At 39.6% G+C, this 240,565-nt stretch overlaps 1 protein-coding gene and 1 long non-coding RNA gene across 3 annotated transcripts; one reads left to right on the top strand and one right to left on the bottom strand.

Annotated features, from left to right (window-relative positions):
* Positions 1 to 9,580: 9,580 nt before the first annotated feature.
* Positions 9,581 to 215,385, bottom strand: SCUBE1 (signal peptide, CUB domain and EGF like domain containing 1). The gene is made up of 23 exons (XM_082051669.1): positions 215,295 to 215,385; positions 212,385 to 212,507; positions 186,640 to 186,768; positions 163,776 to 163,910; positions 109,371 to 109,496; positions 100,928 to 101,044; positions 97,971 to 98,060; positions 78,201 to 78,317; positions 57,880 to 58,002; positions 35,448 to 35,564; positions 32,557 to 32,679; positions 29,372 to 29,491; positions 27,703 to 27,795; positions 26,049 to 26,165; positions 24,112 to 24,270; positions 22,879 to 23,082; positions 21,314 to 21,475; positions 18,001 to 18,168; positions 16,952 to 17,113; positions 15,552 to 15,749; positions 13,123 to 13,275; positions 12,018 to 12,097; positions 9,581 to 10,905 (listed from the first exon to the last, which is right to left on the bottom strand). Exons 1-23 carry the CDS (start codon positions 215,380 to 215,382, stop codon positions 10,753 to 10,755), a joined length of 3,057 nt encoding a protein of 1,018 aa, XP_081907795.1. The 5' UTR covers positions 215,383 to 215,385; the 3' UTR covers positions 9,581 to 10,752.
* On the top strand, positions 18,568 to 25,145 carry LOC309439295. 2 transcript variants are annotated; one of them, XR_014183955.1, is made up of 3 exons: positions 18,568 to 18,662; positions 22,584 to 22,663; positions 24,095 to 25,145. It is a non-coding gene; the product is annotated as an uncharacterized lncRNA (long non-coding RNA). The 2 variants fall into 2 exon arrangements; XR_014183956.1 differs by having other exon boundaries at positions 18,628 to 18,662; positions 22,561 to 22,663.
* Positions 215,386 to 240,565: the final 25,180 nt, after the last annotated feature.

The following is a 240,565-nucleotide window of genomic DNA, read 5'->3' as shown; positions in this document are numbered from 1 at the left end:
ATCACAGAGTTACCAGGTGGAGGGTCTATATATTAAAGTGCTGCGACAGAGTAGAAAGAGATTAAAAATTTTGCCTACATGCTGTAACTATACATCACTGTTCTGCAGTTGAGGATATAGCACAATTCTCAGGTGGATATCTGAATAGTAAATGCAAGCAAATCTTCCTCTGTGCCTGAGACTCTGTCTGCTTCACTACGTGCTGTGTTCCCACACTTCCCCAGCATAAAGGCTTTACTGGGATGTCACTAAGGACACCTACCTGATTAACAACAGAAGATCAAAAAACAGTTGTATTTCCAGTGTTCCTTGACTGCGTTCTCACGATGGTACTCTGAATTTGAGGATGTTTTTGCTAATATTGTGGTTTGGAAAAAGAGGATGGCTGTGGTGGTGGTCTTGCACTAGTATTATAAAATGTGGAGACTGGATCACTTACCAGTCCTATGGGGGTCCTGCTTACCGACAAGGTTCCCATTGCCACCCTTCCTTCATTTCTGTCTTTGTCATAGGCTAGATACGTGATGGCGCGTTACATATGCACACAACATGATATGGTTCTACTCGGTGTATATCAAGGATAGCAAGTTACGCATCTTGGGTTTTTGCATAGATTTTGTTCACTATACAAAATGTTGTCTCAAGCTGGGAGTGTTTACTACTGCTAATTTGAACTGGTTATTTGTTTACTTCTTTTTTTGCCAGATGACTTTACAAAAATGCGAGTTCCCAGAAAATATATATCAATTTTATAGTTAAAAGTCAAACCTTTTAATTACAAAAAAAAAAAAAAAAAAGGTCAATCTTCTTTCACTAGACAGACCAAATAAAATAAGTGGGATGTATTTTCATTTCTTTGTTCAGTAGAGCCACAGTGATCATGCCCTGGCCAGAGGCAAAGGGAATGTGATCCTGCTCCAACATGACATTTACATAACTCTTTTCCTTGCCAAGTGCAGGCAGGTGTTTTCTCACTGGTTGTTTGCACTTCCACCTCCCTTTGGGTAGGAGTTCTGGCAGCCAGCCAGCTGTCCAGGCTCTTTGGGGGAGCTTGCAGATCTGGAGGCAGGCTACAATGCAGTTGATAAACTCTCCATTGATAATAAGACACAGTCAGAATCACTGGGGTTAGGAGTAAAGACCCTGAGACACAGAGCAACTCTTAAGTGAGCTATTCCCTGACCTTGCCCAACAGTTACCTAATGCACTTACTCAGCTGCTGTCCTTGGCAGCCTATCCCACTGTTTTGATGGTTTTCCACAACAGGAGTAATTCCTGGAGCATGGAGCAGAGCAAGTCCAGCACTTGCCACTATCCTGTCACTGCTTCAGCTGCACAGTGAGGCTTCTGTGAGCAGTCGTTCCTACTCTGTGGCATAGATCACTTGTGATGCCTGAGCCATAGCCCAGAGATACCACTGTCAGCCTCTCATTATGACAAGAGGTATTTGTGGATAATCTTTGCAAAGAAAAAGTTACCAGAGTATGTTATTCTCATTGTTTTCTTAGGAAGAGTGACTAATTTTCAGTGCCTGAACAATGCAGTCTGTACACTCAGCCAAAGTGCTTGTTAAATTTAATGGCTTACTTTACATAGGTATTTGAAGAGAATGCAAAAAGTTCTCAGCAAGGCTGATCTACCCCAGTCTAACGTAAGAGCCTTTACCTTTCTGGCACTACCTGTAGAGGGCCAATCCACGCAGCACTTGTGCCTCTGTCACAGCAGTCCCCAATGACTTACCCACCACTACCTCATTTAGTTCCTGCCTGGCAGCAGCCTGTAGCGGCAATTTATCATGATTTAGCATATGTGAACAAGCATTTGCCCCCAACAAATACAACTGGAGTTTTACAGAGTTTTGTGAAATTGGCAGTTTCTGGCTTTATTCCAAATGTTTATGGCTATCTGATCACAACAGATCTGGTGTGCATCCCCCACGTCATTTTCCTGTTGTTTCTGACTCCTAAATAAATACCATATGGGATAAAATGCAGAGATGGGCATTCATGGTACTTCTTTTGATTTATCTTTTAAATATAGAAACATTTTGTAGCAAAACTAGTCTGTGGCAACCTAGAGCAAATGCATCTATGTTTATGTTGCTTGTCTAGCAACATGATAAGACAGAAATTTGTTGGGGCACAAGGCAGCAGCAGCAAGACCCCCACAGGGTTGGGAGAAAGCAGACTGCAGCCCATTGTTAGCTTCACATGCTATAGGATTTCAAGCACAGCTATGTAAAGCAGAAGGAGAAAAAATACACCATGGCAGGGCAATGTCTCCTAAAAATGCTCTGGGAATGATGTAAGGTTTGCAACTTACGTAAGGATTTGGAGACATGTTGCCAGCGATTCACTGCTGACTGTCCATTTAGATGTTATTTGTAAGAGGGAAAAATAGCCATTTATTTTGATTGTACAGAACAGGGCCCTTTTGTGGCACCAGGAGTCAGTCAGTGTTGGTGGCTGAACAAAGAATCCATCTTCACTTACCTGCTGGGCTGCACCCGAGTGCTGTTCCATCAGGCCATTATGTTTTGTGAGCTTGTTGGGAAGTCATGGAAAAATCAGAGATGAGAACAGACCCCTCCTGTTATTCCTGCCAAGCAATGCCTATTTCAGTAAACTAGAATCTTGTACTCCAGTGCACATTATCACAACAGATGAACTTTCAGTGACTTTCACCCTTGTGTGCAGATACTTCATTACCAGTAATTAATTTGACTTCCAATCAACTTTAGGAACTTTTGAGTTCAGCTTTTGTCTGTCTTTGATGGGAGCTGACTTTTCTGTTAGTCCTTTCAAGCTTTGAAGCTATAAAGAGAGCTGAGTGCCATCTCACATGGCCCCGTCTGTAGGGTGACAAAGGTGTATCTTGGAGCATTATGAGGGTAACTGCCCGTTTTTTTGCAGCCAGTCATAATTTAGCTGCGTCTCTCTTTATGTCTTTCAAATCTGTCAGCGACACCAATAGTCACCAGTCATACTGATAGTATTTATATCATTTACAACATACATAAAATCAGTGGGGCATGCTGTCATTTGATGAACACTTTCTCTGAACAAGATAAACTGCTTACACAAGAGCATCCACAGAGTACCACGCACTGTGGTGGTATGTGAGGTCTCCTGCCTGTTCTACAGTAGGTGGCTGCTGCAGTGTTAACAATGCCTCACAGGCTGTGCACATCCCTAATGAGTGCTGCTAAGTGGCAAACCTGGTATCAGGTGTTATCAACTCAATAACATCCATGGGTTTTGTCTGCCCTACCATGCTGTGTACCCTTGGTGACAACTTGCACTTCTTGCACTGCGAAAGATGATTTAAATGAGATCTAACTGAACTATTGATGTCACTACAGTCTATTTTCTGTCAGTCTGTCATAATCCATTTTTATCATTACCAGCATCAGGAGTTTCACTTGGGCCACTAATGGTACAAATTCTACTTGCTTTGTAATCTCAGACTGCAAAAGTGTAACTATCATCCTAAAATTCAGCAGCAAGAAGGGCCTTGGCAAACGCACTTTTTTACAGCAGAGCTAGAGGGAGAAAGGACACTTGATCTTTCCTTAAATCATAATTTTGGGTGCAAGTGTAGTTTCTTCTCATCCTAGTCCTCAGTGGGATAAGCAGAAGGTGAGTTTGGAAGTCACTGGTCTTCTCGGCAGCTTGTGGTGGGAACAGCCCATCAGGCCACCAGTGGACGAGAGCTTCCTTCTTCTTTCTTTGACACTGCTTTTCAATAGAGGGGTGTGGGAAAGAGCACCTGTATGAGATATACATGATAACACCAGAGTTATTTTAAGAAATGGTTAAAGGTGCTGGAGGGATGTTGACGTGGTGCTGTGCTGTAGCCAGTTCTTCTTGCTCTGAAAAACCCTCCTTGAAGTCTATTTGGAAGGAATTCTGTTTCCCAGCAGGCATAAATTCCAGTTGTTCAATGAGAAAGAAAAAGCCCTCTGTTGCCAAAAGATGAAAAGTAGACCAAAATATGTAAATGCTATCAAGAGTTGTTCTCTTCTGATTCCTATGTACACTGCACTGGAGTCTTTTCCATGTACAAAAATAGATGTCAGGCGGGGTATCCATTCCATTTTATGTTTATTATGAAAGTGATTTTAACAAAAGTTTTATTACATGCTTCATTTTGAGCTTTGACATAGAAATCAAAGCTATTAATATACAGAGGCAAAAGGAAATGTATTTTCTTATAAGGTACATTTACAACAACATTTTCTACTACAAATCTGACAGTATTGTTAAAATATTGGTAAAGCCCAGACCACTGTATTTTATTTTCTAAGTATCAAATTTTGTACAGTTATTCACTATCTTTGCTCTAAACTATCATGGTACATTTCATATGGAAATAGCTGTTTGTACATAATTTACATTGGTAATAAAGCTTAGAAGTCCCAGCAGCATCTACAAGGGTTTAGTTCCAAATGTCACTCTTGCCCAGTGATTTACAGAGAGCAAGTTGGTACAGAAGCCAATATTACGCTCCAGGTATTTTCCCCTGAAATCTGGTCTACCAGAAATTCCTGCTTAACAGATGATGGATGTGATGACAGTGAACTTTATGCAGGTGAAACCACAACTGACCTCGGCGGCAGTTTTCCCTAAAAAGGGCTCTATGAGCTGATCCAATTCAAGGCTTTATCACTTCCACTGCTACCTAGGAGCACAGAGATACTGTACCTTTCCTTGTCCTTATACTATATTTGGGTATAACCTTTTGACTTCCCTTTTATTTCTGAGTTTTGTGTTGTTTCCTATCCTAACAATGGAAGAACTAATACTAGCTTTAAAGTACATATTCTTTATATGTTGTGAAAATGGCAAGCACTTCAGAATGACACTTGATAGTCAACTCTATGAAAAGTAGCAGGTTAAATTGCCCTGGAAAACTCGTCCTATGATGCCACTGAGACTGCAGAAGTAACAGGAGCAGTCATCTGGAAAGGTGAATCTGACTACTGACCACCTCCACCCCAGTCTCCTAAAGTACCTTTTTAAGCACCATGTGGAGTATCTGCTGCTGTCAATGCAAATTAACGGCCTTTCTAAGGTATAAAACATAGAAGACAATATTTACAAAATAATTTTAATTAAAAAAGTAACAAAACCAAACTCTAAAAAACTATATTTTCACAATCAATAAAATAAAGTTTAATTAAGCAAAGCTACTTATTTTTCTAGATTTTAGAAATTTAGCTAAAATTGAATTGCAATTGTTTGTATATCTTTAAACTTGTTATCTCCGCTTTCTGAATACAGATGGTTTAAATTATTACATCTAAAGGTACTTCTGTACATTTTACTCTTGTATATTACATATTAATTTCATAGATTAAAAGCTTAGTGATGAAACGGAATAAATAAATGAAATATCAAACTGGAATTGTATATATTCAGATACTTAGATAACAGTTTTTTGACATTAAGAGTTTATTTCCCAATCTGTTTCTACTCAGATGAAAAACGTTACAGTAAAACATGACACTTCTCTCTGAATCCAAGTCTCACACTGAGAAGTAAATTCATGTTACCTTCTAGAGATCTCCCTTCTTCCATAAATTCTTATGCGAGTTGTTGGGTTTTTTTGGTTGGTTGGTTCTTTTCTTTTCTTTTTTTTTTTTCCCCTTTCCCAAGTGCTTACAACAGTCTCTCATCCTAGAAAACTATTTAATTAAAGTCTCAAAGTATTTAGAGTCTATAGAACCTCTCAGCTTACTACCATTCCTGTCAATTGGTGGTTTTAAGCTATGAAAAAAATGCAACTACTTGAACTCATGATACAGGCACAAATAACTGCGTGCGTTGCTCACTCCCATCATTAGAAAAGGGAAAATCCAAATCCCCGAGTGGCTGAGAAATTTGCCACTGGGTTCAGTTGCTGAAGATTTCACTCCAACTCCTTCGTTATGAGCACTCAAAGGTATTTGGAGTCCAGCCACGGGAACTGTCACAGAGCAGTTAGGTTTTGCTGGTAAGGACCTGTCAGCAGTTCCTGTATCAGAGTCATACCACTACTTTTGCTCCTGAAGTTCGTAACTTGTTCTTTGCAATATTAGAACTGGCTTGTTCACTGATAAGACTGAGCTGAGAAATCTGAATCTGCTGGGCAGGCTTACAAAGGGGTATGGGGTGGGGTGTGATTTTCCTCTTTGAATGCTGAATGCACGTAGGTGTTTCTTGTTTGTGTGGCATCACCCTTGCGTTCTGCTTGCAGGCAGAGGGCTACAGGTGAGCTGTGCTCTTCCAAAACCAGCTGGCAACTCAGAATAAGGACTCTCTGAAAACTCTGTGACTAAGCCTGTATTTATTTAAGGTAGTTTAAAACTGAACTAAACTAAACCTAGCTTACTAGGTAAGCTGGTTTTAAGTGAGCTTACTTCTTTTAAGTAGTATAAAGTTGATGCATAGGAAAGATGAGTCTAAATCTTTAGCTGTTATAACACACTGTGATTTAACTTTATAGGGGAGGCATAATGAGGAACTAAGTTTATTTTGAAAAGTTGCTCTACAGGTAAAAAAATCTAATGTTATGATGGGAAAAGGAAGGCAGGGCAAGAAAATGGGCTGAAAGAAGACTTCAGCAGCTTTAAATCCAGTTTTGATGAGGTAAATCTTCAGGGAGAGTAAGTCTTGCTATTGCGGGCAAGATGCAGGTGCCAAGGTACTGAACACTGAAAGCTGATGCTTCCCGCACTCAATGACACACGCAGGCACCCTGCCCACAGCAATCACTAATGAGCACTTTCATGGCACGACATAGGGCTTACTTAGCAACTTCTGATTGTTGCAGGCTCCTGGACTGCAGCAGGTATACAGGTGGTGATTTGGTGGCATGTCAAAATTTTTAGGGATGATTCACGACCACCTCACTAAAAATAAGTGCAGTATTTAAAGCAGGAGGAGAGGCTTAAAATAGTAAGTGCTACAGGGTGCAGCTTTTAAGCATAAAGGAATTTGCAAATTGAAAATGCAAAGCTCAGTTTGTGACGTGGAATTGGGCAATCACAAATGGACACTTGTTCAGCCTTCCTGTAACAACACATAAACATGTTGTTGCACCTATCCTGCATACAATGTGCAATTCTATAAAAACAGACACAGGGCTGTATTTATTGAATATGTTTAAATGTAATATTTCATGTTTAGGGTAAAAGCCAAAATTTTATATTCTGCGATGTATTGATTCATTTCACAAAGCTGGTTATCTTAAAGGTGGCCATACTTCTCCTTATATGGTTTTTGATTCCCAATAATGTCTATGTCTTCTCCATACAAGACATTCCTTGTTGTTGTACTGTTATTGTGTAGCAGCAATATGGTCTCTGAGTTAGGACAATGAAGACATCTTACATCTACATTAATGAATGAAGAACAGAGCTCACCTTCTATTTGGTGACCATGAGTTCCTATAACTATAAATCTAGTATGAAAGTCCAAGTATTTTTAACTTTTAGAGCTGATGTAAGAACTGATGTAAGATGTTGTACAAATCAGCTGAAAAAGGTTCAGACAGTCCTATATACCTGTCATTATTTATTTCATTACAAATTTTCACATCCAAGGGCATTTCTGTGCAGAGCTGCAAACATTCAAACCTGACTCATTTTCTAACTATATCACCTATAAAACCCCTACATATTCAGAAGCATTTCACTGTATACTTTTGAAGACCAAATCATTCTCTTTCACTGCTTACAGCAACACAATTTGCTGCAGAACTTCTTGAGCACCCTGTCCTGACTGCGGAGTCCATGCCTTTCCATGGCCCCGGAGAACATTAGCTAACACACACTCTCAGGTTGTCTGTCAAGATGAACCAGACAAAACCCTGGTTTTGTCTAATGTGGTTTTAAGTCAGGGCAAGTCGTACCAGAACTAAACGCAGCTGGTCCCTCCTTGATTCCCCTCTTACAGCTCCACCAAGGTCCCACTAGCAGTGGCCACAACTGGCATGTGTCCCTCTCATAGTTGTTATCTGGCACTGGATTCCCCATGTAGCTGAGAACCTGAAAAATGTTACAGTGCTGCCGGTGGTGTCTGGACTCATGAGGCAATTACTTTCAGCCCTGTTCCAGACAGAAAGTCTGTCCTGCTTGGTACCAGTGTTGTACAGTGGTATTATGTCCAAACACGTGGGTTGTAAAGCACAAATTTTAGCATGTATTTCACTAAATTCACTGCATAGCATCAGGTTCCAAAGTTCACTTACTGAAGTTTGAAATGCTGAAGATCACAGCAAATAAAGAAGTTATTTTTTTCTATATCTTTCAGATATTTTCCTTCATATCTTTCAGTAGAATGGCTGCAATCCTGACCCATTCTAATCATTCCAGATAACCTATCAGACTTTTAAATACTGTTTAGCTGAAGTGGCTTTTTACCTAAATGCTCATAAATAATTGAGTACCTAAAAAGATTTTTTTTTTTTTAAGATTTTTTTTCCCCTACAAATAACTCCTGTTAAGGGAATAAAAACCTGTAATTTTTTTCGTTCCAGGCATGCACTGAATCTAGGACTGACGAGATGTTCTCCTTCGAATGTCCACCTTTAGTAGCCCAGAATGAATATTTAGTAAAAGTAGTTTCAACATCCTCACAAAAGGTCAGGTTTAGCAGCCTTCAAAAGAGGACTTTTATGTTACATTTTGAAAGGAGGGTTAATATATATACATATATGCTAAAGAGAAAGCTCATCAAAGACCTAAGATCTGTGAGTGAAAAAGTTGAGTTGTTAAACCCTACGTTAACACTGTTCAGGCACAGAAAGATAAAAATTAGGCTCTTCAACAGAAAGTAACGCAAGCAAGCAAAACTACAAGGTGGCCAAGTAGAAAAATTCAACAGAATACTTAAGGTGTCCCTAAGAAACAGCATATTCAACCACTAGTAGCCAACAGAAAACGATCTTGTAAATTTTAACATTACTTGCTCAAAGTCAAAATGAAGTGTAAGAAGTTAACCATAACCACCTTTGATGTATGTCCTTGAGAGTGTCCAAGGGTTTGCTAAATGACAGGGTAGATAAAATGCAGTGAAGCAAAACTGTATGTTTGTCTTTTTGTGAAACAATGTTGGCATGACTTGTAGGATCAAAAGGGAAAATGATATACAAGAGGAAGGGACTTAAAAGGAAGGAGGCTGAAATAATAATCAAATTAGCTCCTCTCTCATTGAAATTAGCTCCTGTGCCAGGAAACAGCAGGAAACACAGGATTTACCTCATCTAAACCCACCAGTACCTGTCATTCTGTAAGGAAGGCCTGACCGCACGGCTAACGCTCTCCTGCAGGCCATACAGTCCCCGTGGTTGATGGGCACTGCAGCTGCAAATTTGTGACAAAAGGCAGTGCCAGGTCTCTAAAGACTGAAGGGCCTGGCCTCCAACTCATCCGTAAAACTGGGTCCTCTTCACCCCCTCACCCTCCTTAGAGTCTGGGCCTGTGACACAGATGTGTTCCCAGCATTTTAGAGCTGGCAGCTCCAACATGAATTCCTCCTTGGTGAGCTCCTCCCATGTGTGTCATCCTCAGGGGTAACTCGGTCTGCATGTGAGGGGTGCCTAAGGAAAAGGCAAGAGCTGACCCTTTACTGGACAGCAGTTGCATCTTAACTGATGTTCATTTTCCTGGAATAAGGTATGTTGAAAGAGATTGTCCCAGAGTAAACCATTATCTAGTAGTATAAAACTCCAAAAGGCTTCGGTTTGGTGTAAATGGAAGTGACAAGCACTTGGAGAAGTCATTTAATCATCTAAGCAAAGTTACAAATAGATATGAGTAAATAGGGTGTGTGGGAGTAAAGATTTAAGCATGAATAATATTTACAGTTACTAAAGATAACATTACTAATGTACCCACAAATAGAAGTATATATTTATATATTTATATATTGTACTTACTTAGATGCTCTATTAACAGAAAGAAAAACAAGACTACTACTGTTGTTGTTGTTCATTTCTCACCTATCCTATTGTAAATGCCTTCAAAGGGACCAACTGGTATATAGAAATCCAGAGCTAATTTCAACGGAGTAATTGACAGTGGCAAACCTCTGAAGAAGTTTAGAAGAGGACAGATAAAAACACTCGGACATTAGAGCATGGGACTCAGTCTTAAGTAATTCATAGAACAAAATTATACATCTGTTTCTTTTTTTTTTTCTTTCTTTCTTCTTTTTTTTTTCCCCTTTTGATTTCTACTTGGACAGAACTTCCACTAACCCACAAATAAGAAATAACAAAATTTAGATTGTTTTGTTTTCTTCTAAAGATTCAAATATAAACTTCAAGTGCAATTCAAAATCCAAATATTATTTATACTACATACTTCTTTCTACAACAGAACTTATCTGCAGGTAGTTTCATCAGATTTGAATAGATTCCTTCTTTGCCTCGATGAACGTTATTGTTGATGAAAAGTAAAAAAGCTAGAAAGAATATTTTTCACATAATGTAATTTCAAATGGAAAGTGAAGATACACTAGTGCAGACACAAATTTGGATCTTCAACTAGATGCACTCGAGGATGCACACATTTTTTTGTAGTAAAAATCCCATTCAGAACATTGGCTTTTAATGGTTATATTAATAAAACATTATAGGTATTCTTCAATATACAATTGAAAACAAAGACTGCAAAAAAGAGCCTTCAAATTAGCAAATGTTTCTACTATGGAGGAAAGACAATATTTGACAGGAATGCAAAGTAACCCAAAACTGAATACCACTAGACTATTTGTATGGTCGTAGAAATCTGGAAACTTTTGATCGCAGTAGCTTGATAAATGATCTTGGAAACATCTCTTTTGACTCTTGTGCTGTGTACTTGAAATAGTTTTGTGGATGTGCCAGTACATCAAAGAGAGCTTTAATCAGTTTCTTGTCCTATGGGAGACAACATACATATTGGATAAATATACGGTTTGGATTTAGCGTCAAAATTAATGAACAACATGCAAAACTTTACTTGGGTAAATCAGTGTAAGGAAACTACTCCATGTTGCTGTAGATTTTTATACTGATGAATCTTTCTATCATGCCGGATGTTTTTTCGCAGTTAATATTCTTGGAAGGTCCTGAACTGAGAGTGCAGATGCTGGGTTAACACAAACCAGCTGCAGAAGGTGGGCATTAGAATTGCAAACTGCCTGTTTCACGCTGCTGTCCAGGGCCTTCCCTCCACGAAGAAGAGAGAAGGCTGCTCTTCTGTGATGCTGAGCTCTTTAAGGACCTTCTCTTGTACCCTGGTAAAGCCTTGATTCAGGGCCTCAACTGAGCCTGTGCCTGATGTATACACTGTGGCTGGGACCTGAGCAGACTCAAAGCTCTAGTGAGAGAACACTGGCAGGGCGGGGGCAGGGCTGGCCAGGGAACTGGCTGTTCATCAGCTCCTGTCCTTCCAAGCCGTACATTTACAAGGCTGAATTTTGCCTTCTGAGCAGTCTTTTTTTTTGTTCTTTTCAGGTTTAAGCAGTTAGTTGTTACAGGTGGCAGCCCAGCAGCCTTCTTCCCCAATTCCCTCCAATGTGTTGCTTGTGCCCTTGGAAAACTGTTTCATAGGCGGCTTACAATGCTACATTATGGTTATGTCTTGTTGAGGCAGAACAGTGCTTTAAGTAAACACATTTTTTAATGCACAGGAAATTCTAACTTAATGACTCATTTAAACACATGCCAGACGGAGGCTGAAGAAGGCTCTTCAAACAATAGGTTTTTCATTCTTCCTTGACTAATTTTTCTAACATAAAATCACATTAGCGTACATTTCATTCAGTTCCTGATTCAGCAAAGATGTACACATGTGCTCAACCCAGCTGAGCTACTGATTTTGTGCTGCTCCAAATACCAGCATAAACCTCAGAAGACAGAGAATTTAATTTGGGGTCACACTTGAGGTTTAAATATTATGACCTTATCAGAGTAATGAGAACTATCTCAGGAAAATATTTAGCAAAAGGAATTCTTAGTTAGCCTCAGATAAAGCAGAACTTTCTTACCTTTAGGATTTCTTGATGGTTTTCTGATGCATATAACCGTCCATCTCGAACAATGTCTTCTATTAGTTGTTGGTAATCCTCTGAAAAATAAAGATCAGTTGAGTGACTGTGACATCCTTTGGATGGATAATACCCAGAACTCCTCCTCAAGACAGAGTGGAGAAATGTAGCATTCAGTTTATTATTCAGTGTAACTCAAGACACTGTAGTCTAATCACGTTAACATTCTGTACTGCTTTAGCCTGGTAATTTTGAATTATCCTTACAAATACTAATTTATCCACAGAAAACCACTCCCTCCAGATAATAATGCTTTATTCTGTGCATTTTAGAGATGAAGAAAGCTGGCCAGGGATAAGAAATGACTGTGAGAGGTTACACAGCAGCACAGTTAGGAACGGATCCTTGTATTCTGCTCTGAGAACAGCTCTCATTTTGATTCTTGAATCACCAGCTTAATACAGATTTTCTCATCATTCACAAAATTGCACTCGTGTTTGGAAGAGAGATGGGCTAACAGCTGCCAAAGGTATCACAGAAAAGCCTTAGTTTTGTTAAAACGGAAATAATCTCAATGTCCAAAATATACAGTTTAAAGCGTAATTTATATGACAAGCCAGACTGGTTTAAAATGTGGATTTATGAAAGTGGTTACTGAAAAAATATTTCTTTTGCATCATTGTTTTTTTCTTCTAGACTTCGGACTTTATTAATTTATACTTTTCAAATTTTTGTGGGTTACCAGTAGGACTTGATGAAGAGGTTTCCTAAAGTGCACGACAGCCAATGTTATTCTCATTATGCATGGGATAAATGCCAATTAAAAGGAGTCACACTGAATACAGTGGGATAAGGATTAAGTTTAAAGAATTCTGTGTAACTTGCTGCCCATCCTTAAAGTATTAGAAAAAGTAATAAGAATAAAATTAGGCATTATTTCAAAGTCTTTGCAACCGGTTTTAAAGTAATTAAATGAACTAAAAGTTGAACTACATCAAGTTTTTCCTCATTCTTCTCTCCCTGTCATCAACATAAAAGAGATTCTAAAGGATGATTTTCTAGAATTCAGATATAACACACAGATGGAAAACAATCCCTTTCTCACCATCGTAAGTCACGTATGGGACCTGAAATCCTTTGCCACTGTTTCCTTCATTTGACTTGAACTGAATCCAGAGCTTCCTTGATCTTGAGGTAAATGCAATAGGTCTCTCGTAAGTCTGACATGTTTCATATGTAGTAATTGAGGTAGGAGAAGCTAGAAAGAAGGTTAAGTAAATAAATGTTCTTTATATAAAATTGCTATCAATATTACTTATTTTGTGTACAAGTCTAGCATTGAATTGCAGGGTTCCCATATGCTGGGCCCAGACAGGTAAAAAACAAATCAGCTGTTCCCCAGGTAAATGCAGTAACCAGCTTGTACGACACTCACTTTGGGGAGTTCAGCTGAGAGCAATAAACCACTTATCAGAATGTAAGAGCCTGGTGTCATGGTTCTGACCAGAAGATCATCGTGCACCAAGGGGTTAGGGAACCACAGAACAGTTAACCACCTGGGTACAGCCAGGCCTGTGCTGGGCTGTATGTCCAGTGTGCCCTCCGGGCCTGTGTTGTGTGGCACAAACCCCACAACTGCAGGATAACCTTGGCCTGCTCTCTGTCATGAGAGAAACTTGCAGGCAGGTCCCACTTGGTACCGCTGATTGTGCTACTGCCTGTCCTTGCCTTTATCTAAAAGTGCAGCAAGAAGTTCTCATGAGAACATTGTTTCTGTTTGACAGTAGAAATGATAAATAGAGTTGTTTCCTTGTAAGAAAAGCCTGTAATAGCTTGAATAACTGAAAGGGCAAAATCTCTTCTGTGGACAGTCTGCCCAGCATGCTGTGTGTGGATCAGAGGCCTGTTTGATGCCTGTGGTTCCCACCATCTAAAGGGATGTAGGATTATCTATACTATTCTGTCCTTACAATGATACCTCTAATAGATAACATTTTAAATGATACCTTACAGAGTCTAAGTGCCCTTTCTTTCTGGGATCAATAGACCAGCACCTCCCAGCACAAAATACCTGGTTATAGGTTTGAAAAGAAAATGTCATTTATCTATACTGAAATAAAGCTGATAGCTGGGAACCAGAAAGACCCCCCCATTTGCCCCTAACATAAATAACAGATGGAGGGTATAGGTTGGCTTCAAATCATTATGCATGTATTGTGAGGCTCCTCTAAGGTGAAATGAATTTCAAACAAAAGGAAAATATAGCTTCTTACCTAGTTAAAACAAAACAAAACAAACACCCCATAGGCACAGGTTAATTAGGGAAAATAACAAAGGTAACCTAAAATCTGTACTTGCTAGGGCTGATTCAACTTCCAACAATGTTAGCAAAAAGAGACCTTTTGAATTGAATGGGATTTGGACTCCTGAAGTGCAGAAAGTGGATCTAAATGTGACTCTGCAACTGCGATTGGTAATGTTAGCAGCTGACCTTACAGGAACTATGATAAATCCTTGGAAGATCTACTCTTACGATGCCAAACATACGAAGATCAAAAATCACATATCTGAAAAACTGCCCTCATTTTCCAGTGTTGTTGTTGTTTTGGTACTGTTATGGGTACTGAAGTGAAAGTCAAACTTTTCCCTGATGTGCCTGCCTTTACTCACTGTTGGAACCACAGTTTGGGATTAGGAGGATGACTGATTGGTTTTGCTGCAGTAAGTGGTTTGCTTTTAAATAACTGATCTGGACAGATATAATTTCATTCCATCTACGGTGATGTTTCTCCATGTACTAATCTGATACACAGAGATGTCAACACAATCCCTCAAGGATAAAAAGTTGTGAAAATTGTTTTAGCAAATAAAATACACTGTTTTAGCAGGTAAAATATGCTGTTTTAAATAAAGCTCCATTTAAACAATTGCCTTTCAGGTTTGGTGCTTCTAGGAAATTTAGCAACAGATCACCAGAAGCTGGATGCCTATGTAGAAATGCAGAAGGAGTGCACCTCATTGGTGTCTTAACTTCAGATGCTGTTGAATTAACTTCATAATTAAAGACACAACACAAGCCCCACTCCATAAAAAACTGGGAAAGCTTTGGATTTCTTGAGGGTGTTGGGTGTACCAGCTCATGTCACTGCACAGATTTAGGAAAACTGCAGCATATATATATACATGAAAAGGATAAGTAGAGACAACAGTTTGAACAGGTGATAGGAGACAGCTCTCCCAATATAACTTAACATAACTTTGTTGACTCCTAGAGTGGCAGCAATTTATCCCATGTGAAAACTGGGCCAGACAGAAGCCCATTAACTGCTTTGTGATTCAGCCAAGACACCTGAATAGTTAATATCACTCTGTTAATTGTTATTGATACAGTGTTCTGTTTTAACTTGCTTATGCCAGTTCATTCAGGAATCCGTTTAGAAACACTGGATAGATGAAGACAGTCATACCTTCAACATGAACTTTCCACTCAGTCAGTTTGCAATAAATATTTATATAACACGTCTGACAACTTACCACTTTTTCTCATTACTAAAACATCACCGCATTCATCTTCAATTGGGAGAAATATCTCAGGTACTACGATGAGTATTCTCCTCTTTGGGGGTGGATTTATATTCCAAATGCATTCAACGTTAGCGGGGTAGTCTCCAGGATAGTTGGGCGATTCAATGTAACCGGTATAATCCCCAAGTTCTCCTCCACAGTGCTGGTCTGTGGAGAAACATAAATTAGCATCTGTGTTAGCTGATTAGCTAATATGAGGTGTTCTTCTAGATCTGTCAAGAGCAAGTCTAAACTCCTCCTTGTGGCTTTAGAAATGCATACATTCTCTTCCAGCTGCCTCTTTGTTTAGCATGGAAAGCCTTTAGAGGAATACTTGATCCGCAGGGCTGACCCAACTGATTTTAAAAACCTTAATCTACAGTGTATAAACTGATTCAATGCTTCATTCAGGCTGCTTTATCATTTGATTAAGAAATGAACACTGGTAAGTAAACTTGATCCCATTTTGGAGGTATTCGCACAGTGGTTACTGCTAAGACAATGCTGACATGCAGAAGATATTCTGGTTTAACTCCATTTGGTTTTTAAGTGGATTTAGCTGAATGGGTGTGATGATCCTAATAGCCAACCTTATCTTGATTACAGATCTGCCTTGCTTTATCTTAGATTAAGTGAAATAAAGAATGTCCACTGACAGATCAGGTTCTACTTTCTGAGCTTTCAAAACTCCTATTGAATTTGCCACAGAAGCTCGATTCAGTAAGTTATTTAAGCTTGATATCTCCAGGTCTACTCACTCACATTAAACTAGATATATGTTTAAATATTTTGCTCAAAAAATATGCAAGATCAGAAAATGGTTTGAAAACAGGGAGTATCTAAAACAGCAAAGGGACAAGCATGGTTTTCTTTTATAGATAAATCATAAAACTCCTTCAAATTCCTTACAAGTATCTAATTTGTTCAAATTATACTAGAAGTGATGAAGGGCTTCGGAGATACATGGCACATAATCAGAATAAAAACTTCCAATAGACTTGCACATGAATAGTTACTTTAGATGACATTACCTAATTATTACAGAGATGTTCTTTTAAATTAGCATGGTAGGGATGAAAAAAAATGCTTGCATAAAATAATCAGTTGTTGATAAAGATAAAATAAAATGGCACTGGAATCCTTGGGGATATTTAAATTGGTAATTGAAGATAGTGGGCTGAATACTGCAAAAAAAGCCTATGAGAAGATTTCACTGTCATGAGTGATCACCTGGCAATGGTATGCATAACCATATCTCCTAGTATTTTATAATTATTAGAAAATGGCAGTTACTCTGATAGAAGATATTGTGCTCTACTGATGCATGGAGGGATATGCTTCACCTCACAACTAATATAAGTGCAACTTACTTTTGCAGTGTGTGACATTAGTGGAGCCATCAAAATCTGTACTTGTGTTCCCAGGGCAGGTGATGCAGTAGTTTTGACCAAACTCAGGCTGGTATGTTCCCACAGGGCATCGAATACATCTGTGTGTTGTAGAGTTGTAGTAGTGTCCAGGAGAACAATGAACTGTAAGGTATGAGGTGTATTATCTTCAGAAAGTAGCAATCTTAGGTGCAGAACTTTCCTCTACCCTGGACATACCTCATGATCCCTGTTCTGCAATGTATTCATTAGGCCATAAAAGGTAAAAAAGACCCCAACTTCCCATATTTCCCATGACAAAGGACCTTCTAACTAGAATTATGTTCCAAAGACTAGAGCTAAACCCTTATGAACTAGCAACATGTGCTACATATATCTCTCACTGCATTTAATAGTGGTTTCCAATGAGTCTGTAGTAAGTGGAAGCTGATGCACATCTGCCTCAACAATAAAAATGCCTTTTCCAATGGCAGGAAAGAGGTTTCCATTCATGTCTGTTTGGCAGGGCCAGTAACTAAACCAAAATGGATTTTGGCAGATTCCTTCTTCAGCATTTGCACTGGAAATTGACATTATAGACCGTGCAATGTGTTGCACACTTAGAGCTTCTGCCTAGTCCATTAATAATAAATCCTTAACTTTGTATAATTTCTGTAGTGTTTAGTTTTTTTAATTTGGTGAATAAAAATATATAGGACTTGAAGGCTAAAGCACTGTCTAATGTAAGTTTGTCTTATTTCTTGCCATGCAGTGGGGCTGATTCACTTACCACTTGCAGCGCTGACTCTCTACCTGCTTGTGGTAAATTCCAAAAGAAAAGTAAAGCCTGTTCAGTCTCCACAACCTTGGGAGATCGTTCCTAGGTTACAGATTTCCTCACCATTTAATTTAATTTAATCTAATCACACACCGTGTTTCTACATGCAGTGACTACATTTGTTTTGGAGTCTTTCAAAGCCCCTTGGCAGTGAAGATTATAAACAAAAGGGTAAGCAGCAGGAACAGGAATTGTGGAAAGGTTTTAAATTCACCTTTAGTTTCGCAGTCTTGAAAGGAAACAGCACCTTCATACTTGGTCACAAGCCCACCACCACATGGAAAGCAGAGGGTCCTTCCTGGTTCAGGCTGGTATGTACCAAAAGGACAGACTCTACAAGGTTTAAAGCCATCTGAAGAATAGTGCCCTGGAGAACACTGCCCTAGAAATGGAAAATGATCATCTGTATTAGTGAGCCGACTTTTCTGGACAAAGTACTTAGTACTTAGCAATGCTTCCTTTAACTTAAACACAATACAGCAAGACAGCTGAAGATCAAATTCTTATCTTACCTGCTGATTTTGTATTGTTCCTGTAACTGCTTCTTAGCTTCCTAAAACATCAACAGTAAATACATCTGGTTTCTTAATAAGCTCTTTGCTATCTATGTTTCTTCTTTTTCTTTTCCTTTTATTGCAAGGGCTCTATTAAGATGTTGTTTGAATACTTTATACTTTCACCAAGTCTTTAATCTGAGAATTTCAAAGCCTTTTGTAGGAAAAAATGAACATTCACACCAAATCTATGGAGGAAGTAATTTTTTTAAATTTTTTTACATCATAGGTATGGAAACAGCAGGTCATGCGATTTACCAGACTGGATGGGACCAGTCCACCACCCTGTCTGTGAGAATAGCTGACACCAGCAGCTTTCCAGGTAGCTGTGACAACTCGTGCTTGTCAGAAGCGCTTCTGCCAGAAAAGGGTGATTTGTGTAAAGCAAAGCACTTTGTGAATGAGTCTACTGACAGACACCAGATAGTTTCAAAACTTGCTCTCCAGGCAGTTTCTGATAGGTGTTCGTTTGGCTTGGTTCTTGCTAGCTTGAATACTTTACTCATTGACAACGTGCCTGAGAATCAGGATGTCAGGTTATTCGAGATTATGATGTTAATGTGTGTCTTCACACCACTCCAGCCTAGGAGACCAGCACTTGGAGATGTTATGTGTGCCCTGAGGTTTCCTAATCCCAATACTTTGTAATTTAGCTTCCTTGAGAACTGAACAGCAGGCAGGAGCAACTGGCTCGAAAACCTGAAAGTTTTGAGAGCTCTAGGTGGGGCTGAGATCTCTTAAGAACCCTGAGACTTGCCTGGAAATACTGGGGGCCTCCAGCATCTTAGATACGTGGTGCTCAGGATAAACCAGAGATCCTGAGCACAAGCAAAGTTCAAGTTCTGTCCCCACGAAAGTCAAACCCCTATGGACAGCTGTGGGATCAGGATCTCTGGGATTTAGTTTTGCTAACATCCCAGCTAGCTGGAATATGTCTGTACAAGCTGGCTGTTGTGACACAGACCTCTGAGAAATAGTATGACCGTTACTAATTTGAAGACAATTCTGATATTGTTTTTGTAGCAAAACTGACCCACCTGGTCTGGTCCAATTGGTCGCTGGACTTTAACATTAAGGCAGTTCATGAAGAGTGGGTTTTGGATCTGGATTTTAGTGTGAAAAATTATGTACTTGTGAAGTGTGGCTTACAGACATCCTTTTAAAGAAGAGGTACAGTTGGGTGTTAATACTGCTAAATAACTGATGCTTGCAGCAGTAATATGTCTCAGTCCTTACCAGTATGTAAGGATAAACTAACTTGCTCCCTTCTTGACTTCTGCATTGAAATTGCCAACAAAATTAATCTGAGGTGATTTCCCTGAGAAATGCCCCAAACAACTTGGTTTCCTAATTGTGTCTTGGCCTTGTACCTGCATGGATCGCATGCAACTTCAGTATCGCAACATCTTATTTGCTTGCAGCTACAACATAGAGAGATCTATGCAACAGGCACTTAAAAGCTCGTTGTATGTGTCTCACCTGTCAGGGTGAGGATTTCTGTCATAGCTTATTTGTTACTACACAGGCATTACTGCTCCAGAAGATATGATGTGAAAATACTATTGATTACAGGTGGTGAGTGCATTTCTAACAAAATCTGTGTTCATCAGAACACACTGTTTCATCACACATGCTGACACATCTTATGGAGGCATTTTGACAAAATCTTTGTCAGGGAGGTTTACAAAGTCCAAAGCATATTCCCTCTTTCCACTTCCGGAGAAAGAGGAAAGGGGAGAGTTGAGCAGAAAAACAGACTGTTGTGATCTGACAACAAACATTTTAAGGCAGATACACTCTACAAAAATAATCAGAAGGGTTTCTCTTTGTTGTCGTGCAGAACAAAAATGCATATGTAAGCCCTGAAACAAAACAGTCTTTTTCCCCTAGTTGTTGTGCTGCTTAGGTCAGTACACTAAATTCAACCTTTATAAACTGAGATTTTAAAAAATTATCTATTCTTGTTGGATTTTGGCTAAATACAAGTCAACATAACAAAGATGCACAAGCATCTCAAGGATTTTTCTGTGATAGTTCCTTCATACAGTAAATCAGCAAAATCTACTGTACATTTGGACTGGAGACACTAGAATTATTTTTTTATTCAGTGGACAGGGAAAAGGCGACAATTTCTTAAGCGTCATTCATTGTGTGCTCTCTCTAGATATCTGTGAAGAAAGCATTAATGTACATCACATGGATGAGTTTTGAAGTTAGAACTTGTGTAGCAGATACAACATTTCTTTCAAAGTCAAATAATGTATCTGCTATAAACTAGATTTTACTTATAAAATAAGGTAAATAAAATAATTAGCAGTTGTGTCTTAAAACCTTGATCAAGTTACAGTAGAAGAATAAACAAAGAACTTCAGAGCACTCTTCTGAAATCAGGTATTATCATAATTATCATCTAATTCATGTATTGTGAAGCTGAGTCAGAGATGCCACATCACTTGCCAATTCACTACAGTGAATTCAAGCAGCGTTGAAACTTGTAGTCATTAGCCCTGAGTCCAGGTTACAGATTCCTGCAGCATAACTATCTCAAAATGATGACTGCTGCCCATTAGGCCAGGTAAACTGCATCCCATACAAAACATTAAATCAGCAAGTTCATTAGACTCACCAATACCAGTCGAAAGTAATCCATCCCTTTGGCTTACAATATACCTGACAAGTCCTTACAAGTCGAGGTATGTCCAGATTCCATACCTGACTTGAAGCGAAGTGTTTTGCTTCACTTGCTCATTTCCATACCATAACTCACATTGCTGCAGCAGGTCTCATCTTCTTGTCGGCAATGTCAGTGGATGGAACAAGCCAAAACATTTTGTGTATTGCTTGTAAGTGCACAGAGATTTCTTCTGTTACCTTTACAAAACAGAAGTGTGGAAGGCTCTCCCCTCTTTTAGCCTCCATGCCTCACAGGCTGTGTGGCAACACCTAATCCTTTTATCATGAAATTAAACTTGCCTCCACATTCTGACACGTTCCGGGCGCCTGCTACTCCCTGTCCATCGTTACTTGGGCAAGGCTCACAGGTAAGTTGACCTTCTGTGTCTTGGTATGTTCCCGGTGAGCAAGGAACGCACTGATTATGCTCTCCGCTATAAAAGGTGCCCGTGCTGCAGGTAACTGAGAAAAGAAAAGGGGAATCTACATAAGGACTTTCATTTTGATCACAGCATTTGCCTTTATATCAAACGTTTAGAAACGATGTATCTCTTTGGCCCCAGTATTACAGTGGCGTATGTTTTGCATATGTTAGTCCAGGATCCTCACCTGATGTAAACAGGCCAATCTCCCTTGTGGTCTACGTCAATTTACATCAGGGTGAAGTCCTTCTTTTACTGTTTAAGCCATTAAATGGCACTGTACTGCACTGAAGTGCCTACCAGACATACATTGTTAATAAAGCTGATGCAGTGTTTTGCAGTTTAATTAAGACAGTGGTGCATAACGTATGGAAAGTGATGTGAGGTTTTATTTTACACTAGATGCATTTATGCGTTGGTTTTATGGAACACAACTGCAAAAAGTCTGTTGCCTGAGATCAGTTTTAGAGATTTCTCTGAGGGCAATGTATCCTGTGTATTATGTTTCTTGGCACTCAAATACCCCAACCGGAAAGCATTTTAAGTACGGATACGAATCCACATGCTTTTCTTGCTGCAACAAAGCATGTAACTGCATTAAATGTTTTTCTCTGCTGGATATATATAGTTAAAATGCATGGGATTCTAGACACTAATAGCAACCATCTTTCAATACTGTTTCTAAATCACTGTTCCTGTATGATAAAAACAGACTCTGAACCAACTCATTAGGGGCAGCTATCAGGTCTGCACTTCGCTATTTCTTCTTGCTTGTAAATCACATGGCGTCCAAAAGATGCTGGAAAAATAGATACGCTGACTTCGAAAAGTTGACTCTAAATGATTAGAAAGCTTGCAGTGCTGAAAGCTGCCAGTAATAGGTTTGGATTAGCACGTTGCCCCCAGTAAAGCCTGATAACCTCGGAAAAGGCTTAAAGAAATTTGGTATTTTACATAAAGTTAAAATAGAATTCTATATTTTTTTTCTTTTTTTATTGGATGTCTTGAGTGTTAAATATAAATATATCCATGGGTCATGGATTATTTGGTGACAAGGAGAATAAGACAGGTTATATGAAACTGAACACACAGCATCTAGGCAAACACCATTTTGTTGTTTTACAGAATTGTAATTATGTTTTCTTAAGATGCTGGGAGCAACTGGGAACTAATTGCCAACATTGCCTTGTGGCAGGCCTTGATACATACCAGCTGACAGCATGAGAATGTATGCATATATATACTGCTTTTGTTTTCTTGCAATCATTCAATGAACTCCCTTTAAAGTCTTACAAACTGCCAGTGGTCCATGCACACATGCTGCATAATATTGATCTAAATCTTCTGTTATTTCATAGATTTGCTGCCCAGCTCACTAGGGACAAGTACATTTTGAATTCTTTGTTTCGGGGCATATAGCTGAATAGAGTTGTTGGGACTTACCGCATTTTCCCTCCTGCAGCACTTGCCCTGTACTGCACGCTTCATGCCCTTCAGTAGCTTTAGCTGGCTTCTGAGCCACTTCATATTCTGTCCCAGAAAACTGAATGTAAAATTGCTGTTTATTAATAGATTTCCTCAATGTTTTGATTGCAGTTTGCAGCTTCTGCTCCATCCTTTTCCGAACACAGTCAATGTTACAGGTGTCTAGATGGGAAATGATAAGAAAACTAGAAGCAATTGAGATTCATGTTTAAAAAGAGGTGCTTCACAAAAAGCTTAGCTTGCATTACACTACGACACCTCTGTTTGCTTCACTGCCTTCTCCATATAAATTGTAGAAGCAGCTCACTATATTCAAAATCAGGCCTTTTAAAGGGCTAAGACAGTACACTGAGGTCCATCAAACTGAGTTTCACAGCCTGTAATAAGTGCAGACTGGGCACTGATATCTTAACTCCAGCATTAAGAAATCTGGTTATACTGAGTGCATGAGCAGAGCACTGTGTGGTACTTCCAGATATGCATTCAGTCTACCACTACTAAGGTTGCTGAATTTTCTCTGCCCATGCTTTACTGAGTTGATTAGGAATAATTCCCACTTCCCTGACCAAAATAGCCAAGTGACACAAAGACAGGTGCTACCTGGCACAATTACTGTCTGAATCACTTGGCTACTGAGGTATTCCTCAGGGTTAAGAAACCTGCCTTCGAGGACTGACATGTTTATAGAATTCAGCCCACGTTTTCTTTGGCTGGATTTTATAGCATAATATTGCATCTCATTAATAACTTGAAGCAATTCTCTTTCTTCCTGAGGCTTGTTATGAAACCATTAATAAAAATGTTTGATTCTCAGACTGAAGTTTCAGCAACTTACATTTAGGAGGATATTTTTATCGTCATAGTTGCAGAACTTCTACCTAATCCTTATACTCACTGTGCATCAATTAGTACTTGTGCTGTTTAAAGAAATCAGACTAAATTGAAGCACATGACTTAACTCGAGGCTTTGAAGGAATTTTGCTGCTGGTTCAATCTATGTTCTTCTGGCTTAATTTCATTCCTGACTCCTTTCAATTAAACCTCTGAAACTCTGAGTTTGGCAAGGCTGTTGAATGAGGCTTATGCTAAAAGGTTTGCATGGCAGCTTGATGAAACAGCATCAAAGAGATTCTAACAACACTCTGAGGAACTGAATTCTGATTTATCTCCACAGACAGATCTTCCACAAACCTGAGACTTCTTCTGACTTCATCTCCACTTCAAACTCTGCGGTGATATGGGACACTTCTTTTGATGGTGACTTGCGGCCTCGGCGTTTTTTCTTGGACGAATCACACTTGAGATTCACGAACGTCACTTGGCAGTTGTCTGTACAAGGGAATTGACCTCCTTTGCATAAGAGAAGCAACACAGAAAAGAAATCAAGTAGCAAAGCAGCAAGTGACAGGCTAATAAGCGATATCTCAGCTGGGTTATCATGAATGCAGTGACAGGCATTATAACATTTCACATGTGTTGTTAGACACCTCCTTCTCTGTGCAATTTTGGGTTTGCTCATTTTGCTAGTGAATGCAGGAGGCAAAAATACAGTGTGGTGGTGCTCAGCTGCACAGTGGTACCTCTAATGCCTATAATTGCCCGTCTCTTTTCTGCATAAGGATTAGCAAGCTCTTTGCAGAAATTAGTTAAGATTAGCAATATTAAATACAGTCATTTGATGGCTAAACAAAGCAAGAGAGCAAATTTTCATAAATTCCTAAGAGTGGCAGGCCTGGGCCTCTAGAAACTACCAGCTGGTACTCTTTCAGCAATGACAACCATCCAATATCAAAAGTTTTAAAAGCCTTTGATTGTGAGGTTATGAAAATACATTGGAAAGCTTTATCTGAGGGGAAATTGTAGAATCATTTAGGCTGAAAACAACCCTTAAGATAATCGAGTCCAGCTGTTAACCTAACACTACCAAGTCTGCCACTAAACCATGTCCCAAAGTGCCACATCTAAATGCCTTTTAAACACCCCCAGGGATGGTGACTCCACCACTTCCCTGGGCAGCCTGTTCCAGTGCCTGACAACCCTTTCCATGAAGAAATTCTTCCTAATATCCAAACTGACCCTTCCCTGGTGCAACTTGAGGCCACTTCCTCTTGTCCTATCACAAGGCAGAGGAACTGAATGCCTTCGTCACTTACGTGTAGCCTTACTGTTAGACCCAGAATTTCAGATGACGTAACACACGTGAAGCAAAGCAAGCAAAGGACAAGGAAATGCATCCAAGAAATATATTCCCACAGTGACCGTATGGACCAAAAAAAGTTTCAACTTCTGTGACTTTAAAAGTTAGTCTGATAATCACTTCTTATTAAAAAAGCAGGAGACGATATATAAGGACAAGGTAAGCATCTTGACAACTGAGACTTGTTTAAAGCCAATACTTAGGAAATTAGAGAGATAAATGTCTAGCTTGCAGGGTAATGATAAAAAATTAGTTCAAATTTTAGAAGTAAAATCTTTAAACCATTATCAATTTTTTAGGACAGCTATTTTTACTCTTCTCTGTTCAGAGCTCATCTATGACTCCTTACGCACTAGTAAAAGTGGTGGTAACACAGATTCACAACAGAAGATGTATCAACAGCAGATGTTTGCTGTAACCTGCTAAATTGCTTTAAGCAACAATATGAGCTGTTGCAATTATATCAATACTATGTATTAAAATATGGCAAATTTTTAGTTAAATGAACTTCAAATATTTTAAGCTGTAGAATTGCATAACAATAACACACAAACACTCTTTAATTGTCCCTGTCGTGATACCAAGGAGATGGAAGACAAGAAATAAATGTCATGAAGATCTGTTAAATATGTATCAGTTTTAAAATTTCATTTGGGGAAACTAAACCAAACCAAATTGACATTGTTTCATATAGCTTTGCATTGGTCATAGCTTTTTGTGTTGGGATATTTCTATCATTACCAATGCCAGCAAAAGGATCAGCTTAATTCCAAACTCATGTACTTTTGAACAAAGAATTCTCAAAGCAACTGGTGACATTTCAGCACTGTTAGATCCAAACCCAGGGCACTATGAAAATAAAATATGCAAATAAGCAAGTAAACAAACAAAAAAATAGAATGCTGTTTACATGTTAGAAGAAAGCACATACCTAAACCAGCTTGCTTCCCAGAATCTTTTGTTTTTTCCTTGCTGCGAGGCCGTAAATGGCACTTTGCATCTTTAATTTTAAAACGAGCTTTCTGCTTGATTGGAGGGGCTAATGAATCTGTTGATGTAAAGTAAAAAGCTGTCATTTGGGACACAGATGAAATGAAATCTAAAACTTATTTTTCAAAACAGACTCCAAGTCTTCTTGCGACACAGAAAAGAGACAGCCCAAGAGTTACACACCTCACACAAGATGAACCATTGCCACAGGTTCATTTTTGTACATAAGCACTTTTAAGCCTATAAGGATCACTGAATTTGCTGGTATTGCACACACTCTGCACATGCACTTTCCCTCCAGCAGGCCTGCACATCGTGGTGGAATTTGGGTGAATTTGTCTCTTACTATGAAAAAGGTTAAATCCTACCTTTTGTTTTTTCTGACTCTGTGTCTGTGACTTCCCATGTTACTTGGCTGTAGTTCTGCCCTTGCTAATGCCAACCAGGAATAAGATTAATTTAGTGGAGCTATGCTGTTGGCAGTTGAAAACCATCCAAAGGAAACTTCTTTATTTGACTGCAATCCATGACTTGCAAGATTTATTCTTCAGCTTTCAATCCAAGCCAGTTATGCCTGTGACTTTAAAGGCTGTTATACAGCCATGCACTGCTTAGAAAATGTAGCTGCTGGCTGACTTCCCCACAAAATCCATGGTGGATAAGGCTAGGCCTGGCTCATCACTTGCCAGCTGCTGGGGGCTGACCATGGGACCCGGAGCAGGTGGAGGGTGGTCACAAGTAAGTGCCACAATGTGGGTCCCTCCTTCCTTGGGAGGGCCTTGCTGAGCCAGGACTACAGAGGTAGCCTGCCCCTGTGCCACTGGCAGACGCATCTGCTGCCGTGCTACCTCACTCCACAGCATTGCACCTCCTAATGCATTCCAAATATGTAAGAAATATGTGGTTAGAGAACTGGCAAATTGGAGAGAAGTACAGCAGGTAATGATACGCAAAGTGGGCTGATGCTTCCCACTGCTGGATGCTGTTACAGCTGCTTCTAATTTTGCCAGACTTCAACCATTTTGACCTGAACTTTTAATGCTGACTATCAGCTTTAAGATGTCTCTGCAAAAATAATCCAACCATTTCTGAGAACAAGATGAACGAAACACAGCATGTGCTTATGAAAGTCTCATAATCTTTTCATTGGGAATCCCCAGTAGGAGGATCTGTGCTCCTATGGAAGGATGTGGCGGGTGAAGGCTGGGACCCACTGTACCCTTCTGCTACTGAGGGGCCCCTCCAGCTCACTTCCAAGTCTGGGAAGAAATGCCATTTTTATATGCTTGATATTGCCTCTCTGGACTATGGAAAGTAAACAATTCTAAGTATTTGTCCTTACGAAATATATGTCAAACCTCCACCACTCCTGTACTGACCTACCAGTGCTGGGCTGAAGTGCAATTAAGCATGCTCCAGACGTCAAGGAGAGGCTGCAGAAAAGCGAGCGTGTGCATCATGAAATACAAGCTACCTTGATTCTGGCCTCACGTAACCCGAGAGCAGCGTGTCTTGCGGCTCCCAAATGGTCTTGGGGATGTCATCACCAACTCCTAGATGTCATGTCACGGCCCGGCGAGCAGGAGGGCACCTACCTGTGCAGCTGGGCAGGGTCGCGTTGCGTTTCTGCTGGGCCTTGCCTTGCTGGATGGGAACGCCACAGCTCAGCGTGTAGCTGTTCTCTGAATCTGTGGGGCAGAGCGCAGGGTCAGCACATGCCCAACAGCCTCACAAAGCATCTGCTCCGCTCATAACCACCAGCATTAATGTTCGGTGCTTGAACAAACTTATTAATACTGCTAAATAAGGAGACATTTTAAGTGCTGAACATGGATTTTAAATGGCTGAAGTAGTTTGCCAAAGGCTACTGTTTCACAGTGTTGACTAAAAGTTTTGTTTCTTCCAGCACTGAAATGTTACATGTTATAAACAATTTGGCATGAGGTTAGCTCAAAACAATTCCATGATATTTTGTGCTTGTCCATGGCAGAGTCCTTGTGCTCTGATCATCTCTCTAATTTAAAAAATAAACCATCTACTTTAGTAATAATTTTAGCTTCAGACTCTGGCAGAATTTATTGGCAGAAACAAAAATAGCATACTTAGAACCATAACAAGGTTTACATACTGCACAGATAAAACTGTACATTGGTGCATGTAAATTAGATAAATACATGGTTCCAGCAATCTCTGCTAAACTGAAAATAAAGTGTGAACAGCTCTACTGAAACAAATGCCAGAACTAACATGAAAAGTAGACACTCTGGTGGAAAATAATCCTGTGTCAGAACCAGAACTAAAAAAACCCAGCAACCCCCTTGCCCCACCTGCCCCGCAAAACTGGTGCATATGAAAATTACCTGTAGCAAATTATAAGAAAAACAGGGAGTTTCTATAAACAACAATGCTGGAGTTTCTATAAATGAGTCAGCTGAATTATTATCAACAAAATTTATGAAAAACCAGCAACTGCCAGCACTGTATGCAGAGAGATGTTTTTTCTATACAGCCTCCTGAGACAGAGTTAGTTGTATCCGTTTGGTATGAGACAGTAAGACAGGTTTAAAGCTGTTGCTAGGTTATCTTTTACTCCACTGGCTGAGCTGATGGATGTTTTATGCTGTCCTGGCTGGTGTGGGAGCTGGATTATGTGCCGTGGCAGCCACAGCACTAAATTGCCCAGCAGGTCCCACTCCTCCCCTCCTGCCCCTGCCTCACATTGTGCTCACTCAGGGGAACCGTCCTCTTTGGGACTCGTTTCTAGTCCTGCTCAATCACACAATTACAGAGTATTTCAGGCCATGCTGCTGCATCCATCATTTTAAGCCGGTTCTTGGCTGAGCACAGGTGACTCTACTAATATTGAAAAACATGTTCCTAAAAATTAGCAGGAATTCACTGAAATCAGCTGTTCGTTTTTTTCCCACACTTTTGACATAGCAATTCAATATACTATTTTTTTTTCTTTTGGACCACCTTGTTAAGGTAGATGTGTGTCTCAGGTTTTTGTTAGAATTTCTCCACCCCACCAACAACACCTCAAATTAAACTACGACGGGCCACACCTCTAATGTAACTGACAATCAGCTCTTCTTGTATTTAGTGATGTGCAGGTCTGGCCCAATTTAATTTATAACGATGGTTTTGATCATTTAGAGTTGTCCATAAGAAAAGACTGAATGCAAAATTATGAATACATTAGCAGAAAAAAAAAATTAATCAAGTCACATTCCAGACTCAGAAGGACAAATACTTTGTACAAACCTGGAACAAAAAGAGTATTGTATGGGCATGACAGGAAGCAAGTCTCTATGCCTCCTGTCTTACTACACACTAGCTGAGCCTTGGGAGCTGGTTTTGCATTCGGGAGACATTTCACCATCTCTGAGGAGGAAAAAAAAAAGAGAGAAATGAAAACAAATCAGACACTGCTCAACCCAGAACCCAGTACATTAACCAGTACATCCACTTGCACACAGTGGTGAGGAAAAGTGTAAATGGCGACAAAGCAAAATCACAGGCTCAGACATTGCTGAAATAAGAGCATATTAGAGAGAGAACATCTGGATCTTGAGCTTGGACTTGAAAATGAAACTCCTTCACATTTTTAGACCTAAACTCTAGATCTAGATAGGATCCCTTCTATCCTTCACTTTGGTGTTAGGAGATACAGACTGCCCTAGCTTATTGAACTATTTGGTATACTCCTTGTAGAACTTATTTAGAAACTGTTTATATAGAACTTGATTAGCGTAACACTGCATAAGTAAGAAATATTGCAGCTCATGTGATGGAAATATCCAGCTTCTCCTCTTGGCTTCATGGCAGGATGAAGACCGACTATCCTGCAGATCTCACTGTGTTTTAACTGAAACTATATGTTGTTATGAACAACTATAAGTTGTTATGAATTGTTGGACCAATCTCTGTACTTCACTCTAAGATGACGGTACGCCACTTATTTACTTATGTCCATTTGTTTTAATTGGACATTTTTTGAGATTGAAGTGTTTACATCTTTCTGCACACAAACAATGAGGTTCACTCTTGGCTGCAGGCAGCAGGGGCCATCGCTACCTGCACTGAGGCAGCCTCATGGCTTCCCTCCTTCCCCCTGGGATTTAATCTCTGCACTGACTGTTGGCCAAGTGCAGCTGGGCACCACTTCAAGCAGGTATTTCACACTGCATCAGCTGGTTAAATCTAAACCAGGTGTCTGTAGAGCAGTTCTTGCTTCAGCTCTGTAAAAACACCTGTTCAGGTACAGATTTTTTTTCTCTGACTGTTCTTTGGTCCTTCTCCTAAACTTGCTCACCTTACAAGATGGACTTGGCTGACTCTTGTTTTGCTCACGGCTGACTGCACTACTGCAAATGTCATTTTTCCTACCCCTCAGCTCACCACTGAACCACATCAAAGTAAGGGGGAGATCAGAGCTGCAGCATCCAAGTCCAGTATGAAGTAGCCAGACTGGTTTGGGTCCACCAGGGTCTGGAAAAAACCTAGTAAACTGGGATGAAATAGGGCAATTAAAGTGTGGTGGGTTGAATGAGCCCTGCCTGGCTTGGCTTGAGTGCAGAGCAAGGGTCCCAGGACCTACCAGCTAGTTTGTGTTCCTGGCCTCACTGCTTGTTAAATATAAATGTGTACAAGTCCCTTAAACACACCTGATGTTCACATCTCAAATATGGGAACAATTGTCGTCCGCTTACCTCCCTCCTAAGGCCTTTTATATTGCTTTGGTGATGTTTTTAAATAAATTATTTCTTTGGACTTAGGAGACAACAGAAGCTCGGTGTCCTTACTGAGCAAAAGAGGATTATGTTACTGCAAATGTCTCCAAATCATATGCCATTCAGGAGCATTGGATATCATTCTCCTCCTTTTTATTGTGCTTTTATAACAATGTATAATGCAGTTTCCTCTAAACAATGTTGGTAATAAAGGCAGGCGATCAGCAGGGAGATGACACTCATTTCAAGCCTCATTAAATTAATCAAATAAAACAGTGTATATCAATAGAGAAGGGTTTTCTATTTTTCATCTTCCAACTGAGTATTACAAATAATGAAGAGAAATTTACAACTAGGAAAATACTTTCAATACAGCTTCTTATCATGGGAACAGCACACTTAGGAGGCTGAGAGGGAATACAGCACAAAACTTCTGTGATCTAACTATATACCAGATCTCAAAAAATGTTAGTCCCTGCTGTTAAATTTACAAACTCCTTTCCAGAGGCCTAAGTGGTACATTGCAAGGGAAACCTAGTATATAACTAAAAAATCCAGAGTTAACCATTTCTTACTCCTATAGTACTTAGTCCTCTATATACCAGTGAAGGTAGTATACATCAAGGTAAGTGGGAAAAATGAGGTACTCAGTTGTGGTTAGGAAGAAAGTCAGTGGCAAAAGCTGAAACCCAACCCGAGACACTCACCTCCCACCCTGTCCCACCTTGGTTATGAAGTGCTTTCTGTACTGCTGTATCCAGGTAAGTGAAAAAAAGCTGTAATTGCATAATCATCCAAGAGGCCAGCGCAGTGCTCTCTACTATAGAGTACAGTGCTTTCCCTCAGTATGTGCAGAAACTCCCTGAAGTAAGGTTCCCCCATTTATTCTTCTGTCTCGCTCCCAGTTAGGTGTTAGACATTAGACCCAAATGTATTTATGAGAAGTTATTTGTGGTCAAAAAAATCCCAACAACCCAGAAACAAAAACCCCACAACCTAAATTTGACTATGAAAGACCTAAGGGATGCCGGTCCCCTTAAAACCATGAAAACAGAATTAAAATCTCACAGAAAATACTTCGAGTGGCTGTGGCTGTGGCTGTTTGCAGTGCTTCAAATGAGAACCCAGAAAAAAAAAGCCATTTACTTAAAGGATACGAAAATTCAGATCTGCCACAAAGTAAGTGAAACCAGCAGCCAATGCCATAATTCTAGTGGTCTCAGGATTTGTGCTCATTGCAATTAATAGTTCTAACACTGGTAGTGTCAGCACTTAATATTAAGCAGGATACCTTTGGAGATAACTTGGAAAACTGGGGTATGGTGTTGTCACTGTAGACATCAACCTGAATACTTAAATTAGCCTTAGCGGGAGATGAAGTTACAGCTGAGGTCATAGAGATGGACAATGGAGACATATAGGATAAAACTATAAAATACATAAAATAATAAGACTTAGATTTGTGTAAATGGAATTATGAAAAATTTAAAAAAATCAACACAAAATCCAACATATTGCCCATTCTCTAATCCACCTGCAGTTATATCCTGCCCACGGACCCCCAATAAGATCAGGTGTTATGTGAGTTTATAAAATGAATTTGGGGATCTGTGTTGTGCAAATGCAGCATCCCTCAGACAAAACCATGGGCTTTTCCACCTCCTGGAGAACAGGAGCGTCACCACAGTCATTCCTGAGTCAGACTCCCACACTTACCAACGCAGTCCTTTTTATTCCAGTGCAGTTTCTTTCCTGGTGGACAGACACACTCATAGCTCCCCATTGTATTAAGACAACCATAGTCGCAGCTACCATTGCTGATGCTGCATTCATCAATATCTGAAATGTAATTAAAGTTAAGAGTATTAACCATAGGTACGCATGTATACTGTGCATTAAGATACTATGTGCATAAGTATACATTTGTACTATACCTTTTCTATTTAAGTCTATATAAATACGTATAAATGCATGCAATACATCAAACAATTTTAGTGCATAGTGAGTGTTATTTGTCCTTAGACACATGTATACCTCCTACTGTTTCAAGGATTTATGCATACAATACAATTTACTTGCCAGGACTAGTTACAATGAAATTCTTGGGAGTACTCACAAGATACAAAACATACAACGACTCTGCAGCATCTGGACAATTATGTATATTGCATTATATGGAAAAATGTCAAAGGCATAAACATCTGTGAGATTAGATCACTTTTGCGTAACAGGAAGAGAAATCTCCCATTGCGATTCACAGAGTTTGCTTTTAGAAATTATTCAGATGAAGGAGGAAACTCTATGTCTGATAGAAACCTAGCAGCTGAAGTGTAGTTTGTTAGTCTTCTGCTCCTCAAAAACGAAAGGTAAAAGCTTGCAAGAAGGCAAAGCAATTTATGGATATGTTATCACTGATACTTCACATAAAGTCTTCCAACTTTAGATCCATTGGAAAAGTATTTAGCCAATATGAGGCATTACCTTTTCAGTCAGTGCAATCAGTATTTATATGCTTATGCGGAAATGGCCAATCTCTCATCCCGCTCCTCCCACCACCAGGAAGGATGTTCATCCATCATGCTCAACAGGAGTTGTGCTGCCACAATACTCCTCTGGATCATGCTCAGGCACATTTGGAACACTAGATGGCATAGGCCAAAACTGTCAGTGGCGCTAGCAAACCAACAGTTGCGCACTGCTGCTAGAAACTAATTTACTAGTTTAGCCATAACCTAAAAGACATTATTATGAGCCACAGCCTCATTATTTTAGGCACTGCATTACCCTCAACAAATGGTTTCTGCTCTTTGAATGCAGCTACCTGCCTGCTTGTTAAAACGGTAGCATTACTGTAATAGACTTTCCTGAGGCATGTAGGTTGTACCATTTGACATATGCACATATAAGCTAGAATGACACCAAGTCAACATGACATACACTGAATTACTAATACCCTGGCTTAAAGATAAGCCTCAAAATGTAACTGCGGAAGGAAAGTTGTCACTTAATGCAATCTTAAGGGAGGTCTGGCCTTCAAGGCTCACAGGGTGAGTGTCTAACTCCCTTTCCAAAGCAAGGCTGAGCCCAGGCTTGAGCTCCAACTGCCATGTGCTTGGCACCACGTGAATCCATACGGTCTGCAGGAACATAGTCTGAGTTCGAGCCAGTTCTCCCCAGGCATCAGTTTTGCAGCCCAGTGTCCTAATCTGAAGCTAGAGGGTGAGGTACATACCACGATGTCTGTTCCACAAATTAAGAGTCGTTAAGGTCCAACACTGTTCTCAGTAATTCCTCTAACATACTTTGGCTGGGCTAAGTCTGACCTAGATCAGAACCTGGCCTGAATACATGGATTTTGTGGGTTTAAAGTTGGGGCTTTGTTTATAGCTTGATGCAAGCTTTACTTAGCTTGTACCTTGAATAACTGGAATAATTAAATAATTATATATTAACTATCTTTTAACTGAACAAAACCATTTAGTTTTACATTTAAAAATAGCATGGAGAGCTTCTTTTGTGTCAGTATTATCTAACAAGTAATTTAGATTCACGGCTTTTGGGTTTTATTATAGTTTTCTCTTGTCACTTTTGTTTGTGTGATGCTGACCTGATTGGTTAAAAACATAATTTGGACTTAATACACCCAACAAATCCCCCCCTAAAACCCCTTTGCTCTCCTTTGACCAGCATTCTGAACGTGATCAAAACCTACCCCACTTATTAAACGTTTAGGCAGGAGACCGCAGCAACACCTGGGGGCGTCAGCCAGGTCGGTGGCAGGCAGTCTCGTACTGTGACATCCCTGGCAAACACTGGGACTTAATTTGAGTACTCCGAAATTCTCCTGCCTTGATCAAGTAGAAGTTGAACCTCTAATTTAGTCATTGTGGTAATACCGCCCTATGAGGCACTTAAAAAATATCTCTCTCTTGGATAACCAAACATTACTGCACCAATTCTTTCCAGTTATGCCAGAAAGGCTGAAGAGCTAAGGCAGCTCCACAGAAGATGTGAACAAGGTACGCTACAGCCTTCTGTTACCAGTTTCACAGGCAGTTTATGTCACAGTCTGGTAAGGACAAACACCAACTGAGCCAAAATTCGTAAATTTTGTAAAACTGACATCCTCCTCCTATTCTCTTTGCTGCTCATCACTTGAAGCCTTCCTTCTGTAAACACAACTGTGACTAACCTCACTCCTGTGGAGGTACCCTGCACTTGTGAGCTCTGTCAGGACGCTTACCCTGAGCAGCGCGATGAGTCCCAGCCAGCAGGCTGCTTCGCAATGGTTGCAGCAGAACAGCTGCATTCCTGCAGCAGTGGCTGCAAGTGCTGCAGCTGCAGGCTCCTCATCTGTACTGAGGCTGCTAGGTACCACCAGCAAAAGATGCAAGGACATTTTTATTTATGTCTGCCTCCTGGGAATGCTTCAGCAAATTTGAGATGCTGACATTTCAGTCACACCCAGCTCATGCTACTTTAGCTTTATTTTAACTTCATTGGTTTATCTTCTTCAGTTCTACAATCTTCAGCTAACAAATGTGTGACTCAGTAAACAGTTCACAAAGCAAACAAGCAAATGGGTAAGCAAAATTCAGTTTCCAAACCTCCACAGTGCGTCAGTCCGTACAAGGTGTAGCCTTTATGGCAGAGACATTCAAAGCTTCCAGGGTAGTTGATGCAGGTGTGATCACAGGTCCTTTCGAAGGAACACTCATCTATATCTGAATTCATAGAAAAAGCGTTAAGAAATTAGAATTCAGTTAAAGTGAATTGCTGGAATTTCACATTCAGTTGCAACATCTTGTTACTGATAAACTAGCAGACATCACCCCAGGTAAAACTTGAAGAAAACATCAGCCTCATTCCTCTAATGCCTTATAAAGAAAGGACTTGTAGGTACATGGAAAAAGGTAAGAAAAGATAATTTAAGAAAAAACATGAAGACCGTATTATGAATGTTCACCATTAGATGGCAACCTTTAACTTCTGATCATATTTTCCCACCAGGGCTGTGGGGGTATTAAGGTTTTGGGGGGCCAGTGATACAATGGAAAAAAGTTTTGGGTTGAATCAAATCATTCCCTCTTTCACTGACCATTCCTCTGACATCTCAGCCCCCAGGACACGGGAGTCACTTGCAGAATTCTGCTCTGCCTAAGCAAGACTGTACAGACACACGCACAACTACCAAGGGGAAGGCAAAATACCACCAGAGAATAAGCTGGGAATGGATGGGCTGCACCTCAGACACAGGAAATCGCAGTTCAAAGTCCACATTCTATTAACACCTAATGCAAGAAAATTTGACCTCTTACCCTTAAAAAAGTCAGGCATCTCTAATTATCACTGCTCACTAATGTGAAACCCTTATTTACACAGTCTCTTCCATCCAGCAGCCTATGAAGAAAGCAATCAACAGCACATTGCTGATAGTACTAAGGTTTTGCTGAGCAGGGCGACATAAAGGGTTATTTGACAGCAGTCATCACAGAATGGATGTGCTGAAAACCATTACATTAAAGGTACTTTAAATAGCACTGTTTGCAAAATAACAGCAGTTTTGAGTGAATTTTATCCTCAGACATTTGGTTTTCCTAGAATCCTCTTCAGTGACTAATTTCTTCTGTTGAAAGGTCACAGAAATTAATCCAATGGCATTATTTAAGAGAGGTAATTTGAACAAAAATCACATTCCTCTAATATTTCGGAGATATAAATGAATGGAACAGTATAACAGTATTCCTTTAACAGTATAACAGTATTCCTTTAATAGCTTGCACACTTTCTAGAGTTGCTTATTAAGAGGTGCCTGAGCAGCACCATTGCTGTGTAACTTGGACTTTGATGTTGTACATGCTTAGAAAGATGTGGGTGATTGAAAAACACGGACATTCACAAATACTTAAGGATGTGCTACCCAATTCCTATATTCAAGGACTATTTATACACTTTGAGGTTTAATGAAATATTCTAGGTCTCATTGTGCTATTATAAATGCAAATACTTAACTTAAAGAAATATAAAATTAAGATTTTGTGCATGTGTACACAAACCCCAAATCTGTGTGAGAGTTTATGCACAAATTTAGAATGTTGTAAAACAGCTATATTTTATATGACCTCCAATTTTAAGTATTTTAAAACATTCAAACTAAAGAGAATTCACAATGTGGGAAGCAACTGCTTGGGCAAATGCATAACACAAAATGAAATACACATGATGACCAAAAATGTATGCATCTCTTTTTATGTGTGCATCACAATCACTTGTTCTTTCTACATCTATTTCCTTTTGAATGCATTTTCTTATGCCTTTTAAGATATCATTATTTGAGTTCTGAAAGCAATTTCTTTTTAAGGTTTCCTTTACGCTCTTGGAAGCATGCAGTTTTTGAATACACAGAAATTGCAAACTGTTTTAGTTTTCTTTAAGTAAATACATAAAGCAAAATGATTTGGGAATGAACACAGCAGTTACACTTTTAAAGGATTTTTAATACATTAGAAGCCAAATCTTCCATCATGGTTTCATTCATGTGTAATCTCGCTCACTATAAGGTATTGCAGGAAATTTACAAAAGCAGTTCATTTTCTGGCCTCTGACTTACCTTGGAAGGCTCTTTTTCAAAATCATTTCATATTTCTCAAGAGCGACCTTATTATGCACTACTTTAGTCACTGGGGTTTATGCATTGCTTTCACACGCGCTGCTTGGTGTTGTTACATACTACGGCTTAGGCCTTTGCAGGTTTTTCTTCGCATTAAGAAGGATGCACACCCCTCTTTGCCCGTGGAAACAACAGGCTACCTAATAATATGACCAGTCATCTGCTTGCCAACTAACAGGCACTCAAAATGGACAAATGCATTTCTTTTACATGCAGTATCAGCTACTCATAAACTTACGTGGCTTACACTGGCTGGCAGAGATGCTGAAACAAACACTTTTATTATAACACAAAGGCTCCTATTAAAAGCTTTTTCACCCCCCATCCCACCTCCTGCTGCTATTCTCATAAATTCAACCTCTGCTGAATTCAGCGTCTTGCCTTGGCTGAGGGAAGGCAGAAAAGCCTCCACGCAGGTTTTTCCTCACTGAACCAGCAGCCCCTCGCCCCCTCTTTGGCTGCCTGGGGAGGGCAGGGCCGGGCGCTGCCCCAGGGCCCCGGCTCCCTGCAGCGTCTGCCGGCACAATCACCAGTCCCCTGAGGAATTCATCACTGGTCATAGAAAAGGGAAAAATATGCACCATGTACTCTCCACTAAAATAAACCGCTGGTGTGATGGAGGATGCTGAAATCCTCTTGAGCCTTTTTTTTCTTTTAAACTCTGAAATCTGTGTTCTGGGCGCTGTTATCACCTGGCTCCCAGAAACTTTGAAGTTGGCCCTCACTCTTTCGTGGTGCTCCACAATACTTCTCCATATTTACCCTGAAAGGATGTGCTTATTTCCCACCACCCTCACGACACAGGTTTCTCTCGTAAGAGACTAAGGAGCCAGGAGTTACACCTGGTATTCACCTTGCCAGCCCCAGGCTTCCAATCTGGCTTACCACACAACTGGGAATGAACGTGGGTACCAAAATCTTGCCTCTTCCGTTCAAACAACACTACATGATCTGGTATATCTACTGAAGAGAAGCCCAAACATACAAAAGCAGAGATGTGGCTGGTTACAGCTAGAGAACTGAGAGCAAATAATTTCTCTTTTGGTTTTGTGGTTAACCCCCACGTCCAACTACATGTACCCAAACCCACATACACACTCAAAAATGTATACATTTTTCTATTGGGCTGCTCTGAATTTCCCCACTCCCACATACCAAAATAAATACTGAGAAATGAACTTTCTGTGTCTGTGGCACTCTTAAAATAATTTAAAGTTATTTAAATTAAGTTTTTGAACTGTTTTAACATGAAAAGTCAAAATGTTTTGTTTTCGAGGAACTGCAGTGGAGAACTTCAACTTGAAGTTTCTAGTCTATTTTTAGTTGAATTTGGCATGAATTCACAAATAGTCCAAGCTGTTTCAGAACATTTCAGATTTTCTAATGCACTTACTTGACATCAAACACATTCTTTTTACTTTCACTTAGTCAAAAATTCATATCACATTCACCACTGTAATCAGCATATGGGATTGTGTCATTTCAGCATATTAAGAGACATCTTCAGAGCTTAACTCTTTGAAGCTTACAGGAACTATGGGGCTAAATTCATCTCTGCTAGTACACGATCAGTTCCCTGCCTGAGGCAAGTTTTTTTTTAGGATTACTAACGGTAGCATATAAATTCTAAGATGAGGACCACCCTACTTCACAGCAGATGACCCAGTGGAAGTGCCAAGTTCAGAGGTTGGAACAGGTGACCTCCAGGGGTCCCTTCCAACCTCCATCACTTATTCACATTCATGCTGGCAGTCCCAGTCCTCTCTTTATGGTGTCCTGTGCTGCTGAGAGCCCTCTCCTTCCAGCCACTGTTTCCAAGGCATCATCTAAGGCGGAATAAAGTCCAACATCTCTTCTATCAATCTACGTTCTCGTCTTCAAAGAGAATGTTCAAGTAGTGGGAGCACCCCTTTATTTTTGCCTAGAAAAGATTCAACTCAAAGAGATTGTTTGATGGTTTAGTAAAAGAGCAGGATTTCCCTATGTTTTGAGGGAAGAAATTGTTGCCAATGGTGGTCATGCTTGATAATATTTATTTGGCTCTGTTCCTATTATTTCAAGTCAGCACTTGGATTTTATTGTTCATTTTTCAATCATACTTAGCATTTATTTTAGTTCATGCTTTCATTAATTAAATGATCCCATAATGACCTTTATTTTTCTTGAATATAATGTTCGTTACTGCATGTCAGATTGTCAGTATTGGAAAGTAAAGTCTTCCATCTATCTCCAGAAGGGGAGCTACCAGAGATCAAATTTCTTCCAAGTTTTCTCACAAGGATGTGTCTCAGAGGTGACCTGAGTGAGCGGGGAGAAAGCAGCTCATTCTCCATGCTCATTCAAGTCCCTGCCCTTTCCACTGGTGCTGCCAGTAGACTCCCAATTACAGTAGCAGCAATTGTTCTGGTGGTTTGTGTGATGTGGACACTGACTCACTTGTGGATGTAGAGTGCAGGGCACCAAGAAGCCACCACACAGTAATGATTTTTTGCTAAGTCTGAGACTGAGCTGGATTCCTACCAGCAGCTCTGAAGTGAAAAGCTCTTTTCTGTACTCTGTTTCCAGTCCGCAAATGCTGTCCCCTATATTCTTGATTGTCATTGCCTTCTTCTCTAAAATAAATTGCAGAGTAATAAAAAGAAACTAGTGATCAGGAAATTAAAATGTAATGCAGGACATTTCCAAAAAGCGTTAGCATTGCAAGAAAGCAGCTCAACACTAAACATTTACAGGCGAGGCTGGTGAACAGCACTGTTTAAATAGAGAAGTTCTGAGGACTTGCAAACTGAACTAGAAACTGCTTGCCTCCCTGACAGAGAGTACACATGCAAAATTCACTCGCACAGAGCTACACAAGTGGTTCAGCGGTTGTGGTTATAGAACTGAACAATTCAATGCCCAGTTGGCACAATCTCGCATTAAAGTTTTACTGCAAAAATAAGGATTTCCCCCATCTTTCTTCCATAATGTAATTTTGTTTGTTAATATTAATAACAAGTGAAGAAGTTCGTCAGAGAAAACTATTGGTCACCATGGCAGCTTTTCTCTGAGACATCCATTAAGTGACTAGGTTAATTTATGAAACTGGGAGCCTCCTTCCAAAACACAGGCCACATATGATGCTTGAATAAGAGTCTGGTCTTCCCGCTTGCAGTATTTTCCATGTAGTCTAAAAATAAACATGGCAAGGGGAGATCACTGCTGTTTGATGGTTCTATTGTATTACAAAGAGCAAGACATGCCGGGCTCAAAGACAATCAATAAAAGCTACAACAGGGATTCAGGACAGATTGCAGAGTCTAATGATTCTGCACACCGTAAGCAAAGAACTCATATTTGATTTGACTCTGTTCAGTGAGGCAAGACATCAAGTATACACTAGATCACTGCCATATGCAAAATATATACCTTAAATTTAAATATACTATTTCAAGTACAAACACAATAGAAAAGAAATACTTTTTGCTTAGAAATAGAAAGCAAAATAAAAAGAAAAGGAAATCTCTATATCTACTGTCAATTCCTTCATCAGTAGAAGCAACTTATGACACCCCTAAAGCACACTTTAGCCAAAAAAGGTCACAATATTATAGTAATGCTTTGAGATGCTATCACAGTCATGACTCCATACACTCCCAATCCTCCCAGTTAGCTTAAGTAAACCTTCATTACAGCAGCAAGATTTATATATGTCTCCTTACTTCTGCCCAGGATGCTGCTAAGAACACACACAGCAAGGAATCTGTGGTTTTCAGATTCATGCATTAATGGTGTTTGACCCCCGGGCCAGGTGCCATGGCCTGCAGCAAAGCCACTGCTCAATTCGGTGGGGTTATCTCCCAATGCAGCCACATTCTCATAATGCAAAAACTCATAATACATAGTTTTATTTTGTCTGTCTCACACACCCTTGGTTTATTTTTAACTGCCAAGCCAAAAGCGGACTCAGTGTGGAGTACCCCACTCAACTAATTGTGCACACAAGCCAAACTCAAGGCTAGTTCAGAACGTTTTGTGTTCACATTTCCCAGCCTCCAAGTCATCGGCTCCTCTGAGAAACAGAGCCTCTCCTTTTTCTCATTCATTAAGCACACATACATAGAAACTCTAAAGAAGTGTTACATGATGTTTTTAAAATAAACACTAATGCTTTTTTATATGTATTTTGGCTGAAAGTTATTTTCTGTCTTCCCCTCCTCCCCTTCGATTTCTGCAGGGAACTGATACCACCCATGTAATGTTGTTCACCTTACAGCCTAGCCAGCGTGGTTTCCAACAATATTTGACAGACATTAGGGAAACCACATATCTTAATCTGAGTGGCTGCTGGGCCATAGGGAGTCATGATTCAAGCTATGTTCTCCAACAAATGCTGGTTTAAATTCAGTATTGGGAAGGATATTATTTTGCTACAGCAGTGACACGATGGGGTTTCCACCACATTTCACGTTTTCTAATCCACAGTGAATTACCGCTGTTCACAGTTAGTAAAAATGCATCCTCTGTCTGAGAACGTAACTCTCTAATACACATCCAATACTGACCAGAAGTAATGGCTTGTAGCTGACTTCTCCTTAGGTTTCAAAGTCTACAATAATAAAACCAATGAAGAGGAAGCAAAGAAAGATGTAGTAATGTACAAACCTTCTACCTCATTACCTTCCCACTGAGTGCTTCTGGGGCAGGATAACAGAAAAAGAAAAAAAAAAGGCACCCCCCAAAAAGCCATAACCCCAAATCTTTAAAAGTAATGGAACAACCACACCCATTCAGACTTCCCACTGCCTTACTGACTTGCAATCAAAGTCAACTTGGCACTGAGACTTAATTCTTAGTAACATACTAATGACCTGCAGAAAAAAAAACTGATCTGGCATTAATTGCTACGCTTTTAATGTGAATCTAAGTGCCTAAGTAGCACAGTCACATCTTGTATTTCAGAAACTGAAGTGGGAAACTGTCCATTATGACTAACGTTGACCTGGACCGGAGCATTTATTTATTTAAGAACTTTATTGCTCACAGTTAACTATGTAATTAGTGAAGACCAAATGTAACACGTTAATCGGGGAATGAAAGACTTCTGAAGGAAATTGATTCTGCTTGCAAGGAAATGTGCTTTTTATTAAAGATGATTTGTTCTTAGAATGCAAAGTGGCAGTAAAGCAAGTAAATGTATATAAACTGCAAAAGAAACCTGCAAAACAGAGGCAATAAATAATTAGAAACCTGTGACTTATTATGTAAGCTTCCCACAGCGGAGGTATTTCAAGGATTTAGCAGTACAAAATGAAACTACTATTACTCAGCTTCACGGACAGGCACACAGTAGTAGTCAGTGACAAAATCTGCAGAATCTTTGGTTGCTACTCACTCTAATACAGGTAAGACCACTGTTCCACGCATTATTTAAACATGCTGCTGTGGTTCAGTTCAGGAACAGAAGTTAGCTTGTAGCAAATCAGAGCCAATCTATTTTCCTCAGACCAGACACAGCATTTAGTTGTACCTCTCATTCACTTGTACCAAACATTATGTTTCTGATCCTTAGCAACAGATTTAGGCAATAATGCTATGAGCAGGCCCATGTCTCGCTCCACAAGGGAACCACAGAAATCAGCGAGGACCTGCAGTGATGCCAGGGTCATGCATTTCTGCCTCCAGTCACGTTCCCACTGCAGAAATTTGGCTCACGTTCACTTCTGCTCTGCAATCCACAGAAGGTTCTTGCCGCCGCAGAGAGCAACACTCTGGCACAGCAGTGGCTTAACATGGACTTCAGTAATTGCAAAACATACTTTCCTCTGGGTTCAACACAGGGAAATGGCTGCTTTCTTGCAAGCCACCTGGCAGCCGGAGCTTCTGCCACAGCAGTAGGGTCTCCACAGACCATGAGCCTTCCAGCTCTTCCAGGCTGGCTAAGCAAGAAGTGCTCTGCTAAGCAGCCAAATGTCCTGGAAGATGCAACTAGGCCACAGTTCCCACTTGTTTAATCCTGCATGGTATGCAACACCTGGAGTGGGAATCCCATCCCTTTCAATCCACAGCTGTACTAAGGACCACCAGCATGACCATCTACCGAGTTCTGCCTCCTTGCCTCAGTATCCTTTTATGCCTCTATGTTTTTATTCATTGTATTGAGATCCTGACAACAGCTTGTCTTCATCTCCCTTCCAGCCTATCTGTACCTGTATTAAGTTCATTAACCCAGTATTTCCGTTCCTGATGCTCTCAAAATGCTAACCATCACTCCTATACAGAGGCTGTGTCTTTGTCTTTGTCCAATACTAAAGGCAGTATTAACACTCTGCTGCAAGTGCACTTTAGGGACTCACAGTTATGTCTATTGTTTGTCATTATGGTCTGATGATTTTAGATCCTCTTCTTTTGCTCTAAGGAATATCTGGACATCACCGATTCCTCCTTTCTCTGCGTGTTCTCACACTTCTACTACATGTCTGATGTTGAATGATGTCTTCCAAGTCCTAGCAGTGTGGATAGAAACTGGATGTTTATTTTGATAGAATGAGTATATTTAATGCCAGTAAGATGACCATGCTTACTTAGTCTGATCTCCTGCACTTAAGCAGCCTCTAGCCATTTTGCTTGGTAACGTCCAAAATCGTCTCTATTCCAGAAAGGATTGTCTAGGTATTTTCCTGGACTGATCTCTTAGTCTTCTCCATCGGTTTAATGTTTAGAGTTCAAATTGCTAAATTTGGTGAAGGCAGAATAATTTCTCTTAAAAGAGCATAATGCATACCTGATCCTTCCAGGAATCAGCATGTACCTCTTGATATATTTCTCGTGTTATTTTGTTGGGTCTGAGATTACACACAAGGAAGCAGGATTCCAACTAAGTAGTTCCCCTGGCCTGGCTGGCTGCCTCTGTTAATTCCTATCACCAGAGCAGCTCAGTTCAGCAGACAGTAATCTTTCATTGGCCCCTTCAGCGGTCAGAGGAACTGCAGCAGTCAGATCCTTCTTTGATGCTATACACCAAGGGGACAACTCTTAACCCAGCAAACTCATCACCCTCATTAATATCAGAGCAAATGGTTTCCCACTGTTTACCTACAACTTGCAGCAAAGGGAACTGCCATTGGGAGGAACAAGACAATATATTTGGGAGAGTCTTTAAAGGCAAATGGCAGCTCATTTTCTTGATCTCTGCTACCAGATCTTATCAAAAGAGACCAGCTGCATTTTCTGGGGGCCACTGTGCTATCTCTGGGATTTGAAAACAGAAGGAAAGCTGGTTAAAAAATGAGACTTGGCAAATTGTAGGACTGAACTGTTTGCTCCCTCTCCAGAGTAAATACAATCCTCTCTTTAGGAACTCTTCGAAGGGAGCTTTATGTGATCTCACGTACCAACAAATGAATTTTCCCTTCCCTCTTCAGTTTCTTTCAAAAATTTCCTACTTAATTTTCCTCCACACAAAAAGTCCGCAAGCTTATTGTCTCCCACAAACTTCCCTCAGGGCTTCGTCAGAGTCTGCAAATGAGGCTGCAGAACGACATCTTAACACAGTAAATACCTATTCCCTATGCGTTCTCCTTACCACACGTGCCAAGTCAACTGACCACCATACATTCTCCTTCCTGTCAGCTCTGCAGAGCAAATTTTGCTCCCAGTCAGTGAGTATGGTTTTGTTCTGCTTCATGAATCAGCCATGGAACTGTTTGTTTGCTTTTGAATCACCAAAAGCTTTGCCTGAGGGGCTAAGAAGATTTATGGTTTTGGACTGAAACTGCAGAATTTGGCAATTTCAGCCAGGCAAAAATTGGCATCTAACTTTGTGGTCTTTGGGGATGTCAATGAATACATTGGTGGGATTTGGCCTAAGGGTTTTTACATTTCTATAATGAAATACATCATCATCACCGCCATTATTATTACATTATTAGTTCTCTTCTCTTGGACAAAAAAAAAAGGTATTACTAAAGACCACACCACCTTCTTTTTTTGTAAGCAGCACCAAACTGAAAACCAGAATAATGGCAGAGGATTACCTGATAAATTCCCTTTCTGGCAAATAATAATTTCTTCGAATATTTTAAACATGGTTGTGCAAAACTACTTGCTAAATCTCAGTACTGCAAGGAGAGCTGGAGAACAGCAGTGGCGGCTTTTGCTCACGGGACTGTTGAGGAGGAAGAGGTGCCAGGCCTCAGAAGTGCCAAGCCCAACTTCCCTCTTCCTCTGTTTCTTCAGCTGAGCTGAACTGCTCAGCAATTCTGAATTTGGTCAGCTGTTCTAGCAGAGAGAGGAATGAGAAAAGCAACACTGGGTCCTGAGGCTTTCTGAGTGGCAGGCAGCAGTACATTTAATAGCTAATGAGGTAGGTTTGTTTCTTCTGTGCAGACACCTCACTTGGTCACTCACTTCAGGAAACACATCCAGAACTCCTTCTAGCTTAATGCATCCTGATGCTTCTGACCATATTTCAACCAACTCTGCCATGGCTTCTCCCTCAGTTTGTGAAATCACTTGACAGGTAACCTTAGTCAACCCGGTGTGTGATTTAATGGCCAGCTGCACAGAATGTGTGAGCTCCTGGGGCTGGTGAGAGGCCCCAGATCTGTGCTGCAGCTGAGGATCACCACTCGAAGGTGCCCATACATCTGGCCATGTGGTACCCTCTGTACATCCTCTCAGGATGGACACCCTCTAGACACCCTCGGATTGAGTATTCATGTACTCCAAGAAAAGAAACTTTAGGGTTCCACCTCTGCTCTCAGACAGGGGAAGGCAGCAGAGAGGGCAGAAGAACCCTCAGCTAGGGGAGTCTCCCCAGAGGGTTTGCAGAGAGCTGTGCCAACCACCAGAGACAGCTCTGCAGACACTTTCAAGTAGAGAAGTTATAAAAAAGAAAGGAATTATTTTTGCAGGGAAGAAAGTTTGCTTGGTCTCTTATGGAACATAAAACCCCCCCTACTACTAACTAGACACAATGGTATAAAATTAGTAAGTCTGCCCAAGGTCACAGACACAAAGGGAGCCAAGGGAGGTGTTCTATAAAGGCATCTGGAATGGAAGATTTCAAATCATTATTGGTTTTTGCTATTGCTTGCCTCACGCTTACCTTCACCATAGGCTCATGGCACTTGCTCTCATATTATTTTGTCTTCTTACTGTTATCTTTGTGAATAACAATTTTTAAAAGGACTTCTAAAGGATTTTTAAATTATTTAAAAATGCACCAAATGGATCTGAACCTGAGTAAAGCACTGGTATCTTCCAAATACAACCAAAGCTAATAGGATAAAAAATGCGTAAGTACATCTAACAGTATTGTCCATTTTGTGAACCTATTACTTTTAAAATTGATATGAAATTAGTTGACCTAAGCACTTTGTCAGATCATAGTTTTTTCAGAAGTGTTACAAAAACTACCCACTATTGGATCAGGAAGGGCTCAAACTGCTTGGTGAAAGGCCACGTGACAGAGAAAGTCTAAGTACATTTGCAGCCTTTCGGTAACGGCAAATCAGAGAAAGGTCAATAGAGCTGTGATAAATAAGCCTGACTTGAAACTGTACATCTGAATGCTTAACCTGGAGAATGAAAGTGCAGCTACAGTTGATGGTATTTGTGATATGTCAAATCCGTTCTGTACGCTAGCACCAACAAAGTTGTAGCACTTCAGGAACGAGGATGTCCAGCTCTCAGATGGCAGCTCTTCTCAGAGACCCATATGAGCACTTCAGTGATCAGTCTGTGCAACCACATCTTCATTGTTACGTGAAACAAGCTCTGCAGATGTGGGGGACCACCATCCCCGAGACCACCATCCCTGATGCATCTCTGACATTCCCTTTCTTTGCTTCTCATATTATTGTATAGATTGTGTTTGACACAAGATTTTGAAACAGAATTATTTATGGTACGAAAATAAAGATCATCTGACCAAACTCACTTGTATGGGTATTTCTACATGTGACAACTGGACACAATCACTTAGTGGTAACACAAGCGCCTCCAGGCTTTGACAGCTGAATCTGCTGGGATACGAGGGTAAAAGAGAAAGAGATCTAGAGACAAGAAAGGCAAAAGGCTAAGTTTCTGTTTGATGAAGATCTTGAAATTGGAGATTGAAGCTGTGTCAATGCTTAGACTGTCTGTAGACTTCCCAGACACTACCTGTGCTCTTGCATCTACGTATCATCTGGCTCTATTCCATCCTTCCCACCGCTCTCCAATGCATGAGGGCTCACTTGTGCTCAGGCTCCTCTATTAATCTGAGGAACCCAGTAGGAGGCAATTGGCTTTGGCTCCTATTACGTTTATCCTCTTACTATTGTTTTGCTAGGACAATCTAAAATGAAATTGAAGTCAATACTTTCCCAACATTTTTTGAGAAAACAAAGTACTTTCATCAAAACTTTGCCAAGATTTTATAAACAAACATGTATCCCTTTCCAACATCTATCATTTTTGAAGGCGAAGGCAAGCTGAGTTATCTGTTGCTATTATGGCAATAAACTGTGCTACTACTTCAAGTGCCTGGGGTAGGAGAAGTCATATATCAAGAGTAGAAGTGCATTAAAAGAAACTTCAGGCAGGTTTATTTGTTTTTCTACAAACAGAAACATGTTTAGTAGTCTGCACTCTGCTCAAGCCATTATTTACGCAGCAACACTGTGAGAGGAAGTTAACAGTCTGACGAGGCAACGGAAAAAAGGCTTTACCCTCTCTGCATCAAGCAAGTAATAGTCCCTCTATCCAGCAATACATTTGATTTTTAGACCTGTTTCTGAAAAGAGGAAATGGTTCTCTTTCCCAAGGGTGCTTGTCTCCATCACTCTTTAGTAGGAGCTGCCAGTGAGACTTCTTGAAGGAACAAGGGCCTAGTCTGGGTGAAAATGTGCCCAGTGTTATTTGATGGTGCTGAAAGAGCAAGTACAATAACACGGTTTCAGTTTTCAACTGAAAACTCAAATGCAGCAGTTCCCTTCACCTCCCGTGGACCTGGCTGTTCATTCCCAGCTTACTTCAAGCTCTTGCTGAAGTCAGTGGCCACTGAACACACACAAGAACAGCTGTTCTCTGGCTCTACTCCAAAGGCTTGTTTCAAAACTCTGCCCAGAAAGGCTGGCCTCTGTGGAGTCAAGAAACGGCAGGTATCCCTCCAGAAACACTAACAGAAATGTTTTGCAAATACGCATTAAAAAACCTGCACCCAGCAAAACCCCAGAAGATACTCCTCCCCTCCTCTGCCTCTTAATCTTTGAGCTGAGACTTTTGTTTTCACCTCACCTGTCCTAACTAGGGCCTTATCTCCATGTTATCAAAACAAGTGGTAGCAGTTCATAACAGGGCTACTGGAAGAAAATCACACCCCTTTGCTTCAATACGTTAGGCTTTTATTCTCATGAGAATAAAATAAACGAAACAGGGCACTTTTAAAAGGCCCAGAAGGATAGATGCAAGCAGACAAAAACTCTCCTGAACATTTGGAATAAGGTTGTCATTTTATTGCAAACCTGTATAGCACTTAGTGTAAAGGATATCTGACCTTAATCAAGGTGGTTAAATGATTGAACGTGGAAACAGAGCATTATCTCAATGTGCACCACTGCAACAGTGGAGAATATATATATACATATAGTCTTTCTCTGAGTCTCTTTAAGAACAATTCCTATTGAATTACAGCTTTCAGCACTATTTATCAACAAATTATTGTTTGCCGAATAATGTTACCTTCCTGCTCAAACTGTTCCAAGGCTGACTCATATCCTGGTAATTCATTAATACATAACATGATTCTAGGCCAGTAAAATAATTTCTGCACTATACACATCATAAATCTTACAACATCAACCAAAATATATCTCAAATTCTCTTTCTAAACACTAATGGAACGTTTTGCTTGGCTTCCCACACACATCAGCAAGGGGAGGGGGCCAGACAGAGCTGTAAAAGGCAATTTGATAGCAGTATACTTTATAGACTTTAGCATACAAATATAAGAGCTATCATACTGAACGAGACCTGAGGTCAAACTAATCTAGTATCTTACTTCCAACAGAAGCCCATGTCAGAAGCTTCATGGAAAATAGAGGTGGAATAATCTGTCCATCTGCCTTCCCCACACCAGGTCTCATCGCATTAGAAATTGATTTAAAGCCTAGACTGTGAGGTTTAATTCTTCCAAGGAGCAGCAACCAAATAAAATTGTCCTTTAACTTATGATAACACTGTACTGCAGAGAGGAGAACTGGAGGTGGGGGGGATGTATTTATTTTCATGTTTCAGCAGACTTAACTGCTACAACCAACATGGGAGATACAATCACTTGGCAAACAAACTTGTACTGGCTAGAGCTGCTTTTACTTCATGCCTGGGGCATTTCTTGTTTCTGGTTATGATCTTGCAACCCCTTTTTTTCTCACAAAGGCAGACTGTACCACTATTCACAATCTCACTGACACCAAGAGCAAGCACCATGTGTAACAGAAAAGGTTTGAGAAGTATTCCTTTTATTGACAGTGTAACATGTTGCTTCCCAGCGGAGTATTTTTCTAATCTGATGCTAGAAGCAATATGGCGCTTGTCATAAGCAAGATATTTTTGTAAGGCTCAGTGACACAGAATGCCTCAGAGAAAATCTGCAGAGGGAATGATCATCAGTGATGGAAATCATCTTGAATTTTCTTCCTGCGAGCTAGTCTGATTTCCACAAGAAGCTTTCAATATCTCCTCCAGTGCACCACTGATTCTTCCTGGTTCTTGAGCTACGTGAGCAGCTGAACTAGCACTGCTGTTTATATACCAAGTGTCCACACAACTAAACATACTGGGCCAGACTCAGCTGGACTGGCTGAAAATCAAGTCAATGTATTTTATATCTCATGGCATGCTAACCTGATGTGTATATGAGTGCATCAAAGCAAAATTACTTTCCTTCATGTGTATCACAGAAATTAGTGTTGCTAGGGGAACGGCTTGAGTCCATCCATACCTCTCTCAATAATCACCACCTCACTGGCACTGACTCACCACCCTGCTCAAGTGGCTGAAGATAATAAGGACCAGCAGGTTCCCTTAGCGTGACAGCACTGTAACTCTGCTGAGTACAGTAGCCTTCCCTGTAAGTGAGAACAAAATGAAGCCCTGGGTATTTTCTCTTACTGCTGAAAACCTAAAACCTACAGCAAATGCACATGCAAACTCAGGCAAAAGCCACCAAGGGAACTTGTAAGCCTGCTTGCTCCTCACCCCAGACAGCAAACAGTCTCCGAGATCCTGCTGCCACCTCCCTCGCAAGGACTCATCCAGCAGCACCCTAAGGGCGTGCTAACACTTTCCACCTGCTACAGTTCAGTCCTGACCATGAGGGTAACAACCTCAGAGAGATATTTGTGTGGGTTCAGGTAAAAATTTGCTTTAAATATTAAGAATGAACCACACGTCAAGCAGTAAAATTTCTGCTGGTGTTCTCTTTATATAATTCCATCTCAGCTGGCTATATAGCTGTGTGTTATTGCTACTCCAGAAAGGAGAAGGCTAAATAATGACACTTTAATTGAACATCTGCTTCTTTTATTTATTTAATGGGGGAGAAAAGCAAAGAGAGAGGGTGGATCAACAGTAAAACTTTCCAATATTTTTCCCTGGAAAGTTAGCCCAACAGTAATGCTGATGTACTGAATCTGAGGGGTCTGGACCTCTCCCATTGCCTTTTACACTAATTTACATGAAACACTAGTTCTTGCACTGAAACGGATTAGTTGAAGGGTTTAATCAGTCTCTTCCCTGCTGTATGGTGCTGCTGTATGCATTTAACATGTGTTATGGCTCACTACCTCTGGGACTGCAGGAGGGTACATTCAGCTATAACTCAGAGCAAGAAGAACTGAAGGAGTAGCAGTAAGGTAAAAAGACAGCTTGGCTTGGCTGGGAGAGTCATGACAGAAAGTTGCCCTGTTCAGCTATTCCAAGGAATTTCCTCAGGATTTTAAAAACAGGACACAGGACATGGGATTCTCCCTGTCCTCCATTTTCATGATGTAAGGAGAGACAGAGAGGGATGGATGTTCCAGGCCTAACCTCTACCCATGCATTTAGTTGAGTAGTCTAAGATGGGTGACTGTGTCCTGTATAAATCAGTGCAAGAGGTGTATCCTCATCCTGAGACCTTCATCAGGTTATGTGACTGGGACAAGGCCAGTTGCTTTACTGGGTTACATGATCAAATGTGGATGGCAGGTCACTGTCATGTAACCCAAGGGTGCAAATGTCTTTGGCTTCTTTTTTATTTTTTAATTTGGTCACCCTATTTCAAACATGTCTGGTGATTCAGTGCTGCCAGTGTGGATGCACGGATTTATTTGGGTTTAAACTGGTCCTGTACAGCCATATTTATCATCAATGGTTCCATACAGAGGAGTATAGTGAGATCATTGTAGCTAATCTTTGTGGGCTACTTTAGGCCAAAAATAATTCCCACAAACACTTTCTATCTGTCCTTCCCTGTATGATTAATCCCTCATTTCATACCCATTTTCAAAATGGAGATACCATGCTGGGAGATTCAAATCTTGCCTTTGGAAGGCTAATAGTGCATATTTTGTACAAATAAGTGAAAAGGTGGATGTTATAAAAGGAGATTACATATCCAGTTAATGTGGCAATGTTTCAAGACCAGGCCTGCAGGATTCTTGGATCATAGACAGTTACTGTATTTTTCAAGGTGTTATTTTTCTTTCTTTCTTTCATTCTGCAATGAAAGGCTTTTCTTGACAACTATGCATTGGGAGCCCTGTGTAAAGCATCCCTCTACCATCAGATCAATCATAGGGTCAGCCAGGTCTAATCACGTTGAATTATCTGGAATGAAGACCCAATCGGCAATAGAGGAAGGTCAGGCATTTAACAGTATTACTTTAGGGTTGCATGGATTACGGTTCTGTGCGGCAGTGGGTTAACACAGAAGGTCTGAGGCTGACTTCAAATCTTATTTCACATCAGAAGTAAAAAACAGTTGTGGACAGCAAGAGTTAGGAGATATATCCTGTAACATATCAGAAAGCTATCACAAAACTTGCTACACTCATCAAGTCTGCTCAGAGACAACCTGAGAAACAAAAAAACAGAGCTGGGAAAAGGTCTGAGGTGTTTTGCAGGTCAGCATTGAGACATGCTGACAGTTACTAAGAAAACTGCCTCAGTATCTCCTCACAATATCCCTGGCTCCAGCCATTATTTCCAGTTGCTCAACTCCATGAGCATCAAGTTTTTAAGGAACACTTGTGTGGTAGTGAGGCTGGGGACAGAGAAAGTGGGGATACAGGCGGGCATACAAGAAACACATTTGTTTTAAAAGAGGGAAAGAAACATCCAAATACGCAAATCTGATAGTGGATATGCTCATGTCTTTCATAATGAGAGGAAAAAGCACCTAAAATCAGCTATACTTGGACTTCTACGGGATAGCTTTGTAGCATTAAAAAAACCCAAACCTCTAGCAAAATGTGTCCACAGAAAATCACTATAGGGAAAATTTGATATATCGTGAAGCTAGGGAGACAAATTCTGTTTAGGATTTCCTGTTGTATAAACCTGCATCACTAAATATCCTTTAGACAGACACCAGCACTATCAACAGCAGACTATGAGGCCTTGTATTCCAGTGCCAAGTTACAAAAGAGTCGATCACATTCATTTAAAATCTGGTAGAAAGGTAGTAAAGAATAACTAAGTTTTAGACTATTACATATATCAAAGCAATACATCAAAGCAAGCAAAATATACTGTCACCTCCTGTGTGTAAACACATGGCCTTAAAGATGTCCCAAAAATGCCAGATGGCCCACGCAGGTATTTCACAAGCCCCAGAGGTACTTTTGTCTAGTGGACAATCATCTCCTTTTACAGGCACCTCCTTTCATCAATTCAAATGCTTCGTGAAAAGGCTACTTGGGCAAACTTCATTACGGCTGAGCATCATGTCTATGGGATCTAGCAATCATGAAGCCCCACTTGGGCCTGCTTTGGAGGCTGTAAGTGGACTAGAATGACGCAAATGCCTTGAACTGCCCCCTGGAAAAGTTTAAATTCCTCAGCGCAGGAGGACCTGGCTCTATTTTGGACAGAGGTGGGGAAGGGCAGAGGGCAAGAGTGTAGATTTAGCAGGCCAAAGTATTATGTGTTGATCACTGGATGTTCCCAGCTAAAGCACTTTTTTTCTGAATGTAACTCATCTTTCCAACTCTACCACTCCCTGGAGAAAGTTATGACAAACGTATGTGCTGTTTCTCCTCATCTTGCTTTGCTAAAGGCAATTCCTACAGCAGGAAGAGCAAATTATTTATGATAGAATTTCACACATTTTTCTGGGTGCTTAATGAAGCTTGAACTTGAGTGGAGCAGAGAGAGTGCTTATTGTTCAATTTTTTTCGAGATCACTGCACAACAAACAGAAACTGAATAAGCAATTAAGTTAACTGGCTTTAAAACTCATATTGGCTGAGGATTAAGGTAATTATGTCTGCGCTTACACACATTCATTGCTGCTTTAAACAGTCTTGCTTGCTGTTTTGTTGCTGATGTGGCTCTAAAACTAATCTGAGTTGTTGTCCTGCTGTTAATTACCACAAAGGTTACAAACAGAAGCTCTTTTTGCTATAAATACAGCTATGTTATTTGTATCATGTGCTCAAAGGAGATGCAGGCCTCTTTTGCTAGATTTATACAAACAGATCCAACCATTTCTTCCTGTATATAAGAACTTAAAATACCTTAGACTTAAGGGATCTGTTAAAATAACACACAAGAGATGGGTTTTGTATTGTCATACAGTGATTTTGTCGTCAAAGGAGAAAAAGATCTATTTTTAAGTCTGCATGAAAAGAGAGACTCTGGGAAAGCAGCTATCAGTCTCCACAATATCACTGGCAGGGCAATGTGGCTTCTTCACCTTCTGGGTTACAAATAAGTTTCCTTTTAAATGGCTGGAATGCAGGGTAGGGGAAAGGAAGGGAAACTCCCACATTCTCCTTGTTTAACAGGGAGCCACAGCACAAGAACCACTCCCTAGCAGAAGTAATCTGTGATTGACAATGGTTTTCTTCGCAGTTGAGGCTAAAAATGGTTTAGCTGTAAACAGACAAGTGCAGAACATTTTAATGCCCTTTACAAATGCAAGGGCTGCTTACACAAGTACTCTACGTGTAGAGTGGCAAGCTAGTGGCACCAAGTGAGCAGAAAGCTTTGGAGTTCCTGAAAACCAATGAACTTTCCTATCAGGGTATGAGCACAAACACAGGAGGAAGAAAATTTCTTGTAATGGGCAGATTCACAGAGGGCAGATTTACAAAAAAATTGAGGTTTATTCTCCAGGCAGTGCAGGCATTCATATGTGTGATCTTAGGCAAGCTGCTATATTTGGCTTCACCCTTCCTGCCTGAAAAACACAGAGAAACACTTTCCTCTTCACAGGGAGGATGAATGCATGTAAGGCACTTGGTATAATGCAGTGGGAGCTCTGCAAACAACTAGAACAAAGTCTGAGACTCTGATACAATTTCCCTGCAATCTTAAAGTCGGCTCGAAGGTCTACAATGAAAGGGCATCAAGGAAATGAGGTGAGATGGGACAACCTCAGAATTTCACAGGGAATATGAAGAAAGCTTTTTATTGAAACATGTAAAATTGCTTTGTGCTGAAGTTAATGATCATATGAAGCAAGTTATGCAGCAACGGCTTACTTGTATTTTTTAACAGTTTGCAAAATGTTGCTAACACAAACTGTAACTTTATGGTTTTGTTCTTCTTCACTGATTATTTCCTGTGGTCACAGACTTATCCAGGGGTTCTGCAGGTCGTAAACAGGCAAGCTTACTAGCTCTTTGCATGAGCATTTTGCCTAAGGTTAGCAGAATATGTTCCTTGACATCTGTGATTTACTCATTTGGAGATGAACTCCCTATACACTAGGGAGGCCACCTGAACTAAATAGGACTTGGGTCCAAAAAATGTAAACCTCTAAGGTCCTAAGTGAGGATTTGGTAAACATGTTGATTCATAACTGAAAGAAATCTTTATTTTTAAAATGAAAACCAGAGGATAACGGCAATGTTGACAGTAAGATTGTAAGTCATAGAAACTCTATTATGAATCAAAACAACGGGTGAACAACAGAATCTTTTATTAATACAAATTACACTTTCTATTTCACACATTGGAAAGCCTAACATGCCCAAAATAAATTTTCCTGAATCTCTCAGTAAAGTTCTATGGTCAGTGTTGACTGGCTGTTACCAAAAAACCCCATGGATGATTTATATTCCAGCAGAATCACTAACCACAAACCACATTTTTCTGTCAGACCTGACATTAGTAAGTATAACCACTTCCAATAACTATATTCTTGTTGCTGCGGAAGAAGCAAAGTACAGGTGATTCATACATCAGTGATTTCTTGATCTATAGTCACTTTCCTTCTTTCTTTATTAGCAGGCCTATTGACAAAATGAGTTACCAATTATCACCTCAAGCACCAGACAGGAACTAAATTATTGCAGTGCTCCGTCCACAAAGCAGGCATCATGCCACGTTTGCTGTCTCTGGGGCCCAAATACCTCAAACATCAAACAAGAAATAACTTTGTCCTCCCCATTTCACAGTATGAAGAACCAGTGTTTCTAGGACTGGAGGAACTTCTCCAGCCCAGAAATTCTCTGGGCTTGCACTAATCTATCTGTTACAGCAATAGATAAGCTATACTTGATGAATCAGTCAAAGTACCATGACAGAGACAAGGGCAGACAGAGTGTTTGTCCTTGCTCACTGACAACGGAAAAAGTAGGATGGCCAAATCATGTTTTTATTTCCACGTCTGATCACACAAGGGAGAGGAGATCAGCTACTGCTTTATTCCTTGCATGGTATTTACTGTTACTGGCAACTCACTCATGCAGTAGCCCACGCACACAAAGAAACAAGACTCAGCTGAACAACATTTACAGAGCGGCTTCTAGTTTCCCATTATCACAATAGAGATCTGATTATTTACAGGTAGCTTTCAAAGCCTATTACTAAGACTTCTCATAATGAACAAATAAGTTTTGCACCAGCTCTTGCCTAACAAGAATGCAGGGCTTGACTTTTCTTTTGAGTTTTTCACTGGTGTAATTACAATTACTTCAGTGGTGAAACCTCTAACTGATACCAGAGTGAGAGAGCATGTGATGACACCTAAAATTCATGAACCAGAAAGTACTCCTAACTATCTCTAAATATATCACAAAGGGAACATTTCTTGTTAACATTTTGTCCCTATTTTTAGTAGGTACATAAACACCTGACGACATACCCTTGTCTGACGTGATCCTACAATGTTATTTCTGCCCAGCCATGTGGCACTAACTGTGTCACTCTCAGCTCTTCGCATCCTGCCTCAGCTTGCAACCAACCTTGCACTGACTCCTTTGTGTCTAATCACACAGTCAGGGTGGAGCAGGCTTCTCAGACGATGGAAGTACAAATGAGATACAATGGAAATTTTTTTGAATGACATATATACCTTCAGACCTTTGTTTCTCTTTTGTTGAGGAACAAAGAAGCGCTCAAATACTAATGCTGTTTTGGACTTCATAACTGTTACATGTTCAAAACCCATGCAAATAGTTATGTTCTCATAAAAAGGCAATTCCTGTACAAAATTTTATTGAATATGTTTCTCCTTCTGCTTGCCTCTCTGCTGATGCATGCTCATCTCCAGCCTTCTCTAGGAGGCTTTTAAAAAATTAAATTACAGAGCTCAAATGCTTAAAGTGTCATTTCTCCAAAGGTACATGGTTAGTATTTAAGTTATGAACTTAATTAGTCATAGAATATATAACATCATATGATTTGGAGAACAAATCACAACATGCACAGCAAACAATACAAAACATACTTCGTTTGAATTCTCACAAAACACCTCTGTTATTGCTCCATAAACAGATGCTGTCAGGCAACGGTGAGCTCACAAATTAGACTATTTATTCAGTTTAAATATTGCAAATGCTCTATTCCAGCAAGCTACCCCAAGTGACTGTGGTGTAAGATAAGCCTCTGCCCCATTAAGATCATAGCAAATTAGATTTGAACATAAGGCTCTTTCCCTGAGCCTATTCCATTACACCACATGGATTTTCCTACTTCAGCAGGACACTGGCATTCCCACTACTAAAAACATTGAAACATTTCCAAAAACCTTCTAACCCAATCTCAGAAAATGGAAATCTGGTAGGTCTTTTCTAACCTTACTTCATATGACAGTAAGACTAAAACCTGTAGTACAAATGACTTAATTACAAAAATAATTCACTGAAAATAACATCCTCATTGTACCAATTGTAAAATAAAGGAAGTATTACCTTGGCAGGTCCGTTCATCTGTGAGAAGTTTATAACCTTTCTGGCAGCTGCACTCAAAGCTGCCAACCGTGTTTCGGCAGAAATGGTCACAGCCACCATTGTTCACCAAGCACTCATCAATGTCTGTAAAGAGTGAAAGAGTAAAAATGTAATTCACAACAGCAATTCAGTAGTGCAGGGCAGGGGTATAGGAGTTTACTAAGACCTCCAAGGACGCTGCTGTCCCTGCTAGGAATCAGGCCTGTCAGATGTTTCCCTTCCCAAACCTTTCTCACCAGGCTTACAAAAGGCTGAGTTGTTGTGGAGACAGAAGTATTTATCTCAGATGACCCAAGATGAGCACCAGATGAGTCAAGCTGAGGCACTTTGATACTAAAGAACATTCAGGGAAGCTTCTTTGAAGATGTAGTGGTCTGCCTGACAGAAGACTTCAGCCTGTGTAAGTGTTTTGTTTCGTTTTATTTTGTTTTCTCCCAGGAGAACAGTGCCAAAAAATAGCTCTTTTTAGGGATGAAGAATCAATATCATAAAGCCTTGGCTGCCCGCTTCTGGAAGTGAAAACAAGATCTTTCAGATAAGTGAGTGGAGAATGATATATCCTATTGAAAAGCCTCTTGCTATAAGAGCTTTGAAACTTTGAGGTGACAGCTGGCCATTTAAAAAGTTAATCTTGCAAAATGCAAATTGAGATGCCAAAAGAGCTAATATACAGAGGGGGAAATTTATGAAAGCCAGCATGATGCTGGTGAATGAAGGGCTCATTTAAAAATTATTTGAACTCAGTATGACTTTTAGTGGATGTCATTCTGTCATTTTTGAAAACATACAATTTCTGACATGCGAGAGTAGTACAGCTCTTACCACATTTCTGCATGTAAACTATAAACAGCAGCAAGAGGAGTGAGGAGGTAAATCCAGACATTCTAATAGCTGAGAGGCAAATGCAGCCCTCTTTTCTAAATGGCAGTTTGCTGCACTGATGTTGACAGAAACATGCTCAGGAGGATGTACTACTCAAATAAATGAGATCAATGTATATTGTTATAAAGGTTTGCTTATGAGTTTCATTTGTGGCAAAGAGAAAGCAAATTTGCTCCGAGACCCTCGTAACTAATACTACTGCTTATTACCTTCGTTTCTGGTTCTGCCGGAAGTGGCTTTTGCATTTAGTCCTATGAAAAGCATGAGGGTAAAAAGAGAGGTGGCAGCTGTGCACGCCCTGAGTGCTTTGCACAAAGCCAGCTGAAAACTTTGTGTCCTAGGTAGCAAACTTCTCAGAGTGATCTGAAATCAGGAGTCGTGTTTGTTGTCTGTGGTCCTCTAATTTTGGTTAGAATTAGGCTAGCCAAGAACAGAGAACCTTAGACTCCCAACCTGATAAATCTGTTAAGGAACACACTGAATGTTGCTCTACAAGAGTATGTAACCATATAGCAATATCTAACTATTCCTACATTTATACAGTCCTAAAATTACATTTGGCCCTTTGAAGGCAACCACGAGGCTGATGTGGCCGCCGGTGAACATGAGTTTGACACCGCTGCTCTACATAATACCATGAGACTAGAGGCAGCAAGTGCTTTGGTGTCAGTTGTGGTCACCAGCACAGGTGAGGACCAGCAGTGACAACGCAAGACTTGCCAGGCATTTCCATTTGTAGAAATGATTCGTCCCAGCTCCGGTATGTGCAACTGGGACTGTGTTGCAGGTCTTATGATGGATTACCACAACAGTCCTCTCCTGCGCAGCACAGATGTACCTAACCATAGTTTTGCTTGCCCTGACAAAACTGTTGGGCAAATGGAATTGTGAATTAAAATTACTAATATATTACGCATCATAAACACACACAGTAGTCATCCATCATGAAGAAGATCTCTTTTACCCATGATAAGAACAACATGACCTTTGGGCTACTTTGCTGCCTGAGACTGCTTGAAGCAGAAATTACTTGCAGCCTGTCAAACACCATTCTGAAGTAAGGATTGATGTTTTAAATGATGGCCCCTGGATTTCACATATTAACTTCCAAACTATAAGGGACAAAAATGAAACCCTCCTGCCCTCAGAGACTGGATTTAAAGCTGTTAATCATTGTAATTCCACTGACAATGCAGCATTTCAGTTTTACACCAGCAATTTTTTGGAATAATCCTGAACCAGGATCTGAGTGAAACCTGGGAGAGTTCATGGGAAAAGAAAGTATTTATTCAGTTCTTGTAGCTGGAAAACATGATGTGGCCTTGTGAAACTAGAAACAGAATAGAGGTCAAAACAGTTAGCTGCAAAAACATTCTAAATAACACAAATAGCGCCAATGTCTCTGCTTTCACTGTATTTCTTTCCACGGCCATAGCGAGACTGACAAGGCATGTAAAAATTATTTCACTCTATGGAGAGCAATGCATTGCTGCATTTCACTTGAAAGAGAGCAGTATCCAACCGTATCATGTCTAACTGGTTCACAGAAATTGCACCATGTCTATACCCCACTATTTTTCTTTCCATAGCTATAAATAATTCATGTCACGAGCCACGTGAAAATAAATGATTCCACTGTGTGAGAAGGTAAGGCCCCATTTATCTTTAAACTGACTGGTACCCAACTTTGTCAAGTGCCTTTTGTGGTCTTCACAGAGAGAACACATGTCTACCTATCATGCAGGAAAAGAAAACACAGTGGAAACCCATCAGGGTATCTCTACCAGCTTAGAAATTACTTGGTCACATCTTTCCATACTATTATTTGGTCTGGATGGGAGTCATAAACCTGGTGTCTTCACACATAGTTCTCAAGTGGCTCCTTTTCAAGTGGTGATGCAGGTTGCAGAAGAACAGCTCCAACTTTCCACAGTGCTCTGCTTCGCTGCATCCCCAGAAACGCAGAAGTATATAAAGAACTGTATTTCTCCACAGGGCGTTGTATGTAAAATGCCCCAATGATCAGTGTCAGACAACGTGCTGGTCATTTCAGACTAGGAGGTCTGATGGGCTTTTAGTGCATCAGCAATGAAATCCCAAAGGATTTTTCTTAATGCAGTAAGTCAATATTGTTAAATGATACCTTGGTTATACAAGCTGCTGATCTGCTACAAATACCAACTGATGTGCTCAGTACAAATGGGAGACAAGCAGAAATGCAAAATACAGACCAATGAAAAACCACAGAAGCATTAAAATTTACTAGTAAAAAATGTCAGATGCAAGTATGGCATAACAGGCAAGCCAGCACTCAAGCCTCCCATTAGCTCTGAAAATGGTTAATTCCTCTCCTTCCATGCAGCTAAAACCAAACAAAAGCAAACAGAAGATTTGAACAAAGGTAGCTAAAATCTTCTTTAAAGTTGTAATATTTGGGTGGAAAAAGACCATCGCAAATATTAGGCTGGAGATGGAACTCTCCAACACCCATGTAAAATTCACAAATAGCTGACGAGTTCCACTCCAGCTTCTGTGAGCCCCTGCCATCTCTATGTGCATTGTTAAGTTTGGGCTTGCAGCAAATCCCATAAGCAAAGGCCTGGCATCAAGAAAGCCACTGTGATGAAGCCAAGCACGACTACTCTCTGGATCTGCTTATGTGACTCTGGAGCCTTGTGGCATTTGCTAATAAGTCACAGTTTTGGTACATAGATCCAAGTGCTCTATTAAAATGCCCTTTCTTTGTAGTTATTTTGCAAAGCACTCCATATTTTTTGGACAGTCAAAAGCTAATGTCAGAAGAATGGAAGACATAATAATTTTGGAAGAATAAAGAAGGAATAAATAAAATATTTCTGAAATAAGTGGTTATCCTAAGTTTTCTGAGGATCTCAACATATGAGGGAGGCAGTGGAATCAGCTTTAAATAAAACTTTTCAGCTTTACATAAAGGAACAGAAACTCAGATGCTTTGTGGTAACTTGCATAGCCACAATTTGACTAGATGAAACAAGCAGTCTGTTATTTCTCATGTCCTTATGATGATCAATGGGAATGACTGGTTCTGTTCCACTTGTGCCTTTTAAAGCTCTGCTCAGCATAATTCATATTTCGAAGGATCTGGTTCTGATCATGGTGCACGTGTGCACGCCTCTGTGCCTGCGTGCATATAAACTCACAAAGATTTGCCTTGCTGCATACAAGTCAGAAAACAAATTAAAGAGTATGGATTTTAGGCAACTTAGAATTTAACATTTCACATAAGCTGCTTAAAGGCAACTGAAAGGGCAATCAATGTGCAGTCTTCACTTAGCTGTTGAACAATGATGAATATGGAAATTTCCAAAGCCTCATCACAGGCGGAAGTGAGGCTTCTCCTTTCAATGGCTGGACAAATATTTGAACTGATTGTGTCTGTCTAATCCTTTGCAGTTTTAAAATGCTACCCAGCTTCAGGAAAATGAGAGTCCCAGCTCAACCTAAAATCATTATGGAAGCTTCATACCCTTCTTGTTTTTATTAATGACAGCATGTTAGGATTAATAATGCTATTGCCAGCATACAGTAGACATCAATATAGACGTATTTTCTGCAAAGTGGGCCAGTCTGCTAATTCTTCTTATTCCTTGCTTTCATACTTTTCCTTTTCTTCCCTTCTCTCTTCTCATGCTTCTACGAATCACCACTGTCCCCCAAACCTTATAACTAGGGTTGCCTTGTTGACACAAGTATTAGTTCCCTGATACATACAGACCACAAAGTACTTTATAAAGCAGCCACAAAACTTTTAAATCCCATGTCAGAGGTGGGGAAATAGCGGCACAGACAAACAAACTCATCCACACTTGAATCCAAGCCCAGTGCACAACCAAGCAGATTGCTTTGCTTAGATGGTGTATCAACCAGCACAGGCTTGCAGAAAACACATGCTTTTTTACGTGTTTCTCCGCATTACAAATATTACCAAAGCCACCAATGCTCAGATTCCAGTTATTTTAACATTCATCTATCACTTTGCAATAAAACTGGAAATATACTGAGTAACTCGGGTTTAACATAAGCATAACCTATCGGGCTATACTTGCAATGCTCTAAACAACATTTTCCGCAGTGTCTTAAATAAAGCATGCCAGGGATATTTTATTAAGGTATAATGATAATTTCATAACCCCGGACTAATTGGAGTCAGTGCCACCACGAGAAAATCTAAATGAAAATACAACTGCTGCTGTTCCCTCTAGAAAACATGGAGCCAGCTGTTGCCTGGTAGTTTACCGGGATTTAGAAGTCCCAGTTGCAGTTTTACAAAGGATTTATCTAGCAATTTGGGCAAGTTGAACCCTCCTCTGCTTTACTTCACCTGTATAATGGGGTATTGATATTTTCAGGACCAATACTTTAAAATGGATTATCATAATTTAACAAAGCATTATGAATCAAAGTCATTTACTGTCAAATTTTTTTAGTCAAATGACAGTTGTTTTTAATTTGCGGTCTGGGCTTCTGAATGGTTTGATACAGCAGCAAGTTCCATGTTGGTAGTGTTTTGCCCTGGAGGATTTTGTGAATATGTGCAGAATTGTACGGCCGTCTTTACTTTATGAAGGTACATGTGCTGTACCACCACTCTACCTGTGACTGCATAGTTCATCGCCTCTAATATGCTTTGCATGTTTCAGGGAGGAGTATTTCCATTTATGCAGTGTCTTCTACTTGAGGATTTCAAAGGCCAGCATCTTATCAACTTCATTACATTAAACCTACACAACACATCTGCAGGAGAGATAAGTTTAATTAATTCTCCTTTAACAAATGTGAAACCGAGACAGGCAGGGTAGTGTGTGACTTCCCTGCATCAGATAGCTACAAAATGAAAAAAGGCATATATTACAGCACCTCTAATTTGAGTTTTGCTCTTCAGTGACATCCTCATTTTCCCTCCCACAGTGCTAATTAACTGTAATGTATGATAATCATTACTGAATTGAAGTTCCACTAAGTAGCAAATGAAGGTTCTCTGTTTAATTAGCTTTATGGCTAGGCTGTGGGGCAAGGCATTTTCCTAATTAACAGAATTAAAACTCGACTGGGCAGACAGGAATGAGTGTAATTAAAATTTAATCTCTCTCATTCTGAAAACAGGCTGCCCACAAAATAGGGAGCTTTGTGTAAATGCTCTTAGAGCGCGGAAAGGTTGAGGCAGGTTTCAACACATTTCCCTCATGTCACTTTCTCCATTTTCACCTGTTATCTTTGCAATTTCATGAAGAAACCTGTTTTCCAACCCAGATGGTAATCTGTCACATATGGATTTAGGTGTCAGCTATTCTCCTCCAGGACGTATCCACTCTGACAGTATCCACCAGCCAATCAATAAAAGAGTCTGCCAGGCTGCCAAGAGATCAATCACCTTGTAAAACAAACATTATGACCTATTATTTTCTTATTACAGTTAATTAGATTTATAAAGCACAAAAAGCTTCGAAAGTTAAAAACTTCGAAATGCTGTCAGAATAGTTTAGGCCCTGGTTTCTCATTTGTGAAAGGGAAGGGATTTGCTCAATCTAATGTGAAAAGAAAGGATTTTCACTTAAAATTTTTGCTGAACACCGAATGCTTTTTTAAACTTTAAAACATGTTAGTGCAATGCTATGAAACCAAACAGTGCAAGCTGTCTCAGGCTGTGACACCAGAATGTGAAGTGGACTGGAGACATAAAAAAAATAGACTGATAAAGTGATTTACTGTCTAGGCTGAACTAAATGCAAAACCCCTCCCTGCCTGCTAGCCCCTGCCCCTCCCCCAGCCACAGGAATACCAGAAAACAAAGTTTTCCTCCTGCTGTAACATTTTTTCAATCAAAATGCTTTTTATAAAACAATGGAGAGGAAGAAATAAACGTGCGGTTAAGACTCCCATCATTATTTCAGGACAACAAATAAAATCTCTGTTTTACAAAGCATGTGGACAATACAGCACATCAGACCCTGGGAAATTCAGAAGGTAACAGTGATCATGTAAACACATGCAGACCTGGGGGCTGTGGTTAAAGTAGTGGTACAGGAATGTGCAAATATATTGTGCTGATTACTGTCTACCTTAATTACTCACACAGCCACTATGACCACAATAATTCTATGTTTAATGTTTCTGTATTTTATGCAGGAGGAGCTGAGGCAGAAGTTGCTGAAGATTATACACTACGGCAACAGTAAAGGAGTTAGTTCAGCATCTCTTAATGTATAAATTGGACAAACCTGGGGAGCTGACATCCCTGGGCATCTTCTCTGTACCAAGGCTCACTAAAAAACAAGGCCTTGCCATTACACTGTTCCATTTTTCTGTGTAATCTCACAAAGAGCAAAGGGGCAAGTGATCAAGCTGTGCACTATTGGACCAAGAAACAAGAATCCCTAGACTTAACAACTCAATTTACCTTTACTCATCACTGTTTTCATTTTCCCTCTTGGAATTGCTATCTGCTGAGGAAAGCTGTGTGCTTATTTCCCAAGAATCTCAGTTTGCTTCTAAAAAATGTGTTTGATTTAATGAATTAAATTTTAAAAATAAAACTGGTATTAAGGACAGTTGATGATAATGATGATCTCTCTAAAATCCCACTGAAACTATGGTAGCTTTCCTATGATAAAGCTGCTCCTGCTGAAAAGGACATCTGAATGCAATTAGCCCACAATAACTGAAATGCCTCTTTGCTGATGACCAAAAGTTAACCCCCCCGAACTTTTGGAAGATGTTACTTCAAGCAACTAGTGACCAGTTCTGTACCAGGGACGACAGATATTTCACCAAGACCAGGATCTAGCCATATAAAAAACAAGCTCTATTTTATGATAAAAAAGCAATAATAAAAGAATAAAAAAAAAATACCGTAAGTTTCGAATGTTGGTAGCTATGATTATGTGAGTAGTCAACCCTCAAATTACAGAAAGCACAGCACACTTTTACATAATAAACTGCGGTTGCTGATCTGCAGGGAGCTTTATATTGTTGAATAATTGCAAGGTCTTTTCAGCAACTGAAATGCAAAATATGACCCTCCCAAGCATTAATTTAAAGGATTTGGCATTTTCAAAGGGGAGGTTCACAAAGACAAATAACAACTGCAAGTTTCCAGGGAACAGGGATATTGCCTAGTCATGAAAAAACCCTAACTTAGTACACATGAATTTATTTTGTGGGGATAGATGGAACCCTTGGGAGGGAACAAAACTGAATGAGCTACATGGCAGCTGACCCAAGTCTGCAGTTTTTTAATGGAAGATAATCTGTTATATTACATTTGTCTGTCGTGAAGAAGTCTACAGCAGACAAATGAATTGTATGTCTTTAACCTAAAACAAAACAAAAGGCAATTGCCTCCAAAATAGGGAAGGGGCAGTGAAAGTTTCACACACATTCTGGAGTAGATAAATTTGCAGCAACAGTTAGCAGGCAGATGTTATCCGCAGTTTTATTTCTTCGATTCTGTTCTCCATCTGCTCTTCTTTTTTTTTTGGTCTTCTGTTCCATTGTTTTCTTTCTGACAAATTTCACCTGTGTTGGTACCTTCAATTTGCATTTCCTCTCATTTTTTTAAAACCCCATGGGTTTATCATTTAATTTTTCCTCATTGTGGCCTGGAACTCCAATTCTCTCTTAAAAAGTCTGGATCGAATTATGTTTATATAGCTAAAATTTACTGTTCCGATGCCGTCAACATACAGAGCCATCAGCCCACTAGTGTCCAGTTTCTCACTTTTCTGATCCCCTCCTTAGGCTCGACCACTTACAGCAACCTACCACCAAGAGTTTTCTATCTTTGCCTCCCTCAAATTCCATACATTTTCTGCTGGTGATCAGCACCTGTCTGATTCTGCAACGTCTCCTCCACCACCTATGATTTTACCACCAACTTTGCTGACCCTTCACCTCTCACTGTGCCTCCCTATGCCCCTCAGTCGGATGCTCTGTCATCTTACCACATGCCAGATTTGCCTCTGCACCAACAATAGTCAACTCCCTCTTTTCTCAAAAAAAGTGGGGAAAAAATTTAGAATCGTAATTCTGAGTCACCTCCCAGTCTTATCAAGCCTTGAAACAGTTGTTTCCAGGGCAGTAGATGACTATGGCCCCCTCACTGGACATGACATGGAGCTTTCTACTGAGCTGCTCCAGCTGTCTGCCAGATGCTGTTACCATTTTCCTTACATTGGGTTGATTTTATTTGTTCTTCGTCAGAGACTGGATAACATTGATGGAATCACATAAAATGACTGTGGCCTCAGTAACAAGGCTATCACCGTCAGGCCTCAACGTTAGCTTCTTTAATCCACATTTAGGTAGTTATGCTGAAAATGTTTTTGTAGCTGCCTGGGAGCTCATGCTCTGGTCTGATTTCCTAGTCTTATCCATCTCTTCTAAAACATGCAGCTCTTTTGTTAAACTGAACTTGACCATTGCTCCTCCATCAGATACTCAGTCTTCCCTCTCCCACTCCCAACGTTTATTAGGTTTTATTGGACACAGATGGTCTTGTGTCTTGCTCATGTCCTACCAAAACAAAAATAACCTCAAGACTGCCTCTGTTATTTAATATTCCCTTTTGGCTTCAGTGGACCATTTGTCACTCCTATAAAATAAATTTAGAAAATTTCCTTTGCATCTTCTTTCAACAAATACAAGTCCACCTGTTATCTCGGCTGCATAGTCCATGCATGTGGTTGATTCATATGCCAAAGAAATTCCTGGAGAAGCATTTACTGAGTTGCACTATAACACAATCTTCTTGGTGCTTTCACAAAGAGGTTACAAGGCCTGTGTTCTCAGAAACTCTTGCCGGTACTTAAGCAGTGAACAGGACCACTGTTTTCACGACAGAAGTCCTCATTTTCCTCTCATTTAATGTTGTTTTCATTACTTTTTTCTTTGGTTAGGCAGCTGCATCTATTGTTTCATAGTACTACATCACCCACCCTTTGGTCACCTTTTTGGCACAAATGCCTCTACTTTCTTAATCATAAGGGTTTTGCCAGAAGAGGTGTATTAGGAAGGGGAAGAGATAAGGAGATCCTTTGCTGCTGGGGCAACATCTGCCCACAAAATCTGTTGGTGTCCATAAATTACTTGAGAAGTTTAAGATTCACACAACTCTGCCTTTACCAAGAAGCTATCTGCTTCCTTCTTGAAAATGGCATGTGATCTCATGACGCTTTAACTACACAGAAGCACTGGAAAATGGTCAGAACTTGTTTGTCAGAAGGCATTTTAAAGAAAGTTCATCTATTTTAGTCGAACATTTAATTGCACATTTAATCTGTGCATCACATATATAGAAAATTACTACTTTTGTTCCTCCTAAAAGCACTAGCCTTGTTACTGGAGGACCCACATTTTCATTATCATCATTCTTCACATCAGTCTCATGTTCATGAATTTATTTAGGTGCTGACTTCTTATAAAAGGCAAAGATATTCCTCTGTCCATTCTCCATTCTGTGTCATACAATTTATGCATGTAAACATTTAAAAGCTTGTTTGTTTGGGGGTTTTTTACTTGGTTTTAGGATAAAAGACAGACCTCAGCCACAAGATTTGTATTTGCCTTGTGTTCAACATGGAGAGGGCAAAGGTATTTTTTGTTTTGATTCATGACTGCAGTGGTTTGTGATAATATCTCATCTCTTCTATTTTCTGATAGCTCTTTGCTTACATGTACAGAGAAGCAAACTCAAAGGGTGTTTATATTTGAACATGCACTTATTTCTAGTTACAAACACTGGTAAGTGGTACAGAGTCATGTAAGGGGTCTGATGGAAGTAGAGTTGCTGTATAATGAACTATGAAAACTAGGTCTCGATTTGGCTATTGGGAAGTTTACTCTTGGTTTAAGATGATGAGAAGCAGGGAGAAAGTCATTCAGGGAGAAAGAATGGCTCAAAATAAACCACTTCAGTAAACACTTAAGGGTTGTTAAAAGACAACGCATACTTCAATAACTAACTTCAAAAAATTCTTTCCCCTGACTCCAGACAGCTCGTGAACTGCCTTTGACAAACAGGCTACTGACTGCTGTTGATAAAAATCAGGGAAGTCTGATTCCTCTGGAGTAGGACATTTTTCTGAGTGAGTGACACAGAAGGCACAAGAAAACCAGAGAGGAACTGGAATTTTGTGCTGCATTGACTTCCACATGTGAGTGGAGAACACAGGCCTCTTTGCAACACTGTATGAACATTCACTTTTTTTTTCTTTTTTTTTTTTCATAGTTGAGATCAAGAAGAGTCACTTCATTCCTCACTGGTCAGACTCTGAAGGGGAGTGGAATGGGTAACTCAGTTCAGATATAGTTTCAAGACAAGTCCAGTGGATACCCTATAGGGTGGGATTAGACTATTTGCATGTGCTTATGAGCATGTTATTGTGATAGGGTATGAGTTTACAGGGTGCCAGCTGTTCTATGTTACTTCCCAATGCACGTACCTTTAAGCTTGTGCAAATAGGAGGTAATTTAGCCATATGATGCAAAACCTCTAATCCCATCAGGAATTACCAAGGCTGATGTGCTTATTTTTCCTTGGGGTCAGCTATTCTTCTGACCATATTCTAAAAAATGGAACACCGTGGTATTCCTGAGAGAAGTAAAAGGCATAAGGTCCAGAATCAAAGTTGATGACCACTGAGAGCTGATGCATAGAAGAGAGGACAGACATTCTAGTTCGGTATCCATGGCAGAGGCAATATGGGCCTTGGGGATCAAAGGAGGGGTCACAGAAGGTACAGTCTATACAAAGGCCCGAGGATGATAACCTCTATCTTAGAAATGAAATAGTAATTTTCAATGCCTTTGTTTGTTTGTTTGTTTGTTTGTTTTCTGAGGTTCTTGACTTGAAATTCCACAAGGACTCAGTTTTCTGAAACGTCTGAGAAATATTCCCCTAAAAAGCCTGAAGCATATATGGCCAATCACTTGCCACTCCCAGAAATCATGGTTAAAATGTTCTGTCTGCTTGGGTCAGCTTCTTCATAGAAGGTCTAAGCACTCGCTGTATCTCAATCTGTTTCCATTTGCAAAGTTTTGTATTTTTTCCACTACATATATGAAAATAGTAAATAAAAGCCTACTAAGAGTAATCCTGTCTTTCCCTTAGTTACTTTTGACAGACTCTAAGCAACATGCATACTGTTGCTCTGGGATATCCCAGAGCAATCCAACCCAGATAGCTTTATTTATGCGCAGCAAGCCATGATAAGCTACTTACTAGCTTAATGAAAAGCTGCTCTCACTAGTCATCACTCTGACTGAGAGTAAGGCTAAGGGACCGTTTTCCATACACCGTTTTCCAAACCAAGTACACTATAAGGCACCATATCAGCAGAATGTTAACAACATTTAATCTGTTGTACACCAAATTACTCTAGCATCAAGCAGCAATGGTATGAACTAGTATTAAACTTAAGAGTACAACCACTCTATTAACTACATAAATTATCTTAAAGATCTGCCACAGAAGTAAATGGCCATTTCAGGTGCTGCAATTATCGAGGAAAATGTAATCAGAAGAAAAGGGAATGAAACAAGCAGGTCTCTGCCCTCTCTGGCTTTGCCAGATGTCCCCTTCAAAAACCCCACTGCTGCCTGTAGTCTTCTGACTGACATTTATGCTGACATTTGCTGCTGCCACAGCACCTTGACTGCAGTGGAGGTGATGACTGCCAGCAACTTACTGCATTTGAGTTTATTCTTTCGCACCATTTGCATGTATTTTTTTTCCCTTTTTTTTGATAGAGTACTAGAAAATGCTAATGGCTCATTACGGCCAATGGCTCATAATGTTTATTTTCCTCAAAAAACACGTGTCTAATGTGGAGGAAGCTAAAAAGACCTCTTCATGTCTTAAAAATCTTTGTGTTCCTAGAGGAAGATGAGCTGGAAAAAGCTTTTTTTGTATGTCCCAGGCCCTGCTCTGAGTGCCAATCCAATACATATTGACACACAATGTAGTGTAGAGCAGGCACCAATATTCCTTTCACTCTGTGGAGTACTGCAGGTATCACACTAACTGATACTGCTAATGGGAGATGCACAGAAAGTAGCCTGCAGATCTCAAGTGGGGATTGTCAGGCAGCTATGAACAGATTTGCCTCTATAAGCAATCTCTAGAAGTTTAAATTCTTGAGGAGATAATTTAAATACCTTTTACTTTGAACTGCTGATATATGTGAGTTAATTGAACAGGGAACACAATTCCAGCTTTACAGCACAGTATCTTAGTGATTCTAATGCAGTATGTTCCTTGAAGTTATGCAGAAGCTAAATATCTAAACTCTGTAAGTGTGTACCTTCTAATGGAAGTTACATACTTCAGCAGAGACCTTAAGTTACCTTACAGCATGCTTTTTTAGGGGTGTCTTTTCTAATGCTTCTTATGCATTTATGAAAAAGTCATGTATACCTTTGGTAAGATGATGGTCTCACTCAAACAGAAACCTAAGAATTTTCTGTGGCAGCCTAACCAAGGAAAACTTTTTGTATCTGAGTGACTACTTTCAAGGAGGCCTCTTTATAGTGAAGGAAGAAAACCAGAACAGTGCCCAAGCCAAAACAATAAAAAAGTTCATTCATTTGCATTCAGTTGTGTCCGTCTTGCATTTGCCTCTTAGGGGAGATAAATTTTAGTTCAGAAGACCTGATCCAAACATACAGATTTGATTCTGAAGTTACTGGGACACTTCCATGATATGAAAAGTGTGGCCACCTGTGCCACTTAAGTTCTATCTGCCTTGGTGCAAACTTGCCTGATGCATGTATTGTATAGAGGTTATCTTGCACAGGGATATATTTTACTGTCAAACTTTTACTGGCATGTAAAGAAAAGTCAGGTCAGGGACACTAACTAAACAAAACCTGAATTAATCATAGATAATTACTCCTACTGCAAAAACTTCCCCATTTAGGCAATCAGTGAAAAAAATATGCTACTCTGATACATATCCAATCAATCACAGTCAAAAGAAGGCAGTATCATAAGTCAAGGAAGCCAATAATTGGCATACCAGATTAACAACTGCATCCTACTAATAATAAACAATATAAATAACCTTCAACTCCTTCCAGTGTTTCTTTCTAGGGAAAGTAGAAACTTTTTTAGTTTCACATGAATTGATCGGGACTGACAAGATGCAATTCTAAAAGTTTTCGTCAATTTAATCCAATTTAGAGAAAAACCCTACACCAAATTCTAAGTGATTTTGACTACTGGAATGATGGAGGAAATTATAACTGGTCACAGATATTCTGTAGCCAGGAAATGAAGCCAAATTGGCCAGCTAAACTGTTCGTTGTGAGCTTTTCACTTAGTGTGTTCTGAATGAAAAGAGAGGAAAGCCTTCAACATCTGAGTCATATTCTTGTATCAAACTGATGTCAAGCATTAATTTTTAACATTTACTTTAATTAAACTTCTCAGTTAATATTTAACAAAACGTGACATATTTTGCTTCATTGAAACTCATTCTGTAACAAAACCTTTCCTCAGAGAAACAATTCTGTTTTCAAAAATTAATTCACTTTCAGAGTTTCACTTTTTGTATCCCCAAAACCCAATTTTAAATGCATTTTCCTGCTATAATAGGCTGCAGCTGAGAAAGATAAAAAAGCAATTACTATGTCAACCTACTAAAGCCAATGTAAAAATTCCCTTTAATTTCAATAAACTTTGATTTGGTCCTTTGGCTGAAATTGTTCATTAGTTTCTATGCTCCTGCTCGTCTTTTGTAGATTGCATGATGATAAGGATGGTTATAGAGTTGCATTAGTGGACAAACCATTCGACACTAAGGCATTTTTGATGTTCCCACTGTAGCGCAGTCAAGTATTTAAGCGTGTAAGCACCACATTTCTTTGCTGCATCTGAATGCAAAAGGATGGGGGCCTGTTTCAAGGAAGTAGAGAGCACACCACACTGCTGGGTAACCATGACAATGAGACAGCAGGAAGAAGAAATGTTTGCCTAAACAGCATCCAGCCACATAACCCCAGTGTAACACCGCTCTAGTTAAACAATATGCCAGAGTGCTAAGAAGGGCCTACTTACTGTTGCACAGTAAATAAAATGCCCCATCTCTAGGTGGAGATGTGCAGGGACCTTTCTGTCTCCTGAATACATGTCCATGGGATCACCTGGGCTTGGAAAAGACCTATTCATGCATGTGAATTAACACTGCTGTATTTAGCCACAGCTGGTGGCAGATTATCAATGTAACATCATATTGCTACTAAAACCACTGACATTCTAGCACAGCTGAATATCTACCTCCCTAAAATCCCATTGTCAAGCTTACCTATGCAACACAGAAAGTTAGCTAAACAAAATAATACACATCTTGCTATTACAAATAATCTACAGGACACTGCAAAGTTAAGTGGCACTTTATAGATGCTTATTGAAAAGTCATATTTGAGATGTGGCTTTTGCTCCATAACCCTTAGAAATCCACTTATGCTTCTCTTCTCCTGCTTAAAAATTGTTTTCTCCGCCATTTGATGCCAGGTGTTCAGCAAGTGCAATACCCTCCACAGTTCCTCTATGCCTGTGTGTACAGAGCTGGGAAATTACATTACTCTGGGGCGCAAGAGTGCCCTGAGGGCACAGCTGCTTTGTTAAATGCCCAAGGCAGAGATGGAGTACATCAGATACACAGTCCTACATTTTACACCATGCCAGAAGCCTGTGGCCCTTCCTCTTGCTCTAATTAACTTCTTAGAGAATCCACAAAGAAAGCTCCTGTCTCTCTCAGATGTCTTTTAAAGTCATTCCCAGTCCTTCTCTAGTGTAAGTCCTGGAAGAATGCTCCCTTGCTCAGGTTGTCTCCCATCCTTCTGTAGCTGCCCTTGGGCAGATGAGCACTTTATTGCTTGATCCAGTTTGGCAGCTGGAGTTAAACAATCTTCAGAAAACTGTCCTAAGTCTAATCTAGTCTGACTGAACCCCAGAAGTTTTTTGCAAATGAGTCTCCTGCTTTATCAGCTACATAAGTTGTATTTAATATAATTAAAATGCTAAACTGATAAATATTCTCACTGAGGGCAGATTACACACAGATGCGTGGAAAGGGTACTCAGCAGGAAGGATGCACAGAAACCAACAAGCAAGGGAGGTAGGGGCCACAGAATCCCTGATACGCACAATACAGAGGATATTAAAAAGTGGGTAGGAGGCAATGTGCAATAAGCATCCTGGGCCGCTATGTCTTTTAGTCCTTTGGCTCTCTTACTGGCTGCATTAGCTGCCTTCTGTGGGATGACTTGCTCGGCATTTAAGGAAATGAACTACACTGTTTTGTCACATGCAGCACAACAATCAACAGCATCAAATAAACTCAGCATCAAGCTGGGATCACCCCATTACAATAGTGGAAGAAATTAAATAGCATTAATTAGAGGGAGAATATGGAACTCTTTCTGCCTGGGATGCGTCTCTTAGCTGACAAAAGCCTCCATGGTTTGGCTTATTAAGAGCCAGGTTGATAGGAAAGCTGAAGGGAAAAAAGGAGCATTTCCCATTGTCTGCCAACCCATCTGAGGGAATACTTGAGTTTGAGACTGACTTTTAAAGAAAAGCAAAAGGTTAATGAATTTTTATCCCAGCCACCATCAACACACCTGAAGGTCCCTCTACCTAGACCACAGACAGCACTTGTGCTCTTATTTTACCATGAGATCAGGTATGTAATATATGTAAGGGAGAAAGAATCGGAGATTAAAAATATTTTTTTCAGCTTCCAGAAGCCAAAATAATCAGAAGACTACTATAGTAGTCTTCCTATGGTCTGTGTAGCTACCTGTACATATTCCATGTTAAAACTTTCTCCACAATAATTTTTTTTTTCCTATTTTATTGACATTTGATATAAACCAGACTGCACCATGCATTAACAAAAGGAACTTGATTCTTTGAGGTACAATGAACTGTCATTTCCCACCGTGTCTGTGAAAGAGATCAACAAAACTGCTGAAGGTAGGTCCCTTGTATTACCTGGAAATTGCTTTCCTGTATCCTCCATTCTCTGACACATTGGGAAAGGGCCAAGAGAAATACCAGTTTCAGTCCTGACTCAGTTCTGTACTCTATGATTTGAATCCACCCCAGATTTTATGACAGAACTATAGAACATTATAGAACATGAAATATGATCTTGCAAATAAAGTGTAGAACAATTAGTTACACTTAATAGGGTTTATGTGCTTTTGGCAAATGAAGCATGTCTGCATATGCTCTTTCTTTAAAAACTGCCTTTCTTATTATGTGTCTACTTGCCTTTTCCTATACTAAACAGTTAATGAAATTACAAACTACTAAGCAAAAACCTGTGAACATTTCAGACAGTAAACTCTTTTTCCCATTATATGTGTCTATACAGTGTCTCAAACAGGCAAGTCCTGATTTTTGAACGGAACCATCTAGTATTTTTTGTTATTTAGAAAAAATAATATTTTTATTTCTTTCATTAATTTAAAACAAAAAAAAATCTTTAATTTAGCTGTAAAAAATAAGGAAGAAAAGTGGCAATAGATTTCCACAGAAAACCAGTCTGGTAAAAGCACACTATTGAGGAAATCACCTACAAGTGAGCTAAAATTACAGATTAATAAATTACACAATGTTCACCCTGAAGCACTCAAAAGTTCAGATGTTTCTTTGAGTCTTATTTAAGCCTCTTGTATCTAAACAACTACATAATTTCAAATAGTAGCTGCACTATGTAAAATGTCTTAAGAGAGGAAGAGGCCAAAATGGACTGAAAAATCGTGGACTTTCCAATAAAAACATTATTTTGGGAAACATTATTTGCTAAATTCAACCTAAACATATTAATCATTTTGCTCAACCCACAATTGCATTTTTTGGTTAATATATTAATTATCCCTCCACTTTCTCTCAGCTTTTCTTGCATGCCCTGTCTCTCTACTTTCCTTTAATAGATAATGGCATATGTTTCTCCCATATTTAGAAACATAACCTCTCTTAAAATGATACTTTTATGAAAAACCTCACTTGGAGAAGCTGTGACACATGATGGACTTGAAAAATCTGCCCCAAAAAGACAGGATGTGACAGCTGCATGATCTCTGAAGATGCTTTAATAGATAATCCATTGTTCTTACCACACATGTAATGTTACAGTTAGCAGGAACAATCAACTATATATATGAGAGATTGTGGGCCAGTTAAATCAATGAGAGTAAAGAGAAAAAAAATAAAAGGATAAAACCTGAGCTGATCACTCTTTTGTTTCTTATGGAACTCAGAGGAAGTAAAATGTGCACACTGAATTTCCCTACCCAGCTTTTTCCAGGCTTTACCTATAAGCAAGAGGAGCCGAGAAGGCATCAGTGTCACTCCACCAAAACGCTCAATTTTGCACTCAGAAGATGTAAATCTTAGAGAAAGTAGCCCTGACTAAGGGCGAAGCTACAGAAGAAGCTCCACTGGTCACTTCACATGCAGGATTTTTTGCAAATAGATTTAAATGAGAAGTTACTTTAGCTTCAAGGAAGCAGAATCTAGCCCCAAAATCTCACAGTGCTATATATTAGATAAATATTATTAGTTACAGTTAAAGTAAATGCAAAACATGTATTTGACCATTTTACGATGAAGAGTATTTCCTAAAATGTCGATACAGATTAAAAAGAAATGGTCTGGTTGGTTTGTTAAACCATATGAGTTAATTTCCAGTTGCTACTTATTTTAGGAAAGTAAGAAAGAATCAGCAGCATCATAAAAACACAGGTTCTGTTTCTTATATTTTATTCTCATAAAAATGGGGAAAAGAAAAAATGTGAAAGAGCTTAGAGCTAGGGTATTTGCTTTGAAGATCGGTTAAGTATTATATTTTGTCTGTAGCACTAATTATAGACTTGATTATTACATAAATATTGTTTTGTATTAGTTCTATGGCCCAACTTCTAAATTTGGAACTCTTTTTTTTTCATGATGCAGTTTCAATAATAAACATTATGATGAAGTCTAGGTGTATGTTACAGTATTAAAATGCCTCCTTTTTAAGCAGTTGCTGGAATGACTGTTATTGCTCTGCTATGGCTTAGGTAGTCTGCCTGTAAAAACGAAGATTTATTTTTATGTGGCTTGAACGAAAACGACTAATTTTTGATGTGTGCTCACCCTTAACTATTAACATCGTGTGCAATGGCAGTTTAAATGTTTTATTTTCAAATAAACAGGCAAATGGACTGTTATTTCTCTAAATACTAACAGGATCATGCCCAAGCACTGGGATTTTTCAGCCTGGAGCAAGAGGAAACCACACATTTTCTGTTTATTTTTGTGGGTTTTACTATTTTAAGTAACATCAAGCCCTGGACTGAACATTTTCTGACATTTCTGGTTACTTTGAAGGAAAAAAGTCCCAACAGTGTCTTAGCAAGTTAGGTCAACATATGCTAAATCACTGAGTGATAAAAAAGTATTCTCTGTGACAACAATATATCCAATGTCCTCCTGGATGTCCATCATCAACTCTCTTGCAATGGATCTCAGAAGAAATACATAGAAGATTGGAAAATGGTTGATGGAGGGCCTGGTCCTACTAAGAGGAATTAAAATTTACTCACATGCATAGTGCCATTAAATGCCATTCTGCAAGGATAGTTGAGCACTGTCCCTGTCTCCTTAACTGAGAACAGATGTTGACAGTGACATCAGATGCTCTTCTTTGTTCTCTCTTCCCCCGACCTCAGTTTTAACACACCCATGAAGGACGAAATGCCACGGTTCTTGTGCTGCCTTTGGAACTGTAAAATCTGAGCGTCGGCTGTCCGGTTTAGTCTTGTGCACTAGTAAACGTTTTGATTTTCCTTTGTAGCTGGCTACTTACGTCTTGAAGGGGCAGAAATGGACAGCTGCCTGGGGTTTTTTGAGCAATGCCTCTGCATCCTGTGTTTGGCTTCACTTTGTTACCTTCAAGTAATCAACTGGTTATTACTAAGTACTGACGGAGAATTTTAACTCACTTTTTGAACAGACAAATTCAGACACCACTAGATGACTGAAGTTTTACAAGGGTATCGGACCATCTTTTGAAACGGAAGGCTTTTTGCAGCCCAGAGTTGTTCCTCTAAATCCCTGGTCAGTTTGAAACAGTTTGACCTCTGTATCTCATTTCTTTGCAGTAATAAAACCCTCTAATAAATAGAGAGAAAAATGACTGAAATAGGTAAATACAGAAAAAATAAGGAAGGAGAAAGCTAATGAACTCAATTGCAATCACTCCGCCAGTATTTCCTTAACTTAAAAGTATTGATTAAATAACTGAATATTTACATCTTGCACTGGAACTGCTGAAGGCAAATGATGCATTGCAAAGCAAACAGAAGCTGACCTTTGCACGTTTTCCCATCAGGCTGCAGGGTAAATCCAACTGGGCAACTGCATCGTACCCCTGTCGCGGTATCCTTGCAAGTCCGATCGCAGCCTCCGTTATTGACAGCACATGTTTCTGCAGAATGAGAGAGAAAGAGAGAGAGAGGAAGGAAGAAAAGGAGTGTAATGAAATGTTCTGGGGAAGGGGAAAGGCACCGACTCTTTGGGGCAATATTACAACATTATGAAAGCAATCTAAGTTTAAGCAAACCAACTGAAACAAGCTCTCAGGGTCGTCAGGGCCCACATACTGGTTTTGACTGGTAAATCATTCCCACAGGTCATGATTTCTTTCTCCCCCCAAACTCGTGTTTTTATTTATTATTTTTAGTTAGTGCTTTCGAACAGTCTTAGACAATAGGATGGGTTATTACGTATGAAACAAGCTTAAAAAGAAAAAAAAGTGATTGCCTTTAAAAGCAGAACCAAACATTCAATCTGTTTTGTATCAGTCAGTGTCTAGCTGAGGCTTTTTAAGGTTCATTTTTTTAAATGATGTTGTAGGCATAATGAACTTTAAAAAGCAGCAGGAAGCAAAGCAGAGTGCTAGACTTGGAACTGAGAATTTAAAATCCTTAGTTAAGAAAGAGTTAATGGAAAATGAACTACATATATCACTTTGACAAGAATCTACATGCCCAATCTGTTCTTACTGAACTACAAGCAAAAGGCATCTGGGTTTTGTCCACTTAAAGCTTTTTGCAAATTGAAAGGAGTTTGGAGTGGGTGGGAGGGCATAATTGAGGTCACTGAACCCATTCCAAGCTGTGTCATTGAAATTTCCCAGTGCTTGTAGTATGTAGAAGGGTGGCTGGGCAAACACAGGCAAGAGAAAGCTGCAATACTTCTGAGCTTTTACAACAGTGGGCAATGACTATTAGGTACCACTACATTTAAAAAAAAAATCTCCAACTTCATAACAGAAAAAGCAAAAACCCCTCCCTCATTGCCATTCTTGTCTGTTACTCGTGTGTGCACATGCGCACACCGTACACATACATACACACACATACACGCATACATCCATAAAACAGATAAAAGGCAAGTGAAATGATTAACATTGCTTTGATCCAGAGAACAGAGTGGATGTAAGGATGCCAATTTAGCATGTCAGTTTGAACTGTGCATTTATCTGAAAAGTATTTACTTCAGAGAGCAAGTCCTTTTAATAGTATCTTTTTCAGTTGCTCTGGCTTTGATTAAAATACCCTCCTGTTCCCCAAGACTGCCATTATTCTACTCAGCTCACCTCATTCTGGATTTCCCTAAAGAGGCTTTGTCATTACCTACTCAGATTTACAGACTCCTATTGCTGAATATTCACAGTCTGTGTCACAATTGTACCCTGTGGACAGGGTCTGACAAGAAGCTATAGGATATGCTAATTGGGAATTGCCTTAGAACAGTACATTGATCAAAAATTATTTACATGGAACAGAAAAGGCTTTATCTTTCAATGACTAGCACTAAAAGATTTTTGTTTTGAAGTAGTCTCTGCTAATGCCCTCAAGGTGAACTTAGACTGGCCCTTTGGAGGGACTTCCCTCTTTCAAAATAAAAGAAAAAAGTGTAACTTCTTTTTTTTCTTTTGCACTGGGCACAGACCTCTCCATCAGTTGTGGAATGAGCTGCTGGCACTTACGAACAAACGGAAAGCAAGTGGTTGGGGCACACATGCATTAACAGCACGGGACAGAACTCTGCTGTCCATATACATTCACACATGCTCTACTAGACAGATTTTATATTTTTTATGCCATGTGTGTTATGTAATAACATCATGTAGAAGCAGCAATCAGCATACAAATGGATTTGCATATAACTGCCAGCAAGCACAGCTAACAAATGGATTGACACGTCTTTTGGAACAGCTTTCTGAAAAGGGAGCTGAGTCTGCAACTCCTTATTTCCAGGCAGAGCTCTTGCTCACCTTAGGTATGACTTGCAGGACCTGAACCTAACTGTTTCAATAATGTAGTTCTGATTTTCATTTACTCCCCTGGGAAGGACTATTTTATAGACTTTGATGCTGACATTGCTGCTTGAAGAATTTTTCTGTAAATGACAATGCTGGCATTTCCATTCGTATGTGAATGTGTGTGTGTGTGTCCTCACTGGCCAACATAGCAAATAATTTTATGTTTCAGAGAAGGGAAAAAGTTTCGGGTCATTTAAAACTTTTTCACTTGGGTAGAGTTTAATGGTAGGATGATCTGCCAAGAGTAAAGAGTTAAGGTTAAAAACCAGGAAAAAGTGCTGAAGATGTACGTTTGGCATGGCACTGCGAAGAGCAGTAAATCTTACACTAGTAGATTAACTTTGGCACATGAAGAGTCCTTTATTGCAGTTCATCAACACAAGATGAACATAAGCAGTAATATTTCTGCTTTCTGGATGACATCCAGTGAAAATGAATAGACACAACAATTTTTTTTTCCCATGGCATGGATGACTGGATCTATAGGGTAAGGGTCATTCAGTGAACAAGAGTTTTTTCTATGTATAAATAGAGGGAATTAAGCCAGCTTTTCTTATTTTCACAGAGATTTAGTAAAACAAACCAAAAAGGATAAATACTCATCAGCTTTCCCGGTGACTTGGACTTTAATACATGACGAACTCTAACAGAATGAAGATGCAAGTGAACAAGAGGACATCTGCCAATACATCTAACATTTCGCATAATCGGAGAGATGTAATGATGAAACTCCTTAAATTCAAGGTCATGAGAACACGTTGGTAAGAGAAAGCGAACATGAACAGTAGAATGTGGCAAAAAGGTTATCATGAGCTACATCAAATAGAATATCTAAGATCTATGTACAAGACAAACCGAAGCGTATCACCACCTGTGTTTCTGTTAGAAATTGCTTCAACTCATTCTTCACCTCATGACTATCTAACTTGATTATATACTTGAAATGCAAACACAAGTTCTAGGTCTGAAATAAAGAGCAGAAGCAAACGACTCATTTCCAAGCTATCACATGGGAGAAGCTGTACTTATATGGAAGGGAAAGAACGGAAGTTCAAAATTTATGTTGATACTGATCCTACAGACCATTTTCCACTGTTTTTTTTCACTGTGAAAGGCAACCTCAGTATATTTATTACTCTTTCTTTTATTACTCTTTTTAAAAAATTTATTTTCCTTGTTTCAGACTTTTTGGCATGTTTCTGATTTTTTTATTTCTGATTTGGGAGCAGAAAAATAACTTGAAGACACAAATAAAGCACTGTCATGTAACTGACATTTAGATTCCTTCTGAATTATGATCAAGCTCATCATTTGAAACTATTAGACTTTCCTGTGAATTTGAAGTGATGTTTACAGCCCCACTTACATCCTTATTGAATTCCCACTAGAAAACTCAGACAGAGACAGGGATCTAAAGAGAAGGACATCTATTTACATAAGGCAGTCTGGGACAGCTTACATTCTATTTTTCCACTGTAAGCTCCTAATTCTGGAACAAAGTCTCATGTATCTGCTCCCTGGATCTCTAGACAAGAAATAACCAAAATCATTATCAACATGCTATACCAATGGCTTGCTCAGCAGATTTATTGTTTTAACAATAGTCCATTGCACTGTGGAATAAGCACTACTTCTGGATATTAAAATATCCTATAAAAAAGCAGAAGCTTGAGCTGTTGGTCATTCAGCACTGGATCAGGAATGTTGACTAAGTTACCAGGTGAAGTTACATGGGTATTCAGCCCTTTAATGTGTCACTTCAGTGTCTGCAAGAGTTTAGCAATAACAGATCAGTTCTCCAGGTTCTAGTTGCAAAGTTTTTGAACTGAAGCAGAATCTCTACCAGGTGGCAATAGAGCCTGGTTACTTTCCTAAAAATAAGACTGACACCAGAAAGGATTTATTTGGCTTTGAATGTGACTAAATGCCTGAAACTCTGAACACATATGTCATGGTTTGGGAACATTTCTGAAAATCTAAATTTCGGCTTATTTTATGAACCAGATAAACATAACCATTCAAACTGTAAGCTTCTATTCAAATCTGTTTTTTTGAAGTGGCCAGTTATTTCATAAAGCCATTGAGAAAGTGCCTTGGGGGCAGGTGTCTCCAAAATCTGCTTCCAATTTTTGTGACTTCATTTTATCTCTATGATCAAAAGAATGTGTTGTGATTTTAAGGCTGTAACTCAAAATCAGGAAAATCTTGGAATTTTTATTATTCCCTTTGGCAGCCTAGGTCAATTTGAAGAAAGATCCAAAACAATGTTTTAGGAGCTGAGATACAGTGCAAAGCAGAAGAAACACAGGTCTGTAGGACTAGAAGGGACACATCTGAAGATCATATGGTCATATATGTCTTAGTGAGGTCACTCTCTATAATCTTTGGTAAGTCATGAGGACAAGGTAGCATTCCTGATGACTGGACAAGGTCAAGAAAGGCAAGAGGGGGGAATCTAGGAACTACTGGCCTACTACTCACATCAGACCCCTGTGCATTTGTGGAGCAAATCATCCTGGAAGCCATTTACAAGCACATATGAAAGACAAGAAGATGACTGGGAATGGCCAGCATTGACTTACTGAGAGCAAACAATGTCTCATTAACCCGATTGCCTTAACAATGACACGACTTACACTGTGGATAAGGGGAGAGCTGTGGATGTTTTTCATCTTAAGTTTAACAAGTGCTTTGACATGGTCTTCCCTAGCATCCTTAAGGCCACAGTGATGAAGAGTCAGATGTAGTAGACAAGTGGACAGGGAGTGGAAAATTGTCTGGACAGCTGGACTCAAAGGACTGAATCAGCGGTACAAAGTCCAACCGGCAGTCTGTCGCTAGAGCTGTCCCTCAGCCTCAGCTAGTGATATTAGGGCCAATACTGCCTAGTGTCCCTGCTGACAACCCACATTATGGGATGGATAGCACTTTCTGCAAATTTCTGGATAATACCAAATTGGAGGAGTGGTCGGTACACAACAGAGTCAGGCTGCTATTTAGAGGGGCCTTAACAGGTTGGAAAAATTGTCCTGAGGGGAACATTGTGAGCTTCAGTGAAGGCAAACCCAAATCTTGTGTATGGGATGGAATAATCCCATACAACAGAACAGGCTTAGAATTGACTGGCTAGAAAGCAGTTTTGAAGAAAAACCTGGGGTCCCTGACGGACAAGTTGAATCTAAGTCAGCAGTGTTTCCTTAAGGCAAAGAAGCCCTACAACATCCTGGCTTGGATTAGTAACAGTACAAGCAGGAGATCAAGAGAAGTGACCCTACTCCTCTATTTGGTGCTTGGAGTAACAATATCTGGAGTGCTGTGTCCAGTTCTGGGCACTTCAGGGCAAGAAAGACATGGATTTACTACAGCAAATTCAGTGGACTCCTATTAAGATCATATTTTGGGGGCTGGAGCACTTGCTGAGGTTGAGAAGCTGAGAGCCGTTCCACTTTAACATAAGAATGCTCAGAGATCTCATTTCTGTTTACAGCTAACTAATGGGACAGTATAAAGAAGATGGAACAAGTCTTTTATTGGAGGTCCACAGTGGAAGGACAAGAAGCAACAACCACGACTTAGAATTCCAGCTTGTTACAAGGTAAACATTTTTCACCACGAGAGTGGTCAAAAACAGGAACAGGTTCCTAGTGAAGCTGTGAAATCTGTATCCTCGGAGATATTAAAAACTCAACTGGATGTGGGCCTGAGCAACCAGGTAGGTTGCCCTTTCTTTGAGCAGGAAATCGGATTAGATGACCTCTGGAGGTCCCTTCCAATTTACATGAGCCTATCATTCAATGAAACTGATTCACATATCCTACAGAGATCAAAGAATTTGAGTCTCAGTTTTACTTTATTTCTGATAAAGATTACTGGGAAGGGAAGAAGGAGAAGGGAAGTGCCATGAACACAACAAGCAACATGTCAAATTCAAGGGCATGGTTCATTTCTACTCATTATCCTATTCAAGCTCAAGAACTCTTTGGAATCTGATACATTCATACCACCAATACATGTTGCCAATACACATCTGATACATCTAGTATTGCAAATGATACTGAACTAGGAGGAGCTGTGGAGTCCCTCAAGGGTAGAGAGGCCTTACAAAGAGATCTGGACAGACTAGAGAGCTGGGCAATCACCAGCTACATGCAATTTAACAAGAGCAAGGATTCTGCACCTGGGACAGGGTAATTCTGGCTAAACGTACAAATTGGGGATGAGAGGCTGGAGAGTAGCTCTGTGGCAAGAGATCTGGGGATTCTGTTCAATGGCAAGTTGAACATGATCCAACAGTGTCCCTGGCAGCCAAGAGGGCCAACTGTGTCCTGGGTGCATCCAGCACAGCATTGCCAGCCGGGCAAGGGAGGTGATTGTCCCGCTCTGCTCTGGTGCGGCCTCACCTGGAGCACTGGGTGCAGGTCTGGGCACTTCAGTATAAGAAGGATGTCAAACTATCGAACAAGATGGTGAAAGGCTTTGAGGGTAAGACTTACGAGGAACAGCTGAGGTCACTTGGTCTGTTCAGCTTGGAGAGAGAAGGCTGAGGGGGGTCTCATCCCAGTCTACACCTTCCTGAAGTGGGGCAGCAGAAGGGGAGGTGCTGATCTCCTCTCTCTGGTGACCAGCGATGGGACATGAAGAAATAGAACGAAGCTGCTTCAGAGGAAGTTCAAACTGGACATCAGGAAAAGGTTCTTTACTGAGAGGGAGGTCAGCCACTGAAAGAGGCTCCCCAGGGAAGTGGTCACGGCACCAAGCTTGTCAGAGTTCGAGTGTCTGGATGACATTCTTGGTCATATGGTTTAGTTTTAGGCAGTCCTACGATGAGCAGGGAGTTGGACTCGACCCTTATGGGTTCCTTCCAACTTGAGATATTTGATGATTCTATGATATTTCCAGTAGGAAATGATCATGTTCAGAAAGTCAGAGCATGGATGTAGAGACCTAAATTTTTTCACTAACTTCCCAAAAGCTGCTGATTCACCTTTGGCAAATTACTTGGACTGGAGCTCACAAAAAATTTGTGATATATTGGTCCCCTCATGTAAAATATAAGAGATGCAGTATTTCCTATACTCATAAGATCTTTTGAAATTCATTAGGACACATACATATAAGTATAAATTGTTTTTATTGCTACCAATAGTATAAAAATTACTACCAATAGTACCAAAATGAAATGCAAGACTTGACACACACTACTCTTTACTTTTTGCCCTGATAATACTTATTCCTCTGTAAATTTAACCTTTTACAGGGATAAGAGAATTTCATTTTTCTATCCACTCTTAAATTCCTTTAGATTAGCATAATATGCAACAGGTCTGGGCCCCTCAGTTCCAGAAGGACAGGAAACTGCTGGAGAGAGTCCAGCGCAGAGCCACGAAAATGATGGAGTGGAGCATCTCCCGTATGAGGAAAGGCTGAGGGAGCTGGGGCTCTTTAGCTTGAAGAAGAGGAAACTGAGGGGTGACCTCAATAATGTTTACAAATATATAAAGGGTGAGTGTCACAAGGATGGAGCCAGGCTCTTCTCGGTGACAACCAATGATAGGACAAGGGGCAATGGATACAAACTGGAACACAAGAGGTTCCACTTAAATTTGAGAAGAAACTTCTTCTCAGTGATGGTGCCAGAGCACTGGAACAGGCTGCCCAGGGAGGCTGTGGAGTCTCCTTCTCTGTAGACATTCAAAAGCTGCCTGGACACATTCCTGTGTAACTTCATCTAAGTGTTCCTGCTCCAGCAGGGGAACTGGACTAGATGATCTTTTGAGGTCCCTTCCAATCCCTAACATTCTGTGATCTGTGATTAATATGAAAAAGCTTTATATAGCAGACAGGTTGGTGTCTCTGTTTTGTCATAACCAAGGTCTTTTGGATTAGCTCTAATTATTTTCTGCTTTAAAAATTAATCTCATAAACTGTGGAATGTGAGCATATAACTGCACCTATATGCAAAACTCTGCTTTCCCAATATCAGTCAACATGGTAAAACATTTGATATACTGTTCAGTGGGATAAAAACTTGCTTAAAAGAACATAAATATTTAAATTATTCTCTTAAAAGATAAAAAAAAATCAAAACCCTAAAAATACTGCACATGGGTAATACAAATGAAATGGACAAGTAACAAAGTGATCAATCATAATTTTTAAGATGACTTAACCCAAAATAAGCTTCTTTGGGTGGTAAGCAAGAAGGTAATTTCAGAAAAAGGCAAGCACTGCTTTTGGACTGTAAAGGTGTAATCCTGCCCATCACACAAGAAGGCTGAGCTAGGCAGCAATCACAAAGAGCCCTCAGGAAAAGATGCTGACTATAACTTGGGCTTGAACTATTGCTGTCTAAAAGCACAAACAACATTTGCAGTCACTCTGCCACTGTGCTGGCCACTGAGACAGCAGTCAATGTAGCCTGTTTCTACTGTGTTGACCTGTGGTGCTGTTTCCTGAGCAAGACACAAAACAGAGGAGTGCTCTGTGGATCTCTGCATGAAGGAAGATGATCTTGATTTAATGTTATGCCCAGAATGTATAAAAAGTCTAGAAATATTGCACTGGTGATCAATGTCACCTGCCTTAGTCTGATCAATACGCAGATCTATCATGAAGAGACTTTCAGCCACAAGGCATGAAAGCAAAACCAAGCCACCTAGTATCAAGGTGTTTCCTTTGGAGATATGGAGAAGTGATTCTCCAATATTTTCTGTTACCCAGCATGGAAGTCTGCAGTCAACAGGATCCAGAAGCCCTATTTGTTTTCCAACTCTTGATCATGACTGGAAAGAGCAGACAACAAATATAAACGAAAGAGCTGTTTTCAATAATGCGTCTATAAACACACAAAGAGGCCATAATGGAAGACCAAAACTGGCTAGCTGTAGTGAAAACAAAAGAACTCATATATAGGCTTAGGTGAAAATTGAGAGAGGGAAGCCGCTTAAGTCATCACCTATATTCAAGGAGGTCTTGCGACAGCTGCTGTCTTGATCATCTATCTGTTAGGAAAAGCATCAGATGGACAGTCAACAACACCTTCTTCCATGGAAAAAGTTGTCCTTGAAAGAAATTAAATGAAAAAATTCTGTATACATGATGATTGCCTTCTCCTCCAAATGAGAAAGGAAGGTTAGACTGACCTCTTGTCTTAAGGCCTTATGCAGAGGAAAAGGATTTTTTGCAGCAACAGATAGGCAATAAAAGATTAGGTTTGGTCACAGAGGAGGGCACCAAGGCTGGTGAGGGGCCTGAAGCACAAGTCTTATGAGGAGCAGCTGAGGGAACTGGGACTGTTCAGCCTGGAGAAAAGGAGGCTGACGGGAGACCTTGTTGCTGTCTGCAACTACCTGAAAGGAGGCTGTAGCATGGAGAGTGTTGGTCTCTTCTCCTGAGTAGCAAGTGATAGGATGAGAGGAAATGGCCTCAAGATGCACCAGGGGAGATTTAGATTGCATATTAGGAAACATTTCTTCATGTAAAGGGTTGTCAGGCATTGGACCAGGCTGCCCAGGGAAGTGGTGGAGGTGTTTAAAAGATGTATTAGATGAGGCTCTTAGGGACACGGCTTAGTGCTAGAGTTAGGTTATGGTTGGACACGATGATCTTAAGTGTCTCTTCCAACCAAAATTATTCTACAATTCTCTGCTGATTTTCAAATGTAAAACGCTGTCTGAAGATACGAATCTGGGCAATGTCTGAGTCTAAGATAAAAGGGAGAAGAAGAGATAGCAGTCTCCCAAAACACAGAATGTTTTCCAAGTTTGCCAGATTTCTGTAAATCATTTAGGTTGACACAGGAAGACATGAAAGAGGAAAAATGCTTGCTTTTCCTACCTTGTTCCCATGATTGGCCAAATAATGACACTGACCATAGGGCAAGTTAAAGCAAACTATCAATTCAACTGCCTTTCATTTGGAATTCATTTGCAGTAGACTAAAGCTCACTGGGCTCAGCAAAAAAAGGGTGGTTGGGCTTTGCTCCCAAAACTTGTACCACATTAGAGAAGATTATTTTGAGCCAACTTTTATGCCAGCCAGAGAGCAATTCACAATGGAGTAGTCTGGAGCTGTGAATTTAGAGTAGTTTTCAGGTCCTATCAAGTAGGTCATAGCCCAAGCAAAGTTATGAGTAATAATACTCAGAATGTAATCATATCTATTCCGACACTTGGTCTGAATTTTACACAAGATCTGAACACAGTATCTTATGCTCAGAATAACTGTCTTAAATTCAGGACTCAGACACATGAGCAAGTCAGTCTTGATGTAACTGAAAGCTAAAGGTTGTAAGCAGAAGGGCAGATTTAGAGCACTCACTGTTTTAGCTGGTCTGTGAGGTATAAGAATTACCTTAGACCATTTTTTCCTTATGAGGTGCCTGTGAAGTAATATTGCCTGGCAACTGAAGTGGCAAAAAGGGTTAAACTACTTGCAATTTCTATTCCTCAGCAGATGTGCTGTAACTAAACCTGTTGTAAACTGCTCCTGTGTCTGAACCAAGAGATAACATGTTTACCTATCCTAAACACAAAAATGAGGTGATTCATCTGTACTTAATTCACAGTGAAACACAAACTGAGTCTCCAGGCTATGTGTACAAGACAGGAAAACGTATATGTTTGAACAAGTGAGGAAAGATTAAGGATAGCTGTGAAAGAAAGCCAAATATCTGGCAATCTGTAAGTATGAATACTAAAAAGCTGAAAAATGCCTGTTAACGTTCATCACCTTGATAGCTATCAAAAGAGCTGCCATTCTCTGCTCATTTGCTTTATGTCCTGCACTGATTCCTAACAGATTTTATAGTACATCTCAGTTGAAATGAAATTGCAGAACCAGTCCGAGATAGAGCATCCAGGGTATCAGTGAGTCGTATCTTAAATTTAAACTGGATTTATTTTTTAAAGTAAGATTTCAAATGAAACTGCCAGGAATTAGGTGATTCTTTTAAGAAGGAAAAAAGTACAAACTCATGATTGCTTTTCTTTTGAGAAGGCAAAATCTTAAACCATTGCTATCATATATAATGATTCTTTGCATCACTGTAGCATTTTTGAGCACTCATAAGGACCAACACCAGCTATTATTAAGTTATGGTTACCAAACAGTGATGATGCTAAGGTATTACAACAGTTCCAGTGGAGGGCCAGATCCTTCTCAGCCAAGTGTTACTGACTTCCTGACTGTAAAGAATGTCAAACTCATGCCAGTATCTGGAATCAAATTAGACTATAACTTGTATCTCATCTCCTCTCACATCCAAAAACGCTCTTTGCTTAGTCTGGCTCAAGGGTGGCCTGTGCTGACATCTAAACTGTTTCCTTCAGCAAAATCCCCAGCAAACACAGATCCTTCTGAATTCCAAGTATACTGGGTTTTTGCATAGTCGGCTCTCTTAACATTTATGTTATATAGGAGAATCTTACAGAAATAATTTTACCACTAGTGGCATCACTGCTGTATGCAGGTGAACTGCATGGCAATGCCTAACAACAAAGACTATCTAACTGGATGACAAAACGCTCAGAATCCCACCCAAATTCTGACCAAAGTTACACAAATTTTGAATGCCTGAAACTTGGAAGAGATTAACATTTAACTCAGGAAAGGCATCTAAAAAAATTTTGTTGATTATACAGATGTTCTTGCCTTTAAGTAAGAGAGAATATGCAGTACGAGTAAGAAAGCAACGAGTCAGAGAACACATGATGAGACTCCTGCTGCCATCCATAAAAAGCATTTTACTGCAAAGGGCAGTACATGTGGCATATGGCACGAGATCAGGGTACAAGGAGGGACAAGAGGCGCAAGGAGAAACTAAACACACAACTGAAATATTTGAATTTTCAGTTAAGTGAGAATGATGTCATTCTCATGCAAATTATGCTCTGTGATGCTGAAAGGATAGAGAAAGAGCATTCAGAAGAGTATAATGAAAGAAACAAAGAGCTGAGAACAGATGAAGGAGAAACTGAAAGAGCTTCATATTCAGGGAATGAAAAAGGTGAGACAGAAAGGGTAACTTGCAGGATGTGGAATTCTTCACTCCGTTATGCTTGTCTCCTCATTTCCTTGCAATTTCATGATTGGTAGAATTTTATTTGCATGAAAATAGGATGAGAATTCTGCACTGTCACATATGGAATGTGTGAAGAAACGTCTAGGTGAATCTTGCACTGAATCATGAAACCCACAGCTCTCATTTCAGAAAAGTTTGATTCCTCTTCAGGGGACACTACATATTTAGGGAACACCACTTGATAGATTGGATCAGGTGTTTTATAAGCACCAGATGAGCCCAGTCTGATTCCTTAAAAACAGCACTATTAGTTGTGATTGTGGCACTTCTTCTAAATAAAGAAGCTGCATTTAAGAAAAAACAAAATACTCTGAACATCACGAAGGAGCATTATCTCCTGACCTTGGACAAATCCTTTCATTTTAAATGGAAAAGCAAAACAATGGAAGGTATTGGTAGGAATTCTGGATAAGGTCAGAGTCTTTACCATTAGCAAAGAAATGAAGAAAAAGGATTTTTACAGGAAATAGCACACCATTCACAAACTCAATGAATAAAAGTGACGATAACTCAAGATGAAAGGATCTGCCCTTGGGAGAGAGAGAATGCATGAGTGACCTCAGGGATTCCTTCCCTCTGTTTTCTATGATTTCATATGGGAATGTAGAACTGACAGAAAGAGTTAAAGTGATGTCTTGGTTTCACAGTTAGTAACTGAGTTAGAGATCCTCCTGGCAATATGCCTGCTAATAATATGTTTTAAATGCTTTATTGATTAAAGCACAAAAAAATAGTGATGCACACAGAGCAGCACACTTGGCTTTCTGACAGTGAGCATTTCTCAAAGTCAGATAAAAGCCATTCAGAGAAATAAAGACATATTTTAAGTAATCTGAAAGAGTCCTAGGAGCCAGTACAACAGCTAGGATCTGAAGTACATACTGAAAAGGTGCTCTTGGCGTAAAGTGACCCTTGGTAGGCTGTAACTATGATAGAAGTTAATTGCTTTGAGAGAACACTTGGAAGCAAACAGTAGCTTGTCCATCTCCCCGCTCTTTCACACAGAAAACTGAGAATAGGTTCACCTAGAAACTCTCATTCCATTTTGAAAGAGAACCAAAAATGAAGACTACAGAATCCATTTTTAATTCACACTGGAATAAAACAACCTAAGACTTTAGGAAATTTTCTAATGGAAAACCAGAGCTCATAACACTCTTGGTTCCAACGGTTTGGTAGTTAGGGCATTACATACCATGTTAGAAACCCAGGTCTCATTTTCTATTCTTTTATGTTTATTGAAACTGAAGAATCCCAAGTCCTTACCAGGCTATTGGTTATCAATACTGGCCCCAAGGGCTGAGCACCTTCATGAGGCAATAATGAGTCAGTCTGACTTTACATCCCAACATTTCCCTTCAAAATCACAATGAAAGGGTCTTCATGTAATTTCCTCATGTTTCAAATAAATGTTCTAACCAAACTACTTGTGTACATTCTTTCCCTGTTTCTGAAGATCATTGCAGGCAAAAGCACTGTGAAAACTAGAGTCTTCCCACAAAACTAACTCTCAAGAAAAAAGAAAGGGGTTTGCCAGAAAACTCTCATCAGATTAAAGGATTTTTTAAGATAAAGAATGCGTGGCTTCATTGTTCTACAGTTCTATAGCTCCTTCCTGATTTGCAAAGGAGCTAAATATTGGATCCACCACAGAGTCCTGAAATCCAGAAGATGGTGGATTTCCATATGGACTGCACAATCATTGTGTTCTATACAGTAACTCGAGATAGAGATTTGACTTTGGAGAAGTTGTTTACAGTGAACCAACAGCAGAGAGATCTCTGGATGGCTGAAAGAATGACCAAGGAAAGTTTCCATATTGAAATGATGAAATTTTACACATGGCAGGAGCAAATGACTTTAATTATGAAACTCTGATAATTCTAATTAACTTTGTGGATGTCTCTCCTGAAAAGAAAACAATGATTCAAAGAGATTTAAGTCCTGAAATTCCTAACAAACAAAACACCAGACTGGAGGCAACAGCTTGGGTCAGGTAGGCACAACTTCCACAAGAACAACTACTCTATGATTCAAAAAAAGGATCAGCTATAAAGTCTAAATCTCTCTGACTGATACATTTGATGTAACAGATGGTTAAATGTTTGCCTTTGTTTGCGAATGCCGTAAGTCATGACCATAAGCTCAAATTGTGGGTGTGGTTGTTTTTTTGTTTGTTTTGTTTTAATTTTTAATTTTATGTGAGCAGCTCATTAAAATCCATTACAGGTACAGGGCTAAAAATCTCCTGAAATCAAAATGTCTTTTGGCCAGGACATGGTAAATACAGTTATATTGGCTGTTGTTTTTAGATGCCTTCAGGAGGCACAGGACTGGATGAAAAAGCTGACCAGTACACAGAGAAAGGAGTACTGGCATGTATGGAAGTGGCCAAAGCAAGACCTGCATTTGTGATCTACTAGTCTGAACTGGTTATTTGCTCCAACGTTTGAGATCCTTGGAGTTGAACTGACAGTGGAAATATGCTTTCCAAAGCAAGCCCGCACTAAGTGCATATAACATGCACTGATGTCCTCTGCCATAAGCTAATCCATTGGAGAAATGTCCAAATTGCATTTTCCACAGCTCATGTCACCCGTGATTGCTGTGCAAGGAAATGGTCTTAGTGGACTGCACACTTGGCTCTCCAAGCAGATAGATGGATGCTCAGTATAATTGGCTGGAAGGCTACTAAAGATGGAAGAGGAGTCATCTGCAGAAGTCAAATGATTCTTGCCACAGCAAGGGAAAATATAGAACTAGTGAATGTACTACTGTAATTGCCGGTTACATGCCATGAATATAGAGAGACCAAAGCCCTGCCTGTAAGCCACTCTTGGGAAATCAGAGATGAAATGTAACATAGCTACATATATAACATATCCCAGACTGGTAACACTGGTGGTGTGATTTTCCAAATGACTTGAAGTGCTTCCTCCACTACAGAAACAATCTAGACAGAAGTAAATTTCAGCAGTAACAAAGTCCAGGACAATTCCAATCCACTTTACAGTTTATACAAGCACTTCAACTGACAGTAAAATAATTTGTAGGGATCTTGGGAGCCAGTTTCAAGGGAAGGAAAGAGAATTACATTCCTGTATGTGAGATGGGCCGCAAACAGCCTTACTGATGACCCAAGAAATCCATGTCCAATGGCAAAACCTTAAGCTGTCCTGACGTACGAGTTGAACACGTCTTGTGAAGGAATGAATATCAGTATGGAGTTCAGGTTCCTGAAAACACTTGTAGCAATGGTATTACTGCTGTTTGCACTGTTATCTTGGCCTTAAATATTCAAGGGAAATTACTGTGCTTCCTTAACTTCAAGATAGGCTCAATGTCCTGTTGCTTTTTGCTGTACTGAAAAGAACTTCATAAAACCCTCTTCTTGAGACAAGAAGGAATGAATTTTGTATCTTCTAGGGAAGAACATCTTACTGCCAGAGTGAGTTCTTACAAAAGTGATCTCTAGAAAGAATAGAAAAGCTGGATGGAAGGTGAGGGAGAGAAATGCAGTTGTTCTGAAGTCACTTGGGTTCAAGATGAAATGAACTTGATTCATTTGACTACTGAAGAGTACAGGTAGGGAAATGAAACACAGTGAGAAATGGGTCAGGCTCACCTCTTAAAAAAGTGTACATCAGAGGACAAGATCTAAGAAGTGCCCTGGATAGAATATCATGGTTGTGTTGCTAAAGCACCTTAAGGATTCATGCAGACTAGTAAGGTCTGTGGTGATGACAATGCAGCGACTGCATTTTTAAAGACAATATAAAAATATATCATAAAATGTGTTAGTCCTAAGAGCTGATGTAAAGAGTAGCCAAAGAACAAAGCATTACCTTTGATTAGCAGATGGAGACTTACTGAGTCTTAAGACCTGACAGTTCTCAGCTCTTTTAGAAAAAGAGCCTATCACATCTTTGTAAGTGGTTGACTCATTTGTAATGAAGCAGCCCAATGGCATCACTGATGCTACAAAATCTATTTTGGCATCCGCAATATCAAGTTCTATGTAAAAGAAAGCTTCAGGATATCAACAGAGAATTTCTCTAGAAAAACCCTGTAGCCTTTTCAAGCAAAAGGCAGTGCCCAAGAAGAGAATAATGCTAAGTCAGGGAGACTTGATAATTGACAGCATATATGAGGATAAACTCATCTTTACAGCTGTAGACTGTGGGGTCACTGCACTTACAAATTCCATCCAGGGCTGCGATAGCAAAAAGACATTTGGAAACTGGATACATGAATAAAAGCAAGTTCCATTGCTGAAGATGTGATGCTGGACAAATTATTTTGAGGATATGTGTATTAGAGATTGAGCAGAAATTTGGTACTTCCAAAGTTGTGTGCCCACACTAGAAGGGCTTACATCCAGGTAGGCAGAGCCTGACATACTGTGTTTCAAACTGATGCTGGATTTAGACTGAACAATATGTGAAATGTATCAGCACACTCCTCTAATCAACAAGGCAGATATAAACATAACTTACAGATAATGGTAAGGCTTTGGTTTTAAATGCTTAGAGGTGTGCACTTCTGCAGGATGAATGTGCACTTTCCTTCCTAATCTACAGAATGTACACAGCTCAATGTCCAGTCTATAGCACCCACCAGAGAACTCTGGCAGATGACAGAACCTCACCAGAAGCCCACTTGGAGTACAGTTAAGGCTGCACCCTTCTCCATTCTGCAGTGGCAATGGCCCAGAGGGACGTGAAGAAAATGTAAATGAGCTGTATGAACAGCAACGTGGTGCAACATTCATGGATCAGAGAAAAGCCATTCAGTGCCATCTCTTAATGGGAGCGCTCTTTATTTTGAATCCAAGTATTTTTGTCTGAACGGGGGAGACAAAGAAGCAGCTGGAAGACCTTGGGGTCTTTCTGGACATAATTTAAAAAGCTGGATGAAAATTCCTAGGAATCATCGGATGGCTCTGAAGGAAGGTTTCTTGTAGATCATCAGAGAAGACCAGTTTCTTCTCTGTTCTTGAAGATCTAGATAAAAATACATCTAACAGGAAGAAACTTTTCTCTATTCAAGATTTAGCCACAAGTCATAAGACCACACCATGACTAGGACATGAGCCCCTGTAAGAGTCAGCCAGTCTTGCTGTAACAAATTGAGCAGCATAAGCAGCCATGTCTGACAGCGGTCCTCTTCTCCTAAAGTAATCTCATGTGAGCTTATTCTTAGCCTTGGCTGTTTTTAAGGGTTACAAAGACCATAGCCATTTCAATAGCATGCAGCAAATGACAGGGGACTACAAATTATCGTCTCTGGGCTTGCAGTTGAAAGGATCTTTCATCAAACTACTAAAATTACATAAAGTCATCTACTTTTCCTACTCTCCCAAGACTGCCTGCAGGACAGTCAAAAATCACAGTCCATTTACAAAAGCTGGTAACAGAGTTTCCTGAGGAGCCTTCCAGTACTTTCTAAAACAGCTGTTTAGAAAGCATCTCAAGACACATGGTATTTCATGGAAATGCCACTACACTTTTGAAATGTACTAAGACTCCATGAAGCAAATAAATTATGGATTTTCTGAGCATCAGAAACCAGTAGAAATAAACAAGTAGAAAAGTCCCTAAGTAATAAGCCACCCACTCAGGTCTCACTTATTAATTAAATTTCTTTTCAGCTCTCATTAATGTTTTTCTAAGGAATCAGTTGTTGAAACACAGCATGTCCAGCAACTCTCAGCTCTTGGCCGATACCTGCTAATACAGGAGGTACTGAAGAGTACAAGAACGTGTTTTGCAAACTGGATTTTTAACTACCTCCCTAAACCTATTTCTGCAGTCTATGTTCAGCCTGGAACCTGCAGACCTGGTATAACTAACAAGATTTTTGCTAACCATAACTATTTCATTGTATTTGCCTGAACTTTTGTAGGCAGTGTGAGCTTATTTTCATGTTGGATAATTACTTTCACCAGAGGGTGAGGCAGCAATGCAACTCACTCTATTGCTCAATCCCTCTAAACCATATTGTACAGACTCTTAGTGGCTGGGCAAACTCACCATTTAGACCTAGAGGATTGGATTTTCCAGTGGTCTAGAGGCCTTTTGCACATTTTTTTCCCTGACTTCCTGTTAGACTATGGGTCTTACTGAAATTACAGCTAAAACTGTTAATAACACCTTTAGAAAGTGAGATGAACTGTCTCATAGCTTTTGTTAGTTAAATTAATTTAAACAGTGCATTGTTAAACAATAAATTTATATAGGTCACTTGCTAGGTCTGAAAACTAACTGCAAATTTACAATCATAGATAATGTAAAAATAAAGGAACATATGTCCAGGTTTTCATGCGAGGGAAAATATTTTACCTCAATATTATAACACCATGCCATTTTCTATACAGTAGTTGTATGCTGGCTTACGGTTAAGCGGATGGTTTGTCATGGGTGATGAAATACAAGTGATATGGAATCTTTATAAATATTAGCCCAGCAATCAACTAAATATTCAAAATGAGGCTTCTGGCCTCCTAGTGGTGGTCCTTCCAGATAGGTGTGGATGCTTATAGCCAGAGCTGAGCTCACCAAGGACAGAGTCTGCAATGGGCTTACTGGTTTTAGGAAATGAAATGAGGACCACAAGGGAAGAGTGCAGAATCTTGTCCCGCCAGAATCTTTTCTGTGCGTGAAGAATCCCTGTCTTGTAAATGGTTCATTAGGTACATCTCACCAATGCTCACTATGTTTAAAACCTAGCAGAAATAATTATGTGTGTGGAGCAGGGCATTGGAATGGAAAATACAGTGTAATAAACCTCCTGAAAACCTCCAAACCGTTGGCATCATTCCGCAGTCTGTGTCACCCTTTGCTCTTTGTCACATGAAAGAGTCTGACACAGGTCCAACCACTCCACCCTTTCTGTTCCCAAAAGGTCATTCTCAATAATGGCCATAATTGCAACCTGAAGAAGACAGGCACAAGGTTGTGCAATGTGCCAACTCAGAGTGGAAACTAAAGAATTATGTTCATTGTACAATGCACTTCTTCATCCCTTCCACTCTCAGACTCCCAACAACAAAGAGAAACAAGCCATGCTTCAGTCTTGAAAAAAGAAAATAAGGAAGCTCACTAGTCACTAGGGAAAGATCTTTCAGTGGTTACTAACACAGCTGCACAAAGGAAATAAAAGAATTTTCAGTCATAATATTTACATTTCAATCAAAAATACTGCAAGTTGTAAGTGGGCAAATACACTTGTTCATTTAACACTACATATGTAACAGAACATTGTTTTATATCATCATCATAATTCACTTTTAAGTCAATAGGCAGGTCTGCAACATGAGATTTTTCAGGAATCCTACAGCAACACATACACACAAACGCACACAAATCACATGTAAGAGGTAGCTTGCATAAGGTAAGTAAGGTTAATGGCAAAAGCTTCTTTCTACGCAGAAGAAATGTAACATTAAAGCTGCAGCATTAGGAAAAAAAAAAAGTTTAAAAATGAGAAATGAAGTTGTACAACAGATGAGAACTTAACAAAATTGATGATCTTTCCACACAGATGAAGTCAGGTTAAAGAAAACCAAACCAAAGCCAAAGGGACCAAATGAGACCAAAAGAGAACCTCCCCCCCACACACATACAGACAAAAGTGAGAGCACAACAAAGGAAGTGGAAGAAAAGTGTTACCCATAAGTAGCCGCCGTTTCACCCGCTTGTCCACATCAGCTACTGACGTGGCATTGTACTCAGAACTCTCAATTGCAGCCTCATCCTTCTCTAAAACACAAGTAAGGGACAAACATGGAGCAGTTGGTTAATCACAAGCCCAATTTTCCACTGCCTAAGACAGTTTCTTGGCATGGCATAGCCAAGGCCAAGAAGCAAGGCATGAAAGCACTAATCCCCGTTAGAGAGTTAATTCCCTTTGGGACCCCAGGAAAAAACTAAAGGGTGTTTGGGGAAAGGAGGAAGAAAGAGAGGGGGAGGAAGAATGGTCAAATATGAAGTAATTAACCACATAAAGGAAGCTGGATTCCTACTGGAGAGCAAGGCAGCTCACATGAGTGACCCAGACAGGTGTTAATGGTGAAAATTAAAATTCAAGGGTGCTAGTTAAACAAACTATCAAGGACAAACTGTAAAGTGATTCAGGCTAATGGTGGACCAGGATCTGAGGGTGGTAGGCAGAAGATCGAGACAGACAAGAGAGAGCTAGAATAGTCCGGTGATGGATGGGCACGGATGCACCATAGTCTTGTACACATTGACACATTGTGAGGAGAAACCAAACAACAGCATGCAAATTAAACAAAACCAACGAAAATAAACAAACAACAAACCAAACAAACACAAAAAAAGAACAATTTGGGCAGTGCTGGTTGCCTGCTTGTCTATGAAACACTACTAGCTAAACATTCAATGCTAGGAAAGATGTTGCAAGAACAGGGTTTAGTAATTTTATAAGCATGCAGTAAGCAAGATGATGTCAGCAAAGGTCATTTTACAAAGTAGTCTCTGATATGCTACATGTAAGAGTTTCATTACAGCATAATGAGGACCTTAGTTTGGTTATGCTTCACTAGAAAAACACAGAAACAGTCACAAGTGTGGGAAGAGATGATCAGTAATGAAATAAAAATAAAGATTTCTGGTACAGGAGAGCAATGGAGAAGCAGCAGCTGGGTAAATAAAATGATTCATACAGAGAGGGAAATGCTTATTAGCAAAAGAAAAAAACAAAGTGCAAGTGGAAACTTTCACATGCAGCAAACATAAAAAAAAAGAATAAGTCAAGCAAACAAAGACATAATATGTTAGACAAAGAGTCAACAAGTATTTATCGGCATTGCAGAAGTTTGCATTTCTTGCAGTGATGCCTGGAATATACACACCACTGAAGACAGCAAACACTGGAATCACTGAAGTGAGGAGGAGGAGGAGGAGGAGGCTGGCAGGTTTTGTTTGTGGCAACACTAAAGAGTTGAGTGGTAACAAGAAGTTATTTTTTTTTGTTTTAACAAGTTCTAGATGGGATCAGGCTGCAATAGAGGCTTTTGTTTGAGTTTTTTTTATTTAGCTCTGTAAATAATTAATGAACGTCGGTTATCAGACAAGACAGGCAATCAGGAACCATCACCAGAAAGCAGGAATAAAAATGTAAAAATAAATTAAAAAAAAAAATCAAAAGTATTCTAGGAGAAAGAACTACTTAGAAGGAAGAAAATCAGCACAGGCAGTAATATGTGACTTACATCACAAGACCAAGGAATGTAACATGGAGTTGTGTGTATTACATTACAAAAACGAAAAAAAAAAAAAAAGGAAAAGTAAAAAACAGGTGCAGTGTACACAGCTTTTAAAATCATTTTTACATGCTGGACAAAATAAAACATCAGTTTGAGGATATTAGTGAACACTAAGAAATAGAAGACCAATTATCCACTCAATAAAACCTGCTCTCAAGGCCCTCGCTCTTGCTAATCCTCTGCATCTGGAACTGTCACAGGCTTCAGGGAGGGTTATTGAAACAGAGAGACCATGCGATGGAGCCCTCTGTGTTAATCAAAAGCACAAGCTGAGAGATCCCGTAAGCTGAGACACAGGCTGTGTGCACAGCGAGGCAGCATCCAGCGCTGAACCTTGTCCAGCTCTACCTCTGCCAACACAACACTACCACACATGTGTGCCATTGAACCCTGCAGAAGCGAGCGAGGCTCCGGGCAGCCACTGAGTTTTACGCCATGGATCTGATCGAGGGATCACTAAAGATAACTGACAGATTTCCATGGGTTTCAAGTGTTCTGTCTTGCAGTATCGATAAAGGAGAGGAAAGATTATAAATATGCATCCGTGATTTTTCAAACTCAGGAAATTACTAGGAATTCGTAAGAATTTGAAATTAACCAAACAAAAAAAGTCAACATGACCACAATGCTAATGAAAACCATTATGGATTTTAGGTTCTGATCGGTGAATAAGAATATCCAAATTTTAACTTGCACTATGCAAAAATATGCTTTTTTATTAAAAAAAAAGGCAGAGTGGAAAGAAATAGTGTTAGGTAAATATTGTATTTTATAATCATAAAAGTTTGCACAGCATCTCCCAAGATGCTCCATCTCTTGTACAGCTTTTTACTACTGACAATCTGAGTGAAAGCTAATTCATGACAAGTGCTGTAATTTTTAGAATCATAAAACACACAACAGGGAAGAAAGCACATAATAACGATTAATTTTCCCCAATAACAGCTTAGAAAAGAGGATTATTTTCCGCCTCTTGCTTACGCAAGTCTTGACTCATGAAAGTGAATGGAAGAGCTGAACTTCCATTCATAATTATGAATGTTGTACACGTTTTAACTTCAAAAAGTTATTAGAGTTATGAAAACAAAGTTACAAAGGAGTAACAAAGGGATACTTCATTAACAAACGTTTTGACAAAACAAGAACAAATGCTTCTCTCTCTGTATAGCGTGACCTTAGCTGCTACGGCCAGTAACTGCTGTTAGACACTTCTCTCAGCAATGGTGCTGCACGCCTGTGAGATATAAACACACATGCACACACACACACACACACACATGTGCACAGATATATTCTATGAGGAATATGAAATAAAACGCGCTGCAGTGAAGTACTTACCAATGCAGGTTCGGCCATCTGAATGTAGGGCATACTTCTGATGACAACCACACACAGGACCAGTATCTGTGTCATCACAGGTGTGCTGGCAGCCTCCATTCCCATAGTTACAGGTTACTAGTTAAGCCCCAAATGAATGTGTATATATGTATATACAAATAAAATGACAATGAAACCAATTAGTCTTGAGGGCCTTTCAGAACACAGAAGAGCAGTAACAAACCAAGACATAAGGCAACATAACATTTGTATTTGTGGTTATTTGCATTTCTTATTCTTTCTGACCCCCGCTTATCTTAGCCATGCTCCTGTCTCACACCCTATTCTCAACCCACGCATCAACGAAAAAAAGGAAGAAAAATAGAAGTATGTGCTACTTCTTCCCCAGCCTATTTGCATCCATAGTTTTAGTAAGAGTGGTTAGCTAATTCCACCTCTTTCTAAAAGCTACATGCTTCATATCCGTGATGTACATGGCATGAAGAAACGAGCAGTCTACCAAAATAGACATTTATTTTCAAGTCGACAGACAGCAATTATCTTGCCATTCCCCTTCACTTTCTAAGTGGAGGAAGCAAAGACCAAGCAGCAGGAACAAAACTATGTAAGTCTTGAAATCCATTATTTCAAGTACTAGTCTTCCTAGAGTAGAATATTGTTTAAAAAAAAAAACAGGAAACTTTTTTTTTTCTTCCCTGAAGCAAAAAATGCATGGTTGTTATGGCCTTGCAGTGCTCTGGCCTAAACTAGGAAGGCAACATTGGAGATGCCACTTTCACTTCCAAGCATACAGTGGAAAATGGCTTTTAGCAATTAAAACATCCTCTGGTGAAAAAATACTAAACATTCATTCAAGTAAACACTGTTCAAGACAGAGTTTTGAAGTTTACATGAATCAATAGATCAAACTTCCTTTGTCACATGATGGATTTAATGTCTGACTACTAAGACAAAACCTTTTTTAAATATTAAGATGGTGAGTGTCGTTAACAATGCCGCTCATTTGCTCCTGTTCCCCTTAATCCTTTGCAGTCACATAGCTTGATGCTGAACAGTACAATTCTGATCTGATTAAATTCAATTTACTGTCTTCACATACAGGTAATTTGGGCTAGGTTCTTTATCAGTATACACATACTGGCAGATACAGGGCAAATCCACTATGCTGTCATTCAGTTACATTATGCTCATCATTTCAGAGGACTTCAATGTTTTGAAATGTTACAGTACATTCAAACAGTCACTACAGTAATTTAAATACTGACTCCTACTAATCAGAAGGAACTTCCTCACATTGGTTTTAGCAGAATTTTGGTTCCAGAGAAGAGAGTCTACAGAAGAGGCAGGGTAGCAAATTGCAATGCACAGTAAAACTAGGATAATGGTTAACAAGATTTTAAAATCATGTATCTAAATCTGAACTGGGGTTCTATCTAATCCAATAGGGCTAAATTCATATAATTTCCCACTGACCTCAGTGACGCCAATTTAATGCTAGCTTGTTAAAATGGAGTAGACTGGAATTTTCAGTCACAATAACTAGAACTGAAATATCCCACCTGTGGCATGAGTGTCCCAATGCTGAACAGTCATGCCACTCTCAGTAATCACTATAGTATTTTGCTTAAAATGGAACAATTCTAAGAAAAGGAACTGAGGGAGACCCAGCACAGCATACTTAACAGAATTCACCTTAAAACCTCCTGCCAGTGTGGGAACTGCAAGTTTACACCCGTGGTCCCTGAAGTGTGGCAAAGATCACAACAGGAATTGTCCATCTCCCAAGCGAGTACAGACCAGAGCTACTACAGGTGCAAGCATCCTTGGTCCTTCACATTGTACGTTTTGAACAGAATTCTCGTGTTGTTCAGAGATAGAGAGGGAGTAGTCTCGTGGCCTAGAACATTCCCCGAGAACAGGGCCGGCCTGGATTCCCACCTCTCCTCCCAGGAATGTCACGGTTCTATCCCATTGCAAAGAATGCCAATGAGAAACATGGAGAGCAGCCAGATCCACATTCTCTTATTGGAGCTTGACGCTTTGGGCACTAGGCTGGAAAATGGGAAGTGTGGGTTCTGTCCCACCAGACAGAGGAGGGAATTGAACTCACATACCCAAAGCCGTAAGAATCCTAAACTTCCAAGGAATTACATTAAAAAGCCCCCTAAGCATCAACCACTCTCAGGCATTCTTTCTCCTTCTCCAGTTTTATAACTTGCCTATTCTGCTTTGCATCAAATGGAGGCAACATTTCATTTCCTTCAATACACAATAATATTTTAGCTTTTATTTTTGATGCAAACCAAATAAATGAAAATTTTAGTCTTAAACCTCCAGCCTTTTGGATGCAGTCATGCTGAAAAAAACATTTACTTGCTCAATGCTATGCCCCTCTGTGCTGGGCAAGCACTGGCAGAGCTAATCCTGGATGGGGTAATTTCCCTCTACCTGTACTCTCCTCCTTCTTGACCCCATTTGCCTCTTGGACTATGTGGAAGTTCATCACACGTTTCTAGCTCAACTGGACTGCCATGCCATCACGAATTAAATTAAAGGTGTTGTTTATGCCAGATGTTTAAATACATTTCTAGCCAACAGTAATTTTATTGAGGATTTTAAAGTGCGATCAGCAACACAGTGTATATTTTAAACAGCTTGAATGCAGTGGTTATTTTTGGTATTCCTTGCTGAAAGCCTCTGCTGGCAGAGATGAAAATATCTTAACATGGTTTCTCTGATCTGCGTAATATGAGGGACTTTTCCTTGCTATATTTGTCTATGAAAAACTTCATTAGACTGACGAGTTTATAGTAAATCCTGCAGAATCACACACTTCTTTTATAGTTTCCCTGTATGCTAAAGTTACTGGTTCCTGTTCTACCAAGTCACAGATGTAGGTCAGTTCCTTTTCCTGTCTCTTACAAATATTAATAAATCATGTCTTTGAAATATTTGAATTTCTGTCTAGACTACAATTTATTTATTTATTTTAAGCGCTTGAGAAAAACTCTGGAGCTTGACAGGTCTGCAGGTGAAATTGGTACAAAATCCAGTTGTAAAATATGTCATTTCAGTTTCCTTCCAGCCTTAATTCTGTGGCAGTGACACAGTGAGAAGTTCCTTTTGCTTAGAGGAAGAAAATCAAAGCTATTTAAAAGCAAAGGGACATCCAGATCTACTCCATTTTTGCCAGAAAGCATTAAAGCAAGCTTAATGAGAAATCTCAGCGTTCTTTTAAAAATTAGTTCTGATTAACTCTGGACTCCACAGCTTTAAGACTGTGTGTTCATTCAGAGTCTGTGACATTAAAATGGCAAACAGAAGCCAAATAGTAACTTCCAATAGACACAGTTCAGCTTCAAATATTATAAATCATGTTACAATAAAAAGGATGGAAAATAGATGGAAAAGAGTAAGTAATTTTTCTTTATTTTTTCTTTCTTTTTTTTTTTTTTTTTTTAACCTAAGGAGAATATACACATATTTGTTAGAACTCAGATATACTTAACCTCACATACCAGATTTAAAACCAGAATAACACTACTGCTTTTGCCACTGCTTCAGCATTTGTGTATGCATTTGTCTTAAGTGAAGTCAAAATACTGGGCTGTTTCCCTTAGTGGAAGAAATACCCTGTAAAACTGGCAAAAACCAGCATCTGCTAGAGAGGCCTTGGCTCATGTTGGCTACAAACATGAGCAGAAACCACAGATGAGTCCTACAAAAATGCACACCATCTAAGTGAGGTGTCTAATGCTGGTGGTCAAGTCACCTGCCTGTTGTCCCAACATTGTTTCTCTTGTGAATGAAGAGCTATGGGGCATCCTGAGCTGCAACCCTGATGCTGGTGCTTCAAACAGCCTTCAGACGAGAGTAATTCTTTTCACTGGCTAAAATGCTCAGGCTCTTGAACTGGCCAGCCACCTTTTAGGGCCTGCAGGCTGACCCTGTCTCCCTAAGTGCCCACCTGCCTACACTGTGAGCAGCAGCCACTATTCAGTTAGGCTGGGCTGAGCTAAGCATCCCTCAGACACAGCTTTGCAAGTGGGCCACTGCTTATATCCATGGAAATATATGGACTAGTCTTGAAATGACATTTTGATGATGAAAGACAAGAAACAACTGTCTGGAAGAGGAATGACATCTTAAAGACAAAAAGAGATTTTAATTTACTTAATTCTTCTAAATGATGATACTGATTTTCTATGCTAAACCCCTCAGAAGACAGAAAACACCAAAATTCAGCCTCACTCTACATGCTAAATCCTGTTTTCAGTGCTTCTCTGAAGTTTCACATAATCCTTTTTCTGATCCCTTCCATCTGACTTGCCCATAACATGTATTTGAAAACATACAGCCAAATATTAAATCTAGCATTTAGTACCCACTAACCCCAAAAATACCCTAAGACAACAATGTCCCGATCTTGTCTGTATGTGGACTGAGAAATGCATAATGCCTTAGATGCCGCAGAATTTGCAACAAGCCAGACCTTTTGTTTTTGGAGCATGGCTTTGTGCAGCAGTTTGAACCAGCATGCTGTAATTCCAGATAAATTAAAAATTGCACTGTTTTTTAAAGTAAATTGACAATTAGATCAATTAGATATATAATTTATACAAATATATGGGCACCTCTTTCTATGTGATAAAGTTGTGCATGCAACATTGCTTGCATTATTTATTCTAGTATGGCCTTACAGTTTCAAAATTCTGGAGATCTTAGTACAGACAGCAAATAGCTGTATGAGAACACTGTCAACAGGAGCTGAAAAGCTGACACTTGGCATAGGTGGGACAGCATTCTATTGTAAATATACTAGATGGGATTTTTAGAATTACTTAGCATTAGCCTTCCTCCTCACTTAAATCATTACTATCGGAGAGGGCACATAGAAACAGACGTAGTTCAGTTTAGCCAGTATTTTTCATTAAAAGATTCAGCTTTCACTTGTTTATAACTGCCAGAATTATTTCTTTTGGGTTGTGACTTGCAGGTACGTGTATCTGCTTTAGGTTTTCTCTTATTCAAGTTCCAGCTAAACTGCTCCAGGTAATAATGAGATTAACAAAAAATGTCTTGGCTTGTTCATGTTTGGGAAGGAAATCTTCAGTTTGTCAAAAATTTCTAATGCAATCATGCTCAAGAGTAGGATCTTAAAATCTATCATGGATACAGATAAAGAAAGGTCTTTTCCTCTGATTTTCTACTGTGATATGGAACCAAATCCACTATTCCTAATTCTCTTCTTTCTGCTACCAGACAGTATCTATGAAAATCACTGACAAAGCATATTCCTTTTCTAGTGGCTTGTGTACACAGAAGCTTGGATCTAAAACATGCATCTCTTCTGAGGAATTATGTGTGGATTATGTGTGGATCTGTGTGATTCTGCTTGGTGTATTTCTAGGTGACCTTTTGAGGTCCTTTCCAACCTGAGTGCTTCTGCGTTTTCCTAGAATGGTGAGCAAGACTTTTTTTTTTTTAAATAAATTGCATGTTTAAAATTTACACTAAGAAACCATTAAGTTCGCAATATTAAGCACTCAAAAGTTACAAAATACCACACTTCTGGTATCTAGACTTATTGTATCATGATAATCATCCTTAATGGCAGATGAAGAAAACACTCTTGTCTTCTTCAGTGCACAGTGGAGCTGGGCAAAGTCAGGTCTGTGCAAACAGCTGGAGAATCTTGTCTCATTTGCTGTAGAATGAGCAGTAAATCAGAAAGGGACCATCAAGAAAGGATGGTCTTGTTCAGACAGTGAATTGAGACCTAAAAAACTTTAATCTATTTCTGCTCCTGCCAGGGAATTCCTACTTAGGGCTTAGCAAGTCACCTGAATCATATCTATTACAGGTTACTAATACCATATTCGTTTCGCCACAGCATTTGCAACCATGGCTGGAGCCATTGGGAGCTTGGCTTTGATCATACTGAAGTACTGAGCTGGGTTCTGGGTGTCTCTTGTTAATCACCTATCACTATTAAATGACTTTGATATTAACATCTTTATATTCACTACCTATTTGTAAGATAGGCAAACCAGTACTATTTAACTTGACAAGAACGTTCTGAAAACACGTTACCAATGCCTACAAAGCACTTCAGTATTACAGTAATGAGTATCATGGGAACATCCATGAGGAAATTAAAAATTTCATGTTCATGATAGGGTTTAAATACTGTGCAGCAGGCAAGCTATGACCCTGAATTATGGAGAGTAGGTATTGAACAAAAGCCTGTTTAATGAGCACTGGCCATCACGTACACTGAAGCAAGACACCAACAGTGACTTCCTCATGAGCATGCGATTATATGATCAGCTGATATGTAATAATCTGATTAGGATGTAAGGACAATCTTGTAATGCAGGTATAAAAGGCAGGAGCATCCCTCCTTTTTTTTTTTTTTTCTGTTTTCTAACTTGTTTTAACATTTTTTTTTTCCCTTTGAGGAACAACGATCCCACTGCTAGTGGACTTAGGCCAATACGTCTGAAAACCACTCCAGTATTCTGATTCAACTGCAAACTGGCTGACAAAAATTCACCCAGTAAGGTACCGGTTTTCTACCACTTGCTCTCATAAAAAACAGAGAAGCAAGCTCTGACAGACTCTGAAAGGCACAGTCTCCTGGAGGGACCGTGATAAATCAGAATAATTGAGAGGGATCCAGGGACAGGAGTATATCAGACCCTACCAGTCCCTGGTATACAGGGCTACAGACCCAGTCCAGGCTGACAAGGGGCAAGTGTCTCTTTTTCAGCTCTTCAACATAGCTCTACTCTGTACTTGCAAAGCTGCAGCTCAAGATTTAAGCCAATTCCACTGAAATGGTCAGCTGTGAAAAGGTTTTTTAGAAGTCAAGATTTGGTTTCAGAACTAGTCCTTTATAAATAGCCTCCTGTAATCTCAGAAATTTTGTCCCAGACTATCTGGCTACAGCTTTATACTTCTTTGCGTTTGGAAAGGCTGGAAATACAGTTATTTTAAAGGAGACTCTGGAACACATTTGCAGAATGTGCTGTGGGTTTAGGGGTCAGTGTACTCTGCAGCAAGCTCTGCGGCCTTGAAAAAGTCAGCAGCCCTACTTAGAGGTCTGTCAGCAAAAGTTCATTGTACTTGCAACTACAATTTGAACACCACGAGGCACAGAATAAATTCAAGTTTTTCACTCCATTAAACCTTGAGGCATTTAGAAATACTGTTCTAGAAAAGGCCCTAATTCTCCTGTCACCATCTCACTATGAAAAAGGAGAATGTAATTCCTAAAGAATGTACAGATTTGTAGAAACAAATAATAAACAACATAAATAAACATCCTCTCCCACTTTATCGATGTAGCTGATGTTGCACTGCAATTAACAACATGCAATGTTCACTTCTAATAAACATTGAGAATGAAAATCGCCACGAAGACAATTTTTCTCTGTGCTTTTGCCTTTGGCTCTGTGTAGCCTCTTAATGCTGAGGAGCAATCAGGCTGTACAATATCCTGTGGCATTTCTTGATGATATTTGAAGGTTATTCTTTTGACTTTGTATTTGGGACCTAATATCATCTAAGTGTGTTTATACAGTGGAGATCTCAGGAAGAAAAAAGTCAAAGTGGAAGAAAGGTTATCACAAAAATACTGGCCCTGTGAAAGCACAAAACATATTTTATATTGTTTTATAGCACTTCCTTTTTTTTTGCCTCTCACAAAGCTGCCAAGTATGAAAGCAAGCTATTTGAGTCAGATCTAACACTCACAGAAGCCATCAGAAATACTCCCATGCAATTTGAAAGCTTTCACATGACAATTCTAAGTTACAGAGGGTCAATTATTTTAACTTATACAGAAGAACTTCCAATTTTGTGGGATAATGAGTATCTGTGTCTTCAGAATCCCAGCTTCGAGAATACATCACTTAGGGTTTTTCTTTGAAGAACAGTATATATATGGTACCATAATAACAAGAAAAGTAGCCTATGTGCAATGGAATCAGGACTAGAGCAAACATTTATATCATTTAAAAGAGAGGAATTAACACTCTTAATTTGATCTCTCTAGCGGACTTATCATTAAACCTTTTAGCAGATTTATCAATGCATCTATCATTGTGCACGTTCAAAACCTTGTAACCCAGAATCCTCTATAATTTATCTGTTTTGCTTTACAAGGAATGCCTGGATTAAACTGATCCCTCACTCTTCTGCATTCATAGGTAGGTAGAAAAGTTGATACCAGTTTGCTAACAGAGTCACTGCCACCATTCTGTTATTCAATCCCTCTTAACCATCCCCAAGTAAACCTTCTACAGAAAAAAACCACATTACTAAAATTACAAATCACCTTTGGCCAAAACAAAGTTGATTTCTTGGCTTCTGGAAAATAACAACAATGAAGAAAATAAGACATTTGGGGGCATTTGAAATTTAATCTTTATCTACCTACATTTGCAGTCCTTCTGGTTTTTGGCAAGTTCAAAGCCAGGTCTACACTCACAGGCAACCCCACCTTTGGGCGTCTCCCGGCAGATGTGTGCACACCCATGATCTTTGTTCATACAGTTCATACCCTCTGTAAAAAAAAAGAAAGAAAAATGGAAAATATTAATACTGAAATAAAATTACAAAATAATTATACACATCCAGTCCTCTGGTAATTTTAATTGTAATTTTAATTTTGCATCTGAACTGTGTTCCACAATGCAAAAGAATGCAGCTGAAAAAGAGGTATACAATCAACAAAACAGTGTAAGAAAAGACAAATCTCTTCTGGGGGCGAATACAAGTACTGCCATGGAATACAGGGTGTCTCTGCTGCATGTAGAAACCCAGGACCTGTGATTTCCCTATTCCATATCCATAATCTACTCTCTCCAGAAAATATAATGGATTCAAAAGAAGCTCCAGAAAGCTGTCTGTCCCACAGGTGATTATCAGAGTTGAATAACTGAACTCACTCTTATTTTTTTCAACATATAAATTAAATGGTTGTCACTGTCTGGTGCATTTTTATTTGCCTGTTAATGTGCTTTATACTCTCAAACAGAAAAAAACCCCAAAGATTATATCTGAGCATTTTTGCTTGGATCTGTTTCTTCACTATTTGTTACACATCTCTATTATCTGTGTCATTCGCCATAAGCGCAGCCAATCTCCAACAAACCCAGTACCACTTTTTTCTTTGACTCTATTAAACAAGACATACCAGCTTTTCAACAAAAATCCCAGTGCCATGGGTGGATTCCTGTTAATGTTTATACCAAGGAGCAGCATCAACCAGCTTTCTCTTAATCATCACAGGGCAAATTTTAGCTATCTAAACCATGTAAGAGATTTAGATACTGAACGCGTCTTATGCTCTTAGAGGCTTTCATTACCCAGTTAATTCAAATCCCACATATTCACAGAAATCTTGAACTCAGTCCTTATGGGTTAGCATCTAGCATTCCTTCTGTGAGCAAAGGCAAGCTAGATTTGCATTACAAAGCCTTCCCAGACTTCCCCTTGGATATCTGACCTGGAAAGGAGAAAAAAAATTGTCTTGGGGTACACTGACAGAGAATTCACTGCATAACTCAGTTTACTAGTGTGAACACAGCATGTATTCCTAAAACACTGGTGCATGCACTGGTGTGGGCTCAGCAGCTATACATTCTACATATTCTAGCCTAATTTCTCAAAATAAATCCAGTGTAAAATGTTCAAGTCACACCTACAGTGACAATGTACTGTAATTAAATGTGTTCTCAGAGCTGTTGCAAAGTTTTTGCCTCCAGAGGTGAAAATGATCACTGCCCTCCCTTTTTATTCTCAAAGAAGCTACATGGACCTACCTGCCACCTCTGGCATCTACACACACAGTCTTTAGGCTGAGGCTGGTCTCACACTACCAAATATTTGAAACCAAGTGTGAAAGCTTCATGATGAATTTGTGCAAAATTTGTCTGCATACAGCATAGTTTTTAATGTAACTCAAATGAAATTAATAGCATGTAAGACAGTTTGTGTACAAAATTCTGAGGAGAAAATGATACAGAAGTCAGCCAGAGATTCCCTCAGGATGACAGAAGCTACCAGCTTCAGAAGTTATTTGCACTGTTCAACTTTACCTCAGAAAGGTTTATATTAGTAGAGCAATGAAAAACACCCATCACCACTGCACGTGGGTATTTTTGTTCATCTCTCCTACAAAAAATATCAGGATCTTAAATCTCACCGCCCATGAAAATCAACATTATGGACAACAGATATATATCTCTCTTCTAAATTCCCCTCTGTGTCAGCCTCGATGAGTTAAAAAACTTGCCAAAGCAGAAAATAAGTTACTCTGTAAACTGCAGCCTGGATAAAAGATGCGATTGGAAGATATAATACATCCTATATTATACTACACCATCCAATACATCGAAGTGAGGTATGAATCTTCTGTTTGGCTGAACAGATGTAAGAAACCTGGGAACAGCCTTAATGAAGGTTTTGAGGCATTTTATAATCTCTTTCTCTACACTTCTCCCAACAAAGGATTTCAGACACAATGTGTTTGACAAACTGCATTCCTGCGCGCTATGCTATGTTCAGAAAAGGATCTGGGAAAGATAACACATGCCTGATTGAGTCACACTGCTGAGGCAATGAGAAGAGAGGAATTAGATAGATGAAAGAAGATATTTAATGGCCCAGAAGTGTAATGAAGCAAGCGATTTTCAGTGTTTACTTACACATACTGAATATCTGCCATTGTTAAAATCACTTGGGAAGACAGAAATGGTGCACTGCTAAAATATCAGGAGAAATCAAAGACCAGAATTATTACATTCTGAAACGGAAGTGAAAGAGAAAGCAGAATTTTATGCTGGTATTTGTGTGTAAAACCACAATATTTCAGTTACTACAGTAATAATTTCAGTTATTGTATTCATCAGGTAGTTGGAGCTATTTAGCTGGAGAACAGCACAGAAATCTCCTAAGCCTGAAAACCATTATTTCAGAAAATTTAGGTTTTTCTGGTGAAATGGAAGACCATTACTTTCCAATCAAGAGCAGAATCTCATCCACAACAAAACCTCTCATTTGTATTTCAGTATTTTTCAAAATCCCTAAGAATTAAATTACAAGCAAATCCTAAACAAAATTTTGTTTGGGCCTGAAAAAACTATTTAAATAAAAATGTAGCAAATCAATATTTTGGCTTGTTTAAAAATCTAATGTAAACGAAATTTGTGTTAATTTGCAAACAGCATTCATCATTCCAAATTTTAATTTTTCTGCAAATGCAGAATTTTGCCTGATGTCATCTGTATCAATCTACATACACAAGTTATTTATTGTTGATACATAAGATTTACTTATTTGCAAGCTAACTCTTCTGACAATATTGAACCTTTTATGATACAGCATATAAATCCCACTAAAAAATGCAAAAATATGCTAAATAGCTTCCTAATACTAGTTCAGTTGCTATACAAATGCATATAAATGGGAGAGACAAATACTCCTAAAATGACTTTGTTCAGTATTCTCTTTAGCAGGATGTGGTGCAAACTCTAAAATTAACTAGAAGTACATAAATCACCTCTCACATATTTGCCTATACTGGAGCTGGATGCAGTGCACTGCTGCTAATAAAATAACTGGTTTGTTGACTGCACATCACTCCGTTATCATAGAAGTAAAATGTCTGAGTTATCATCTCCCTTCACTATCACCTTCTGAGAAACAGAGTTTTGCCTTATATTAGCTAATGTTTACTGACCACCTAATGTGCACATGCTTTTTAAAGAATGAGCTAAGAGTGTGAAGAATAGCATGGAAAAAATTCCCTGGATGTTCAAGTGGGATGTTTCTTAAGCATTGCTGTGCCTGCCTTGGTTTTAATCCTCCCTCAGCCCCAGGCCAAAGGGTGACCTAAAGGGGAGGTGGGCAGGGAGCCTTCAGACCGCCTGGCACTGCTGCCACGTGCAGGCAGCCAGGAGGCTCCGCTGCACATTGACGGGCAGTGCACAGCTCCAGGAAAAGCACTGCCTTCCCTCTGGGGGTAACTGGCATAATCCAGGCCAAACAGTAGAGATGGGTGAAAAAACAGTCATTCAGGAAAAAAACATGATCATGGAAAAATTGGGCGGAATTCATTTAAATGTGCTCAAAGTTTTTCTCTTAATCATCATAAGTCCCAACTCACCACAGGGGCCTCAGCATCAAGAGGAGTGCCCTCTGCTTCATGTGTTGCTCCTTCCTAGAGCTGACCAACGTAATGCAGAACCAGGGAAGAGAGGGTAAACACCTATGGAATTATTCTTCGCCTTTCCCAAGACAGTACAGAATTATGACCGCAGCAGTTTTACTTCAGTATGTTGCTTACCTGGGTGAAACATCAGGCAATGGATCTTCCACTCGAGCCTTAACCAGAAAGTATCTGCAGAACTACGTATCATAGAATCATAGAACGTCCTGAGTTGGAAGGGACACACATGGATGAGTCTGCCTCCTGTCCTTGCATGTGACAGCCCCAAAATTCACACCATGTGTCTGAGGGCCTTGTCCAGTCTCTTCTTGAACACTGTCAGGCTTGGGGCCGTGACACCTCCCTGGGGAGCCTGTTCCAGTGCTCCACCACCCTCTGGGGGAAGAACCTTTTCCTAATGTCCAACCTAAACCTCCCCTGGCACATCTTCCTGCCATTCCCTCGGGTTCTGCCACTGGTCACCAGAGAGAAGAGATCAGCGCCTGCCCCTCCTCCTCTTATGAGGAAGCTGTAGCCGCCATGAGGTCTCCCCTCAGTCTCCTCCAAGCTAAAGAGACCCAGCTCCCTCAGCCTTTCCTCATACAGGAGATGCTCCACTCCCTTAATCATTTTGGTGGCTCTGCACTGGACTCTCTCCAGCAGTTCCCTGTCCTTCTTGAACTGAGGGGCCCAGAACTGGACACAATATTCCAGATGCGGTCTCACCAGGGCAGAGTAGAGGGGGAGGAGAACCTCTCTCCACCTACTAACCACCCCCATTCTAATACACCCGAGGATGCCATTGGCCTTCCTGGCCACAAGGGCACAGTGCTGGCTCATGGTCATCCTGCTGTCCACCAGGACCCCCAGGTCCCTTTCCCCTACACTGCTCTCTAATAGGTCGTTCCCCAACTTATACTGGAACCTGGAGTTGTTCCCACCCAGATGCAAGACTCTACACTTTCCCTTGTTATATTTCATTAAATTTTTCCCTGCCCAACTCTCCAGCCTGTCCAGGTCTTGCTGGATGGCAGCACAGCCTTCCGGCCTGTCAGCCACTCCTCCCAGCTTGGTGTCATCAGCAAACTTGTTGACAGTGCTCTCTATTCCCTCATCCAAATCATTGATGAATATATTGAATCAGTACTGACCCTTGAGGCACTCCACTAGATACTGGTCTCCAACTAGACTCTGCCGCATTGACCGCGACTCTTTGGCTTCTTTTCTTCAGCCAGTTCACAGTCCACCTCACTACCTGATCATCTAAACTACACTTCCTCAGTTTAGCTGTGAGGATGCTGTGGGAGACTGTGTCAAAGGCTTTACTGAAGTCAAGGTAGACCACATCCACCGCTCTGCCATCACCTATCCGCCTGGTTATGTCTTCATAAAAGGCTATGAGGTTGGTCAAGCATGACTTCCCCTTGGTGAAGCCATGTTGACTGCCCCTAATAACCCTCTTACCCCTGATAGGCCTTGAGATGGCACCAAGGATAAGTTGTTCCATCACCTTTCCAGGGAGTGAGCTGAGGCTGACCGGTCTATAGTTACCCGGGTCCTCCTTCTTGCCCTTTTTGAAGACTGAAGTGACATTTGCTTTCCTGCAGTCCTCAGGCACCTCTCCTGTTTCCCAAAATTTAGCAAAGATGACGGAGAGTGGTCCAGCAATGACTTCAGCCAGCTCCCTCAGCACCTGCATGTGCATCCCATCTGGACCCATGGATTTATTGATGTCCAGATTACTTAATTGCTCCCTAAACCAGTCCTCATCAACCAAGGCAAACTCCTCCATTGTCCTGCCTTCCTCTGGGGCCGCAGCGGTATGGGGCTCCTCAGAAGAGCCTCCGGCAGAGTAGACAGAGACAAAGAAGACATTCAGTAACTCTGCCTTCTCTGTATCTTCTGTCACCAGGGCACCCACCTTGTTCATCAGTGTGCCTACACTGCCTCTAGTTTTAGTTTTATCTGTCGTGTATTTGAAGAAGCTCTTTCTGTTGTCCTTGTCCCCTCTTGCAAGGTTTAATTCTAAGGAGGCCTTAGCTTTCCTAGTTGCCTCCCTACATCCTCTGACAACAGCCTTATATTCTTCCCAAGTGGTCAGCCCCTCCTTCCATGATCTATAAACTCTCCTCTTCCACTTGAGCTTACCCAGCAGTTCCCTACTTAACCATGCAGGTCTCCTGGCTCCCTTCCTTGACTTCCTACGTGTCAGGATGCTCTGATCTTGAGCTTGGTAGAAGCAGTCCCTGAATGCTAACCCACTGTCTTGGGCCTGTACCTTCAAGCACCCTTTCCCACAGGATTTCCCCTAGCAATCGCTTGAAAAGGCCAAAGTTGGCCCTACTGAAGTGCAGGGCTGCAATTCTGTTTGGTATTCTGTTCCTGCCACATGAGATCCTGAACTCCATCATCTCATGGTCACTGCAACCAAGGCAGCCCTCAACCTTTACTGCTTCAACCAGACCCTCCTTGTTAGCAAGGATGAGATCCAGCAGTGCACCTCTCCTAATCGGCTCCTCCACCATTTGCATCAGGAAGTTATCATCAATGCACTGGAGGAACCTCCTGGACTGTGGCTGGCTGGCTGAGTAGTCCTTCCAGCAAACATCAGGGTAGTTAAAATTCCCCAAGACAATCAGGGACTGTAATTGTGAGGCTGCTCTCAGCTGCCCATAGAAGGCCTCATCAACTTCCTCATCCTGATCTGGTGGCCTGTAATAGACACCCACAACAGTATCACCCCTGCCAGCCTGCCCCTTAATTCTCACTCACAGACTGTCAACTCACTCCTCATCCGCCCCTGGATAGTACTCTATACGTCGAGCACAAGTTGTTCCCAGCTGCTCTTCTCGATTTTTGCAATGATCTGTGTGTCCCAGCTTCTAGAACTGATGTGTTTACGCTCAAGTGAAAAACCATAGTTCCCAAATCAAAGGAAAGACTAGATGTTCATGAAAGAGAAGTCTGCACACCAAAAAAAACGCTCATTTTATCGTCATGACACTAAAATGCTCCATGTTGAAAGGTTCTAGGTTTTTCATGTTAACTGCTAATAAAAGCAGCATCATAATTTAACATGCTGCTACTCAAGGTAGTCTCTAAAGCCTAGCACAAAAGTGGGTGCATGTTCTCTTCAGCAGTGTTGGCAGACAGTAAAATAAACTTTTCAAACACAGACATGTTCTTAGCAAATTCACCTTAATAAAAAAGACAGCAAAACAGAATCCAATGTAAAATATATTATAAACAGGAAGAGAAATGCCACTTAAGAAAGGAAAACACTAATCTAATTAAACTAAATCCTCTCCTAATTTTTTTTATATGACTTGAGAAACTCTCTCCTATCACATGCCTGTTTTTTTTTTTTTCTGACTTTCAGTTACAAAAGATTGTTCATGGGAGAGTGGCAGACATTGTTATATGACCTACAGTCCACATTCATTTTTGTTCCTGACCTAGGAGAGATTTGGGTGTGAGTCTACTACATAAATCCAGTCTGCCATCTAGTTATCACAGATCTCTTAATAGTGCTGTTCTGCAAAATGTTCAGTCTGATACAATGACCTCTCCATTGTATTATGCTCTAAAAACGTTTTCAGCTCAATGGCTCTGAAAGTGCTTAAATCAAGCTGACTGTGACAACTAATGTACTGATCAGCCTTTATTTCTCATTAACACTGCATGTTCTCATCTTAATTAAGACCTCTTGCAATTATTTTACTCTGTGTTCATCATATATGCTTGTATTATCCTCTACTTTGTCATAATTTCACTTATTCTGTATTTATATTGTTGCTATGTTTTATAAATTCCAACTAAACATGCTGATTCCAAACATAATCTGAAAAAGACTACTTTATATTACACCAAAGATATAATACAGTAATAGCTTTTAGAATACTGTCAGAGTAGATGTGATTGAATGTGGCAAGAAAATACAAGAAATCTTGAACTTAACCCATATATACACACTGACATACACAGTAGCATGTGCATCACTTATACTCATACCCCAAAACTATGTAACTGGATTATCTTTTTTGTTAATTTAGCATGAGCTACATAGTGAAATCTTGTATTATAGTTGCACCCTATTTAACAACAAAAAAAGAATCTTATTAAAAAATCATTTAAAAAGTTGTAGACATGATTTATGAAATTGATACATCACATGACTTGTATGATTCTGTTCTAGTAACTTCTCAAAGAGCTGAAAGACATTAAATATAAGTTATATGCAAGGCACTGAATTGCTGGACTCAGATAAACCACAGTGTTTAATTATTTATGAACTGCTTTACAAACTTTTAATGAGCATATCCTATATGTAAACTAAAGCATAAATCTTTATAACACAAACAACAAGCAATTGTTGTGGTTAGTTTCTCTCCATCAATCTTCATTATAGGGGTAATTACTTCTGCTTGGGTCGGGGATCCATGTGGTGCTATGAAACTGCTGTCGGTGATATTCAGGACTTTTCTCTTTAAAAAAACTGTTAGTTTAAGGAACAGTAGAGTTCAACTATATCAGGATCAGTTGATACAGTTCAACTGTATCAGTAGGTATTATATATCATGGCAAAATATGATAATACCCAATATATTATAATTAACTTTAAAGGAAGAAACAATAAGTAGCATGAAATAGAACGTCTTTACATTACCTGATTGTCACTTATGTTCATTCTCTCAATGCCTGGTGCTAGGAAGATAGGAATACATCTTCAGTAGCAGAGAGAAGAAAGAATACAAGAGGAAACAAGCATTCTCATTTGAGTTGTTTACTACACTACTAGCATAGTGGGATTTTTTTTTCTTTATTTCTTTTTAAAAATTCAAGTGTGGAACTACAGAGTTACAATAAACACACTGGTCAATGACCAAGCAATTTAGAACACTGACGGAGACAACTCCTCTCCCAGAGTTTTTGTTTTACTCTGTTTGGAATGTAGGCCAAATAGAACACACTAAGTTTCTGATGGAGACAGGAACATGATGTTAGTGAAAATGCAAGATGGCTGTTTCAAGCCAAATGTTACATTCTGCATGTAAATTTTGGTCACGGAAATGCAGTTACATGGTTGACTATCCAAAAAAACCCATACTGTAACTTTTCGCCTGGCTTGTGGAAAGCAGCTCCCTATCTACACCTGTGAGTGTCCCTGGGTCGACCGACTCTCACACCCCTCCTTTGGCCTTCTAAATCCAGCATCTTGTGCATTTCAAAAGAGTGATGAAAATCAACATTTGGCTAAAAACCCCAGTTATAGTCAACAAATACATATGGTCAGATCTTAGTTCCATTGAAGCCAAGGATTGTCTTCCAATAGCCTGTATCTGACCTTCACCTTTATGCTGCACAGTTGCATCAGATCCTCCAGACATTTCTGGCTCACTGACAAGGGATTCTGGGATGTGAAGAATGTCTGGGTGAGCCTGGCTCCCCAGTGAGAGCCTAAGATGCTCTCATCTCAAAACAGAATATGTCCTTGCATGAGGATAAACAAACAAACAAACAAAACTCACCAAGATTTGCTCTCTTCAGCAAGGTAATGGAGGATAAACCTAATTGGTTGAGGCAGCTACCCTTTCTCAGCTCATCACAACACCCTGGGTACAAAGCAGCCATCTAGGAACAGAACACTAGAGCTTCATGAGAAACCTCACATTGGGTATGCCGCAAATGTAATAATCTATGTCACGGTCTAATGTTTTTTGTATTCTTAACTGAATGAACACAACACTTCCTTTCCATCTTCATTTCTGAAATAAGTTGCCTGGTTCTGCCTAAAGCTTTAGAAAAATACAGTTGTTCCAGTGACTACAACTCACCCCAACTGAGGTTGAAAAGAAAACAAACAAAGCAGGGAACCTGACCCAAGGAAACAGAATTCTACACTAATTAAGTAGGTTGGCTGGAGAAATCCTGGATATCATACAAGAAAACAGCTGCTGGTATATTACAAAATAAACAAATTCAAGTTTGTTTAGCAGTTACATGTGTTTCAGCTTGGATGTAAAATGTGCTTAGGGACGGCATCTTCAGCAGGCAGGCTTGCAGCCTGATCTCTGACAAGATGTTCCTGCTCTGAGTGGCAGCCAGAAAACTGTATGTGTCATCCAACCCTGAACAGGGGTTTTGTCTTAAGATTTAGAAATAGGCATGTGTCAGAAATACAACTTCATTCTGTCAGCAGTAAAAGCAAAGATTTGCAATTATGCAAAGGTACCATAATTTCAGAAAAGAGGACAGAAAGATTAAATGCATGATGGGAGTGAAAGGATCAAGTTTAATTTAGCAGAAAAACTATGCAGACAGAGAAGAGAAACAGATTCAAAAATTTCCAGAAAATGTCAGCAATGCCTATGGGAATGCCTATGGGAAGACGAACAGAGAATAAGAAAGACTGGCTGAAATGCATCCCAGGTTGGTTGTGACTGACTTGTGACTGTGTGATGGCTTTTTGGTGGATCACATGGAAGAAGTCTGGTCATCTTGCTCTGTTTCTCACATTGCAGAGTTACCAATAGAAGCCAGTGCTCACTGAAACCCCTTCCAATAGTCTCCGTTACCTTCTCACACATACATATGCTTTATCTCAAAGGAAATTCAGCAAGATAGGCCAGAGAATGTGTGTTGCTGCTGCTCTGGCAGAATCAAGGTTGTTGGTCTCTGCCAGGGTCTACTTGGCACCTGACATTACCACTGATTTTACACAAAAGGAAATAAATGGCAGAGGAACAGAAAGCCAAGGACAGGAAAGGAAAGCAAAGCAAAACAACAGCCAACACTGCTACAAAGAATTAAAGTAATCTCAGAAAGAGACACTTTCCACAAATATAAATAAATCATTTAATTTAAAATAGAGCTTTTCATTAGTGTTTTCTGAGAAGGGTTTGAACTGGGTCTAACCAAAGTTCAAATCATTACAGTATTATTTGTGGAAAGACAAGAGATGGGATTACTTGATTATAAAAAGAATCCTGAAATCTTATATCTTTTCCTTTCTCTGAAATCTGCACAGCTGATATGAGATAGCCTTGGTTTCCAGAAATAAATATTTCTAATGAAATATTTTAAAAATCAGTATTTCTAGGTCACTTTTTCAAACACACAGCATATATTAAGAAAGAAAAAAAAATTCAACAACACTTTCCTTTGCAGGAACTCCTTCACATCCCAAACTCTTGCAACATCATGTAATTAAACATAAAATGAATATGTGCTTGATCATCACCTTTGGAAATCAGATGAGATATTTAGCAGGTTTCCTTTCCAACTGCTATTTAAGAAAGCTGTGTAGCAAATACATTTTGTAAAACAGTAGGATGAAACAGAGTCTTCTTTTGGGTTCCTACTAAGCTCTAGCTAAGATGCTTCATTCCCCATGGAACCAACCAATGATGAAGGGCTCTGGATGTGAGCAAGGGTTTACTTTCAAACTCCAAGTGGAAGAATTACCTCAGCAATGCCTATTCTGAGAATATTCTCACAAGTTTCAAGTTCTTTTTTAGGGAAATAAGAGTCTCCTGTGGCCTCAACTTACAGGCACTACCTTTCTAAGCCATAATAAACCCCAAATGAGACAACATTGTTTGAAAAAATCTGATACGAATTTTGCTATTTTAGTAAGATATTTTTATTACCATGAACGCAACACGTAAAGACATTTCTAAGTGCTGATGGCTGGAAAAAGTTTCATATGTGCAATAGATTTTGTCCTATTTTGTTTTTACATATACAGAAAATACACTCTAGGACTAATTAGCAAAATTATTTTTATATGATATTTAACTGTATATATTATGTACTATCATAGAGATACGTACCATTATAATATGCAATAATTAATATATAATGAATATTCATAATTATATATAATACTATATGTACTAATGCATATATAACCTATTTAAACCCCGAAATGTGTTGTGCAATAAATTGAGACTGTCCACTGCTCCACAGGTAAACATAAAGAACAGACCAAATAATTACTGTGCATCAGGCCTATCATTTTTGTAGGGGTAAATGTGACCAAGATTCAAAGCTCATTCTGCTATTTGTCCCTTACAAAATGAAACACTGGCCATGATGCTAAAGAATCCATAGACTTGCCCCCACGAAGAAAGGACTGTGTAGCACAAAGGTGGTCATGTCTCTCAAAGATAAGAGATAAAGCAATAGAGTTTATAGCCTCCTGTTCAGTTTATTCGGGGTCACATCAGCTCTAGAAAGCTGAAAGTGAAGCAACATCAATATGTAGCTGTGCTATAGTCCCCAGAGCTTCACATTTCCATCAGCGTTTTGATAGCAGAAAAATCTGGTGGTCTAAGTTACTGCTCAACAACTAAACGGCTGATTTCCACCATCTGTGGCAACATTCGGAGAAATCGTATACAACCCGGAACCAAAATTTTAACAGTATTTTTGGAGCTGTTGAGTCAACTACAGTGTCTCTCAAAAATGAGGTTGTGGGTATACTTAAGTAGTATGTTTGCACACAATACAAGTTCTTTCTGGTGCAAAGCTTTCTTACGTTCAAAACTCAAGGTTTGTACAGTCCACTTCCACAAACCACTGGTGTGCTGGAAATACTTTGTCCCTTTGGGAAGTCAAGCTGTAAGGTGTACGCTAGGGCACCAGAAATGGCACCACAGACGGCAGAATGAAACACAGAATAAAAACACATATATATTTCAGTGATGAGCGTCAGAGAAATAAAGTAATCCATCTCAGAACTGCAGTGGAGTCAAGAAAGAAAAAAATGATACTATGCCTTAGAAAACGCTATTGCTTCTAAAATGTTATTCTAGCAAGACTGTCAGTACCTGAAGACACTGGAAGACTGAATATGAAAGGCAAAATACATGTTTGCAAACTGCCTTATAAACAGGCAATTCAATTTCCTATCAAAATGTTTTACGACGTGTGTAGTGGCCGGGGTAAAAGCTAAGTTATCTGGAGTACTGTCATAACTAAGTAATTACTTTAATAAGCTCAGAATGTTTGTCTCCACTCTCCTCTGTCTCTTGATTGATTATTTAGTGGGTCTGGTGCTAGAGCTCATAAATTTCAAAATTCTTTCAAGTTTTTGTTATCTTTCTGATCAAAGAAATGTTTATGTATCCTTCCCATACTGTGTCTCTTTAAACCATTGGCTTTTTCAAAGTGGGGTTTTTAATGCCATAATGTGATGTACACAGAGAGGTAAGTGATGTCAGAATCCTTTCTGCCCCAAACCAGTCTGTAAATCTTCAGAAAAGCAAAGTTCATGGGTGCATTTAAAAGGGGCACAATCTGCTTGTGCTTAAAAGAAAGTCCCCCTTTTTTTGTGTGTGCAGAATAACAATGCCAGAATGCATTATTCCAAAGAACTGTTGCCATGGTGATGCCATCAATAACATCGTTTTCTGCATCCTTGTCCTTTAAACACATAAGGAACGCAACAAGCATTGGTAAATGTGAAAAAAGAACAATTACCTTTTCTCTCTCAACAGCAGAGGAAGCCTTTTTTTCACCTCATCAATAGAAAATTATGTAGAAAGGAATAATAAAGACTGTTACGAGAAGCACCAAGAAGCCTATTAGTGACAAAGGCTTTTTTTTTTTTCTTTCCATGAATAATTACAGCTCTTCAAGAAGAAATCAGCCCAGGCTAAGGACCCTTCGCAAGCTTTAGATGGTAAAACAAACATTTGACTATACAAGGATTTCCCTTTCATGTACCTTTCCAAGGAAAAACAACTAAAATCCAGAGTGAAATGAGAGAGAGAAAACCCAAAGAAACATCTGCTGGAATTAAATTTAAAGAACCCTGCACATTCACCTAAAAGACTCATATCAAAAGCAACTAGATTAGTGACAGAATCAATATAAATTTCAAGACAGCAGGTTAAAGTTGTCTGTGGTGGGAAAGTTTGGCTTTTTAAGTAGTATAATAACAGGAACCTATTCTAATTCTGTATGAACAGAAGAATACGGGATTTCAATACTACATGTGTTACTAAACAGGTGTAAAACACTGTGTAAGCTGAAAAACTCAAAAGCCAAAGCAAAATGGTAGATAGACTTACTACACAAAGTCAGCTCATAAATAATGGGACCTTTACCAAAGCACGATTTGACTGCATGGACTTTTAAGAGTCATGTAACATATAATCAGGGAACCTTTCTGAAATGTTACGCTTTCGTCCTGACATTCTCAAGTGCGACGTGCTAATGGGAGCTCTGAGTGTGCTGCTTGGAGTTTTCTACACAAAGTGCAGGTCAACATGTTGTGCAATGGCTTGTTTATATATTTTGGGTCTTTCCCTACATACCTATACTAAGGTCAGTTGCTGAAGATGATGATGGGAAAATCTAGGTAGTAAAAGGAACATAAGAGAAAAGCGTGGAGGAAAGGAAGAAAGGAGTGACGAATTTTAAAGGTAGTTGGAGCACTTGAGTTGGAGATGAGAATAAGAGTTGGTAAGCTCAGACACACATCCTACAGAATTAGACCAAAGGGCTGTTACAGTTAACAACAGTAAAGATACGCAGCAGAAAACTCACCAGGTTTAGAGCAGTAAAACGAATTTATTAAGATTATGCAATTCCAAACACTTTAGCTGAACAAGAATGGTCTATGAATAAAAGATAACAACTTAACCATACAGCTACATTTACCATGGGAAGTCTAAGCTAGTTAGCAAAAGGAATTCAAGATGTTTGAATCCTTTTCCTGAACACATTATTATCTTGCATTGTCCTTTGATTCCTTACTGCTTCTATCTCTTCACCTTTAAAGTGAGAGATAATGCTTATTCATTTTGGAAAGCTCCTCCAGCTCTCCACTTGTTACTGTGGAAATCCTAAAGGAATTGTGAGCCACTAAACACTAACAACATATGGAGATGGCGGGAATCAATTCTTTTCCTTTCTGTTTTAGAGCCTCTGCTCTAATGTTTCAAAGTACTCCACCACTCAATCCAGTTTAAATGCTAGCACTGACTGGGTTCTGTTTCGCGGAAAAAAAGCTTCTACATTCTGACTAGATTTCAACACATTTAAGAATTGTTTAGAAAGCTCTCTTGAAAGGCTTTGATAGGGCAGCTAATGGGCTAATTCAGCTTATCTCAGGGGCTATTCACCAAATTCTCCAGAAAACAAAAATTAGTGAAATCTGTTTCTCAGTATCCAAACATGACCCTTTATCTCCGAAGCGGAAGGAATAAAAGACAAATTATTGGAAAGAAATGTTATGATTCCCTTCCCTCCTGGTCTGTCTGAGACTTGGAAATAAAAAGTCTACTTTTGTAATTTCCTAGCTGGTCTCAAGAGGCTGAAAGCTGAATGGCAACTCCCAGTTTACCGGTCCCTCAGATCGACACTCCTGCGTGGTTGTCAACAAAACAAACCAATGGTTTTGATGAATTGGTGAGAGCCTCTGCAACTCCTCTGAGACACTTTAAAGGCCACTGGAAGTTTATATGCTTAATTTATGGAGTAAGTATTAAATTGTACATGTGTTTTGTTAAGCAACAGTTTCTTAACTCTGTTGGACACTGTAATTGGAAGGACACTCAGTAATATTAATTGCTCAGAGGTTACCTCAGAATGCATGCAATACATAAGGGTCACTTCAATGTGAACACATTCTTGCACAGAACTTTGAGAAAATCTTTAATTTCTGTTCTGAAGAGAGAAAAAAAGCTTCTGAGATGAGACATTTTGAAAAGATATATCACTGCTTATAATATCACTTTCTTTCACCAGTAATTACAAAAATTAAATTCCTTACAATAATCAGGCATCAGTTAAATCATTCTCTTTTTCTGTCCTCTGAATCCTCAGATAGAATTTCCTCCACATGATAATGTAAATTTGTACAATTTTTCAATGGAAAAGCAGAAGGAGTGTTGTTAAAATTTAAACTCCTCTATGCTAACATAGGATTCTAATGGTGCTTCTCAAAAGAGAATAATCTTTCCATTTTACGGATGCTTGCAGAACAGAAACCTGAAGATGAACCCAGTGGCTATTTAGAATTAATAAGACTACCACTGTGGGAAAAGGCAGAGTATCACCAAAAAAAAAACCCAAACCAAATCAAAACAAAAAAAAACAAACCACCAACCACCTACATCATGCCGTATCACAAAACTTCAGTTGTTTTCATGGCCTCTGCAAGAATGCATCCACCTCTACATCACCACCATTTCTACTTGAACGGGTGCATTTCCCCTACACTTAAGTCACAAAAGTATTTTTAAAATGTTCTCAAAGATAGCACTGAAAAGCTTTAGTGACATGTTTCTGGCCACAACTTGCACAACAACAGCTAGCAAGTATGTCTCACAGCTGCGCTTTTATCAGCATGCAGGTACGAGGGTAGACTTTTTTGTGACACATCTTTGCTAAGGAACTTGCCAGATCCTTTGCTGAGAGAAAAATGAAAGTTGTCAACGCGTGGGCATTGCCCAGATGGAGAAAGCAGATGAGACATGAGTCCTGGAGAAGAGGCAAAATAAGGAGATGAAGGAGGTTAGACAGGAATGAAGGGTCAGTCACTCATTGCCGCTGTGTCAATGGATTTGGACAAAGGCTCATAGAGGACGTGAGTAACAACGCTGGCACACAGCATATCAGCCATCAGGAGAGAAGGTCTGGGGTTACAGTCCCCTGCTGGAGAAGGTAAGTCCTGTAAAGGGAAGGAAAGCAAAGCTGTTCTTGATAAAGTCCTGGAAGTGATGTAGTGTGGATAGGGAATAGAGAAGGTAGTGTGCTGAACAGGGCGGTTAAATTCCTTGCACCTAGAATAATAGGAAAAAAAATAACACAGAGAAAGTGTGATAATGGAGAAATGAATGGAAAAAATGGCAGGCAGAGGGAGTCAATACAGCCTTCGGGCTTAGAGAAAAAGGTGTGCCATGTGCCACTCAGTTTTATTCCATGTTCCTCAATGACATTTTATGACAATTGCTTGCATGCCACTGGAGTTCTTAGCTTGACAATATATATGTTTTTCAGCATCTCTAATAGAGTTTTGTGGGAAGGCTTGACTTAATCTATTACAATCTTTCTCACCACAGCTCTGTATAACCAGGCTGCTTGTGGGGTGACATCAGACCAAAGAAACACTATGAGCATTCCTCTCTGCCATTGGCATAAGGATCATCATTATCAATACCCAGCAAAGCGGAACAGTGGAAACTCTATATGTTCAGAAATAAAGTACTGGGCAAACTCTTAATCTGTGATACAAACAGGAGTTTCAGCCTCCAGGTGCTATACTGGATGAGCTCAGCATTCTTGAGTGCTTATGAAATTAAGTTCTTTGTTTGTTTAACAATACACTTCTTATTTTACAAAAGAAAAAAAAAAAAAAAAAAGAAAGTGCTATAATTAGCTGGGTTATTACCATAACTTAGAATAATTTGTGGACTTGGAAAATTGCCACAGGGTGTGGGTTGTATGCCATTTTAATAGACGTAGTGTGTTGGTTTTGGGTATCACTGATGTGCTTTTTTCTACACTCACTGAAACAATAAAGGAGACAACATGCAGTTAGGCCTGGCTTCACATTTAAAAATCTAGTGTGATGGTAATCCACATCCTTAAAAATTACAGGCTACCATAATCTGAATTAAATCCAACACATACACAACAAACTCCAGCTACATCACTCAGCCAGCCGACGAAGAGAACACAATGCTACTCTAGGCTGTGCATGTTTACCACATTAGAAGTGCTACCCTCTCTTTTTGTGTAAAACCTGATCTGCCAAAAAGAATAAGAGGATAGGCCAAGTGGTGGGTGCCAGAAAGCAAAACTGGGACAGCACCTCCTAAGCCCTTCAGAGACGCCTTTCCCTGTGCCTGCAATTCTTCTGTGAAACTGCTTTTATGACCTCGCCTTCACAACTCAGACGTACAATTTATAGGTCTGGCACATCTGCTAACTAGGGTTTGTACTACCCCAGCCTAACAACAGCACTGGGAAGCCATTTTACATTATTTATAACATTGCTGCTCCACACTGATGCCACTGAGTTTCCATCTTCAACTTCATGGTATGAACAAAAGGACAGAGATTTTCCTTCCATCTACTGTTGTGAAACATTATTGGCAGCCACTCTACTTCTTTCTCCATACTGGTAATTGCCAGCTTTGATAAGTACTGAGAGGGTTGCTATGTTACTTTTGACCCTGACTCTTGTCTTCCAGGTCTTTCCTCCTGCATGCAAGCTTTATTAATGCCAATGGCTTAAGAAATAGTAAGGAACCAGACTAATGTTAGGTAAAACCGCATAATCTTATAAATAAATAGTACTTTGTAAGAGGCTTTGTACTAATGTGTTTTTCTAAGATGACATTTGCACTTACAGGCCTACAAAATAAGGTTTTTAATGAAACATTGAATAATCGAAGAGTGGTAATTTAGAAGAGTCATTGCTCTTTACATGGAATTTATGATGTTGCAAGAGCTTTCAGATCCCAAAGCTACAGTACAATGCAGTAATCACCAGCAATCTTTTTACTCAGCACAGAACCACCACCTTATTTCCTTATTAATGGAGTAGCTAAAAAGGGGTCTCCATTTGAACAGAAAGTAAATCTGTCATTGACTTGGTTGCACCAGGAGTCCCAACGTGCTAATGTCAGAACAACAATGAAACTGCTGGGAAAATGACTTTGTGGTCATTGATCACAAGCCATCCCAGAAGTAGTACTGGAGGAACGTGTATGAAAGGACTTTGAAATGAAATTGCGTGTTTGGACAGAAAATTATACAGGTTCCTTCTAAGGAAAGGAACTGAATGTTTACTGCAGCTATTGCTTCTACGTGAAGGATGCAATGGATTAATTTATTGTCACGCTGTATAAATTACCATTAGTGCTGTCACTGAAAATTATGCAACAGGGATTGAGATAACCTGGAATGGCTTATTCAGAACAAATTGTGAAAGCATATTTTTTAATGATGACCTCTGCATAGGTACCTTTTTAAGAGAAACAAGCCGTGGGCAGATTTGTTATCAAGGGAAAGTGTTATATTTAGTTTAATATTGACAACTTATTTGGTTCTGTAGCTTCTCAGAGTTTAAAACTGAAGAAGTAATTTCTCACCCTCTCAGACAAGGTCAAGGGCCTCAAGTACTAAACTTCATTTTCTAGGAGTAAGGATAAATTAACATGCATTTCTATGCCACACAGTGACATGAAGCATCAGTGTTATCACAACAGTGTCAAATAGGAAACATACTTAATTTAGTCAGTTTTCTAGCAATATTGAGATTGCTTCTTGATAATTATGCCTGTTTTCAATATCTTCAAGTTTTCCAAAGATAATAAAGCATTTGGAAGAAAATTAAATAGCATTGTTCTCATAGCATTGTTCTCATAGTAATGTCAGTTAAGTCAGCGATTTTAAATGCTACTTCTCACAGCAAAAATATCCATTCCCAGATATCTCTAAACCAACTGCATCTTACATGAACAAACAGTAAATCTGCATTTGAGACTGTTTAAATTATAGCAGTAACTCTGAAGAAACTAAGGGATGTGTGTGTCAAAGTGGGAAGCCTGTATATTTTCAATCCATCTCAAACAGTTTCTGTCTAAAGTAGAAATCCAGTCTCTGTATTCTCCCTGTAAGGTTAAGGGAGACAAATAAATTCCTCTAGAAGTCAGAATCTCCCTTAGACCTGTGACATGAAATGCACAGACAGAATGCAACCATCCCTTGATTACCACAACCTCTTAAAGTGTTTGTTGTTTTCCAACATAATGTCAGATGACTGTTTTTCAAAAGATTATTAAATACATTCACTATGTTGGATAACAGCCAGCTATCACATCAGTTCTATGTCTCACACACAAAAACTGCTTCAGCATCACAGACCTCTCTAGTTCGGACTCCAGGGACAGATGAGACATAAAATAGAAACAGTATAACCATTTTGGATAAAATAAAACAAGCCAATTCTATAGCCTGCCATGAGTGAGAAGTAAGGCAGGTTGTCTCCTGGTTAGACTCACATGGTCTGTGGCAAAAAGCACAAATGGCCCAACCAACTCCTCACAGAATCATAGAATGGTTTGGGTTGGAAGGGACCTTCAAAGGTCATCTAGTCCAACCCCTTGCAATGAGCAGGGACATCTTCAACTAGATCAGGTTGCTCAGAGTCCCGTCCAGCCTGGCCTGGAACGTCTCCAGGGATGGGGCATCTACCACCTCTCTGGGCAACCTGGGCCAGTGTTTCACCACTCTCATTGTAAAAAAATATATATTTCTTATATCTAGTTTGAATCTACTCTCTTTTAGTTTAAAGTCACTAAGCCTTATCCTATCACTCCAGGCCCTGCTAAAAAGTCTGTCACCATCCTTCTCACAGGCCCTTTTTAAGTACTGAAAGGCCACAATAAGGTTTCCCCAGAGCCTCCTCTTCTCCAGGCTGAACAACCCCAACTCTCTCAGCCTGTCCTCAGAGCAGAGCTGTTCCAGCCCTCTGATCATCTTGGTGGCCTCCTCTGGCCCCTCTCCAACAGGTCCATGTCTTTTAATACTCTTTAATACTAATACTAAAAATAGAAAAAAAAGACATGTACATCATGAAGAAATTGTGAGAAAATATAACTGAACAGTCATATGACTAAGAGTCATAGCAGAAGAGTCTGGGTAGATCTGTGTGCATCTGTCTGTCTAAGACAGCAATCTAGCACATAACAACCGAAGAAAACATTAGTTCTTGAAGAAAACATTAGTTCTTTCAAAGGAATATAGTTGGGGTTTTTTTAATAAAGTGCAGCATCTAGATTAATGTGTTCAACTGCAGTTAAACTATGATATTCATTGTCTTGTGCAAAGTATAGCGCTGAGGAAACCTGCTGGTTCTGAGTAGGTCTGAAACCCAATAAACAAAACAAAGATGTCAAGACTACTTCTGAAGAAAATCAAAAATTTCTATGTGTAATATATTGGCACAGCGGAATGAAAAGCTTATTAGCAAAAGACTTAGCACCTAGACCTACAAATTACAAAATATAGCAGTAGACCTGACAAATCTATTTCACTCTGAAAGTGCAACAACTACATCTAGAGAATCTATCAGTGTTCCCACCCAAACTTTATAGTACTTTCGTTCTACTATTCTCTACCTTCCCCGCGACCAATACCGCTGGTGGCCACTTATGCCATAGTTGTGCCTTGCCTTTATATGCTCACATCAGTCTATGCAAGTACCAAGAAACCTAGGTATCAATTATCTCTTAAAGTTGCTGCCTTTAATTTTGGAGCTACACAGAACCTTTCTTCAGCTTTTAGCCACCGCACTTCATTATAACAAGCAGGCTCTCTTTCTGAGCTGTCGTGCAAACTTTATAATGAAAGCTTGAAGTGCAGTAGTGAGAGTGTCAGGTTTGCTGACCCAACTGGCAGGGCTGTCCGCAGGGACTGCAGCCCAGAAGCATATGACAAAAGAGAAAACAAAGTGATTTAAATTACCTGCATGTTGAAGGAAGTGAAGGACAGGGAAGATGGATGGCATGGAAGGTTTTTGACCCTTCCCTCAGGACCCTCCTGTGTGAGAAGAGGGCTGAGCCCTTCCTTTGGCTGGCTATAATAAGGATGTAATGGGAAACATGAGCTGAAAACTTAACACACAGAAGAATTCTGGGAGAAAAACCATGACAAAAACTAATGGTAATACTTTATACTGAGAGAATGACTACAGAGTCTTGAAGTGTATTTGACTTACGTGGTAACTACATCAGTAAATATCATAGGTAGGGCTTCACAATAATTACATGTCCCTACAGCTCACTTGACAATTACTCTCAATTGGATCCCTGACTATTTACCACGCAACTGCTCTGTGGTTTAAAAGATGAAATAGTTCTGTATTTTTCAGGGCTAAGCACTACTATTACATGGTGCAGTACTTACCATGAATTATCATCAGTATGATCTACATAGATGTTGGTTCTGAGCTAAAAAAATCCATATGATTGTAGACCTGAGTCAGAATGTGACAGATTTTTTTTAAATGCCCAGTGCACGTCTGATTTGTAAAATAAATGCCCATGAATGTTTCATTCCCTTTTCAGGCATGTTTTCAATAAATTTCATGAAGATAATTTGCTGAAACAGCAAGTTTTAAGCTAGAATTACACAATATTTATGAAAAGAAATATATTGAGCGTATGTAAGAATTCACACATAAGCTCTGATCTTCAGAAATGCATTTGCCCACTCATGCCAAAGTTATTTCTTGCATGATCTGTGCTTTTAGTTAGAAATCCATTTAAATATAAAGAAATTGTGAACCGTTTCCAATTAAAAAAAAAAAAAAAGCTGCATATGAAGAAGTATTCAGATTAGGTTGTGCCCTCAAAGGCTGCTCTACTGGACTGAATACAGAGATGAAACTCAGGAAGCCTGATCTCTTGCAATACCTTGAAGGAAATTCACTTAAATTCCCATGCTTGTATTTCCCTCTTGGGTCTTTTCTGCCTATTTAGATGGAAAGATCTTTGCTTCATATCTGTATTTGCTACCTGCCTGAATGAATGGGCCTAAGCAACGTGGATCCAGGAACAGACCCATCGCTGCTAGTCATTGCGGTAATATAAATCATGAAGACAGGATTTCTAACACAGCGCGTACATGTGGACAGAAAAACTAGATTTAATCAAATAGCCTGTTCTTTACAACTACTATGGAGACTAAGTCTCCTCTTTTGATACTGCAGCACTTGAGGTCTGATAAAGTACTGCAACTAATCATTAGTACTACTGGATTACAGATGGGCCACAGAATCCAACCAAGATCAACTTCCTTTCAGTACCCAACATGTATAATCAGGGAAAGAGTCCCTGCCAATGAGTTTAATAAAGATGATTAAAAACATCCGTCTGGACTTTTCTCAAAGAATGACAGTGTATTTTGGTCTAAAAATAATGTAAGTTTTTCTTTTAACCATTTTAAATAATCTGCTTACCAGAAATGAAAAACAATGATTTTCAACAACAAAATTAAAGTGTAGAGAATAAAAGGCCACAGAAACAGTTCTACTTTGCAGGCTTAACTTGAAGTACCGGAATATCACAGTTTTTCACAAAATGTTAGTAAGTACAAACCACATTACCATTGTGTAAGCAGCCAGTTCTAGATCTGAAAGTCCAAACGGCTTTTCTGCTAATTATTTGTTACAATTTCTGGGGTTGTGAGACAAGTCCTTCCAAATGTTCACCCCTCCAAGCCCATGTGAATTTGTTTTCAGGATGTGGCAGTGATTCTTTTAGTCTGGAGATAGTATTTTGAAGCAAAAAATTTGTAAATTTGCAGGCAGTTTATTCTTTGTTTATGCATCTAGTGCTCAACATGGAAATACCAGAGTGAGTCCAGTGAAGAGTGAGGATGTAGCATGGAGGGTGTTGGTCTCTTCTTCCAAGTAGCAAGTGACAGGACGAGAGGGAATGGCCTCAAGTTGCACCAGGGGAGGTTTAGATTAGATATCAGGAAAATTTATTCACAGAAAGGGTTGTCAGGCACTGGAACAGGCTGCCCAGGGAAGTGGTGGAGTCACCATCCCTGGAAGCATCTAAAAGGCATTTACATGAGGTTCTTAGGGACCTGGTTTAGTGCTAGAGTTAGGTTATGGTTGGACTCAATGATCCTGAGGGTCTCTTCCAACTGAAATGATTCTATGATTAAGGGGTTGAAGCATTTGATATGAGAAGCTAAGACAGCTGGGATCATCTAGCCTCAAGAACAGAAGGCTCAGGGAGATCTTAGCAATGTATCTAAACAGCCGATGTAAAGTTAACCTGATGTAAATAAAAAAGACGGAGCCAGACCCTTCTCAGTGGTCCATAGGGAGACAGGTGCCAGGAAAAGAGGCAATGGGAACAAACTGAAATACAGGAAATTCCACTGAATACTATTTTTACTGTGAGGATGATGAACACTCCCAGACAGGATGTGGAGTCTTCATCCTTGGAGATATTCAGAACCTGACTGGACAACCTGAACAAGCTACTCTAGCTGATCCTGCTTTGTGCAAAGAGGTCGGACTAGATGGTCTGCAGACCTGCCTTCCAACCTCAACTATTCTGTGATTTTGTGAAAATTAAGACATTCTATTACCATGCAGAGCTCACAGAACTTGTGCTAATGCTTTACTGACATGCACAAGTCTTACTGAAACAGACAGATATTCAAATAATAAAATAAAATATTTTAATTTCAGATCTTAAAAAAAAAAAGGATTTCTGAAGGTAGACTTGAAATGAACACATCTCACATAATGTTGATCAAGCAGAAAAAATACATTCAGTCCACAGTGCACCTTTATGTGCAGTATCTAACTCTATGCATTCTTAAATAAGATGTAAAATGCACTTTCTTCTTTCTCCTAATAAGCCGTTGTCACAGTATGACATGCTTGTAACATCCTGACATTTCGGGTAAGACTGGAAAGACTGACTCAATGCCTCTGAATTCAAGGGATATAGGATGGGCCCTCTGGGATGCAGTATCTAAGGCACAGGCTGTGCAGTCTTCACAAAGAAAAGCCACATACAGAGAGTTTCAAAATAATTTCCATACTATGTTAGAATTTGCTTTGTAAATAAAATACAATTATTGAAAAGGAGTGGAAAAGAACTTCAGATATTACCCTAGTCTGGGAATGTATAGAAGAAGCGGAATGCATACTCCGAAATCATACTTTCTCTCCTTATATCTCCTCCTGAACTAAAACTGGTCATTGTACGTGGTGACTCCACTGTATAAGTTTGTAAAGAAATTTACTTCAATTCTGGAACAACAGATTCAAGCTTCAGGGTCACTGAGGAACACTTTCAGTGTCATGCAGATACAACTTTTTTCCATGTTCATTCAGGGGCAAATTTAGAAGCACTTACATATGCTAGGCATCTCCAAACAATTCTAAGAAAGTTTTGACATCTTTTCCCCCGGCCCCCAGCTCAGTGCTGGACTTCCCCAAAAAAGAGACAAATACTGACAAAGAAGCAAAGCACATTACTCTGACTTGGTTATATACATTCATTCTGAGGTACTGCTAGGGTTACAGTTGCAACATAGATCCAGACAACACACTTTTAGCTCAACCACTTTACACACCTCCCCACCTTCCTACCTACATACTTACCATCATATCACCAGAATACAAATTATAGTAAGCCTTTCTATCATAAAATTATTGAATAATTTAGGTTAGAAGATGCCCCTTACCATAAGAAGGACATTGAGGTACCAGAGAGAATGCACAGGAGGGTGAGGAAGCTGGTGAGGGGCCTGGAGCACAAGTCTGATGAGGAGCGGCTAAGGGAACTGGGGCTGTTCAGCCTGGAGAAAAGGAGGCTGAGAGGAGACCTTATCACTGTCTACAACTGCCTGAAAGAAGGTTGTGGAACAGAGGGGGTTGGTCTCTTCTTCCAAGTAGCAAGTGATAGGATGAGAGGAAATGGCCTCAAGTTGCACTTGGGGAGGTTTAGATTGGATATTAGGAAACATTTCTTCATGTAAAGGGTTGTCAGGCACTGGAACAGGCTGCCCAGGGAAGTGGTGGAGTCACCATCCCTGGAGGTGTTTAAAAGGCATTTAGATGAGGTTCTCAGGGAGATGGCTGAGTGCTAGAGTTATGGTTTAGTGGCTAGGTTATGGTCAGACTCGTTGATCCTGAGGGTCTCTTCCAACCGAAATGTTTCTATGATTCCATGTTTTGCTCAAAGTTTGGAAGTCAGACTGGGTCTTGGACTGTCAGATTTTGCTGTGTTAAAGGTACCTATTTCTCAGCACAGCAATTATGAACCATGTCATGCTTGGTGAAATGGCATTTAAAAACATTTGTAAAGTAATTCTAAGGATTTTTGTAATAAAATTGTCAGCCATCTGTTATGCAATTACTGCTGAGTTCCTGCTGGTGATATTTGTCATTGTTACTTTTGCCACCTTAGCAGTATGCTTTTATAAAAATAATCTAATTAATAAAATAAACCAAGTTATCTGCATGGAGGAAATACTGAAACAGTGCCACCTGAAGAACAATTACCAACCTCCCTCTCTCCTCCCACTGGAGAAAACCACCTTATCACCCTCTCTTCCCCTGCTCACTACAGCCAATGTTTCCCTCAGAGCATCTAGTCAAACATGGAACAATAGCGCTCAGTTCATATGTACTTTTGAATATTCTTGGTTTTATTCCAGACCTGAAGATTTTATATGCTCCAAGCTTGCCAGGTTTTCCACGTCTATCAAGTCTGAAAAACTACTGTCTCTTCTGAAAATCCCTACCTTTCTCATGCCATTCGAAAATCGCAGCTATGACTTCCTTACTAACACGACACCTGCAACACGCTGTGAAGTCCTCCAGAGTTTGGGTAAATCCTCGGCTTTAAGATAATGTCAAAAACTGTTGAAATTTCAATATAACTAAGTTTTCACTGTTGATGCTATTTTAAATCCTCCCTGTATTTTGCTTAGAAAAAGGATGGAGAGAGTTTTGACATCTGACTCCAGTCAGCTCCTGTTTCTGCAAGCCAGGGCATGGCCCTCAGATGCCTGGAAACCTGCCAAAGCCGCTGTCAATGGGGGAGAGCTCAAGTGCCCCTTGCCTATGGTTAAGCTCTGCTTGTAGAGTGATGAAAGTCAGAGTATGAAGAGATCCCCAGGTGTGAAAAGAAAAGTTATTTGCAACTGATTATTCTAACTTAAGTATTAGATCCACACTTCCCTACCTCTGACGCTGCACTGGATTACCGACCAGGAGATATGGAGAGCTATTATCCAACACCAAAATGCTTTCTTGGAGGAAAGGAGTTCTTTTCTATGTCTTATCTATTTGTGGGATATTCACTTTCATTTTTTTTTCTTTAATCTGTTCCAAATAGGAAGTCAAATCTATGTGCATCTGATAAGAAACTTCCAGCAAGTGAACATATGCTGTGGTAAGAGCTTTATCCAAAGTCATCTCCATTGTTTATGTAGTGGAAGAATATTAAAAAAAGGACACTATTCCTCTGTGCATATGTGGCTAGGTATTTAGCCATGTACAGAACTGGCTCACTGGGAAACTTTTCCTTTATGACCACATAAATCTTTTTCATTAAAATCAGAGTTATTTATGCTTAGGACTACCTGTGCTTGCACCGGACCTGGTGGGCCAGAAGAAAACCCTGCCAAGACCACAGACGAGCATAGCTCTCCAGGGATTCCTAGTTTGCCATAAGGAGTGGCTTAAGAAAGCAGTGTTTTGAAGTCAGGTTATGAGTCCCTGTGGGCCTCCTGCTTATTTTATATAGGAAAAATTCATGCTACCTCTTTACCATATAACCCAACACAAGAGGAAATGCTTTGAGAAATTCACAAAAACTTATCTTTGAAAATTGCAGAATCTTGTACACCTTGCTCAAGCTGCTGCATGTCTGCTGAAGAAAAAGACAACTCCCTAAGATTTTTGTCCTGAAGAGTATCCTTCTAGGAATGAAATACAATAGTAGACACTGAAAATACAACATTCATAAAAACCTGAGCAAATATTTGTGCTAATGAAGTTTAAGGAGCTGGCAGTCCTGAAAACTGTAGTCCTCTATTTGTCAGCAGTCTAATTTCAATGCAGGCAGCTGGAGTGGAAGCTTCCCTACACTGGCCTGCCAGTGCTTTCAACCCTGACCTAAAGAGACCCCCTCTAGAAGCAAGAAATAATTCATTCTTTATGCTTGTTTGGCCCTGGATCTATTTCAAGCAAAGGCTGCCAATTCCACTGAATCTGTACATAGTGGTTTTACAATATGGCCTGCAGTCAACTGGGATCTGAACTAAGACCACCTAAGTCATTCCATTAGAACACCACACTGTAGTAGAAATAGAGTGTTGGGAGCAAAAGGCCAGAGCTGTTATCCACTTCAGCTTATTTTTGTGATTGGAAGGTGGTTGCAAAGGAAGGGAAGGCAAGCTGAGTCACACCTAATAGCCTTGAAAACTGCATAATAAAAATGAGGAGGAGAGGTCAGAGAGTACTAGAAAATAGTCTGGACTTTCATATAGTTGCATCACCTATTTTAAACACAAATATTCCCTATTCCTTTTATTAAATGAAGTACATTCCTCTTGATGTCGGAATTCACTTGCTGTGGGCATGTTGAGTCTGACGCAGCATCCATTAGTAGTAAGGAGAAATATTTCCATTGACTGAGACAGTGACTTATCAGCTCCTTTTTTGTGTAGGCCAGCTTTTAGAAATTGATGTTTCAGTATTTCATGATCTAACTTTTGGTTTCTGCTTAAGAAGTATGATTTTCCAGAAATTACTAAGCACTCTCCTTTTGAAAATAAACCCATTTAATGCCAGGCTGTAGCCAACCAGACCTGTCACTTGTGAGAAGCAGAAATTCAAATGGCTCGAATCTGACGTCCCGTTCTGCTTTCTTTGAAGCTGCTGGCAAAACTGTTCAGTAAGAGATTGCATCAAAAGGCCCAGTTTAGAAAAATAGTATTTGGGTTAGTCTCCAATATAGCCTTGAATCTATTCTTCCTTAGGTGTCCACAGAAACATTCCACTGTTCTGAAGGGTGAAGAGTTTATGTGCATTATACCCATGCTGTCTGCTTTAGGAACACACCTGCTATTCAAAAATGTCAGCTGAGAACATAGTTCTGTTTTACGAGAATCATTCCTCCTGTAGTCAGAAGTTAATTTCACTGCTGACATCTGTGAAGCACAGGCTCATTTCACCATATGACTAGGAAGGGAAAGAATCAGGCTTACAAAAAAAAGGAGTTATTTCCAATAAATGGTTTATCTATATGATTTGTGACAACATCTATTGCTTTTGGAAGCATGCTTATCATGATGTATTACACCTAACTAAATCATATGACAGGAATTTGTAAAACAAGCAAGGTAACAATACCCTCCAGTAGATTAAAATGAGTAGAAATGCTCCTGAAAACTAACAAAAAACCTCAGTGGTTATGTGTTTAATCCTGCTAAATTCAACATAAAGATGCACTGATATCAGTACTATTGGATTAATCCCACAAATGTTTTTGTTTGCTCAGAAACATACAGTTCCGATGGGATTCTTGGAAAAAAAAAAAAAAGACAAATTTTCCTTTTTAATTTTCACATCACTTCTATAGTTCCTTTCTTCAGAACTGATTAGGGCGATGATTATCTAGAAGACAAGCTATTACAACAGTCAGAACACAGCTCTACCCATTTCCTTTGAGATTATTTCATAGAAAGACAACTGTGCTAATATTAACCAAAGAATCAAATTGATATCATCCTGAATTATCTTCATGGAGCAAAAGTAAGTGCACTTCTAAAAGTTTGCAACACTGGAGTTAAACTAATGACTTAATAAAAGAAAAATGGAAATTTATTTCTGTAATTCAAACAAAGGAGTGAACGACACCCCAATATGGCATTCTTAATGATGTATTTCCATCCTTTTTCCCTGTTACTCAGACATCCTGACACAGTTAACAAGTTCTGCTACTTCTATTAATATTTCCCACCTCATATCAGTAGAGAGTTGGAGCTTTGATACTTAGTATACTTGCTTCCCCTTGCCTCACCCCACACCTGTATCCACTTACTGCCTCAGAAAAGCGGCCAAACTGGAGAGCACATCACAGAAAATGGTGTTCTTATATTGAAAGTAAGACCATAATATCAGGTATGGAATTGTTAGGCAGCATAGTATGAAGAAGCTGGAAGGAAGAATTACCAGTTGCAAAGACAACAGAAAGGACCAACGCAGTATGCCTGCCTGATTAGATGTAATTGGGCAGAATTCATCACTGTACCTTTTAAAAAGGGAAAAAAAGTGACCTTCTTGTACTAGAGACTGCAACTAAAATAATCCTTCTTAATAGTAAGCCAGCCACACGAAACAGAACTTTATGTCAACTAGTCTATTTGGACAGAGGGAAATATAGTCACAGATGTTTTTCAGTTACGGTCAATATTTACTTTGAAACATTTGATGTTTTTGATAAACAAGTCCTGGCTTTTAACTATTCAGACATCTCTCTAATGCTTCATATTTTGTGCATTTCCCTCACTAATTTTTAGAACACAGAATACCACATAATCTTTAAGCAAGTAAAATCCCACTATTTCTCATGGCTCTCTGATGGATATCAGCATGAATCTACATTGTTTTAGATTCACCCCTAACAAACACAATCAAAATTAGGAAGAAGCATCCACTTTTACTTATTATAATAAATAAATCTGGGCTGGTTTATACATGTTGGAAAGTTTAAACTATTACATTTCACCTCCTGAGGAAAAAAAAAATAATCAACTACTGAAAGAAAACCCCAACCAAAAAAGTACCCAATGGGACTCACCTTCCCTTACTTATGTGGACCCCCCTACTCCAAATGCTAGTGATAAAACCTCACTGCAATCTGATAACCAGTAAATCACTGGTTAGATATGGGTGGCAAATGGTGTCACATGCAAGTAAAATAACCGGCTCTATTTCACTGTAGGCTATATTTCCAGGTTGAGGATTAACTAAGCTGCTGATCAGTTCAGGTCAGACCGGCCTAACTGCAAAATCATGTAGTATTGTACGCTCACAAGGTTGTCTTCTGTCAGAAGCAATTTGCCCATTTTTGCATGCTGGGTTGTTAATAATGTTGACTGTACCTGAGCTGACTTCTGCAGAGGTACTGGCAGATCTTTGTGCTGAACTTGTGACAGCTCTGGAAGGGTTTCTGGGCTTGTGCATGCGCAGGGCAGCCCAAGCAGCTCACCTGAGCCTGGAGGACCTGGTGAAGCAACTTCTTCAGCTCCCAGTATGACTGTTGAAGGAGGGGGGCATCTCTGCGTGGCTCTGCAGCTGCTGCTGGCCTCCAGGTTGTTTCACCTGTTCCAGCCAAGGGCCGGAACAGATGTACGCAGCAACATTAGAGTGAGGGAGTACTGTACAGGCCTACAGTATCATGAATGAATGTGTGGGAGTGCATGCAAACCAACAGATCTCTGCCTCTCATACCCTGGGATCAAGAGGCCACCAAATGGAGGGAGCAGGAGCCAGGATGAACCAAACAGGTGGTGGCACTTGTTCAGACAACAGGCAGTAGGCTGATATGGATTCAAGGGTGGACAAGAAGAATATGTATAGGAGAGATCCACTAATGGCTACAAAGCAGACAAACCACAGCAGGCTTAGACAGTTGTCCTGAGCTGGAAATGGTACCAGGATGTACCACATGTGCCTGCCCTGCTTTTTCTCTTCCCTAGATACTTATGGCTATTACTGGAGGCAGGACATTGGGCAAGATGGACCCGTACTTTGAACAAGTAACACTGATCCTACTATCCAAGAAGAGTCCCTGTAGCATGTACCCTACGGCTTAAACACTCTGTTTTTTTTCTCATTATTAACAAATTATTCCATTCCCCACTTTTCCTGGGTAACGATTAAATTATTTTACTCATAAGGCAGATGAGACATTTCTTAAGCATTCTCCTTTATATCCTTTCTGCTCCTAATTCCATACAAGTAAACTAGCAAATAAGCACTAACTCACACGCTTGCATGTTTAACTCCCCTTTACTATTACCCAACAGCTTTCTGACTGAAAACAAGACCACTTTTGTAGATCATTAAGGACAGACTAGACCCAATACAGAATGCAAAGTCAAGTATGTATATTGGAATATACTGGAAAATACAGGTTTTTAAAGGCTAAATTGCAAGGGTTTTAAATAACTTTAAACAAGTTTTTACCATATAAACTGAAATTTGGGGTGGAATGGAGTTTTATCTCAGAATTTAAAAGGAAAATTTCTTTCCAACTTACTAGTGTGGGTTTAATTGCCACTGACACAAATATTACACGCATGCTATACATTTTACACATCTATGCATTCTGCTTATACCCGTAATACCACTGAAATAAATCCTGCTCCTTGTTGCATATAATACTGGCGTTCCTGGTGGCCTTCTGGAGGTGCTCTCTACTCTCCATAGGGAGCCTCAGCTCCTAACCTCAGGTGCTCTGAATCACTTCTCCATTAGAGTTCATAATCATTCCTATTACTGACTTGAGCCTGCACATTGAAGCTTTAAAGAACCTCTTTCCCTCATACCCATTAGGGGGCTGACTTTGTGCATCAAGTTCTGGGTTTTGTTTCATTTAGGTTCAGCAGATATTTTTTGCAGTTTTCTTGGGAAAATGAAGCATCAACGGTTTCATGCAAAGATGATCAAAATAATTTTTTTAATCTGCAACTATTTCAGGTATTTTACCCCTTTCTTCCCTAAAATCTATATGAAATGTATGTGTATTTAATTTCCAAATATTGTTTATCTGTCTGAATAGGTTTTCTTATTTTTCTGTGAATTTGATCATCATTTCAGATTATGTAAATATGATTTTTGAACTAATGAACAGTTTGCCTGTGAAATCTTGCCTGACACTGGTAGTGAAGGCTGGAAATCTAGTGAGCTAGAAATCAGGAGGCAGCATTCTCTCCCTAGGGAAGCCAGCTGATTACCATGCTTCCCTGCCCGGAAAGTAGGGATACACATCTTTTATCTATCTGAATGGCAAGGAAAAATCTCAGCTTCTGAGTCTCTCTCCCTCTATATAGAGTGTAGAGCAGTTAACACAATAGACTCTGACTTAAAAGCTACTCTAATACAAATTAATACTTGTTTTCCACCAGCACTTTAGTAATGCTGCCTAAAAATACTTTTTGGCCAAAGTACAATCCACAAAACAAATGCTTTGCATTAGAGATTTTTACCACTTGCATTGCAATTACCACAGTGAAGTAAGTCTTTTAAGAATCCTAGAGGTATAAAAAGAAAATAGCATCATCTTGTTCAATGCCAGCTCCTCTGCTAAAATATTCATCACCTAAGTGACAGTTCTGTGCTTTTTCAAAGTGTAAAATGCACGAGCTTTGCCACTGGTAGACTATGTTCTTACTATGTTTAAATCTGTGTAGAGCAGCCATAATTATTAAGCATGGATGGCCAAAAATCAAGATAAATTTTAAGAAAGTATATATTTTTATTCAAGTTATGTATAGAACGTTTTAAAAAGAAAATTAAGAAAATCTCAGAACTGAAAAATGCACACTTAGACATCTGAACTTTTCAAGAAGACATTGCTTTAAAATAAGATGCAGTTATAGTTACCAAATAAATGAACCGACAGTTATTTTTATTACTTGCTACTATTGGTACAATGTGTTATTATTATTTAACGGATATTTGTTATTGTTGTTGTCTACAAGGAAAAGATGCTAAAGCAACTGTCACAGAATCACAGATTCAACTGGGTTGGGAAAGACCTCAGAGATCATCAGGTCCAACCCTTGGTCCAACTTCAATCCATTTACTAGATCATGGCACTAAGTGCCATGTCCAATCTCAGTTTAAAAACCTCCAGGGACGGCGAGTCCACCACCTCCCTGGGCAGGCCATTCCAATGCCTGACCACTCTCTCTGTAAAGAATTTCTTTCTAATCCAGCCTAAATTTCCCCTGGCAGAGTTTAAGCCCATGTCCCCTTGTCCTATTGCTGACTGCCTGGGAGAAGAGACCAATCCCCACCTGGCTATAACTTCCCTTCAGGTAGTTATAGAGAGTGATGAGGTCACCTCTAAGCCTCCTCTTCTCTAGACTAAACAACCCCAGCTCCCTCAGCCTCCTTCCACTTAGTCACTTCTGAACCCACTGGGCTATCCCAACTCACTTAGCTAGAGGGTAGAGGTACTAAAGATAATTACATTCCTACAAGCTTTGTGAAAACTGGCAAACAAATAGAGAGGAGAGAACAAGACTGGTGATGCCAGCCAGGAAAGGCTGCAACATCAGCGTGAGAGCTACGCGCTTTACATGGCATACCACCCACTCTGTCAGCATATAGGAAAAAAATAGGGCTTGTTGACAAAAGCACAGCTGAGAACCCACCACAGCATGCACGGCTTCTGTCTTCATAGGAAATGGGGGATACAAGAGGGGAATGGTCGAGGTCAAGATCACAAAGGAGACAGAAGTAGCAATAGTTATTGTGGTAGTGTGTGGGCATGTGTAGGGAGAAAGTGTTCCACTGACTGTTAGACAATGTCCTAAACCACAGTTATTTTCTGACTCCTGATTCACTCTTCCTGATAACAGAACCATAACTAAGTTTCCTGCTGGACATGGCCTGAGCAGTACTACATAAGAAATCTGCAGAAATAAAATGAGCAGAGTGCTCCTGGATCAAGCAAAAAGTTAAGGCAACTTCTGAAAAGAAAAAGGAATTAATGAGCAGAACTTGGGGGAGGGAGGTGTGGTTTTAGATAAAAGGATTAATTTCAAATAAAGCATTCCATTACATCCTTCTTGGTCAGTCTATATCCACATAAAGGAGGTAGAATTCATCTTATCAGAATGACCAATCTTTTGATATTTGTCTTTCCTGTAAAGCCAGTTAACAGCTCTGCTGCTTCCAGTGATGCAGCAGTTAAGGGTTCAAGTGTCATCAGAGACACCCCAGACAAACTGAGGAAGATTAAATTCATGAGCAACTTTCCCTTGAAAGGGCACTGACTTAATATGCTACCATTTGTGGTCCTGCCAGGAATTCCTGTTCATTTCAGGCCAATGCTCTGGAGATTCATAGGGTCAAAACCTTGTGGCTTCAAGATACAGTTTCAAGTGTTGCATGAGATCTAATGAGATCCAAATGACTCTGCACCTCTTTGCGAAATTGCTCAGGCCCTTTGCCCTGAATCCCACTATATGCACTGACTTGGTTCCATGGATTCTCCAAGACATGCTATAAAAGTCCCAGCTTTGCTTCGATCAGCAGGTGTGAGACAGAGCTTGTGATTTGGTAAGAAGATGAAGAATGCTGCTTAGACTGGGTAGGTTTTACTGTTGTTACAATAGCTAGTCTGAACACCCACCAGCATTTGCTTACTGGTACACTTTCTTCATTGTCTGACCATCAGATTTAGATACAAGAGGAATTCTAACTGTACATCAGTCCAACAGCGATCATTCTGGATCTGCTGGCTTTTATAACTGGGCATGGTGCTCTTTTATAGCCCTATATTGCCAGATTCCTGTTATTTGTTGACTGAGGTTGCTCAAACACCAATTCAATGAGGTGTCATGCTACAGAAGGTCCTGGAATTGAAAAAAACCCAAACAAGTAAAAGTTTTCTAAGAATAAAAAGATCATTGCATACATGGAAAAGCTGTAAATGATAACTACAACAATTGCTAAACACAAATAACTAAACTAGTTATTAAGCAACTGTATTCCTTTTTGCAAGTATATTTTTTCTTTCTAATTTTCTAATTAGGCAATCAATGCAGAATTTACTTAAGATTGCATTTATGCAAAAAAACCCCACAAACAAACAAACAAAAAACCACACAAAACAAAAAACCAGAACCTTGATCTGAATAAAATTTTAGGTCTATGGAATTTTTATTTTATTTAAAAATATCTTGCTCTGAGACCTATTAAAACACTCATTGTTTCAAGGCACGATGTTTGACGTTTGTGAAGTGTACTAAACAGATACTTACATGCTTCATATTAAAAAGGCAATGATTGGCTTCCCAAAGAACCATACAAATACCTTTTAAATTGAAATCTTTCCATCTCCCCTACTTTCAAGTCCCCAAAGGTACCAAGCTATGAATTTCAATGAGGGATTTGCAAAACAGTATTTAATTAGTGCTTTTCTGTCAGACTTTCTCCCATCATTCACCTAACCATTCTTGTTTCTACAGTGACACGTAATAGCAATTTAATATCATACAAAAGGAGCAACATTCTTTAACAGATAACAAGAGTATGAAACACATCAGTTCAACCTAATTTTGGTACAGCTGCTTTTCAAACCCATAAGGAATAGTGTCTGCTTTTATTACAGAGTTAGCAGACCTTTATTCATTCAAAAAATGGGAGTCATTTTGTACCTGAAGAAACCAAAAGCATCAACACAGAGCTACAAAGCATAATCTGAGAATTAAACCCTTCTTTTCGAAATGCATTGCTGAGTAGCTCCTTGTAACAGATGCAGTCTGTTCTATCACTATTGCATTTCAGCTGTCAATCTAAAAGTATCACCTTAAAAATGTGTGACTAAAGCTGAACCACAGCAAATGATGTAGTGCGACCCAGGACAGTATTTTGACAAGCTTGCAGACACTCTGTAGTCTCTTTTGGTTGGATGGTAAGTGGTAAGTTCTCTCCCTAGCTGAAAAAGCCTCTTGCATTCCTTGCCACATAAAGCCTAACACAGCAAAGTTCCCAATTATCACCTTCTATACCTTCTGGCTAGAAAGGAGACTGCTAACTAAGTTTGGCTTCAGTAGTTCATGATGTTATCCTCTTTCAGTGGGGCCACACCAAGGTGATACACCCAGGCTCAAAACCTTTAGTGTTTAGGAAATGCTAGTGCTGAAGTAGAAAAAACTGCAGCGTATTTCCTAGATTAGGCACATCAGACATCCCCTCCATTTTCTACACTGGCTTGCCACTGACGTGTCATCAAGTTCTTCCTTCTTATCTCAAATGACTTCTACACCCAGTTTCTAATCATCTTCAAAGGAATTTAAAAAAACCCTACTGTGAATGCCTCAGCTAAAAACTCACTTCTTCACTGAGGTGTAATTCTCCCTGACAAAGGAAAAGTTGGTTTGCAACAGAGACATCATTCCTGGAGGTGAATGGAAGAAGGGAAGATGAATCAGGAGATCCTGTACACACTTATTGTGGAAAAGATGACAATACAAACAAGCAACATGTGATAGAAATAACTGCTATTGACGATGCAGATTAATATTGCAGTGGTTTTACGTTAAGATGATTAGGATACAATAGCATATATGGAATGGAACAGCAACACAGCAGATGAATGCTGCTTGATCTACATCCTGGAAAGGTAAGTTCAATTCTTGAAGTAAGCTGTACAAAGAGATCATTAGATGAATGTTCCCATACAAAATCTTTAAACTAATTTCAGCATGACTAACCATTGCTTGCTCAGACAAAGGGTCAAAAATGGAATAAAAGGGATGCTACCAGCTAGTAAGAAAGAAGAATTTTGAGAGGCGTGATGAAGGGTACTTATTTGCACTACACCTACCTTTTAATAATATTTCTACTTCTTTCAAATATCTTCGTAACATTACACTAAATATGTTCAGAAACCAGAAGATTAAAGCAATTAAATATTTTCACCATCTGATGCCAAGCAGAATTGCGGAAAGATGTGGTAGTATCCAGAAATAAGTCCACGAGAAAAGCTGACAGTATCACATGAATTGCTCATTACAGTACATATTTCCATTCTCAGTCTGGGCTACAACATATGAGACAGTATCAAGGCACCAATTTGGTAACGACAGAGCAGAGAAGAAAATGAAAGTAGCAGTAAAAGCCACAAGGCACCACAGGAGGGTGCTACACACAGTCACTGTATTCATCTAGCAGGAAGAGTTGAAGGCAGCATGACTTCATGCTTTCCATAGAGTTTGAAAGCAGAAATAAGTCATTTTTCCTCATAGAATCTCAGAGTGAATCCATTCACTTGTAATCAGATACTCCAAACAAAAGGGCAACAGTAGTGTTAGCTCGAGATCTGTGTTGCTTGTAATGATACTGCCAACTGAGGCCTGTTGCTAACATTGTGAATTAGCTTAGCAAATGATCCAATGACTGATCCAATGTGGAGGGTTTAATGACTGTATAAATATTTTATTGTGCTTACACTGTGTTAGAGAATAACTCCTCTCTACCACAAAACATCAGCAGTTATTCTTTGAATGCTTAATATCAATACATCTTCAGAAAAATCCAGGATTCTTAGCATGAAACTACTGTGTGAAGGGCTATATATTTCTATTAACCAGCTTGTAACAAGTACAGATATATTTTACTGTGTGCAAATATATCTTCTTTCACACTTCCCACTTTTCAGGAGATAAAAAAATCCACATTGTATTGCTATATAGAAACTGATGAACGTAACAGGGGCAGACAGGTTTCCGCGAGATTTCTCCTAGCTTTCTGGGGTGTAAATAACTCCCTTCTGTATCCCAGTAAAGGTAAGAGCTCACCACAGTAACCTGATGCATCTTGCAGGTCCCTGGCAATATAAAAACTGTGTGCACTTTCTTTAAAGTATCTTCTAGCACAATGGAGGGTCTGTTGTCCAGCTGCCCAAATAAGTTTGACATATCCTCTCCAGGACCTGTCTCTTCATTGTCCTTTCCCAGTAGAGCTTCTGTTTGGAGTCCCTGGGTATGGAAAAAAGTGTATGCTAACCCACAGAGGTGGCTGAACTACTTGCCTCTTCTGATGTGGGGAAATGGAATATAATGCAAGGGAGACTTGTAAGCAAGGATCTGGAAGTGTTCTTCTTCCCCGCTATCCCTTTAACCTCACTCACCCTGTTTTCTTCTATCATTCTCTGACCCCTATCTAGTTACATCTTCTTGAGGTGTCCTCCCCCTTTGTGTTGGTTTTCTTGCTAACTCCTTTAATCATAGAATCATAGAATCATAGAACATCTCAACCTGGAAGAAACCCAGAAGGATGATCGTGTCCAACTCCCAACCTAATGTAATGCTGGCAAACAGCTACTGCATTGCCCGCTTTCTTCTGTCATAATATCCCTTCCAAGCTATCATTCCCGTTTTTCTCTCTTCACCTACAGAGTAGCTACCACTTGCAACTTGGACTTGGCTTTCTCTATAAACCACTCCTTACTTCTCTGTATGATGGAGTTTGCACTCTTCAAAGAATGAGTCCATCTGCTGTTCAGTCTTTGACCCTGGCTGCTTCTTAGCATATCCACTCTATGTAACATCAAGCTTTTGCCTCCACCTGTCTCTGTCTCCTCGTACTTGATGAGTTCCCATAGTTCTTCAGGGAGACGGTGAAGGGAGAACAATCCCTAGCTCCTCCTTCTGTTCACTGGATTCTAGTGGTCATCACTACTGGGAGTATTACAGCTTGCTTCCAGTAAAACCCAGAGCATGCTGTACATACACCCCATACTGTACATGTCTTCAAGGGCCTCTGTCCAGAGGTAATGGCATTTTCTAGGACCATATCTGTAAAGCACCCTGAGATACTTCAGGATGAGAGGTGCCCCATTAAAAATAGGCAACTACCTCAGAAGCAGCACTGTGAGAAAACAATACATATCATTACCTTAAAATTACTGCTGGCCTGCTACTCCACACAGGAATACCAAGTTAACAGAATCAAGCATTGGAGACAGCATCATGACACAGGACAGAAAAAGGCCTAGAAGGCCAGAAAATAATGTTAACATGCAAGATAAGAAGCAGTCACCAGCACTGCTTCCTGCAAGGTGGAACCCTGGCACTATTGGCTCTATCGGGGCATGACCTTGCTTTGAGAAAGCCACCAAATATTAATCGAAAGTGGAAACCAGGACCCAACATAGCTGTGACATGAATGGGCTGGTGACTGACAGCACATGCCACACAAAGCAGTGCCAGTGGACGAGTAGCAATATTCAGCTCACGTGGTCCATTTACTACTAGAGCAGAAACATCAATATAGAAGATCACAAATAATTTAGCAAAATGAGAACTCATCTGCACCTAATAAGTTGTCTACAAATATGTGTTTTCCCAATTCAAATGCCACTGTCGAAATTTCATTTCAAAGGAGAAATTTGCTGAAGACACGCACAACTACTGTTCCATACTCCAAGCTGGAAGCAACAGAATTAAGCAAACGCTTTCAAAGAAGCTTCTGTCAGCCTGCACTGAGTACCTGTTGCCACTATCACTATAATTATTTGGCAACTAAATTCTGTTTCTAATACTCTCTGGGACATACCATGAGGAATATACATTCATACATTGCCACTTTCACAGAAGAAAGTACAGCAAAAATGTCTACCACATACAATTTTCTTTAGGGAATGGAGTTTGGATCGGAAGGAGAACATAATTCATCTATCAGAAGGCAATGCAGAAATATAATAACTGAGAGGACATTTTTACATACAATTTCATAAATAAAGAAAACAGGCTGCTGCTCACCCTATATCCTATACAAATACTGGAAAAGCAGACTGTCTGGAAAGAAGAAATAGAATGCTATACCCTGGTATGTGCACTAATTCATTAACTGCTCTGTGGCTCCAATCCAGCAAAACACTTAAGCACATGAATAGTCCCAACAACAAAGGCCTGAAAGCCTGACCATACATTAAAGTAAAATGCAATGTAGGCACAAGCCTCTCTTGCTTTCAGAAAAACCTACAAAACCCAGAGAATAAAATCAATGCTGCCTCCCTTGGGTATAGCAGGCAAGGAGGGGGTTCACAGCAGCCACATTCAAGGACAGCTTAAGAAAATGTATTTACAAAATGCTATGTATTCATATATACAAATTTTAAATACACATACATTGGTGGTATTACATATTGTTTCCTAATCATTGTAAGAGTCCAGCATATTCACAATATGAAAGGGCCATTTAGCTATGAAAAAACATCAAAACTTGTTACTGGGTTTGCTTTTATGGGAAGACAGTTTGCCATTCAGTGGAAATGGAATATATTGCTCTGTTTTCCCTGAGTTTTCCTCAGAGAAAGAATCTGAATAAAATATCAGCCCAAGACACGCAGCAATCCTAGCTCACACAAATCAAGTGTCAGCGTTCAAGCGAGTGTGGTGATAACATTTGGTGGGGGCACGAGGGAGAGAGATGAGTGATTCACGGTATGGAAGGCAATGTTGCAGGGTCTGGGTCAGGGGAAAAATGAGAGGTGCTGGGGAAAGGTGGGTGTGGAATGGAGATGATGAATCTATTGCCATTTGATAAAAGTTACCTGCTATCATGATCTGCTCAGACAGCACCATTAAGGCATTCAAAAAACATTTTGCACTGACCTCGGGCAACAAAATCCTGTATTATCTGAGCAAGAATATCACCAAAAGGACTATTTTTAAGTACAGTTATTATTTCACCTTTTACTATCATTAGTATTTATATTCACCGAAATAAGCCTCTTGCTTCTCTGTTCAAATGCTAGAACCAGCAACGAATACAGACACACAGTGGGCACGCAGGCAAACACATTTTCCACACAGCAGCAGATTTGATCCCATTCCTGTCACAAATGGTTAATTTTTTTCTGAGGCACTCAGCATCAGATTTCACGTGGAGGCACCTGAAATAGCAGTCCTATGTTATTAGCTGTTTAAGACCAAATGCTATCACTAACACAATGAGTGGAAGCCTAATCTCCAAGCTGTACTTCAGAAATGAATGAAATATTTATAGGGCAATAGTGGTGTGAAAGTGGAAGAACCTGCTTCTCTCAGAAGTCTATATGCTCTGCTGGCACATTCAGGGTGAGAAACATTCAGTGTTTACACAAACCACTCTGTTGCTCTCATATCATTGCTCTTTTCCTGTGCATTGAGGCTTATTTGCCAATGCAGAATAGTTTTTTCATCTTAAAACTAGCCAGCTCTCTTCCATGCCAAGGTGACTATCTCTTGGCACTTGTTTATTGCTCTGCTACAGCGTGTAGTGACTGCTTACTACAATAACAATCATTAGTGGTGTTTGGGATTAGCAGACTCCATGATTGCCCTGCAAACATATTCTACAGTACTGAACTGCCTTTAACCTACTTAGCACCTATTGGTTTTTTTTCTGGAACTTTTTACCCTCTTTTCTCAAAGTTCTGCATAGGTCCTAGAGACACATCTGTCCTATAGATTAGTGAAATGGTTTGCTAAGGTCTTCCACAGAAAGGGAAAAGTTTACAATGGTAGTACAGTTACTGACAGCTTTCTTTAGCTGTGCAATGTTGTAACCAAAAGAAATAATAATAATTTGCATTGCCTTCTGATTCCATCTCTGTTGTTGGAAGATATTCAGAGTCTTGTGATGCTGGTTCAAATCCTAATGAAACTTCTGGGAGTTTGTGGACTTCTGAACCAGTTTGATCAGACTTGCATCTCATCTCCATTTCAGAAAGAACCCTATAGCTGTGACTGGAGCTGTCTTTAGCCTATACAGATTTTGTGGTCAAAGCTACATCTTTTTTCTTAGTCGCCATGTATTCACCTAATTGGTATTCCATTTTTTTAAAAGAGGAAGGACGTGACAGGACAGGATGAATGAAGGCGAAGATACACTGGCAGAACTGCACATGGAAATAAGCATGACATCTGCTAACAGCATACCTGGTTTGTAGCTACCCCTGGCTTAACAATCTAAGAAAAGAAGGGTGAAGAAAATCCTTTGGGAACTATGAGCTGTTTGCAAGAGGTCAACAAGACTTTGAGACAGTAAATAGAGTGCAGTAAATATTGCTGTGCAAGGGTGAACATGGAAAATTAGAACTCTTCTTGATAAGCAGCTCTATTTGATTTCTATACTGCGATGAAAAGTATCAGCTAAACACTGAATACAGATTTTAATTTGGGCAGTATTTGCTGGTGGTTGAGTTAAGCAGAAAAAAACGGCAGTGTTTTTCCTGATATCAGGTCATACTGGAAAGCAAGGAAATCCTGTTTCTGCCTGTAAATAGACTGTGGAAGTCCAAGGAGAGAATAAATATGGAACAGAAAAAATGGGATGTCATTCAGCACAGCCACACTGCTGACCACAATGTTGCTTTTGAGACAGCTCAACACTGAAGTACCTCCATGAAGTGAGTCATAATAAACACTAAGAGAAAATTAGGCCTTTACAGGTGTTTTTAGAGGAAACAAAGAAACAAAACAACCCCATAAAATATTTAATCAAATGACACATAAATAAACTTTGAGTGCTGGGAGCTATATTTACATTCTGGGTTTGGGCACTTGACAGCTAATAGTAAGAGGTGAATTTGATGGACACTCAGAAGTGGCAGCATTTACACTAGGTCTAGAAAGCCTCAGAGCCAAGCTGAATAACATATCCACAGTCTGGACAACAGGAAAATTCCTTTAGCCATCTTATGTCCCTCTTATATGAAACTAATGAGAACAACATAAAAAACACAAAGGAGCTTTCTGTCTCCCACCACAGCTTTATTTTTAAAAGATCCACCTACTGAGAATTACCACCGGTGTTCTTTGATTTTATTGTTTTCCTGGCATTTTACTCTACCATGGGGCTATTTCACAGAGCACTTCAGTGAGCTCCTGACAAGTAATCCTTCAGATTAATTCAGAGTTCATTTGGCCGATAAGTGGCCAGCTTCCCTGTGAGATAGCACAGGAATGACAGCTCACTATCTCTTTCTGCGAATTCTTGGAAGATTGAACAGCACAAGGTATTTTCAGCTAATGCTAGCTGAAGACAAATGGTAACTTGGCCAAATGCTAAAAAGTCATGTTGAGATCTACACAGGAAGCTTTTTCAAAATAAATCTCCAGGTAAACATACTATTGAGGATTCAAGAGAGAGACATAGATTAGGCTAGGAGTATTGCTCACAAAACCTGATTTAAAAGAGCTCATTATAGGCTCTTTTTTTTTTTTTTTAAACTATATGTTTTTCAGACTCCAATTAGAGCAGAGTAATTAAATATCCATTAAAGAAGCACTTAGGCCAAATGATAGCTTTCCTGGGAAGCTTAGAGGGAGTTCTGAAAGCACTTTGTCTGGAGAGGCAAGGAGTGGACACACAGTACTGGAGAGGGGCAGGCAGACAAGCAGCTGTCTGCAGGGCAGGGCAGGCCAGTCTCACCTCAAGCACAGCTTAAATGGCAGGAGGACTTTTTGTTTTGTTTGGCCTTTTCCCGGAAAGCTCCCCAACACTGAAATATTTCATCTGTGAAAGGAGGCACTTCAGAAACACTACCAAGAATAAGCGCCTTCACGCAGCAAATTTGGCTTCATGTTTGAGCTGTTTCTTGCACCAAGTGCCCTGTCCCTCCTCTTGATAAGGGGGTTTCATGGACATTCATGCTATAGTACAATACAACAGCCGCCTATGGAGGCAGGCAATACTGCCAAACCACCACTACCATATAGTGCCAAGGACAATGCTTCCAGGTCTAAATGTTTCAGAGCTTTGATTTGTTTGTTTGTTCTATGATTATTTCTATATATGATGATGATGATGATGATGATGATGATGATGATGATGATGATGATGATGATTATTATTATTATTATTATTATTATTATTATTATTATTATTCCAAGAAAAGCAGCTACTTCAGAGAAAAAATTTTGGTTTAGTGCAAAAATACACTTATTTTTAAAAAAAACTTTGACAACATTTGGTTGACCTGTTCAGGTAATTGTGTTCCACCTCACTTTTCAGAAAACCCACACATTCCCACTGTCAGTTTGGCTGCCTTCCCAGTACAAGGGCACAGTGCAGAGAGTCATCAGGAATCCTGAATTTCAGTAAGAAGTCAAGCTGCCTGCCACCATCCAAAAGTGTTCCATTTCCAACAGTGAGCCAACAGAGAACAAACAGAACAAAAAAGTGTAGGGAGGGAAGGCAGGAGAGGACGGGATCTGCAAAATGTGCAGTTACCCACTTGGTTCCCTGTGCTACACTTTGATCTCAAAACGTGTACGTGTAATTCATCAATCACTGATGTTAAAGTGCACCAGGGATAAAAGAAGGGAATTAAATAACAGACCAAAAGAATAGAGCTCAGGGTATCTGCATTCTGTTCCTAGTAGAAGCATACACAAGAACAGTTTTACAGAACAGGTTTGGTGAAATCAGCATAGCATCAATTAAACTGCTGGCTCTGGCAAATAATTCCTTCAGAGTTTTTCTGAAAAGCTCTCAGGATTTCTACAGCCTTCCTGTGTAACTCTATGCAAGTTATTTAACTTTTCTTCCTCCCATATCTATAGCTTACAGCACATGGCAAAATAGCTCCTATTTCAGAGGGGGTTTGGAGTCCTGAGGTAGTTTTTGTAGACTCCTATGACAGCCTCTAGTGAATTAGTGATTAGAAAAGCAAATAACTAGGAGCTCACTTCTGAAGCAGGCAGAACGAGAAACGCACGGCATAAGAACAATTCACATCACTGATTCCCCTTCTTGGCATTTGCAGCATTCCAAACAAATGTCAGTTTAAATAACCAATTCTCATTACACTAAATACTGAAATGCCAACACCGATCATGTGAATTTCTGTCAAAAATTAATGTGCGAGTAAGGAGGCTCTTAGTTTTGGCCTGTCTAGTACTTTGCAGTTTGATATGGATTGAAGATAGCAGCTATTCTATTATCCTCAGCCCGTGTTAACTGTAGGGAGAAAACCTGCCAACTCTGGTAAATCACTAATGTAACACAATACTTGCAGCACACTGTACTGGATATGATTGGCTTACATTGTGTGTGAAGCAATTTGGTCAGCTATAAATACAAAGAAGAACTTTTAAAGGAGGTGTTCCATATCAAAGAGGGACAAAAGTGCTGTTGCTTTTACTCAAAGGTGAATGCTTTATGTTGGAACAAGAGAAGACAGATTATTTGTGGCTACTCAGCACTGGTAAATCAGGCAAAGCCTTTTGAAAGCACTCAATCACACTATGCATCATGCACAAAAAGCAGGTGAACTGATTCATGGCACAAGCTCAATGCTCTTATCCATGGCAAACACAGTGCAGAGAGTAACTCCAACAACACACGATGCTTGTCTCCCTGTTCTACGTCTGTTTCCACATTTCTTGACTCCTGAGAAAAGCAAAGGAGTTGAACCTTTGCAAGGGTATCATCCTGATCACTTGTGCATGATTGCAGGTTGGCTTTGCAGTCTCAGCACATGACCCACTCCACTGAGAAAAACATTAGCTTGCAAAGACATTACTGCAGTTTGACTACACTATGACTAGACTGTGGTTTATACAGGAGGAGTGAGCTAAACAGAAAGAAAACTATGAGGGAGAGGATATTGAAAAGAAATGGCATTAGTGAGCCAGGGAATTAAGGAAACAGAGAAGACCAGATTTTGACTTGTGCCATTTCACATCCTTCTTTTCTTCTTCAATCTGTTCTCCTCCACTTCACCTCATTCCCACTTGGCTGGATGGCTGTCTCCCTCCTCCTCTCACTTTCTGTTTACCTCACATGCCCTCATCTCACTCCCTTTTTCCTCTGTGCCCCCTCTTCAAAATATCTCATGGTGCTACTACAGTGGTTTTGCCATGAAAGTGTTCATAGTGACTATGTGTTTTGTGCTGTCCTCTGCCTCATGTTTGCCTTGTTTACTCAGGCTGTACATTTTCCATTTGTACAGGGTCTTGTGCAACCCAGCCCCATTCTTCACTGGTGCTCAAGTACAAAATGATCAAAATACTACCAAGAACAGTAACAAACCCAACAATTTTATGACCCAGATACTTCCAAGATATAAAGCTTCAAAGAGCAGGCAAGTATTCTTAGGCTTGAAAACATACATGGCTATTAAATACAAGCATCTTCCTTCTTATCTCCATTAACTCCTAATTATTTCAGAATAGCTCAGAGCAACCTCAAACATAATTACATGGAATTGAATAATGAATAGAACTCTTTAAATGCATAGTATGCATACCATATATAGGAGGGTTACAGTATCTATGAACAGGTATTTGGCATTCATATATTGGATTCCTACTGGTTTATAGCCAAAACCACACTGCAGTATTGACCTCTAGAGAGTTTCTGCTGGATCACATCTCTGAGATTTGTCATTAATAGCAGAAAAGAGGAACGGTGCCTGCAACATGGTCTGTAGCTGATCTCTCTGCACAGTGAATAGTACAAGACATACACAGAGAGACCCATAGTGACTACAGGTTGGATGAAAGATGCTCAGCATCTTTACACACTATTCAGAGCAGGCCCTGAATTCATCATTATACCCCTGATGGCATGAGAGCGACACATCATGACAAATACAACGTATGCTATACTTAAAACAGAGTCCATTTGTTGTGTTCATGTGTGAATACAAGATTTTTTCCAGTACACTCTGGCTTAATATTCTTCCCAGATCTTTCTCACCTGATGTTTCAGTCAACTGGATACTAGAGGCCTTTAAAAAACATGTCAGTTATTTTATTTAGTATAATCCTGCTATACCCAGAGCAGACAGAATGAACAGAACATTGGTTCCCTTCCAATGCTATTGAATGATTGAGTGTGAAAGCCCCCTTTGCATATTTTCTCTCTTTAATTTTTTTTTCTAATGTACTACGTTCCAGTGTGTTTTCCCATTCATGCGTACAGCTTTCCCATCTTGTCAGCACTGACAGTCAGTCAGTTGCTGAGCTACAGACTGTTCACTGCACTTTCTGTCACACAGGTGTGGAGAGATTTTTGATCTGACTTACAAATTCCCTGCTCCCCCTGGCAAACTGGTTGGCTGTCATGCTGCTGCAGGGTGTTTCAAACAGCTGCTCTTTCCAAGACACACTACTTTGCATCTCCAGCTTCATTATTTCTTCCACACTTCTTTTCTCCCTTTAGTTTCATCCTTTCCATACCAAAAGGCATTGATACTGGAGCCACGCAGAAACAAGTACTGTACCACGAAACTGTTTCAAATTTGGGCTCATTAAGAAATTATCTGCATGTCCTAGTTTATCACCTAGTCAGTCATGTCCATCTGTGCATCTACTTTTACTACAGTTCAAGCACTATATGCAAGTTACAGGTTTGACCTCAGTTTATGTTTTCTACTACATCTAGGCTTTAATTTTTTTATTATTATTTTATTTTCTTCTTTGTTGTTGTTTTTTAAATATTTGTCTGTTCTGATCAGTACACTTAAATCTGGGACCTCCTACAGGACGGCTTCTGCACAACACTCTCAGAATTCAATCCCAGATGTTGGCAAAATTTGGCATTCTGCTCTTGTTCCTGAGCGTTGGGAAGATTTCTCCTCTCAGTTTCAATGAACTCAACACCACTGCATCTCCTAACCAGCTGGTTTACTACTGCATTCAATCTCAGCTGAAGCAAAGCAGCAGAGGGTATTGATTACTCAACAAATTCAGTTTTCTTTCTGAACTAAACCTAATTCAAAGTCCCCAAAAACTTTGAAGCACAATATTTTTCCTTCAGAAGGAAAGCGAGCTATAAAACTAAGGCAGAATATGTAGAGACTTCATATTTTTTTGAGTAGAAGTAAAATATGGGTCTGAATTGGTGCCCAGGAACTCAATGAGGGCCTGCAACAAACTCTACTTGGCTATATTTAACTTTGCAACTTCGCATATACTGAAACTCTATCTTGATTTCATACCCTATATGATTTCCTCACATCCTGGTTTCCATTGGGACTGCTCTGAGGAACAGAACTGCAGCTGCTCTAGTGGGGTGAATCCATCCCGCAGTTCAGACACAGTCACAAGAACTTTAGACAATACTGTAAACTTCTACCGCTCAATGTTCTTACCTATAAAAGGAAGATTGAAGCCTCATGTTTCAGATGCATTTAAAATTTTTGTAATCCAAAAGTGACAGGCCTTTGCCTCTAATTCTATAACATCCTAAGCAGTCACTATTTAAGCTGATATTTATTGAAGGCCTTAACATGAAAAGCTAAGGGAAAACAAAAAAGAAAATAAACAAACAAACAAGAAAAACCACCCCACTCTACTGACAATTTTGATACTTAAAGCTTTGATTTTTCAGTTTTATTTGGACAGACTTAGTTTTATTTAAACAGCACTTAAAGGACAGCTACGAAGTGGATGGATGTTCTCTTTGCACAAGGAGCCACATGGAGAAGACAAAGGGCAATGGGTCCAAGTTTCACGGTGAGAAGTTCTATCTTGACATAAGAAAGTAATTTTTTTACAATGAGAACAACCTCCCCAGGGAGATTGTAGAGTCCCCATTGCTGGTGGATTTCAAGATGCAACTAGACAGCACTTGATATTGTCGTCTAGGCTTCCCTTCCCACAAAAGGTTGGACCAGACAATCTGTCGATGCCCCTTCCAACCTAGGCTGTTCTATGATTCTGTGAGACTACTTCACATCTAGTCCTACACTTTCACCTAATACTGTTTTTTATGATTATATAATTACTACTTCCCCCTCACAGTTGAACTTAAGTCAGATCACACTTAAACTAGTTTTACACCAGTGTAATTTTACTTGTCCTAATAATGGTAAATTACTGATACATGAAAGGGGAGAGAGCAGGCATAACAGAGGTTATTTTTTGCTTCTACCAGGTGTTTTCACCTGTTGCATTTTCCCTCCAGACAAATTACAAACTCTTCCATTCCAGCGGAATGGAGAAAGCAAATGTAAGGTGACCGTCACACAGGCTACTGCAGCAAATAAGAATCCCTGAAACCAAAGTACAGCAAGTTTCGTGGCTTATACACAGTTTTAAAAGGTTACACGCTTTTAACAGGGCACAATGACATTTAAAATGGTTTATTGAGCTTTTTTTCCCTGGATATGTTCTGTATCCTGTATTCTGCGAAAGACAATCAATTGAACTAGTTATTCAAAATGTATCATGGGAATGTATGAACAGACAAGTTTCTATTACACTTAGGTCATACTATGTGCAGTTTTAGGAAATAGCTTCCAAGACCACAGTATTTTTGTCCAGATAAAACTTATGGTGCCTGAAAGGTTTTCTTATTATTTTATCTAAAAGCATATGAATTGATTTCCTTAAAATTTACTTTACATATATTCCTCTCCTTTACAATCATATTAGGATTCCAATTTAAAAAGACAAATAGGACTATTCTGAAGCTCCAGTGAATGGGATGCCTGTACTCAAGGTATCAATGGTGAAATATATTAATGTAATGGAGTAATTTAACCAGTTACATCATCATGAAAGAGCTTTCATAGTTGAGATGAAAAACCTTGTACTTCATAAAGTCTGGAACAGTGCTGGCAACACTTAATTATACAGTCACCCTTCCACATTAATCTAAATATTAATAGATTATTGTGCTTTCTGTAGAAAAAGCACCTCTGTTCTCTAAAGTGCTTTGCAGAAATTCTGAGTCACAACAACCTTCTTGCCTAGAGTCCCACAAGGCACCAGCAACAGAGATGGGAATAAAGTCCAGAGTCCCAACCTGTAACCTTTCCTGCACTGACTGGGGATCATGCTTCCTCCCAGGGAGTCCCAACACATCATTCTGCCGCTATAAAATCACACTGAACTAAGAAAACAGGTAACAATGAAAATAAATCATGGAAAGTAGGAATGAAAAAAATGAAATAAAGGTGGTTTTATAATCCTTAGAACAAGAATGAGCTTCCTAGTTTGACATCAGCTAACCAAAGGACTCCTATGCTACTACTGCAAAATTAACAAGCATTTAAACATATAATCAAGTTTAATGGGTTACTATGTATCAGCACAAGCATAGTAAGCCATTTCATAAACCCATTTAGCGCATGAAAAATACAAGACAACTTGGCTTAGCACATCTCCCTTTTCTCTGGGACTACACTGTTACATGTCTAGTGTAGAAAAGAGACGAGCTGGTTTTGAGACTGTAGCACAGTAACTTGCTAAGTTGTGGTAGCTTGACGTTATGTCAAACTCCCTAACTCTGCTAAGAACATAACGCTAATGGGATACAGGGAAGTGAAAAAGCATTTCCTTACCAAATGTTTTTTAAACAGCCTTGAAAATGATAGTGACAACCGTGTAAAAAGCTCTTCCACTGTTTGACTGGACCATCATAATTTCTAGCCTTCTGTAGCCTGGTACTTCTCCACCTCTTCTTGTCTCTGTTTATAATTACCATTCCTAATTGCACCAGCCTTTTCAGCTTACTTAGCACTAGCTGTATAAAAACATTGGCAGTCAATGATTAGCACATATAAGATCATTAATATAATTATGCTTTAGGTAGACATTCAGGGGATGGAATCTAAAATCACAGAAGTCTTCCTAGCCACAGAACTCCTGAGGTATCTGGTGTGTAAGCAAACCACCTTCGTGCTTTAGGAGACTCGCCCTCTGGAGGTGGGACAGCAATGGTTTTCTCTAACACTTTACCTGAGAATTATGGTTGGTGAGGCAGTTTGTAGCCAGGGCTCCTGACAACAATACCTTTTATACTTGTAATGCAAATAGGACATACCGTACCCTTTGTTAGCTATCTCTAAACTTCAACGGAGATGCAGGCATATAGCTAAGCTCTATTTGATGTTTTTTCAACCAACTTTGCTGTCATTGGGACTTTAAGGATGTGTCCAGAGGCTTTGCTGAATTGAGGCTTTTGGCTTATCATCAAATTAAGGGAAAATAAGCTGTAACCCACTCACCTGACCCAGTCACAGCTGCAGTGTACAATACTAATCTACACATTTATTAAACACATGCTCCCTCTGGAGCTGGAGATGATACAGTAACAGCTGGTTTATTCTGGTTTCTTTTTAAGTCACGAAAAAACAAACACAAACGTGTCTCTGGCATAATTCAGTGTTCACGCCTACTATCGCAATTAAGATGAACTAACATAAGTAACTGTTAAGTTCTCTGTATCTTTTGCAATGTATTCTCCCATCTATTCTCTCTCCCTGTTGTTGCCATTATTATTGTGAATAAACTAGTACAGAAATCTGACTTGGCAAAAGGAAATTAAGTTCAATGCGAACATAAATGAGGTAAGTTGTACCGGGCATAGTATCCTCCCAAAAGATACTAAAACTAAACATAAGAAATCAGGATGTCTATAATGAAAGACAGTGAAACAAAGCAAATACTGGGAAAACATGCTTTACCCTGACTTTAATGTCAGCCTGGCCTCCCATTGGTATAAAATTTGTATTTCTCTGTGGATCATTAATCTTTTTTGTCCACGGGAAATAATAAGAACACTTCTAGATGGCAAGTAAACATGTCATTTGGGACACAAGGATGATATTAAAAGCCCCTACCATGAAATCCAGTGTGGCTTTTAACCACAGCTTGTGGGTAGGAGCGTGGTGGTACAATTGCCCAAAATACTGGGACAGGCACGGCATCATCTCTGGAAGCCGAGAAAATTCTCACAGCAGCCAATAATTTAATGGAGGGTGGTGCCTCATATCAGAAGACACCTTTCCCTTGGCTGCTTAGTGCAAAAAAGAACATATTCCTTCCTCTGCTCAATCCCTAGGAGAATACACAGTGCCCTTTTTCAGCTCTGAAACTACCACATCACTTGCATGTGCTGATGAGCTCAAACCACGTAATCAGCACCAGCCTTGCTGATGGCCAAGGCAGGTGAGCTGGGCCTGCAGACAGGGCCTTACTTAGGCTTGGTACTGCTCCCTCCAGTCCAAACTCATCCCAACTCCAAGGACATCCTAAGCACCTTGCAATGCTTCTCCCCTTTCCCCAAGACATTTGAAAACAGGAGGGAAAAGGTGGCAGCGAACTGTATGAAGAACCTTGTGGTTGATTACTTTAGGCTAGCTCAGTCCTTGAAGAAACTTTAGGTAACATCAAGGACACTGAGACTGTGTGACTATACATGCATTTTTCAGAGACAGAAAAGTAATCTCACTGCAATTAATGGATCTTATTATGCTCAAAGTCAACAAGCTTGCTGAGGGGCTTTAGCAAGTCAGCACCTTTGTGTTTGGGTGTCAGTGCTGGCTGTGTGCCCTTTGTCTACTTCAGCCTTGTTTACCAACAGAGGTATAGACACAATATAGCCCTGGGCACAGTTCTGGCTAAATAAGTTGATGCGTATTTTTGTGTTCCAATAGTTTCTGTAGCAGTGCTTACAAGTGAGATGGAAAAAAGTATGTAAACGCAGATATTTAAAAGCCATTTACTTTCTGCCTGTGTATGTTTACTATTTGCAGTTCAGTCACCTCTGACAACTGAAGGAGATCATTTCAGCTCATTTCTTTCCTCCAGCATACCCATCTGATATAATTCTGTGGGGTATCATGGTACCACAGTGTTTGCTGTTATTGCAAATTGGTACTTTATTTCTGAAAAGCTATAAATGGTTTATTCTTAAAACACTTCACAATCACTGCTGGTAGGCTCCTTATTTTTTTCAGAACTAAAATAATTTGAACATGTTTCAAATTAAATGTCCACATCTTACATGAAATTTTCTTTGTAAACAAGTTAACACAAATATATTATTCCCATGCATATTTATTATGTGCATGCAGCAGTCAATTTACAAATCCACTCCCCCAGTCCTTCCGGCAAATCCCTCAATAGATCTATTCCTTAGAAGCAACTTTTGCCTTTGGAGTCTCGTTTTTCATTTATTTCATTAGTTTCCATCTCAGATAACTAAATTCTGTTTTATTACAGCTGGGAATTTTTATAACGTGCAAATTGAAATAATGATTGTATTGCAGTACTCCGCAAGTGGTTTTCATTAAGCCTCCAGCTACTATTCCTCGCTCTGTTGGATATCTTTGCATCAGGGTTACTTCACATTGGACAGAAATTTGAACAATATATTTTCAAATGAATGACTAAAAACCTATTAGATAACAACCTTTAAAATGCCCTGGTTGATGGAGCTTAATTGTATGTTCTTATCATAATTAAAATACCTCAATTGCTTAAAACTTAACAACCAGGCTAAAAAGTGGACCTGTGAATATATTCCCAAGATTCACATTTCTGAAAAATCAAAATTCCTACTTGTCTTTACAACTCTGTGGAAGCAGACACACATTTATACACACAGAAATACATTTACATTTCTGAGATGCTACACTACAATGTTTTGCTTTCTTGTCAACAGAGTGACTAAATTCATCCTCTGTGTTCAAGTAGGATTTTCTGGTTAATTTTAGTGACTTCAAATAGTTCAGAACCATTTGTGTGGCTTGTTGAAATTTACAGCGTGCTTACATTGTTGATCACCAGACTCATCTTGCGACTTTGTCATTCTGTATTGCCTGTTGGTAAATGAGTTTGCTAGCATATATTCTCATTGCTGCCAGGGTCACCAGAAGTCTGAATGAACACATAAAGAGTCCACTTAATTGCGAAGATTTATAGCTATGCTGTTTTCTTTTCTCCCTTTCCACTCAAACTTGTCTTCCATGTCTGACATGTATAGAAAAGGGAGAGCTGCTTATTATAGTCAAAATCAGCAGCAGGCAAGGATCACAGTTTTGCAGGGATTCCTTTTTTCTACTGCTAGTGCATAGGCAACAGAAAAGCAGTTTTCTAATCCACCCTAGACAGGGTACTGTGTCAATATAATATCAGCCATCATCAGTCTGCAATGAAGCAATGAGCTACATGACTGGCAAAAAAACCATAACCTGTGTAACTTTCAGAAGCAATGAGCTGTTCATTTTGACTTAAGATACCATGTTCTCTAAGGTGGAAGACAGGGGAACTATCATGCAACAAACAGATGAGAAACTTTTAAGTCTTGCAAACTCAGAAGCAGAAAGCTGCCATTTGAAAATCTGCCTCTGCCTGCCCCAAAAGTCTGCTGTTTAAACCATGTATAATTTCTATGTCAAACTAAAGCCTTTTCCCCTGTCTTATTTATGGCTCTACTATAAGTTTGAGTAGGAGAAGAATTAATCAATTTGAACCAACCAGTGAAATTATTTTGGAAGCTCTGCAGGTAAAAAATATCTCCCAAACAGTTTCTGCATTTCTGATTGAACAGTTATTCTAAAGAGCACAGTTTACACACGGAAAACTTACCAATGGAGCGATGAATGCAGGTATGCTGGTTATCACTCAGAAAAAAGCCCTCTTTGCACTGACATTCATAGCTGCCCATAGTATTTACACAAATCTGCTGGCACCCTCCATTGTTATCCTGACATTCATCAACATCTAGAAGAGAGAAGGAAAAATAAATGCAAGATAATGTACAGATTCAGAAAATACATCTAGAAGAGCAAGGAATCCACAAAAAGGCACACTGTAAATTAAGCTAATGAAAACTACCCGAACCCCATCAGAGTTAATCCAAATTAATCCATCTGATTCTTTTTCCTGCATCCTAGGTTTAAAGTTAACATAAAAAACAGCAGGGAGGGGAGTCCAGCTAAGCCTCCATGCGTTCTGAGCTGCAAATTGATTTCCAATGCACAATGAATGTTAACGGCCTAAAAAGGCTGTGACCCCATCTGCCAAGTGTGGTGTTGCACTCTGTCATTCCCACTCCACTTGGAAAGACATACTTCAGGCCTACAGTAATTTCTAGCAGGGGTAGCAGGCAAACACAAAGGGCATTACTGGGTGAAAAGAGGCTTTACAGAGTTCTGGTCTTGAACAGAACAGCATGTTTCAATTACTGGAGTCATAACCTCCTACTTTGTCAGTTTGTTTAATGTTGTTTAATGAAAAGAAGGCTTCTTAAATCTAAATGTTCCATGTCTGTATTGTCATTTTAATAGGCAAATATATAAAACCACAAAGGCAGCATTAGCTACTGGCTGTTTTGAGGATCCCTGCCTACCCTCCATCACCTCTCTTTGGCATTAAAGTTTTTATGCTGTTGTGTTTAACAGAGGCATATGGTTCGGCATTGGGAAATCATGCCCACTAAAACATATGTGACCCACATTCAACCTTGCAACTCTCCTGTTTTACTCATAAAAGGTATACCATACCCATTTTCTCCTTTTGGTGTGTGTTTGGGTGTTGGGTTTTTTTTTGGTTTGGGCTTTTTTCTCCTCTGGATAAAAGCAACCTGTCACCTGAAAAATCTGTGTTTTCATTTTTTTTGGAGACTCTGCAGCCAGTTAGTTATTTCACAGTATGTGTCAACATGTCAGCAAATGAGTTGGCGTGTGTTTTACTTTCATTTTGTTTTTGGAGGGGGAGAAAAACCACAACAAAGCTAAATGATCCACAATGTTCAAAACCTCAGAAGAGCTGGCACAGCTTCTACAGGAATTAATTCATCCAGGGCTGGCCACAATACGCTAAGGTAAAACCAAGCTGCTTTTGCCAATACTCTTGCAGGCAAGGCCAGGAAGCTCTGAAATGCTGGAGAAACTCAGCTAGTAACTAATGCAGGAACACTGGCTGGTTCTGGTAGCTTGTTCGACTAAGCCTGCCACTGCTGTTCACGCTGGTGTGCTGCCTGCGCTTCATGTGACGAAATTGTAGCTCATTCTCAGAGAAGAAAAACTCTAGGGTAATTACAGCAGTACACAAGGAAACCAGGGAGTCTCCTCCCACCTTGAACTACAATGCAAGTGTGGAGACAGTCCTTGTCCTTTTTTTATTTACCAGGAAATGTTGAGCACTATTGCCTCAAATTTTCTGTATCAAAATCCTCCCTGTCCTCAGTTCTTACTCTTTTCCAGATTTGAACCTTTTCATAACCCCATCAGAGCACTTTGGGAGCACACAGGAAAAGGAGAAGTGAAGACTTTCCTTGCTGACTGCAGTATAAGAAGGAAAGATAAATAAGACAACTTTGTGAGACCCTTCCTCTGTGAGTCAGCAGGCTTTGCTGCCCTCAGTGCCAACTTAAACTTGATCCTTCAAAACAGTACACTGGAATCTAGATCCTGCTCTTTGGAGGATTAGTTGAACACTTACTGAAGGAAGAAGTCTCAGTTGGTACATGTACAAACCCCAAAATTTTGCTACAAAGTATGCAGCCTTCCCAGCATTCTGTTTATAGTATCACAAAGCAACTTGAACAATTGCCTTCCAGCTCTGATGAATAATCTGAAACAAATGCAATGATTTATAAACATTTTTTTTTCTGCTCTTGATAGCAAATGCTGGCGATTTAGCACTTCCATAAAGAGACAGCTAAATTTACCATCAAGCTACAAATCCATATGCTCGAATAAATTTTATTACAATTTAAACTCTTTAAAAACTTATACTACAAGGAATTTCTTCTAATTGTTTTCAATTACTTGCCTGAAAATTATTGTCATTGGCATTCATGAGCGGAATAAGTTGAAGAAAGGGAGCAGCTGGAATCCAGGACTGCTATATCTCCATACTACATGCCTTCCAGTAAATCTTGGCCTGGTGGTGTAGGATTAAAATCGGTCCTACCAGGGTCAGGCTTTTTGGAGCACTTTGTACTACTGCAGTCTTAAAAGGCAGTATTGCTTATTATCCACCATACCAAGCAATCTATTAGACATGGCTGCCTGGAAAATATTTACTGAATTATTTACTTGGTAAACTTTCTTTCCAATAAAGGCACTTTATGATCAGCCTAAAACTAACCCAGTTTAGAGAATGCATTTTAAAAAGTGTTCTGAAGTTAGGAGAGAGAACTCCAGCTCCAAAAAGCTCAAGCTTTGGTAAATCTGGAAGGATAATTCCTTCATGTATCTGAATTTTTTCAAAGCTCGGAAATTAAATAGCTGCCAGAGCAGCTTTTCCTTTCTTTCATTGTTTGTGCAACCTTCGCTCAATGCAGATCAAGTTACCCAGCCGAACGTGTAAACATCAGTAATGTAGCATTTGTGAGATTGCATTTTGGACCAGATTTTCTAGAGATTAAGTTCCACATAAACACCACAATAAGTAGCCAGATTTTCAATAAAGCTCTCCTTGGCTCCAGTTTTGGAGGCCCTACATGTCAAACTGGGCTGTTGACTGTTTTGAAAAACGAAGGGTGGATCCTCAGGAGCTTTAATTGTTGCCACCCTGTGTGATAGTTTACACCTGTTGAAGACTTGCACCCCAGAGCCTAACCCTAGACACAGGGAAAAGTCACTTATGATGTAAAATCCCTTCACTCAAACATCTACTCTAAGCCCCAACTAAACCCACTTTAAAAACTTTTAAATGTATTGAGTAAAAATGCAAAGCTCACTTTATTACTCTACTCTTTATAAAAATGACTTGTTTTTTAGAGCAAACAGACATGTCTTTTGCACAAAATCAGCTACCACTGCTTATCTTACTCAGGACCAGGCTTGTCTCCCTGAGGATGGCAGCCCCACGGCAGCAGGTGCAGATCTCCCTTCCTTTAAACTGGTGTATGGAAATCCATTTCCCAGGCTCCTTATCTGGGAAAAGTTCTTGCATCCAGCTTGGCCTCACCACCTGACAGCACGCTGATTCCTAGAGTGCAGTATCCACTGCTTGCAGGAGAACTGAGCCTCAAAATCCTACTGATGATCTCAGGGCAGAATCTGGAGCAAGGTTTCAGCAAATCTACACAATCCAGACTCACAAAAAGATGGAAAAAGGTTCTCACCTGAGCTGAGCTCAGATGGTTATCCCACATGGCTGCTCCAACTCTCATCCTCAAAAAGAGAAGGAAAAACTAGGAGAAAGTGACTATATGTCCTTAACTCACTCTCTGTAACACTTACCACAAAGAACTGTCCTGTGATTATGTCTACCAAACACAAACCCTGATGGAAGCATCTAGAAATAACTCAGTTTCCACAGCTCTTAGCTACTTTATACCAGCACAAATAAATAGTTAAGATGACAATCAGTACAAGAGCTAGAATTGCTTATACAGAATTTAGACCAGAGTGACAAACTTAAGTTTCCAGGGAGATGAGGGCCTGGACTTCAAATTGGCCAATCATCATCAAAGACAACAAGGAATTCGGGAAGAGCCAGCTCAGGGAGAGGCTGGGAAAGTAGAAGTATCTTTCAAAAGAGAAGGAGAGATAATGGATGCATATATACATACATACATATATCTATCTATTTATCAGAAGCATTGTGCAAATTAATGCTTATCTGAATTTGCATAAGACCTCTAGCTTTTTGGCCCACTGCCTTCCCATAATCAAACTTCTGTATCTTGGTAAGATGAGATCCTCTAGACAGTGGTAGTGTGGAACAGTATCAAAGGGTAGGAAACATTACAGTTGGTAAAGAAGGATGTTTTACTTATTAAATAAACAAATCCTTTCTGTTTCTCATTTATTTTATCTGATGAACTTTTCAAACTAGCTCCACTGGTATTTCATCCTCATCTAGCTCAGAGCTTCCCGCAGTATTTGGCCTACAGAAGCTATTCTGATCCAGTGTTATGTTTGGGTATAATCAAGGGAGAAGTATCTACCAAGGGTACCTGAAACCAAAGCCACAAGCAGGAAGACACAGAAGTGGAAACGGTACATAGAATCAATGTCAAGAACAGTATGTCCACTGTCCACTTCCTCCCATGATCTTCTCTTCCTTCCTTCTGACATTTTTCCTTCACGTCGGCATTTTCATAAGCACTCAAGTCCCTCAGAAATCTGAGTCTCATCTTCAAAGTCTCCAAAGCATTTGGGAGCCACAGCACAATTCACTTACAATGGCATTAAGTTTATTTGGAGACTTCTAAAAACAGGACTTTGACTCATGATCCACGGAGCTGATCCTGTTAGTTTTTCCTCTAGGCTACATTTTGAAACCACTGGAAGATTTCTCTAAGATGCCTGTTCTACCAATGCAAAACATGGTGACACAGATGAACTACTGATAGCAATACTGCAGACTTTCCTCAAATGTTTGCAACCAAACACCACTGAAGATATCTTATACTTGTAAGAGAACCAATTAGCAACCACAGACTCAGAAAAAAATGAGTGCATGATTCTGGGTTTTTTAAATCATTATATTCTGAATATTTCTAGTCAGAAAGATGGCTGAAAGTCTCATTAAAACAGTCATATACCTGGGTTTACTATAGTCATAGTTATCCTTATACCAAAAGAACATCCAGCTCAGCATCCTCTCTTTGACACTGCCCTGTAGTTGATACTTGGGAGAAGACTGTAGAGATAGGACAGAACTATTGCTGGCGTGCTCTCCCCAGCTTCCAGCAATCACGTACCTATTAACATTCCTAAATCACTTGCTAGACCATTGTCCTGCTGGAACTTTTCTGTATGAATTTGTGCAATCACTTCTGAACCAAACACGATGGGGCAATTGCTTCTGCAATTTAATTATGAGTTACATAAAAAAGACATCCTTTTGTTAATTTCAAACATGCTGCTTCATAGTCTGAATGAATGTCCCTCATCCCATTGTTGTGAGAAACAGTAAATACCCATTCCATATTTGCCTTTTCTGCGTCTTTCTTGATTTTACAGATCCTCCTCAGCCTCACACTGTCTACCTCAGCTATTTTGAACCCTGAAGCACAGCAGTACACAAATATGATTACTACAGAGGCAATTTAAATTACTTCTGTATATCACATTTAAAACAAGAAGTGCTCATTTCTCGAAGTTAACCTTAATGGCAGCAATATTTGGCATATTGTTTTCACTTCTCTATTCCATTCCCTTCAAGTACCAAGATGCTCTATTGGAGTGGGTGACTTGGAAGATCTGATTTCAAGATAGCTGTGGAAGCCCAAGGAGTAAATCTGGCACGTAGGATTGAAGCAAGTCGTATCAGATTAGAGGCTGGAGGCAGGTGTTCATGCTGGAAGGATCAAACAAGAAGCAATATGCTGTCAAGGTAGGGATGATGGGTGATATAATGCATCAGCTGAGGGGGCCATGGAAACAGGAATCATTGCTAATTGAAATAACTGCTAAGCCGTCTTTCTTAGACCAACTTCATAAGAGTGTACAAAGGGAAATATTAGAAGAGTCACCACTACCTACGTACACAGCATTCATAGCTCCAGGAGATCTGAAATCAGACTTCACTAAGGATTCAAAAGCACAGCCCAAATTATCTACTATTTGCACATAAGGCTAGAGTTCTGCTTTTTGTCCCCTGCCTTCAGAAATGGAAAAATGTCATGAAGGAAAGGAAAAAGTCACCACACCCTTGAATCCAGCACTTCCTTCACTACCACAGTTACAGAAATTTTCACTAGACCCCTTGCTGAGAAAAAATCCAGTTGCAAAAAAATGGATCCTACAGCAGTGAGTGTTTACTGGTGTAGACATTAAAAAAACTACCTTTTCCTGAAAAATAAAGTGCATTTTACGGAAGATAAATATGAAGTACTAATCACAAGAATGCTCTTGGCTGATGAATACTAAAATAGTTCTAAAACAATCAATGACTTGATCCCCAGAACCAGTCTTCTCGTACACACAAGGATAGAACACCTAAAATGATGCCCCTGATCTGTCCTGAAGAATCCCCTCTCTTAATGGGCTACAATCACCTATCACCTCAACACCCACTCACTAGGCTTCTTGTTTGCCTGGAGAATTATAGATGTGAGCAACTTGAAAAGGAATGCTTGACATCTTTGTTTCTGTAGCTATTTTGTGACACACAGTGGAATTCCTTAAATTTCACACTATACAAGCACAGTGTAAATGTGGCTGCAACAGACTGCTATGTATAGCATAGGAAATATTCACTTAACTCAAGAGCTTAACTCTGCTGCATGTGATGCCTGCCCACTTGCTGAGCTGAAGTAAACAGCCCCATGGACACTGCGTGAATGTTGCATCGAGTTCAAGACTCTTGACGTCACTTGTTTATGCCTTTCTTAAACAACTGGGCACCACTGTCTGTCCTTTTCAGACACCAAAACCCTTTTTGCAGCTTTTAGCATTTCCAAAATAAACATCCAAGCCCCTTAATGTGACATCTTGGTTGTAGCTTCTATCTTCTCACTTCGTAATCATGTCTGTGTTTCAGACAGACACATACACATGGTGGCCTCCTGACAACAGCGCCTAAACACAATAAAGTCTCCAATCAAGTGCTTTTTAATAAGTTATGCATTCTCCTGATACAGGGCTTTAAAATAATTTTGTATGAATTTGATCCTGCTTCTTTTCATCTGCAGTGCCACTGTCTGGGGAATGCCAGCGGCTTCCAGCTTGGCATGAGGCTCTTACTGTGAGGCTTGGAGAGCCCCGGCCGCACCGGCAAGAAGCTTGCAGTTGCCCCTGATGTTTAGCTGAATAGAGGGCACTCCAAGTTGCAATGCTAGATTAACAATCCTCTATAAACTGGAAGGAGGGAAGTTAATTACAGATGCAAACAAGCAGTAGTCCTCATCAAGTGAAGGAAAAATTTGGGACAAGTTGCGCAAATTATGCAGTTTATTATCATAATGTCCCTCACTTTGTCTTATCCCTGGGCTTTATCTGGAGCATCATTAATTGCTCCAGGCTACTGAAGCAGTGTTCTATATCCTTCTTCCAAGATAACTAGCGCTTGTACCTGTTTCCTTTTACATCTACTTATAGATCCTGGTTTGGGTTTACTCAAAAGTGCTTTTGTTTGTTTTGATGTTTTTCTTACAAAAAAAAATGAAAAATATTTTGCTGTGGGTCGGCATATAACTTAACATGAAAAACCAAACAATATATCCCTTTCAAGTTGGTAATATTTTCCAGGTCTATGATGCATTTTAGTTCTAAGCTCTGGTAATAGAAGCTAAGGAAATGGCTAGATTAATTATTTTCTTTGTTATTTATCAGACTTTCTAGGTTCAGATGAGGGATTTTAAACTAAGCATTGCAGCATCCAGTAGGCTATGAAGTCGTTCTCACTCTCTATATCGATTAAACTTGAAATCCATGAAAAGTGGAAGAAACGGGAGAGTCTGAAGCACAACCTTCAACACATTGCAAAGAGATCTGTATCAGGAATTGAGAAACACTGGCTCAGTCAGGCACATACCTATGTATTAAACATTTCTGGAGGAGGAAAATGCTGAAAATGTTTGGGAAGTGCTGAAATTGCTCCTGTAGGTCACATCAAAACAACAAAATTTTCCTGAAAGTATCTCCCATTGGTGAAAAGTGTTTTTTAAACGTAACCTCAGTTTCTGATTAGTTTCAGCAGGCATGTTTTCAGTGAATGAATGATTCTTTTGGCACAAAATGTCTGGGCAAATGGGTATTTATGCCACTGGGGAAACTAGTTCAGCGTTTCCACTCTCCTGAACATGAGTTACACAAAAAGCCGTGCTTAGAACAAATATTGACATAAATACCTAAAAGATATTCAATATCTTACCATAAACATTCATTTATTTTCTATATGGAACGGCAATACTAACTTAGCACTCAACCTAGTTGTGCTGTGTTACACAGTAGAAACTGGATTGGTTGGTTGGTTTGGTTTGACCACCTGTTGTTAAGAAAACAGCTTTAGAAAACTGTTGGACACCTGTGCACCAGCTAAGCAGTGGCTGCCATTAGTACATGGAAGCTGCATCAACAGACGAACATCATCAGGCACATGCATCTCTTACAGAGATCAGCATTGCTTGATCCGTAAGAATGCTGGGAATTACCAATGAAAAGCAACAGTGGTCAAAAAACCTGACTTGGGGAATGTCATAACTCTGTAAAGAAGAGATGAATTTAATAGGTTTGGAGCTGGCATAGAATCATTTTGGTTAGAAAATATCTTAAAGATTGAGTCCAACTATTAAGCTAGCACTGCCAATTCTACCTCTAAACTATGTTCCTAAGAACCTCATCCACGCGCCTTTTAAACACCTCCAGGGATGGTGACTCCACCACTTCCCTGGGCAGCCTGTTCCAGTGCCTGACAACCCTTTCTGTGAAGAGAATCTTAATATTCAATGTAGACCTCCCCCCAGAGCAACTTGAGGTCATTTCCTCCCATCCTATCACTTGCTACTTGGGAGAAGGGACCAACACCCTTCATGCTACAGCCCCCTTTCAGGTAGTTGCAGGCAGTGATAAGGTCTCCCCTCAGCCTCCTTTTCTCCAGGCTGAACAGCCCCAGTTCCCTCAGCCACTCCTCAGACTTGTAGCATGGTAGTGTAAAGTCAAAACAAACAAAAAAAGAAGCCCAAATAAATCAAAACAAACAACCACCTCATCCCTGCCTTCTCCATGAAATTCACCAGAGCTGTATATTTGTCCTTAAACCTTGACAATATTATTTTCACCAACACATGGGAATAAAAGTGTGCATTTTTTCTTAATTCAAAGTACTTAATTCAAAGTCATGGTCTTCCATTATCAGCATCCAACATAAGACGTTTATGCATCTACTCACTTTGCAAATGCATCAGATAGGTCAAATACAAGAGAGATGACCTTGTGTTTCATGCACAGATTAATCTGTAAATGACAAGGATCATGCAGAGCTTCCCATGGGCAACTTATTCCACTAAAAGCCTTCTTACCTTTTAGTCTAAGATATCTGCTGTTGGTTGTACAGAATCTGAAGTCAGAGGGAAAAGTATTCACATGTTAAGGCAGGTAAAGTCCCTCTCAAACATGTAGCCTGTGTGAAATTACAAAGTGGACACTTTTATTTGGAGCTCAGTTCTTCTTTGAGTTCTCATTTCAAATTCAAACACCCAAAGCAAAACTCAGTCCAGGATATTCATGTCATTTCAGAGTACAAGAATGAGTTTTTCACATTCTTTCAATGCACAGTCATTAACGGGCTGAGCCTGCGGTCCCTTCAGAACCTAACTGATAGTGAATTTATAGTTAGGAGGAGTTCTTCCCGTCATTTTTAAAGTGAGTAAAATCCAATCTCTTAGGCTTCCCTAAGATGTTTCAGAGGTTTTTGCAAGTCCTGTCTAACACTCGGTGGCACACAGACAGCCTCAGCCTATTAAAGCAAACCCTGCACTCGCACAGGCAGCAGGTATCATGACTCATACTTGGTGTGTGCATAAAAGTACTGGGGTGCTTCACATCTCATCTAACCCAGCCCTAAGTGATTCCTAAGTCACACGACAAAAGCTGGACTCTCTGTCCAGTGAGTGCAGCTCCAAGCCTGTCACTATAAATCACTAGTAGGATCCAGAACCCATTCTCAGCTGTCATACTAGTCATTTTTATTGTCTCTCTGACTAACTTCAGAAGCAGTTTCTTAGTTATGCCTTCAAAACAAACAACAGAAATAATTAAATAAATGAAGTTTCTCAACTTTTTCAAAGGAAATTGTTAAAGCTCGCCAGTTAAGTCTAAATATACCAATGTATATACTCATGATACTGAATTCCAGAAACTATTTTTCAGAAGGTAATACTGAAATATTTCTACTCTTTATTTGCTAATATGTATCTGAAAAATATGACTCTGGTATTTTTATATAACAGTATAAGTCATCAATAGTAGAAAACTTTTCAGCCTATATTGGTCACAATAGAAACACACAAGAAGTACTTGCAAAAAATCACTTTGGGGTTTTTTTTTGTTAACTCAGATGCACAAAAATAGATCACATCACTTTCAAGTTGCTTGCATACTTATAAACACATTACATTGAAGAAACGCTGTAGGAGAAAAAAAACTCATAGGAAAATGTACTTCTTTCCTATTCAAGCTTATTTCGTCAAAAGGAATTATAAGAAACTTCTCCTATGTGTTTTCTCTGTTTAGTATGTTGCCTCATGCAAGAGCAAATAAAAGAAAAAAATAGCATGAAAAACTGTACGGTGTATGCTAAAATTAAAAAAGACACTTTTTTGCCCATGAAGAACTAAACGATTTTATATCCACAATTTTCAAAGTCAAGCCACGTTTCAAGGTCCTGCAGCAGAAATCTTGTCCTCTCTCCACAACTCTTCTTATGAGAGGAAAAGTACCCAGGGAAGTACACTCACTAAATACACAAAGCTAAAGGCTCCCAGAACTCTGGATGCCTAACTCTTGTTGAAGAGTGTCTGTAATGCTGCTGTCTAAATAAATTCACAAAATACATGTTTCCATTCTTTTGAACTCTTCAGTTCTACTTCTACTCTGTTTTAACAAAGGTATGACTGCTCTGCTGAAGAGGCTGCATTGTAGCCTAATAGTGCTGTAGCAACTTTCTCTTCAGTTAGAATTTTCTTTTGTAAGATGGAGTGGAAAAGCTTTGCCCTGACTCGCATTTCTGCTCCTGTCCTACAGCACAATACCATAGGTCCACTCCAGTCTTATTTCTTTAACAAAGTACATTTCAATTGTTTCCAAACATTTATTTTCATATCCCATAAGGCCTCTTAATCATAAATTTCACTTTATTCCTAAACCTTCCAAATTCTCTAACCAATCATTCTTGTAAACTGTGTTAAGAGACTTTTCAATTACTGTTTCATTAATGAGTTGTTATTATTATTATTCAGATATTAGCTACAGTAATCACAAAGTCATTTTAAAATATGCTACCATTAACTAGTCCACGTTATAATACTTCCTGCCCCTCTTTTATGCAAAACTACATCTTGTGCTCTGATACAATTCCAGTAAGAAATGTGTACACAGGGACTATTTTGAGATACTTGAGAACGATCTGGATTGAAGTCTGCAGAAGGTAACGGAAGCAATAAAACGCATCCTCTATATTGGTCCTGTAGTCTGATTCAAATCTTCAAGTTTGCACATTGTATGCTGAAGTCAAAAGGGTAAACATCAAGATGCAGTAATTCATGGAAAGTATTAGACAGCAAAAACAAGGCACTACAGAAAGCCGAAACCCTGGAATCTACTTAACAAGGAAAATCACTACCAACCTTTCATCTGGTACTCATTCATACTGCAAAAGAGTTTGGTTTCATTTTCTAATACAGTAAGCAATCATGCAGCAGCTATTCTTTCCAATGGCTATTCCATGACTGTATGAATTATACTGTTTATCATAAACCAACAGTGCCAAGAAGTGATTGTGTTCTAAGCAAAGTATAATGACAGTGGCTATACTTGAAATCAAAGACCAGACAACTTCACTGCTCTCTACTTTGTCTGATGTCTTTTTGTAATCCATATGAATTCAGTGTTTTAACTGGATCTGTGTCATTTCCAGGATTGACAAAGGCACCTTTCCACAAGGGATGGCTTGAATGACACACACGTCTGACTGGTAAACACACCCATTACAGGCTGAACCCCTGCATCCTCATGTGAATACACATCCACTTGTGCTTTAAGTAAGAACTAAACACAATGTGGCTTCCAAAGCTTTGGTTAATTTTAATGTATTTTATAATTTTTCTCTTAAGATATACATTAATCTAGCCAACACTGGCTTAGAAATTTGCTACTATGAGAAAGTTAAGATGAACTGACAAAAGATACGAAACTAATGCAAACAAGATAAAACAATAAGGATGCAGAATAAATAATGGACAATAGAACTCTTTGCTGAACTAAGACACAGGCATCTATGGCCATATCAGACCAAATAAGAGCATCTATATGGGATTTAACAAATTTAACTTACACAAATTAACTTCACACTCTAAGCAGATTATTCTTTACTTTCCTGAGTGTTCCATGTAGAGAAATCTTTACTGTGATTGATTACCTCCTCCAGGGAGTAAGTATTTAAAAAAAAAAAAAAAAAAAAGACTCAGACAAGAAGACTTGCAGAAACAAGAGACTGAGATTGATGCTGCTGTCACATAGCTCCCAGCTTCTTAATTTATTATGACAGTCTGAGAATCCAACTTCACAGTTGACAGCGAACAAGATTTATTCCACACTTTTGATTATTTCCCCATACCTAACAAAAAACCTTGGGCCTACGCTGATTTATACTCTCACTTGTTTTGGTATTTCTCAGATCACATTGGCTTAAGAAAGCAAACATATGGGAAATTAAGATGTAAAGAAAGTTATATCTCATTTGAACTCAAAAGATTAATGTGGGGTGACCAAACATTAGAGTACTTTTGAAGGGGGAAACTTTCAGATACAGAAATTGAAAAAGCAGGATAAGAAAAGCAGTGTGTTCAGATCCTGGCCTCAGAGAGGGCTGGATATCAGAGGCTTTTCCACCAACCACAATGACAGTTCCATATTTTTATTGGATTTCAAAAGTGAACATGGACATATTTTCAAAATTAGTCTCCAATTTTGGGCCCCAAACTTCTGATAGCCACAAACCTATTTTTGAAAGTGTTGATTAACTGAAGTCCATGAGATTGTACCCATGAAAAAAAGGGAGCAGTTCATCTGAGCTACAGTATATATGTATTTTATGATGAGGGCAGTCACACACACACAAAATACCTGTTTCTCTCCAGTGACTCCAAGGTGAGTACAGATAGATAGCCTGTGTGCAGACACTAACATTCCACCAGCTAAAGCACAGCTTAGGACATTTTAAGTAAGTGATTCTTAATTTGAGGGCTTCATAAACTTTATAGAAATGTAGGGCTTCACTTCTTGGTCGTTAAATGTTTTTCAAACTCGTATGCAAACACCATAATAACAATTCTCATCTGTCCATCATGGAACCTGCCTAAAGAGAGGAGGCTGCAATGGCTCAGAGTCTGGACATTTCTACAGTTACCAGATGCCATAAAACTGCATGTGAGGTTCAGAAGAGGAAGATCATCAGAACCAACATATTATAGTCCCATACTGAAAGAGAGATTTAACTTATTTCTACGATTGTCTACTAGCATTTGTCCCATGAAGACTCTCACAAGATGCAGGTAACCAAGTAACAGAAGTAAAGACATATATACAGAAGTTCTATGTAAACATCTAATACAGAATTGTCTATAGAATATTCATTTATCATCCTAGCTATTCATACTTGCTCAGCACCTAATCACGAGTTAGCGGAAGGCATTGTAGAATAGTAGTACATGTTATAAAATCTGATGCGTGCCACCTTACCACAAAGACTGGATACTTTAAATTGCTGTGATGAATCACAGCTGTTATCATTCATCTAATGTACAGACCAAGCAAGACTAACTGAAGATCTGAAAACAGTAATAGAGTAAAAATTAGCTTGCTAAAGCAATACATCAGAAAGTAACTTTCTTTTGTCATTTAGGCTTGCATCTGAAAAACAAAGAACTTCAAAAAATGCACTCAAGTTTTTTACCCTGAAAGAATACATTTATCACTGAAACTCAGCCAGTTGTGAAATATGCAGTGTGGATATTTGTGCACGCACCCACTGCAGCTTGTCTGGGGGAGGTTCAGTAGCTTAATACCTCTGGGCCCCCATTTGCACAGATCCTCTAATCGCAAGGTTCTTACTGTGCTCTAAGGACCCAATCATTGCCAGTCACTGTAGAAATTTAGAACACATAAAGGTTCAAAGCATACAGATGCATCTACTGTTAGAATTTGCATTTCGACACTTTTCATGCTGTCTGTAAATATGTCTTATATAGGGCCCCATTCCCATCCTGTGGCTAGGCCCCTCACATTTAGAACAGATCTCTGCTACTCAACCACTGAGCCCTGATTTGGGAGTCTGGCCTCCTTCTCTTAAGACACAAAACAACTGCCAAATCCTGAAGGTCTGCTCAAGCAAAACTCTGACTGGAATCACTGGAAATGAGTAAGAGCTTCAAGATTTAGATTAATAGCTTTCTCTACAAAAATACCATAATTTTACATGTGTTTTAATAAAAATGAAGAGTTATGAAAAGAAGGCTATTTGGTTTATTCAGCCCTCTTCCATCTGCCAAGGAGTTTAAGATTAGCAACCATGAAAATCTGGAAGAGAGTTTATGACTGATAGTATTATTAGAGGCCCTGCTGATGTGCTAGAGTAGGACAATATTTAACTGTCAGCTCACCTAATAGTCTCTTGGAATTAGGAAAGAAGGGCAAGGAAAACTGGAAGACAGCCAAGAAAATTGACCATTTTTCAGCTTCTCTTTAAGATATTTGTTTTTATGAAACTAAAAACAACTTTCCAAAAGCTGGTTAGTTTTATATTTAAAATGTTCACATTAAAAAAATATCTACTTGAACTGTTGGGAAACATAAAGAAAAATAAACAACAGTAACAGAAGCATTCATTTGGAGTTCAAGTAAGCTACACATTGTGCACAGCTGTCTGGAGAAAAGAAAAATAAAGCTAAATTAAAAGGAAGACATTGGTCTCTTTAACCATAGCAGTGATTATGCAATCTTAAATGAGTTATTTACTACTTCTTGACATTTTACATGTCAGAGCTTTAGAAATTATTTCTCATACACTTGCAACTCTCCTCCCACATCACACTGATAGGTAGATTAGGTCATAATCCCCTATCCCAGTGCATACATTCAGACAAACAGAAGGGAAGGAATGGGTAGATTCAGGGTTCTAACTGTTTTGGGTTTGTTTTGAAAAAAAAAAAAACAAAACAACAAACACAGAGCACTGGAACATTCACTGAAGGAGGATGAACAATACAATGTGATCTACACACATGTATGTACATACAAATGTCCTTTTTGTCATCTGAGTCAGATCAAAGATTACTACTACCCAGTGAGGAATTAAGTTTACATGCCAGGGTTAAAACCACCCTTCTCTTCAAATATGACAACAGATTTTAAAGGAGCACTGCAAGACAGGAACTTGGGTTTAGATACTAACCTCAGACCTTACAAGAAAAGAAATTGTGTGACTTCAAACACAAACTTGCTTTTTATACTGGTTTGGGATCCCAAGGCCCATTTTATAACAGGCAGATGTTACTTCGAAGCCTGAACATCCAGGCCTGGTTTGTCTCAGAAGTTTCTCCTTTTGCTGCAGGCTCCCAAATGCCTCGCTGGGATTGTCACTCTGCTCCACCTATCAGAATAGGCACATGAGTACCACACCTGGAGCAGGCTCAGTTGCTCTGGAGAAAGTGCTGCCTCTCCTTTCCCACAGGGTGTTCCACATGACTTAGTCACTTTGTCAAGAAATGCAAAATAGCATTTGAGAATAGACCAATAAAACAGTAATGTCTGTTTTTCAGGCTGGAAATTAGGCTTCTGCCCAAAGTACACCTGCAAGATTGTGGACATGACCAGGACTTTGCTATTCAATTCTTTGCTACTGAATTGACAGCTGACACTGTGCTTGTGTTTCTGTCTACTGTACTGAACATTCAGCTCTTGCAGAGAGCTTCATGGAATCTATAATGCACACTAGTAATTGCAATTCCAATATGATTTATAATCAGAAGTTCACTCTACTTCCCAGGACTCTTCTAAATCAGACATAGGATTAACTGCTGCCGAACCATAAAATATACTGGATCATCAAAATCTACTTCTGTAGTTATTTTCGGGAGAACTGACATACAAGAGAATTAACTGAGATATCACATTATAGATGTCCAAATTTAGTAATTGTTATTCTTCTGTAAGAGAAACCAAAGTTACACAGAATATTCAAAATAAGACTGTGTAAGCAGGGATTCAGAAGTGTGAGGATTCTATTCTTGGCTATGCTGCAGACATCCAGACATCCTGTGTTAAGACTGAGAAGTAACTTAATCTGCTTACCCTGGTTCCTCATCCATTAAAAAAAAAAAGTGAATTATACTTCTTTTCCTTACAGGATTTTCTGAGGACAAATCTATTAGTATTTACAAGGTGTTCACATACGTTCCTAAGCCACAGCAACTAATACCACAGAAAAACCTATAAATAAAATAAATAAGTCTCCGAATATATCATGATACATTTTTTTGTCCTTGCTCCTTTGCATATTTTTTATGGTTTCCAAGAAGAGTTTACAACCTTCTTGAGCACACTTACTAGCCAGAGAAATTAAAAAGAGCAGAAAACTTCATGAAACCTATGCTAATCATCAGAAGAAAAAAAGAGTTAAGATGAGTGCAACCTGGAAGCAAGAAGTGTTTTTGCCAAAAAAAAAGCAATGCTTACCCCCTATTAAAAAGGGACTATGACAAATGAGAGCTATGGAGAAAATTTTTAAAGCCACACAAAAGGAGAGATGAGTAGCACTTCATAGCTATTCATATCTATATCTGAACAGATAAGCAAAAGAAAATAATCACTCCATGCAATTCCATTCTTTAACATGAAATATTTTTCACACCCAGATTTGGTCTGAAAACAGAAAACAGTTCTGTCAATTCTTTAGGAAGAATTCCACAATGATATGTACACAAAAATTCTGCCTCCAGGAAAAAGAGAAGTGCAGCATGTGCAGTAGGTATTACATGTTTTTGTCCAGTAAGAATCACTTGACAGTCAGCTTTTGGTGCTACGTATTTTTCTTATACACTCCTTTTCCCCCATTTTTTCACATTCTGATCAGAGATAGGTGAATTCCAGAAGGCTTGGAACAGCTGAAGCACCAGCTGATACCTCAGCCCTTTGGCAAGGAAATTCTGCAAAGCAAGGCTCCCTGCTTTCTCATCTGAATAGTTATGGTACTCTCTTCCACTTTCTATTTTCAGATGCAGAATAAATTTGTAAGACCTAGTCAGGAATATCAGCAAGAACTGCTTTCAGCAAGGTTTCTAGCAAGCTTTTCCGGGATAAATCCCAGCATTTAGTAATCCATGATAAGCTTCAGAACTCTTTTCTTTGGTGATGCTTCAGACCAACACGGCACACAATGCTCTCCCAGGAAGCTTACATTTTTATACAGTAGGAGAGCGATTAATGTAAGATAATGATTCGTCACTTGAGAGTCCTTCAGGAAAAATGAAAAATAATTCAACACACTTTGTGAATTTCCCAAGTGTAGTAACCAAATAATATTGTGCTACCTCATTTGCTTTGTCAGGGATAAAAAAATAAAAGAGTAACAATCTAATTCTTCAAAGTAGCCTCTTCTGAATTTTATGACTAGTGAGTCTTATTTTTCTTCTTCTACTCCCTATAAGAAAACTACACATTTTCTTTCATTCTTCTGGCACTAGCCATGTTAGACTTCATGATCTTCATGGGTCCCTTCCAACTTGAGGTATTCAGCGATTCTGCATTCTCTAGATCACTCATTCTCACTGCTCTCTTTTGGCTTCATCCAAGTGCAATGGCGTAAGCTGAACAGTCCTCCACCAACTGAAGCCTTACTGCTACTGTAGGAGCAGAGGGGTTCTTACCATATGAAAATTTCTACCCCAATAGTTTGAGAGTAAACTGAAAACCTGAGGATATTCCCTTTTACCCTCCTGGGTAAATTCTGGAGTCACCATAGTGGCAGCTATGCCAAGCTCCCCGGAAACTCCCACTGAAAAGGAAGACAAATTTTCAAGTCTTCTCTATGTCATCCCCATCTATCACATTTCTCACCTTGTACAATACCCAGACTTATAAAACCAGAATCAATCTACCTCCTCTGCTACTTGTCTTACTGAAAGCCTTCAAGAGGATGTGAAGACACAATACAAACTAATCCCAACTGCCAAAGAGGCCTTACATATATGCACTTACATATATATGCAAAAGTCCGTTCTTATTACTTAATATTAAACCAATAAATTAAAAAAAACACTAGGCAAACGAGAAACATGTCATTAGTGGCATGCTGAATCAGAGCAGGGAGTATAATTTGAATAACCAGCTTTAAAAGCATAAGTCTTATCCACTGATTCTCTGTAGCACAGATTTTACCAGATAGCTGAGAAGAGACTCTGATTTACTGCAAATGAGGTGGGTAAAGTGTTTGGCACATTATAGGAATGATGATCAGCTATGCCATAATCTCTCTTAAAGGCAAAAGAGAATGAAAATTGATAGGATGTGAAAGACATAAAGAAGGAAAAACTAATTTATCAGTAAGATCATTGAGAAAAATGATCAAACAGGAAAGAACATCTGGACCAGTGAGCTAATTGCTTATAAAAAAAACAGACTGGTAATTTCATATATGAGAGTGGAAAACATATTTCATGACTGGTTTCAAATGAAGGATAAAGAAAACCTATTGCAGGAGACCAAATATTAGTCTTGCATCCACTGAGCAGAATTTAGCACAATTTTGAGAAAGAACTACTGCTATTTCAAGTTATTACAGTGCTAAAATAAATTATTTTTAGCCAGACAAGGATCTCATCATAGTTTGAATTCCCTGTGGTGTCATTTAACGTTATATTTGAGAAATTCCTCAATAAAAATGTCAAATAGAGAGCAAGTCAAGTTTCCCTGAGGACAGTTTTGGATATTTTCCAGTACAAATTTTAACCATGAATTCTTACCCAAACATCTCCTCCCAACAAATAAATAAATATGAAATTTAATTTGATTGGAAAGAAACAAATGTTGAAACAAGTACTCAGGAAAAAACAACCTGCAACTGTACCTGCTCTAATTAGTTGTGAATATTCCAAGTTTGTTATTTATAAAGAAGATTGTCATGATCTTGCTATACTGACATTATTAGAAAGATATCCAGTGAAGGCTTGAGGAATGTAAACCCGGTCAATAGGAGATGGCTTAATATTTTGGACAGACTTCAGTCAAGCAAGAGATGCAGAAATCCTGATATAGCACTCTTGTCCATTACAACCTGTTTCCTAAAGGTTCCTGGATGGCCTATAGGACTATCATTGAACTTCTGTGGGGTCTCATCCCTAGGCCTTCTATCTGAAATCACTAGACAAAGATCTCTGGTGATGTGTGTGTGATAAAACGTGGCCCAAGTCACTGTGAGAGCAAGTCAACTGTCTAAACATTGGAGTCAGATGCCATTTTAGATTCCTAGTATCATCTCATCCAGCCTTCATCTCACGCTCCAGGTCTACTCCTGTAGATCTCACATCACATCTGTCAGCTCCAGGGTGTTCTCACTGGCATGAGGCTCCTGTGTTTAGACAGTCAAATTGCCCCTAAGAGCTCTTGCTGCCTGGCTCCCCATATGCTGACCAAATGGACCCCAACAGTAATGCCTGGAAGGCAAAAGGAGAGAAGTTGGAAAAGTGTAGCCTCACACTGGGTCACTCCAAGAAAATCTTCTATCCAAGCACATAAGCATCCATGGTGCTGCATGAGAAGACGGTTCAGAGAGCATTTTCAAAATCAATCTCCTGTGAATTTTATAAGCTCATCTACAAATTTCATGGAAATTACATAATTCTATACAAGGTTCACTACAGCCCTACTTAATGTGTATACTGACTTAATTTCAGCATGCTGATCAAATATTACATGCCTTTTCTAAGAGGAACATAAACTTGATACAGAGAACATATGATGCAATACCTAACTAATAATTTTCAATTTGACAGTTCTGTAAAGTCCCATAGAGGATGGGGGGTGGGGGGTGAAGAAGAGGGGAAAAACCCCAAACAAGCAGTAAAAGAATGCACTGAAAGGTGAAAAACATTATCACTAATCTTGTGAGAGTTCTTTGTCTCCTTATAATCCATGAAAAATCAGTAGTTTCTCAAAAAGCAAGAACAGGTAGAAACCAGTGGACCCATCAAAAGTTTAATTCCTTTCAATGCCTGATTACCTCATGGGAAAAAAATTCTTTGGAATAAATGAACCAAGTTTTACATGCTGGAAAAATTTTCCAAAAGGTTATAGAAATCCTAATTTAAACATGTGCAAACACAAAGTTTGTTTTTGATCTGAGACCTCACTGTGTCCTCTTAAAAACAGCCAACTCCATTTATACATTTCTGATAGCAAAAGCGAAGGGAAATACAACTATTCTAGAAGGGACAAGACTAGAACATCCCCCTTTTCAAAACTGGTACTGTGCTAATGGGCAGGAACAGGCTATCCCAGCAGTCAGTTTAACTGACAATGTCCACAGGCAGTGAGGGGCCAAATGATGACAGAAAAATGAAATTCTCTCTTTTCTAGCAATGCTGTCCAAAATCTGAGTTAGCACACAAGAGGCAGTCATGGCAAGACTTGCGTGGCTACTGTCAGGATTAAAAACCTCAGTCTGAGACCTTACAACCAGACACTTCTGTCCTCAATAAAACACTCAAAGAAAGGAAAAAAGAGGAATGTCCCTTGATGTCCTTTTCAGTGCCTTTAAGTAAAAGCAGTTATTTTACTGAGATATCAAAGACCATTCATTAGTCGCAAATATTCAACCTGCATTTGAGGAATAGAAACTTCCCCAGTCAGTGGTCTCAAAATTAGAAGGGCAATTGTGACCTCTTTTAGCGTCCTACAGTCACACACCAGGAGAAAGGGAGTTCACTGAACTTCTAGAAGCAACATGGTTCCTAACATTTTTGGGGTAACACAGAAAGTCAGCTCAGAGTAGACTATTAATGTGGGCAGACGCTCATTCTAAAAAACCTGAAAGATCTGTTGGCAAGCTTCAGATCGATACTTCCAACTGTAGCCACCCGTTAAGCACAATTGTTGATATTTTTGTGGACTTTTTTTTTTTTTCCCAAAAAAACCCCCACCCAAGTGGCTGAATAGAAATTAATTAAAAGAAAATCGGAAATCTGGCCATGTCTGTAGATCCAGCCTGTACACTTCATGACCAGCGAGCAACAGCACAGACAGCAGGTGTCCAAATAAATGTCAGAGAGCTCCTGAAAGGTTTATCATTTACCAGGTCACTCCTTTTGCTGTTCATACTGGCTAACTTACTTGCTAACCTATGGGAATCATGTGGAAACAAAGTTGAAAATATCAAGCTGTTTGAAACAACGTACACGCACAGCTATTTGAATTCCAGATAGCTGAACTATTTGATTATGTTTGTGTCCTGTTTTATTGAGATATATTTATGAACATGAGTATAAATAGAGTTTTCCTTTCTTTCTAAAATGAATGGCTGGCTGCTCTTTGTGTAAGAAATACCTCTTGCACAATTAATCATTTAACCACCTCGGGTTGTGGCAAATAAATCTATTTAGTCTGTTCTATAACAAATGAAATTTGGAAGTTTGAGTCAAAAGCCTGTCAATGGTCAGGATATATAATCCATCTGAACAAATATTACTCAGCTTGAAAATGAACCCAGTAGGAAATACATGTACTGAAAGGCTAACCAAATTCTTGCTCAGAAATTCAAGTTGTTCCATGGCTTCAGTCAGTGCAGACTGGTGTTATTGGACTTCGTTATTTCTGGTTCACTACCTATTTCTTGACTTTTATTGCAAAGAATCTCAGTTTTTGCTAAAGGTGCTGCGTGACACAGAAGAAATACACCCTTTCCAAACTTTTAGTAAATGACACCTTGAAATGAACTTGGGAGTGTACCAAACACTGGACATTGCATTTCTGTTGGGAATATTCAGAAAGATAGTCTCTAGGCACTAGGATTTAGCTAAAATAACTACCAAGTAAGCAGGTATGGGAAACTGGATATAGCAGTCGAAGTTCATTTCCAGATAACTGGTGTGAAGAAATTTCAAAACAAAATACATACTTTTTTAGCTTACAGGAAAAACTCAACCTATTTAAACCAGAGCAATGGACTTTAATTTACAAAGCAAAACAAAACCAAAACATATCCCCAAATCCTCAGACTGCTGCAGATGGCTTTGTACAGTTAGTGGACGGTTTGTAAACTGCTACTACAGATGACTGTTTCTTCTGCCCTGTTTTATTGTCCAAGTATTCCTTCAACACACTTGCACTTTTAACATTCTGTAATTCAAGTTCAAATAGCATATCCTGGAACTATGTTAGCCTAAAAGGGAAAAAGGGGGAAGGGGACCTTTAAAGATATGACTGGAACTACAGAAGTTGGAAGAAACAGACAAAATATATTTAAGTGGATGGGACAACTACTTTTCTGAAAAAAAAGAAGCCCAAACACCCAGAACAGGCTTTGGACATCAGGTCTTTATTTTTAGCAATGTTAAAGATGAGCAAACTGATTTTTGTATGTTAGGATTAAGAGTGCCAACTTTAAGGCTCTGCTCTGAATCACACTGGAGTCAATGGACAGATCTGAACTTATTCAGTGTGATGTGGATCAAATCCTTACCGAAAACACATCAGATGACAAAATGCAGCAAGCAGATCAGGCCTTCTTACCATAGCCCTGAAATGAAACATTCTCGCCAGCGTTCAGTACTTACCAAGACAGTTGTGGCCATCGTGGGCTAACATGAATCCATCATAGCATGTACACCTGTAGTTTCCCGGAATGTTGATACATTCATGGACACAACCTCCATTGTAGAAGTCGTTTTCACACTCATCAATATCTAAAACACAAGAGGAGGAAAAACAAGCTTTTGTAAAAAGAGAATGCTAAGCATCCAGAAAAATTTCTGCAGCCAAGCACGATGTTTGAATATACGCATGTTCCTAATCTTTCTAAATAGGCATATGACATATTTCATCAAAAAGACAGCTCAGGGAATTACTGACTGAATATACCTGGGTCATATATGACTGAAAAGCAGCAAGCCAATGTATAGAGTACTCCTTCCCAAAATAATTGTAGTATCATCACAGTAAACAATGATATATTGTCAAAAATTAAAAAGAAACACCTGATTTTGGTACATTTTTAATATTTAATATCTGGTTTCTGGGTTTTTTGTCCTTTGTCTTCCGAAGTGAAAAGCAGACAATGAGTTAACCTTTGACTTCGTAGTAACAAACAACTATCTGAAACACGCTAATAATATGGCATAAGACAAAAGCATACCTTGTTTAACAAAAAATTGTCTTCTCAGAATAAAGATCATCTGCAACATGCCTGACAACACATAAGGCTGTGGTTCTGTACAATAAACCTTGAAAAACACCATTTCTGAAACAGCTGTCAGTCCACAGAGCTCTACGAAGTTACTGCTGAAAACCTGGTACAGTTTTGTCTGTCTTTTCCCCTTTTTCCACAAAATAAGCCCTATTATCATTTTCTGTATTAATTCACAGCAACAACAGAAAGTCGAACCTTTTATTCTTAGAAGGTATGCTAGAGCTATTTTTAATTCTTTTTTTGTACACTGGCCTGCATCTGAAAGAGTATCATGAATGGTAAGAAAGATACATTCTGCTTCAAGCACAAACAATTCTGTTATGATCTTCCCTCCCTCATTAAAAATCACTTCTTCACTCATTCTAGAAAGTGCAAACTTTCTTCTTCTTACAGATTGTATCTTGGCTTATTTATGGAACATCAGCACCACAGTCACTGCTTTGAATCATTCAGTGGTGCACATCAACCAACCAAAAATACACAAATAATTATAGACGGCCTCATAGTTTGATAACTACCAGCTCTATATCTGTGGTGTGCTAGATCAAAAACCCCAGCTACTGTCTCTAGGTTAGATAGTGTATGATAAAGTCATTGATGACTGTCAATATATTGGAGCTATCCTCGCTGTACATTTCAAATGTGCCTTCCACTGCAGAGGTGGTTGAAATATTTCTGTATTAGGTTCACATTCACACAGCCTTTTTTCCTTTTTTTTTTTTTAATTAACTTCTTTAAGTAGTCCAGGAAAAGCATTGCTACCTGATATCATACCCAGCCACAATGTCAAAACAGAAAGGTAAACCAGATTCTTCTGAAAAGCCAGCTAAGACTCAGCCACTCAAAGCTGTCAGCATTTCTGGCCCTTGGACTGAGTCTGGCCAGCTTTGTCCCTCCTTGCACAATGCTCTGAGAAGTTTGATCTGTCAGAGCAGGGACAGGCTCCTCCCAAGGTTTTTGCAAGCCTTCCCCCACTCCGGTCTGACCCCACCAGAAACCTGCCTTAAACTCTGAATAGCCCAGGTCTCCATCCACTTCCCTCCAACAGCCCTGAAGCTCCCGCTTCTACAATCTCTGCAGCACCTTGAAACAGGAATTACAAATTTGACTTTATCTGCAAACCCGGTTAGCTTTTTTGTAACTCAGCATTCAGCATCACAAAAATGCTTTAAGTAAGAAGCGGGAGAAAGGATCTTATTCACAAAAATATGACCTGCTGCTTAAAGGTAAACTTTCCAGTCTTTTAGCCACTGCTCTGTTTCAGAAAGTCCCCATCCTTTACTAAAAACTTCTGTTAGTCGTATAAGTTCCAAGTCAGCACAGCTTGTGGATGTGCTCAACCTTCTGGAGTCCAGTATGACAACAAAAAGATATGACTGTGATTCTTCCTGGAAACTACCACCAGCAAGTCAATTACTGCATATTTGGTTCATTCTGAACACACTTGCAGTGTGGCAATGCACGGCAGGCAATACAATTAAACAGTATTCCCTAAAAATAAAACCATTTCAGAACAAATATGATGCCTTGATACTTATTTAAAAGTGTTCTTTAAGCTTCAAATGATTGTTTGCTGCTATCCTTATCTACAGTTATGCTGAATAAAGCTATAGCTAAATGGAAAGTTAAAAGTCCCGGAGAAGCCACTCTCCTTTATTTACAGCCCAGTGTGCCTGGGCATACATTGCCAAAGCATTCCAGTGAGGTTTCGACTTAGCAGATCTTTGCAGCTTCTATAACCATTCAAGAATATTTGCAGAAACCTCCTATCATTCTCAGGCTACAAGGACAAAATTAGAACTCTACAGTAATGCCATGTTTTAACAGGCCAAGTCAATAATCAAAAGGCACGTAACATGATTTTGATGCCAGGCCTTCCTTCAGGACACTCAGGAAAAATGGTACCTTCATTTTAAGACTTGTTCCTAACTTTTATCCAGCACCAAGTTTCTTCAAAAGAGGGAATTCACAATGAAGTGTTATCAGTTATGTTACTCAGCATCAGACTGATCAATTCATTCCCTTTATTCAAACAATTAATCAAATAGTACTGGTTTAAACAAGTGATGGGAGAGCCTTCAAAAGGGACAAAAATAAAATAGATGTGAAGCCTTTTAAATGCCTACCATTTATATAATACCTGTTTATAAAAAGCTGTACTGTCATTAGCAGCACAAGGTGCTGATGTAGAACAAACACTTCAGTTCCAGAAAGGGTAATTTAACAGATACATAAACCAGAAAAATAATAAAAGGAACAGATTCTTTTCATCTCTCTCAAGGAGTTCCAGTTATGTTAAATTTTGCAAAAGGATTACAAGATTACTTCTCCATTTTGTACCTCAAGAGCTGTACAAAACTAGGAGTAGAGCCAAATATTCTACCTGTTTTTAAGAGCAATGTTGTGGGTTTTTTGGTGTTTCTTTCCCCTTCAAAACCACATTGCTATTTAAGAGACTTCACCTGGCAGGCTGACTGGAATTTCTATCTTCAGTATTGCTAGTAAAACACCAAGGGGATAAAACCGGTGAATTTAACACTTTATTTTTTAAAACAAACACGAAAAAACTCCACCAGAAGCATGTATAAAGCCTGCGAAATTCTTCACGGAAAGGGTTGTCAGGCATTGCAACAGGCTGCCCAGGTAAGTGGTGGACTCACCATCCCTGGAGGTGTTTAAAAGGCATTTAGATGAGGTTCTTAGGGACATGGTTTAGTGCTAGAGTTAGGTTATGGTTGGACTTGATGATCCTGAGGGTCTCTTCCAACCTAAATGATTCTTTCAAGCTCCAGCTGCACCAAAAGAAAAGCAGACAATGCACCTGCAAATAATGTGAACATCACCCCATCTTCTCTTCTGGTATACCTGGAGGAGGGCATTCTTTACAGAAGGCATCAGTGAAAGTGCTGAACAGCTATAATTTACGGGAAGAATATTACATCTGCACAACGTAGCTTCCTTAGTAAGCTTAACATAAGCGATAAAAGCAATAGGAGTACATACACTTAAAACTTGCAGGGTTGCTCTGAATTTTATCTATTGTAAAATGCACAGCAGGGGCCAGCTATGTTCATTTCCCTTTGGTTATGTCAGAGGTGTCAAACTCATTTTCACCGGGGGCCACATCAGCCTCGCAGTTGCCTTCAAAGGGCCAAATGTAATTTTAGGACTGTATAAATGTAGCAGAAGCTAAAATTACATTTGGCCCTTTGAAGGCAACTGCGAGGCTGATGTGGCCCCCGGTGAAAATGAGTTTGACGCCCCTGGGTTAGGTCATATCCTGTTACTCTTTTTTTCCTGTAATTGATAGGACTGGGTACTCATCAGACTCTTGGCATCAAACCCCTTTATCTCAGAATGTTAACTCTTCCCACTAATCTTGCTTCAACTACCCTTAACATTTGTAGTGTTTGATCATTTAATGTTGTCTTTCACCAGGAAGGAATTACCGTAACACAAAAACAAAACAAGAGACACAGAAATGCTGACATCCAACCGTGAAATTGCTGCATATACTGTTGAACTATAAAGGTTTACTGCAATCTAGTTCTCAATGGGAAATGTAAAACTTTTTCTACACTGGCAAAATATTTATCAAATTTTCACTCCAGTAAACTTGGCCTGTGCAGACAGGCAACTTTTGGGGTATCGAGAGAAGAAAACACCTTTAAAAAGCATTTCAATTTCCTTTCTAAGAGGAATTAACTTCATATGTTATTACAACAAGAGCAATTACAGGAACCTTGGAAAAAAATTAAATGCACCAAAGTGATTAAGTGTAGGGCCACTTATTACTGTGTTCAAATGGGACAGCAACTCCTAATGCCAGAGCTGGATGTATACAACCACAACCACAGCTGTTGATGAGGTAGTTTTGACCATAACTTTCTGGAACTGGTTTGGGCAATCTCCAAAATCCACTGTTTGTTTCAAAAGTTTTAAAGGAAAAAATGATCAGAAAAAAAGAGATAAAAAGAAGCTCGTTTACCTGGATGTACTAGCGACTGCACCGGTTCAGCTATTTGCCAAGGTAAAAGAAGCTTGGGAAGTACATTATAATTCCTTCTGGAAAGCAGAGATTAATCTTTTTGCTACAGCCTGGAAATAAATGTCTTTCAGCCATGGGAAACATGGCACTGCCATACTCGGCTGTTGACCTCGTCAGTAAGTAGTGGCGTTACTTAAAGAATATATACTGTATAAGACAGCAATTATTCTATAAACACCCAAGAGCTTTTTTAAGAAAACCTAGACAAGTATCTGAGAAAATCCTAGCATTTGTTACTGTGAGGCAGTGCTGTAATTTACAACCTGCTGTATTTAAGTGACCTAATTCTTTTTAGTTTGAGGGGACCTGTATCTACCTTATACAGATTGGTGTTGACTGACACTATTCCAGAAATTTGTTTACTTGTGTATTCTGCAACAAGGAGATGGCACTCTCAGAGCTCTCACAAGGCCACCCTGCAGAGAAGCAGCTCTTCCAGGAGCACATACAACTTGACTAAGAAATGTTCAACATAAAACAAGAATCCGTCTCTTCTGCTTCCAGTATTTCAGCTTTCTGTTTCAGCAGAGAATAGAAGACACATCAGCATGCAATAACTAATGTCCAAAAGAAAAAACAAACTGTAAAACAGAGCGAGGAAAATGTTAGTTCTCATTTAGTCTAAACATTTTCAGCATTGTCATGAAATTCGCGGCATGCCAAGCATCTTTTCTGAACGCTAACAATCTTTGCTAGAAGATAGCATCAATTTTATACCAGCAATGCACAAAATCTACCTCCAGCAAAATCCATTCCCACTCTCCATTATAGCAGTTGCCATTAATTAAGTTCCTGAATGTCCAAAAATCATTGCAACATGTGTAACAAAACTAGTCAGCATAGCTACAAATCATAATGGGCAAGGCTACTGAAATCAAAGCAAATGTCTGCAGGGAGTTGATGAATTTTGCATCAGTGTCACAGCTAAACTATCACAGAAGTCTGACGGCTATTAACATGCAAAAAGAAGAATAGCTGAGGCCTGAAAGTCAATCAGCCAAATTCAGCTTTTAGTGTTGAATTCTATGGATTTCTATAGAAAATGGGAAAGTGTGAATTGGCATAAGCTTTATCTTGGCATCTGTTTAGGCCACAGATCCCAACATTCTCAATGCAACAGAAGATGTTCAAAATAGGAGTTGGATTGGGTAAAATCTGTGTTCATTTAAAAGTATTTCTTGACTACTAATGTAAGGGAAAGATCTGGAGTTAATTTAGTAAACACAAATTTCAATTGACTTTGAAAGGAATAATTTATGTGCTTGGACATTTAAAAATGAATAGTCAAAGGAAGCTGTCTGCCCACATGAATTTCTTCTAATTTAAAGAACCAAACCCAAAACTTGGCACACAGGTATATTATGCAGATGTGGAATATCTCCTAAAGGAGCTGGATCCATAAAATAGCTAGAAAAAGAAATGTTAAATTCTTTGTAAGTGTATCTTGATGAATAAATCCACATATTTATTCAGTATCTGAGGAGAAAAATATTTTTATGTTCATCTTCATCTATTTATCTAGGTGCTTTGAATGAAATACTGCCAAAGAGGCATTACGAAGACAGTAAATCACATTGTCCTTACAACCTTGCCAGTAAAGGAATTGTGCTTTTACCTTCCTGCTCCATGAGAGGTTGCTGCTAGCCCCCTACAGAGGACAAAACATACACCTTGCAGAATTCTTTATTACCAGTTCTCTCCTGCTAAAAAAAGTCATACTACAGTTCTAGAATTGCAGTATGTTGCCTTCTTATCCAGAACAGGTATGCAGCAATGGACATGGCAAAAAGCTGGAATGCATATTTCCATGTGGTCATATTTTGCACTTTCATGGCTTCCCTCTTAAAAGCTTTCAAAAATTTTTACTGATTCTTTACTGCGTTTTGGTCACTGTTGTTTGGTCACTAAGACTAACGCAGTATCCTCATTTCCACAGGAAAACACAGGATAAAAGCTCCACCCAAGGTTCCGAATCCTACCCAATTAAGAACAGAATTACAGTACAAACAGAGCTGTCTTCATCACTGCATAGTTTTATGCAACCTTGATCTCAGATGCCTGGGAAAGAATTGACCTTGTAATATCCAAAGGTGAAATGCCCTGGGGTGAAATCCCCATCTATTAAAGCCAAGAGGCATTTTTGCCACTGGCTTCAGGGAGCCAGGAAGACGTGTTTCCTGGGACTCACAGTTAAGAGACATGTGAGAAGGGAGAAGCACTAAAATCTCTTGTTCCTGCTTCCAATTCAGAACAAGCAGCAGTGCAGTGTCAACACACTAACTTCACTTTTAAGGAAACAGGCAGACGTGAAATAACACACAGACAAGAATACAAACAAGTTCATGTCCTGGATCATAATGAGATCAGCATCTTATTCTTTTAATGACTGGACTGGAGACTGTAAAAGCCATTAAATAAAAACAACATGGGGATATTTAGATATACTCTGCTTCTTTGGCAGATTCTACATTTAACATACTTTCAGCAGTTACACACACACACTGGATAACCCAAACCTAAGGCATTTGTATTTCTCATATCAAGTTGCACACTTCTTAAGAAGGGAACCAGCTTCAGATCTAAAGACCAGAAAAAAAACCCTCACACTTTGGTTAAAGACTCTTTTGGTTAAAGGCAGGCCAAGTTTGCCAAAAGTTCAGCTCTCTGGAAAGCATTTAACCCAAGCAAGAATACTAAAATTATGAGATTCTCAAGATGAGTTTAGCATCAGCACATTTCCACGTGTTCAAAATTATTTGAAGTCCACTCAGCTCTGCTCTTAACATTTGCAAGATCTGACCCAGCTAGATGTATGAAGAACCAGTTGGGAAAATGTTATCAATCCCACTCAACCTGACCCACTGAAATTCCGCTTGCCTTTCTAAGTTCCGTGGTAGCAGAATTCAGTACCTACTCCAAGTCCAAAATTTATGAAGAAAATATTGACATATCAAGATTCAATCTTTTTTTTCTACTCCAAATGAAACCTTGACCTTCATCTCAGAGTGAAGTCTGAAAATCCCTTCACATGAAAAGCTTTTTAAGTCACTTTTTCTATATGAAAAAACAAATTAAAAACCATCATTTGTTACATCTGGTTCTTCCTGAGATACTTTATTTTTTGACTCATAAATGTTAACATCTTTATTCTTTAGATGCTGTGACCTTGGAAATGTTATGATCTAATGAATCAGAGGAACACACAGTGCAGTTTTACAGCTTTCAAGTTGTCATGATATTTTCAAGACGCTTGTGCTCAAGAAAACTGTAAAATTTGATAGCCATTAGAACTACTCTGAGAGCCAAGGTCAAGGGTGAGCAGGCTGGAGAGAGGGTAAAATCAGAAAAAGCAGCTTCATGTTTCTCAGTGGAGAAAGGAAAAAGAACAGGTACAATAGGTTGTTTAGCATGATGGGTTTTTTCAGTGTAAATCCCTCAAGAGCCTTTACACTATGGGAACTGCCTCTCCAATGTTTTTCCTATTAGTGCATCCACAAAGAAAAAAAAAAATCCATTTTACAAATTCCTTCAAAAATGTCACAAACTCCTATTTTCTAGTACTAAACCAGCAATAAAATGAAAATGCCATGCCAACTTAGTGGAGATTATTTGGATGCAATCTGTGGTATTGTTGGGGTGTTTTTCTGGAAGCCATTTCATACAGTTTCCAGAAAACATCAAGTAATCCGAACCAGTTTTATTTGCTTCCTTCTGTGATGGCTGAGCACGAAGTTCATTATGCTTTGTATCTTGTTAAAGCACTTATCTGAAAAGCACGAGGTGGGAGGGAAATGGAATACAAACCAAACTATGTATAGGTACACCCAGCTGGTTAAACAGCACATATGTTTTTAAAGTGTGAGCAGCTTCATATTTAGAACTGGCTTGCCTAAAAAACATTTAGGATGCATTTGGAAGGCAGATGAGACACTGGCCCATTTATCACTGGCTGTAAGGATGGGACTTTTTTACTTCCTATTTGTTTAATTTTTTTCTCTGACCACACTTATTATCTCCTAGTTTTAGAGAATGAACAGACACATCTATTGCAGATGTTTATTTTGTCCCGTGTCTGAATTTGTTTCCTATTACTACAATGATCACAGCAAGTATAAGTCAAATTGTCAAATTGCACAGAGAAAGGATGGCCTTGTAAGAGTCACCTTCACCACTCAGAGAAAAAACAGCAAGCTTTCAGACACACAAGTCCTTCCCTAAGGAGTCAATGGAGTATGTGAACTTCTGAGTTAATCAGCTGTAGAAAAAGTAGGTGTGTTTAGTGCTTGTTATTTTGCAAGTTTTAGTTAATTATCTTTAAATACTGTTTATCATACAAAGAGAACATTAAAAAGTCACTTTTAAAGACTCTAGTGGCTAGACAGTGTCAAGCACCAAATGCTGTAAGCAGAATTCAGCTGGTCCAGCTCATATCGTTAAACGAAACAAGGCTGTGAAAATCCAAACTTTCTGCAGTAGCAGAATGATTATACTTCACATTTTTAGTGAATGACCATCACATTCTTCATTCATTGATAACAAACATGGTCTCTAGAGACCACCTTCCTTGTATTTTTCCTAAATTCACCTTTCCTTCCGCAGTTTCCTGTCTCTGTTCTCTTCCCTGTACATTTCCCTCCTTACTTAAACTCCTAGTTCAAAGAGTGAGAAGAACATTTTTAGTGGCTGGACACTGATATGCCAATCAAACTGACAAAAGAATCTGCCCCTCTGATTCATTCTTTCAGGATGCCTGCAGTTTGAGGCAGGTATCACTGCTGCAGTGTACATGTACTTTGTCAATGAAAAGTTATCACTGAGGTACAGGGTAATAAAAATTACTTTACAACACACAAACAATCAAACAAACAAACAAAACCCCACAGAAACTGAAAGCCGAGATTCTACATGCACTTGGTGCAACTTCGAAGCCACCTAAACACTCTTTATATATATATATATAACATTCCAGGAGCAGAAATGGAAAGGAGATCAAATAAATGACAAGGAACACTATTCATTTAGGACATTACAGAGTTTTTGACTGCTTAATTGACAAGTCTTCCAACTGCATTAACATTAGGTTCATGTAGTGTTTCTTACCCAAGAGTACCTTTTGAAGGTCTAAAACCTTTGGACAGCTACAGTCATTTATGGAAAAAAATAATTAAGCAGAGGTCTTTCCCTGAGGAAAAATATATTTTCTATTCATATACCTATACATCTCAGCACCATGGAAACTTATCTGGGACCATTCCAGCTCTATTCATGGTTAATACAGTATTTTTCTAGATAATAACAAAATTATTGTTATCCTGCATTACGCATCTTGAACACTTGATTAGAGTTTGTTGTGGTTTGACATTTGTCTTAATTGATATTTAAACAGACTGGCAACAAGTTCTTTGAACTGCAAGTGAGATACCCAAATAAAGATGGATACCTGCAGAGCACATAACAGTTTTAGAGTCTGTCTTTATTTAGTAGCTGCCATGCCCGACAAGCTCAAGCAGAGAGATTTCCTGTTCACAAGCTGTTATGAATGTGAAACATGACATTTGACAGCATTTTTCCCACCACTTCTAAATCACAGCCATTTCCACCACAATTCCCTCTTTTAATATAATGGGAAATGTTTGATTTCACATCTAATCTTGCAAGTTCTTGGAGATCTAATGGGAGAATATTTCTGTGTGCCTTTCTGCCACAACTGGTGTGCATGCATCCTAATGACTATTGCTTCAGTAAGTCAAGACAGAAGGTTATTCCTAGACCTTTAAACTGAAATATGAATCTAAAAACTTTGAGGGAGAGGTTTAAAACAGTGAAACTAGCTGATTCATACACCTACTTTTTTTTCCAGCCCCTGTAGGCATCTCCTTCATTCTCAGATTGTGGTCCATCAACCTTCCTTTGCATTTAATATTAAAATTTCTGTCCACTGACAAAAGGAAACAATCCCAAGCTTCAATTCTGAAATAAATGTAATTATTATCTGTCCATGGATTAACTTATTTTCTGGGGCTCTTCATGTGGGAGAACAGAAGTTAGCTATTCCTTCTTGCTCATTTCAGAACAAGTCAGTGGCAGATCAAGTACTGTAAAATGGAGGATTTCTTGATATCACACAGCATGTGCTTCATTAGTCCCTGGCAGATCAACACTGTTCCAGTTTTAGGCTGAGACAACTAAGGCCACAAGTAGTTTGAAAGGCTATATAGCAGCAGTTTTCAACTTTCTTGGATATGAGAAACTGTTATGTTTTCCAGCAGAGGTGCAAATCCTGGTATAGAAAATTTATGTCTTCTGACAGCAGACTTGACTTTTCAATCTACTTTTTCCACATCTGCTTTAGCAGTAGTCCTGGGGCTACTGCAGACTCCTGGCTGAGAACCGTTCTGCTGCGCTGGTTAACCGCTTGGGAAATACAATGTAATTTATATCATGTAGGATTTGTAAAATGTAGGGCTTCCTGTCATCCTGCATTACTTGGACAAACTCCCTCCTTTGTGTGGGACACATATCAGACATAAATTTTACTAGCCTACAAAAACTCCCATGAAAGTATCATACAACTCATCTAACTCTGATCAGAGCAACTCTGCATTGCGCACGCTGTTGTACGCTGCCATGAGAGAACCACTGCACGCACTCAAATGACCTGTTCAGGGCTGCCCTTTGTTGCGACATTTATTGAAGTCGCGTGGCTGATTCTAAACATGATACACAGAGGATCCATGGATTTGTGTTCCCTGACAGTGCTGGACCTAATAGTTATGAAACCCAAGAAACCAAACCTGCCTACTATTTTGTCACTCATTCCCCAAACGCAGACAAATTCCCACAGTTCCCCAACAGCACCCTTTTATGAAGTGAAGGTCTCCCAGCATTTTGGTTTGCAGAGAAAAGCAAAGGGCAGCCAGTAAAGACTGCCACTCTCAGTCCTTCACAAGTATGATAAGTGTAACTCCTCACCTGTTAAACAGGGGCTTACTGGAGGACAACTTGGACGATCAAAGCACGGATTCTCCTTTGTTTCAGAATCATTATGTTTATTTTTGCCATAAATAGATTTTCCAGCTACAGAAGTGGTTATCTGGACTACAAAGGTCCACATGATGGTTCAATAACACACATAGAATGTACTAATAAATGAAGAGTATGGGTCATTCGTTAAAACTCAGTTAAACAGAAATCCCAAACACCTTGTGGTAATTAAGACTCCAGAGTAACCTTTAAAAGACAAATATGTTAATATCAGCATGTTGCCTACTTCCAATATCAATCATTTAATATTCCACTTTTCTTATCCAGGAGATGGTACTGAGGATTCCATATTTTCTTTCTCTTTTCTATGGTGTTGTGCACTGATAGTAAGTCTGCTTAAAAATTATTTCAGTGCTCCAGCCTAGATACAGATATATTATCTGTATCTAATTTATGTTTTCAGGAGAGTGGTAATTGTTATTTTTTCTCATGAGTCCCTTGCAGGGCTGTGGGTACCCAGCATCTTTAGGAAACAAACTGCATAAAATTAGTTGAGATGACCCTACACTTAAGAGAAATGTCTCCTTTATGAGCTTGACACATTTACTTCAAAAAGATCTGTGAAGACTAAATCGAACAGAAATTACATCAAAGATTTACAATATTTTTTAAAAAATCTGAGATGGGCTTACAAAACGCTCAAACTCACTTTTGTCCAGCACCCTTCAGCTTTGTGCACCGTATAGGAGGTAAAAAAGTTACTAGGCTACGGATTTTGTTATTATGCAAGAGCTGAAGATGATCAAGTCACATTATATTGCTGTAATGACAAATTCAACTTGTCACAGAATTGTGTTTCAGCCTCTCAACTTTTGGTAAGTTGAATCTTACTAAAGCTTTGATAATAAAGATAATACCATAAATGTGGGTGCACACAAAGCACTGTTGGAAACAGTTCACAGCTCTAAGAGCTACCTCAATCAGAAGTCAGTAGTTTGGGAACTCTACAATCATGAAATGTGGAATTATTTCCAAGATGCCAAAACATTTGGCAATTTTGCTCCACAATTCAGAATTTTGCCACAGCCTCTCAGATTCGTATCAAAAATTCTATTGCCACAATGTGTAAAATACTTGCCATGTAATTTTCTTTGGGTATACAGATAGAACATCTTCCACACTTTTTTGAAAGTGTGGCCCCAGCCAGTATAAACAAGAAGCCCTAGATGCTATTGCAGTAAATCAATGCAAAAAAAGTTTTATTTTCAAATATTAATGTAATTTTTTGGTTGAAGCTTTTTATTCCTGAAGCAGAGAACCCTGTCCTACTGATATATGCTGACAATTCTAAAATTTTATTCACAAAAGGAGTTCAGCAGTTATGATGCAGGCTCTCCTTAGTCTTCTAAAAAGCCATGCAGAAATTGGCCTTGTGAGCTAGAGCTCTATATATCACCAGAGACAAATAAAAACAGAGAAAATCTGAAAACCAGTGGCAAGCAGCTTTTGGTTTTTGACCTGCAGATGTGTAACAATTGTCCAGCAGAAGCACACGTCTACACATAGTGAACACCAGCATGGAACCCACCAGCTTCTCCATCATGACCCTTTACAGACTTCAAAACATTGCTTGAACTCTTTAGCCAGTAGAGAATAAAGCAAGAGCTGGGGCTCCCTGAACAGAAACTAATGAAGTTACACACTCCCCTTTGTCTGACACGCCAGAGTGAGAGTTAGATGAGGCCAGGGCAGGCTGTACAAACACCTATTTCACAGTAAGGAAAATCCAGGAAAAGCAGTAAGGATTAAATGTAAAATTCAAACATGAAAAACACCATTGCCGAACCATGAATCATCAAATATTTTCAATTATAGGCTATGCTCACATCTGATGTTTGGACAAGAACGAAAGATAGAGCAAACAGATGTAATCAACTATGGTTGCCAAGAAATCAGACATTTCTGCTCCAGTGTTCAAATACCCTGTATGAGACAGCAAACATAGCATCCAGCACCGTTAATACTATTCAGTAGAAAAAGAATGATACTGCAGATATGGAAACAGCAACATGCACATTTGCTTATATTAATAACCTGGAAATTTTCCTTTTGTAATTTTATGTAATTATATTTGTTTGTTACATCGGGGAGGATGTTAGGTAGAAAGAACCAAAGAATGCCTATAACTTCTGTGCGCTATTCAAATAATAATATGCATTTGACAGAATACATGACAGAAAGCCAGGCAGTCTAACTGTACTGCTCTCCTCCCCAATAGTAGAGGAATGAAAGCGGAAATGTTGATATAAATATTCATTTAGTCCTGTAGAGTTATCCTCAATACTCTCATTTAGACAATTTATCAACAGATGCCTTTTACAGCAATGCTATTTTATTACGCACAGAAAAGCAAAGGTAGCAGTTGCTTGACTAAAGACTTGATAACAGTAAATCCAATAAACAGTTGTTTCTTTTTAAAAAAAAAATGGACAGTACATCCAATATAGAGAAACATGATGTGACACTCATGGTAAACAATAGTGGATGGGAGGCTGAAAAGAGACTGGTGTTTATGACTCCCTGCTCCTATACAATTCTTTTCCAGTATACTGAGCATGGCTAATCACCTATGTACCAGCTGCGAGTTTTGCAGAACACCTGTAGAAGCAAACATACTCATTTTCCATTTATATTCTGAAGATGCAATTAAACACAGTGATTTGAATGAAACTTCTGGCACGAGAAGCCTTTAAACCTCTAGCTGCATTCTTCCATGTTCCATTTAATATCATCTACCCTAAACATCCACTGGCCCCTGTCAGAGACTGCACATCAAGCTAGACATCTTTAGTCAAACTTGGTCTGTCCAGCTTACACACTTCTCATATTAAAAGATAAATATGTACAGACATATGTCATGGATAGGGACCAGAGTTCTTTGAACCCACTGCAGAGCGCCCTGATTTTATGTTCCTGTAATGGGTATAATTTAAAAATCTTTGTCTACTCCATCAGCACAGAACATACAACAAACTGGACAAAAAGGAAAAATTCTAAAAAATGCTTAAGAGGTGTTCTAAAGAACAGATAACTAAACAAACAAGACTGACATTCAAGAAGGTCTGTCCATCTCCATAACTGGCACAAGTGACTTTTCTTAGAAGTTACTTCTAAGTGTGCAGAAAGGTCTAGCAGGCTTAGTGTAAAGGATTCTTAATTTGCATTAAGCTTATGCAAGCAGACAACTCAGCTACTGGAATTAAAAGCAATGCAATTTAAACACAAGTATAACCATACAGTCTGGCAGCGCTTCCTGAGTAGGATGCACCAAGAATCTTAAGGCTGAGTTCTAAGAAAAGACAATTAAAAAAATCAGCTTTTTCCTAGAATAAACTTGGGGGGGAGGTTGTTTGGTTTTGTATTTTTAACTATATGCCTGTGCTGGAGAGGTAGGAGCCTATTTTAAATTAAAGAATGAAAAATGTAAAATTGAAACTGAGAGGATGAATTTCATAATGATCAAACGATAATACTGCAGCTTAAAAATATCCTGTCCTTGTTAAATTCAAAGTGCAATTAAGTACAGAATATTTTCCATTAATTTCAATGGCCTCTGAATCTCACAGCTGCAGGCTCTTTGGCCCAGATACACCTCCATCCAACTTCACACATCTACATTGTACATGTCCACATCTGTGTTAGAAAGAGACTGTTATTGTCAGGACACGATTCATCTGACCTATTTTTGTCTCAGTTAATACAAGGTGAACGCCACTAAGGAAATTCCTATTTCTCTCCATCAACTAAAAAGGGAAAGCAAAGTGAACAGCTGAAGTGTACTGGTCTCTGCTACTGAGATCTATATTTGGACAGACGAAATCCACCCTTTGTTCTCTTCAGATACCCCTGAAATGAACAGAAACTCTACCGGTATACCAAATGTGCAATACATAGAGCCAGGGCCTCCTTCCCAATATAACAGACTTTATTTTTACTAGAAGTTAGTAGGAGTGCAACGTGAAGACCATGATCAACTGTCTCAGCATAATTTAAATGTTAAAATAAATGAATTATCAGATGTATTATTAACAGTTGTAATTATATGCCTAGCACACCAATTAATTGAAGTGAATGACAAGCGTTCACTTGAGGATAGAGAAATGCAGGAAGCTATTATTTGTATTAATTCACACACTAATTTTGTAAGTTGTGACTCCAGAAAACTGTTAAAACAAAGGGCACCAGTATGTTTTCAAATTACCACAGGAAAAGTAAAGTAATCCCACCCCCCACCAATCCAAAAATTTTACAGCCAGCAGAAGGCACAAAACCACATGGAGGAGATATTTTTAATTAAATGCAATGCAAAGAGAATAATGGTTTCCCATATTCAATCTCAAGAATTATTATCAAAAGGGCCTTAGCATTAAAAAAAAAAAGAAGTCATTTAAGAAAGGCTTACTGGTTTAAACATAAGCTGTTTCCGATTATAAAGTAGAGCTTTTAATTAAGATTAGTAAGCCCTAATTCAAGCTACAATTTGGTTCCTCTAGTTAGCAAATGTCTATTAAAACTGAGCAATTAAGGTTAAATGGGTTGAAGCATTTAAAGCACTCCCTCCTGCTTCAAATACTATAATAGAAAAGACCATGTTAGTGACTAATTCAGACCAGAAGACATGTATTTCCCCTAAGTTTTATACTTCCTTGTTGATCATAAAGGTCATTAAAGAAGAATCCTTTGGTAAACTAGATTTTCAGATTGTTATATGTTTGTATGTTACAGCTTACCATGCATAATCTTAGAAACAAAATATAAAATAGAATTCTGTAATTTTATAAATGTAGTATAATTTTTGCTCCTATTATGGTTTTTCTCCCTTAATTTTACATAGTTTGGTAATAAAAATATGTAGTAAACTTCCCAGTAGTGTATTTCTCCCTTTTGCTAGTTGTGTTCATACTTGGCATAATGGTCTTAATCTTGTGTGTACTTCTGACAGATAAAGGCAGAAGTATACTACAATTAGTATTACTTACATAAACTGCCTTTCAAAGCACCTCACCTTCCACTTCTCATTTTCACAGCTTCTTCAAAGACTGAAATTCTTCATGCTTGGTCTCGTCTTTGAGATCAAGCTATTTTAGCAAGTTCAAGCAAAAACAGCTGAGCAAGCTTGAGGCCTGTATTTCTGAGGGCATGACACACACCCTCACATAGCCCTGCCCAGCTGTGGCAGAGCCCTCACCCAGCAGGACCCTCTGCAACACTCACACCCAAATAGCAAATCTCTCCTGTGTTCTTTGCACCCTTCAGGACTTTCCACGAGCACACAAATCAGATAACGTAATCAAGACACCAGGCTGTCCTTTTCATTAAATATGAGTCCTACAGAATATGCTGTGTGCAAACAGGATCATTCAGGTGGCTTTGCAATTACAAACACTAGGACCTTCCTCAATGAATGGCAACATGAAGAGAAACGTGCTGAAGGGACAGGTCAACTCCGAGCTGGGGGGGTGGGGGGCAAGAAGGAGGTGGAGAAAAAGGAAGAAAAAGGGAAAACTACAAGATCTAGCAGGAGCTGGTTTGACCTGAAGACAGAAAGCAAGGAAAAGGACCTGTAAAGGGTCCTCAGAGCTTGCAGCTACCAGCTCTCCAGTCCCAGAGATCTTGCTGTGGGTCACTGGCTCTCAGCATACTGCTGTAACTATAGTAAGCCACCGAGATAAAGGACAAGAGAAGGAAAACTGAAGAAAATAAAAAAGAAGCACGTGAAAATACACTAGGAGAGGACAAAAGAAAGAGAAGTAGGATTTGCACTATGGAAATGACAAGACCAAGAGACAGCTGAGTAACAGAATACACAAGACAACATAATGAAGACTGCAAGGAAAGGGGACTACACCACAAGTAAAGGTGACGGGTGGGAAAACAAGGAAAACCAGGCAGTGTCTGGCAGATGTCTAAAGAATTAAGACAAAAGAAGGACAGGTTCTTACACATTGAGCTTAGTACATTCTATTTATGCTCCTTCATTTTATTATAATTTTTCTGAAAGAAAATTTACACTCTATATTTGGGGGAAAGGACAGATTCTTTCTAAATACCAAGTTTACATCATCACAGGAGGCCACCCTGGATTCTGCAGCTTAACAACTGCTGAGACTGATAAAATGTTATATATATTTATAAGGTCTCAGAGTACCTACAGACCATCCAGCAGACAGGGAGCTTATCAACTCTTTAGAGAAATGTCCTTGGATAAAACCATATTTTTTCCAAATTGAGAATTACATGTAATGCTGCTGAAGAATGAGACCAAATTTCTAGTGGTATGGTATTTGTTTATGCAAAATATAGTGATAATTGTATCCAAGAAGCATTTCTGGAGGAAAAGGGGGGAAAAAAAAATAAAAAAAGAAAAGTTGGAGCAAATGTTCTTTTTTTTTTTAAGGAAAAATGAAAGATTTCCAAGCTGGACCACCAGGGGAGCTGTTCAGTGAAGCAGCACCACGGGCTGCCAGAAAGTAGCTCTGAGAGGCAGGATAGGGTAGAGAGGAAAAGGGAGAGGAGAAAACAATGGGGTGTGTGACACTTGCAGACTGATGGTACTGTGAGCAGTGAAAAGTGTCAGGTCATCCCAACTAAGAAATAAACTGCCGAACAACGGAAAATGAAGCCATCTGAAATAAATAAACAAATCAAATTGAGGCTCAACCCTGGCCAAAACAAAAGCCCTATTCAAGGAACAGAAGTGGCAAGAAGGAGAAAAGAAAAAGTTATCATAATCTGTTAATTCACTTAGGCTCTAATAAAACTCTGGTTTATTACAGAATGTTCTCAAGAGTATTTTCTTGCTTGCTATTTCTTCTCCATCCCCAAAGAAACTCCATCCCTGAAGTAATTCGGAAAACTGGCAAGCTGAGAATCAAGTATTAAATGGTACCAGACAATTAAAACATAAAAGAAAATATTAAAAAAAGGCATGGAGAAGACCTCAGGATTGAATTCTGGGAAACACTTTTATCAGCCTAAACCGAAAAAAGATGCATAATTTACCCAATCAAATAAGTAGGATTTACAGAGAGGGGGGAAAAAAAAAAAGTTACCAGCTTAAATCGAAGCAGCTATTTTATATTCTCCCTCCCCTGTTTTTTGACAGTATGTACAGCTTCTGGAAGCTGCTTTCAGGAAATCAGCACAATGGCTTACCCAGAGTAAAGCTATGATCTGTGTGAATAAAACTGGGAAGGAAGGTTTGACCCTGAAATAAAAATCACCACAAAACTGGGAGGTTGCAGAGCATCTCCTCCTCTGTGGTCAGCTGGGCTGCTGCAGCCAACAGGAGAAAACCAGCATCACAGGCCTGTAGCAACAGATCTCATCCAGAACACAGCCATTACAGAAGGGTGACATAAAATTCAAAACATGACATTAATGTCATCTCTTAAGGTATTGTAACTGTAAAAATAGAAAGCACAGCAGCTTCACTACCTAATATTCACTGCAGACCTCAAGATTACTGGACATCCAGTTCCAAAGCAATTAGATCAGCATCAAAGCCTCAAGCACTAAACTGAGATCAAGGCATAAAACGGTTATACAGAAAATAACAAAATTTGAATAAAGATATGAAAAAAGGCTGAAACAATATGTAGGAAAAAATGTTCACATTCCGTCTTCCTGCAGCTTTTCAGAACAGACAAAGAGTGTAGATATTTGAGGTGTTTTAAGTGGAAAAAGAACCTCAACACACCAACACAGAGCTATTCAGAAAATCCTTTGTTGCCCTGACAGATACGTAGTGGGACATTAGTAGTAGATATTATTAGTGGATTTGACCAAACTGACTTCCCACAGCACCTTCTTGAAAGCAATAGCAACAAGACTATGGATGTAGTGATAATATTCAGCCTGAAATGATTCAATATTTGCAAGATCCCAGAGGATGACCCTTCCTTGAGAGAATTAATCCACCTTCTACTGCAATTAGAAGAATCATCAATCAGGAAGAAGTCACTTAAGCTGCCTTGTTCAGTGGCATCTCTGTTATTCAGCAATGAGACAGACAGTACAAGCCTGAGACCACTGCAGTTGTGCAAGCATCAAGATGCCCAAGTTTCCGAAACCAAAGGATACCCAACAGTGTTCTTTTACTCCCACAAAACATCACCGATAAAGATGGTCCACTTAAGAAAAATTAGCTGAGAGTGGATTGACTGCACACCACAGAGCTCTTAAAAGAACTGGGAACATTGTTCCATCTCGAAGACATCCAAAAGCCTCATACTTAATTATCCCTGCAGAGAAAAGAAGGCTTCAGTGTGAGATACTGGACCAGGAGCTGGGAAGTGAGAATGCTGAAATGTCCTGTGCTGGTTCCAGGTTGCTGTTTCAGAGTAGCCCTGTAATAATAATTTTATTGCTAATATTTGTTTAAAATATTTTTAAAACAGATCTAACAAATAGGTATAAGAAGAACCTTGGCCTCACACCACACAATTACTGAATATGATAATGAGTGGGTTATCTATACCATTTCTGATTCATTGTAATTGCAATGAGCTTTCATTTTGTACTTAAGTCTATTGTTGCAAACACCATAAGGAATTTAAATTTTGGCTTAGGGACATTATTGCACTTGCAGTATGAAGACAGAATTGCATGTCCTATCACAAGAGTCTCAAAACACTTGCCAAAGTAAGAAATTCACCATCCTGATGTTTCCACAACAATAGAATTCCTAATTCAGAAAAGGGAACTTTAGTTAACAGTTCAGAGATTATCTGTATGATACTCTGTGCTTTTCTGTCTGCAGCAATGTACCGTGTCAGAAACAAAGCCAGACATCACATAACATATGGGAATAACAAAACCTAGGTATATCCATGCAAGTATTTTTCCAGATACCATATTATTTCCATCCACTGTACACAGACAAACGTTAGGAACTATGGTAGAAGTTGCAACGAGCAGCATATCAGCCCCAGATTATGAGATGCCTTCCTAGATTGTTTGGCTGCACATTTTCCAGAAGCTTCCTTCAGCTAGGCAGCCCTTAGATGAGCACTGATGTTCAGAAAGGACAATTAAGTCTGTGTTTCCAAATGGACATACACAGAATATAACCTGTGATTGAGACAGGAATGGTTGATCTTATTCTGAGGTTGTATCATGCCTATACCCAGTGGGATGCTGTCACTGGGGTAATCAAGAATAACAGCCCCCTCTGCAGATCAGCATGATCACCTGCCTGTTTACCTCGAATGATTACTTACGTTAGGAAAAAGTCTGCAAGTACCTCAATATATGACAAACAGCAATACAACTGCAGAGGGTTACTCAACTAGTATTCAAGCAGAACTGCTGCTGCTAGCACAAATTTCCAACTTGAAAATCACCCTCTCAAGGCAGACTGACAGCATACTTTGCCACAGCACATGTATGTTGCTCTCAATGCAAAGTCCATCAACAGCATTATGAAGCTACACAGCAAGAATTAAAAAAAAAAAAAAAATTTAAAAGTTTTGAGCATTTCTCTTCTGTACAGAATTCAAGAAACATAACAACTGTATGAGACCGATTATTAAAAGAACTGAAGAATAGTTATGCAAATACTATGAAAGACAGTAGAGAACACACACCAAGAGGGAAATCTTATTCAATATGGGAAATCTTGGAGCAGAGTTTCGCAACCTAGAAGCAACAGGTCCCAGTGAACATCTCTTAAGGAAAAATCACATCCACCCAATCACATCCTCTATATACTGTAGAGAAAGAATCCTACACATAAGGTATCCAAAAGAAAAAGAAACTACAGCTAGAGGAACTCACTGAAATCACAGTCACACTGAGGATAAACAGTAGGCTGAAGGAAAAAAATGCTTAAAATAGAGAATAAAGCTAACACACTAACTGGATATAAAATTGGCACAGATAAACAGCAACCAGAAATTATACAGAGTATTTTAACCATTAATGGCACAACGGTTTGGAATAGCATGAGAAGTAACATGGACAAAAACCTCCAAACCTTAGGTTTAAGAGCTATAAACTGTTCAACGACAGAGTACAAGAGCAAACATGCGGCATTGGTATCGGGGACAAAGAAGACCCTGTCGAGGCCTAGGGGAACCTCAGGGCTTGGAATCCTTTTGAACCCTCTGGAATCTCTATTGCTTTGACACAATTTTCCAGCTAACAATTTTATTGAGATATCAACCTGTGGGGAGACCAAAAGTCAATGTAGAGAAGGCAAGGACAAAGACCTAGGGAACATGCAAATGCATGCTTGCAGCTGAATGCAGGCCACTGCATTTGAGTTATTGACTAAAATCACAATACGGAAGACTTCCTGGGTAATAGTAGGTCTGCCAGGGCAACTGAATCAGTTATCAATGAATAGGTTTTGTGTGTTGAATAGAAATGGACAATTGAAAGCAAATATTTTTTTTAAGATTACCAGGGCTGGACACATTATTCTGTCCTATGAAAATACCAGTTAGAGAATTTGTGGTCAAAAGAGACTGGTATAATATGTGATATGGGGAAATATCATCATGGCAATGCTGACCATATGGCTTGACAAAGCACAGGGGATAGGTGGTTGAAAAAAAGTTAAACTGAAAACTACAGAGAGAAGCAAGAGACAAGACACCTGAAGAATGAGCAGTTCTTCTGTCTGGAGAAACAACTGTGCTCTGTGGAAAAAAACAGGTCAGCTGGTGGAGGTAAGAAGGCTAACCAGAAGAAAAAAAGAAAGAAAAAAGATCTGCAAACTGTGAAGTGATCCCAAATCCTTGGAAACTCTGGAGCAATCCAGTCCAAAAGACATTTTGGGAGAAAAGGAAAGTTCAGAAACAAATTCCCTGCTAAAGGCATTTAACAGACTGTCAAGAAAATGTTTCATTTTAGTATAATTGCTGCTAGGGCTCTCCATGAGTCCCTTAAGGAATGTTTCTGTCGTATGTATTTCTCCCCACCCTTTAGGTCAGAGCACCAAAATATGCACAAAATCCTGCACAAGTGCCTGGGCTCCATATCTCCTGCATTAGTCTAAAGATCCCATTCTTTAAAACATTCATTTTATTTGAATAAAACACTATAAATAAATATGCAAAAGTACACAAAATACATATTCACATACTGGGTATATCTGTACAAATATGTTCTCTGTGACTTTTATAAATCATGTTCGTTCCCATACCCTATCCCTTTCTTTCAAAATGGATTTTAAGTGAACAAATGTAAAACTTAAGACTGATGTTTAAAGTAAATTAACATGCACACCTTTCTAAATTAATTGTAATGCCTCACTATAACCTAAACTGGCAGCTCACTAAAATTAAATGGAATACATTTGATCATATAATTTCTTTAAGCTCACTGCACTATATAAGTTGCAATTCTGCTTGTTTAGTAAAATCTGGCTGTATATAACAGCCTGTATTATAAGGGAGTTAGTCATGATGTAAGGAATGTTCTTTAGACATGAAGCAATACCAGTAGATTACTACAAACTTGGTTAAATAGGCACATTATCTGTGCACAAGACATCCTTTTCTCATCAGTAACTAGTTTCAGCAATCAAAAAGCTTATTTAGAAACGCTCAGCTATAAATATCCAGAATTGCTTCATGACCCCGCTTTGGTTTTGGCACAACAAAAACCACTCAGTGTATTTCATCTTTGTTATTACAAGCACAGTCCCTTTTATCTGAAAAGATAATTTTAGTGGCTGATTACTGGTGTTGTCTTATGACAGAATATTAAATACCAATCAATACTGCCAGTCTGCTTATTTCTGTAGGTTTTGAATACTTGACCTCAAGATGCAAAATCAAGCCACTCTATGTGAACAGCAGACCTGAGACATACCTTAGGTCTGCACTGTGTATGACCCTTCCTTCACCTCTATAGGTTTGAGTTTGCTCACTTACAAAAAGGACATAATGACATCTGCCTGCCACTGAAGGTACATAATGTCAGTAACAAAGTTTCAAAGTACTTTGACATCAAATGAAAATGTACTACGTAAGTAATCTAAAATGAGCTCCAAAAAGGAAGCATCCAAAAATATTTCAAGCTTTCTGCTTATCTCTAAGTTTGATATCAATTACAAACTTAAAATATAGACCTGATGCAAAATCTTCAGAACTCTTATTGTGATATTTTTTAAAGTTATATATCACACCTAGTAATACCTGGTTTAGACACCTCGCATTCATTTACCTAATGCTGAACAATTAACAAGCATGCAAAATGTGTTGCAGTCTGCCTCGGCTTACCTTACTTATCAAGCTTATTAGACACTACATTCCATCAGATACAAGTTTGACATCAGCCACAGAAATTCTATAATTCTGTGTATCATTCCACAGACAAAACTTGTTTTTTACTACTTACTAAGCTCTCTTTTTTACTGAGCAAAGGTAAGTCAGGCAAAGAGAAATATATGTATTAAATAATCATGAGTATCAGCCAGGTCTACCATTAAATAGAGCTCAACAGCTAAAATAGTAGTAGTAGTTAAAGCTTAAGGAAGTTTTTGAGATGGAAAACCAATACAACAAGCAGTACCCATTTCTGAGAATGCTGTAACCTCCACAGCTGTGGCCTTGAGTACATTTTCTCTGCACAAAACTCTTCCCCTGGAAGGGATGAATAAGGGGAAAAAGTGGTGCTGAATTATTATTGTTTGCAAGAAAGAGAATCTGGCTTCTAAACAGCAGCTCAGAGATGCTAGAGCACCAAGAGGTGGACAGTAGGAATTTGTCTCTGTCAATGTTAAGCCCAACACAGAAAAATATGACAACCACAAAAATGCTTTATGAGGGCACTTGAACAAACACTTCAGAAGTCCATGGAGAATAATATGTGGTTTCAAATTTTTGTAGACTTCAGCAAAGTCATTTCTAGGTCTTTAATCTTTTTAATGGACTGGCCATATACATTCTGAAAAAGTTTCAGTCTGCTAGAGAAAGACAGAGACTTAGAATTTTTATAGCTGCTAGGCATCTACGAGTAGGTAGAAACAAACAAACACCCCCAAACACACACCTTGTATCTTATATTTTTAAGGTATTCTGCTGCAATTACAATATTAGGTCTTTTCACCAGAGAACAAGACAGAGTTCATAAAACCTGAAATATGAGTGTACAGAGTGCCTAATAAAACATGCTAGGTCTTTTTCAAGTGCAAGGATTGATGCAAGGACATACAGAAGCAAAACAACTTTTTAAAGTCTGTGTAAGTACAATAATCTGAAATAGCTCCTTTTCAAATAGTGTTTCACATACTAAAAATACATGATCATGACATGTTCGTTGGGTGAAAGAAGCAAGCTCCAGTGTCTTGTTCGAGTTGACACAAAACAACACCTACTGCAAACAGACCAGGAGGAACGAGGCTCTCACTGGGTGAGAAGAGTGATGGTTAATCACACCTTAGCCAGGTGAAAGGTGCAAGCTTCCCTGTGCCTCAGAAGGACCCGAGGAGAGTGACTGAGACAGGCTGCAACACCGTGCTGGGCCAGGCTGAGGAGGCCGCAGGGCAGACGGCAGTGCAGTGAGGCGGCCCCGGTTCCCCGCAGCCCCGCTGGCTGGCCTCACCGAACGCCTGCGGCTGGGAGAGACGGCCACCCTGGCTCCCCACCGCGGCCAGCGCACCCTCCCTCCCCGCCGGGAGGGAACCGAAGCCCAGCCCAGCCCGGCCCGGCGGCCGCGCCCCGGGCGGGCCCACGTGCCAGGCACGGCGCTTCGAGCTCCGGCGGCAGTGGGCCCAGCGCTCCCGGGACAGGCTGGTGCTACCCAGGAGGGGAACGCGCCCACCCCCCACCCTTTTAAAAATTTTACTTATTTTTATTGCTAGAAGTGGGCTGGCGGACACGATGTTTGTGATGCCGGACAATTAGCAAAAGCAGCAGGGGGATGCTTGCCAATAAACACCGAGATTTGAGAGTAAGCAGCTGTAAATCTGCATTAATCGTTTCAGGAATTCAGCTGTTTACAAAAGCTTTTAAAGAGCAAACAAATAAGAGAAGGGAGGGGAGAAGGGAGAGGAGCTGAGCTGTCCTTACCTTCACATTGTTTCCCTTCGCCTTTATAGCCTGGCTTGCAGATGCATTTGTAGGATTTTGGTGTGTTTTGGCAAATTGCATCGATGTGACAGTCATCCGTAGCTTCTGCACACTCGTCAACATCTGCAAGCACAGAATGAACCCCAAGGGGACAGATGAGAAGGGAGACCTGAGACACAGAAAACCATGAAGGAGAAATACTCCCCCTGAAGAAGCTGTTTGCTGGCTTGCCTTCCAAGTGTCATCCTGGAAATGGGAACAGCTAAGGTCAAATAACTTAACAAACCAATGCGTTATTCTTCTGAAGTCATTTATAAGCACTGCTTCACCAAGCTTCTGCATTAGGAAATCATTAGACATATGAGAAATTAGCATCAGCTGTATAGGTCTGGACTCACATCTTCATAAAACAAAAGAGTGCTTAAATGACCTATAAGAGGGGGAAAAAAAAAGCCCATTTACATGTTCTAGCAAAGAGATCTTAATTTACACTAGTTTAAATAAGCTATGCTGGTGGGGGAATGAGAAAAAGACATATTTGAACAGCAAAACCACATTAATCCTTTTTATTAAGAGGAAAAAAAAAAAAAAAGACCATATGAAACTCTGTAAGTTAGCACGAAGAAAAGCAACCCGCATCATCTACATGGACTAAAACCCATTTAGAAGGGAAAGATCCCAGCAGCCTTCCCAGCCCCTGCTCGGGTGGGTGCCTCACTAGTGAAACGGACTCTGAAAGGGGGGACACAGACTTCTTTTCTTGTTTTCAGGGTAGGAAGCCTTTACAAACATTTCAGTGACGGGCATTCGTTTTCTCCCCCGGATTTAAAGAAGATGGGGGAGGGAGGAGGATGAGAGAGAGTCGAGATTTGGTAGTCGTGGGAATGTTAATGAAGTGAACATAGAAGGGGAAAGAAAATAAAAAAGCTCCGACCTATTCAAGGATGGGGTGTGCTGTTAACAGGGGAACATTTAAAGCCCTGCCTAACCTGCCCTGCCCCCCGCTCTCCCCACAGACTGTCCCCGGCCACCCCGTCACTCGTAGCGCCCTACGCGAGGGGCCGGGGCGCCGGGGCCGCCGCGGGAGGAGGCGATGTCGCCGCCGTCAGAGACCGGCGCTGCCTCGGGGAGACCGGCCGGGCCGCCGCTGTCAGCCGCGGCCGCCGTGTCAGTAACGCACCTCACGGGGACTCCCTCATCATGTCAGGCAGGCGAGAGCCACATCTGGGGCTCCCGGGAGGAGAAAGGTAGGCAGGGGAGCGCCCTGCCCTGGGGGGGGGGCGGGTGAGCAGCCGGGTAACAACCAGCCGAGCTGCACAGAGTAGAGTCTCCCCTCTTCGTTTTTAGGGAAGTGTCGAGGAAAGAGAGGTGCTGCGGATGGAGGGAGGAGGGCATCCAGCAAAAGACATGCGCAGCTAGTTTCATGCCAATTAGATTAACAGATCCTCAAAAAAGGTGCACTAAAGTGAAAACACTTTTATTGTTAGCTTAAAATCCTCACGCGAATTGTTTCAGAAGTGCTCAATCAAGCCATCTCCAGTGATAAAACACGGATCCTTCAAAGTAACCGGGGAATGGAGGGGGCTACTTAGAGAGGGGAGAATAATCAGATATTGTGGCACGGCACACAGAACTTCTCTGAGATGTGCAGACCAGGAACGGCCCCGCGGGGCACCTCAGGGCTCCTAGCAAGAGAACTGCCTGCACTCGGTATTGTTGTTATTATGTTTTGGTTTTGTTTTTTTAAGAAAAAAAGGAACACTTGCCCCTTCCCAACAGCAAAGCATTGTATTTTCTGGAGAAACGCAGAGCTGTTGTAATTTGTATACGTATCTCTTGTCCATTCGTTTATTTTAACCGCTGAACCGGTTCAGATCTAGCTATGATTTACGTGAATTAGCTGAGGGGGTCCGAGGGTGTTGCCCAGATCAGACACAGATCCAGTCAAGCACGAAAAGAAAAGAAGGGGTTTTTTTTGTGTCTTTTTTTTTTTTTTTTTTAATGCTTTGGTTCATACTTTTGACTCATTAAACCAGCACCCATCTCCCATCAAGATCAGCAAAAGTGACAGCTGGACTCTTTATAATGCCGTCAAAAATTCAAACTGCATTGAGCCAAGGGGGACATTTCACAGCAACCAGAGGATGCCTGGGAGTCAGGCGTGAATGCCAATGAGTCAAATGAAAGGGCAAAACCAAATATGAGCCCCTGCTCTGCTCCACATCTCACATTGCATTTCTTGGACTTTAAGAACTTCTACGCTGACTTTGTTCATTTTGTTGCGCTTAAACTCTTGCCATCTGACAAAAAGGGATTTTTCGGCCCACCCCCACTCTCCTACTTCACCTTAAACGATTTATTCTAGCACAACTTCAGAGACTGCACACACATCTTAAAGGAATTACTTTGGGCTTACAACGTTCCTATGCAGATGGGGGGAGGGGGGAGGAGAGCGGTTTCGGTGCCTTTTTTTTTTTTTAACACCGGAGCAAAGACTTAATATCATTACTGCTATGAAACAGATACGAGCGCGGCTGTTAGGAAACGGCAGGTCTTTGAGCTAATGCGCAGACAAGGAAAACCTGTGAAGATATAACAGACAACGCTTCCCCTGTGGAGTCTCTAGGGTTCAGCACAGACTTATCACGTAGGCACTTAAAGGAAAGTAACTTTTTCTTCCCAGTCTCTCCCTCCAGACGTCCCTTGGCTCCGGCAGTGTCAAACACGCGAGAAAACGCCTCCCCACCACAACTTCCAACACGCCCGGCACTACTCGCAGCAAGAAGTGACCTCCCCCTCAACACCTTGCACCAGGGAGAGGAAAGCGGACAAACACGGTCCCCCCGGGGCCACGGCTCCGCGCCGTCCGTGCCTTGGGGAAGGCGGCACAGTGGCGGAGCCCCCTCTTACCTGCGCCCCCGCTGCCTCCCGCCAACCTGCCGGCCCAGGCGAGAGCGAAAAGCAAACAGCAGCGCCGCGAAAAGCAAACAGTGCCCATGATAATGATGCGATCTCCGGCCCCCGGTGCCTGTCTGCGATAAGGGACGCGCTCGGGGCCGGGCGCGCGGAGCCGCCGGCGCTGACGCCCTGACAGCGCCCCGCTGATTCGCCGGGGCTCCCGCGGCGGGGGCGGTGCCGGCCACCGGGGCGGGCCGGGCCGGGGCGGGCCGGGCCGCTCCTCCTGCCCCCGGGACTGCCCCTGAGCCCCGCCGCCGTCGCCGGTGGTGGGGGGTGGTCGGCGAAGCGGTGGAACTCCTCCCCACCCCCGAGAGATGTCTGTTAGCCAGGCTTAGCGCGGTGCTTACCGGCGCGATGCCCGCGCCACCGCAAGCTGCCGCTCCCGTCTCCCAACAGGTAGGAAGCCCGCAGAAAGCCGTTGCAGCCGTTACCGGGCTTCGACCTCGGGCGTACCCAGCTGCGCGAGCCCTCAGCTTTGTTCCCCTCAGGGGCCGGGGCGCGCGGGTGGACCGTTAGTGCCTCCCCCCCACCCGGTTGTGCCCCCGCCCGCAGCTGGGAGTGGTTCTTTGGGGGGCACAGTCCCCTGCCCCTCGTACGGAGCCGCGGGGAAACGGCTCCCCCCGAGCTGCGGGCTCTGAAAGCAGACAGTCCGGCCAACCCGGCCGCCCATCTCCTTGACAACAGCTGAGAGGGATTTTCCCCCCTTCCTGGGCTCAGACTAAAAGAAAAGTCGTCTACTCCCCCCCCCCCCCCCACCCCGCCTTCCTCTGAGCCTCGCCTAACTCCTAGCGCTGCCGTTCCCACTCGCCTCAGGTCATTACCAGCCGCTGGGTTTCTCCAGCGTTTTGAGGATTTTGCTTGCAGAGGCGCTTGTCCCTCTCCAGCCGGCCAGCCTTTCCCCAGCTCTTCTCCTCCAAGCCCCACTGCGACTTCGCAGGTGACCCGTGCGGCCCTGCCCCGGGTGAGACGCTCCCCCAAAATCATCAGGGAAGCTGTTAACTGCCCCTTGCTGCAGCCATGTGTTTCTGAGTGTCATTGTCACCACCACCCTGAAGGAGAAAATCTTTCGGTTTTAAACCCAAACATGAAAAATTTGCCCCCTTAGAGGCAAACTTCTTGACCCTGGCGTCTTCCAGACTGTTTTTAAAGGACTGAAACAGCTTGCAGACATCCCTCATTAGGACTTTGCACCCCTATTCGCTTTACACCTTTGTTTCTTTCACAGACCCCTCCCTACTGAAATGCTTTGCTACTTTAGGTTCTAACTCCTCCTAATTCCCCAGCGAGGCTGTCCATTGTATGCGACATCCACTTGTCATCTGGATAATAAATACACTCCACCATAGCCTTAGATGCTTCTTTTTGTCAAGTTCCTCCCAAATGTATGCATGTTTCAGTACAATACACTGGGCCAGAGAGTAGCACCATTAAGTATCTTTAAGCCTGAGGAGATGGGAAGGAAACGTTGAGAAATGTTGCTCAGCCTGGCTGCTTGGTAAATAAAAGTACATGCCACTATCTTTTCCCCTTATAAAACTAAACTTGTGCACAGCCCAAAAGCTGTTTGCTTTCTGAATGTTTACACCTCTGCTTTGAGCATTCCCGTCCTTAATCCTTTAGCGGTGGGGCAGGGGTATTATTATTTTAATTCCAGCCCCTTATTTTTGTGTGAATACGCGGAGATGCGGTTGTGAATTCCATGCCCGAGTCTTCCCATGGAGACCATGAACGTTACTGCCCATGTAGGTCCCCAGAGGGATTACCTGGTACCTTAGAGCTCCACCTAGCGAGGTTTATGCCACGCTGTAGCAGAGCGAACAGCATCTCAATAACTTTATCCGCTGGTAGGATGATCTTTACCCTGTTAAGACCACTCGTCGATCTTTCTGGAAAGGCTCTTATTTTCAGAGACTCTGTAAGTATGAGTTTTGCCCTAGGTGGAAAATAAAGCTAAGCCTTCTTACTATTTTGTTTGAAATCTTTCGTAATTGGCCTTGTCATTGCATTTCGTGAAATCATGCTACAATTTATCATGGAATATCATGGGATGAATTGTCCAAAATATGTATTTTCCATGAAGGAATTCACTAAAATTAAGGCTAAAAATTAAATATCTCAACTTTTAAAAAGTCAGCGTGTAATAAAAAGGTTTGTTAACTCAACAAAATACTCCAATTGCCTTGGTGACTTGCTCTTTAGCATTTATTATAAATATCATGTTAACTGCATCTGTGAAGTTGCTCTTACAGAAATCACTACACTTGTGCCTTTTTATCTTCCCTGATTCTATGCATTTATAATTGGTACAGAACTAATACTACCTGTATGGCACTCAGGAAAGGAAGTCACTTTGATCCAAATATCACACTGTCTATAATATATATGCCCTTCTATACTCCAAGTGTCACATGCAACTGAAAGCTAAAGATCCTTCATATCAGGTGTCCCTCTTCTAGCAAGCACACCTTTTTTTTTTTTTTCTTCTTTAAAAACAAACACACAAAAAACCCCAAGTTCCTAACTGACAGAACATATGAGAAAATACAATAGTATAGTTTTTCAAAAGAGGGCCTGAACCTTAAGTGGGGATCATCACATACAATAAAGAATATGATCTACATTGCCAGTCTGAATATTTCCAGAAGGGGATCCTTGTGGACTTTCACCTTTGCCACTTGTAACTATGCTTCTATGCTTGCTTTATCATCATCTAACATCATCCCATGCCAATTCCATGAAAAAAATTGTATTAGAAGTAATGACCAAGCAACTTCTTCCAGTGTGGAAACTAAGAGCAAGATTCATGACCATAAATCTGCTCTATATAACTGGGGTAAGCAAAAGCCACCTGAACTGAATGCAGAGGAGGCCTCACCTGGAATCACTGCCTCTGTTTAAGCCTGTACCAATGTATTTGAGCTCTGCCTGAAAACCTTTGGGCAGTCTGCACCAACATCTTGCACAGGCTTCTAACGTTCTTCCGTAACAACATCTTTAAAGCTTTTGGGAAATATTCCAATAAAATAATAATAATTGATACATTTTTTTAGGACCCATCTCTTTACAGAGTAGAACATCCATGAACACCTACATACTGAGAATGCCAAGCGTATATAAATAGAAGCATGGCTGCAGAACAGTCACCTCGCCTCCAGAACACCTTCTACCACAGATGTGCACCATTCCAAGAATACTTTGAGAAGACAGAACAGCATCTGCAGAATTATTTGGTTTCCTGGTTTGCTATTTGTGAACACCTGTAAATTGAGGCACATGCTGCCACAGGAGGCAACACAAGCTATGGACAGGCCTAGGAATCACAGCAGTCACTGGACAGGCTGTGCAAACTTGAGTAAATTCCTGTACCTCTTTGCTTGTTTCTCTTTCTTCCTTCTGTCCATCTTGCCCATTTACAGGGCAAGCCAAATGTAGTGGGGCCTGTCTATCACTATATTAATACAACACCTTACAAAAGAACAAATTAAACTTATTTTGCCTGTCTCCCCAGTTAGGGCTTTCATGAGGTCAAGGAGACATATAAACTCTGATAGGAGAATCCTTTTATTTAACTTGAGTTCTTTCCCTGAAGTGTAGTCCATCCCTGGAGACATTCAAGACCAGGCTGAACAGGGCTCTGAGCAATCTGATCTAGTTGAAGGTGTCCCTGCTCATTGCAGGAGGGTTCAACTAGATGACCTTTGAAGGTCCCTTCCAACCCAAGCTATTCTATGATTCCATGAAACCTGCCTCCCTCAGAATGGGGACAGGGAGGCCATGTGCCAGAATTTGTGCATATACACTATGAACCCTTAACTGTGTATCTCCAGACTTTATTTAAAATCTTCTTTCTTCTACTGGGAAGAAAGAAACAATGTAAAAATCCAATATAGACTATTTTGCATTTCTACAGTACTTAGGGAAAGATTTTGCAACTAGAGGCCATGGACATGCATGGCACAACATGCTCAGTGCTATATTACTTCTTTCCAGGAAAATATAGTCTCTGAATTTCTCAGAAGCAGCATAGCAGCATGCAGCTGAAGTATTTCAATGATTTGTCCTTGTACTTGGGAGAAAAAAAAAAAAAAAAGGCCACCACAATCCATAACAAAAGTTATAAATAAGAAAATTTGGTGTCTGAGAGGATGAGATTTTTTCTTTTTCCTTGGAGGGGATGGGAAATTACATAGCAGCTGCTGTAACAGTTAAAAGGGGATGTTCATTCCATAACTTTGGTGAGATTACAACCAATTTTATCTCATTCTCTCATTGGTAAGACAATGGCTGAAACCTTGTGGAAAGAGTGGTAAATCTGGGTATTCTGGCCAAAAAAATTGTGTGAGTCAGTGCCAAACTTTGAAGAGATACATCAACTCATGCTTGAGGACAGCAACTCTCCCGTTTCTACTGTGATGTCACCTTCCTCCAAAACACATCACCTGTTTAATCCAACTGACCCTCCCCTTTCATTTGCCAAAATGCGAAAAGAGATTACAACCCATACAAAAACATTTTCTTAAACCTGTAAATCTTTTAATATGGTGGATCGTGATACACCTTATTGAGCATTGCATATCTACAAATTCATCAAGCTGTGTTCCCCTTAACTGTCTTAAGAACACTTTTCCATCCAGAAAACTGCTTTAGCAGCTAGAAGCGGGGAGAAACATTACTAGAAAGAGTAGTGCTTTTTTTTTGTTTGTTTCTTCCTGCTTGGATTGTACCCACTGAGAGGGGAAGATGATAATATTAATGAAGACCTGGAACATAACACCATCACCACTAAGATTAGAGTAGATCCTCCGTTACTGGTATTCACTGCATCCTGGTAGAGGCGTGATGAAGGTTACTTCCCAAACAGGGGAATAAGGACTTCATACATAAAGAGTAAAGGGTAAAACTTCATGACCTGGATTATGCAGGAGACTGGATACAGCAGTCTCCCTTAAAATGAATAAGGGACACCTATAAAAGCTGTAAAAGGCATTGCAGAGAACAAGGTTGTGTGTACTACCTGTTATGAGATTACACTGTAGCAGGTAGGAGGACAAGGACCTGTGGAAACATGCAGCTGAAAAGGATACTCTTCTAAAAGTCCTGTTTGTCAACCCTGTTGCCATAATATTTTTAGAGGTGGTGATGTGTCTGTGTTCACAAGGAGATGGGCAGCAGCATTCTGAAATAGTTTGATTTTAGGTAGGGAAGGCATAAGAGAACCAGAAGGGCAATCTCAAGAGGGGGGTAGGGAAGAAAAAAAAAAAAAAAGAAGACTGGGGAAACAGTAGCTGAGCATTCAGATTTCTGTGCCAATAGATGTTATAGAGAAAGAAAATGGATGGCAAGAACACCCTTCCCTTTAAACAAAAAACATACCAGCTGACAGAAGCTAAGCCACAGTGTGTTTACCTGGACTTCACAGAAAGATGTAGGAGGTGCTAAAATGTCAGCATCGAATCCTATCCTGACTACAAAGGGGATGAAGCGAGCAGGATCCCATTACTCTTTGTCCATCTGCTAACTTTAGACCAGAGTAGGATCAGAATCTTAACTCAAAGACTACTTCACAGAAGCCTTCAAAACAGTGACTCTGTGCTAGTACAAGCTCTGGCTCCTGATCCGGTACAGCTTACTTACCATTGTATTCTTATCATTGGCAGCTCAGTTACTCTAAAAATGAATTTCACTGAGTATTGTGATTGCAAAGAAATACGTGGTACTGCTGCTGTTTTAACGTGCTATCCTCTTGAACACCTGGGTTTGCACAGTCTAAAAGATCCAACAACTCAGAAGAAAGTACTGTCATTTCTAATCTTAAATCCTGAATAGTCATTAACTCCTCTAACTGCCTAGGACAGCAACAAGAATTATAACAACCCAACAGGTGAGAAAGCTTTTGTGTTGTTTTAGGTGACACTTTATGATCAGTCTTTTTAAAGTGAACTTATCCTTCAAAAATGGCTACAGCTGGCTCCAATTTCTTCTTCAAAGCTCTGATTAGGGCATTCAAGCAGAGGTACTTTCTGTTGTTCCCTTTCTTACTGTTATTCATGATCTGCAGTCAGTTATCTGTGTGCTTTCCCGGTCTAATCAAGGCCCTGAACATGCAAGGAACACTGAAGCATGTACATATTCATCAGCAGGACTACTCTTGCACATAGACTTCTGCAAAGACTGCCTCAGCAGGCTCAGAATTGTATATTGCAAGATAAAGAGAAGGGGCCATGGCCTCTACTCATAGTCCCTTTATCCTTCAGCTTAGCTCCAAACCAGATGTGGGGACTAATATGGCTCTAATCCACATGGGCAGTCCTCTTTGCTCCATAGAACATAACACAACAGCATTTCAGAGGAAAAAGCTGATTCTACTTCACAGAGGACTTAATATTGTGAAATTTTATTTTGCTCCAATTCAGAGTCCTGCATACCCTTCTCCTTGCCGCCCCCAAAAACCCAAGCCAAACCAAAACTCAAAACCTACACTTCCAGAAGCCCCAAGACTTCCAGAGGCTGCATGTAGCCTGACAGAACAGCTGCAAGGGTGGATGAGTTGGCAGGACATCTTGCCAAGTCACGGTAAGATCCTTTAAGACCTCTGCGTCCATTCTTTTGGACCTCTCCTGAACCCAAAATGTTTCGGTTTAAACATTAACAGCAGCAACAAGAGTCCGGGAAAATTTCAACGGAAGTTCTTTAATCAAAATGTTTCCTGACTCCACAATTCCACAAACAATTTAAGGTTGTTTCTCAGGACACCTTCATGCAGACAGGAAAGAAAAATATCTGTAATACAGCCTGCTCCTGCAGTTTTCCTCCTTCCCCACCCATCCACCCTGCCACTGAAGCATAGAGTGAGATTTGTGTACCAATCCAAAATTCTGCATTCTTCAGGCAGGCCCGCGGTACCAAAGCTACTCTCAAGACCTTCCCTTTAATTTGCCATAATATGAAAAGGGTCCAATGCTGTTGAAAAATTAGATAATTTTGTACTGCAACATCTGTTCACTGCAGGGAGAAAAACTCTTCCATCAAAAACATCTGGAGGACCAAGGACCAGGTCATGGCATCAATTCCTTTACCAACATAAGTCCTGCTATCTATGTAGTAGGGAGCTATGTGCTGGTGGCGATTTGCATACTGATTTCCTAAAACCAATATAATTATTTTAGTGCAAGTGTAGATATGTACTTATTCCCTTGTTTAGCTGCCATCTTTACTGCATACGATTCACAGTGTAAGAGCCCATTGCCACAGAAACTTCATCTTAAGCAAGAAGTATATTGTTAAAGAGGTGCTTTAGATCAAGCTCTGACTTTATTCAGTAAGCCTGGTCTATTACCAATAACAGCTTTTATCCGAGACAAAACCACTGTTGACCAAGTAGAGTTTAATTTCAAAGTCAGTGCCTATACTGAAATATAAACACATGTAAGTCTTTACACTGTAATTAAACACATTTTAATGAAGTTATTCTGTTCCTCCAACACAGCTGAGTGGAGATCAGCTTTGATGAGGGAGCCTGCATCTCCCCTGCTTTGACTGTAGCTTAGGCTTCTTCAGCTGTGACAAATGGATATAAAATACTCCACCTGTCACCTGGAAAGACAAGTGAGCACCAGGTAGATGGCAGCAGAAAGTTACAATGTCTTGTAGCATGAGGACTGTGGTGTTCACATGATGAGGAATGACTAACAAGAGCAGCACCGCAAGACATTTAAAGGTTCAAAATCAGAACAACCAAGGTCCTGCCTTCTATAATCCTGTACTAAGCAATTTTGTTGCCATCTCTAGCTGTGCTTAGATTAGCTAAGGATTGTAACAGATGAGAAGCTTCAACCACTCCCCAGTAAATAGAACAGTGCTTCTGTACAGAGAAATAGAACAGTGCTTCTGTTCAAAGCAGGGAAAGATTATTTTCTTCAGTGTCTTTTAAGAGAGAAGGAAAAAAAATACTGTCTTACCTCACAATAGGATCTTTATAAGAATATTTTGATGAAGCTTCTTTACCAGAATACTGTTTAACTTTTAAGAAGACTGAGCAGATTCTTTTATGGAAGGTTAACCTGTGTTCCTCTCATTTTCAGCCGTTCAAACACTTAAAATGTCGATGCTGAGCACTACTGTGACCATTACCCAGAGAAGACGAACATGCTTTAGTTCAAAAGACTAGACAAAGTAAATGGAAGATAGAAGTTAGACCACAGAATATAGTTGTGTGCTTAGAGTTTTAATGGGCACAATACAAGTAAAATTCAGTTCCCGTAGGACTACACAGCAACAGGCAAAGAACATGCTTTGAGTAGACACGTGTTTCTCAACACACAAGAAAAATCTGATGGAACAAAACTAGCATGATCATTGTAGTTTAAGAGAAACTTTCAACTGAGAACATATTGCAGAAAATACTCAAGCTCAAATCTTACTGTTGGACTTTTCCACAATATCGAGCAATGCCTCCCCCTTCTTAAAAACATAAGTCTACACACCCACGGGTGTTGATATTTGCAGTTCTTCTAGCCTGAGTTTGCAGAGAGTTCATCAAAACAGAAGGTCAGCAAATCTTCATTTCTTCTACCACATTTTCTCCAAGTCCCAGGATTGTATTACGTACATATAATATATATATATTACAGTATTTTAGAGTCCTATTCTGTCTGCAGGTGCAATTCCAGTTGCTGTCAGGTGGCCCATGATTCACAGGCCATGCTCATACAGACACCAGCCCCTCTTCTCAATACTGCTGTGAAGGACTCCACAGTGATCCCTCTCCAGCACAGAAAGTAAACATCTCTCCCAAAACCCTCATATTGAAACCTTCCTGCTCCTCTATGGTAGAATGCTTATCTCACACTTGCATGTTTTCCCAGTAATCATCTTTCAGGAAACAGGAATTGGGGTAGCCTAGGAGCCTACTTCATCCTTAAAAGCACAGCCTGCTTAGTTACACGCTTGCAGAGGCTTTTAAAATATATCATCCTATCCAAATATATAGTGACAATTCCAGAACCATTTGGAAAACCCAATTATCATTTTCTGCTAAATGAAATCTTCTCCCTAAGGGCTCTCTGGAGAAGCCAATGCTTTAGTGTGCTAAGCTACCTATGAGATAGCTGAAGCTCAGACTAACTCAATTCCTGACAGGCAGCTGCAGTTTCAGGTGGTGCGAAATGGCAAATAAATTAGAAGATTATCAAATACAATTAAATGCAGCATCCTCAGGAGGCCTTGATATAGAAAGGGTAAAAACTCCACTCACCTTAATCCTGCATATTATCCTGTTCAACTGAATGGATATAGCTGTATGAATAAAGACAGCAGGATTTGGTCTGATGCTTACTGCTTCTCTTTTCAAATTGTATGAAATGGACTGTGTAGACCTATGAATAATGTTGCCGTTTGTTAGTAGTATTATATCATTAGAGATGGATTGGATTAACACAGGTATACTAAATTACTGTGGAAGTAACTTATGGAGAAGAACAGGATGGAAAGACCGGTTCACAAAGGCGTGCTCAGAAAGCTCATGAAATCAGAAAAAAGCAGGCTTAGTACTAAGTGAAAATACAGGAAGCAGAAGCTACTGTCTGCTTGAGAGCTCTCAGATAAACTCTCATGCTTCAACTGATCATGTTTTGCTTACACATCTAAAATAATTTGGAATTCATTTCAATTACATATCTACAACAGAATTCTAGAAAAGCAAAATCAATGCTTGTCCCACTAATTTCCAAGTGAATGTAAAGAATCCTTGGACACTAAAAAACCCAGATCAGGTCTATGTAGATACCTACATGGGTCAAGACCAAGACTGCAGATAGCACATGTAAGATCTTGTTGACATTTAGAACCTGCTTTACACACAGCATCTCAGGTTTCTCTCTTCATACCCAGGAAAAGACAACTTAATCTACACGTAAGTGTTTATTGAACTGACACTGAACATGGTATAATCTCCATTCTACAGCTTTCATGTAGGTTTTTTCTTCACCTAGCACGTCATTAATTGTGCAAAAAGGGTCTCAGTTCTCATCTGCTTTCTCAGTTTCTCATCTGCATGTCCAACCCAACAACTCAGAATAACGTAGAGCTTTTTACTGGCTTCATTCAGCCCTTAGTTATGCATTCAGGTTCACGCAAAGGGTGTGCCAGATCTAAACAGCAAGAGGAACAACTCTGCAAAGTGCAAAACAGTAGCGTCAGCCCTGCGGGAAGCTTGCACTGCATCTCCTAGGTCAAACTGCAGACAACGGAGGTGTAGTAGAGCCCACAACTACGTCTCTAGTAGACGGGTACCATGAGCAGCTGGGTGACAACAGCAAGCACTGCCAGCTGTGCCAGCCAGTCATCTGTCCATGACTTTGTGCTCCCACTGTGTGCCAGTCACAGCTTGTCAGCCTGGGACTGCAGACACTGTTTTTGGAAGAAAGCACAACAGCACTTTCTCTCTAGGTACCAAACTTAAATAAATGTTACCCCACACAAGGAACTGATGAGATACAGTTCAAGAAAGCCTCCTATACTGAGCTACAGAAACTACATCAGGTTTCCAATTCGCAGTTTCAAAAATTATACTCTCCACAAAGACACTGATAAATATTCATGAGTTACATCATATAACACAGAAAAGACGGGTATTACTCTCCCTGAGTAAAGACAAGGGTAAGACCATACAGAGAAGTTAAATGACTTTCTCAGGTTCACACTGGAAGTTTGAAAACCCAGAAATACAGTCAGAGCGGAGACTTTCAAAGGGATTTCAGATGCCTCCATTATACAACACAGGGTGGCTTAATACAGTGACTGCAAGCTCTGTGCATGTTCAAAATCAGGTGACTCAAGACAGTCCATAATTAGGCAACCATTTCCACTAATGACCTTGGCAAAACTTAGTCCGTATTCTTGACTCCTGCTCTTTGGTAGCGCAAAGCACAGTGTACTGTCCTACCAAGATAGAGTGGGAAATAATTTAAGACTGTAACTTATCCTTAGCCACCCAAAAACTAAAGCTCCATCTTCATTAAGCACTGTTTTGTTTTCTAATCTGTTCAACAGAGCTTAAATGTGTTATTTTTAGACTAGAAATTTGGGATAAGTCCTGGGTTTTGTAGAATAGTTATGATCCAAGAAATCCTTTCACTCAAAAATAGATGATTACAACAGTTTCTATAAATACAAATTGTTTTACAGACAAAAACAGACATTACAGTTTGTTCTAGTTTTCCCTGAAATTAAGCCAGCAAATCTCTCATGCCAGTACGATAATAATAATAATGCTGATAGTGTTATTTCAGTTTACCAAAGCCAAAATCCAATATGCTACAAATTAGATCAAGCACCAAATAAAATTAAGCAAAAGATAAGCAATGCTAAAGGAAATGAATACTAAGAAAAAATGAAGTGTTTACATTTCTTTGCTGGGTTCAGATACAAGCTTGACATATACAAGCAATCTTATGTTGAACTCTAGTTTTATTTCCCCCGTCATCCACCATCTCCCTCCCCCCATTGTTGTTTTGTTTATGTTTTCTGTTTGGTTGGTTTGTTTTGGTTTGTTTGCTTTTCTAATTTAAAAGCAGGTTTTGCAGACAAAGATACTATGAGAGAGCACATTTTGGTTGTAAGGATATTGTTTTTAGCAGAAGGGAAGGAAAACAGGGCTCAGACCAATTAAAGGCTTAAGGGAAGAAAGGCAAATCAATTAAAAATGCCAGGGGCCAGACACTGCTTAGAAAGAGACTTTGACAAATTTGAAATAGCTGTGTTCTACAAGGTCCATAACGGCAAAAGAAAATAAGTTGCATTCATCCTTGCAAATATTAATGGGAGGATAAAGCATCTAGTTAGTACATCATGGATAATACAGATCTGTGCTTTCACAGGCTAAATAAACAAGCCATATGACTAAGTTAGTGTTTGGTGTGTACTTTGAAGATGAAAAGTGATACATAAAATGTGAGGTGTTATTCTTAAGGCATCCAAGGCAGCCAGCCATCAAACTCAGCTGCTGAATTATTGATCCGTCATTGCATTATTTTTTACATCACAAAACCCAGTAGTTACTCAATAGAATGCAGGCACTGAAAAGGCAACAGTCGTAGAAAGATTTGTAATTTGGGACTTCAAAAAATTATAATCCAATTTTGCCAACTTACTAGGAATAAGAACCAAAACTGTCACTGCTGAATGTATCCTTTGACTGTAACTATAATTTAGAAGCATTGTCTGATGTAATTTCTTCTTTTTTCACACAGTGATTCCAGGCCAATTATTTATCCCCCTTTCCTCCCCCCCCCGCAATAAGAATAGTGTTTTGAAGTCAGCCAATGAAACATGTTTTATTTAAGGACTATATTCCTAGAGCAATGGATTCTTTGGAGACCTAAAGGTTGCAGAGCACTTCATTAGTTCCACATAATGAAAGAATGGTGCAATTGAAGGAGGTCTCTAAGGGAGAATGGTGTGAAAATTAGAGACCCGTCTGCTCACTTGCAAAAAAAAAAAAAAAAAAGAAGAAAAAAAAAGAAAAAAAAGAGGAAAAAAGAAAGAAAAAAGAAACAAAATTGTTAAAAAGGAAAAATAAAGAAAAAAGGAGAAAAATGAGAAAAGAAAAAAAATTGTGGATTTTCTAAATAAAGCACATGGTCTCCATTCAGTCCACAGAGAAAGGGTGCCTACTCAATCCTCTTACCATTGACAATATAATAAAACCAGAGGAACTTTTTTGAAGTAGATCTGCACATTCCACATTTGGATTGAGGGGCAATGGACTGTTTAAATTGCTATTTACATTTCCAGCTGTTTTACCAGTGATTTGCCCAACTTAATAGCTCTTTAAGCTCTTAAACAAGAAAATAGCTATTCTCACGATTCAAAGAAGAAACCATGGTTATTTCAGACTGCCTCTATTGTAAAAGGCTTAGACCCCTCTGTCTTTATAGATGCCCTTCTCTTTATAGTACTTCCCTTTTCCATCTCCTCCTACTTTCTAAATCTTCTTCCATTTTTAGTTCACTTTTTACATTATATACTTTTAGCAACATAATGCATCTTTGCTGATACTGGTGATTCAAAGAAAATGTTTGCAGGCAGCCACCAAGATTCCCAAGAGAGGCTTAAGCTAGCAAGAAAATTAGATTTGCGTGTATAATCTTCTGCCAGTTATTGGGGAGTTAGCCAATGTTAAACAAATGCTCTACAACTATTGAAAAATGTATATTTATTTATCCACTTTCCTCTGGGGATGTATTAAAAAACACCTAGAAGTGTGTACAGGCATAATATAAACTGTATTTTCTGCTTATTTTTCAGGCAAAGTGGAAGAAGAGGGCAAAGCGGTAGTCCACAGATAAGAATGAGACTAAGATGAAAGGTTAAAAAGGGGAGGAGGGGTTATTTCACAGCGGCTCCATAAACCACTGCAATTATTTTGTTATAATTTGAACCCATTAGCTTGTTTAACCTGGTGCTAATAAACTGTAAAATCATGAGGAAGAAAATCAAAAACAAAACCCACCCCCTCCTGCTTTTCCCCTGATCAAAGCTTCAACATTTTCCTTTTATTAACTCTAAATGTCCCCCATGTTTACAGATGATTGCAACACTAGTCAGATAGCGCAGCAAACAATAAACCTTGCAGAAAGTGGCAGCAGCAACTCTGAGTACAATTTTTGAAATTAATAAAGTTCACTAAAGAAAATTATAGTAACGCTTGGAAAAATGTAAATTCTTTTCTCTTTAGATTGTAGCCTAACTATTTTGAGAGAAACAAATTGTAACTGATGTAACACTAAATACTTGTGATTTTGTTTTAAAGGTAACACTTCATACTTGGTGGTCAATATGTCGTTAACTAAAATTCCCTCTTTTTGTAAGGCTTGTAAAAGGTAGTTCATGATCCCCAAACTGGTATATGGGCTGCTGATGAGTAAATGTTTGTTCTGATGTCATGCACTGGCATATCACAGACAACATAACAGTTCCCACTAGGCGAGACAGAAAAAAGAATCACTGTGTATTCGAATTATTGGGGTTATAAGAAAATTGGCTTGTAACTGGAATATCTGTTCCCTTCAAACATGAAGAGGAAAAAATCTGCACACCTGAGTCACCAAAGGGTGTTAAAGTTCTAGAAAAAGCAGATTTAAGGGTAAATCAGGTGCTATCTTACCCTGCAAGAAAAAAATAAATATTATCAAACAGCACAAAAATGAGGGTCCAGGAGGGGTGAGAAAAAGCTGCAAAAACATTTAAAAAGTCTAAGTACAATTAGACTTTATTTACTTCGCTAGTTAAAAGAAATTCCATTGACTTCTAGTACCCTGCAGGAGGGTTGAAAACAAGCAGTATTTGGCAGACTTTTTTTTCCTGAAAAAGTGTTAACTTACATTTTGAAATTTCTAAGGTAGTGCTGCTATTAATGCCAAAAAGAAAATGAATATACACTGGGGTGGGGGGCAGGAACAAGACTTTGTAAACTTCTAGCAAGACAAATCCAGCCCTGCTTAGGAGTACTGGTGAAAAAACAGCACTCTATCTAAATATACAGCATAAGAACACATGAAAATATTGAAAGAATGGCTTGAAAGGAAATTCCTTAGAGCAGGCATTCATCTTGTGGCACTCAGTTCTAAGAAACCTGATGCTTTCCTACCCTACACAAGACAGATTTTTGGTTATATATAAAATAACTCCTGTTTCTACCATGTTTCTGTTACCATTCTGTAGCAGTAAAAAAACGGAGACTGCAAATCAGATCTTGTTCTGTGCCAAGGAGTTGCTCTGTGAATTTAGGTACACTAGGTATATTCTCCTAGCCTTGGTTTCAACAACTAAAAATAGCATTAAGATCCATCTTCATGGAAGTTCCTAAAACAAGAGGAGAAAAGCTACTGTGTACAAAGGGAAGAGAACTAGCTTATGGTCCAAATTCTATCAAGAGCCAAAAAACCTGTGCAGCAGAGTAGCCACCAGAAGTCAGGCTTTCAGTAAAAAAATGTTTGAAAGCGAAGATTCCAGCACTGGGTAAGATAAACAGCAGATGCACACCTGTGAGCAGCTCCACAAAAAACAATTGTTTACAATAATGAAAATAGGTACAATCACAGCTGCAGGATCAGGACCCACTCCTGAGCTGCAGGAGCCCTGTATTAGAAAATGCATTTGTATTGAATCACTGTGACTACTTTGTCACAAAGATGTAAGTTTTACTGCCAAAGAAACCATAGTAGAGGCCAGTGACTCAATCCAAGCACTCTACAGCACATGAACAGTTGCGCATTTTATGCAGCATTCAGCTGCCACAGCCACCAGATCTCAGTAATGCCTCCTGGCAAATCTCATTAGGCTTCTTCCTTCTCCATGAAAATCACTGGAGGTTAGGAAAGAAGGATCAAATCTATTTTGTGTTGCCTAAGGACCTGTTGCTGCAGATCCTCAGGCATAGGTCTTTATACTTACCTATTTACTCACACAGGTAAGATCCAGCTCAGAGATTATTATTTCTCTAAGAATCTGCACAATACAGATAGTTCTCAGTGCCCACAAAGTAAGAATTAATCTTACACAAGCACGTTGTAAATGTGGATTAACACACATCTTAGATGCCTGAAAGGCACAGTAACTCTGAAGGCAAGCACAAGACTGGCAGGTTACCTTTACCTCTAACCTTCTCTTCCAATTTCACAGTCTGCCTTCACCACTCTAAAAAAAAGCAAAAAAGCAAAAAAAAAAAAGGCAAAAAAACCCCCACAAAAACCAAAACCAAACCAAACAGAACAACACAAAAAAAAATGATCCCAAGGCCAACCAGGGCACAGCAGGCTCTACATCCTCCTCAGCCTGCCTGAGTATCTCCAGCTTCATGTTAGCACACAAGGTATGGCTGGAGCCACTCACCTCCCCAGGCTCCTGCAGACTCTCCCAGGTGTGCCCCAACTTACACATCTGCAGTGCCTCTATCAGGGGGCCTGAGAGTGACTGGGCTGCGAGGGAGGTAGCTACATTGACAAAAGCTAGACAAATGCAGCAGCAGAAGTAAAGGCTATAAGAAACTATTGATTACTTAATGCAGATATTCCCATCTTGGAAATTCTTGCTATTGTCTTTCCCAAATGACATTAGGAGCACAGAAAGGGATTTACTACTCCAGAAATGGTATTGCAAGCAGAAAAGTTTAGAAACAAAGGAGTCATTCTAATCTTTATTGTAGGTTGTTACATTTCCAAAGCCTCTCAGGTACTGGGAGACTGTCTGGAGATGAGGGATTGTTTGACGAGACATACCCAGCTAGCCATGCTGTCATGCTGCAGGAGATCTCTGAGGTCTGAGCAAATAAGCAAACTGCTTCCCTTGGGTACCGGTGAGGGAAGTCTCAGTATAACCCTGGGCCACTGTGAGGTTCATCAGGGAAGGGTTGGTCTCTAGGCATGGCCAATTTCCAGTGCTTCAGAGGAACTAAGCAAACACTAACCCAGAGTACATCTGGCTAATTGTATGGTGGGAGAAAAAAAAATCTTTCGTGACCCCAGTGGTTACCCAGCTAAACCCCTGAAGCACAGGCTTTTATTACAACCATTATGTTTATGCAAATGATCATGCTGAGGACTGATTCTGCCTGTTACATATGAAGGAAAGAGCTGAATGAACAGCACATTCTGGACAGATTCCTTGGCCAGAAGGGACCATTGATGCCAAAGCCAGTTTAAAATAATATCTTTTAGAAAGATATCTAAACTGTCACTTAGACTCCAAGTGACGTCAGTCATGCTGCCCCCTTCATCTATTGTTGTAATGTTCAGTTACCCTCACTACTAGGGCACTGTCTGAAATCCATGTGAAATTTATCTAGCAGGAGTTCTCCCTCATCAAACCAGTTTCTGCAAGCCTGAAAAGCAGTGATAAACTGTTCAGTTGCATTACTCTGTTAACCTGCCTACTGATGGCTCCGCTAGCCCCAAACTGCTCTATTTCAGGCTTCAGTGGGATTTGTAAGGTGTCAGGGAAATTCTCTCTCAGATTCCAAAAGTTCTGCAAGGAACTAGGCAAAAATGTGGTGTTCTGTTTTTCTTGGCTGGAAAAAACAGACAGTCATACCGGAAGCAAAGAAGCAAAATTAAAATAAATGCAGTTTACAAGCTACAGCACAGAGCATGGCTTCAAGGCAAGCTCTTTTATCCTTACTTATGCCTCTGTCCATTCCAGTAATATATACTGGCCACACACAAAAAGCCTGCTTGATCTCAGCCTACTAGAATGGACCCTAGGAGAAAGCATAAGCAGAGAGAGAAAAAACAATTAGTACAACAGTAAGTGGGATCTGAGACATGCAGCTATTGCCACAAACTCAGTGTGATGGCTCAGAGCTGTGAGTGCTGGAAAGGCACAAACCATTAATCTGATTGTAATGCATAAAACGTGGGTTCTTGCCAGCTGGAGATATTGCAATCAAGCATAGCAGAGGCCATCCTTAGTCCATGTCTTCTTGTTCCAGAAATGTCCAAGACAACAGAGAAGAGCAATCACACACATCATCTGGCATTATGTAGAAACAGCTCCTCAGCAGCTCTGGGATGTGCTCAATCAATAGTTGGAAAATACTATTTGGTTGAACATTGAGTAGTAGCAGGTGCACCTACTATGCAGCTATTAAAATGCCTGTTCCTTCAATCGATTCCTTACACAGATACTCCTTGGCCTATAGACATACCAGTTTTCAAAGGCTCTGTCACTTAAGGCTCCTCTTGTCTGGCTCTGTTACCACCACCACAGCAATCACACAAGCACGTGTACCTGTGTGAGGTTATTCACTGTGCTTCCCGCAGAACACGCTTAATTTTTGCTGGGCGACAGAAGCAGGAATGCAGCTGCCTGGCTGTGTGTGGTGCTTTTCTGCATTCAGTTGCCTCTGTCCGTTACTTGCTTCAGATTGAACAGGTAAAATTTTTGCTGTTCACCCCACACCTGCTGCACTGCTAGGTGAGCTTCTTTTCAAATGTAAAGAACAGCCCCATAGCTAACAGAGAATTGTCTGAAAACTCTTTCTATGCCTGCTTCCTTGTTGGTGTCTGACTCGTGTTGAAGTCCATCTAAGTACAGTACCTACAAGCTGAAAAATCTTTTAGTCCCTAAGGTCAGAAGTGCAGTAATATTTGTGTTCCTTGACATTAGCCCACCCAACATTACTGCTGAAAATCCTATGCTGAGAGTCCAAAATATAAGCACATTTAGAAATTGCCTCCCCTAATCCTTTTTAGGAGCCTCAGAGATGGGAAGCATTAGCTGAATAAAGATACCAGGCAAAGCAAAGACTTCAGACTCTTACTGTGGATCACACTGAAGAGTACCATTCTGTGTGGTTTTGCTGAGTTTCTTTTTTAGAGTATGAACTTCAGTTCCTGAAGATACACAGTGTGTGTCTGCATGAACAGCTTAACTTGACTTCAAATGAGCTAAGCCTCAATGTGCCTCGTGCCTGTATGTGAAAGTCTTTAACAATTCGATTCCCAGATTTTAAGTTCTGATCATTTGTAAATATGTAAAAATGCTCAAAAGAAATGTAAACACATAAAAATGCTCAAGATTAGAGCCCTGGAACGCTACATGATATGAATGCAAATATAGCCAGGACTCTGGTCCTCTGCAGGGACAAATCCTAAATTTGCTGCATTCAAAGAACCTCTGCCTTGGAAGTCAAATTTACATACACAAACTATTCCACTAGCTGTGCAGAGGGGAAGAAGCACGACAAGCTGTGAGGAGTAGGCACAGCCCTGTGAGGCTGAGAACCAGAAAGGGTGTCAGAGCTTGCACAGCACATCTGTGTAGATTTTCCCTGCGTCCCGACACGCATGTGCTGTGGTTCTTGGGAGCAACTGGCAGGAAAGTTTGTTCTCTGCCAGAATCTCTCTTAGCAGAGTCACTACAGCACGTTTCCAAGGCAGAACAGCTTCTCTGGGGCCTGTTATTAACATTTTGGCAGACAGTCCTTTATGCTGCTTATGAATGCTTCTGTTCTGAGGCTGGTATATATATATATGTGGTATACATGGCACTGAGACTAAATTTCTCATCACTACTTTGCCTTCTGGTGGGAAGTTAACATATGCTATTGCTCAGCAAAGGACAATATTACATTGTAGTTCGCTTATTTAAAACAATAACAACTGTCTCCTGCATAGAAAACTAATAGGCCCTGTCCCCAGATGGCGCAAATTAGCATGGTACCACTAATGCCTGATTTATAACAACTGAAGATCCAGCCTTCCCAATATACCACATGATTAGGCATGCACTTTACTAGCCTAGAAATGTCTTGAGGGCCATGTAATTGTGTGGTAATGAACTAAACTTTTAATTAAGTTCTCATTTTGAATTAGAATCAATAAGTCAATAAATAGCCTTCACTTGATTTAGATGATAAATATGCACAGCTGAGGCTGCACTCTATGCCCTCCCTGGTTTTCAGGCTCTCCTTTCTCCTCCATATGTCAGAATCTAATGAAGGAGCTCTGAAGTATGGTCCTAATATATTAGTGTCACACATGGTGATAATACTGGTTGAGTTAGGAGACTGCCAGGTTTCTATTAGAAATACTGTTTCCGAGGTTTTATAGCATGTGTGTTTCAAACTGCAGTCAGCAAAGTTGTTTTTACAAGGAGCTGTCAGCCCCAGTGTGAATTTTTGTCAAAATAAAATTTAAAATGGATTTGATTGATTCAACCTGTCAATTTTTCAGGAATTCTGAAGCTATTTTTGCTAACCTCTGGCAAAATATGCTTACATTTGAAAAACACAGTTTCATAGCAAGCTTTTAAACAAGACTAATTGCTGATTTTTGTTGGAAGGAGAGAAAGGGCAAGTAGGTTTGTATGGTGGTAATGACTCTTAGGTTTTAAGACTAGACAAGACCTTTCTGATCATCTAGTCTGACCCTTTGAATAGCAGGTCACAGAATTTCACCCAGTAATTAACACATCTGCCCCAGTAACTTCCAGGTTGAATTATAGGAGATCTTGAGAAAGCTATTACATCTCACTGTAAGGAATGTCACAGGCAAACTATATAATCCAGTACTTGGAATGGCAGAAAAGAAGTTATCACTTCAGACTTCTACTCTTCACTCTGATTCTGACTCACTGTGTGGTCTTAGGAAAGTAACTTAATTTTTCTGATTTCTCCATTTTTCCATCTTCTGCAATGAGAAAATAATATTTAAAAGCCTCAGAGAGGCGGTGGTCTGATGTAATAAATTATTTGAGGAATGCTTTGAACTATTCAGATAAAAGATGCTGTTCTGTAAAAGTAAAGAAAGCCACTACCATGTATTCAAATCTGAAAACTGATTACTTTCCAGCATGTGTTTCTTCTCTGCATTTGTGTCATGTTAACAGCTACTGTTGAACAAATCTGGTTAGGTGAAGAATTGAATTTCAGAGTCCATTGTTCTGAATATTTTAGAAAGAAGTAGTGCAAAAGTTGATTTGGATATTTTCACTCAATTTGCAATATTTTTCTCTAATAGAAAGGGTGGTTTTAATTATGACCAGATTTTGTCTGTTTCCACTAGATAAAGGACCTTTCAGTGGGACTCTCTCAGGGTGACAAAAACTGTCCCTTTCTTGGCTGTCCAAATATGTGGTGGAAAATTTGGTCCTGGAGAGCAACTGACACCTCTCTGAAATCAATGGGGCAGTTTACACTCTGGGGTCTTACTATGGCTGGACTCTCACAAAACAGGAAGTTTCGCCTTCAAGACCATGATAATAACGCTTGACAATGGCATTAGGAATAATTCAGACCATTATGCTTCAAAACATATCCAGCATCATTCAACTGGAATATCCAGGACCTTTTTCAGAGTTACTTTTACAATTAAGTTCCAGTAATAATCATTACCATTTAATAGCTATATCTACACCCTGTTAAACACATCTGCTTAAAAAGTGATCCTTGGCACTTAGGCTAGAGACACAGTGACCTGAACACACAATGTGTATCCTGCTGATCCAAACTGGCACCTCTGTGTCCTTAAGAGGTTGTTGTTGTTATTTTATTGCAGCTTTCTAATCTGAAGTGTCCAAAAAGCAAGGGAGAAGCAGGACAGTGAGGAGGGTAAGGTCCACAGTCTATGGTATTGCAAGGTGCTCAGCCAAGTAAAATCAGTTAGTTGGCCCACTGAAGGACCATCACAAAGAACACCTCAGAGATACATGCTGGAGACATCAGCTCTGCACATCTCAGCTCCTGGCCCTTCACTATTCACCAGGACATTTTCTGTGCAAGAGACCACAGCTAGAGAGAGCTTCATGACTGCAGGAGCAGTATCTCAGTGGAGCACAGGGAAGAGAGATGAGGAATACACCAAACAATCATTGCTGCAGTGTGATCAACCACTGCTACATACAGCGACTTTCTTGCATGTAGAGGGAATTCTCCCAAAATAATGATGCAACTTTAGTCTTATGGATATGGTAAATTTGTATTAATGGAGCTATGTAGCTGGTATCAACTTGTTTTCCAAGATCTGCAGAGCCAGATGCTTTAGAAATAAAACTTCTACGGCACGAACCTGTGTTCTTCACCTCTGTGTTTTTCCAGCTCAGTTGAATTAGAAGTGCAACACCAGCTTAGAGTTCTCAAAGCCTTTGTAAGACTCAAGAGAAATGTGTGTAATGGTTTGGGAAGTCTCAGGCTCAGAATTCTAGTCATGGAGAAGAATGCTAGACTGAAATCTAAGTCTAGGAACATGCTCCCCAAGTCAAAAGTAATGACCGGTCTCTGCACTATCTGGGTGGGCTGAACCAACACTGCAGAAAAATAGATTGTAGAAGCAATTGTAGAAGCAGCACTGACAGCCTGATACAGCTCTACTCAAGTCAGCCTTCACCAGCAGAAGCTCTGATCCTTCATCTCCAAACAACAGAAGAGAAATTAAAGCTGTTTATATTTTTATTTCAAGTGGAACTTCTTTAGCAAGCACAAAAACCAGTTTTCTAAATTGCATTTGCTAGTGCTTCAACACCTACAGCAGTTCTGCCCGACTCCACACAACAGCTTCGAGCGGTGGAGGAGCAGGGTCAAAGCTGTTAGTCACAATTCTGATAGTTTAAATAAGCACAAGTAGCATTAATGAGCTACTATGATCATATTCAAATAATTTTTCCAGGAAGGAGATATTGGTGCATCCTGGTTCTGTCCAGAATATGCTACAGAAAGCTTCTGGGCAGCAGGAACTAGATGAAAAAATGTAATTTTCATGCAACTGAAGATCACATTTTCAGCAAAATCAAAATTCTTGTGGGAATGATATGTTTGCTGTGATAACTTCCTATATTTATCTGAAAATCCCAAACTGAAATGTTTTAAGTCAATGCCTAAAAAAGTGGGGTTTCGATGGTAGTCAGTCATTTGTTTCTACAGAAGGAAAAAAAAGTCACATTGAACATCCAGGCTGAGTGTATGTTTGCTTTTCCCCTCACATCTCTCTTGCTCTCTGTCCAGCTTTTGTCAAGGGCAGAGTTCCAACTTTAGCCATAGTTTATAAGGTGCTTTTGTAAAATCCTTTATAAAAATATCTGGGAGACAATAGATTATCTTATTAGGAACAAGAAAAGATCTGCCATTAAATAATGCAGAAAACTGAATAATCAAAGAGAATGGAATCAAACATCAGGGGTAGCATGTGATGTGTTATGTAGGCATTTGCCACAAACATCCTGATATCCTATACTTTGTCACAGCATTTGCATGTTGCATAATCCTTACTTCACTGTAATGCTTGCTTCGCATATTGAAACTATATATCATCTGCTTGGTGAGAGCAGAGAGACACAAGCTTCTCTGCTCAGGTTCTGACCTGGCTGGAGAGGAGCATCCCTGGCTTAGAAGCTGGGTTGGCACCGTTTTGCATTCTGAGAAGTTTATGTTGCCTCATGGCAAAATCTTCAGGGTGGTGATTATTTCACATACATTTGTATGAAACGCAGCAGGACTGGTTTTGATTGGCCTTGCTAGCTCCGACTACACAAAAATAACAGTAATATGTTTTAGTTCACACACAGTTTCAATGCCTTTTAGCAGTTTAAATGCGGTTGTTATTAGCAGGAAACCAAAAAAGTATCAGGAAAGGATTTCTAAAGAGTGCACATTAGCAATTTAAAACTTCTTGAGCTAGGGAAAGTTTAGATTCAGGACAATGTTAAACACATTACTAAACACTCTACATACCATTATTTCAGCAACCACTGTGATACTATATACCAAATTAATTCCTGATATGTAGTATTACAGTGGGGTTGTACCAAGAGGTGAATTTAACATGCTAACACTGTTCAGTGAGAAATACATAGATGTACAAGTAAGCATCATGAAAACACAATTTCACTTCTCAGAATGTTTGTGTGTCCCTATAGGCATCAATGGTGCCCAGAGTACATTGGAACAGAGCTGGTCAGTGAAGGCTACAAGTGTAAAAATACAGAGGAAGAAGAATCGAAAGCCATTCCTTTAAGTGAACACCGTTTTGTCACAATTACATTGGAATATCTACAGTCCAGATTAGTTCTGAGTGTAAAAAATTACCACCATCACTTTTCTCTGTGAGGTGAAGCTCACCTTTGTCACAGATAATTTAAGAGTACAAATTGCCACATAACACTTATTAATTGCTGGGTCACTATTGAGCCAACATAATTTCCCCTTAGTCTCCAGAGCTGAACAGTTTGTGGAAAGGGTGATACAGACTGTGGTGCTGGGACAGGACACTGAAAGAAAAGAATGAGAACAACCAAAGGGTTGGACAGTTTTCCTGATGTATATCCTGACTCCACAGCTGGCAGCTGCCAGATGTATGCCTTGTACTTCAGAGTACACCAAGAACAAGTCTTTATATGAGTTCTGATACAGAGGATGACAGTGGCTTTCCTGGAGCCCCCTCTTTCACTGTACGGTGAACACAAGGTTTCTGCAAACACCAGCTTAAGCAGTTTTGCTCCCATCACCAGGAACTGACGTTAGTCAGTAGCTCCTGTGCAGGCAGAGACACGGTATTAATCACAAGATGTTTGCCTAAGCAAGGAAGCACAATACTTACAGGCCACAGCTTGGCCAGCACTGAAGCAGAATGGAAAAGTGAATTTTAATCTCTTCTGGGTTACAAATATGGGGTTTATTGTTGCTATTCTCATTCCACTAGCCTTCATACCAAAACTAGTGTGGAAAGAGAAGACCATTTCATGTATTATACACAAATGTGAATGTTACTGTGCAAGGAGATTCACATTACTGTAAGATTCTTTGCTGTAATGTCTCACATTAACCAACACACAGAAACCATATCCAAACAAACTGCTGACTACCAGCTACTACTGATCAGATTATTATTATTTTTTTAATGTGCATTCAGGCTTGTAAGTAGGTGTCCCACACAGCTTTGCACTAATGGTAGTTTCCTTACAATGTAGAATAGCTCCTTTTTCTCATTTACCAACATGCAGCTGCAGATGGCCAGAGGTAAGTGGGAATCTTCAGGGCAGCCATATGGGACTAGGTACAAAGAAATACAGGAAAGTAACAAGACAGCTAATAAAACACGGTAGCACAGGCAAAATTAACTTGGTACTCAACAGTATTTATTCCACTGTGAAAGTGCTACTAATCTCAACAGAATTTAAAGCTCCAGAGCATTTTGTCAATGATGCATGGCACAGATCTCTTTATACTGATGCAGTCAGCTTCCCGCCAGCATAAACCACCCATGTAGACAAGCCCACCATGAACACGTAGGGTGTTTACAGCGGTCTGCCTGTCATGCAGATTAAGTCGGAGCTGGAGCAGCCAATCGTTTTGATCTCCTGGCAGTGTGCAGGGCAGATGGAATATTAATCTTCCAAAATATCACACCATGCAATTTATAATCATCAAGGGACTGATGAGAAAAATTCAGACTGATATTATGGAAAATGGACAATTTAATAATCTGGTTTCAGTAGACTTAGAGGAATGGGTAAGAGATTCCAGACATATTTGAAGACTTCGAAGGCACCAAGGAAATAATCCATTTAATGCAATAAAAGTTAAGCCTGGAATTGCCTTATTTGCAGCTTGCTTGACATTTGCTGAAATTTTTTGTGCCAGTACAATAAAATTGCTCTCTCAGCATAATTAAAACACTCAGTAACATATTATTGAATGAGACATTCAGTGTCTGACCAAACTTTTTGTCTCAGAA

This window comes from Streptopelia decaocto, assembly GCF_964273445.1.
Source record: "Streptopelia decaocto genome assembly, chromosome: 1".
In the NCBI taxonomy this organism is placed as follows: Eukaryota; Metazoa; Chordata; class Aves; order Columbiformes; family Columbidae; genus Streptopelia; species Streptopelia decaocto.
Note: the sequence above shows the minus strand (reverse complement) of the source record. Positions and strands in the feature narration are given on the sequence as shown.

What these genes read in the sequence shown, in the direction of transcription:
- SCUBE1 (XM_082051669.1), bottom strand. Translation starts at nt 215,382, where the DNA reads ATGGGCACTGTTTGCTTTTCGCGGCGCTGCTGTTTGCTTTTCGCTCTC. An exon ending in TGGGAAGCAAGCTGGTTTAG is followed by an intron (nt 24,271 to 26,048) that starts GTATGTGCTTTC and finishes TCTTATGCAAAG; the next exon opens with GAGGTCAATTCCCTTGTACA. An exon ending in TCAAGACTGCGAAACTAAAG is followed by an intron (nt 17,114 to 18,000) that starts GTGAATTTAAAA and finishes CATACCTTACAG; the next exon opens with TTCATTGTTCTCCTGGACAC.